At 51.4% G+C, this 285675-nt stretch overlaps 5 protein-coding genes across 7 annotated transcripts; 2 read left to right on the top strand and 3 right to left on the bottom strand.

Moving 5' to 3' along the window:
- The first annotated feature begins 8691 nt into the window (after positions 1-8691).
- Positions 8692-9082, top strand: LOC129510565 (cytochrome c oxidase subunit 8A, mitochondrial-like). Its single transcript, XM_055326789.1, has one exon. The coding sequence runs from the start codon at positions 8692-8694 to the stop codon at positions 8899-8901; it is 210 nt and encodes a 69-aa protein (XP_055182764.1). The 3' UTR covers positions 8902-9082.
- Positions 9083-42250: 33168 nt separating this feature from the next.
- TLNRD1 (talin rod domain containing 1) lies at positions 42251-43785 on the bottom strand. Its single transcript, XM_055325944.1, has one exon. The coding sequence runs from the start codon at positions 43377-43379 to the stop codon at positions 42288-42290; it is 1092 nt and encodes a 363-aa protein (XP_055181919.1). The 5' UTR covers positions 43380-43785; the 3' UTR covers positions 42251-42287.
- Positions 43786-53654: 9869 nt separating this feature from the next.
- On the top strand, positions 53655-62012 carry MESD (mesoderm development LRP chaperone). The gene is made up of 3 exons (XM_055326787.1): positions 53655-53896; positions 58981-59213; positions 60654-62012. The coding sequence occupies exons 1-3, from the start codon at positions 53693-53695 to the stop codon at positions 60919-60921; spliced, it is 705 nt and encodes a 234-aa protein (XP_055182762.1). The 5' UTR covers positions 53655-53692; the 3' UTR covers positions 60922-62012.
- A 16211-nt stretch (positions 62013-78223) lies between these two features.
- CEMIP (cell migration inducing hyaluronidase 1) lies at positions 78224-217404 on the bottom strand. Of its 3 annotated transcripts, none has more exons than XM_055326858.1 (30): positions 217211-217404; positions 138192-138307; positions 134952-135062; positions 133921-134067; positions 133283-133421; positions 132317-132553; positions 129496-129675; positions 126831-126901; positions 125962-126057; positions 125330-125451; positions 121480-121612; positions 120513-120704; positions 112960-113135; positions 111141-111350; positions 103324-103529; positions 102585-102654; positions 101682-101810; positions 99701-99786; positions 98699-98830; positions 97697-97732; positions 97460-97615; positions 94545-94725; positions 93263-93478; positions 90172-90383; positions 89115-89300; positions 86620-86824; positions 86355-86441; positions 85621-85778; positions 82608-82708; positions 78224-80930 (listed from the first exon to the last, which is right to left on the bottom strand). In XM_055326858.1, exons 2-30 carry the CDS (start codon positions 138283-138285, stop codon positions 80803-80805), a joined length of 4197 nt encoding a protein of 1398 aa, XP_055182833.1. In that variant the 5' UTR covers positions 138286-138307; positions 217211-217404; the 3' UTR covers positions 78224-80802. The 3 variants fall into 3 exon arrangements, with proteins under 3 accessions (XP_055182833.1, XP_055182834.1, XP_055182835.1); XM_055326859.1 differs by having other exon boundaries at positions 133921-134064; XM_055326860.1 differs by having other exon boundaries at positions 133921-134061.
- A 16412-nt stretch (positions 217405-233816) lies between these two features.
- On the bottom strand, positions 233817-280848 carry ABHD17C (abhydrolase domain containing 17C, depalmitoylase). The gene is made up of 3 exons (XM_055326645.1): positions 280201-280848; positions 239367-239546; positions 233817-235272 (listed from the first exon to the last, which is right to left on the bottom strand). Exons 1-3 carry the CDS (start codon positions 280797-280799, stop codon positions 235053-235055), a joined length of 999 nt encoding a protein of 332 aa, XP_055182620.1. The 5' UTR covers positions 280800-280848; the 3' UTR covers positions 233817-235052.
- Positions 280849-285675: the final 4827 nt, after the last annotated feature.

The following is a 285675-nucleotide window of genomic DNA, read 5'->3' as shown; positions in this document are numbered from 1 at the left end:
CAAACTTGCAATAAAATGGTAAAGGATTAGTATTCATAATCTGTATGAGCTAATTAGGAAAAAATCAAGACCACTTAGAAAAAAATGGACAAAAATAAGAGTTTTCACAAAAGAATAAGAATAAATCCATTACAAAAATCAACCCCACTACTAATCAAACAAATGCTAACTAAAATACCTTTTATTATTAATTCATCAAATTGGCAAATATTTTCTTTTTTTTTGGCAAATATTTTCTTAAGGTTATATGGAACTCTGGCTAGAGTTGGAGAGTTCAATCAGTAAAGGCAAAAAGAAAAATTATCATGTGCTCAGGGAAAGTGCATAAACAGGCTGAATCTTTCTGGAAAACAATTGGTCGATATGTAATAAGAGCTTTAAATACGTGTGTCTTCCTTAAGCTACCTTGAGAAATCTAGCCTAAGGAAATAATAGGGAAGTAAGCAGAGTCACTCCAGGATACATGGATCCATGGAACCAGCATGATCCATACATGCTTCCGTGGAGCATTTAATATCAAAAATTAGAAAGAGGTCAAATCCCCAACAGAAAGATGCTTAACCAGATGATTTTGCATTCACACGTAGCAGTGTTGTGTGCCACCACAAGTAGATTTCCAAAAGATATAATGACATGCACAAATGGCGCAGGGTAAAAACAAGATCCTGAGTAAGTGTAGGATGTGCTTCTAATGTTATGTGTATCTATGTGCACATTTTATGCTTAGAAAGCACATATGTGAAAGAAATCAGGTTGCAAAATGAAATAGTATAATCCCACTTTTAAAAAGCACATGCATTTTAAAAACTGGAAAATCATGAATGAAATTATTAGCAGCATGTCTGGATTTGTGGAAATTTAGAGACTTTTTTACCCATTCTTTTCTACCCTATACTTTTACAAAGTCTATAACTGAGTTGAGGAGGGAGAAACATGACTTTAACAATTTCCAGAAACCCAAGGCTTCCCTGTGTGTCAGAAAAAAAAATAGGAAACAAGGTGCATTGATCAGGGAACCCAATGGTGACACCTAAGCTCATCCTGATTTAATCTCTAGCACGACAGAGGCAGCCATTCTAGACAGATTCAAGATGGCCATGATAGGCTTCTCTAAGCTGTTCCAAGTTCACGGCTGGAAGGCAGTGTCTACACAGCCTGAAGTTCTTCCCATGGAGGCTTCGCTCCTTCACTCCCCTTCACTCCCAGGCAGCCACCCAAGCCCTCAGCAGCCTCTCTGCTCTGGGGCTTGTGTTCTCCTTCCATCCTTCTCGACCCAAAGAAGCTCAGTGGTCTCATGCTGTCCTGTCACTTGTGCTCCAGTCTTCCTGAATGAGAGCACATCTCTCAGGCTTTGCATCTCCAAGCTGCCTTGAGAACCCTTCTGTTCACCCACTCACATTTTGAACATGTGATCTTCAGTTCAGGGAAGTTATCGCGCATTTCAAAATTTCTGTTTCTCTACTGCTAGGTCAGAAAAGAAAACAAAAACTCAACTCACCTCCCATGACAAACCTCCACTCACAGAGCCTAACTACAAATTTTTCACAGAAGCAACAACCCAGAGACAACTTGTCCCAGTTCACGTGGGTTTTCCGGGTTTAGTAGAGAAAATCCCACATCTTGGTAAGGCCCTTCTGTTCCAGAAAAATCAGGACAGGTAGGTGGTCACCCTAAGGAGGGTCTGAAATCTTTTGGCAATAATACAGAGCACCCCCTCTGAAGCTCAGAAGAGGCAGATTCCTTCCTCCACAGTTCTTCCCATCTCAACCCCTGACCCCATGGCCATATCACGTCCAGAGGGACCCCTCGCTGCAAGGGAACGCAGAGAGCATCCTTCTTCTTCTGACCCCTGGTTCTCTCAGGCACCTACCTTCATGACCCCTTTTTGACTCAATATCCAAAATGAAAACCCTGCTCACTAAAGCAACAGTAGTCACACTGCTGTTCTAACAGAGAATCTGCTCTAACATCTTCTGTGACAAACCAGTGGCTCTCATTCTTCAGGAACCGGAAGTATGGAGCCAGTGTAAGAGCTGTGACTTCGCACAGCCTCTGACACCTGCCCCCGAGTGGCGGGGGGGGGGGGGGTTGTCCATCAGTCGGGGTTCTGCAAATTCTCCAAACCTGACTCCAGGGAGCTCAGTGGAGTTGGATAATCAAGTCCACAGCCAGGTCGTGGGAAGGCAGCAGACCTCAGAGAAGACTGGCCCTTGAACTCTCTCTCTCTCTCTCTCTCGGTCGTTATGTTGGTTTCATTCCTCTTCACATTCATTGTCACATGGGCCAGAGCACTCTGACACTAAGAAAAGCAGCCTCTCTCTCCCAGATCCCATCGGAAAAAGCCCATTGGAGGACTTTCTCTGGCTGAGATCATATGTTCATCCCCTTGGCCAGGAGGTCATGCTCTCTTACCACAGGACAAAAGAAAGAACCAAACAGACAAAAGCCATAGATGTCCACTACAGTCCTGTCGAACACAGCTCATGTTCACACGGGTCCCTGAAAATATGGCCTCAAACCACGCTTTCCGGCTACAGTCGACCCAGAAGCACGAGGTCTGATCAGATCTTTTTTTTTTTATCATCTTATAAATATCCACGATCCTGTTATCTCTGCTCCACACTCAGACACTCACACATCCCTCCTCAACAAGACGTAAATCTGTGCAACTGAGTCATTTCTCACAACATTATTTGTCAAGAATGCTGAGTATTTACCCGAACAAACTGTGAGTTGTAGAGTAACTGGAAGTTCTGCCGCAGATCACACCACACGCTCACCTTCCTTCCCTGGATCCTGACCAACACAGGGCGCGACCCTGCCTTATTAAGCGTTCAGGACCATGTCTTGCCTTCCCACAAACTCAGATGTCCTTAACCTTGGAAAGCACACACCTCTAAAAATGACAACAAAGAATAAAGATGAAAGATGCCAGAGCAGGGTGACATGAACTGCTCCCCTGCCTTCCAGGCTAGAGGGAGAAAGAGGAGGTCAAGAGGGGTGGGGAGCAGCCTTAGAATCCACACCAACAGCCTCTACTTTGGAGTGAAGTTGACGGACCGGGTTGGGGCACAGCCTGGGGAAGCGCGCAGTGGGGCCCTGACCGAGGGAGCCCCCCGCTAGCTGGGCAGCCAGTGGAAAGGGGACAGTGGCTGAGGGCTGTTCACACCAGTCTCCAGGGATCTGGGCTGAGCTGGAAGAAGGATATGAAGGTCAGAGATGGGTCTTCTACCTCCCGGGAAACGGAGGCGCACCCCCGTGTTTGGAAGGTGAGCCTGGAGCTGTACAGGAAACTATTTCAGATCAAAGGCAAGGGCTGCCCACGCCTCTCTGATGTGTCCTCTCTACACACGGCGCCCTCAGGCCACAGGAAGGCAGGCGGTGGACACTGGAGCAGTTCTCAGGCAGCAGCCATGACAGGAAGGCCCACAGGCCCAGATGAGTCTGGACGGGAAACAAGTTTGGGACAAAATGAAAGTGATACTTCTGACGTACACCTAAGCCAGCTATTCTCACAGGTGCATTCTCCCAGCATGTGCATTCTTCTAACCTTCCAACAAAGAACACGTCATCCTGTTCCAGAGCCACAACTACTAGGAAAGAATGGCACCAAAAAAAGGAAAATTCAAGGAGGCACAAATTCAAGTGACCTCACAGGCCAAGCAGGTGACTAAAATGCATGACCCTGACTGACCAAGATGACCGGTGTGCACACTTGCTAGCACTGGCCCCGGGGACTGCAGAGCGTGGCCAGTGAGTGCTCAGGTGACTGCCCTCCACCCCAGCTGGTCCACCACATGGAAACCCAGGTTCACTGAAACAACTGGCTTTTCAAGAAAAGCTGAGCTATGGTTTGACTCCCCCAATTCTGAAACACTCCGGGGCCAAACAAACTTTGTCGGCCGCCTAGGTGTGGATGATGACCCATTAGTTTCCAGACTCCTCCCCACTGACCCTGTACTTAGGAATAGTGCTCTGAAGTCTTTTTTAAAAGGCAGCAAATATGTTTTCTTAATGACCAAGGGGGACCCATCCTTAGACCAAAATGTAGTTCGATATTGGGAAATCTATTAATACATTAACAGGTCAATGGAGAGAAAGCATAAGAATATTGTAATGGGTCCTTCACAAATTCCAATATGCATCCTTGATTTCTTTAAAGATTTTATTTATTTATTTATTTATTTATTTATTTATTTATTTATTTATTTATAACACAGAGAGAGGCAGAGACACAGGCAGAGGGAGAAGCAGGCTCCCTGTGGGGAGCCCGATGTGGGACTTGATCCCAGGACCCGGGGATCATGCCTTGAACCAAAAGCAGATGCTCAAGGGCTGTGCCACCCAGCTGCCCCACATCTTTGATTTTTAAAACTAAATAGCCCTTAGTAGAACAGACATGCTCGCATTTCCTAGACTGTTCAGGACTTTTGATTATAAGAGATAAAACTCAACTTAAGCTATGGGAAGAAAAAATATACAAGGATATTGACTTGCATATCTGAAAAATCCAGGTGTCTCTTTGCTTTACATCTGGCTGGACACCAGCATTTAGCACAGGTCAGCCCTGACTGATTTGCCACCACTCACCTCGGCTCCTCTTTTCATGTTGGGTCCTTTCTCCCCAACTGCAGGTGGCTTTTTCCCTCACAGCCCAGAAAGAATAGTGGGAGTTGCTCTGGTTGAATTTATGCTTAAAATAAATGTGCGGCTAGCTTGTGGGTAGCAGGAAAACAAAAGGTCTCTCCCTGTGATTTCAACAGCAGAGTCCCAAGGTGGATTCTAATCTGCTCAGCTAGGAACACACGCATGCAGCTGTAAGTTCTAGGTCTGATAAGGAGCTCTTATCTGGAATATATAGAGAACTCTTAAACTCAATAATAAAATGACAACCTATTTAAAAATTGGGCAAATGATCTAAATAGACGTTTCTCCAAAGAAGATGGACAAATAGAAAATGAGCCCACGAAAAGATGTTCAATATCATTAGCCATTGAGGAAATGAGAACCAAAACCACAAAAAGGCACCTCTTTACACCCACTGAAATCAGAAAGAGAGTGGTACCTGAGTGGCTCAGTGATCCTGAGGTCCTGGAATCGAGTCCCACATTGGGCTCCCTGCAGGGAGCCTGCTTCTCCCTCTGCCTATGTCTCTGCCTCTGTCTCTCACAAATAAATAAATAAAATCTTAAAAAAGAAAAGAAAAGAAAAAGCCTTGTCAACCTGATTGAAAAGTGGGCAAAGGGTGGGACACTTCATAGAAAAGTAGACTCAGATGACCGAATGAGCAAATGAACGTGTTCAATCTCATTTGTAACTTTTTAAAAAGAAAATTTTTAAAAATGAGATGCCATATTTTATCCTTCATATTAGCAGAAAATGCCAATGCTAGCAAGAGTGTGCAGGCATTGGCACTCACCACGGTGTGTGTGTGAACTGATGCAACATTTGGGAATGGCACTTGAGCAATAGCTACCCACATTTTGTGTGTTTGTGAAACCATGCATGTTCCACAGCTAGAAAGTTACCTTACAGTGACACAGACCAAAGGTTACCAAGATATGTAAGAATGCTCGTGGCAAACCTGCTGGTTATAGAAAAAAATAAAACCAAGCAAAACAAAACAAATGGGACCAACCAAAGAATCCAGAGGCAAGGGGCAGACGATGAAGTGATGCACTACATCCTCTACTCCCTGAACCACACCAGCGTCACCTCTGCCTGGAATGTTCCAAAAGCCTTGACATGGCTCTTCATGCATCCTCTTGTGTCCCCCTACTTTGCCCAAGTTCAACCCTCATTCTGTAGCTAGGGACATCTTTTAGAATGCAAATCTGATTACTTTACACATACGCACATTCTGCTTGATGCCCTCCCAAAGGCTTGCCACTGCTCCAAGATAAAGCCCAAACTTCTTTTTTTTTAAAGATCTTATTTATTTATTTATTTATTTATTTATTTATTTATTTTTATTTTTTTTTTAATTTATGATAGTCACACAGAGAGAGAGAGAGAGGCAGAGACACAGGCAGAGGGAGAAGCAGGCTCCATGCACCAGGAGCCCGACGTGAGATTCGATCCCGGGTCTCCAGGATCGCGCCCTGGGCCAAAGGCAGGCGCCAAACCGCTACGCCACCCAGGGATCTCCAGATCTTATTTATTTATGCATGAGAGACAGAGAGAGAGAGAGAGAGAGAGAGAGAGAGAGAGAGGCAGAGACATAGGCAAAGGGAGAAGCAGGCTCCATGCAGGGAGCCCGACGTGTGACTCGATCCCGAGTCTCCAGGATCAGGCCCTGTGCTGAAGGCGGCGCTAAACCGCTGAGCCACCCGGGCTGCCCAAGCCCAAACTTCTTATTGTGGCCTACAAGGTGCTGCCATGGTCTGACCTGCCTGTCCCTCCAGCCTTATCTTGGGCAGGACTCCAGTCTCCACTTCCCTCCCTCATACAGTACTGGCCCCCACTCCTGGACATTTGCACATGCTATTCCATATGCTTAGAATTGGTCTGTTTGTTTTTTTTTAATTTTCCTCTGGGTTTCTTTGTGTGTGTGTGTGTGTGTGTGTGTGTGTGTGTGTCTAAAGTCATATTTTTTACTTTATACTTTCCAATATTTAAGAAAAAATAAACGAAATGCTATAAAGAATCTTAAAGCAACAACATTATTCCTATTGTTCGCTTGGCCTTTCCCCAAAGCATCACATTCTGACATGATCCTAAATTGCTTATTGTTCAAACAGACAACTTTTCATCTGTCTGTATTTACTAATGATCAATAATGAGGGTGTCTGCTTGATAAGAACATTTCATTCCTTTTTAATTTTCACAGAAAAGGAACTCAGCTGGCAGATGCCTCCTTTGCAGGCCTTCTGGCCGATCCCACATATGTTAGGCACTGGGAACAGGACAAACCTTACACTGGAATCACAATCCCTCTGATTGCGCCTGTCCAGACAATTTCCAATCAAACACCCAGATATTCATCTCCTTACTGGCTACTTTGTCTGCAAAGCAAATTTTTGTAAGTTGTATTATGGTTTCTTCTTGACAATATACCACCAGAAAAAAAAATAAGGGGATGAGTGCCAGAAGTAATAAAAATCCTGTTTAATAACTTGGCCAGTCTTTAAAAAAAATCATGTATTTAAAGAAAAATCAAGAGAAGAGAAATAATAAAGATTAGAGCAGAACTCAATGAAAGAGAAACCAGAAGAACAGTAGAACAGATCAATGAAACTAGGAATTGGTTTGTTGAAAGAATTAATAAGATAGATAAACCCTTAGCCAGACTTATTAAAAAGAAAAAAGACTCAAATTAATAACACCATGGATGAAAGAGGAGAGATCACAACCAACGGCAAGGAAATACAAATGGATTTTAAGAACATATAATGAACAACTACATACCAACAAATTAGGCAATCTGGAAGAAATGGATGCATTCCTGGAAACTTCTAAATTACCAAAACTGAAACAGGAAGAAATAGAAAGCCTGAACAGGCCAATAACCAGCAAGAGAATTGAAGCAGTCATCAAAAACCTCCCAAGAAACAAGAGTCCAGGGCCAGATGGCTTCCCAGGGGAATTCTATCAAACGTTTAAAGAAGAAATAATACCTATTCTACTGAAGCTGTTTCAAAAGATAGAAATGAAAAGAAAACTTCCAAACTCATCCTGTGAAGGCAGCATTACCTTGACTCCCAAAACCAGACAAAGACCCCGTCAAAAAGGGGAATTACAGACCAATACCCATGATGAACACGGATGTCAAAATACACACCAAGATACTAGTCAATAGGATCCAACAGTACATTAAAAGGATTATTCACCACGACCAAGTGGGATTTATTCCTGGGATGCAAGGGTGGTTCAACAATCACAAATCAATCAACGTGATACGTCACATTAATAAAAGAAAAGACAAGAACTATGATCTGGGGCTCCTGGGTGGTTCAGTGTTTGAGCATCTGCCTTTGGTTCAGGTCATCACCCGAAGGTCCCGGGGTCATGGAGTCCCACATCAGGCTCCCCACAGGGAGTCTGCTTCTCCCTCTGCCTGTGTCTCTGCCTGTCTCTCTGTGTCTTAAATAAATAAATAAATAAATAATTAAATAAATAAATAAATAAATAAATGGAGGCCCTTTTGATGTTTAAATATGAATTCTAAGGAAGTAGAATGCTGTACTCAGCAAGAAATCTTGGCTTTCTCTGGCCGACCAGGAAAGAATTAGGGAGACAGCCGCTTACTGATCCCCCATGTCCACCACCGCTAGAGACACAGAGGGGAGTGGAGGCAGATTCTCTGCCTGTCTGGTCCCTACTGTCCTGTGCTCATTGTCCAGCACAGACAATAATTACCTGATAGTAGACTGAATAGGGAGCAAATGGATGGTGCCGGATGGCGGATTCAGATTGGTGTTAATTGGCCTGTTGTTAGTTCCAAAGAACAAAGACCCAGGGAGGTCATCTCAAGGACAAAGGGGCTGCTGAACAAGTGACTGGGGGGGGGGTGAGGGGTGAGGGGCCTCAGCGAGATGGCCCGGTCTTCAGAAAGTGACCATAACTCTAGCTGACAGCCTGGATGTTGGTCAGATGCCCAGAGCCAAACAAAATAAAACTAGGTGCAAAACAGCACACACGATGCGATCCCACCTACGTTTAAAAAGTGTTTTGGAGTCATTCTGTGTGGTCATGTCTGTGCTGATGCCACAGCTGCTGAGGGGCCTAACAGGCCTCACCCAGCGGCTCCCGGTGCAGCGTGCCCAGATCCATTCCAAGCTGCCACAGGAGCAGCTCGGGACCATGGATGTTGCCGTTGGGCTCACCTCCTGCTTCCTGTGTTTCCTCCTGCCATCGGGCTGGGTCCTGTCACATCTGGAGAGCTACAAGAAGTGGGAGTGAAGGGGGCTGTCCTGTCCCTCACCCTGTGACCTGACCACCCCTGGCCTGTCCTGATCATGTCTGCTGCATTCCTGGCCGGCCTTCCATGGATCATGTCCTTCAATTACAGTGACCTCTTCTACAATCATGACCTCTTGATTTCTCCATGGTGACATCCTGGGACCAAACATTTTGGTTTATAAGGCCCCACTCAGTAGGCCCTCCTTGTCACAATAAAGTCTATTTAAACCTTGAAAAAAAAGTGTTTTTATTGCATATAAAATTATGGAAAGAAATAGAAGAATCCGGTATAGTTTTTGATTTCAAGACACAAGACCGGTAAGTGAGCCCCCACAACCTAGGGAGGTAGGTGGGGGGGGCGGGAACCAAAAGTATTTTATTTTTTGTTGTATGCCATTCTGTATTTTTCATGTTGACATGTTTACCATGAGCATGTATTACTTTTATGATTTATCAAAGTAGCTCCATCTTCATAACTCTCTGGAAAGACGTGGCCTTTCTCCTGGACTTTCCATGCTGGAGAAATCCACTACGGTGCATCCGGAGTGTGACGGCCGGGCCGGGGCTGCCCTCCCACGGGGACGTTCCCCACCCCGGGAATGGTGGTTGGCTACAGCCAACTGCTGCAAACCTTCGGAAGAAATGAGCACTCTCTTCCCATTGCTGAGACGGTCCTGCCTTGTCCTGCCTTTCCTCTTCTGACCATTGGATGTCAAGGGCCAACAGAGGGTGTTTCTCACACCAGAGAAACAGGGCAGTTATGTGGCTCACACACAGGCCTGGGTCACCCACCAGGGCCTGGGGGTCCATAGGGAGATGAGTCCTCCTCTACCTGAAGGACCAGCGGGCACAGTAGATGGAATAGGTGATAGCAAGTGTCTGCTAGAGACTGTCCAGTCCAAGTCAGTGTGCCTGGGATCTCCCTCCACCCTCCCCACTCTCCTCTGCACCCAGGAGCCTCACTTGCACCCGCAGCCTCAATGTGCTCCCTGGCCTCTGGCTTCCTCTCGGGTGTGGCCAGTGGGAGGCCCAGCAAGAGGAAGACACGAGTGCCAGGGTGTCTATTCTCCTGCTATCACCCTGTGGGCATGCCTTCAGGTCACTGTGTCATGAGCAAGGTCATTACTCCTGTCAAAGTGCCTTCCAGATGCCTGGAACCGGCCCCTGTCCTTGTCTCTTTGGGCTGTACAGGTCCCAGGTCCCTGCACGATGCCCCTCACCTGCACCCCGCTATAATCTCCCCCTTTATTAAATCCTTCTCAAATTATTCATGTTTGCCTGTGCCATTTGTTCCTTCATGGATCCTGTTGATAGAACATTTGTCTACAGAGATACCCAGAGGGACATTCATCTCTGGACTGTAAGGGAAAAAGCATGTGTCACAAATGCTACATTCCACCACACAAAATGAAAACCATGGAAATACAGGTCCCTGCCTGCATCCTACCATCCACACAGGCTGCTTCCCACCACAGGACGGGTAAGAACCTTCCACCAGTGCAAGGAAGGGAGGGACTCTGGTAGAGTCCATAGGACCAACTGGGTGTCCTACAACCATCCCTGTCACACAAGACCCAGGACACCCCCTTTCTGTTTCAGGGGGCTTATCATGGGCTTCTAGTCCTGATCTTAGTGCTGCTCTGTGTGCTTCTGTAACCACCAATTTCTACGGCTTTTGCATCCTTGCAATCTAAACTGAACATTTCCAGCTGCCTTCACCACACATAAGCAGGCTGTCTGATGCTCCTGCTCTGTCTCTCCAGCAGGAGCCCCATTGGTGACATATGGCCACTGCTGTGTGGACAGGAGGGGCACTTTACTGCCTTCTGATGCAGTGGCCTTCCACCAGGTGAGCTCACCGGCACCTGCCCTTCCCCATCAACACATCCTGGGTCTCATGATTAAATATTTCCAACTAGGGTTGCTCCCAAGAAGCCTAGGGCCATACTTTGCTTCCTGCCTGACCCAATACACTAAGAAAGAGGTTGGTTTAAATTCTCTCTGGAAGCTGGGAGTTGCTGCCGGCTTTTTTTTTTTTTTTTTTTTTTTTAGGGAGCACACAAGGAGTCCTGTTGCTGTAGGTGAGCCCTAAACCCCACGTAAGAACTTTGCAAGACAGTATTTGAAGACAGAGATTCGAAACATTCATCCTTCGGAGTGCCAGGGTCCTGAACATGAGGAAGTCTGAGTCCTAACCCGACTCTGTCATGTTTGAGACATGATTTACCTTTCCAGGCCTCAGCGTTCCCATCTGTAAGATGGGGGCAATCAGACAAGAGTGTCTCTTAACACTCTCAGACTTAATGTGAAGAGGTCGGCTGTGATTCCTAAGGAGGAATAGAACCTTCTCCTTCAGGACTCATAGGCTATCCAGTGGGATCTGTCCTGGGGCCCTAACTCCCACCCTGAGACAGTGGGATGGGCCACGTGATCAGACAAGGCTCATTTCTACCCTACAACCTCACAGTCATCTTTCCTTGCAGAACAAGGTGGCGTGTGAATCAGGTCCTCGGGCTTTCCGTGGCCCCCAACAGGTGCTCATCCCTGCTTGCCACATTGATGCTTGACTTTAGAGAAAGCTGTGACTTTCCTTCCACCGGTTTTTACTGTCAAAGCCACCTGTGAACTGTGTTCAGACGGGGGTACAAATTAGTCACAGTGACTCTGATCTGCACAGACAGGAAGGCCATCCCGAGTGAGTCTGCCCCACAGGACGCTGGCCCCAGGGCAAAGGGAAGAGAGGCCCATCTTCCACGCCGGAGGCCGCGCTGCTGCCCACCAGAGAAAGGACCCTGCATAGACAGGGATGGGCGAATGTGCCTCCTTCCCCTGGAAATGGGTGAAGCCTGCTCGAAATTATTACTCAGACATTTTGCGCTGTGAAGGAAATGTCTTCTGATAGCACAAAGCTATTGGTTTCCTGTTGTGAACGGAGGGTTTCTGGCTGGCCCAGGGACGTGCAGGAAGGGAAGGGGTGGTTGTCCCTGGAAGCTTGTTCAATGAAACCACCAGCTCGGGGGCATTCGGGACTGTCCTGGGGCCAGGGGGGAAGAGCTGGGTGACCCAGCAGTCCCACAAAGAGCTGGCGCACGTTCCTGGCATATGCGCCCACGGCGGAGGTGGCCGTCACCTCCAGGTGACAGTCCCAGTGATGCAAACTGACACCAAACATGATGTGTGCGTAGTAAGATAAGAACTACTATAGAGCTACGCCCAAGTCCTGGCCACATGTGGCGGTACCCTGCCCTGAACTTGACACCTTTTTGGCTCAGTTTCCCCTTGTTTATAATGAGGGTAGGAATAAGGAGTAGAGTTTTCCAAAGTGTTTCCAGGGCAGTAGTCATAACTAGTGGGCAGACCATATGTTCTAAGTGTTTCCCAAGCATTTATTCATCCAGCCTTCACAATAACCCTGTGGCAGGTCCTGTGAGGTCTAGAAAGGACAACAACTTAGGGAGGGTCCCAGTGAGTAAGTGGAGGGACTGGATTCTAGCAACACCCCCTCCGTATGCTCACCAGATCTTCTAGACACTACCTTATTCAGTGAATATGGGGATGGCTGGGCTCACCACAAGCCTGGGTCTAGTCCGAGTACCCCCACACAACAGGTGCACTTGGCAGGTGCACCACCACACCCTGTGGGCGTTGTGGCAGCCGACCCTACCTGCACTGCTGGGCCAGCCCTACCGAGTCCATGCAGTGTCATTTGTGCCATGCTGGCCTCCAGAAGGTGATGTGAGAAATCCCAGAGTCCTCAGGGACCTAGCCTGGAGGCACCACCACACCACTCAGAAGGCTGACTGTGTGAGGGTCATGCTTTGGAAGAGTTTGGGAATTAAGATGTAGAAGAAGAAACTCCAATGGCTCATAAGACAGGAATGTTCCCATCCTGAGGAAAATAGTCTTTCCTAAAACCTTACAAACCATCAGGGAGCCATGGCTTGCAGACACCCCCGATCCTAGGCCCCACCCCTTGAGTTCATGTCTCTCCTTTCCCTCACTCTGCCAGTCTTCACTCCACACCCCGAAGCATTGTCTGCCTTGTCCTTTGCTCTACCCTCCACCTCCTCCCACCACAGGACTCAGCAAACTTCAGAGAGTAGGTCTGAGGCTCACGCCGTCTGCTGCCAGAGCTCCTCCTTCCGTCGAATCCTCGCCTCTTGAGTGCATGCACCTGTGTGCTGCATTACACTGCTGGCCAGGAAACGGACTTCTCCATTCAGTAAAAAAAATAATAAAATAAAATAAAATAATTCTTAAATGTTTTGTTTCTTAATCCTCGGTATATCATATGCATATATTCATTCAGATATGTGTGCGATTTCAAATAACTGTCAACTCAGGACCAAATATTGTTCTCGGCACTCAGCTTCCAGACGATTGATTGTTCCTGCCTTTAGGAGATGGTTCTCAGTAAGGGCGACACTGTAGTTGACATTATGGGCTCGCTGGACGCCTAACACCACCCCCTCTCCTGTCACCCTCCTTTGCTCAGAGGCTGGAGAGCTAACTGGTTGTCTGTCTCCCTCCCTTCTGACTTGAAATGGTTTGTAATACAGTCAGGTCTGTGAACTATAAACAAAAGTCCGTTGAAGGGTGTTCTGGAATAGGTTTTGCTGTTACATGAGAAGAGGGACAGATACCGACTCAACTTTTTTGCTCCCTGCTTGGAATCCAGACACGATGCTGCAGCAATCTGTGACCCAGAGGTGACAAGCCAGACCCCATGACACTGGAGTAGCACATGAAGAACCTGCCTCCCTGATAACACTGCTGTGTGCATTCCCCAGCTACCAACCGCCTGCTTTTGCATCTCTCACTGTGATGAAAACTGCCCCCACAAGTTTAACTCAATGTCAGTAGTCAGGGCTCTACTGTGTGAATACATCCTAACCTATTCCTATGTGAGTAATCATAGCTATGCAAGAAGTGCTGTCATAAGAGGCAAGAAAAACAAGTTCTGGGAGCAGAGGAGAGAAATGGTCCTCAAAGGAAGGAGCATCTGAGTGAACCCTGATGGAGCAGCAGGAGCTGTCGAGGTGCTCAGAATCGAGGATGGCACCCTACACACACACACACACACACACACACACACACACACACCCTTGCAGGAGGAGCATGCTGCAGGGGCAGGGACACAGCCCTGGGTGGGCTGGAGAGCAGGTAAGACAGAGAGATGGAGCTCGGGAGAAACATATGAGGGCAAAAGCAGAAGCCAGTTTGGATTTTATCTCTAGAGCCAGCCACTGAGGAGCCCCTGAAAGCTGTAAAGCCAGAGGACGCACAGGGGTGATAGTTTGGTGCCAGGATCACTAGAGCCTCACACGGAGGGACCCTGATACCTGTACCACGGTGGTGGCCGAGGGCTCCAAGGAAGGAAGAGGTTTGTAAAGCACTGGAACTTCACCCCACACTACAGAGAAACACACACACACACACACACACGCGCGCGCGCATGAAAATGGAATAAGGTCTGTAGTCCAGTTAACAAGACCTCACCAATGTCACCATTCTGCTTTTGATGCTGTGCTCCGGTTACATAAGGTGCCACCACTGGGAGGAGCTGGGCAAAGGACTCACGGTGTCTTATGCACAGTGTTAGCAAACCCTGTGGATTTACAATTATTTTAAAATTAAAAGTTTAATAGGTTTTTCATTTCTTTACATTTTCTGTAAGAATCTAGGCTTTTAAAAGGAAACAAATTTTGTGGAGAGGGACAAATTCAAGCTGGTGTCCACAGAGCCAGATGCCAAGCAGACAGACAATAAAGTGGCAGGCATATACAAAATTTTGAGGATGAATCAAAAATTGGGATCTCAAGAATGGGGAAGATATTTTTTAGTTTAAAAGTGTAAAAATGAACAGCAGAAATCATTTCATTGTTGAGTAGTCTTTGAGATTACTTTTAATTTTCCAAATTGTAAAAGTATATTCTTTAAAGACCAAGATGCAAGTTGTAAAAATATTTACTGCATCATATGTATTACATACACACATATCCTCATGCACTATACATACATGTAGGTGTGCACACAGGTGTGCAGACATGTGTACGCGTGTACATGCATGTGAAAACAAGACATGCATGGCTTGCTTTGTGCACATCATATATGCACATTCATGCTAACACATTATTATTGGCATGTATTGTACCTACACATGCATAAATGTATGTATGCATGCATACATCCCATGCAGTGTACATTGCATTCGTATACAATAATAAAATATGCAACATACATGTATAATTCAATGACATGAGCGATACATTATGCACCATGTATTCACACATACAAGTGAAAACTCTATTTCACATGTGCATACATACACACATGGTGGATTATTTTTTCTTTGCTCTTCTAACTCTGGTACCCATGTATACCCCATTGGGCTGTGGTGTCCACATGTGAACTCAGTCATGCACACATACATACATATGTGCATGCATACATTCATTATTGCAACATATATGTACATGCATACACATGCATAAATGTATATGCACATGCATACATTCATGCATGTGTAGATAGATGAATATACAATACTGCATGAATGTATGCATTGATGCACTACACATGTATACACACATGTGAACATATGTGACTCATGCATGCATACATACATGGTGGATTATTTTTTATTTTGCTCCTCTAAACTCTGGACCCATGTGTACCCTTGGGCTGGGGTCTTTGCTTTCTTTTTTTCCAGCATGAACATTCTCTTTGGTATCATATGCCCTGGGCAGGGTGTCCCAGGGCCCCACCTCGGTCTCTAAGGATCCTACTGAGCTCCAGAGCTGCCCCTGGCCCCAGGGATTTCTGGATCTGACACTTTGCAGGCATTACAGGAACCACCACTGGATCACTGTGTGTCCTCCTGCTAACCTGGACTGAATCCCCTTTAGCTGCTCTGCCCCTCTGATGTCTGATCTTGTGTCACCCCTGACCCTCCAAACAAAATGAGCTCTCCTTCAGCAAGACAGGAGGGGCAGTTTATCCTACCTTGTAATTCCAGATTGGAAGGAGTAATTCAGGACTGCTTTCCCCAAACTGTGTTCTACAAAATACTAGAATCCCATGAGATATTAATAGGTAGTCTGTTAAAAAAAAAAAAAAGCCCCACTGGGAAACTGGGAAAAGCCAAGTTAAACAGGGTGATTGTTATTGTACATCATCTCAGAGTTTTTAGTGTGCTCCATTATTGCAAATAGGATGCCACACACGAAGGTGATGACCTTTGTTTGTGGAAATCCAAATTTCACGACTCAGAACTACAGACATTCATCAAACAACAGTTTAGGGAAATGCTGCTTGGGGGAAGGTGTCCCTTCCTCCATCCCTGCCCCTCCCCACCCTGCTTTCAAGCCTCACTGGCGGAGGAGACATGATGCATTCCAGGGTTAAGAGCCAAGTTCCTTCTGTGCAAGGAAAGGGGAAGGAAGGCACCCAGACCTTGAAGTGTTGGCAAGGAGACGGACAGTTCCAGGGAAGACAGGCGAGAGGGAGGCCCAGGGGGAGACGGGCGGCCTCAGCTAAGCTTCATTCTGGCACAGAATCCTCTGGAGAGAAGCCTCAGCTCACCCATTCTTGATATTTCCAGGCAAAGAGCAAAGGAGGCGAGAGGGAGAGAAAACTGTGAAAATGGGGCAGGAGAGGGCCACAGGGATAAATATAGGCACCTCACTCTGGATGCTCTCCTATTTCGGTCCTCTGTTGGTTTGCTTGAGCTCGCTCTCTCTCTCTCTCTCTCTCTCTCTCTCCCTCTCTCTCCCCCCGCCCTCCCCCCTCCCTCCCTCTCTGCCAATCACCCTAACGCTAAGAGCAGCCCTCATCCCTAGCACTTGGGGCTGACCGAGTCCCCAAAGCCTGGGAAGTGTAACTCTGTGCTACAAACCTACCCAGAAAGTCATGTGAATTTTTAACGATTGGCGTTTCTTTCAGACCTATTGAGTTTTGTGGATTTGGGACAATACCTTTTTAATCTTCTGTTGCGGTCCATTGCTTACTCTCTGCAGGAGGGACCCATCATTTTTGTTTGTTTTTCTTTAATTTCCTCTTCCAAAAGGTATTGTTCCAAATTCACAAATGCAGGGAGTATAAGTGGACTTGAAATGAGTGAGTTTGTTGAACTGGTGCTTCTGGAGAGATTAAAGCTTAGAACGGCTTGGGGGCTTCTCTCGGGAACACCACACTGTCCAGGTTACCTATGGCCAGGTTCTAGTGTGTTGTTGGCTTTGAAGCCCCAGCGCTGGGCCCTAACGGGGTTGGCATTTCTCCCAGTCATGCCCTGGGAAGCTGCAAACATCCCTCTGGGGTGGTCAAAACCCTGGGTGGCCTCTGCATGCACCCTGTCCACCTGCCCTCTCAAGGACTGGCTGTGTTTGGGGCAAGAAGGGCGCCGGGGCCGGGGCAGAAACGCAAATATCATCCTGTCCTATGCATCTTTTTCTCCTCTGACCCCCCAAAGGGCTTTCTACACTCAGCTCCTGCTTGATAGTGGTTTCCTACCCTGCCTATTGGCCCCAAGGACTGTCAGGTGTTCGTCTTCCCCTTCCTATGGGCAAAGAAGCTCTGGAGTCCTGACTTAAGGGTAAAAAGTCTATGGAGCAGGAAATACCAACAACGATCAATAAGAGGGAAATTGGCTGTTTGAAGCGAACATATCTTCCCTTTCTCTCCCAGAGAGGGGCTGCAGCCAAATCTGGGAGGCCAGCTTTTCCCTCCCATTCCAGCAGCTCTGAAACCCTGTCCCTCCTGACCTAGATGGGTTCTCCATACAGGTACGGAGTCCATCCTGAACTGGCAGGTGGAGGCCGGCACCCAGGCTGGTCCCCACGGCCTTACAAGGAGGCTCTACTCCTCTCTCCCCTGCCCCCTCTGCCCATCGGGGAGCCCACAGAGACCAGGTCAGTTTGGACACGTGAAGAGGCGCAGCATCAGGTAAAGAGCTCCATCCTTGGACTTGGTGCAGGTTGTAGATCAGACCCTGTGGTGTCCACATCCTCAGAGCAAAATGGGTCACCCAAAGTGCCCTCCCAGCCAGGCCAAGATGAGCACCTGTTGAGATCATCCATGGGGCACCCTGACTGGCACTTGGTTTCCCCCCCCCCCGGTAAAAATTAGCTATTCTAATCAAGTACATGTAGACCCCCGGTAATATCTGCTTCCGTTTCTGGTTGTTCATCAGCTATCAACTTCATAGTCTGTTCTAGAAATGTGCCGGAAGTTAATGTCCATTTGCTGTCGGAGAGTTTCTGGACTCCCCCTTTTGTTTCCCCTTGTTACAAGAACTCGTAGTGACATTGATCATTTCTAATTTCTAACGTGACCCCTCCCTCTCCCACTGCCCTTCATTTCTGGAAGATTACGAACATGGCTTCTGCTTTCACAGCTGCACTTCCTCTCGGGCCCTGGAAGTTTAATTCATCCAAGTCTAAAGACTTGAATCCCGTTACTGTGGCTACACCCTCTTTTCCTAACCCATCACGTCCGTTCATTCAGTCAGTCAACACTCCTGAGCAAACACTGTGCCAGGGCAGTGTTGGATACATGCTGGAAAGACCAAGCTTGGAGTCTAATACCCTAAACGTCAGTTTGCATGCCATTTGTTTCATCTGTTTTACATTAAAGATGATTCCCCTCACCATAGAAAATGGAATTGAAGTAGGAGTTGAGCAATTTTGCTTCCTCTTTGTCCCCTGGTGATTTCACATCATTTCCTTCAAGCAAGGGACCTTCCAATTGCCATCTGATGAGTTCAGCATTTCCCCCACCCCTCTACTCCCCAATTCCACCTCTGCATGTCACCCTCCTTCCACCTTCTATATATGATCTAAATTTGTGCCGAGGGAGAGATCACATGTAGCCCCACTGGTTCCCCCACACCTCCTCCCTTTCCTCTCTCACTGCGAAAGGTATGAGTCAGGACAAGCCAGTTTTTGCTGCAATAACAAACACCACCCATGTATGAAAGCAACAACAAGCAATGGTTTAATTCTTGCTCACTCAGCCATTAAGACTCAGCAAAACAGGCTGACAGAGGTTTGTCACTCTATTCTGCACACTGGAGCACACAGCCTTCTCACCAATGGGGCAGGAGGAGAGGGCATTTGAGGATCAGGGCAATAGCAGGAAGTGATGTGTGCCACTGCTACTCACATGTCAATGACCAGAACGTGCCCCGTGGCTTCATCTAAATGCAGGGTGGTGAGTGGGGAATGATCCCAGGAAGGGTGAGCACAAGCTCCTACCATGGGCTGAGTCACAATCACACAATTGACATCTCATCTTCCAGGCCCTCCCAGTCCTTAAGCAGTATGGCTCCTTGGTGACACTCTGGCCCTCCTGGTCACACCATCTCCAGCTGATCCTCCTTTTCTAAGTTTCTAATTTTCTGATTATCCCAGCCTTTCCCTTCTTCACCCCTTAATCCCATGGACAAGATTCCTTGGTGAGAAACTCTAGCCAATCTGACTTCATTCCTGAATACCCTTTTGGGTAACCTGAGGGAAATTTGATTTGAGCCAGACAGGCCTGCTGGGGATAACTAGGAGACAAACATGCACAGAAAGAGGAGAGATGCAGAGGGCAGGGATGAGCCAGCTTCTGCAGAAGAGCTGGGAGATGTGAGGCAGGGGAAAGAAAGGTAGGTATCACCCAGGGGCCTTGCCCAGCTGCTCCGAGCACAGCCGCTGCACCTGCTGCCCTGGTGCCCTCTGACTCTCAGCCCCACCCCGGTGGGAATCTGCATTTTAACCAGATCCCAGGAGCCTGGGGCACACCACACAAGTGTGAGAAGTCCTGAGTCTGAGTGCTCAGAACATACACATCAGGAGGGAGGACCTGGTAAGGTCTCTGGAGCATAGCGAGAGCTGGCAAGTGGAATTCAGCAACCCCAGGGATGCCTGGGTGGCTCAGTGGTTGAGCGTCTGCCTTCAGCTCAGGGCATGATTTGGGGTCCTGGGATCAAGTTTCCCATTGGGCTCCCCGCAGGGAGCCTATGTCTCCCTATGTCTCTGCCTCTGTGTGTCTCTCATGAATAAATAAAATCTTAAAAAAAAAAAAAAAGAATTCAGCAACCCCATATCTTAAAAACAGAGATATTAGGCACTCACATATGGAGTCTGGGGATGGGCCAGTGGGTGGTGTAATATATGTATTTTCCGCAGTAAAACACAATGGATTTACAGGCATGTTGTTCATGCTTCAGAGAGATTCCAAAAAGTTTTTATCAAGGAAAGAATAATAGATGAGAATTACTTATGTAACGCCTATCACGGCTGATAGGAGGTGTGTTGAGTGTTATTGATAGTCTCTAAATTTAGCATTTTATTTCAGTAAAAGTGCAGGTATCAGAAGGGCTCTGGAAGATCCCCTCACATCTCAGCTCTTCCCTATCTCTTCCCAAATGGACTCCCCTTGGAGGTGCGGGACCCCAGACTTCCCTCCTGCCCCCACCGACCAGAGAAGACATGTCCTAGCACCTGATTTTGTCACTTCAGATCCTCCATGTTGTCACGACCCACTCCCCAATCCTCCCTCTCCAGCCTGCCCTGGGGGCTCTCGACTCTGCACCACTGACCTCTTCATCCTGCAGGGTCACTACCTCTGAATTTGCAGACGTTTCCTTGCCTTTCACTGGGGGCTGGCTGCTTCCTAATGGCCCATGGAGAGACACCTGAGCCTGGGTCACTTAAGATCAAATCCCAAATGAAAAGATGACACGCAAGCTGATTTCACTCCAAGGAATGGCTATTCCCTGCACCACTGCTGATATGCCAGCCATGTTTCACTCTTTTTAAGGAACTTCTTTATATTGTCATAGATATAGATAGACACAGAGATGAATATAGACACATGTATTCATTTATTCACGCACAGATATAGAATATCTGTTCCAGCCACGCAGATTGTGAGGGCTCATCATGCTTCTCACCTCTTGGAAAAAGCCAGTGCTCGGTGTTTAAAAGGAAGCCAACATACTGAACAACACAGGGTGGGAAGATGGAATGGAAAGCACAGTCTCCATGCATTCAGGGCTCTGACATTTGGGTTACCCAGAGGCCTGCTATCCCCTCTGCTTTTTTTTTTTTTTTTAAGATTTTATTTATTATTCACTGGAGACACACAGAGAGAGGCAGAAACATTGGCAGAGAAGCAGGCTCTCTGCAGAGAGCCCGATGCAGGACTCAATCCCAGGACCCCGGGATCACGCCCTGAGCTGAAAGCAGACGTTCAACCACTGAGCTGCCCAAGTGCCCCCACTTCCTCTGCTTTTTGACTCAACTCTTTCTCAACCAGCACCCAACCCCCTTTTGGGTAGCTCATACTAGGTTTCTGTTGCGTAGAACCAAGAGACCAGTCATTTCTAAGGCTTCACCCTTCCTCCTCAGGCACTACTCCCTGGATAGGCCCGCAGCCTGACAATGACACACCATAACATTGGAATATTTCAAAACAGCAACAACAGATGTAAGGCTACTTGTATCCGTATTATGAAGCAAGTGCCAGAATTAACCCATCTCCCATCCATTATGGGGGGAAAGCTCTGTTCTTTCTCTAACTTTATATACCAGGCAAACTAACTGGGGAAGTAGGAGCATGTGAGCAGCCCTGCATCTCTCCAGAAAGATCCAAATGCATACCCTACTGAAGTCAGGAAAGAGGGCATCTCGGAGACCACATACCAAAATATTTCCACTGGAAACTTGTGAGTGGGAGGATGGACGCATCCCATTGCTCCTGGGCTGGGTGAGTCTGGGAAGGAAAGGGAATGTTTCTGAAAGATCTACATGTACCAGGCAGGCTTTGGGTGTTTCCTCAGCTGGCAATCCGCTGGCTTCCACGTGCCCTCGCTTTGGGACTGTGATCATCATTTTACAGAGGACAATACTGAGACTCAAGGTCAGGCTCAAGGTCACCAGCTAGTAAACAGCAGAGGATGGATTTGAACCCAGATCCATTAGACTCTAGAACCTTCTTTTCCCCTGTAGCCATACTCCTCAAATTGTACCATGTACACAACTCACCCAGGGACCTTGTGGAAATGCAGTTTCTGATTCAGTAGGTCTGGACTTGAGGGTAGGAACTGAAAGGCCACGTTGCTAGCAGTCTCCTGGGTAATGCAGATGCTGCCTCCAGACCTACTTTGGATCCAAAACTATGGAGGATGTCATGGCCCTGAGCGCTTATGCTGGGAATTCTCAAAGGCCCTTGGGACGTAGGGGCAATCTTGGGGAACGAGTTTGATTTTCATGAACCATGGAGTTGGTAGAGGTTTGAGCTAATTTTACATGGCTCTTGTGAGGCAAGGAGGCCTCCAGCTAACATCTGGGCTACATAAGTATTTACTTGTACAAAAGACAACTCCTTCCTTTTTTCTAAGATGCAAAAGGAGCTTGAAAGTTCCTTTTTTGGTCTGCAGGCAAAAGCATCCCTGGAGAAAGAAGATGTCTCCTGCTGGCCCCTGCTCCTTCCAGAGCTGGTTCTGCACCACCCACCCGGCTCTTCGTCCCCCTGCACCAGACAAGCAGAGAGCACTTCCATGGGCCAGCCGTCAACTCCCCACCTCCCAGCATCCTGTCCCCACCGCATGCTTTCCAAAATGTTAAAATTACAGCAATTATGCGAATTGCTTTGAGAGATGGAAATGTGAGGAATGGATTAGTACAATGGAACACATGTCATAAAACCAGGGGTAAGTCCAAGTGTTCAGGAAAAACAAAAATGTAAAAAAAAAAAGAAAAGAAAAGAAATTCTGCCCATATTCCAAAAAGAGGGGGAGGAAGGGCAAAGAAAACTGGCCTAGGATACCCTGCTAGCTGAGAGTCTGGGAAACCTAACATGACTGCTGGCCTTTCTTGGTTGGGACAGGGTACAGTCCCTCATGACAGCTCCCCAGAACAAAGCAAGCAGGTCAGATGCTGCTACTGCCTTCTTTCATGAGGCAACATTTGAGCTCTGCGTCTCATCTAGCAAGAGCTGCAGCTTGAACCCCTGCCCCCAGCTTATTTCATGAAATCCAACCTCCCAAACCCCAAGCGCATGTTTGGGAGCATCTGTGTAAAGTGAACATGCACACGCCCTGCAAGCCTACAGGTCTTCTCCTGGGTACACACCCAAGACAGGTGTATGCACGATGGGCCACATAGATGCAGCCAAGGATGCCCCCGGAAGCCCTGATCCCCACCGCTCTGAGTCGGAAATGACTCAAATGACTGAGTAATAGATGGGGTAAGTGAATTGTGCTGTATTTATAGAGCAGAACATGGGGGCGTGAGTGAACTCTAACTGTACGCAACTGTGCGGACAGATTTTGTAACATAGTGAATGAAAGAAAAAAGTAATCTGAGGCTTTGGAAGTCAGAATGGGGACATCCCTGGCAGATGCAGAGAGGGAGAGGAAGGGGACACAATGGGAAGGGTGTAGGGGCTGGCTGGGCTCAATCTCTTGATCTGGGTGATGGTTACACCTGTGTACACAGCGCCAAGAGTCATGAAGGGGTCTTCTCACCATCTGTGCGCTTTTCAGGTCTACATGTTGCATTTGGGCAGAAAAGTTTGCTTTAAAAAAGAAAAAGCCAGGGACACCTAGGTAGCTCAGTGGTTGAGCATCTGTCTTTGGCTCAGGTCATGATCTTGGGGTCCTGGGATCGAGTCTCCCATCATGCTCCCTGCAGGGAGCCTGCTTCTCCCTCTACCTATATCTCTGCCTCTGTCTGTGTCTCTCATGAATAAATAAATAAGATCTTTAAAAAATAATAAAAATAAAACAAATAAATAAATAAACAAGAAAAGCCAAACATTTCCCTCTAAATCAAAACCTCTTTTGTCCCAATTACTTCAAAGCTCGCCTGGAAGGTGCCTGAATTCTCCTTCCCATACCAGGCTCCCCCACAGTCTTTGTGGAGTCCCCTGAGTGTCCCCTCCCTTCCCGCTTCCTTGCCACTTTTCCTGGCCTGGGCCTCAGCCCCTGAGTGCCACCTCACTTGGCTCCCTGCTCCATCCAGCCAGGACCTGCCAACAAGACCATGCCTCATCTCTGCTGTCCTTGCCACCTTGCTCCTCAAGCCTGCACTTCCTACACCACTGCCCCCAGAGTGCATGGAGGGTAAAACCCAGCTATTCTGCAGCTGGATGGTGTCTGCTGTCCTTGTCACAGCCCTTGCTGTGTTTTTGCCTGCCCTTCCCCTTCCCCTCAAGCAGAAGACACAGGCTGGGTCCCCTCCATCTGGCACATCCTTCCCAGAAGGGCCAACTCAGATTTCCTTAGCCTTCCCACAGCAGAACTTGACCTTGGCCTCGTCCCCTAGCACCAGCCGTCTGTACTTACTTGTCCAAACTACTCAGGGTGTGCCCCTTGAAAAGAACTAGAGAGAAAACCTCCTGAACTTTTTTCCTGCAATCAGATACCCAATCTGGTCCTGAAACCTCACCATACACAGAAGGTCAGGTCAGCAGTATGCAAACCAGGACTGACTACCAGGGATGACACAGCAGGAGCGCTTCCTCCAGCTAAGCTAAGTCACCCGCTGAACCACTGAATGACAGGCGGGAAGATCACAGGGTTTAAGGTCAGCTGAAGCTCCACTGCCCTAGTTGTCCTTCCTCTTGGGTGAAGCCTCTCTGAGAAAAGCCTACTTTTCCAGAAAACCAAAGCCAGCCAGAGTCATGGCCCGGGCAGTTCCTGGGCTGCCGGGCCCAGGGCCGGGCACTGCTCGGCTGTCCCCTGGGGTCAGGCGGCTGCAGGACTGGGGACTGGATGAGGCAATGCTGGCAAGGCAGCTGCCTGGGGGCCAGGGAAAGTCTGCTCAGCGCTGCAGCGCGGAGATGGGGAGGAAGCGAGTCAGCAGAGAGGGGAGCGGTAATCGGCCTGCGAACAATAGGAGTCCGGGGGATCTCTGTCCCTGCACAGACGGCCCCCCTCAGAACCTAAGGGCAGGCCAGGACAGCAGCCAGGAAAAAGCCCATGAAGCTGCTCAGAATGCACATGTGGGGGCCAAGGCAGTGCTGGGGTCATGTTCCGGCCGTGCGACTGTGCACGAGGCACTGCAGCCTCCCCTGAAGACACGATCACCCCGTGCAGCTTCACAGGGCGGCGTGGAGAACGAGAATGTACGCGACGTGGCTGGCACACAGCAGGAGCTCAGTCAAGAGCTGTATGTCCTACGTGCTTATGGGATCCCCGGTCACCTTTAGCTTATTAATCCTCGACATGCAAAGCCTCCTGGGGGTGCTTTGCTTCCCTGGCTCCTCCACACCCTTGCAGACGGTGTGGGAGGTGAAAGTGAAGATGTTAGCCAAGGCATCTTCTGCGAAGCTGACCCAAGGGGCAGACTCCTGGATGGGATTGGTCTCCTCCTAAAACTCCCTCCCTTCACACGGCCTCATTAACTGGAATTCTACTAATCTACTGGGCATCCAGCATTGTCTTTTTCGATAGAAGCTCTCCTGTGAAGAGGAAGCATCTGCTTGACTCATTCACTATCAATGAATTTGCAGTCTGCCACGATAAGGGGCTCAGGGTTTGATCGGGAGTTGGAGGATGCAGTTAATTCCGGAGCACTCAGCGTGGGTCGGCCTGGGCCACACAGGGCCTTCCCTGAGAGGCCTCCTTCAGATCATGGACTCTGGAACTACACCGTCCAGGCTCCAATCGAACTCTCATCACTTAGCAGCTAGGACCTTGGGAAGGCCCTTTCACCTCTTTGGGTCCCAGTTTCCCCAGCTGTAAAATGGGGATGATGAGAATAAGGTTACATCATGAAGATGAAATGCTTGGAACTGAGCCTGGAATGTAGTAAGCATCACGTACGTGTCGGTGGTTAAGAAATTAGGGAACCCGGGACCAGGGTGCTGAATTACAATGAAGATGATGCCAAAGACAAATTTCTTCCATTTCCAAACTCAAGGCCTGGCCAGAGTCACTATTCCTCCCGACAATGGGCCACGTCCAGAGTCCTTTGCTGCCAACACAGGGGAGGGTTCCTCCACCACAGCCCAGTCACATGTGGGGGTTGCCCAAGGATCCTAAGTGGCAGTGCTAGTACATTTCTTTGGCAAAATGCACATGAGACTCCAAACCACCAGGTTTAACGGACTGTTTTGTGGGTTGAGGCCTTATTTGGTTCATGTTAGAGCATCCCTGTGAAACACAAGCCTGCACTGGGGAAAAGTTGCAAGTTTGTGACAGGAGCCAAATGCCCTGGAGTTAGGATGGGTGAAGGATGGGGTACCTGGGATTCTCGGTTGGTTAAGTATCTGCCTTTGGCTCAGGTCATGATCCTGGGGTACTGGGATCAAGCCCCACATCCGGCTCTCTGCTCAGTGAGAAGTCTTTCTCCCTCTCCCTCTGCTGCTCCTTCTGCTTCTGTTCTCTCTCTCTCTCTCTCTCTCTCTCTCTCTCTCTCTCTCTCTCTTCTCTATCAAATAAATAAATAAAATCTTTAAAAAAAAAAAAGATGTGTGAGGGGAAGCTCTTAACTTAGAAACATGGCAGCTAACGTTAAAAGCTCTTATTATCACAATGATCCTTCTTGGCAAATTGAATTTAAATAGAAACTTAAAAAAAAATAATAAAGAAGCCTCATAAAATGCCCTTAGTCGACCTTGACCTCAGCCTTCAGACTCAAAAGGCAAGAATTAGCTTATTTTGCTTTTCTTTGCATTTTGGCTATGACCTCATTTCCCTGGGACAACACCCTGAAGCAGTGAATGTTCCCTCTCTAAACTTCCAGTTCCTCATCTGTAAAGTGGGAATAAAAACCCTTACCTCCCAGAGCTTTAAAAGGTTTAAATGAAATCACGTATGTCATGAGTTTGGAGACGTAGCTCCAGCCACATGTAGCTGGTTAGAGTTATATTGTTACCACTAATATGCCTTTCGTACCCCTTAAAAAGTTCCTCCTTTGCTGTAAGCCTGGACCCTGCTCCTTCATCAATAATTTGATTTGTATGGAGGTGTCGTCTTGGAGTGTGAGGGCAGAAGTGGACAGGGCTGCCTCACTGCCTACCAGCAAGTTCCACAGAAACTGTCCCAGATTGCTGGACGTAATTAGACACTTAAAAAAGGAAAGCATACACTCATGCTGACCCACACCCTCCAACTATTTAAAGGACACAGAATGGCACCACTAGAAACAACCTAATCCAATGACCTCATTTCAAGAGGAGAAAACTAAGGCCTCACCAGGACAACTTGCCCAAGGTCACAGGGCAGGGTGAAGGCAAGCTCAGATCAAAGTCTTTTGCCCCTGGGTCCCAGGGAGCACTCAGTTTTCCGCTGAGGAGTCCAAAGCCAGGAAGGTATGTTGGAAACCACTCGCAGAGATAACCCTAGTTGTCTTTCTCTTTGAGGATAGAGCTATTTCTGTTTCTATCTTATTCCCCAACTAGACTCTGAGCTACTTGAAGGCAGGAACCTAGTTCCATAATTTCTCCACTGTATGCGTGTTGGACTCACTGTATGTGTGTTGCTAAGCATAGAGACACTTTCTGTACAATAATGGAGAGCTTAAAATAAAAACTGTTCGCCTCTTTCTACAAATCCATCCAAGTAGGTGATCAGAAATATGGGGGGGAAAAAAGTCATTCACAAAGACATCCATGCAAATGCTACTTATAAAAATAAAGTATTGATGGGGTGCCTGGATGGCTCCGTGGTTGAGCATCTGCCTTTGGCTCAGGGCATGATCCTGGGGCCAGGGATCAAGTCCTGTATCGGGCTCCCCAAGGAACCTGCCTCTCCCTCTGCCTATGTCTCTGCCTCTCTCTGTGTGTCTCTCATGAATAAATTTTTTTAAAAAAAATATTAAAGTATTGACAACAAACCACTAAAATGTCTAACTGTGAAGGAATGACCAGTTACAGTGTAGTATATTTATGCAATGGTATCAAATTGTATTTTAATAACATTTTAATTAATTTTAACAAAATGGGGGAATGTTAAGTTAAAAAAAAGTAGATTACAAAATTATTTTTTCTAATGATGAACTGTGTTAGAGAATATGTATGGAAAAAAGTACTTGGAAGGATACATGCCAGAAATTCAAGGGTGGTTTACCTCTAAGAAATGGGTTGTAGAGGGATTTCTTTTCCTTAAAACCTTTGGTGTCTTCTAAATTATCTACAGTGGGTAAGCATTTTATGACAGAAAAAAAAGTCACTCTAAAAGTAACAATTGAGAAGCTGGTTTTTAAAAGAATATGTGCTTAGGTCCATAGAAGATCTCAGGGTACCAGGGAATTATCATTGTGACAGAGAAATTTACTGCTTCCCAAGTGCTACGGGCTTGTCAATATCCCCAGCTCCCCTACAATTAGGGCACATGATTACTTCTGACCAATTACCTGTGGCATGGAGCACTTTGTGTCATCTCTAGGCTGAATAGATGAAAAACCAGCAGACTAGCTCTTTCCTAGCTGCAGGCACAGAAATCATGCATTTCAGATGGTGTAGACTGCACCAGCCTGGACCAGAGCACTCTGCTCTGCCCGTCTTTTATGCTGGACCTGTAGCAGGAGAAATGAGCTTTTGTGACAAGATCACTAAGATTCCCAGAGTTAAAACCGTTACCTTGTCCAGTGTTTCTCAAATTTTGCCAATGACTTGAGACCTTTCCTGTTTTAAGAATCCCAGTGCCTGGATGATGAGATGAGCACTGGGTGTTATACTATATGTTGGCAAATTGAATTTAAATAAAATATTTTTTTTTTTAAAAAAAGAGCCCCAGTGCCTGAAGTATGTCAGGCAGTTAAATCAGAATCTCTGGGTGTAGGACCCAAAGCATCAGTGAATCCAATGCACAGCCAGGGTTGAGAATGAGGGTCCTGCTCCAGGGGTTCTCAAAGTGTCAACCCAACCAGCAGCAGCAGCATCAACTTGGAACTGGTTAGAAGTATACATTTTCAGACCCCATCCCAGACCCACTGATTCAGAAACTCTGAGGGTAGGTCCCAAGTTGTGTCTAATAAGCCAGCCCTCCAGGCAATTCCAAGACTTGCTCAATTGGTTCTCTTGGCCTTGTGTAACACTATTGTATAACTCAACTTGCTTCATTGAAGATAGGCTTCTTAATAAAATTATAAAAAGATACATTATAACAAGGTATGTCATGCTCTTCAGAAATGCCTCTTTGGATTCCCCTTTAGAAGTATTTTTACATCTTCTTTTCCAAATACAATTGCACTAACTCAAACACATTGCAAAAGAGGAACCATAGGACTGAAAATATCTCATGGGCAGGCAAGGACAGTGGCTCTCAGACTTTGATATTTTTGAGTACACAATCTTTTTTTTTTTTATGTTGGGAGGACCAAGATAAGATGAAAGACTAATTTTGCAACTAACAATACTTTTAAGAATTATGACGACTACCAGCTAATACCATTGTTTTCATAAGATGACATTTTACCAAGAAAGAAGGAAGAAGGACCTAATCTCAGAATAAAGAAAGCCCACGAAGGTCCTGGCAGTGACCTTACATCTCACAGTCCCCTTTCTCCCTTTTGCTCTGACTGGTGAAATGTTTGTCACAGTTTCTGGTCCCCAGCCAGCATCCCCAAGCCACTGATCTAGGTGACAATTAAAGCCAACTCTCTATTCCCCAGGACATTATGTAATACCAAAAGCCTTCCAAAATGTACCAGAACTTGAAACTCCTAAGCACTGCTTTAACTGTCAGCATCAAATTGTTACAACTCACAAACTGTCCCACTTCTCCCAGGAAATCAGGTCCAGGTAGGTGGGGAGGCTTAGCGCCTCCTGTCTACAGTATAAGTCACATGTTTCCCCAGCCACCATCCTGGACACAATGACAGGCCAGAGCAGGTGGTTAAGAGTGTCCGTAACAAAGCCCCAGTTAAAAAGACAGAAGTCATGGCCAGCCTGACCCACCGTTCCCCCAGGACAACCCCACCACCATTCAAAGGGCCAAAGTGCTTCTCTCCTAAGGGACAAGTGGCCAAGTACAATCTCCATAATTTTTGTCACATTCAGTTATGAGCTGGCGGATTGCCTGGGAACCAACTAGGACATCCTCCCTTTTGGGGCGGGCAAGGCCTGAAATCAATGCTCTGGGACAAGGTTACTAGTCCAAAGGGCAGAGCGATGCCAGCTGAGCAACTCAGCTGGCACTGAGTCTAGATTTCTGTTCCAATATGTTTTGCCCCAGAAAATGCTACCTCGGCTGTGTTCCTCTGAGCCTTGCAGGACTGAGCTACTGAAATGCAAGTTATGCTCTATGAGTATTCATTTTTCTTTGAGCTCAAGAGTAGGTCTTCCTTTTGTATGATCCATGCGTGGCTGCAGAGAAGGTTTCTGGGAACAATGGATTGGCTCCTGGCACATTTAGGAGGATGCACTGGTGAGGCAGGGAGTGGAGATAGCACTCCCCTTTGGGGACATTGTTCTGAGAGGTCGGTGAGCTGTCTCCAGCTGCTGAGCTAATCTCTTAAGGGTTAGGATGCAGGCATCCTCAGACAGGGAGTATCTGGGGAGAGGGCAGGAAGGTGCAAAGACAAGAGGCCAGATTCCACCTCTCACACCTGCATTCTTACCCGGCGAGTGGTGATCCCTCCTTGTCCCAGGGGAACAGGACTCTCCACTGTGTCTCTGAGCCCCAAAGCAAGTTATTGGATGTGTTTAGAGGTGCTGCTAAAATCATGATTCTTTTCATCTAGCATTTCTTTCAAAATTGAAAATCACCGTGTGAGAGAAGCCAGGTCACTTGGAGACCAAGCAAGGCATCCAGCCATGCCCTGGTGCCCCCAGCCCCGACCCACACTCCCCAGCTCCCTGTCACATCAGCAGAAGGGGCCATGAGCAACTTGTTTCGGTTTTTGTGGAACTTGTTGTGGCAATTCACCGTGGCCATGGAAACTCTATCTGCTTGTGACTCTGCAATGAAAAAACCGGAATGTCGGTGCTGGAAGGAAAGTTAAATAATTAAGTAGATATAATGCCTTTGTTTAAAACAATTCCTTTAATTTGATAAGATAACCATAATCTTATATTTTAGGGTAGTGTCAACAATCAAAGGCAAAAAAAAGAAAAAAGAAAGGAAAACAAATTTAATGAAACTATTCCAACTGTAGAGTTAAAATGGAAATTAAGCCCAAAGGCCCAAGTGCCCATTTGCTGGAAGCTGGGGCCTTGGAGGCTTTTCGCTCTCCCTGCTCCCAGTGATTTTGGCAGAGCGCCCCTTCCTCTTCCCCGAGGCTGAGGCTTCTTTCCTCCACTCACGGGAGCCTGGGCCCGCTCAGCCCAGAGCTCAGGCTCAAGCACTCTATTACAACCCAAACCTGATTATGGAAAGTCATGAGTAATTTTTGCATTATAACAATTATGGGATTGAAAGCCAGGACTCGCTCCCTCAGTCAATTCTCACGCCGGCTTCAAGGGCTCCCCGGGGAGTATGGTTCTAAGTCAGCTTGTGGGAAAAAGCCTCCCTTCCTGGGGTGGTGCATGGTCTCCACAGGCCAGCTGGGCCCAGCACCAACCCCAGGAGGCGGTTGGGAATCGCCACCAAATCACCCGCCAGTCCTGCCGCGGATGCCCCAAGGAACCGAGAGCAGCTGAAAGAAGAAAGTTTGGTAGCCCTAGAGCCCTTCAAATAACCCCTTGGAATCCACCCAAATTTCTAGAAGGTCTTCAAAGAACCAGATGTGTCAGAACAGCCCCAGGCTTAGGACTCTCTAAGCTATCTGGGCTCAAGGAGTTAACAGTTGTTGGGGCTGATGAGAAAGACATTCACCTAGAGGCCAACAAGAGCCACGTGCAGAGCAAGGAGGTCCACCAGGCTGGAGCAGCACCAGGCTGGAGCAGCCACTGGAGTAGGGACAGTCGGATGTGAAGGCCATAGCCTGATCAAGGCCTGGTGTGCCCAGTCCAGAGACATGCTATTGGAACTCAATTCACATATTGAAATACTAACTGCTTGAAATTGCAATTTCTGGCCTAAATTTGCTATACCAAAGGTAGAGGTAGGAGGAAGGTGAAAGTAGGCCTGATTTGGGCATGTGATGCAGGCTGCAGCCAGGGTGTCTCATGATGGAGCCCCATCTGGGTAAAGATCGGTAAGGACCCCGGCTAGATCTGTACAGGGCAGCCAGGAGTGAGGAAGAGGTGCTAAAGGTCCTAGGAAGGAGAATTTGAGAGAACATGGTAACATGAACACTACATTTGTTCATGCAGAGATGTTTATTGGGACTTACAGTGTGTTAGGCAACTGCATTAGTCACCGGAGACAAAAGGAGGACCCTACCACCCGATAATGATATAGATGGGGTCCGTGGACAAGTAAACGGAGAATTCAAACATGATAAATACTACTAGAAGGGAAGTACTAAGTAATCTAGGGACCCGCAGGAGAAGCTGTCACCAGGCTGAGGAGTCAGGAGCAGAGGGGGAGAAGCAGGGTGCAGGAGGAGTGGTCCAAGGGATACCCTGTGCAAAAGCTCAGAGGTCAAGTGAGAGCGTGACAATAGAGGGAAATCTGCAGGTGTGACTTCGGCCAGAATGTAGTTTGCAGAGAGCTGTGAAACACCGGACCAGCTGGAAATGCCTCCATCGGGAATCTGGCTTTTATCCTAAAGGGAGTGGGGCAGCCATGGACGCTGACACTGAGCAAATAACAAAGGTGTTTGCATTTTAGAAGTCTGGGTGCAGATTATTGACAAACCAGAGATCGAGCTTCCTCAAGCATCCTCCTGGATACCAGGATCACGCAGCAGGTAGAAAACCACCCATCCATGTGATCAACTCTGCCTGAGACTCTACAAGGAAACTGTGGGTATCAGGGCCCCTGTGAAAATAGTCCAGGAGAGGCTCAGTCTAATGGCTCATGTGAGGTTCAAGAGGAAACCCACAAAAACTGCCAGATGAGTCAGGTTAAATAACAGGTTTGGAGAGCATTTCAACCTCAAACAGCAGACACATTCCATCCTAGAAATTTGTTCATCCTCTGTAGTCAAGTGGCTAAGGATGCCGAGCTCCATCAGACAGACCCTGATTCTCATCTTTATCCCACTGCTTGCTGTTTGGTGACCCAGGGTGGCTGGTCGCAGTTAAGTATCCTCAGCTATACAATGGGAACACTCTTCCTATCCTGAAGGGTTGCTTCAAAGACTAGAACACAATGTAAAGTTCCTACCACACATATGAGGGGCTGAAAAAATGCCAGCTATTGCTCTCTTTCTCTATAAAAAACATTTATCGGGCATGCGGGCCACCTGTTAGAGATGACAGCGATGAAAAACAAACAAACAAACAGAACAACCCAGTTCTTGCCTTGGAAGGCACCCAGCCTATTGGCCAGCCTGTACTCCCACTACGCAGATCTTTGGGTGTCCCAGCTCCATTCCTGATGATCCCCAGAATCGGGCAGCCCGGCCCAGAAGCCCTGTGCAGGCAAGCTGTCCTCACCAGTCCCACCCAGGGCTCCTGATCTAAGGCCAGGCCAGCAACCTAAATGATGGGGGGGGGGGGTGCAGGCTGGGGGGAACTGTTCTGCTTCCTGGAGGGTAGACTCAGTCTAGTCATAGCCCTATGCCCTGCATCACTGCATCAACACTACACAAAATTAATAAGCAAAAAGAAAATGATCCCTGGGCCTTAGAATAAAGCCTACTCTTTAAGGCACCTGCAATCTCTAACTGAATACTATCCTCCAGCTACATAAAAAATAAATTCAGTGAAACCCCTAGTTGAATTATATATACACAGTCACCTGGCACTAACAGTAGGAAAGACCAGTCCTGATACCAACATCTCCCCCGGTCACCAAAAGAATAGATCCAGTTTGATAATATCTAGGAACTACAAGATCCCAAAGAGCCAAAGACCCAGACTAGAGCATCCTCATGCACACAAATTATGGTGCTTATCCTGGTTTCTCTTCATTTATTCTATCTGCACTATAGTCGAAGGTCGTCTTCACAGTCCCACTCCTAGTACAGAACCAGCCTTAGGAAAAATGTCTGTTGGAAACTGCTGGAGAATCCATATTGAGGTTCCCGATATCTCGACATCCCCAGGAAGTACAAGTAATGCCCTGTACTCTGTATGGCGCTTGGGACCCGTTCCCTTCTCAGACAGAGAACAATAAGCCAGAAAAATGTAGAAGGAATAATTTGGGTCAGGCAACCAGAAGGTCCTTCAGAAGGTCTAAATGAACTCTCACTTCTCAAACTATGAAGATGATAGAAACATCCAGTCTCTCTCGGCCCTCAGATCTGACAATCCATGTAAGTTGACACCATGTGGAATTTCATGGGCACGATTACATGGGAAAATATCAAACAGACTCATTTGCCAATATATATTGAAAACCTTTTCCCATGGCATTTCAAGTGAGTAATGCTTGTATGTTCAAGAAGGAATCAGCCCCTGTGACCTTAAATCCATTTATTATAACTAAAGGGGAAGGAGCTCTGGCAAGTCGTGGTGGTGGCCACTTACTCCTCCTGTCATTTAGTGAGCTCTCTGAAAGCCACACTTTACCAGACCTGGGTTTTTTGCAAAGTTATACAGATGTAACACAAAAGGATGGTGTACTCAGAAAACATCTCTATCAGAAGACTGTATCTCAAATTGATTTTGAGGACAACGAAGGGTGGGCTTCTAGGATTGTTGCTAATAATATCCCTGTGGCTCTGAGTTATTCCTCCTAAATAAGCTTCTATAAAGAGCATGCCTAATACTGTCCCAGATGCCTAGTAAATGTTTGCTAAATTAGAAATCTTTTACCATCAGACTTGCCAAACCTGACACTGTTCTAGACTTAACAGGGGTCTCATGTTATTAAAGTGGCTCTATCAGGTGTTCTCTGACTGCCCAGGATAAAGAAGTCCTAGTGAAGTCGAGAATTGCCAGTGTTCCCAGAAACCCTAGTGGGCAAGAAACTTTGGGTTGAGTTTCAGAACAAGATGTTGGAAGTGGAATGCTTGGGGCAGCCTGGGTGGCTCAGCAGTTTAGCGCCGCCTTCGGCCCAGGGCCTGATCCCGGAGACCCAGGATCAAATTCCATGTCGGGCTCCCTGCATGGGGCCTGCTTCTCCCTCTGCCTGTGTCACTGCCCCCCACCACCACCCCTCTCTCTTTCTCATGAATAAATAAATAAAATATTTAAAAAAAAATAAGTGGAATGCTTGAACTACCTAAAAGGATGCCTCTTCAAAATTATGACATAGGGATCCCTGGGTGGCGCAGCAGTTTGGCGCCTGCTTTTGGCCCAGGGCACGATCCTGGAGACCCGGGATCGAATCCCACATCGGGCTCCCGGTGCATGGAGCCTGCTTCTCCCTCTGCCTGTGTCTCTGCCTCTCTCTCCCTCTATAACTATCATAAAAATAAAAAAAAAAAATAAAAAAAATTAAAAAAAAATTATGACATATCTGTTCAGTCCACAGCTCCACTTCAGTCATATGGGTAGTATTGGTAGAAAATCTCCTATTTTTGTCTTAAATTCTCAAAGATATGGTGGCTGAGCCAGATTGTATATAAAGCCATCTCTGTGGGACTTTCCCTGGTCACTAGCCACATATCACTGATGCCCACAACACAGAATTCATTTAAAGAGATGCTATCATGGAAGCTGTTGGGTGGTAGTGAGCCCATCATCAAGATAGGTGAACTATCAGATGGTCTTATCAGTCCAACGGCCAATTTTCCATACCATTACTAACACGAAATGCCCACACACCTTAAAAATTAAATTCCAAGTGATAAAACCAGAATCATACTTATACTTTTAGAAATCATACCTATCTTTATCATGGAACTTATAGAAGAATGTCCAAGAAAAACCTAGCCTCCAAAGTACCTTTTAGGAAAATCTTTATACCAAAATCCTATCCAAAGGGAGGTATTCAAATGACTTGCCAGTTAATTTTAGAACAGGAAGCTGATGGTCATCAAAAAAAAAAAAAAAAAAAAAGCCAAATTGAAATGGAACTATCAGTAAGCACTGAATGGACCAGATTTCCTACAATGTATCTCAAATTTCTGGAGGTTTGACATCAGTCTGGATCTCCTAAGAAGTTGACTGATGGGGCATCTGACTGGCTCAGTCGGCAGAGCCTGAGACTCTTGATCTCAGGGTCTGAATTCAAGCCCCATGTTGGGGATAGGGTTTATTTAAGATAAAAAGCTCTTTTTAAAAAAGTGACTGATGAGGCAATTAATTAGTGATTTTAAGGCAATTAATTAGTGATTTTTCACTTGGTCAGTATCTTGAGTCCCATCTGAAGTCCAGGCAAATGCAAACAAAGTCAGAAACCATTAACACTTACGGTTGATGCGCTAAAATTTCAGAAGGGTTCAGGGCAGCATGCTCAGTAACCCTGAGTGCAGAGCATATCCATTTCTCTTCTGAAACACAGGATTTTAAAAATTCCCTCTCTGTGCCCCACTTCTGCATCATCCTGGATACATGTAGTTATGAATACTTAAAAGCTTAACATCAGCAAGTAGATTCATTTTTAAATTATGCTAGCAAATCTAAATTAGCATTCAAATTCCTCCCTGAAGCCTGAAATGTTTGACTGACATTGTGGTTTTAAGAACTTAAGACACGCAATATTACAGGGAGCTTGGGCAGGTGCGTCACACAGCATGACAGAGGAAGAGATGGGGCTATGCTCTCTGAGACATCCTTGAGCATATCGCCATGTATCTTCTGTGCCAGATTAAGGAAGTTAGGTAAAGGCAAGATCATTAAGGGAAATGGACTTTAACACGGAGGTTTTAGATCATACTCCCCATGACCTCATGTAGTAGTATATCTATGGAGCTCATCATAGGCCTTACATGTCATGGGAACTCACAATATTTAACTTTTATAATGGGAGAACAGAAGTACAAATGTTTAGATGACATGCACAGTAAGACCTGCCTACCTCCCAAGACTGCTCCAACGAACCAATTACTTAACACAGGAGAACATGCTTTAAAAACCACAAAGACCTGGGCAGCCCGGGTGGCTCAGCGGTTTAGCGCTGCCTTCAGTCCAGGGCATGATCCCGAGGACCCGGGATTGAGTCCCACGTCAGGCTCAATCTCAAGGAGAAGCCTGCTTCTCCCTCTGCCTGTGTCTCTGCCTCTCTCTCTCTCTCTCTCTTTCTCTCTGTGTCTCTCATTAATAAATAACTAAAATCTTTAAAAAAAAAAAAAAACACAAAGACCTAAATGAACATTCACACAATGAAGAGTAAGGCTGTAGTTCACCCCTGGCCACTACATTTGTCTCCTGTAACAGTGCTTCTCAAAGTTAATGTGCCCAGAAATCACCTGGAGATCTTGCCAAAGAGCAGATTCTAATCGGGCAGGTATGGAGTAGGGCCAAGACTCTTCCCCCACGCTGTTCCTGGGTGATGCCAATGCCAGCTCCCAGGACCAACCTCATGAGGAGGGAAGCTCTGAAAGATCATCCCAATTCTTGGTGTATGATTGCTCTTAAAGGACATGCTTCCCGAATATATTACCGACTTGGTCATCTCTAACATGAGCTTTGGAGTTAAGTCTGCACGCTTCATTTGGTTCTGAATAGAGTACTTTAAACTCAGTAGCAAAGTGCTCTTTCTTGGGCAGCCAAGAGCTAAAGGGTTGATTTTTAATTAGGGTGTCTGCCAGTCCCAGTTTTCTAGGACAAGAGGCAACAACAAGCAAGAACACAGAAAGCCCATTTGCTAGTTTACTATTCTATGACTTCAGTTCATCTCAAAGGGGGTTGGCGGAGGGGGAGAACTCTGTCCCTGTAAACACATCCAGATACACACAGCAAAAGAAAACCCTGCCAGCTCCACATTGGCAGGAAAGACTAAATTATCTTCTCTATCTGAAGGGCTCAAAATATCCAGGAGAAAAAAGGAAAAAAAAAAAAAAAAAAAAACCTGAGCAAACAAGAAACTTGCAGAAACACTGCTGCCTCCTGATACAGAAGCACTTGGGTCTCACGGAGTCAGCCAGGAAGAAAAGGAAACCAGCAGGCTCTGCAGACCAGCACAGTTCTCCAGGTTGGCATGCATAAGGATCATCTAGCTTCACAAAATTGAGACTGCTCCACCCCCCAGAGTTTCTCATTGATGAGGCCTGAGGCAGGGCCCAGGATAATGCTGATAATAATAGCATTGCCAGTCCCTTGGTATGGCCTGGAGGAACCCACCGTCTATGCAGGGGGAGGCACCATGTCTCCCATCTAGCTGCACCCCCAGCACCCAGCACGCTGCCTGGCACACACAGCTGGTTCCCAACAAGTATTTTCTGAATGAATGGCCATTCTAACTTTGACTTGCAGAAACAGTTTTACTACTTGCATATGTATACTTGCTGCAGGGATCTTGTATGTACATTCATTTCAAGAACAATTACGTATGTCCCAGGCATGGCAGCCCTTGACCTAAACTGCTGTCCTGTTAAGTGAAATCAATCCCTATCAAGGACACTAGTATCACACTTTTTTCCCTATATTATCTGGACAGTCCGTCTTTGAGCCTTCTAATGCTAAAGTGGAAAGACAACTCACCTGTCCATAGGACCCTAAAAAGTAAGACCCGACTTAGATAAAACAGGCCAATTCACTTCACACATACTCAGACAAAAAAAAAAAAAAAAAAGTTTTTAATCAAGAACGTGCCAGGAGGGCACACACGTCTGTGTCCACCTTGGACACCCAGAGATGGTGCTGGGCACCAGAGGACCAAGGTACAGCCCTGGGTGGAAAGTGCAGGGAAGGCTACAGATTTCTTCCCTGACTCTGAGCTCTGTACCAAGTAGAACCCAGAAGGGGCTGTGGCAGACATTCCTCAAATCCTCTGCTTGATCTGCACATTACCATAGTCACATTCATTCCGAAAAACAGGTGTTTCTGTTAAAATTAGCTGTTTCAAACTGTCAAATGCTTTAGATCCCTATGCCAGCTTAAAAAAAAAAAATGTTCACAAAATAACCAATCAGATGTAACTGATGCTTCTATAAAGTCTTCAGATTTTCCTGAGAAACACATGACCCTAAATTAGAAATAAAAACTCAGGTGAAGATGACGACAGGGTAGGGGAGAACAGACCCACGCCCACACCCACGGCACATACGCACAATTTCTACATTTCCGAACATCAACCCAGGATGAATAATAGCAAAAGGCCAAGCTTAAAACAGCTAAGGAAAGACAGAGCTTTTTTCAAGTTAAGTCTTGTGTTTGAAAGCCTTTTGTCCCATTTACTTGGGTTGGCTATCATAAATAATGGCTTTTGTTCCAAGAGCTTAGCCATAATGATTTCCTTCTCTCCTGACCATTCAAAGGAAGGTTTTCAACATTCCCAGTAAGGACGGGTGCCCGTTAAGCCTGTGTAAGAAAACTTGCCCCTGGAAGTCAAAAGAGTGCAAGGATTGAGGCCTTAAATTAACTCCTATGTGGTTTAATTAAAAAAAAAAAAATCAGGTCAGTCAGATTTTATTCCTGGAACTATTATCTCTGCTGGCCTTATTATGTTCAATAAAATAGGTCTGAGATGCTCCTTTTTAAAAATCAGGGCTATTTTAAAAACAAGTTTAGCAAGCCGGTGCACTAGGAGCTAAAATGTCAAAGGCCTGAGTCCAAATCCCCTGCCTAGCGAAGCAACGCAGACACACAGAAATGCTGTGTGATCCTCACTTGGTTTCCTGAGACCTGCTGAAAAAAATAAAAGAATTCATTTCAAGCCACCTGCTGGAAGAAAAATCCTAAACTTTATCTTAAGAGACAGAAGGGAGGGGAGGGGGCTGAAAAGCAGGTTAAAATACCACCAAAACTTTTAACAACTTCAAAGGACAGAGATTTTGAATATTACAAGTTCAACATTTTTAATATACAGAAATGTAAAGAGCCACAATCGGTTGGCTAAGACAGAAAGAAATTTCAAAATTTAATTTGGTGGCAAGCTAGTTCACTTCATCCAAGGAGATAGGGAAAGCTATTTTTTTTTTTTCCTGGCGTGCACTGTCCTGAAAATTGCTTCTGCAAAAGGAATGAGTCCAAGGAACAATTGGCAATCATTTTTGTCTTAATCAAACACTGAATTTACAGATTTCTGGCCCTAATTTTGTTTTACTTTGTTCCTTTCCATTTACTCTTTGTGATCTGCATAGGCTAAATGAACCACATAATTAGAAACTCTATAATTACTTATGTATGTCCAATAAATAAAAAGTAAGTTACAAGTCCTATATGCAAGCAGGGTTGTCATTGGCACATGGGTTAGGTTTGCTCTTTCCAAATACTTCCCGAACCTGACCGACCCAGACTGAAGAAGGGCAGGGGGTAGAGGAAGAAACATTCTCAAGGTCATTTTCATTTTTAAAGACTTTAAAAGTTTAAATCTACCAGGCCCTACGACAGTAACAACAGTTCCCTTGACTGTTCCTAAGAAATGGATGTACACTGTCACTCTCAAGCTTTTCCAAACATCAGATTCAGAGCAGCTCCCCAATCCTAGCCTTACCCAAAACAAGTTTAAAGACACTTAACTCGTTGAATATGATGTTCTTGTAATAAATACAGTGATTCAAGTAAAGCAGTCAATAGGACTTTCTAACACTCTATAGTGAAAAATGCTTCCTTCTCAGATCCATGGGAACTACAAAAGTTTAGGTGCAAGAAATTCAAAGAAAAAAATAAACTGAGCAAATTTAAAGCATGTATAAGGTTTTTTTTGTTTTTGTTTTTGTTTTGTTTTTAATCCATTTGGCTCTCCCAGGGCAAAGCACTGCAAATAAATGCGTTATCCTTTCAGGAGGAAAACTTTCCAAAACTTAACAAGGTTCGGCAAAACTATATAGCCCTCCCTCCCCAATTTTTTTTAATATGCCTGCAGAAAGGACAAACTCCCTTAAAATAACTCCAAACTTCAATTAACGGAGCAGTCTTCCGACATAAAGCGAATCAGGGCAGATCTTAAATCAAGGTCACAAAAATCAGCCCTTTGTCTTCAATTAGGCTGTGGCCCTAGAAAGTTCTTCACATTTTCCAGAATACCTCTCCCTCTGATATATTAGTCTAGAACCCTCCAAGGTTTTTCCTAAAGCCGTGAGTGGGATGTTGTCTATAAACAGACCCACCCACATAAAAAAAGGTGAGCAAGACTCCTGGAAGTCCTCACTATACCACACTTTTTTTTTTTTTTTTTTTACAGCTCCAGTGCACAGATCCTCCGACCTACCGGAGAAGGGTGGCATACCACATGGGATAAGGAAGAGGCTGAATCCGAGAGACAGAAGAATACAAATCAGACCTGGTTCAGGCTGACCCAGGGCAGAAAGAGGCGCCAACACAAAGGGAGCTGAAGTGCTTTCTAGGAGAAACCAGAGGCAAGACCAAACACCCCAACAGCCCAGCCCCGGCACCACCACACATACTGCCATCACTCCTATGGGCTCCGGCTTGGCAAGGCCAGCGCTCTGCAGGTCTCTCTTCTGCAACTCTAAGCTGCCCAGAGAGGTAACCCTCCAGGAAAAAGGGAGACAGGGCTAAATAAAGCCTGGAGACACTGCTACACTTCCCGGCGTGCCCTTCCAGAGATGACATGCAGCATGCAACGTTATTACAATTATTGAAAATCAACAATAATTGCAAAAGGCCATCTGAGAAACATAACATTTTAATAGATGAAATAAATACTCCAGTACATGCAAAGGTAAAAACTTGACATGGGGGTGGGGGGTGGGGGGGGGAGAGGGCAGGGGGAAATCACTCTATAGTGTAAATCAAAAAATAAAACACACACTCACAGTAGCTTTTCCCCCGTTTGCAAATCACATGGCAAAGTCATACTCTTCCCACACCAAGTATACGCCTAATCCAACACGATTGCTTAAAAAAAAAAAAAATTACAACATACAAAAAAAAAAGGTAGCTACATCCATGTCTAAGGAGTGAAACTGAGGTAACCTTTCTTTTAATTAAGAAAAAAGAGAGAGAGAGAGAGAGAGAGAGAAAACAAAAAGACCAAAAAAAGAAATGAACCCATGACCTCCTTTCCTGCCCAATTGATAAGAAAATTTAGCGGAGGAGCTCCAGGCCCGGAGCCGGGAGCCGGGAGCCGGGAGCCGGGAGCCGGGAGCCGGGGCGGGGGCCGCCACCTGCAGGCCCTGCTGGGCGCGCGCAGGGCCCCCGGGGCGCACCGAGCTTCGAGCTTCGAGCATCGTTGGAGCGCGCTGGGGGCGCGCGGCCCCACTCTCCGGAAGGTTCCCTGCGAGCGTCCGACGCGGGGGCGCTGGAGGGCGCGGCCGGGGAGGGGCTTCCCTGGGATTTTCTTTGGTATCCGTGGAGAGGGGCGGAGGGTAAGTCGTCTTCCTCCACTCCCGGGCGGAGGAAGAAGGGGCGGGGCGGGGCGCGGGGGGGCGGGGCGCGGGGCGCTAATTCACAGAATTGGAATTCACTGGCGGTAAAGTCCTGGGCGAAGACCTCTCCCGTAAAGCCTGAGATAGCAGGGTGCAGCCTTCAGACACGGCGCAGGCCGAGTTCCTCAGCCTCTCCCTGTGGTCCGACATCTTGGCGCTCCCGTCGGGGTGCTGCGCCAGATCCCTGAGGCACTGGGTCAGGAGCACGCAGGCCGACACCACGCTCATGGCGCCGCCCAGGATGGCGGTCTGCACCGCCTTGCCCTCGGCGCTCACGGCCGCCGCGCGACCCAGGAACTGCGGCTCGGTGGCGAAGCCCACCAGCGCGCTCACCGCCTGCACCAGGGGCCCGCTGAAGAGCGCGCAGCGGCTGCGGGCCAGCTCGCTGGGCGCCGCCTTCACCTCGCGCACGCAGGCCAGCAGCGCCGACGCGCTCGTGCTCATGCACTTGACGCCCAGCTTGAACTGCTCGCGGGAGAAGCGGTCCCGGGACTTGTCGCTGGCCAGGGCGCACGCGTCCGTCAGGAACTTGAGGTTGCGCGACAGGCCCTGCGACACCTCGAGCAGCAGCTGCGGCGTCATGTCGGCCAGCGGGGTGGCGCGCAGCACGGCGCAGCCCTGCTCCACCTCGTGGCGGCAGCGCGTCACGCGGTAGCGGTCCACCAGGCCCGGCTGCGCGGGCTGCGCGCCCGGCGTGGCCACGGCCGCCAGGTAGGCCGCGTGCGCGGAGCACTCGGTCAGCGACACCACCAGGTCGCCCAGCTCCGCCAGGCTGTCCCCCGCCTCCCCGAAGCGGCCCATGTTGAGCTGGCTCTGCACGTCGTGCGTGAGGATGGAGAGCCCCTTGGTGCGCGCGATGATCGTGTCCCGGCACTGCTCGAAGGACTCGGCGGCGCCGGCGCAGGAGGCGGCGGGGCCCTCGAAGAGCACGGGCCGCGCCTCGCTCGACAGCAGCAGCAGGTCGGCCACCAGCTGCATCTTGCCTTTGCAGTGGTCGCACACGGACACCAGCCTCTTCCGCGGCTGCGAGCAGGCCGCCCCGACGGCGCTCGCAGGAGCCGGAGAAGCCGCCTCGCCACTGGGCTTCCCCGCGCTGCCGCTAGCCATCGCGCCCGGGGGGCACTGGCATGCCGCTGGGGAGCCCGCTGCCGCCGCCGCTGCCGCTGCCGCCGCCGCTGCCACTGCCGCCGCCCCCGCGGCCGTCGCGACTCAGCTGGCCAGGGCCGCGGCGCCTGCCCCGCACCATCATGCCATCCACCGCGCCGGGCGGGGGGCACGGGGCTGCGGCGGCCGGGGCCCGGGCGGCGCGGGGCGGGCCGGGGGCCCGGAGGACGCAGGAGGCTCTCGGGCGCGCGGGGAGGGGCTGCGGCGTTCGGCCTCCGGGAGGGCTTGCAGGAACCATGAACCGGGCCGCGCAAACTCACGGGGCGCGCTCCTCGCCGCCGGGCCGCCAGGAAAGTCCCTTCTGCTGGGCCGCCGTTGCCGCCGCCGCCGCCGTCGCCGCCGCCCCCGCCGCCCCCGCCACCGCCGCCGCCTTCCTGGGCATGGCCCGGCCCGGCCGCCGGAGCGGGAGGGCGGGAGGGGGACGCTGGGAGTTGTCCGTCCTTCCTTCCTTCCTTTCTTTGAAATCAAAATCCTTTCCTCGGGGAGGAGCGCGGGCGGCGGCTCGGGCGCGCTCCGCTGTCAGCCAGCCCGGGCTCGGCGGCGCACGTGGGCTTCAGGCGTCCTGACTCCGCCGGGCGGCGCTGCTCCGCGACGGCGGCCCGGGCCGGCGCGGCGGGGCGCGCATCTCCTGCCTCCCGCGCTCGGGAAGCGGCGCCGGCGGCGGCCGGGCCGAGGGTGTGGCCGGTGCTGGCGCGGCCGCGCAGAGTCAGAGTCGGGCGGGAGCCTGCAGTGATTGCGCACAGCGGCCGCCCCGCTCGCGCGCTCGCCGCCCGCCACGCCCGGGCCGCCGGGCCGCCCCTTCCCGCCTCGCCTCGCCTCGCCTCGCCTCGCCTCGCCGGCTCACAGCGCGCGGCCCGGCGCCCCGGCGGCACGCCCTCCCCGACCGCGCGCCCCGCGGCCGGCCGCTGGCTGTGGGCGCGAGTCCATCCCGGTCGCCTGGTCGCCTGGGGCCCTGCGCATCGGACGCCCGGCGCGCGTCTCCCGCCCGCCCCGCCCCGCCCCGGCCACGCCGACTCAGAAGGTCCCCGCGGCGCGGCGGCCACCCGCCCGGGCCCCGGCTCCTGCCATTTCCGCCAGCCTCCAACTTCCGAGCGCGCCGGGAGAAACTGAAAGGAAGGGCGGGGGCCGAGAGGCGCAGGGGCCGCCGCCCGCTTCCTCTCCCCGCGCGGCCGCTCCGCGCCGCGGGCCGTGGGTGCGCCGGGGCCGCCCGAGCCGCCTCCTCCCCGGGTCCGCGCCTCGCCCCCGGGCTCGCCGCCGCCGCCCGGCCGTCACCTCCCCGGAGCCTATAGAAATCTTTTGTGTGGCGTCACCGCCTTTCGTTTAAATCCCGCTTCCTCCTCCCGCCCTTCCCCCGCCCCCTCCGCCGCTCCCGGATGCTTGCGCGATGCGCTGCTCCTCCCCCGGGAAGCTGGGTGGCTGCGGGAGGACGCCGCCGCCCTGCGCGGACGCGGCGGGCGCCGGGCCGGGGGTCCCGCGGGGCGGGGGGGCGCGGCCTGGGGGCCCCCGGGCGCCGCGGGGCTCCGCGCGTCCTCCCCGCCCGGCGAGCGGGGCTCCGAGGGGACTGCTTTCGCGCCGGAGGGAGGAGGACGCCGCGCGCCATCCCCTGGTGGCCCGCGGGGGCCGGCCCGCGCGTCTAGCGGGGCCCCGGCGGGTCTTGCCAGCCCTCGCCCTGCCCTTTGTTGTGCGCAGCCGTCCTTCCACGGTTGGGGGGACCCTGCAGGGCTGTGCAGTCGGAAGGGCAGGCTGCGGGCTGCGGGGGGCGGGGGGGAGGCGCCCTCCCTGTGTGCTCGGACTTCCTGGGGCCGGCCTTTTCTGCAGCCATCTGGGAGCTGTGTTGACCTTGTGCAAGTCCTCCCCCCAAGGGTCCGTCCTCTCCCCAAATCAGATAGTGTGCACCGAGTGCTGGACCACTTGGCTCCTAAATCAGAGCTGGTAGAAAGAACTAGGAGCCTCGACCTGCGCGGTGGGCGCCCTCACAACTTCTGTGTCCAACGCTCGGCGATGGAATGATTGTGACCACTGTCAAAGAAGAGGAATAACAAACAGCCTTAGGAGGTAATAAACCTTGTTGGCCGGTCCCACCCAGAAGGAGCCCACCCGCTGATGCCTCCGGCGTCTCCCCAAGGGAGGGAGGAGAGCTAATGACCGGGTGAGGAGCCCCCTCCCAGCCTCGGATCCGTTGACCCAGACCTCGCTCTTCAGGAAGTGGTTGAAGCACCTGGGCTTCCTCCCAGCCGGGGACCCACCCCTTGGTCCCGAAACAGGCCCTCCAGGTGCCCAGCCGGCCTCAGCTGGGTGTGTGTCTGCCAATCGAACCGTCAGTTCCTCTGTCCCTGGGACCCACGGTCACCTTTTGGTTCAGTCAGCCAATTAGTCTTACTTATAACTCAGATGACCTTACAATTTATCGTCCAAACTGAAACTGTTTTCAGAGGGAATTATGAAATCGGCTCTTAAAAAGTTAACGAGGAACAACAGATACAGAGCGAATGGATAGTCACCCTTCGTGAAACAGAAAGTGCCCTTAGATAGTTCTAGAATCTGGAGGAACCCGCTTGTTTTGCAACCAAGGCCAATAAAACTGACGGTTTTCTAAACAAGCAGCAGTTCTGTAGGTTAAAAAGCTTAATCCCTTTTATTTTTCGGTGAGGGAAAACCAGTTGGATAAAATCAAGCTCCTGCCATGGTAACCCAGAAGGGCACCCTACTCTTAACTTAGCTCTGGAAAACATATTAGGAGAAATGAAACCCTTCCCACCATTCCTAGTGTATTCATGAAACTGCTCTAGAATCGGGATTTTTCCCAAAATCTACTTGGCACCTGGGGGTGCTGCTTTCCTTCTCACTGTCTGCTGGACACCTTGTAACCCATCAACGAGCTGTCACACATAGGCTATCCCACTGCATTTACTTTGGCTTTAAAAGCTGATAGGATTCTTCTTTTCTGCTTCATTTTTCAGGTAGAGTGGCTCCTCCCAACCTGACCCTTCCCGGTACTCCCTCCACCTTCCTTCTAGGTCACCTGACTTTCTGCCATCATTCATTCCGTCCACAAACACTGGACACCTACCACGTGCCAGGCCCCATGCTAGCACCAAAGTTACACAGAAGTATCGTGAGGGCTCCAGCCTTCTGAGGAGTAGAGCCCAGAGGCAGCACAGTCACACAAGCAAGTAACCAGGTTTTACCCATCGGTATGGTGACCCCACAGAGGAAAGAAAGTGCTGCAGAGCTAGTGCTGCTCACGAAGAACAGCCCAGGTGCAAGTAGGTGGGGTCACATGATCTTTTCTGATGGATAAAATGGGAGTGGGAGTGATATGCCTCACTTCTGGCTGAGGCGATGCAAAGCAGGTCTGCGATTGCCCATTCTCCCTTCCCCTGCTCTCAGTATGTGGGAGGTGGCTCTAGGTGGTACAGCTGGAAGAGGGTGCAGCCTCCCTAAGCCCGATGACTGGAGCACACTGTCCATCGACCAGTGCCGGCCAAGCACTGTGAGCAAAACGTAAATGCGGTGTCACATGCAGAGATCTCACAGTTGTTTGTTGCTGCAACATATTGTAGTCTAACTAAATTAGTAGAAGGTGACTGTATGTGCCTCTAGAATCACCGGATTAAGGGCTTTCTCTTCCACAAGATTTCGCGAGTTACTCCTTCTGACCCTCTCTTAGAATATAATATGAACCAAAGGCACTGGGCAAAGTATTCTTCGTTAAAACGGAAATTGGGTGAGAGAAGCTGCAAACATATGGGCTGAAGAGTTGGCTGGAGGCAGGTGAATGGAGCAGATAAGGAGAATCTGGGGCCGGGTGGGAAATAGCGTGGCCACCGGAGAATGTATCCTCAGTGCCTGACTCAAGGCAGATGCTTAGTGGGCCTTTAATAAATGAATGAACAGAATACCAAAAGAGCTGACTTAAGGATTTGGGGAGGCAAGGTGGAACACACAGAGGTTGAGCCAGGCAGGATTGGAAAAACATGATTTCCCTCCTTCCTTGATTCTTCTATAAGGTGTATCCACCGCCCTGGACTTAGGGCAGATATAAAACAACAGTATGAACATTCGGGGTTTGGTGTTTTGTCTTTTTTGTGTGTGTGTGCCTAATTATTCTTACATAAAACTTTCTATCTTAGCCATTTCTGTGAACTTAGCTATAACTCCATCATACTATGTATGTTCATGTTGTTGTGCCACCGCCACCATCACCACCGGCACCACCCCAGATTATTTTTCATCTTCCCAAACTAAAATTCTCTCCCCACTAAACAGTAATGCCTCATTCCCCCTGCCTCCCAGCCCCTGACCACCACCATTCTACCTTCTGCCTCTATAAATTTGTCTGGTGTATGTTCCTTGTGTAAGTATTTGTTCTTTGGTGTCCAGCTTATTTCACTTAGAATCATGTGTTCAAGGTTGTTGGTGTCATAGCATATGTCAGAATTTCCTTCCCTCTGAAGACTGAATAACATTCCATTGCAGGTCCATAGGCTGGGTTTTGGATAGTCAACTTTCTTGCGCACTCCCGACCTTAGTAGACCAGCAACCAAGCTGTGCCTGGTCTACTGTGCCACCTGGTGGTTAGTGAGGGGCACTCTCTGCCCGGATGTGTCTTTCCTTTAGAGTGGGGTCCCTGTGCTCACTGATGGGCCAGCTCAGTCTCAGGCGATCTTTCTTACTTTATCACCAAACACCTCGCTTTATTATCTTCCTATCTGGACATTCCCTCCGCCCCCTCCTTTTCCACAGTTCACACATCCCCAAGGGTGATAAAGGAGAGTCTTGACACTCATTGGACCGCAGTTCATTAGGGAGCAGGCTCTTGCCCCTCACCCAGCATGCCAGTCTTGCTCTCTGGTATATCTTGTTCCCAGCTGGTTATAACACCCCGGGAGGGTGGTCTAACATCCCTCCCACCTGCTCTATCTGCCCCTCCCCCCCCCAATCCCTCCCTCTGGGCTGTCTCTCTGTTCATCTGAAGCTGAGTATGAGAGGGAGGCAAATGTGCAGGGCTGGTGATACAAGGCCAGGTTTACCAGAAAGCCCTACCTAGAGGTGAAGGTTGTTTTCACAAGTAGATTCTCTACCCTGTTTTGGTACTGGTGAGTGATCTTGAGAGGTATCTTCCAGCATTAGTTCCCAACACTAATCATGCCTAACCACTCTTCCATCTCTCATGGTGCCTAGAACATAAGTCAATAACTACAGATTGACTAGCTGTATCACTCCTTCATGTGGAGCCTCCCTGACCCCCAGACAGACTCTGAGGCATTTCTGCACCTTCTGTTCTGTGTGTGTAGCTACAGTGTGGCCCTTAGTGCGGTGTACTTGTAAGCTATTGGCGAAACGCTCTTCCCACATTCCTGCCACCTCTATAAGTGCAAGGACTTGATCTGTTCCTCTCCCCCCCCATACCTAATGCATTGTGTGGTCATCAATAAATGTTTGTGGAAGCAATAAACAAATGAATTTACCTGTTTGCCATTCTCTCCAAGAAAGGCATGCTTTCAAAAAAATTTTTTTAAATAAAAAATAAAAATTAAAAAAATAAAAAATAAAGAAAATGCTAAAGGTATAAATAAAAAAGAAAGAAAGAAAGAAAGGCATGCTTTCACTGAACCAAAATCCTCCTGACCACAGCTCATGCTCATTCATGGACATGAAGTCATGGACATTCATGGACCCACAGCAAGGACACAGTCTCTGTGTGTGATCATGATTTGCATAAATAAAAATATTGTTCACATCCTTTCCCATTTTTCAGTTGGGGCATTCATGTTTTTCTTAGTTGTGAGATATTTGTCTATGCCATGTTAGAGTTTGATGTACTTTTTGCCTTTTAACTTATTTTCATGGTGTTTGGCAAACACAAGTTTTGATTGTTCTATTTCATTATGTGAGTCCTACTCTTCTGCTCACCAATAATGATGGTGACCAGGAATGGTGACCAGGAATGGACTCTCACCCTATCCTGGGCCAATGACATCTCTCTGGAAATCTGGAATTGCTACCTGTGAATTAATTTAGGGCCAGATAAAGACCAGGAGATGTTCTGCCTCTTCTTGCATTGGATTAAGAAGTAGCAAAGTGAAGAAAGGTAAATAGCTATTGTCTCCCCATGTCCACCCTAGCCCCACCCCCAGGACCCTCCTACCATTGCTCCCCATGATTCAGGCTTTTTTCTTTTCTTTTTCTTTTCTTTTCTTTTTTTTTTCTTTCTTTTCTTTTTTCTTTCTTTTCTTTTTTCTTTTCTTTTCTTTTCTTTTTTCTTTTCTTTTCTTTTCTTTTCTTTTTTTCTTTTCTTTTCCCAGAACCTCAGAAGATCCCGCTTATGCCCATTTTATTGATTCGGGCTTTGAATGGTTAATGTTTGATGCACTAGAGCTTCCAAAACCATTGCTGTATCCTTCAGGTCATAGGCCTAAATTCAGATGGATTAGTAAGTATGTCATTCCATTTTTTCAACATTTTGAGCATCATGCCTGATTGCTAATACTGCAAGAAACTCTCGTTGCACCCTCCAGGTGAGGCATCCCTCCTCTGGTGTCAAGTGACACAAGCCAGGATAAACCCAGATTAGGACACTGGTTTGATCTGAGATTCAATTTTACAATCTGCAGTCGCTGAACCACTTAGAGGGGTAGTTAGTATTAAACCCCAGAGCAATGAGAAGTTTATGGTTTCATTTAGCCCCAGACCACACAATCCCTTTCACTTCTGTCCCATCCTCTCCTGACCTACAGCACGGCCTCAGGCGTGGTCTGAGTCCAGCTGAGCATTTCTGCCTCCAGACTCCTTGTCCGTGGATCTTCCAATGGCACTATGTGAGTGTCTCCATGATGAACCCAGTGGGTGCTCCATGGAAGAAAGACACACTTCGTCATCCAGTACACCTGTGACCTCTGAGAAATTATGTCATTCCAAAACCAAGGTTTCCTCTTATTTAAAATAGGGGTATTATTACCATCATATCACCCCTTCAGGTCCTGACTTCCTGTAATCTGCGTTATACTTACAGTGTATTATTTATCTCCTCTGCTACATTGCAAGCTCTTTAGTGCAGGCACCTCATTATACTAATCTTTCCATCAGTGCCTCATCTGATTTTGGGTCAACAGTAGGCCCTTAGTAAATAAATTCTGAGTAGAACTGAATCAAGTTCCAAACACTAAAGTGGTGACCATACAAGCAATCCAGATGTTTTTGCATAAGTGGATTATAACCTGAATTGGTTTGTTCCTTCGATGAAAGTCAGTAGCCCTGGAATCTTTTACACAATCCCAATAATTTCTGTGAAACACTCAATGACTTTTTTCCTCCAGTATAACTAGATACTATGGACCAGGACTCTTAGCATTTTTGCACCTTAACTTGGCAGCTGGCAAAATAAATTACCAGGGTGACCCCTCCCAGCAGAGCACATGATCCACCACAGCTGCTCATGTTTTTTAGCATGAGCGCACCAGGACAGGGCTGCGAGCCACTGGGTGGAGCAATGTGCCCTGGGGAGAAAGCTTATGACATTTCCCCGATGATTTCAGGAAAGAAAAGGAAAAACCCTCTTTTTTCTTACGAGTTTCTGCTCAATGTCAGTGGAAAATGTCATAGTCTGTATATATACAGATGCATGCATGAGGATGGGCAAGATCAGCCACCTCAGCAGTGGGACAGAATTCACACACAATGATCCTAAGGGCGAAGGTGAGGCACACGGGGTTAGGTAGTTGCCTACTCCCCAGCCACTTCATCTCTTCCCTTGATAACAGAACCCCACTTTTATTTGGGGTGACAATGTAGGCAGCCAGAAGACAGTCTCCCAGCCTCCTCTGGAGGGCTTAGTTCCAGCCAGTGACATATGAGCACAAGTGTGTGGATGCCCAAGCAGCCTGCTTCAAGGAAGCTAACTCCATAGAAAAGTGTGCTCCGTTTGACCTTCCTTCCTTCCTCCTTCCCTGGAGGAAAGTCATCTTGATGCAGGTGCTCAGGTAGCCAACTCAAAACTTGCAGGGAACGTGAGGATGGAAACCACCAGCCAGTAGAATGGAGCAGGATAAGAAAAGAGGCTGGGTGCCAGATGACGGAAGAGCTACAATACCAGCCCTACATGCTTATGCTTCCAACTGCTTCTGTCAAAGAAAAATGAGACACTAACGACAAAGCCCTCTCTCTTGTTTAGGCTACTTTAAAAGGAGCTCAGTTTTCTATTATATGCATCCTACTACTCTAATCCTACAAAGCAGGGATATATTAGTCTCCTAGGGCTGCCATTACAATATGACAGATCAGGTGGATTAAACAACAGGACTTTATTTTCTCACTATTCTGGAGGCTAGATGTCCCAGATTGAGATGTTGGCAGTGTTGGTTTCTTCTGAGACCTCTCTCCTTTGCTTGTAGATGGCCGTCTTCCCTCTGTGTCTTCACATAGTGTCTCCCAAGACCTTGATCAAATTTCCTCTTCTTATAAAAGACAGCATATTGCATTGGGACCAATCTTTGCAACCTCATTTTAATTTATTACCTCTTTAAAGACCCTATGTCCAAATACAATCACATCTGCGGGACTGTGATTAGGACTTGACATATGAACAGCCCCAGAACACAAAGCATGAATACAGAAGTTTTTTATAGCTCTCTCTCTCTCTCTCTCTTTTTTTTTTTTATTTTTTGGTAATAGAAAATTTATAATGAGTGCCCATTAATAGGATAATAGGGAAGTAAGTTATTGGTGTATTTTTTTAAGTTATTGGTGTATTAATACCAAAGCATGCTATACCAAATATGAAGAATGAAAGTTCATTATGTCATATTGCTAAATGGAAAACACTTAAGCCAACAATGCTTACCAATAATGTATACTATGCTGCCATAGACACACATTTAAATGCAACAAAATTTCTAAGAGGCATATTTCTAGAGACATTCTGATGTTTATAAACGTATACATGTATACAATATGTAACAAAAACAGCTCGATTGGAGTACAGTTGTAGGGTGGAGTAGAATGTGTGGAACTTTGTATAATGTTTGAATATCTTACAACTTAGTGCTTTGTGTCTTTCTTACATAATTAAAAATTTAAAAGCTCAGATCGGCCATTTAAAACTCGTGTAATTTGAAAGCATCTCTGTCCAGACTCTTCTAAAATAAGAAGCAAACTAACAAACGATTCAACCTTGAAATGCATTCGTCAGATCCTACAGTATCGAGTTAAAAATCAGATGTAATTCTGAAACTGTCTTAATGAAGAGTAATGCTTTTTTAAATCAAGGCTTATTGGCGTTGCAGAGATGACGGTGATCCCGAAAGCTGGTTGAACGCAATTCTCCAACAGCAAAGCAGCGGGCCCAGAGCATCGTGACCTCCTGCAAAGGCGGAACTACCTGCCACCCGCTTCCAGGTGGGAAAGCTCCCCGGGGCCCAGGCAGCTCCCAAAGCTTCCACCTCCAGGTCCGTCCGCGGGCCACAGCGGAAGCCGCGCGAGGCGCTGCCCGGGGCACCCGGAGGCCCCGAGGCTGGAGGACCCGACCTGCGCGTCAGGGAGGAAGGCCAGGCCTTCGCGAGCAAAGGAGCCAGCGGCGCCCTGCGACCCAGCTGGGGCACTGCCCCATCAGGACCGCGGAGGGACCCTGGGGGCGGGGCCAAGATGGCGCGGGGCGGGGGCGGGGCTTCTGGAGGCGGGCACGAGGCGGGGCCTGGTAGGCCGGCGCGGGGCGGGGGCGGGGCTTCTGGAGGCGGGCACGAGGCGGGGCCTCATAGGCCGGCGGGGGCGGGGGCGGGGCTTCTGGAGTCGGGCACGAGGCGGGGCCTGGTAGGCCGGCGCGGGGCGGGGGCGGGGCTTCTGGAGTCGGGCACGAGGCGGGGCCTGGTAGGCCGGCGCGGGGCGGGGGCGCGGCTTCTGGAGGCGGGCACGAGGCGGGGCCTGGTAGGCCGGCGCGGGGCGGGGGCGGGACTTCTGGAGGCGGGCACGAGGCGGGGCCGGGTAGGCCGGCGCGGGGCGGGGGCGGGGGCGGGGCTTCTGGAGGCGGGCACAAGGCGGGCCCGGGTAGGCCGGCGCGGGGCGGGGGCGGGGCCACGCCGGGGATGGGGGCGGGGCCCACGCCGGGGATGGGGGCGGGGCCCACACCGGGGATGGGGGCGGGGCCCACACCGGGGATGGGGGCGGGGCCCACGCCGGGGATGGGGGCGGGGCCCACACCGGGGATGGGGGCGGGGTCCGGCGGCGCGCGCACCACGGGCCTCTGCGGCGGCGCGGCGAAGATGGCGGCCTCCGGCTGGGTGCGCGCGGCCCTGGTCCTCCTGTGCGCCTCTGACCTGCTGCTGCCGCCGCTGCCGCCCAGGGCCTGCGCTGCCGAGGGCGCGGCCGGGACTCCGGGCGAGGCCAGCCCGCCTTCGCGGAAGAAGAAGAAGGACATTCGCGACTACAACGATGCGGACATGGCACGCCTTCTGGAGCAGTGGGAGGTCCGCGCGCGCACGGCCCCGGGCCCCCGCGTCCTCGGCCCGGGCCTGGTTGGCCCCCGGCCCCTCCGCTCCCCGGCCGGGCTCCCGCCGACCCCCGGCCCCTCGCGCCCCCACACGCGCTGTCTCCTGGGCCGCTGGCGGCCTCTGCCCGGGCCAGGCGTCCTTGATGGCCGCCGCGCTCGCACCTTGCGGGGCCTCGCGGGGCCCGAGCCGGCCCCTCACTCCTCTGCCCTTCGGTGCCCGGGCCGCCCCGGCGCGGCCCTGGTGGTGGTCCCTGGGCCCGGCGCGTGGGGAGGGAGACCCTTGCCCTCGGCGCAGGAACGGAGGGAGGGGGTGGGGAACGAGGGTCGTCTTCACGCGAGGGCCAGCTCAGCCTTAATCGCTGAGCCCTCTTCTCGGTCAGTACCAAATCGGACTTGTCGTTTTGGTGTGTTCGCTGCTGAGAGTTTTGCGTTTTGCGGGGTGAGGGGGTGGTGGAAGCCAAGGCTTCTGGTGGCTCGCAGGAAACTCCGCATTTCCTTTAAAGGAGCAGAGACTTGTTTTTGTGAGAGTAAGTTTTTTGGTTCGTTATTTGAATGCACTGGAGTGTGTAATAAGCTTTTTAGATAAGGTTCAACAAACGACAACACGTCGCACCTCTTTCCCCTGCAAAGGCGGCTGCATTGTCCTGGCTGGTTTGCATAGCTAGTGGAGTGGACTCAGAAACGGTGCTTACTCACTGTGTAATCTTGGGCAAGTCCTGTTTCCTCTCTAGGCCTCAGGTTTCTTATCTGCAGAATGAGGTTTTTTTGTGGGTTTTTTTTTTGTTTTGTTTTGTTTTTTCTTTTTTTACTGGATGATTCCTTCCCACGTTGATGTCTTATTTGTGGGCATCTCTGTGCATAGACATGTTTGACAGAGCCTTTCAGATGTGAGTTTAAAGTACCACCTGATGGGTAGACTAGAAGAAAGCCGACTTGTACTTTCTTATCTGTCTGCCCCTGATGGAAGGATGGGGTGGATTTGCGTGTGTGCTCACTTCTGACACAGAGGGAACTCCAGGCAGCATTTCCTTCCCCCCCTTTACTGTCTTCCTATCTCCCATCTCTTTATGGACTTGAGCGAATGAAGATTTTGATCCCCTAAAGTAAGAACACTATCTCTTGAGGAAATCCTACCCTGGAAATACTAAGAGGTAGCTAGACAGAGAGGGGTGCTGTGGCGATAGCAAAGGATCCCGCCCTCAGGAACAGTAGGTACAAGTAACCATAAATACAAAGTAGGATTGCTGAGTTCAGTAAACAATGAAGAAAGTGTTGTAGGACTTTCAAAAGGTCTCAGGGTGGAAATGGCATTTTAGATACACAAGAGGGGTGTGGGAGTGTTGCCACAGGAGCTGAGAGTTGGGCGCGTGGGAACCAAGCAGAATGGTGCAGATAGGAACAGTCCAGGCTTTGGACTTCTGCTGCCTGGCCTCAGACCACTTGTGACTTTGGGCTACTGAAGAACCTGTCAGTACTTTAGTTTTTTGAACTGCAAGATAGAGGCCTTAGTAGTACCCACCTCAGAGTAGTTCAAGGATTAGCTGTGATCCTAGAAAGAACCTAGGATAGCAACTCTGATTGGAAGCCACTAATATGAATTAGTTAGGTTAGCTGGAAAAGCTACCTTGGAAGCCAAGTAGTGAGGGGTAAGGGTGGGAAGGTTGATGGGACCAGGTGGTGCTGGCCCTTGAATGCTCTGGGGTCAGCCCTTTATTTAGAAGGCAATACGCAGTCACTGACAAGTTTGCAAAGTTCCATGACCCAAGTACTAGGATACTGGAATGTTTATATGTGGTCATCCATACCTTAGCGTGGAAACGTGCGCTCACTCTCGTCTCCCTTTATAGCTGAGAGCGTGTCAGTGTAATTGTCTGCTGGATGAAGCTCAAAGCTGTAGGATCAGAGTCGAAGGGAGAGATTGTATGTCCAACTTGGTGGCTGGTGGATTGTGTCACCAGGCAGAAGATAGCATGATGTGCTGAAAGGGTGGGTTTTGAACAAGCTTTACTGCTTGGTAACTGTGTGACCCCATTTTTCTTAGCCGTAAAGCCAGAAACATCCCCCCTTGTGGGGTGCTGTGCAGACCTGCAAGCTAATGTTTGCAGACACTCCACAAACGTGAGCACCCTTCCGGGGTGCTTCAGTGTTTTATCTGTGGGAAAGCTTTCCTGCGGGTAACAGTACTTCTCCCCCAGTGTCGATCCCTAAATCCATCCTCCACCTCCTTTCCACCAGTGTGAGAATCCCTGTGCCAGGGAGAGGCCTGCACCACTGTGTGTGAGGTGGGGATAGGGAAAGGGAACTCTTTCCTCCGTGTCAGACTTAATGCTGAGTCCCAACCCGTGTAGGAAAGCCAAAGGCAGTTCTTTGATTACACCTTTACAGTAGGGGTGGGTGGGGCAGATTCCACAGCCAGAAATGTGGGTTTGCTCTTCAGTGTCACCGTTGCTGCATGTGACCTTCAGTGGGTTGTCTTCTCTGAGCCCTACCAACCCCATGTTCAGTGGGGGCCTTGTAGGGCCATCCTGAAGCTTGCGCACCCTAGGTGCTGTGTATGTGCTAGCTAGTGTTATCATCAAGGAACAGGGAGCAAGAAAAAGATAAGCAGGAAGGAGAGTTCAGCTTTGTGATTCCTGAATCTGACTAGCAGCCCTGGGGGAGTGAGGGAGCCGGCTGAAAATGCCTAGAGGTATTTCCACTCCCTGTCTAGGGAGTGTCCTGGGGAGTGCCCGACACCTGGTGGACAGACCCTGGTGGACGGAGGTAGGGGCTTGATTGCCCCTGCCTGGAGGAAGCAATAACCACAGGTCAGGTTCCCCAGGGAACTAGCAGAGACTAGGTAGAGCTGGACTGGCACCCACACTGGGTGTGGCACCCACAGGGGCACTACCCTGCCCCTCCCCCTTTTTTGGAAACTGAAACAGACTCAAAAGCCTATGTCATGGAAATTAAAGTTGCTTGGAACAATCCTTATCCTTGCCTTATGCACTAGATTTACGATTATTTAATAACTGTTTCATTAAATGCTGTCGGTGACCTACTGAGTTAATTTCATGACCTTTAGTGAAATCAGTTTGAAAAAGTAGAGTAGAAGGAAGTCAGAGAGCTGGTCAATTTGGCGACCAGGCGGTCCTGTGTGATTTTGAGAATGTGACTTGCCTAGTTGGTTGGAGGTCTGATTACTGGGGCCAGCACGCTTTTATGTCATCGAGTCCCCCAGACTCTAGGGGGGGAAGATGCTGTCCCCTTCTCCATCATAGGTGAGGAAAGGGGATTTCCAAGCTGCCCAAGATCCTGTGACAGAACAGCACGTGCCCCCAACTGCAGATCGCCATCAGCTCACAAAGCAAAATATGAAAGAAGTGGGTTGGTTGGGAGGGTGGCAGAGCTGAGAAGTATGTCGTGTGGGGTCACACTGCTGTGGGTCACCTAGCTCTGCTTTTCTTTTTATGGATGAAGGAGCAGGCCCAGGGGAGTAAGGAGTCCAGGGTCACCCAGGTGGTCAGATGGAGCTAACCCGAGGTCCCAGATCTCATGTAAATGGGGATCGCCTCTAAGCACTGCAGTACAATTCTGTTGTGCTTCACCTTTTGTTAAAACCTTTTTAAAGGTATGCTACCATTGATGTCCTCTATGATTCGTCAAGACAACCACGTAAGAGTGAGATGGGGCTCTGTTTCATTTTAGGTTAGTCATTCTTCTGGTTTTTTGATAACAGTTTTGTTGAGAGAGAATTCACTTGCCATATGATTCAGCCGTTTCTTTAAAGTGCACATTTCAATGGTATATTCAGAGGGTCGTGCAGCCATCACCACTCAATTTTAGAATGTTTTCATCACCCCAAAAATAAAATCTTGTCTCCCTTCCCTTCTTCTCCCAATCCTCCAGCCAGGCCCACCCAGGCAGCCACTAATCTCTGTTTTGTGCTAGACATCTCCTACCAGTGGCCCTTGTATAGCATGGTCTCCTATGTGTGGCTTCCATCACTTAAGATATTGTTTTCAGGGACCATCTATCAGTACTTCATTTCTTTTTGTAGCTGGAATTATTAGTCTTTTCTCTGAGGAACTCTGCTTTTTAAATATTTTCATTTATCATCTACCTACCTACCTTCATGCCCTGGCTGCACCAGTGGGGCGCCTCAGCCTCCCCTGCTCTTCTCCCTTTGGGACCCGTTGGGTGTTGGCATCTGCCTACCTACCAATGAAAAATCATGTGTTCCTCTGCTTGCCTTCCAGTTCCAGCCTAAAACAGGGAGTATTCTTCCCCTTTCCACAGTTAGCACTCCTGTCACCAAAGTGTAGAACCAGATGTCATTATCCTTAATATATTTACTTCTTCACGCAAGGCTAGAATTCGCAGATGGTAGTTTGAAAATTGCTAGTTCACACCACTACAAAAACCCAGCCTACTAACTAGAATTGAGTATTTGTTGGTGGTTCTTATTGTTTAGTTGACGTTGATATATGTGAAATGCAGATTTTAAGTGTAGGGTGCTGTGAGCTTTGACAAATCGATATGTTGGTGTCGTCCACGCTGTCATCAAGATAGCATTCCCATGACCTCAGAAAGTTCCCCTGTGTCCCTCCCTTCTCATTCAGCCCCCCAGGGGCCAGCACTGTTCTGATTTCTGTCATCCTAGGTTAGTTTTGTTTGATCCTGAACTTTAAATAGCAGGCTTATAGTACATCTGATTTCATGCCTGGCTTCTGGCATTCAGTCTTCTCTTTCTGAGGTTTGGAGCTCATCCTCAGTGTTTTGTCTTCATTGCTGTGTCTCAGCTCATTGTAAGACCACATTGTTACAATCTGCTGTGTGGGGTAGATTGTTCCAAAGGGAACATCACACATGGGCTCTCACGTCCTGGTGACCCGAGTGATCGGTGCTGAGTCCTGCTGGCAACTTGGGCTTCGCCTGAAGGTCAAGGGGAAGAGGACAGCCCCTGGGTCTCCCTGGTCCTGCGAGAACTTTGGTCACTTGCTCGCAACTGCAAGCATGCACAGCTGTTCAGCCTGTGCTGCCACCGAGCACGTTCTGATGATCTGTGTTCTCTTTTCATAGAAGGATGATGACATAGAGGAAGGGGACCTCCCAGAGCACAAAAGACCCTCGGCACCTATTGACTTCTCACAGATAGATCCAGGCAGGCCCGAGAGCATCCTGAAGATGACCAAGAAGGGGAAGACGCTCATGATGTTCGTCACTGTGTCAGGCAGCCCCACGGAGAAGGAGACAGAAGAGATCACCAGCCTCTGGCAGGGCAGTCTTTTCAATGCCAACTACGACGTTCAGAGGTAGTCGGAGGCTGTGCTGGGGCTTCTTCTGCACCACCATGGCCTGTCCTTTCTGGCAGGACCCACCTCCAGCCCTGGACCATTCCTGTCCTGGATTTCCTCTTTGTATTTCTCTCTCTCTCTCTCTCTTTTTTAATTTTATTTATTCATGAGAGACACAGACGGAGAGAGAGGCAGAGACACATGCAGAGGGAGAAGCAGGCTCCATGCAGGAGCCCAACATGGGACTCGATCCCAGGACTCCAGGATCACGTCCCGGGCCAAAAAGGCGGGTGCTCAACCGCTGAGCCACCCAGGGATCCCCCTCTCTTTCTTTTTAAGAAGAGCATTTATTATTGGTCGGAGTCAGTAAGCTTTTTTTTTTTTTTTTTTTTTTTTTTTTTTAATATTTGATCATAAAGTTTTACTTACCTTGAACTTTCTTTGGTTTGAGTATAGTGGACACAAAATGGTACATTCATTTCGGGTACACAATGTGGCGATTCATCAGCTCTGCATGCTCTGCCCTTGGCGCGTGTGGCTCTCGACTGTCACCACACACAACGTTGTGACATGCCTGTGACTCTGGCACTACCTGTTATTTTATCTGAGTGAGATGGGATAGGTTAGCCTCTGCGGGGCAATGAGTCACAGCCTGACCGTGTCCCCTAAGAAGCTCCTGCTTCCCAGGGGGTCCCTCCCTGCATGCAGCATTCAGACACAGTCTTGGAGCCTGCCGCTGATTAGGGGAAGGGGTGCGGAACTCGCAGCTCAGCACAGCCCTCAGGCGCAATGCTAAGGAATATTCTTTCTTCTCAGTAATGGTCTTGAGATTTAGATTCTTCAAGGAAATAGTTTAGGAAGTAGAAGAGTGATGAAAAATAGAAAGGAACACTTAGAGAGTGCCTGTGATGGCGTGATGCTTTCATCTGCTTGAGCAGACACAGAGGGGAACAGGTAGAGTCAGAGCCCCGCTGCGCTCATGGGGTGGGGTGACCCTCAGTGTCAGGGCCTTCATGCCCTGGCTGCACCAGTGGGGCACCTCAGCTCATAGTTTTCAGCCTTTGTCAGCAGAAGCCTTAGCAAATGAAACCTTCACCGGGCGCCTCAGGATGCAGAACACATTCAAGGGCAGCCGCCTCCTGCCTCCACAGCAGCAGCCCCAGGGGTGGCTCCTCAGCACCCTTTGTGATGCTGCTGTCTCAGCACCGGCATCCATGACACACAGCCCAGGCTCCGTTACTCTGTGACTTAAGCTGAGATGCTAAATCATTTAGTCAGCTAGTGTTTTTGAGCATTAGTGTCAATAGCTACTAGGCCTTGGAAAATAAGAGTTTTTTGTTCTGTGTTCATGTCAGATTTGGAAGGGATGGTTTTCTCTAGTTACATGCCGCAGGATGGCTATGACCTGTTAGCACTTTACTGCTGTGTTCTGACAGTATGATTGCTTGTCTCTTCAAGGTTCATTGTGGGATCAGACCGTGCCATCTTCATGCTTCGTGATGGGAGCTACGCCTGGGAGATTAAGGACTTTCTGGTGAGCCAAGACAGGTGTGCGGATGTCACCCTGGAGGGGCAGGTGTACCCTGGCAAGGGAGGAGGAAGCCAAGAGAAAAATAAAACAAAGCAGGAGAAGGGCAAGAAGAAGAAGGAGGGAGTCCCGAAGTCTCGGGCTGCCAAGGTTGTGCAGGAAGACAATCGAGCTGGGAATAAGCGAGAGGAGCTGTGACGGGGCCACTGTGACCCTTCAGAGGAGTCTTTGGGATGGCCAGCTCCCCGGGCAGGCAGGGACGCGGCCACTACTCGCTGAGGAAATCTGCTTTCTTCCAGAAAGGCTCTGCCATATGACCAGTTTGTGGTCCACATAAGAATTACTGTCTAAAAGGCGTCAAGTGTAAAAACACAGGTCTCTTAGTTCCCGTTGGACAATGATACGTTCACGTTTACGATAAAATCACTGTAAAGGGAACCCTGACTGTTGCTTTTACTGTTTCAATCTGAGGGAGTCACTGACTCCGGTGGCCCCACTCTCCTTGCCATGCCGGCCCTGACCCAGGGGCTTGCTGTATCCATGCTTCCTTAGTTTCTGTTAACTGAAGGGCTGCCACGTTCTGATCAGAGACTCCAGGCAGGACCAGGCTCCTTGGGCTACAGACATGGTTTCTGGGACTGTGAAGTGAAGCCCTCCGAGGGAGCACTGCATGGAGCTCTGTTGTCTAAGTGTGCGGTCAGGACGCCGGGATGTGTGACCCCACGTCTGTGCAGAAAGAATCCTGTAGCTCGAAAATCCGAAGTGTTTACTCTGATCCTGACAGGGATTCTCGGTACCTGTCGATGTTGTGCGTTCTGTAACATTCGGGAGTTGGGCAGCTGTGCTGGTGTCGAGGGTTTGAGCGTGCCATTTCATGTGCCGATGTTGGAGGGTGGGAACGGGTCAGAGTGGACAGGAAACTCAGTGACCTCATTCATCCCTAAACATTTTTCTTTGATGAAGTGCCTAAATCTGTGGTGTTTTTGTACGGTACTAACATGACGCGCCCCCTGTTTGTGTCGGATTTTGCTGTTCACGGACCTACTCTGAGTAAGACTCTATTTGCAGAATTTATATGCAAGTGTCATTTTTAAGAACTAAAATTATTTGTATGAAACTTCCATTGTGATTTTAACAAATTAAAAATAGCTCATGTACGTGGTTAGAAATGTTACTGCTGAGGGAAGGCACAAAATGACATGTGTGCCTACCCCCTGCCACTGCCTCCTCTTGGGGGAAGCTCCTGTAGATTTGTTTCCAGGAGGGAAAAAAAAATTCACTTAGCTACTCGTGATGCGTCTGTTCATCCTTATTTGGCAGCTACACAGAGTTCTCCCGGATGAGCCAGGCCCTCTCCCCCTCAGGTCTACACTGCGGGATCCATGTTCCCCCTGCCATCCCCCCATCTAGGCTACCCTTACTGCAGGACTGAAGGGCACCAGGCCGGTCAGAACTAGCCCAGGGTGAGTGTGCTTGAGTCACCTTGGGAGGAGGAGGGCTTGGTCTCTCCTACACCTTTTTTTTTTTTTTAAGATTTTACTTGGGACACCTGGATGGCTCAGCGGTTTAATGCCTGCCTTTGGCCCAGAGTGTATTCCTGGAGTCCCAGGATCCAGTCCCACGTCAGGCTCCCTGCGTGGAGCCTGCTTCTCCCTCTGCCTATGTCTCTGCCTCTCTCTCCCTCTCCCTCTCCCTCCCTCCCTCTCTCTCTCTCTCTCTCTCTCTCTCTCATAAATAAATCTTTAAAAAAGTAAAATAAAGATTTTACTTATTTATTCGTGAGAGACGAGAGAGACAGACAGACACAGGCTCCCTGTGGGAGCCCGAGGTGGGACTCGATCCCAGGACCCCGGGATAACGACCTGAGCCAAAGGCAGATGTTCAACCACTGAGCCACCCAGTCACCCTCTCCTACCCCTTTTGAACAGGGGACATGAGGCTAGAGCTGTGGCCACCTTGCCCTATCCTGACAAGGGCTGCCTCAGCCCCAGAATCCAGCCACAGGTGAAGCCAGCACCATGCCTAGTGGCTTCCAGTTTTTACCTCGGGCATTTGCTGGCTCTCTGTCACCTGTAGGTGAAGCAGAGCAACTATTCTGATTGGATCACAGGGAGTGTACTTTTCACACCGTATACCTATGCTTCCACAGTCTTTTCACATCAAGACATACTGACCTCCGTGCTTCCTACACAGTGTATGGCTGTGTCTGTCATTGTTGAGAGCACCGGCTACATGCTAGGTACTGCTGGGCACCAGGAACAGTCTAGATAGAGCCCCTGCTGTCCTGAAACTTAATGACCCGGGGGGGGGGAGACGAATACTCGTCACACGCAAAATGGCAACTGTTGGATGAAAGAGATGCCTGGTGTCACAAGGTAGGGATAGAGGCAAGAGGAACCTTAGGATGGTAAGAGAGGCCCTTCCTGTGGTGGGAGGCAAAGCAACCATCTGTGCAAGGGCCCTGTGGTTAGAAGGAGCAGAGGAGGAATGGTGGGAAGCCATCGAGGAGTCGGGCATAATGCAACACGCACCTGAAGAGGAAAGGTACACCGGGTCTGGAAGGAATTTGGAATGCCCTGAAGGATTCTGAGCTGCGCTGGGGTGAGCGTGAGAGGCCATCCCATTTGTACTTGGCTGCACTGAAGAACTGATTGCGTGGGGCCCCCGGTGGGTATGAGGGGCAAGTTGTGAGGGTATTTCAGTAGCTCAGGCCACAGCTGAAGGGTGACCCACAGTTGACCTGCATGCTGCCTGCTGATAGACCCTTGGGTTCTCAGGGTTTTTCCTTAGGATGTGGAGCTGCCAAAATATTTTGGTAAACTTTTGTTTATATCTGAAGGGCAGCTTCCTAGCAGTGGAATTGCTAGAACAAACAAAATGTAACATTTTGGTATATGCTGCCAAGCTGCTCTCCAAAGCCAGCGGTTTTGTTAACTTGTACCTTGGCCAGCAGTAGATCTCAGATCCTTGCCAGTACTGGGCATTGCACTTGCCAGTGTAATAGACGCGGACCCTGTAGTGTCCTCGGCCGCCCTGGAGCCACTGTGCTGGAGCAGCCCCCTGCAGAGAGAGGTGCCAGGCAGCTGCACCTGTGCCAGCCCCCCCGTGTCCAGCCCGGGTGCGGCTGCGTGAGCTAGGGAGCCTTCGAATGCTTCCGGTCCCAGCCTCCGCCACGTTCCTGTCACACTGAGTGCAGCCCAGCCCCATCTGCAGATGTGTAGAAGAGATATATATACATATACCTGCACACGGACATTTATTTTTGCTTGCTCATGTTGGTTTTTTATTTTATTCATTTGAGAGAGAGAGAGAGAGCACAAGTAGGGAGAACAGCAGGGGAAGAGGGAGCAGGAGAGGAAGAAGCATGCTCCCCGCTGAGCAGGGAGCCCGATGCAGGACTCGATTCCAGGACCCAGGGATCATGACCTGAGCCAAAGGCAGACGCCTCACTGATGGAGCCACCCAGGCGCCCCATCTCATGTTGGTTTTAATGTCTTGATCTAACATATTTGCGTGGTATCTTTGACTATTGGCTGTAAAACATGAGAACCTCACGTAGACACCCTTCTCACACCTTCTGGTTTTCGATGGTTTATGCTCTGGTGTTTAGTACTTTCTGGTGGTTTCCCTCATATGTAATGTTAAATAAACCTCTTGCTTTTTGTTTTTTAAGATTTTATTTATTCATGAGAGAGAGAGGCAGGCAGAGACACAGGTGGAGAGAGAAGCAGGCTCCATGAGGGAGCCCGACGTGGGACTCGATCCCGAGTCTCCAGGATCACGACCTGGACCCAAGGTGGTGCTAAACCGCTGAGCCACCGGGGCTGCCCTCTCTTGCTTTTTTAATCAAACCAACTTAAGTAGCATGTACAAACTGCGAATCAAGGTGGGCGGTTCTCTCTCCCCGATTCTTGTTAACCATGTTATGTGTAGTGGTCTCCTTAATAATGACGGCTTTCTCTCAGCTTCTTGGGGATCCCTCCTAACTGCTAACATTCAGTAATTCTGCTAGGAAGTCTTAGTGTTTTTCCTTTTGATTTCCTTAGTGATTTTCTTTTTTTTTTTAATATTTTATTTATTTATTCATGAGAGACACAGAGAGAGAGAGAGGCAGAGACACAGGCAGAGGGAGAAGCAGGCTCCATGCAGGGAGCCCGACATGGGACTCCATCCCGGGTCTCCAGGATCACACCCCGGGCGGAAGGCAGGCACCAAACCACTGAACCACCCAGGGATCCCTCCTTAGTGATTTTCCTTTTCTTCTTTTCTTTCTTTCTTTTCTTTTTTTTTTTTTTTTTTAATTCTCGTTTTAAAAAGGTGTGTTATTTTCCGTTGCAGATTCAGGGAATTTTTTTTTCTTATTATTCTAGAAATATTTACCTTTTACTTTTGTGTTTTGTACACAGTCCAGTTCGTGATCCTGGGGACCCGGGATCGAGTCCCACGGCGGGCTCCCTCATGGAGCCTGCTTCTCCCTCTGCCTGTGTCTCTGCCTCTCTCTCTCTCTCTCTCTCTCTCTCTCTCTGTGTCTCTCATGAATAAATAAATAAAATCTTAAAAAAAAAAAGCAAGAGGTTTATTTAACATTACATATGAGGGAAACCGCCAGAAAGTACTAAACACCAGAGCATAACCATCGGAAACCAGAAGGCATGAGGAGGAGAGAAGGGTGTCTACGTGAGGTTCTCGTGTTTCACAGCCAATAGTCAAAACACCAAAGTAAAAGGTAAATATTTGTGGGATTTTGTACCCATTTTTTTTCTTAGTTCTGAAATGAAGGAGTTTTTTTTTTTATTAAAATTCAAGGTCTTTTTTTTAAAAAAAAAGATTCACTTATTTATTCATGAGAGGCACAGACTGAGAGAGAGAGACAGAGACATAGGCAGAAGGAGAAGCAGGCTCCTCACAGGGATCCTGATGTGGGACTCGATCCCAGACGCTGGCATCATGACCCGAGCCGAAGGCAGGCGCCCAACCGCTGAGCCACCCAGGCGTCCCTAAAATTCAAGGTCTTATTAAATTATAGGAACCCAAGAAGTCCAAATGGAAAATCTCCCCCTTGGGTTATATTTTGTCCCCCAGACTAGAATATTACTCGTATTTTTAAGTATATTTATTCTTTTGTCTTTTTTAAAAAAAGATTTTATTTATTCATTCATGAGAGACACAGAGAGAGAGAGGCAGAGACACAGAGAGAGAGGCAGAGACACAGGCCTAGCAGGAAAAGCAGGCTCCACGCAGGGAGCCCGACGTGGGACTCAATCCCAGGACTCCAGGATCAGGCCCTGGGCTGAAGGCAGATGCTCAACCGCTGAGCCACCCAGGTGCCCCTATTCTTTTGTCTGTCGTTGTTTTGTGATGGCAGACTGGATGGTTGCCACATCACTGTATTGCCCCTCTCAGTCATGCTTAGCAGACAGCTTTTCCCAGACCTTGGCCTAGAGCATCTATTTTAGGTAATTTCTGACTCTCCTCCCCCCTTACGCGAGCGTTGCTTGTTTCACTGGAGCCGGGATCCACAGGCTGGGGGTTGCTGTCTGTCAGTCCTCCAGCTCCTCCGTAGCTGAGCAGGACAGGCAGGGGCCCAGGCAGGGCTGCGTGCCATCTGGCGTGACAGGCTTTGCGTTCCGGTGGTCTCTACCAAGTGTCCTGGACTAGACGGCTCCTCCTCACCTCCTCCTAGTAGCGGGAGGGGGTGACCACCATCCTGGGAAGGCCGCTTGTCACCTCTTTGGAGAATTTCTCAAACTAGCTGTGGACCTTGGACCATCGGCTCCTCTCGGGAGAGGGTCGGGCTGGGGTGTATCTGTCTCACTCCTCTATAAAACCATGTCCTCTCCTGCGCCCTGCAGGGTGTGGAACGCTGCCGTCAGCTGGGGCAGGACTAGAGCACAGGGAAGGAGGTGCTTGCCACCGGCACACGATGCACGGGGGTCCCAAAGTGCAGCAACCAACGTCAGTAATAGTTAATACTGTACTTAAAAAATCAAGTTAAGGGGCAGCCCTGGTGGCTCAGTGGTTTAGCGCTGCCTTCAGCCTGGGCCTGGGCCTGGAGACCTGGGATCAAGCTCCACGTTGGGCTCCCTGCATGGAGCCTGCTTCTCCCTCTGCTTCTCTCTCTCTCTCTGTATCCCTCATGAATAAATAAATAAAAATTTTTAAAAATCAAGTTAATGTTAAAAAAGCCTGATGACAGTTGACAGCATTAGGCAAAATTGGACAGAGCAGAGGTGAGGGTAAACGGTAGGCCACACTAGACAAGCCCTACACAAGCAGACCGGTTAGCACTTCCTCTGTTTTACAAGTTCCCGGGTTCTTGCTTCCAGAGTCAAAACTGAAATCCTTATTTTTACTAAGATAATCTGACAGCGATGTTAAGAGATCTCTATAAGAGGAAGAAATTTCATCTGCCAGGGCGCCACCCCAGCTCTCAAAGCTCTTGTCATTTGGCCATGTGTGCTTCAGAGCATGACCTCTGCACTTTCTGGTAACACAGTTGCCGTCCTGGCAGAAAGACAACTCCCTCTTCAGCTTTTCCCACTTAGCTTTACGTTGTATAAACTTTTCACACTGCCATGCAGACTTCACATTTGACATTTGGCAGCTCTGTGACATTCCCATGATTTGCTGTGCTTTAATCTCACTTTCTAGACTGATGTCGTGGGGAAAGGTGGGCCAGAGCACAGTGCGAAACATGCTCCGTCACACGCCTCACCTTCCTAGCCACGCATCGCCCTCTGGGAGCATCTGCTTCAGCCCAAGCCTACCCTGCCCACACCAGTGACCTCACCCTGCGCCCCCGCCACCCACCCCACGGTCATAGCCATACACACCAGAGCTGGGCCCTTGAGACCAGCTCTGCACGGCAGGTCCTCAGCTAGAGACAATAATCTGGTGGAGTCACTGAGAGCAGAGCAACTCGAGGGAAGGTTTCAGAACCTCAATTGGTGAAGTTTCTAGATTTGCCCAGAGTTTCTCACTCCCTGGGTCTCAATTGTTCAGGTTGACCCAGGATTCTGAGAGCTCTGGATTCTTATAATAAACTTTCCACCAGAGCTGCTTTGGAAGGTTTCTGCCACAGGTCTAGCTGCCCTCCCCCCCCACCCCCGTCTGACTTTTCTGATTCTCTGATTACGCATTTCAAGAGAGGTTACATCCAAGCACAGATGTAAAGCCCCCCAGCACTGGGCTGGATTATTACTCCCTGTGTCTCTTTCAAAACTGTTGAATATTTGAGTTCTTTCTAGTTACTCACAATCATAAATTAAAATTAGTTTTTTGGGGCAGCCCTGGTGGCCCAGCGGTTTAGCACCACCTTCACCCCAGGGTGTGATCCTGGAGACCCCGGATCAAGTCCCACGTCGGGCTCCCTGCATGGAGCCTGCTTCTCCCTCTGCCTGTGTCTCTGCCTCTCCCTCTCTCTCTCTCTCTCATGAATAAATAAATAAATAATCTTAGAAAAAAAAAGAAATTATTTTTTTGCCTCCCTTAAGATGAGTCCTTTAGTATTTGCTTCAAGATTACTGGAACAAATGACATGTTCATTCTATGTGTTGTCACATTATTTCCAAAAGGATTATATCCATTTGCTCTGTCACCAGTAATAGCTGAGCAGACCCATCACTTCTGCCAAACACTGACTAGACAGGGGCTTATTTTTAATCCATTAATGTATTTATTTGTTCAGAAGAACACTTACTGATCACCTCCATGCCGGCCATAGTTCAATAGATATAAAACAGCAATTTATTGTAATTTGCATGCCTTTGGTTATTAGGGAGTTTTCGTGTTCTCTGCTTACTGAAAGCCCCATCCTCTTGTGAAAATTTGTTCTTTCATCTCCTAATCTCTCTGTGGATTCTGTTAAACAAAAATTGTGTGCTGGACAAGGACACTTTGTTAGAGATGGTGAGGAAGACTATTCAAGACGGTCACAGCTGGAGCAGAGGCATGTCCCCAACCGTGAACACAGCAGAGACACTGGGGGTTTCCTGCCCAAGGCTGAGTGAGGGGTCAGTGGTCAGTGGGTGCTTGGAGAGGACTTGATGGGAGGCTGGTGTTCTTGCTGGACCGGCGGCATAGGATTCTGACCACCGGCAGCCCAGGACTTAGTTGTTAGGGGTCAGGGGGCCTGGGGCTGACCTAGCAGGATCCTCCACCAGAACTGGGCTCAGCAGGGCCAGGTGGGGAGCCTGACTTGACCTTAGCCAGGGACAGCAGTCTGGCAGCTCTGAGGTTGGCAGTATGTGTGCCCTTTGTTGAATACAGAAATGACCCTTTGGGTGTGAAATCTGGTTCAGAAGTGTTGTCCTGGGGGCCCCGAGGTGCCCCTTCACTGGGTTGGGTAAGGCCAGGCCGGCGCTGAGGGGCCTCTGCAGGTGGGCCGGGATCGGGCTCTTCACTGGGGTACTGGGGATGCAGGTCTGAAAGGAGAAGCCCCAAAGAGGCTGGTAGCTGAGTTGGGGCTGGGGGCAGAGGAGGAGGAGGAGGAGGATAGCTGGGATTTGAGAACCTCCACACCTTCCTGTTCCCCACCCCCACCCCCCCACCCCGCCGGAGCCTGGCACCTGCCCTGCCTGGGAGGCAGCTGAGGGGGACGGGGTCTTGCCAGTCGTGGCAGGGCCAGGGAGGGCACTGCCTCCTTCAGAGGACCCCGTCGGTGAGCTAGGACTGTGCCTTCTCTCCACCGTCCAGTCCTGGGGGCCAGGGGCACCACCCGGCGGCCCCATGGCCAGCCCCCCTAGAGCTGTCGGGGTCTTCCATCTAGAAAGTGTGGCTAGCAGTGACGGGGTGTCCACTAGGGGGCAGCAGAGACCGGCCTCCGCCCTGCTGCCCGCTGCCCCTCCCGGGGTGGGAGTTGGTGAGCAGCTTTCCAATAAACAGGTCACTGTGGACCCCTTGCACGTCTGAACATACCTCTTCCTCCGACTTCCTCTTTGGAAACTAAAGGACTCTCGGATTCCATGTGCTGTTCACAGGCTCTAATGTACTTCATCCTCACAGTGACCCGAGGCAGGGATGCTGTGTTATCTCCCCGGTTTACACTCCAGGGAACCAAGACACGGAGAAGCATAGTGTTTGCCCCAGGGTCACAGCGCTAGGGCTCCACCAAGGCAGGATTCGAACCCAGGCGTCAGGCTCTGCCAGGGAGGAGGGCTGCATGCAGCAGTGGGCGCCCTCACTCACTGGGTCCGCGCTGAGCACCAGCAGGCTCCTAGAACTGTGCAGGCGACAGCCAGAAGAGTACCTCTCTCGGCTGAGACAGATTGCGGTGAAAGATGCTCTAAGTCGTTCGCTATCTTCTGAGAACCCACTGTGTGCAAGCCGTTTGCACACTGGATTGTGCTCGATCCCCAGAGCCACAGGCTTGCACGGGCCCATTAGAGCACAGGTCTGCAGGTGGACCACCGAGCCCTGCATTTCCAGAGCTGCATCCTCGTGAGCACGTTGGGTAAGCACCTGGCCCCGGCCCACGGGTGCTGGAAGCTCCCGCCTCCTGGGAGCATCATGAGGATTAAGGGAGCAAATCCATATGAAGCACTCAGCTTCTGAATGTACTAACCATTCCCATGTGTGGGGTTTGCTCTGGAGATGAGTGAACAGGGACTCATGGGGGTTGACCCGGTCATCCAAATCACAGCTAGTAGGTGGCAGATGGAGTCCCACCCGGGCCTGCCCCGCAGGCTGTGCTCCCCTCATGGTAGCACAGTGCCCTAAGGGGCAGCAGAGATAGTCCTGGAAGGAGACCACCATCTGCCCAGCGCATGGCGTGCAGGAGCACGGTGGTCTGCATGCTCAGGGAGGAGCACCACCCCTCCTCCCTCCTCGGTGTGGCACTCCCAGATCCTTGATGGCCAGGAGTCTGCACTCAGGCAGGAGCTTCACCCTGAAAAGGCTAAGACCAGAGCCAGAGCTGCCCAAGTCCCAGGTGGACCACAGGCTGACGCACCATTTGCAGTACAAGGGGATTTCCAAGTGGGCCAATTTCAGGTCCCGCTGATGTCACAGGTCTGAAACCCTCGGGCCTTGCCCACTTAGTCTGGCATCTGGGGACACCTGAGCTGCAGCTGAGGCCACTTGGCAAACCCCACAGGGCTTATCTACCTGACCCATGCCTATAGACACACAGTGTCCAGCCCTGGATGGGCCAGAGCAGCCCAGCTTGCAGGATGTTCAGGCCTAAAGCACGGTGCCTGGCAAACCCAGGGCAATTATCTTTCTTCCAGAGACGTCTGCCCACATTTCCAAGGTGAAGCGCCCACAGGTCCGGATCCTAGAGCATTCCTGGCAAGGAGGGCTGCTGTCCAGAATGTCAGGAATTCCTGGGGACATCTGGTCTGCTTTGCATCTGCTCTTCTCGGCGGCCAGCCAGCATTCTTCCTCCGGGGAGTGAGGCTTCTCTGCCTGCGCCCTTGGACACACGGGGGCTTCTTTGATCCTGGCCTCTTGCCTCAGCCCAGGCCGGGATGACCTTGAGTGCCATATTTGATGGCCCTCGATCTCACCTCTTCTGTCAACAGGGGTGATGAGTTCTGTTGGGCCTGGGAGTTATATACCAGGATCTGGAAGAAACAAGCCAACAGGGACTCCTCTCCAACACAGAGTGGGTCCCTAAACCCCTAGGATGAAAGGAACCTTCCTTACAGACTCCCTGAGGCCTTTGCTCCTTCGTTAGAGCCCCTTGAGGTTAAGGGAGGTGTTGTCTGCCTTTGGGCACCTACTTCTAATTTTAAATCAGTGTATGTCATGGGCCAGAATGTATCTTCCCCTCTCTGCACCACAGCTGGACCAGACTAGCGTTCCCCAAAGAAATTTAAACAAGGGACAGCCCACTAAGGAGTTTGCTGCTTCCAGCTAGTTCTTTAGGCTTTTGAGATGCAGAACCAGGAGGGAGGAAGAAGGTAAGGGTGGAAGAGGTGCAAAGGCCCAGGGGCATGAGCGGGCGGGGCCACGGTGGACTTGGAGGGAGGTGGCCCTGGTGGGAGAGCTGGAGGGAGTGTGTGTGTGTGTGTGTGTGTGTACACGTCAAATGTGGGGGATGCTGGCCACTTGAGCTCTAAGGTCATTTAACCTATAATGTTCTGCACTTCCAGAACCCACAGGGACTCTGCAGCCGAGTCTGCCAGTGAGTGGGGACTCGTCACAGACCCCTTGGAAACAAAATCTGAGAACTAGTAATGCACCAAACCAGACCATAAGATATTCAGTTTCCGTGTAGCTGAACATTGAGCTTCTTTGACCCCGTGGAATGAGTACAAAGAATCCCGTAATGAACAGCTTTACCCCCAAGCTCTGTTTGCTTAGGCCAAATTCCCCGTAAATAATTAGTAGGTCATGGAAAAGGACCGTTTTTAAGGCTCTGGACTCGTAATGTTAAATACTCTCTAAACCAGTTACTTCTAACTTTCGGAGGTATTTCATCCCAGAACTGTCGCAAAGGTGCGCACACAGAACAGCAGGAGGGACATGACAGGTGCCGGGAGCCTGCCGCCAGCTTTGGTCGTTGTCAGTATTTCCATAGTCGCCTTTAATCTGTGTTTTGGGAAAGGGAACATGGCTCAATGTACCCGCTTTCTTATTATTGACTATTAGGGTTGTTTCAGAGTTTCCATTACTGCGTGAAACGCCACAGTGGACACCCTGTTGCCCACCCTCACGCACCCCCGTGCCGTGGCCCACTGGTCAGGATGCATTCTTGGACGCAATTCTGGAGATAAACTTCGCACAACTTTTCAAATCACTTTTGCCTAATAGTAAATCGCTTTATAGAAAATGCGCACTGAGCATTTGATCACCGTCGATGTGTATCCATTCCTGTCCGTTAGCCTTCGGTGTGGTGGGTGACATATAGCACCTCACTGTTGTTTCAAGTGGCGTCATATAATTGAGGGTGAATTTTTAAATGTGTTTTTTCCCATTTGTATGTTTTCTTCTGTGAATGGCCCCTTCCTGTTTTTCCTCTGGTTTTGCCCTCTCCCCCTTCCCCCTTGAGCCCGCCCCACCCACTTACTTAAACTTCGTAAGAGCACCTGGTATATGAAGGATCAGTACAGTCCAGCAGGAGGCCCCAGGATGGATCATTTCATGGAGGAGCCATTTGTACGCCCTGAGAGTAAAGTTCAGGGCCGCAGCAAGGCGTAGGGCAGTAGCCCTGGGCCCCCACCCAGGGGAAGCAATCACCGCTCCGAGGCCTGGGGATGCTGGGAGGTTGGGCAGTTATGGGGTCCCAGGCAGGTGCCCAGCACATCCACAGATACTAACTTCTTATCCGGGAGATCCATTTTAAGCTCATTTCCTCAGTTGATTTGTCTTCCATACTATTTAGGATCTTAAATTTTAATGATTCCACGTAGTCCTATCAACCAACCTTGGCGACTTTGCCCTGGGTGTACAGCCCAGGAGCGCACTCCCCATCCCCCGATTAGTCATCATCCAACCAGATGTAGTGTTTCCCCTCTTGGCTGGGAAGGAGAAGCAATCACCGTAAAGGACATAAACCAGCAAATCCTCACATTAGCAGCTTCTTCTTGCTCCCAGAGAAGACGTGGTACTTTCTGGGGGAGTCCAGTCCGTACCCTCATCCTGTCTACTCCGCGGGAGTGGTTTCCTTGAGGAGCTGGGGCTGAGGGCACAGTCCGGAGAGAGATGGATTTTTTCCTCGTGGCTGCCTTCAAAGCACTCTGCAGACTCAGCCTCCTGCTGGGGACGCCCTACAGTCAGCTGGTCCCAGTCTGGGAGCACCACCAGGGATGAGCTGGAGCCAGCTAGTCCCAGCCTGGGAGCACCACAGGCATGAGCTGGAGCCAGCTACTACCAGCCTGGGAGCACCAGCACTCCCACCGATGGGAATCTTGGGGTCTGCAGCTTGGCACTGGCCCTGTCCGGGACATTGGCTTCAGCATAGGCTACAGGCCAGGGTTTCCTCCTCCTGCCCCTGCAGCCCGTGCACCTGCACACCACTGCTCTCCGTGGCCTCAGCCTTATCTCTGAGCCCTTGCAGGGGGGAACCGGGGCATGCAGGGGGGCACGGGCTCTCCCTCGTCTCTTCTCACTCTGCACCCCTGGCTCTCCCATGCCTGCTGGCTCCTATAGGGTGGGGCACAGAGCTGGGGGCTGCTGGAGGAGGGGCAGCAGGCCTTCCTAGTCTCTGATCACAGATGTCCTCAGGTGCCCTCTGTTATGGCACATGGCCCAGTGTTGGTTCTTTGGCTTAGCATGTGTTCTGGATTCCTCCCTGATACTGTCCTACCTATTTGATCTGAGCTATAACTTTTCCAGTTGAATATTGGTAAAACCACTTTCTCCCTCAGCTTCTGCCTCTGCAGGCGACTCACGGCCCCTTCCCATCAGGACCCCACTGTGGAGCCGGCAGCCGTGTGGGTAGGGTCCCTTCAGGCTAATTCACGTGGGGGATGAGCACCACGGCATGTGCGTGGCTCATGGGAAACCCCACGCATCCTTGCCCACTCCAGAGGTAGAGGTGCATCTACCCAGAGGCTGCCCTCTGTTCTCCTGAGACCTGCACATTTGCTGCGTCCTCCTTCAGTCACTCCCAGATGAGCAGAGCGACATCTTCAGCTTCTGCCCACCCGAACGACAAGGAGACAGGGCAGTGCTCCGGAGGACGCTGGTCCCCACATGGGCAGCAGCCGGGTGGCCTGTTAGTGTGGGGCTCGGCAAGTGTGCCACTGAGAAGGGCAATGTTAATCCTGTCTTCCTGCACACACACCCGTCTCCCCCAGAGGCCCCCCTTAGTGGGCTTGGGGGATGCACCCCTCGAATGGGGGGAAACCCTCTATCCTTGGAATCTTCATCAGGGCCGCCCATCCTGGGCAGTCTCTGGCCTTCTGCTCCCTAGTCTGGAGGTGGGTGACGGCGCCTGAACAGCTCTCTCCAGGAGTCCTTCAGTGACGACTCAGGCAGCCCTCGCTCAGAATGTGGGTAACTGTTACTGGTTGCCCCCAACAAGCCCCTCTGCACAGACAGGTCCTTATAAGAGGCACCTGCACTTACAACTCCATCACATTCCCACGACCACAGTCATGGGCTCTGCGGGTTCATTATGCTGCTTGGGGGGGGGGGGTCCCCACGGGAAATCGTCCTTGCCTGATGGAGCACCCAGATGAGAGTTTGGATAAAAAAAAGAAATGCTTAGCCCAATTTTTTTTTTTATTTTAATCGGTGGAGGTGGTAATAACCATGCTACGGATAAGGCGAGGAGCATCCTGATGTCCCAGAGGCGGCAGCCAGGCCAGGAATGTACTTAGGGCCCGTGCCTCAGGGGAGGGAAGGCAGGTGAATGTGGCGACGATGATTAACTTTCTACTTTAGGTTGTTGCTTTGCCATATTCCTGAGCCTTCAGCAAAACCTTGCCATGAGTTGACTTTCCTGTGTAGTTTGGGGCGATCCAGAAGGAAAGAAGCCATGTTTCCCACCGAGGTCACCGTGTAGTGGTGAAAGGGGACAACTCTGTGAGGTGAAACAAGGGAGACCCCAAGTGGAGGCCAGCCGTGCATGGAAGCGGCTGAGGCTCATGAGTGTGCATGTGGGTGTGTGTGCACGTGTGTGTTGTGGGCATGTGAAGTGCATACGTGAGCAGGCTCGGCAGTGAGGAGGGGCGCTGACTTTCTCCCCATCGCAGGAGCCTACACAGACCCATTCACTAAGAGAAGAGGTGATGCCCAGACAACTGGAGGCACCCAAGCAGTCACCGTTTGTTGTGTAGTGGTCAGCAAATTATTTGATTTCATTCCCTTGGGGGGATCTGAAGGTCTTTGATTTTTAGCAAGGGAAACAAGTGCTACCGCAGGCACCCCTTGTCTGATGGTGCTTCGAAGATACTGTGTATTTTTTAGAAACGCTGCATTGAGCGGTCTGCTGGCGCCAGCTTTCCAGCCTTTGCTAGAGTAATTCTCGCCATCCCTCAGACTTGCTCATCATTATATGTGTCGCAGTGATCCGTGATCAGTCATGATCACTCCCTGAAAGCTCAGAGGATGGCTTGCATTTTTAGCAATATAGTATTTTAAAATTAAGATGTGTACATTGGCTTCTTTGGACATAAGGCTATTGCCTATTGACAGACTACAGTGTGGTGTGACCGTAACGTTTCTATGTGCCAGAAATCCAAAGTTCACTTGATTTGCTTTATGGCGACACTCTCTGTGGTGTGTGGTCTGGAGCCAAGGTGTGCAGGCAGATTTGCACCCCCAGGAGAGAGGGGTCCACCCCCACCTCACTTCCCACTCCTTCCTCCGCCCCTGGGGGAGGGGAGCTCAGAGTGGGGTCAGAGGGCAGCTGGGTCTGCTTATGCCTTCATGCAACACTCAGTGCCGCATTTACAGAGCATGACTCTGCCCGCTGTGGGAAGTGGTCCTGCCCGGAGGATGGCAGGGTGTGTGCTGTGATGGTGCTGGGCCCTGGGTCCCCAGGAAGGAAGGAGGGAGAAAGAAGGAAGGGTGTGCCCAGTACAGGGAAAGGTCACATGTCACGCTGCAGAGGCACTAAGTGCCTTGGGTAAGTGATAAGTGAGGAGACTTCTGTGTGCGGGTGGTGGGGGGCAGGCTGGGGACAAGGAAGCAGTGGGGGTGAAGAGGCCAAGGTCCAGGTTGCCTGGCGGCCCAGCCAAGTCTGTCCCGTGGACATGGGGACAGAATTCCCGAATCTTGCTTCTGACTCCACGCCATTGCATTTTAAGCAGACGATCTGACCTCTGACCTCTCAAGGCCACTGCATGGTCCTACCCCGCTGTGTGAAGGGATGAGCCCTCCATCACTTCCTGCCATGTCTCCCCTGTGTTTGCTTCCAGGCCCCGCGAGCCCTGTTCCCATCGGGAGCATTCTTTCTTCCTGCCCGTGTTCAAGACTGGCTCCTGGCACGCAGGGGCTCGGGGCGCTCACTCTACACCTGACTCCTGGACAGGGACTTCCCTATGGGTATCAGTGAAGGAGCAAATGTGGGTCCCCGGATCCCTGCCTGTCTCTGCACGGCCCATCTGCTGCCCCCTCTGCTCTTTGTGGCCCAGCCCAGTGCCCTCACCCTCCCTGGGCGCCGTTTCTGTGTCACTGAACCACACCCCGTGTACTGTTTTAAGCAGGGAGACTGCTGGCAGCAAGGTCACCAGGGACCCCCCCCCATCAGCAAACCCAGTGGTTCCCAAAGCCTGCGCATCTGGCCCACCCCGTCCCGGCCTCCCCCTCATGCTGACCCCCGATCTGTGCCCTGCCGTCCTCAAGCCTGCACCTCTGCTAACTTTCCCTCTGCCCAGGCGGGAGGCCCGTCCCTCGTTGGCCCCTAACTCCCAGGCTGCCTTCAGCCTTGGTCCGCTCACTGGGCCCTGGGCACTCCTGGTGAGGATGGTTCCCTGCCCTCAGGCCCTGGCCCACCGCTCCTTGCTGTGGGACTGTGTGCTCCCTGTGTGCAGAGCACGTGCTCAGAAACACTGTTTGCAGGAGTGTACAGATGTGATCTCCTCCACGTGGAGCTCCTTGAGGGTGGGCGGCGTGTATCTGCCACAGCCGCCAACGTAGGAAGTCCAAGCTGGCCTGCCGGACCTGAGTATTGACAGCTCAGAACCACAATGTGGTGCCAGCCCCTCGGGTGCACAAGCACACACAGTCACATGCACGCACGCATTCACACGCACACACATTCACAGACATGCACAGGCACAGGTGCACAAATTCACATGCACACACGCACACACATTAGGGTCAGAAACGTAAAACGTCCAGTAGGAGCCCCGAGAGCTCTCCCCAAACCCCCAGAAGACCCTTTCATGACAATGGAAATGTTGTACATCTGCGCCATCCGTTATGGCAGCTGCCAGCCACCGGGGCTGCCGAGCACTTCATGCCTGGCTAGTGCCACCTAGGAACTGAATTTTTAATCCTAATTAATTTTAATTAAACTTAGATAGCTGCGTGTGGCTCGCGGCTGCCTACCGGGTGGCGCTGCTCTAGAACACTCCCTGGTCACCCCATTCCAGGCTCTACATCTCACCTCCTCCTCCCACACCCCGTGAACTCCTCCCAGCACAGCTGAGGGGCCCGCTTGAGGCTGGGTCTGCACCATCCTGTCTGGCAACTTGGTTCGGACCTATCTCTCCACCTCCATGCTGGCCTCAGACATCGTGTTTGGCCTCTGAAAGGAAGAGATAGTCCTGCTTCTACCCAAGACCCTGTTGGCTCCTCCTGGCTTCCCCGGGGGGGATGGTGCTGCCCTGACGGGTTGCTGGCGGCTGGGGAGCGTGCAGGACAGGGCACATCCTGGGCACGGCATGGCCAGTCACGTGAATGAATGACATCTTCTTGCTGGGGACCAGCTGCCCCAGCTCTTATGAGCACCCCTGTGGGGCAGGGCAAGGTAGGGCTTTGGCATATAATAATTCTTGGAAGTGAGAGAGGCACTCAGGCGGATTCCATCAATCCTGTCTTCCTCACATACCTTGCTTAAAATGAGGGCCGCGTTAAAGGAAAATAAAACAGGCAGGCAGGAGAATGAGATCCTTTGTATGTTTACTATGGTACAGCAAGATTTTCCAAACCAGAGTCAGTGTCCTCTGCTGCCCGCAGGAGGCTCTGGGTACACTCCCCACACGCGACACTTAGGACAATTCTTCATTTCTCTGACAATGACTTCTCCAAGTGCATATATAATAAATAAATAGAAAATACATCTTTGCTCATGGTGGCACCTATGAGAAACGTTTACATACAAAACACACTATACATCAAATTTTCCGAAAAAGGACCCGCTATTTCGGCAACAGGAAAGAGACAAGCATTTCATAGGAGTGTCGTTGACCCTGGAGAAGTGTCGTTTACCCTAACTCATGTTAACACTGATGGACAGAAAGAACCATAGGAACAATTTTCCAAGCAACAAGACAATCTGCGCCACCAAGAACACTGGTGGCCACCGGCCAGGGTGGCGGAGAGAAAGTGAACATGCAGATCCTGTGCCGTTAGACACATGTACAACTCTGAGGATTTTCAGATAGATCATTTTTTAAATTAACTGAACCAAAGACAGTCCACATTCCTGGCCACCCGAAGTGATCACATCCTAAGTGGTTCACAGTGTGAGACCCTTTGCATTGACAGAGTCTGAAAGCCCAACAGAACCGCAGGCGAGAACATGAGGTCAGCTCGGCTCCCCTCAGTGTGGCCACGCAGCTGCCCGCGAGAGGTCTGCCCACGAGAGGGCCTGGGCAGCTGCTGCGCCCCCCACCCCCACCTCCTAGCCGCTGGGAGACCCGTGAAGTGTTGGCTCACCCTGTGGAGGGGACCTCTTGCCCAAGTGTCATGGGCGCAGCTGGGCACAGGGAGCCAAACTCTTTGAAGAAAGAGTTTGTGGTTGGTGCAGGAGAGGGGAAAACACAGCTCATTGTGCCCCCAGGTGACCCGGGGACCTCCACTGAGAGCTGGAGCTTTCTTCCTCCCCCGAGCTCTGTGAGCTCCCTGCAGGGTGGGTGAAGCAGAGGCGGAGTGGAAGCATAGCTGGAGGGCCACCCCTGCCCCCCGCTCCCACCCCAGCAGCTGCACAGGGTCACTGGCAGCAAGGCGGCCAGCCCCACGCTGTCCCCTGGGCCAGCTCCAGTGGAAGGGCCAAGGCTGCTGCGCCCTCGTGGGACAGCAGGTGTTTGAGCAGGAGGGCGCCCGTGTGCACAGAAGGCCAGGAGAGAAACAGTTATAAGCCAGTTGTATCTATTATCAGGGTTTCCCTTCCAGGAAGCCTGTCCCCTGGAGATTGCTGGACACTCTGGGGCCCGTTGCTGAGGCGATGTGGGGTGGCAGCAGGTGCTGGGTGTGCGGCTGCTGGCCTGGCCCTGTGGTTCTTCCCCAGGTCAGGGTCTCACGGGCCCCATCCATGATATGAGGATTTGGGACTAGGTCATCATTCAGGTTCTTTCTAACCCCGAAACCCCATGCTCCCTGAGGGCTGAGCCTGTTCCCGGGTCTCTGGAGGAGGAACACAGGAGGCCCCAATTAGGAGCTCACTTCTCTCCACTTGGCTCCACCCCCTCCTGGCTGGGGACTGGAGTGCTGGGTGCTGTGGGCCCTGCCCTCCCGTCCCCCGCACACACGGCCGGCCGTGATGAGCAGGCCAGGAAGCAGCAGGCAGAGGGTGACCTTGCAGTCTCGGGCTTCGGCAGATGGGGGCAGGAAGGGCTGCCCGCTGAACTACCCTGCCCACCAAGATGCCCTGCCCTTCACCCCTGCAGGACTGTTCCTCCTCCTGCGTGGAGCTTCAGGACCCACCCAAGCTTTCAGGATCCTTCCCTCCAGGGGACCGGCTCTGTCTTCGTCTTCCCCCCTTCACATTCTCTACCTGGCATCGGAGAGCGTGTACACCTGACCGCCCGTCCCGGCAGCCTGCAGGCCCCTGACGCCAGGCCTTGCTTCCCACCTGCGCCCCGCCTGCCCTGGGGCACCTGGCGTCAGAGGCCTGGCCAGAAAGAACCTCCCCATCTACTGCTAGGTTCCATGTGCCGTACGAAAAGCCATAGATTTCTGGAATCTCACAACGGATAGAGTCTCTAGAAGTCACCTAGTCCTACCCCCGATCCGGGACCTGAAGTCTCCTTGAAAGGTGGAACCCCTCCAGAGGCAGGGCTCACCTGTTCCCCAAAGGGAGCCCGTCCTGCCTTGGCAAGCTCTGTCCACCCACCAGCTCCAAACCCCATGAACATCGGTGCTCGCTTACAGGAGCAAAGATTTCCTGAAGACATCTCTCTTTTTCTGTATCCACCACCCTCAGGTATGTGCTGGGGAGCACAAGGATCTGCAAAAGGCCGGATCGGGGCTCCTGCCAGAGCAGACCCTGTTGCCAGCACAGCTCAGGTCTCCTCGTATGTCCCCCACATCCCCCATGGAAGAGGCACAGATAGGCGAGAAGCACCCAAAGGCTGTAGGAAAGAGGTTTCCAGCATAGGCAGCTCCGCCCCCGGGGGCTGCAGGTAGATACTCAAGTGGGGGCGGGGGCAGGCAGCACCAGGGGTCTCTGATGTCTTTCCCAGGCTGCTGCCGGAGCCCACCGGCAGCCCACTGTGGGGTGGCACCGGGTGGCAGGCCTCCTCACAGTTGCTTCTTCCTCACCACGGGGATGGGCACCACCTGGAAGATTTTGGCCTTGTAGTCCTCGGTGTCCAGAGTCACCCAGGTGGGCCGGAAGCTCCCTTTGAAGCCCACGAATGCCATTCTCTCTGGAAAGAAGTGATGGGTCTCGTGAACAGAAGTCCCGAGAGAATGGCTACACCCCATCCCATCCCCCTGCCTCCATCACCAGGGAGACGGTGACAGTGGCCCCCCTGGGAGAGCTCTGTGCCCGATACTGATGGCACCTGACGTCGTTTGCAAGGAGCACACGGGGTGTCACCTGAGCCTCAGGCCAGCAGCACCAGTGGCCGCGCTGCTTTACACGGGACACCTCCTGGGAGTGCCAGCCACCTTGGAGCCCAGCTCTCCTGCCCCTCTCTGGGTCTCCATCTGTTCAGGGTCCCCATCTGTCCTCCACAGGATGGTGCTGCTCTACAAGACCTCTCCCCAGCTCCGACATGCTGCGCCCTTAGGAGGACATCATCCAGGGGCACAGAGCAAATGGTGCCGCCCCATCGGACGCCTGGACCCTCAGCCCCACGCAGTGGTCTCTATCTCGCATTCAGAGCTTAACCGTCTCTGGGGCATGGGGCTCTGTGTCCACACGTGGGAACAGCCCAGCCTGGCAGGTCACACATGGGTCTCACCACCGGGAGAGCACCATTCGACTTAGGTCATTTGAGACCTAAGTTAGCTTTTGGCAATAGGGTCTTAATTGAAAAGACAGAGGCCCCCAGTGACTCCAGGACCCTGGCCTCCATGGGCCCCAGGAGGTGTATATTCCCTCGCACCGCACCAGGCCCGAGGAACGGCACCAGACCTGGAGAAGACACTTCCTTCTCCTGGGGTTCTTATTTGGCTCGTCTGAAGGGCCTTCCTGGCTCCTGAATTTTCTCCAAGAGTTGCCTGGAGGTAATGCCCCCTGTGATGGGCTCCTAGCTTTAGATGTTTCTCATAGTCAGGATGGCATGGCCGCCAAGACCCCTGGCTGGCTTTGGACTCGAAAAATTCGGATCCAAATTCTAATCTTGGGCAAGTTACTTAAGTGTCCAATTCCATCTGAAATGGAAATAAGACCACCGAGTGCCCTGGCCCCTCATGAATTAGAACGTGCTCAGCATGGGGCCAGGCTGCACACTGCACACGCGTGGACCATGGTGGGCATTCGTGTCTTCGGACTTGCTCACACTCCTCCCGGCCTCCCCAGGGATGCTCCCCCAATACAGCCTGCAGTGACAGCAACATTTCTGGGCTGGCTGACTTCTTCCCTGTGGAGTTGGCACTGGGCTTTGTCGCCAAAGTGCCGGGTGACCTTGGACAAGCCACATAGATTCTTCAGGCTTTTATTTTCTCCCAGGTACAGAGGGAAATGGGAGCCTTGCAGACTGTAGTGCACCACGCAGATGCTGGGCATCCACTGGGACATGGAGGACGAGGCAGGGCCCTGCCAGGCAGAGCAGCGGGACCTGGTCAGGCCAAGCCACTTCTCTGCAGATACTTTTGTTAATAAAACAGGGGGGGCGGCCACTTGCTGAGCAGACAGGTGAACAGCTCTAGCACATTTCTTGCAGTGCCTGTGGCCACCTCTAGAGAGGAAGCTGCCGTGTAGGCCTAGCAAGCAGGTGGCATCAGGCCCGTGCATCCCAGAAGACCAATACACTTGTGCTGTGGATTTGGAGGTTTGGTGGAAACCAAGGGGTAGCAGCAACCCCCACACCAGGCATCTGGGCCCACCATTAGTGTAGACAGTTCAGTGTAGCCCCACCCCGCTCTAGACCACTTACCTTTCAACCTGAGGCTCTTCTCAGCACCGAGGTTCTCCAGCACTCTGGTCCATGGGCCCCGAGAGGTGTATCTTCCCTTAGACACCATCAGTACTATGGAGCTGAGCCAGAGGAGGGGACGTTAGAGGCGACACCAGAGGAAGGACAGTTGGCATTGTCCACAGGCCCCACCCCACCAGGCATTCAGGCAAGGGCAGCTTATGCCCTGCACCCAGCTGCCCGGCTCTTTCCCACGCTGACCAGCATCCTGAACACCCCTCCCCGCCTCCTGCCACAGCCGGTGCCCATGGCCTCTCCTGCCAATGCTCAGCTGGCTCACTGCCCATCCATGTCAGTCCCCAGAGAGGACCGAGTAGGTGTGCTCTGCAGGGCTGGGCACACGGAGGAGGGACTTCAGGTTGCATTTATTCACATGAAAGTCCTCAGCCCGTTTGGTTAGGACTGGATAGAAACATGGCAGGAGAGAAGGCCACAACGTGAGGTCACCATGTGCTCCAGGGAGGGTTGACCTTTGCAATCATGTTCCTTTCCTCTCCTCAGGCCAGACAGCACAACCACTCGGTTTGCAGATGGTGAGATTGGGGAAAGTTTAGTGAGTGTCGGAGAGGACATGCCCAAGGGAAACCATGCTCGAGGGTGGGGGGCAGAGGCCCAGGGCAAGGGCTGCGCCCAGCCTGGCAGTCCTGACTCACAAAAGCCCAGCTCTGGAGCGAGGCGGCTCTTCTCCCCTGCCTCGGTCGTGTTCAGGCCAGTGTTGGGAACACAGGCTCGTGGCAGCCGACTCAGCATGCCGGGCCAGACAGGAGGAAGCAAGAACCTCCCCCCCAGGAGTAGAAGCCCTGGGGCTTCCAGTTCACATCTTAAAGGAATCCCATAACCACAGACCACAGTCCAGACATGGAAAAACCGGACAGGATTCTGGAACCCACTGTCATCTCCATTTGTGTCCCATTGGGAGCACAACACTCCTCAAATGCAATGGGCTTGTTAGCTCTTACGACAGCTGGGAAGGGAGCTGGGGCTATTTAAGCTCTCGGGGAGGCTGGGGAGGAGGCCCATGGGGTGGTGGGGTAAAGCCCATTAGGAAGACGGAGTCTTACAAACACATCCTCAGCACTGGATTTGGGTTCCTAGGGGCTGTTTTGTCATTGTTCCAGCTCAGAGCAAAGGCTCAAGTCTTTCCTACTGGGGTGACCCCAAACAAAGGTCATGCCCTCCAGACAGGGGTCTGGGTCAGCTCACAGGAGTGGGACACAGAGACAGCCTTCCTTATGTGTCCCAGCATCCTGATGGCACCAGAAGCTTACACTCTGTAGGTGTCCCTGTCTGCCTGGTGTGGGACTGTCCCGGCCCCTGCACCTATCAGCAGGGAGGTGGCCACTCTGACAAGCCATCCTTGATATTCTTGGGACCCCAGGACCAGTGGCGACCGATGGATAGGATGGAAGAGGAGGGCAGGCCTGGGTGACAATGGGATAGGACCTGCCCTGCCCTGTTCCTTGCTCCTTTACAGGTGGTCAGAGAGGGGTCTGCGGATACCCAGTTGCTGACCCTGTGCTAGCTAACAGCAGGTTTTTGGTGAGGGTTTCTCCTGCCGAGGCACATAGGGCTGCTGCCTGGGCCAAGAGAAGCCCTTGTTGCTGGGGGGTGGTCCCCATGCCTCTGCCCCTGTCCCACACAGAGTGGCTCTGAGTTTTCCCTTCTTGTTCTGGGCTTCTGCAACCTGTTTCATTTCAAGAAGAAATCCTCTTCTTGCAGACCAAAAAAGGCATGAACACTACAGATCTGAAGATAAAAAATGTGTTTTCCCCAAATCAGTAAATCTGATCTTTCTGCACGAATCCACATGTGAATGTGCAACGCTAAAGAAGCTTCTGGTGGGGGAATGATGTAGACACTAAGTGTGTGTCAGCAGAACCCCGGCTCTCTGGACTCTGACGGTGTCCCGTGCATGTCCTGCCCATCGCACACCTAGCGTCAGTGAAGCACATTTGTTGTCACCCGTAAATGTTCCCTAAGCACCTATGACATGGCAGGAGCCACATAAGCAATTTACTCAGACATCCTACGGTGCCAGGTCCTGGCTCTTGGGTGAAGTCTACACCCAGTTAGAAATGCAAAGAAGTCAGAAATGCAAATCTGAGTTAGATGCGGCTCCCACATCAAGAAGCACATGCCCTGGATCTGGGGGTAGCCGCGTCCCCAGTCCTAAAGCTAGTGCTTTAGTAGAGACAGAGCTCTCTGGTTGCGTTGGAAGAGACCTCACCAGAGACGTGCATGTGTGTCAGACCGGGAAGGGGCTGGGGTTCCCAAGGATTTCTAGGAGAGGGTGAAGGAGGTCACTCCTTCAGAAGGAGGTCACAGGTCAGAATCCAAGCCAGCGGCTGGCAGGGAGGCGGCATCTGATTGGGGAGGCGGAGGGGCCGGCCTGGTAGGAGGCTGAGCCAGTGATGCCGGTGCAGGAGGGGCTGGCGGGGCAACCGCAGAAAGGCGGGAAGGAGGGCGGGCGGGCAGGTCTGGTGACCAGGACAAAAAGGGGAGAAATGAAGGGGGTGTCAAGCAGGACACCCAGACTCCAGTAGCTGTCAGCGGGGATGGCGCTGATGAACCAAACCAGAGCCAGCAGGAGGAGGGGCTGGCCCGGGAGGTTAAGATTCCGTCCTACAGGAGACATCCAGATGGCCGTGTCCAGGGAGCAGTCGGACAGGGACGTCCGGCACTGGGGAGAGGTCTGGGCTGGAGGTACTCAAAAGCCACCAGCGTTTGGATGGAATTGAGAGCGTGGGAGGGGTGAGATCATGTGGGAAAGTATGTCATGGCCTAGGAAGAGGGCCAGGGCAGGCTTCCTACTTGTAAGGGGCAGACTGGCCGCCTCGGCCTGACCTACATTCAGCACAGCAGGTCCCCATGGAGACTCCCTCAGCTTCCCTATGCTGGACAGGGACGGGGAGGGGGCCTCGCTGGGGGCCTGTCGTGCCACTGGCCAGTGCCGGAAGTGGGGGCACAGACTCACTTGTCAGGGATGGCTGCCACATGCTGGAACAGCTGCCACGGGATGCCCTGCAGAATGGTGTTCCGGAAGCTGGTGTAGCTCAGCACGTGGCCTTGGCTGCCATCTATCACCACCACCTGGATGCCGTCTTCTGAGCTGGGGTACTTGTTCCCATCCACCTGCAGGCCAAGAGCAGCACAGCTGTGAGGTGGGGTCTCCTGTTTGGTGGTTCCCATGTGGCCCCGAGGAGAGCGTGCCTTCGCAGCTGTTCCAAGCGTAAAACCCTCTTAGATCAATTCTCCGTAGCCCTCGGAGTGGCCTGAATGATGTCCAATCGCTTAGAGACTGTGAAAGTGATCTCATGTGGACATTGGGTCTTTGCAGATGTAATTAAGGTAAAGACCTGGAGATGAGGTCATCTGGGATTGAGAGCGGGCCCTAAACCCAATGATAGGTGTCCCTGTAAGACAAAGGAGGGGGTGGGGACTCCCACACCCTGGGAGAAAGCATGTCCACAAGCCAGGGGCATCAGGGACTGTGGACGGCCAGCAGAGGCCACAGAGGCTCTGGGCAGACGCTCCCCCGGGAGCGTCTAACTCCCCGATGTTGGATTTGTGTCCTTCAGAATGATGAGAGAAGACATTTCTGTTGTTTGGAGCCACCTGGTCTGTGGTCACTATGACAACAGCTCTAGGAGACTAAGGCCACCTTGAAGTCAGCCCCCCAGTAACTCCGCAGGGGCCAGAGTTGCTCACTTCAATGTATGCGAGGTCACTCATGAGGTGAAAGAAGCGCTGACTGGAACTTTCTATCTTCACCTCCAAGAAGTGGTCCTTTGTCTTCTGGAAAACAAATAAAGCCGGGTACGGTCGTTGGATTTGGGGAGCCAAGAACACGGCTCGAAGGGCGCTGCCCCCTCATCTCTTGGTACCAGTTGGAGGGCCGAGAACATGCCCAGAGAGGACCCTAGCTGGGTCTGAGCCCAGTTACAGATGAAGTCCCCCCTCCCCGGCCACTCACCAGCTGCGCACCACGGAGCTTCTTGGGCATGGGCACATCCACGACAGCCCTCTCCGCGAACCTGGGGTAGGCGGTGGCCGTGCAGTCGCTGACGCCCGAGTTCTGTGGGATCAGAGCCTTAATCCTGATTCTCTCGCAGCCTTTCACGGAGCAGAAGGCAAACCTCTCCCTCTCGTTCTGTGCTTTCAGCTTCAGGAACAGCAGCCTGCATGCAGGGAGCGCAGCAGATTGGCTTGGCATTCGGAGCCCTCCTCTTCCTCCTCCTTCCCCAGGGGCGCATCCCGCATCCCGAGCACAATGGCCGTTAGACCCACACGCCCTATCACAGGGTCGTGTGCAGCAGAGAAATAAAGGCACTGGGATAGGGGATCCCTGGGTGGCTCAGTGGTTTGGCGCCTGCCTTTGGCCCAGGGTGTGATCCTGGAGTCCTGGGATCGAGTCCCACGTCAGGCTCCTGGCATGGAGCCTGCTTCTCCCCCACCTGTGTCTCTGCCTCTCTCTCTCTCTCTCTCTCTCTCTCTCTGTCTATCATAAATAAATAAATAAATCTTTAAAAATAAAAATAAAAAAATAAAGGCACTGGGATAAAAGCTAATCACACTACCAGGGATCCTTCCGTGAGCACATGCTCTGCACCATGCTACACATTGGCTGTAAATTCACATATTATCTCATTTAATCGTCAAACAATCCTGAGCAGTAGGCACTGTTACCATCCATATGTCCCAGATAGGGAAACCATGGCTCAGAGAAGCCAAGTGACTCGCCCCGGATCACACAGGACGGTGACACTGCCCCTGGTCAGGAACTCACCACCAGGCTTCCATGCCATGCTCTTTCTGGACCATAATTTATTGTCGCTTATGGAAAAGGACTATACACTGCCCAGGGGGTGCAGGGCTCAGATGATGAGCTAGCCAAGCCACCAACTTGGGGCTTCTCACCATGCAGTTCTGAAGAGAGCCTTCAGGCTGATTCCCATGTCTGCAATGTTAGCACATCTGATGCGGGCTGTCCCTGGGCACTGACCCTCAGCTGTGTCCACACTGCCCAGTGAGCCACGATACCATGACCTCACCCCACTCCACCCCCCACACATACATTGGATGTGCAGAGGGGCCCCAAGAACCAGGGAAGCCCAATGGTTGGGGCTTCTACACAGGAAACAAGCGTCCTGTAACGCAGCTTAAGGCCCCTGAGTGTAAATGTGAACAGCATCATCACCACCAGGCACTGACTGTAGGGACGGAGGGCAGGCACCCCGGTCTGCTCCTCCGCACCCTGTGTCCCAGGGCTTGGGAGGTCTGCTGGGCATCCGCAGTCACTCGCAGTCACTCTGGGGACATCATCAGGAGCTCTGTGCTGCAGCGGCTCCTTCATCATCAGACTCCATTCCCTCTTCACCTGTGGCCATGTCTGCCTCATAAGTGGCTTAGAATTTGTGTGCGAAGAGGGGTGCTGTCTACAGACCCCCAGTCCCAGCATAGTCCTTATGCCTCTGACTTTCAAATTCTAATTTCTCTCTAATCAAACTGATAAAAATGTGTCTCAGGCGGGGCGGGGGGGGGTGCACCTGCGAGGTATGTCCTTATCATTGATTTTAAGACAAGAATGGAAAAATGTCTGGGACGCCTGGGTGGCTCAGTTGGTTGAGCATCTGACTTTTGGTTTCAGCTCAGGTCATGATCTGGGGGTCGTGAGATGGAGCCCCATGCTGGGCCCTGCACTCAGCATGGAGTTTGCTGGAGGTTCTCTCTCCCTCTCCCTCTGCCCCTGCTCTCACTCTCGCTCTCTCTCAAATAAATAACTAATTTTGGGGGGGGGGGGAAGAACGGGAAAAAGGCCGCCAAGCGACTTTCCCCTGACTCTCCAGGGTCTGGCTCTGGACGGCCTCGTCACTTCAGAGATGTGTGGGCATTCCTGAGCTGTTACACTGACTGTCTCTAGGGGAGGGGACCACATAGCTCCTTTATCTCCACAGCCAGACGCTCCATCCCTGTGATCGCTCCACTGAGCAGAACCTGGTTTAGCAGAAAGGTGAGGGCTTTGGGCACAGGCAGGCCTGGGTTCAACACCAGTTTTGCCCAGACTGTGCTGCGGCCCCCAGGCAGCCTGCCACTGACCCCTCTTTCCCTTCTTCTCCCTCTAGACCAGCGACACCACCATCTGGTGTCGGATCCATCAGCTGGTGAGGATCAGAGGTAGTGCACTATGTTGTCTCCGTTCTAGGATTCACTGCTTTCACTTCTTTCCTGAAACAGGCCTATTCCCTACAACCCCCGAGCATGTTTAATGGAATGTTTACTTTATCCCCAAGCTTGGCAGCTTAGAAAATGTCATGGGTGGATGGCGCAGTCGGCCTTTGAATCGGAGCCCCTGGGAAAGCATTTATGCCAACGGCCAGTTACTAGGTGGGGGCTCAGGCCCTACTGGAAGGGTCCCAAGGCAAAGCAGGGCTGAGCTGCTTCCCTGCAGCCACGTGGGGGGCTCCTCACCCTGAGTTCTCATCCCAGTAGTAATGGCTCCTGCCCGGAAAGCTCTGTTCCACCTTGTCCATCTGTAAGGTCTGGGTGAAGGTTCCTGTCTTGGATGTCTGCTTCAGCAGACGATTGTGAACGTCCGAGAGGATGGAAAAGGTGGTGCCTTGGGGGTAGCAGAGCCCCACTCGGATCCAGTCGTCCCTAAGGTCAGAAGTAGGGTCAGGTTACAAGCAAGGGCACCTGGGCCTCAGAGCGCCCAGGGCGTGCCTCGGAGAAAGACTGAGGAAACCTCCCCCAGATGGCACCTCCATTCCTGCACCAGGGAAACACCTGCTGTTGTAACCATGGAGGTGCAAAGTGTGCGGGGCAGGGACAGGCTCACTGGGACGGTGGCCAGGCACCTCCTGGGCCTGCACTGGGTGCCCCACCGGAGCAGAAAGACACACTCTCCCACCGGGTTGTTGTGACAGGGCCCGGGATCTGGAGAGTAGGGCTCAGCCCTCCTGGCCGGGCCCGGTCACAGGGCCTATTCATCTCTGTGGGTGTCGTCTTCCATATCGGATACAGTCCGTCTCACAGGGAGACTGTGGCACGTTCACAGAAAGCACATGAGCATCTACGAGGTTCGTGGAGATGCCCTCAGTTCAGTGACTCAGTCGGTCCCAGAGGCTCATTTCCTTCTGTAAAATGGTCCCAACAGTTGCCAGATACCTCTTGCTATACAATGAGGCCTTGTGAGGCCAGACCCTGAGTGAAATGTTGTCATGTCACCTCACCTGGTTGCACAGGGGTGACACTAGCCCCAGCTCCTAAACAGGGGCCCCCGTTGGAGTCAGATGTTGTGCCTGAAGTCAGCCGTGCCCAGAGCAAGGGGTCAGCCCAGGTCTCTGCTCCCTAACTAGGGGCGGCTATCAGCTCCTCTAGGGGTGTCCTTTTGTGGGGGCTCAGGGGAAGGTGACACTGTCTGGCCTGGGGTCCTGGGACTTCGCGGTGACACATGATTACTGCGGCCGTGAGCTCCAGGAGCATGGCTGTCCCCGGGTCACACGCTTCCAGTCGGGCACCCACTCACTTGTTGAAGTTAATGAGCCAGATGGTGAGCTCGGCAGGGGCCGTCTGGTCCCAGTGGATGGTATAGCCCTTCTGCAGAGTGACAACCGGCTGGTACTGCTGGTAGTGGGTGCTCCGGGTCAGGGCCCCCTCCAGGTAGAGAGGACGACTGGGGAAGTCATTCTTGATGATCTTCATCCGTAGGTTATTGGTCTTGTAGGCCTGAATGTATATCTTGTAGAACCCAAAATGGAAACACACCACAGGACCATTAGACGGAATTATTCCAAGGGCGTCTGGTTAACATCTGACTAGAGGCCCCACTCTCAAAGGAGCTTTCTCCTAGAGCCCTTTTAAGGTTGCATGAACGAATGGCCAAATAAGGGGGCCTGTCTTTCGGGTGGTGAGTGCAGCCCAGGCCATACTGCAATCTGGCTAATACTTTTTCTGTGTCCTGAGAAAAAGGTCCCGTGCAGGACAGACCAGTGGAAACAGGGGAGGGGTCTGCTTCATAGTCACATGGCAAAGCCAGAACCACCGGGGACAGGAGGAGATGTGGAATGAGGAAAGGGCAGGGGGAGAAGTTGTGAATGCTGCTCCCCTCATCAGTGGCCTTCCTGCCTGTGTCTGAGAGACAGCCCTGCGGCCAGTCCTCATGTCACCAGGCCCTGCACAAATGGGTGGCATCTCATTTCAGAGAACACACTTTGAAAGCAAGACCATCAGCTCTTGGGTCCCAGGGACCCAAGAATCCAGCTGCTTTGGGCCAGCCTCGGGGTAAGACACGGTGTCCTGTATTCTCAAGGCGACACTTCCGCGGTGGCGGCCAGCATGCCAGTGTGACCGTGTGTACGTGGAGGGAGAGGCTACGCTGCCTACAAAACGGAAAGAGAAGCTTCAGCAGAGTGCGGGGCTGTCTGGAGAACCACAGGATGGAGGGAACATATGGACCCGTGGTGAGCTGTAACGGGAGGGGGAGACTGGGTTACCGATGAAGCAGGAGCCCGTTCTGGTAACTGGGCAAGCGCTAACCATCAGAGCTTTTCGACAAGACAAGCAGTGCGTGGAAAAGACGGGGTGGGAGGGAAGAGCCAGGTCAAGGCTCCAGGTCGGGGCCAGGAGGTGGGCCTGCGTGTGGACAGTGGGTCCGAGGGATTAGTCACCTTCTAATTCCTCGGGGCACGGTCCTATCAGTAAACTCTGAGCCCACCTCCCCGGTCACTCGGCGTTCCCCCCAGCATCCTGTATCACATTCCTCGCCCTGAGCATGCAGGCACTGGAGGAGCCACTCTGGATCCTTCCATGGGCTCACCCTACCTGTCCCCAGGGCTCTCAGCAGGGCTGTTAAAGCCCCCAGCCTGAGAGGTGGGGGCTTAGTCTCCACTGGGTTTTCATGGCCTGATCTCCTTGTCAGCAGCCCCCCCCCCTTCTGGCCGCTCTTCTCACCCCTTGCCTCTCTGAGTGGGCCACCCAACTCCTCGGGCCCACTATCTGACCTCACCTTCCATCATGAAAACGCCTGGACTTCCTGCCCTGAGCACAGCCCTGTCTCCCCAGCAGCCCTCCTGCTCCCCCTGCACCTGTCTCTCCTGCTCCACCCACACCTGTCTCTCCTCCTGCTCCACCTGCACCTGTCTCTTCTGCTCCACCTACATTTGTCTCTCCTGCTCCACCTGCACCTGTCCCTCCTCCACCTGCACCTGTCTCTCCTCCTGCTCCACCTGCACCTGTCTCTCCTCTTTCTCCACCTGCACCTGTCCCTCCTCCACCTGCACCTGTCTTTCCTTCTGCTCCACCTGCACCTGTCCCTCCTACTGTTCCACCTGCACCTATCTCTCCTGCTCCACCTGCACCTGTCCCTCCTACTGCTCCACCTGCACCAGTCTCTCCAGCACTTTGGACTCTGTGTGCCCACCTGGCTCCAGGCCCCTTCCCCTCTCTGGCACTGCCTTCTCCTCCCATCTCTCCATGACACCAGACCTCCTGCTAGCTCCTGTCTCAACCCCCACCACCCCATTCCTGATGCCCACATGCCAGCCCCGTGGTGGTCCTGAGGTCAACTTCACTCATGTGTCCTGCCCCCTCCAGGCCCACCAGGGCTCCCCGTGCTCCCTCTACCTGAACACCTTTATTCCCTTGGTTGTGTCCCTTCTTATTTATTCACCATTCAACCACATAGTAACCAATGGTAACCTCATAATAGCTAACTCATACTTTTGGTTCTACCATGTTCCAGATGCTGTTCCATACAATAGCCACTGGCCACACATGGCCACTGAGCCCTAGACATGTGACCAGTGTGGCTGAGGACCTGTATTTAAAATTTTATTTTAGTTAATTTAAATTTCAAATCACAACCAGTGTATAAGTCTCCCACTACACTCGACTTTGTCATTTTGGTAGGGCTCACTTTCATTTTGCTGAAAATTTACATCCGAATGGACTGGGTTCTAAGCCCAAAACAGGTTGTGGGTTTTGAAGACTTAGAACAGGAAGACAAAGATAAAGATGGAAAGTGCCTTGCTCATGGCTTTTATATGTTGATTACATGTTGAGATGATAGTTATTTTGAGTATCCTGTTTAAATACATTAAGTATTATTAAGGTTAATTCCCCATTTCTTTCTCCTTTTTGACATGGCTTCTAGAAGATCTAAGGCCACATATATGGTTTGCACTTCATTTCTGGTGGATGTGGCTGGGGGAGCCCTTCATATCCATATATGAACCCACATCCACAGCTCATTAAGCAGATTCAACTATTGTCCTGATTTCACAGATGAGGACACTGGGTCTCCCGGAGTTGCCCAGGGAGCCAGGTTCACATCTGCCCACATCCTCACGCTGACTTGAAGCACCAGAGCCTGACTTGAATCCAAGGCTTGGACCTCAGAGTGCCCCCTTTCTAGGCATTCTGCTTTCTGCCTACAGTGCTTTCACTTTGAGTTTTTTGAAAATTCTACTGGGTGAGGAGGAAAAAGAAATATAGGAGAAGAAAGAAACTTTACTCTCTGCCTGACTCAGGGCTAGGCCTACAGTGGGCACTTGGGCACACGCTCCTGCTCATCTCAGGAGTCAGGGACTGGGGCAGCAGGGCTGCCTTGGCTTCCCCACCTGTGCGTAGCGTCCGCTGCAGATGGCCCCCCTCCAGTCGGGGACGTGGATGCAGTCGGGGTGCCGGACCAGCCAGTTGTCGTCCTTGGTGAGATAGGACCCCGGGTACTCGGACACAGAGCCGTCGACATCATGAAACACCGATGTCTTATCCCCGTCCATGTCCAGCTGGTTGAACCAGGGCCCTGGTTCTCCGAAGAACACTCTGGAAGTAATCTAAACAGAGCCCAGGAAAGTGAATGAGGCTGGGCCAGAGGTGAAGGGAAACGGCGGCCGTCATCAGGCCAGAGAGAAGTTTCCGGTTTCCACTGACATTACATGCTGGCCAGAGCAAAGGCGCTCTCTGGCGCTGCAGGAGACCTTGCGGCTGACCTCACAGAGGGAGCCAGACAGACGGCCATGTGTTCACCGGCCTCCACTCTGGACCCAACACGTCCATCTGGCCTCTGCTTATAGGAGGCCTGGCTGCTGTGGGTGACTCCAGAGAGTGCTCTGACGTGCGGGCTCAGAGCCTGAGAGGAAGGGACGCAGGGGTGCACGCGCACATGTGTAAGAGAGGGTGAGCATGTGTGTGTGCTGTTCTAGGAAGACAATGTTTCAGCACGAGCCATGGAGGTCTCTGTGGCCTCTCTCAGACCTCAGCAGCCTGGGTAAAGAAACAAAGAAACAGCGCTGGGCAGAGAGGCCAAGAGCAGGACCAGAAGAGGACCAGGAGGAGGAGGAAAGTTCTGGGAGATCCTAGCGCCCAGAGAATGGCCCAGGCCATCTAGTCCCATCAAGCCTCACGGGGCAGCCCTATGCCTTGCCCTCCTCACCACCAGCTCCTTGCTGGTACCTGTCTGTGGCAGGGAGGACCCCGTTCATGGTGCTCTCAGGGAGACATGAGGCAGAGGCTCTGTAGCAGAGGAAACTTTAGGATTTTAGATTAACTGTACCCACTCAAGGGGCCCTATCGTGAGACTCAGTAGGTCAAAGCCAAGGCCCTGGAAGGAGCAACCTCGGGCCTTGAGTCTGGCAGGAGCTCCTGCCGAGGCTCTAGGGGGTGGAAGGGCAGCGTGAGGGCGAGTGGGCACTGACGCAGCTAGACCTGACCTGTGCGGCGACCTACACTTGTACTTTTCCAGTCTGGATGCAGACAGGCTGGGACATGGCCCAGCCTGTTTGGAGGAAGTTGTTCACTCCCTGTGGTAGTGGCAACGGCTCAAACTCCAGCCCTGGGGGACTTGTGAATCACCGGCCAAAGTCTGGACTGGCCGGGAGCCTGCCCCAGCGCCCCACTCACCGGGACGTCCTCAAAGACAATGTTGGTCACGTTGTTGTGGGGGCAGCTCTGCCAAGCGTTGTTCAGCCGGAAGGCCAGGGCACTGGTGTGCCGGCCCTCCAGGGCTGCAAACTTGCGAAAAGTGCAGTTTTGGATGTTGATGGGGCCATCGTAGAACTGAATTCCTCGGATTGGAAAATTCCTATGGAGTCACAAGAGTCAGAGGTCAGATGTGCCACTAAAGTGGTTTTCACCCTCCATGGGGGATGGAAACAGACTCTCTGGGTGAACCATTCTTGATCCTCACCTCTAGGAGCTCCTCACTGCAGGGCATTACTGATCCTTTCATTAGTTTGCTGAGAAAGCATTTAAAGATATTGTAAATAGCTGTAAATGTTTGCTAGATGACTTATTGGATGGATGGATGGATGGATGGATGGATGGATGGATGGATGGGATGGAAGGATAGATGGAAGGATGGATGGATGAGTGGATGGATGGATGGACAGAAAGAAAGATGGATGGATGAAAGAATGGGAGGATGGATGGAGGGATGGATGGAAGGGATGGAAGGATGAATGCAAGGATGGATGGATGGATGGATGGATGGATGGATGAACGGAAGGATGGAAGGATGGATGCAGGGATGGATGGATGGATGGATAGATGGAGAAATGGAAGGACGGATATCTTTTTTGTTGCTAGTTGGGGTTTTGGGGATTGTCTTCTATTGAAACATTTGCCCCATTTTTTTCCATCCTGTGAAGTCATTGGGTAAATGCCATAAACATTGCTGCAGAATGCTAGTATTATGTCCTTTGGGAGATGGGAGCCATTAGTCATTATCGCCTTAGTCTCAGTGGCTGTAACAGTGTAATCAGATTAAAACCCAGATGAGTTTCCTGTGAGTAAGCCTTTTGACTGCAAGTCTCTGGGGTCTGGAGAGAGGCAAGCAGGACAGAATGGAAGGTGATAATGATGTGGGAAGAGAACTGCATGTAACCTTCCAAGCATCCCCAGCAGAGAGGCAGGCCCGACTGGAAGGGCAAAGGTATGGGCTGCCAAAGAACCCCAGGAAGGTGCTGGGCTATAGGACTCAAGAAAAGGATGGAGAGGAGGCAGCACGCTTGGAGGTGGAGGTAGAAGGGACCGGAGATTGGGTCACTTGGCCCAGCAGAGGACAGGGGCTCAGAGATGCCCCTCATCTGCCTGGGACACCTGAGCAGGGCCTAGAAGGGGCTGGCTGGGCTTCCCAGTGGCCCCAAATCTAGGCTTGTTCATTCTCCAAGCCCAGTTAGTACCTCTGCCTCTGGGCTGGGCCCCCTCCTTCCACAGCGGGCATAAGAAGAAAGGTAGAAAGAGGGGAACAATCACAGGAAAGGATCTGTCCCTGGGGAGAGGCCACACTCTGCGTCCCCTGTCTTCCACCTTGGGCTCCCCTGCCCAGACACGGTTCCCCAAGGAAAGCCCTGGTCACGCCATTCTTGTCCTTTGCCTTCTGTAGACACCAAGGACTTCCTGCATTTCTCCATCTGCGTATGGAGTCTATTGGCATCAGCGCCCTGAACCCAGCACTCGCGGGGAGGTGCCTCTGTGTATTGTTCCATTTCAGACATTCTGGGGACAGCCCATTCTTACGAACTGTGTATGTAAAGGGTGTATTACTCTCCTTCCGAGAGTTTGGATGAATAGCTCGTGACCAGGAGGGCACAGTCTCTGCTCACAAATGCAGTGCGAGGAACCTGTCTGGTTTGGCAGTATGGTCAGGCCTCCATAAACAAACTCCCCCCTGGAAGTCATCAGAACTTCCTGGCCCTGGGAGGCTGGTAGCCCTCAGCAAAGCAACCCCAAATATGCAGATGCAGAGTTGCTCATAAAAATGATCCAAAGGGAGAGGTACATCACTTAGGCCAGATAGAAACAAGGGCTTCCTGACAGCTTGTGCCAAAGGAGGCCATGATTCTGTCTGCAAAACCCTGGCCAGGCCCACATCCACTGCGGAGGATGCCTCAGGCCCGGGCCTGCCCATAGAGGCAGGGATTATGTTTCCCTGGAGAAAGGGAAGCAGCTTAGGGAGCAAGAGGGGCCCTTAGCACCCAGAGAGCAGGGCCCCCGGCACTGCTGGCTGCCTCAGGCCTCACTGTCTGGCTTGGATTCATGTCTGAGCTGAATCACCATCAGATGGGGGAGACCTACCTTGCCCTGACCCACCCGAGGCTCTCCGACAAACTGACCTTGTCCCTTTGCTCTGTGAGCTGGTCACTCCCCCAGCTCCCCGCCCCTCCAACCACCTGGTTGTCCTCCCCCCTCTCTGCTTGAACTCTGCCTGCAGCAGAGAGCCCACAGCCCATGGGACGCCTGGGTGGCTCAGCGGTTGAGCATCTGCCATTGACTCAGGGCATGATCTTGGGGTCCCAGGATTGAGTCCCACATCAGGCTTTGCATGGAGCCTGCTTCTCCCTCTGCCTGTGTCTCTGCTTCTCTCTGTGTGTCTCTCATAAATAAATAAAATATTTTTTTTTTTTTTAAAAAAGAGGGAGCCCATGGCCCCTCAGGACAGCCCTACGGTTCTACTGATGAACAAGCCCGGCTGTCAGGAAATTCCTTCTGCGCTAGACTCCTTCGAACCCCTAGGGCCCACGGGGAATGCGTTTGGTCTTGTATGTGCCTGGGGGCCCTGAGAATGTGTGACAACACTCCCGTGCTGCTCCCCTGAGTATGATGCCTTCTCTTGACTCAAGTTCCTCGTCTGCATGTGACACGGTATTGGGTGTTGTCACCTTCCTGGTTAGTCCCCTTTGGCCTGAGTCTATCTGTCCACCATCCTCAGAAATGGGGCAATGCTCCAAGCAGGTGCACTGTCTGAGGAGGAAATTCCACTGCTGCCACTCAGCTGAGGCCACAGAACAAGGAAACTGCCACGGTTGCAAACCTACTGGCCTATGGGGAGGGTCCGCCCACTGTGGTCCAGGCCGCCGGGGCCCCAGATCCTGTTGTCCATCATCTCCGTCCCCACGTTGCCACTCTCGCCAACAAATAGGCTGTTCTTTATCTCCTGCTTGGAGCCATCATCGTACGGGAAGGTCCCACCACTATAGGGAGAAGATGTCTGGCATGAGATGTCCTGAGCCGGCTTCCCACAGAAGGCCCAGTGCAATGACAGCTGTCCTTACCTGGCCAGGGTCAGGCCGATGCCATTGTCAGCAAACCTGGGGACGAGAGGACAGTCAGAGCCTGCTCTCATTTCATACTCAGGGACATCAAGGAGGGAAGGCCCTGCCCCATCCCCGGCATCACCCTGTGGACACTGCGTGGGGAAGGAAGCTTTGCCTAGCATGGGGTTTGCTGAGGGAGCTGCGTGCTCTCCTGCTCTGTACGGCGAGGTCCCTTCCCACACCGGGCCTGGTGCCTAGATGGCTCTGAGCGTTTGGCACCACACTGCATCAGCAGCATGCACGCTGGGCTCCGTGAGCTTCCTTCTGCAGCCAGTTCCAATTTGTGACTCCAGGGCTAGTGAGAGGTGGGATTGGGGAGTGGAGGGGGTGGCAGGGGACGTGGAGGGCCTCTTGGGGCCAGCACCAGGTCAAGGTGGGCCATGTGGATGCAAGTCCCCTGCCCCTTAGCCATGCCAGCTCCCATTTCAGCCCCAGGAAAGGGACAGACTCCAAGTTTCCCAGCTGTCAGGTAGGTGCCGGGAAGGGCAGGACCTACTGTCACAATGACGCTTTGGGGTCCGACAAGTTGCACTTTCAAACCCCAGTTCAACCACTTACTAGTTGTATGACCTTCTGGGAAGGTCACCAAACTCAGCCTCAGTTTATCATCTCCAAAACAGAGGTGATAATTTGAATCTTCGAGAAGCACAGTAACCAAGGCAACCAAGGATTCAGCACACAGCAGGTGCCCAGGACGTGCTGGCTTCTTCCTCCTTCCTTCCTTTCACTGACAGGCTCTGAGGCCTGAGCAAGCCTCACCAGGGACTACCCGATGACCCACACACCTGCATATGCTGTTTCTAGGGGGCTTGAGGGGTCACTGCCAGCTGCCATCCTGTGCCTCCGCCTGGCGGGGACCAAGTCCATGTGTCTGCTTCCCCTCTGTCCTGCTCTCCTCTCCCCTGCGTCGGGGAGGCTTCACCCCCTCCTTGTGCCGACACCCCACAGCTCTCTCCTCACCGGCAGCTGTCCAGCCACACGTCCCCGCCACGCAGCCAGGCCCCGTGGTCCTGGTTCTTGTAGGCGGTGAAATGTCTGATGATGGCCGGCTCCCGGGGCTTCAGCGGGTCGGCGTCCTGGTGAGGGCTGTATCTGGAACACACGGCGGGGAGGGCACAGGTGGCAGTGTCAGGGCCTCCCGAACTGATCCCCCTCCGGGTGGTGAGCATCCCTCTGTGGGCACAGTGCCTGGAAGACCCTGAGGAAGCAGCCCCCAGCTCACGTAGCCTGGGCTCCGAAGCAAACTTTCTGAGCTCATCACGGAAGCAAAGGTCTCTCTCTCCAGGGCCCCACACACCCAGGCTAGGACGTGTCACTGCTCTTGTTCATCACACCCCTGGGGAGACCTCACCCGGGCCGAGGCAGGTCATGGCACAGAGGGAAGTCTGGGCAGTGAGGCCCACAGCAGAGGGATGGGAAGGACAGTGAGCTGCCCAGCTCCCCATGGAGCTGGAGACCCTCAACCTCATGCCTGTTCTGGGCTCCAGCTCTCTGGTTACAAAACAGAGCACTGAGTGTGGCCCTCAGGGGCATCCAGACCAGCAGCGTCCTCCGTCGGCATCATCATGGCACCAGGGCTGCTTGCCACGATGCTGGCCAAGCAACTGGCCTCTTTAAAGGGAGCTGGTTTATCCAACAACCCCGAGGGTTTGATAGCACCTTCTAAAAGTGGCCCTGGGCCTCCAGCCAGCTCTGTGCTAGCCTTTGAGGAAGGATCCAGGAACCTCTAGAGATTTCTATTTCCCTTCAGCTGCTCTAGCCTAAGACCTAATTCAGACTTTCCCCCGCTCAGATTTTCACCACGGTACCCTAGCAGCTGGCTCCCTCCCCAGGATGTAGAAAGTGCTCAGTAGATATTTGATGACTGATGGACTGAATGAATGAATGAGTGAGTGAATGAAGAGAACAGAGGTGGGTCAGTAGGTCAGCAGGGAGTCTGTGCATTCCTGAGGGCTGACTCACCTGGCAGAGATGATGGAGAGGAAGGGCCGCTTGTCCTTGGCAGAGGCCTCAGTAGTCTTGACTCCGTTGTCTATGATCATGCCAGCCTGCAGGGAGGGTACAGTCAGGGACACGGTCATTTCCACTTGCAGGCCCCAGGCACCTCCTCACGCCCAGCCTCACTGCATACCCTTACACGGTCCAGTAAAACCAACTGTGCTGTCAGGACGCATTAACAGAGGTAAGGGGTCTGCAGTGAGGGAGGTGAGGAGACTGTATTGCTCTGCATGGCTCAGAGTGGATCTGGAATAAGGCCTCCTCTTGGAGATGTGCACGAGGAAGCTGATATCCGGAGGGTTACATGTCTCATTTGGGGCCATGCAGCTAGGTCCACGCCCAGAACCTACCCTGCTCTGGGCAGCGATAAGCCCAGCTCAGACTCAAGGGTGATGGGCATATGTGCCTGGGAAATGTGTCTGCAGTGGCTTAGAGGAACTGCTGAACTAAGTCTGGTCTCCACCCTGGGGCAGGGGTCTGGGACCCTCCCACAGCCCTGCCCGGGGTCTGGCACAACTTGAAGACAGAAGCTCACATTCCTGCTTGGCACATTCCTCTTTATGTGCTCAGCTCTGGGCGTGCAGGAGGTAGGGCCACAAACGGTGCTGCCCCATGAGGCCGCCTTCGGTCTCCTGCCTCATGGGGACCCTCTGCCTCCCAGAAAGACCTGTAAGCAGGCTCCTCTCTCCAGTAACCGGGGTCCACTCTGGCCAGTGCATCCCAAAGCGTCAGAGGAGGGGCTCGATCCCTAGCTGCTGGCTCTCAAGCCAGGATTCACCCCCCAGCCTCCAGCTGTGGCCTCCCTCGAAGGTTAAGAACACTGATTTCAGAGGATGGCAGGAGGCTTGGTGCTGGCCCCAGACCAGGACCCTCACCCACCAGGGGCAGGTCCCAACAAGCAGCCCACACAGCCTGTCCACTGCTGGGCTGGCCCCCTGCCCCCGTGCCTCTGCGCCGCCCCGGTACAGCCCACGACAGCCTCAGAAACCCCCGGTCCATCCGGGGGACACCGCTGCCTCCTTGCCTCTGCCCTCAGACACCCTTCTTGCTTGGCCTCCAGGACATGTAGCTGCCAGGGGTCCTCCCCCACCCCACTGCAGGTGCAAGCTCCAGCCCATGGGAGAGGATTCTCTTCCTCACAGTCTCCCATGGGTTGAGATTTTTTCCAAAATCCTGATGTACCTGTTCCCCTCCAGGGATCTCAGCTTCATCTGTACCGTTAGGAACTGGACCAGATTAGCCCTGACACCCTGGGCTTTGTGTGCTGACCCATACCCCCCAGGTCCCTTCTGCCCCCCGGGCAGCACTTCTGGTCTTGGCCTGGCTCCCCCGCTCCACATGCCACGGCTCCGGCCTTGTGGCAGTCCTGGCAGAGCGTCCGAGACACACCGGCAGTCCCAGCCCCTCCCAGTGCCGAGTGTGGCACCAGACGGAGGAGCTTCTGCTTCCTGCCTGCCCCTCAGCTCTGCATTTTTGGAGCAGCCCATTTCCCAGGAACAAAGCACAGGGAATGGGAGGGAGGATGCTCCCCTCTACCTCCACCCTCCTTCAGAGCCACCTCCTGATTTTCTCTAGCTTCCAAGCCAGGCTAACCCTTCACGGTCAGCACCACGTCTATGCCCACCACATGCCCTGACACATTACACTCAGATGCCAGCTCCCAGGAGGAGTCACCCTTCATCGGCCTGAGCGAAGGTGCACCTCACTTCTCCCTCTGGCCCTGACCAGATGTGAGCCAGTGCCCGGGCGGGAACAGCCACAGAACATTCTCACTAAGAATGGCTGGTAGCTGAGGAGGAAGGCTGCTTTGTTTTCTTCCAGACTGGCGCTAGGAATGCAGTGGTTGCCGGCCGTAACCAGGAGGCTGTCCTGGCTCTAATGATCTGCAGGCCCGGGAAGGAGGACCAAGAGGCCGGCTGGGGAAGCATAGTCTGGAAAGACTTACCCGGTAGTTGGAATGCGCTCGGTTATTATAGAATTTCCCCAGTGGAATGTGCTCTGAATATCCCGGGGAGTACAGCCCCACCGAGGGGCCCGTCGGCACGTGGTGGAAGATGAACCAGAACCCGGTTTCCTGTTGGGGGAAGTGGGGAGAGCCACAGAGATCAGCCCTGCAGACTCCTTGCTGGGGCCATGGGATGGCCCAACTGGGGCTGGACCTCGCTCTACTCCCAAATGGGCCCCCAACACCCATCCCCGGACACGTGTCCCAGAGATGGTAAAAAGGTCTGGCAGATATATTTTTGGGGTCCACCCTTACTGTGACCGCCATCCAGAGAGTCCTACTCTATTAGCCAAGGGCTCCAAACATCTGGCTTTCAGAGTCTATGATGTTCTTGGCGTTTCCCTGCTGTTTTGCAGCTAATGGAAGCTGAGGCCCAGAGACAGCACCTGACCTGCTCAGGGTCCCAGGGATGCTAAGCTGCAGGGACAAGTGGGTAAGAGCAAGGCTGTGTAGACAGAATGCTGTGTTTAAATCCATGCATGCCCCTGGGCACATTCGCTCTCCCTGCCTCTACTTCCTCACCCAGCAGATGGAAGGAACGAGTACCTGCCTCGTAGGGTTGATGCAAAAATTAAACGACTTTGGCTGAGAGCATCAGTGTGCAGGGCAGGGCTCTGAGCCACACTTGCTTCCATCTAATAATGAGTCATTTCAGCAAAGTGCTTTGATCACCAATATGATGAAGGGACAGAGCCATTCCCTAAAGCCCAGTGCATGTGGCCCCAGCCTGGTTTTAACCTCCTCGTCCCAGCTGAGCCAAGATGGGGCTTGGGACACACACATTCCTGGCCCACCCCCAGCTCCTGCCTTTACTTTCTACTGAAGAGGGACCTTTCTTCTCACCTCGGACCCAGCTGCTGCACAGTTTATGAGGTTGTTGTTGGGATTGGCCATCCAGAAGGTAGACACTGCGCTGCAGGGAGGGGCAGAGATGCACAGCGTCACGCAACGGGTTGCTGGCTCCCGAGCCTCTTACCAGAGGCTTGAGAAATCCTTCATTTGTTAGGAAACCCATCTGCTTGTTTGAGTGTGGTGCATTTAGGCACCTGGAAGGCTCAGAATTTAAAAGGGGCTCAGTAAGGCAAGGGTTGTTGATAGGTAGAGTCTGAGTCTGGCTGTCAAGCAAAGATAAGTCCCAGGCACCCAAGAGAGTGGCCATTACTCAGGGAGAGACCTAGCATGGGAATGCTTCTCACAGAGGAAGTTCTGTCTCGGTCTCTATCCCCATGGGGACATGCTGTGGCACCCAGGTGGCAGCCCACAGACTCTCAAAGGAGCACCGTGTGACATCAGGGAATCCTGAGGATAAAAACAGTGGTGCTCTGTGGATAGGAATGATGGCCATGGACAAGTGGAGAAGGGGGGAGTGGGAAGCATGCCTTCCGTGGTCTCCATGGCCCCCATGGCCTCCAGCTCAGAGGCCGAGGGCAGTAGGTGTTTAAGAGCTAGGAGGCCCAAGCTGCTCAGAAGGCCCAGGTGCAGCCGTCAGGGGCCCAGTGGGCAGGTGAGTGGTACACATACAGGGCTGTCCCTAGGGTGCAGGGCTGGGTGGTGCGCATGCCCTGGGGAGGAAGGCACTTACTTGCAGTCCTGCCGGGGCTTGGGGATATACCCTGGGTAGGAATCTTCCGTGATCGTCTTGCACATCTTGCTGTCACGGTCGGAGGGGAGGAGGGTTCCAGACTTGACAAGGAGGCCAAGACAGTGGTCAAAAGTATTCCGTTCCTCTGGCCCATCTTCCGTGAAGAAGCAGTGGCCCAAAGAGTTATAGCCCACCACGTCCTTGACCTGCAGAGACCAAGCCAGGGTGACTCCTCACCCAGTGTCCTGTGCCTATTCACACTCAGCAAACATGCAACAGCATCAGCTGCACTCCAGGCCCCTTGAGGAGCACTAGGGATTTGGTAGGGCCTGGCACAGATGTGGGATCCGGGGGGCCAGGACTGAGACTTCAAGGCCCCTTCCAGCTGGAGGTGGGGCCGAGGCTCCGCAGGGTAGCACAGGGACAGAGTGTTAGAAGCAGCTCCAAGAGGAGGCTTGGACAGGGCCACGAGAGCTCACCCAGGCGAGAGCACCCGGGTACACAGCTTATAAGGACCTCACATGGGGCATTGCCCAGAACAAACCCAACCAGAGAGGGCAGTGGGAGAGCTGCCCTGAGGGTGAGATCCAAGCCAGGCCAGGCTATGCCCTCACCCACAGGGCCAAGCCAGCCTCGTAGTCCACGATGCACATCAGGAGATATTTGAAACCCCTGAGCCAAGAGCCAGGAAAGGTTGCAAACTCCAGCTCCTTAAAGTCCTTCCTGGAATCCCAGGCAGTGGGGAAGCAGAAAGGCCATTTGCAGACACAGAGAGCCGGGTACGGTCTTAGCCGCATGCCCAAGCAGCACAGGGATCTCCCACTCCACAATCACCGAGGCCCCTTCTGGGTCTGAACCTCATGAGCACACGAGTCTGAGAACTAAAAGGTCCTCAGAGGGTCTTTGGCCTAAGCCCCAGCTCCCTGTCCAATGCTAGACTGCCCACAAGCATCTCTTACCAATGGGAACTGTGTTTCCCCTTGAATGCCCCAGAGACGAGATGCTCACCACCTCAAAGGCAGCCTGTCCGCAGCAGAACACTTGAGGATGGTAAGAAATGCCTCATTTCTCTTAACTGAGATCTCCCATCCTCATCCCCACCCTGGGGCCCGATAGCCCACTGGTGTCACCTAGTAAGAAAATCTCCTGCTCCCCTATGGCATCAGTTTGACACGCACCTACTAAGCACCTACCAGCCTGCCAGGCCCTGAAACACCCAGACGCTGTCCCCGCTTCAGTACCATTAACTCTTCAAGGGGCTGTCCTGTACCTTGTAGGATGTTTAGTGGCCTCCCTGGCTTTTGCCCTCACTCCACACCAACAGCATCTCCTCGGTGTGACAACCACTGGTGACAAAACTGCTTCTGGTAGGGGTACACAAATCTTGGGGAAACTCCCCAATTCCCTATGGAGTCTTTTATATGACAAAGCCTGCCTCTCTACCTTCCAGGTAGTCAGGCTCTGGAAGCATCCAGAACCTAGACCCTCCACGTCCTTCCAATCTCGCTGAAATCTCACACAATTCTATATTAATTGTTTTTGGTGTTTGTTTTGTTTTTAGAGCTAAGGAAACCAAGACTCAGGGAAGTCAAGTAATTTGCCCAAGGTCACACAGCCCACATGTTCAAGAAGCCAGGGCTGGGACCCCAGCTTTCAAATTGTGTCCATTCACTCCAAAAGGGAGGATCCAAACACACAAGCCACCCTGTTCCCTCAACATCCCTCCCTAGTCTTTGGTCATTGGCAAGGGTGTGATCTTGAGTCCTACTCAATCCCTAAGAGTTTGGTGAACACCAAGGTCATCCAGTGGGACAGCTTCCTTTCGTCCCAGGGAGCTCTGAATGCTGGTTATAAACAGCCTGGAGAGATAAGCAGGGAGGAAGCAGGGTTGCAGGAGCTGGAGGGACATCTCCAAGCAAGCTCCACGCCTCCACTCACAGGGGAGACACTGACACCCAGAGAAAGGGCGCGGGGTGTCCCAGGGTGTTTGCAAACCTCGAGGTGGAGCCATGCTCAGAACCAGGCCTCCCACCCCCATCCCGGTGTGTCTTGGATGACAGATGCCTCCTAACGTCTTCTGGCTCTTAGGTCTGCGATCGTTCTGCCTTAGGACATCTCCCAGAACTAAATATTTACACCATGATACAGCTTCAGACAGACAGACAGACAGAAAAATCGGTAGGTTCTGGCCCATGCACAGTGGCTGCCAAGTCCCCGGGTGAGCTAACCTGAAGCATGTGCAAGCCCCTCTGCCCACCACCACCTGCCTGTTCTCTTGTATGAATCATGTCCTTCCCTTCCTCCTTGTGCACATCACCCCTCTTGATGGTCAGCAGTCCTAAAGTGATTCCTAAAAGCTCTTTTAAGTCTCCAGCTATTGTTAGGTGGGGTCTGGGTAGGAAATTTCGAAGGAGGAAATTTGTCAGCCCTCAGGGACCGCTTCAACAAAAACGACCACTTAATTTACCATCTGCACCAGCACATTTTTTTCTGAGAGCAAAGAGGGGTGCTGTTAGTAATGAAGCAGGGGAAACAGTGTGAAGTAGAGTGTTCTGTGCAAATTGACGCACGTACAACAGAAGAAAATGCTATTTAAGAGCAAATACGAGCAGAAATCAGCCCTGCCTGATTCTGCCTTTGGGTGTGTGTGTGTGTGTGTGTGTGTGTGTGTGTGTGTGTGTGTGATTCAACTCATATCAGTGAGAAACTTGACATCCAATACAATCATATGGGAAGAAAGAGTATAACTTCCAGGCTTCACCACTTATTTTGTGTGTTGAGCCACTGAAGAAAAGAGCCCCGGTGCAGGCAGTAACTCATGTCACAGAGTCTCAGCGAGTGTCTGGACGGCCCACAGAGGCCGGGACAGGCAGCAGAGAACCGGGCAGCCCTCCCCATCGTCAGGAAGGACAGAGCCCCGGAGGCAGCACCCCCATCCCCCCCAGAGGAGGGGTGCCAGTGGGAAGGGAGGCAGGATAGCGGGGCTGATGGATAATGTGTCCTTCCTCTTCCCCAGAGCATCCCTTCCCCAATACGATCCACTAGCAGAACCCCTGGCCTGGGGAACTTCTGGGGAGATCAAGAACCACCATCTGGGTCCCTCATTTGGGTTCAGGTGGGAAAGAGAAATGAGAGCGGCTTCAGGAATCAAGGAGCCCCGCCATAGGCCCCCACGGTCCTGCCTGGAGGTAACGCGCAGTGGACCTTTCCTTTGAGGGCCAGCTTCACCCCACATCTGCTGGCATCCAGCAGCTTCGATGAGGACCACCAGTTTCAAAGGAAACACCACCACTGGTGTCAGTATCACAAGAGGCATCTCCCAAACTGTTCCGTAGGACACTAAGTGCAGGATGGCACAGTCATGTGAAGGGGGCTCTCTGGTTAAATGGGTCTCGGCGTCACTAGGAAATCAGTATTCAGCGTGGCTTTACTGCCAGCCTTGACTTTGCTAGCACGCACGGTGCATTTCTGTGGCGAGATGGGAGGACACGTACACTGTGTGTGCTGAAATCTAGGTCTACTCTGTGTGTGTGTGTGTGTGTGTGTGTGTGTGTGTGTGTGTGTGTTGGGGGTGCTGGTGGGATCCCACTACTATCTCATGGAAGCAGGAGGCTTACTCAGCACAGGTACACAGAGAGGCCCAGTGATAATGCTATGCCCTCTACCAATGCTAAGTGTGCCACTTGTGTTCTCTGGCTTCATCGTCCTCCAAAGCCTTTGCAATGGGTTGTGTCCTCATCCTCACTCTACACAGTGGGAAACCGAGTCTCAGAAAATTTGGATCAGCCCCCAAGTCCATACTGGCAACATTGGAACACAGGCTGGTAGGACTCTGTTCTCGACCTCGTGGTTTTGGGGATGCTGGTGGTAACTGCTTCTGAGTGAGCAAGGAGTCCCGGGAGAAGGGGGAGGTGGGTTTGCCAAGCAGGAGCTCGTGGTGTGGGTAGTGGTGACTAAGCATCATTTGGGCTCAGGGGGAGCAGAGGTTGAGAGGCTGGCATTTCCGTCAGTTAAGAGGGGAGTGAGAAGCAGGTGTTGGCAGGAATGTCAGGTTCAGACCGCCCTTTCCAGAAGCAGGTGGCAAAGAATGGGAAGGAGTGCAGGTGGGCAACCTGGGGTGGGGGTGCGGGGATGAGGGAGGCTGTTCTCTGAGTACCAGAGTGTGTTCTGTAGGTGGTAGAGGGAGAAACCATGTATCGAGGGCTGCCCAGGACATATGGGATCAGCTCGAAGGCACCTCCTGGCTCTGCACACTTCGGAGCCCCTCTTCCCCATGAGCCAGTGTTCTCCCATCTGGGTGTCAGGCATGTCCAGATCTGGGGTGGCATTAGGGTAAAGGCATCCACGATGCTACAGAGTGGCCTCTGCATTCTAAATTAGAATAAAGCCTCCGTCTGTATTTGGTCTCCTTTCATCCCGTCAGCTAAAAAAATCTTTTCAAACACAGCCCCAGCCACTGATAAAGTCCGCAAGCCAGAACGAAGGGAGCAAATGTAAAATACTGATGGAGAGAGTCCAGCTTCTGAGGCAGCTCTTCTGAACTCGGAGCTCCCTGCCTCCGTGGTGCAGCCCTTACAGGGTGTGGCACCAATCCCAGACCCCAGCTCCTGCCCAGGGGTGTGGCTCTTGGGGAAGGACACAGAATGCACTCCATTATCCTGCTGCTTCTTTGGCTCAGGGAAGCAGAGGCCTGCACTTCATCCAGATTCTAAGCCATGCCAGTGTGCTGTCACCTTGGAAGGGCCACACAGGTCTGTGGGCTCCAGATCCTAACCCACCAGCTTGGCTCCCCAGCACAGGCCCTAGCTGAGTGCAGCAGGAGCCCCATGTGGCGACTGGGGTCAGGCTGCAGCTGGCACCCCGGCGAGGCCTTGCAAGGCAAGTGCACTGCCTGGTGTCCAGACAGCACCCAGGGAGCTGATGGGTGCTCCCTCCCAGTCTGGTGGCGGGCATCCCTTGGGGCTGGACAGAAGAATGGCCCCAGCATGCAGGACCACAAGGGTCTTCTGGTTCCAAGAGGTTGTCAAAGTCTATGGCTCAAAAAAATCTCTCTCGGGATCCCTGGGTGGCACAGCGGTTTGGCGCCTGCCTTTGGCCCAGGGCGCGATCGAATCCCACGTCAGGCTCCCGGTGCATGGAGCCTGTTTCTCCCTCTGCCTATGTCTCTGCCTCTCTCTCTCTCTCTGTGTGTGACTATCATAAATAAATAAAAATTAAAAAAAATAATAAAATTGTGGCATAATATATATAGCATAAATTAAAAAAAAAATCTCTCTCGACTGTGTGTGCAACTGGCCCATCTAGCAGCTCCTGGCCTGTGCTGGCTCTCAGGCTCTCCCCGCCACTTCCCCACCCAGCCGCGGGCTCCTACTGCTGCCCAGCCAGGCCTCTGTCCCACCCCTCAATGCCTCTTGCCCTGCTTCCCCGACGTGAACCCATTCCTCCGGTTGGGACCTGGCTCACGGCTCTCAGGGAGGTGCACTGTGACCAAAGTGGCCAAAGCCTTCTCATTCTTATATTCTAACTAAACAAGGACCAGAGCTGCTTGTCATGCCCCTTGCAGCACGCAGGACCAATGTGGCACACACGTGCCACACTTTCCACATCCTTGGCTCACTCACTCCTTCTAACAACCATGCAGAATAGACACTGCCATCTTCTCTGTTTTATAGGAGAGGAAACAGAGGCACGGAGAGGTAAAATGACAGGCCCAGGTCACACTCCTGGTACAGGGCAGGAGCCAGATGGAAGGCCAGGCTCCAGGGCCCGAGCTCCCTCTGTGTCTAGTACTTCATTCCTGACATTCTCTACTTATCTCAAATCCTATTGTCTTTCTGCCTCAGCAAGAATACATTCTCCTTTCCTCTCCCTTGCGCCAGAAAAAAAAATCCCACGTTCAGCAACCACTCCCACCAGAGCCTCCTGCCACCTGCCAGGGAGAATCAGCCCTGGTTCCTGGTCAAGGCTTCCGCATGAACTGGCGGGCAGGGCTCCAGCCTTGGGCGACCTTGGGGCACCTGCACCTCTGGGTTTGGTGTGATTTCCCCACTTGGCCGAGAGAGAATGGAGGTTTAGGGATGTCAAGTTATTTGTCCAAGGCGCCACAACTCATAACCTGTGGACCAAGCTCTTGACCCCAAGCACTTCCAGACTGGGCCCCAAAGCCCGTTCTCTCCTTCGATGTTTAGTGGGTGGTGCAGGCACGGCACGCAACACAAGATGAGCTGCGGGAGAGAACTGGCCGTGGCTTCACCAGCAACACAAAACCAGGCCTCATCCAACTCCACTGTGTCTGGTTGTGAACAGGGTCACACGCTCAGGGGCCCACGGTGGCCCACAGGCAGCAAGCTGAGGACTACATTGCAGTAACATAGTAGGGAGCAGTGGGCACGGGGTTGGGGGGAGCCTGAGGACTCAGCCCTGCTCCAGGCCCTTGTGCCATGCAGGAGTGTGGGTCTGACCTGCCCACTCAGACCACTTTTCCAGAGAAGCCAAGAATCCAGATTTCTATGTGAAATCTCTTAACTTTTAAATAACGAAGCCTACTTCAGATGTTTCTTTAAACACCACATAAGCCAAACCAAACACGTCTTGTCACTGGGCTCAGCCCGCGGGGTGCCATTTTGTGACATCCGGTTTTGAAGTTCATAGAGGATATAGGTTTAGTCTCTTTAAAGAAAAGCTGGTTCAATGTAAAATTATCAGTTTAGTGTCAAAATGATCGAATGTTTCTGTAAACACTTTATAAGCCAAACAAAACACAATCTGGATTTTTCAGCTTGCAGAGTGTCAGCTTGTAATGTCCGGTTGCTTAAGTTTCTAGAGGATATAAGTTCAGTTCATTTATTTATTTATTTATTTTAGAGAGAGAGTGAGAGAGCACAAAGGTGGGGGGGAGTGGGAAGAGAGGGGCGGGGTCGAGAGGGAGAATCTCCAGCAGACTCCCCGCCAAGCACAGAGCCTGATGCAGAGCTTGATGCCGTGACCCTGAGATCATGACCTGAGCCAAAGTCAAGAGTCAGACACTCAGCCACTGAGCCACCCAGGTGCCCCATAAGTTTAGTTCATTTAAAGAAGAATCAGGGCACCCGGGTGGCTCAGTGATTGTGCATCTGCCTTCGGCTCAGATCATGATCCCAGGGTGCAGGGAACAAGTCCCACATCAGGTTCCCTGCATGGAGCCTGCTTCTCCCTCTGCCTGTGTCTCTCTCTGTGTCTCTCATGAATAAATAAATAAAATCTTTTAAATAAAACAAATAAAAAGAATCAATGTAGTATACAAATCAACTGTGCCAATCCAGCTTCTGGCACATATTCACGTTGCTAATGGAGCCGTTCCTCCCAGCAGTGTTCGCTCTGAAGGATGCTCGGTGCCATGGGAGAAAAGGCCCCTTGTGGCCACTGCTGGCTGGGACAGAGTCCACGGCACGGAGTCTCAGCATGACCCCTTGTCTGTGCTCACAGGTCTGTCTAGCCATGCAGCCATGGAAGATGCTTGGCTGCCCAACATTCTAAAGAGGTGCAGAGGGAGCGGGAGCCCCAGTGACCAGGCCAGCTCACCACCTCTGCCACTCAGTGCCCATTGGCAAAGACACACCTTTCTTTCTCTTTCCTCTTCAGCTGGAGACCTGCTCTGAACTGACAGCATTCATCACTCCAGGCTAAGGATGGCTCAACCCCCAGTGGCCTTGGACTAAATATCTTGACCCAACATCCATCTCAGCGCCAACGTTTTGGAGGAAGGGGACCTGAGGATGGGGAGCAATGGACCCTCTGCTTCCCAGGGAGGGAGGGAGGGAAGGGAGGGAGGTGCTTACCAGCAAGCCATTGGAGCCGTGCACGGTGACACAGCGAGAAAACGTGTGGTGGATGGAGAGCTCCCGGACGTAGGTGGGTGGATCGTAGCCTCCCTTGGCGTCCACATCGCCTGCCAGGTGGAAGTGGATGGGGTACTGCCCCACCAGCTGCTGCCCCATGTGCTTCAGCTCAACGCCTTCCAGGTGTGCCGCCTTAAAGCCCAGTGCGAACTAGAAGGGGGTGCGGGGATCAGAAGGGTCAGTGAGGTGCCCCCCATTTCCCCACCAGTGCCACATCCCAAGCATGCAAAGTGCCTCGCTGGTCCCTGCCTCAGCCACACAGCGGATCCAACACATGCTCTGCAGGTGGCGTAAGGCCCACGGACACCAAAATGCTGTGAATAACACAAGGGGTCTACCTGGAAGCAAACTGCTTGGGCCCGAAAACCGAGGAGCGACCATACAACAGCCAGGCCTTGCCTCCACTTACCTCCCTCCCTCCTCAGTCGCTGAGTGTCATGAGGAAGGGGCAACCCCCAGATAAGCTGGGATAAAGCTAGCATGAGGCCCACCGCTGGAGGTTAGAAATCCAGGATGAGGGTGGCCGTGAGACAGAAGGAGCCTGTGCCCTGGCCCACGGTCTGTGGCCCCTGCTGGTGGAAGGCCCAGGATGCTGAGCCAGGAATCTCCACAGCCTGTGACCCTGGTGGCGAGTGTGAGCCATCATGCACCACAGTGGATGTCTACACTCCAGAAGCTGGGCTCAGCCTACTGCTGATGGAGTAGGGCGATTCTTAGGGACACACTAATATTCCTCCCCAAAGCAGGTGTCAACTGGAATGCCACTCTGGAAGGGGCATCCTGAGGCTGAGTTTGGGCACAGTGGGAAGGGGTACTCTGATGGCTCAGGGACCACTCTCAGAATTGGAAACAGGCTCTAGTCTCTCTGGTCTCTCTGGCAAATCTCTCCACTAAGGACGGTCCCATAAGCCCTGGCCCCCTCAGCCCCAGAGCCTGACCAGGAACACGTGCAAGTGCTTTTGGAGGCTCTGATTGCTGGGGAGCCCTTCTGGCATTGAATGAGCGAGGGCTGGGGATGCTACAAGCCCATGTGTACTATGGAGCCACCCAATGTGACAATGCCCTGCCAGTAGGGCTTCTGCTCTGGGCTTTCTAGGTTCTGCTCATTCATTCATTTAGGTCACCAGAAAGTCTGATCCTGATAGCACCCGACTACAGCAAATCTCCACACAGCAATATTCTATCAGCTTTGATCCTAAGTCATTGAATGCAAAGGCCACACAAGAGCTTTGGGTGTCATGATATTCGATATGCCGGGTAACGGCTCCTTTGACAGGGATGCAGACAGGATTCATGTGTGAGCTGGATGGTAGGAGACGCTGCGCTCCCTCGGACTGCAACCGCTGCCTTTCATCATGCTAGCAGAGCCTCGCAGCATGGGGTCTCCGTCTTTGCCTCCAGCTCCCCGGCAAGCTCACGAGTACCCTTAGCGCCGCGACTTCCAGAGCCTCTCCCCTGCCTGCTCTCGATTCTGTAACTTCATGGATCTATTGTAAGCATGATGTTGTGTGAGTGAAATGCCAGCTCTTCTGGGAAACGATTGGGGTGAAACAGAAGAAAGGGAACGAGAGCCACGGTGGGGATTGGAAGCTGCGAAGGCAGAGGGTGCAGCGTGCCGGGGGCATGTGACGGGGGAGTGGAGGGCCGTCCCCTGTCTTATGGCCGGGGGTGGACAGCTGGGACAGCAGGACTCCATCTCCCAGAAAGTCCCTTCCAGGAGGATTCCCACATTGCCAGCCTCAGCCGGGAGGATCCATACCTTGATGTGGCCACCAAAGGTGTCGAAGTCAAAGAAGTTGCAGATGTGGTTGCTGTAGGGGTAACATCTGTCCTCCACCTCTCCCATCACCACGATGTTCCGGCTCAGGAGCCCGACCTCGGCCCGCATGTCCACACCATCTATCTCCTCCCCGATGTGCAGGTACAGTGGCTTCCCTAGGGCAGAGGTGGGGAGGCTTGGGAATCTGCTGCTGCTTACGTATCATCATGCCCTGTGTGCGTGGTGTGCACAGTGGTCCCTGTACCCCCGCTAAGTCCCATGTTACAGAAGAATGAAGCCCAGAAATGAAATTCCTTGCCTGAAGGAAGAGCCAGGATTCACAGCCATGCAAACATAAATCTGAAGCTCACACAGAAATGGCTATTTATCCCCCAATACTGGTGCTCCCTTTAGCTTGCTGGTACTAGGGTCTCCTGTGTTTTAGCTCAACATATGCCCCCCTAGGAGAACCACCTTTGCCAGCCTCCCTGCAGGCTATGGTCACAGGAGGAGCAGAAGCCACGTGTGGTTGCCCCTGCTCATGATCCTTCCCTGGGATTGGAATGTGGGTGTCCTGGTAGGCCAGCCTGGGAGGACAGGGTGCTCTCTTCCCTGCACCCCTGACCTCACCCCTTCCCATAGTCTCAGAATCCTGGACCCCACCCAGGAACTTCTCTTCCCTTCTGTGGGTTCTTTATGTTCTGCTTCCAAGCTCATTCAGACCTCCGATCCTTAAAAAATTAAGACTTTTCATCCCAATTCAGCTGCCCTTGTAGCTAATGTCAGGCCCCTTCAGGCCACTGCAAGCCCCTGAATCAGTGACCTGTGCCTGCCCCCCTCCCTCCTCAGTCTGCTCAAATCCACTCGATTCCCCCCCAGCCTCCTCCTCCTCTTCCCCGAGTAGCAAATGCACCCCAGTGACGGTCACAGTGGCAGGAGCTGGGAACTTAGGAGCTGTCTCATGGCCCCAAGTCTGTCCCCAGATGCTTTTGTGGGATAAAGAGATCTTGGCCTGCCTCTGGATGCGGCTTGTCACTGGGAGGGCTGACCTGGCTGGCGGTGCTCTCTCCTCCGTGCCAGGACGCAGTCACAGAGCACGACCTTGTGTGCACACTCGAATCCTGTAACTGGCTTTCCTGTGGCCCTGGCTTGAGCCACGGGGCACACATGTCAGCCCACAACACAGCTGGCCCCACACATGAAGGCGGGGGCTGGGATGGACCCGAGCAGCACCCCAACGGGGACCTGCCCTGCCCGCTGTTTCACGCATCCTATGGGAGTTGCTATTTGAATTCCACAGGCTCAGGGAGAGGGCAGTTTCTGGAAGCATGTTAGTTCAGGACATGAAACTTGCACATGGCAAAGCTGACAAGATACCCCTTTGGCATCACCACCACCTCCCCCAAGGCTGCTGTCTTCAAAGTGTCACAAAATGACTGTGGTCAATCAACAGAAATTTCTTGTTCCCATCTTGGAGGCCGGCAGTGCACAGTCGCGTCCTGGGGTCAGCGGTCAGTGTGGCAGGGCTGGTTCCTGCGAGAGGCTCGGGCAGAACCGTCCTGGCCATTATCAGATTCCAGCAGCCACGGGTGCTCCTTGGCTGGCAGCCTTTCCCTCCTCCCTCCACAAACATCACTCCGACGCCTGCTGGGTCATCATGTCGCCTTCTCCCCGGACTCTGACCTTCCTGTGTCCTCTCTAAGGACCCTTGTGATGACACTAGGGTCCCCCAGGAACCCAGGATAGTCCCCCATCGAATGAGCCTCAACTTAATCACCCCTGCAGAGTCCCTTTGCCATGCAAGGTGGCATCCTCAGGTCAGTAGGATTAGCCCTTGGGCATCTGTCGGGCCTTTATTTGGTGTATCACAGAGTCTTGTTTAAAAAAGGTCTCCAGTATTAAGAAAGTTCCCTTTACAAAGAGTCTATTCACTGTACTTTACTGTCATCTCCGGAGATCTCTGATGCCCCAGGTCACCGCCTGCCAGAGGGGTCAGTCTCGGACACCGTGGGGGGAGCCATCAGGACTCTGGTTCCTTCCACATTCTGACACTGGCCGGAGGAGCGTTTGGAACAAGTTCGCTCTGCACGCTGTGGTTCACTTTCTTGCGCACACACGGCAGTGGCTTCCAGCTCAGCTCACAGAGCTCGCAGAGCCTCGGGGCTTCACAGCGTCAAGGTCCAGAAGCAGGGCCCCCTCTGACTGCCCGTGTGGCAGCCTCTCCTTCCATCCCCGGGGGGGTCCCCTGCCCATCGGCTCTGTGACCCTCACAAGCACACCAGATGCACAGCAGAAAGCTGTGCCCAGAGCAGCATCTGATCACTGGTGGGAAGGAGACTCACCTGCTCACTGGCTTAAACGCCCTAAGTCCAGCAACGATACACACAGGTCTGCCCGGCCTTGCACCTCTGAGTGAGCTGGATGTAGACTTTTTCCTAACTAGCGGACACCCCGATGGACAGCAGCAGCACCCAGAAAAGCTTCAAAGGCTTTCTGAACTGAGCAAAGCCACCTTCCACTTCCACTGAGGTGGAAGGAGCAATGGCCAGCCACTGCCCTAGAAGCGGCTCACAGGTGCCCAGAAACCAGTGAACGCAAGGGTCAGGCACCTGAGGAGCCAGGTCCTGGGAGACACAGCACAAAGCACACTTCCCAAAGGGAAAGCCTCCCAAGGGCTGAATATCTAATGGAAGAGTTTGTGGAGGGAGCACAGGCTCAGTCCTTCTGGCCAAAGATACAGGAGGGGAGCTCACTGTGCAGCTCTGAGGGGCTCAGCTCCCGTCAACCAGCCTGCAGGACAGACGGCATGACCCCATGCTCTGGGGGCTTTTGTGTCCTCACTCCCACACCCACTGATGCTGCAGCCAGACCAGAGTTCCCAGCTCTCCCTGAATCAGCTTTTGCTCCTTTACATCTCAGAGCTTCTATCTCGCTGCCCCTCCAGCCGGGCCAGCCTTCTCTACCTCGTCAAGGCGGCAGATGGCTTTGTCCTTCCAGATCCTGCTCCAATGGCTCCTTGTCGGTGACCACGGTCTTCCCCACCCTCCATGTGCCTTCTAGGGGTTCCCAGGGATACGAGGCCTCCCCGCCCAGGCACACATCCCCGGATGTTGTAGCTGGTGCATTTCAGGGCTCAGTCCCCTTAAACTACAGTGAGTCGTCAGAATGCTGACCAGAGGCATCTGCTCAGGGGGAGGGCTAGGGACCCGCAGTCCTCTGGAACGCGGCTGGGGAAGGAGGAGGATGGCTGCAAAGGGCCGTGGCTCTGGAGCTAGGCTGTGTTGGATCCTGACTCAGATGATGGCTGAGAGGCCCAGAATAGTCACTTACACTTCCTGAATCTCAGGCTCTCCTTCCATAAAATAGAGACATTAATAGCAGGTATCTCAAAGGTAGCTATGCTTGTCAACGGGCTGTGACCAAAATGACACATGTGGCCGATGTGGCCACATGCAGCTGTCACCTGGCACTATCCTCAGGGAAGTCGGGAGCCCAGGGCTCCCACCAGTGCCTCACCCCTCCAGGCTGTCCCGTGGGAGAAATGCGGGGTGTGGGAGCAACCCCTGGTGAGATGGAGGGACTGTTTCTATCAGGGGTCCATGAGCAGAGTGTAAGGGGCCAACTGAGAGTGACAGCATCACTCCATTCCCATCTGCACCCCATCCCATCTGCATGAGGGCCAACCAGGGAAAAGCAGATGTGGTCAAGCCAGACTGTCCCAAATAATCCGGGAGGCCCACAGGCACAGGCGAGGGGTGGGGAAAGCCCAGGGAGCAGCGGGACTGTGCAGGTGCCCCACATGGGGCTCCATTCGTTGACCTTCCTGGCTCCACACCCTGAAACCACTCTATTGGGCAGGCCCCGAACTGGGCACTCAGGGGCCAAGAGAAGAATGCCATCAAGAGCCTTCCAGTAGAAGGGACAGACACACATGCACATGCACAGCGAGGCCCCGTGGGTCTGGGGGAGGGGCTCTGCTAAAGGGTCCCAGAGAGCCAGTCTAGCCGCAGAGCTCCCAGGTTCCTCACATGGGTCAGTCCTCTTTGGGTGGAGACCCTGGGGACAGAATGGGGGAGGACGGGTAGCCTTGGATCCCAGAGCCTGGAATTAGAATCCTGGCTCTGATCAACCACACAGACTTGCTTGGTCTACACCAGATCACCCCACTAGGACCTCTGGGGTGACTGAGAGGCTCTACTGCACTCTGGGATGCCAGCTACCAGCCACCTGCAGCTACTGGGTACCTGTAATCAGGCTCAGATGACTAAGGAGTAGACTTCTAAACCTTAGTTTTGATTAAATTTGGACAGCCTCCTGTGTCTGGCGACTGTGCTGGGGAGCAGGACTCTGGACATTTAATTGCCCTGCACCTAAGCGTCCTCCTCTGTGTCCTGCAGAAAAGGCAGCTGCCACCTAGTTAGGTGACCACAAGGAGCAAGCAAGATGGTTCTGCAAAGCCCTAGGCAACCATGGACACGAAGGACAGTGGTTCTAACACACAGGTTACCAGCGGCATTACCTCGAGGTGCGTGTGCAGGGGCAGCGGGCGTGCAGGGCTGGTGGGAGTGTGGGAGTGCAAGTGGAGGAGGTCTGGGAGGATCAGGACTGCCAGGTCCGGGATGTGGGCGTTCACGCCATGAATGGCAAAACCCTGAAATACTCTTAGATGATTCACACCCTCTCATGACCGGGTCATCCCCATCTGTTTTCTGTCAAAAAATCCTTCATATGCATGAAGATCTGTTTACCGGAATTTGGGGGCAGCGAGGAGGGTGGATCCGGGAAGGCCAGGCCCCTGCTCTGCCACCAGCCTGGGGGAGGAGGGAACCTGAGACGTTGCTGTTGCAGGCACAGCGTCAGAAAAGGATGGGGCAGGTGGAGCCCCTGCTTTGTGTAGGCGGGGGCTGGAGAGCCAGGCTTGGGGCTGCAAAGGAGCCCTGTAAGCCTCGCGGAGACAGACACACAGACCCCCCACACACACCTGGGGCTTTTCTGATCTGCCCACCAGGCGGCACTGTTCTCAGGGAAGTGCCCAAAGCCCTGGAGCAAAGTGGCAGGTCCACTCTGAACCTAACTTTCCCGGGTGGGGTGAGGGGCAGGGAGGGGTGCTGGGCTGTGGGGGATGCAGACACAGGCCATGCTGCACCAAGGGGGTGTGAGGGTCCCCAGGGGGGCTCTGCATCTCCCTCACTTCTTTCCTCCCCCAGCACCAGGGCCCTGAGCAGGCCTGTCTCACTGTCTGTCTTCTCACCTTCTGGAGGCCCAGGAGGGGGTCGCTCTCTAGCGCTGCTGCAGACATGCTGCAGCTATGCCTGAGGGCCAACCAGGGAAAAGCAGATGTGGCCAAGCCAGACTGTCCCAAATAATCTGGGAGGGCCAGAGGCACAAGCGAGGGGTGGGAGAGGGGGTACAAAATACTTGCAGTCCCTGTGCCAAGCAAGTCCCTCAGCAGCTCAGAGCCTGGGGAAGCCGTCCCTGTGGGCCTCTGGCCTCCTCCTTCTTATGGGACAATAGTAAGTCATCTGTGGAGTTTCTTTCTCTGCTCTGGCTGCCAGGGAGCTCTGAGACAAATATGTGGTCTATTTCAGTAGCTTCTGCAAACTTCCACACCCCCATTTGTTGTTGAATGTATTCTCCTCTCGCCACAATGTATTACGTAGACACTTATCTTTCCCATTTTCCCCCCTAGATGGAGATTTCACAGAACTTGTGTTCATTGCAAAATATCCCCAAACCTTTTTCAAAGAAAGTAGGGGTTAGAACAAATGATTAATTACAAAGGCAGACCGTGTGTTACCTTGTCAAGGTGCAAATGTGTGTCTAGCCACACTCAGCAAACCCTGCTCTGCCCCAGATGCCCAGGGCCTTCCCCTCGCAGGCTCTACTCCCTGGCCCATGGCCCCCGACAGCGGGATTGGGACCTCCTACCATTGTTCAGGGGTTCAAACCTTTACCCCCCAGACTCCTTCCTTCCCAAGCACCTCCCCACCCACCACAGAGATTGTGTGACTTTTCGTAGTCTTATTTCCAAAGCAATGGATAACTTGAATACATGGACTATGCTTCTCCATCCATCTTCCTCCTCCTGCCCTCAATTCTAAGGCTTCCCCAAGAGCCATGGTCCTACAGCAGCTGGGAGCTGTGATGCCCAGGAGCCACTCTTCTCTCTTTATTTTTTTTCTAAAGATTTTATTTATTTATTCATAAAAGACAAAAAGAGGCAGAGACACAGACAGAAGAGAAGCAGGCTCCATGCAGGGAGCCCAATGTGGGACTCGATCCCGGGACTCCAGGATCACGCCCTGGGCTGAAGGCAGGCGCCAAACTGCTGAGCCACCCAGGGATCCCCACTCTTCTTTCTTCTGTCTGTTTTCCCCCCTAGTTTTCAGTGGGGAGGGACCTTTTCCCCATCAGCAGACCCAGAGAGATGCCAGGGAAGGTGTACGGCCAGAGGGTGAGCACACAAGCCTCCAGCCCAATCAGATGCTCTCTCCCCAGAAGGTGATGTGAACACTAGGTCCTGGGGACCTGGCAGGGTACTTCTGGACAGTAATGCCCTAAGGATGCTGCCCCCACTACCCAGACCCCCAAAGTGACCCCACTCCCTTGTCCTGGTGCAGATAACCTGTCCAGCTTTTGCATTACTTCCCTGAGCTTGATGGCCTCCAGTGAATTCCTTTTTTTGCTTACAATAGTCAGGTTGGAGTCCATTGCTTATAACCAAAGAACCCTCATGAGTATATAACTCTCTCCACTAATAATAATTGACCTGGACTATACTTTTAATCCTAACAATCTGAGATTCTGGGAGCCTCACATAATATAAATTGCAGCACCACAAAGTCAACATTTAGAAGAAAAAGGAAGATCCAAAAGCTATAGAAGGAAAAGATTTAAAATTTCCTGCTAGGGCAGCCCCAGTGGCCCAGGGGTTTAGTGCTGCCTTCAGCCCAGGGTGTGATCCTGGAGACCCCAGATCGAGTCCCACATCAGGCTCCCTGCACAGAGCCTGCTTCTCCCTCTGCCTGTCTCTCTCTCTCTCTCTCTCTCTCTCTCTGTCATGAATAAATAAATAAAATCTTTATAAAAAATAAAATAAAATAAAATTTCCTGGTAGATTGCATTGTCGTCTAACAAATATTCACTCCCTTTCCTCAACCTTGATGGCACGAATAGGCTGACCCACCCATTCATGTTGAGCTTAAACACGTTACTTGCTTTCTCCAGTGGGATGTGAGTGTGAGAGCATGCTAGTCCTGAGCCCGGAGTCCTCTGGGAGTTTTCCACCTCCCCCACAGGAAGAATGTGTCCTGAGAAGAATGAGTCCCATGGAGCTTCCCTGACCCCAGCCATCATCCTGGAACCAAGCTCAGTCTAGAGAAGCTGGACTCTAGACAAGCTACAGGGGCACAAGCAAGAAATCGGTATTTGTTGTGAGAGTTTGAGGTCTGTTTTGTTATGCAGCATTATTGTGACAATAGCTGATTGATACAGACTTGTGATTTCAGACAACAGATTCGTTGAGCCCAGGGAGGGCCTGGTGAAAGGCTTACCTGCTACTCTGACCTGGTTGGAGGTACAGGCTTTGCAGGGAAGCACCAGGAACTCCTCTGCCTGGTACATGGAGTAATCAGTACTGGCAACGACCAGGGTGTCTCCAGGCTTCCATGACTGTACATTGTCTTCCAGATTCAGGATGGTGCTGTTCACATTGGTGTCGATGCTGATGGTGAGTTTGGGCCTCACTGTAACCCCAAACAGGAAGGACTGAGATATAATAACCCTTCGTTCTTGGCAAACTTGTGACTGCCCGCCTCTTCCCTTTTGCTCCCTCAATAAATGCCAGGTTTGCCTATCCAAACCCAAATCACCAGGCTCAGCCCATCCCAGTCTTGGGACAGGTTTTTGAAGTCAACAAAACCCGACCAGAAAAGAGCCATTCATTAGCTCCGGGCCGGGGATTTTCCAGCAACTCCTTAGCTAGAGTTAAATGTGGCTGTTCACCACACCCACTCCGCTCAAGATGTAAAACAAATATAGTTCCTCTCAACTATTATTTACAGTAGCTCTAAGCCCTTCCCCCAAAGAACTCCCATCCCTAATGACTGCCTTCTGGAGATGGCCAAGTGCCTCCACGAACCAACCAACCATTCCCAATCCCTTCTAACGAGCACCTCGGGGACTGGGTTTAAAATAATAGCACCCAGAGGCCACGAGCTCATGTCTGTGCAGGGGAGGTCAGCTCTGGCCACTGCACCTTGGTTCTCTTGGACCTGGCCCTTCCCCTTCCTGAAAGGCATATGGGCAGGGTGGGGCTCTCCTGGCTCCTGCCAACTCTGAGGACCGTCCCACTGCTCCTGTGTCACAGAAGTACTCTCCATTGCAAGCTTGGCAGGAGCAGCGTGTCTCTGAGATGTCCAGGGGCAGCTGACCGAGCCGCATCCAAACTCACAATGTGTATCCGCCAGCTCGGGGAATGAGCCGCGGTTGCATCTCTGTCTCCAACAAGCAGCTGCTTACCAGGCTTCTCACAAAGGAACCGCACACGGTAGCTCTGGCAGGCTCGGCCCTGGTCGTAGCACACAAACCTATAATCCTGGCCTTTTTTGTAGACGACCTCAGTGGTGAGGTTAACTCCATCCAGTGTAGTGGCCTGGAAAGGACATGGAAATTACAGAGCAAGATCATTTGTGTGCGTGTAAAGAAGGACGGTGATGATTAATGTTATAAACATATACTCCCAAGTCTAAAATTGTCCTGCTGCAAAAACTATTTCCTATGGCCCAAGAGGATTATTAAATGATTGAGCATCACTTTTGATGTAAGAAAACAGTTTTGTTTTAAGGAGAACAATGTGAAGTCACAGGATGGGTCAGTGCCTCGCCTGGGGTCCTACGCTACTCCATACCCAAACCACTCATGTACTGCTCACCATCGGGTGAGTGTGTCATGGAGCATCTACAGGGAGAAGGTCCCATTTCAGGAGCTCCTCATAACCTACGGCCACCGCTGCCACTGCAAATGGAGGAGGCTGGTATTTATGGAGGACCTGCTATGTTCAATCTACTGGTACCCCAGTGAAGTTGCACATCACGTGGGGAGCCCTTAAAAATACTCATGCCCAGGCCCCATCCTCCGAGGCTCAGATCTGGCATGTCTGGGTGTGGCTTGGGCATCAGAACTTTTCAAAGGGGCCTGAGGAGTTCTAGTGGACAGTCCAGTTTGAGAACCACCTACCTGCCCCCCCTACAGTTACAGAGCTAAGTGCTATGCGTATGATCACATTCCATCTTCATAGCAACTATGAGGTTGCTGGTTTTACAGAGAAGGAAACTGACTCTTCACAGGGTGAGTAACTTGCCCGAGGTCAACCCAGCAAGTAAGCAGCAGAGCCAAAATTCAAATCCAGACTTAGCCAACTGCAAAGCTGGTGCTTCTCAGCACCTCCCACCCAGGCCTTCAGGCACGCAGCCTAGTGTCCTTTGTTCAGTGTCTGTCTCCTCCCCACATTGGATTCTGGGCTCAGGAGGGCAGGAACCTGGTTTTTGCCTGTCTCTCTAAACCCAGCTTCCAGCCCAGGGCTTGGCACTGAGCAAGGTCTCAGTGATAGGGGCCGACGGGCAAGCAGCTTCAAGGCCAGGTAGAGAATTTAGGGAGCAGGCTCCAAGGAGGTCGCGATCCCTGCCAGCTGGGGCTCATCCCAGAGCCCGGGTGTGTCTGCATCAAGCCCGTGGCTGTCATCAGAGACAAGCAATTTAGGGCCAGGCTGCAGCTGCTGTCCTCTTTGGCACAGAGACCAAAGGGACCAAAGCTGGGGAAATAGGGAGGCAAAGTAGAGTCAACCATTTAAAAAAAAAAAAAAGCCGGGGGGAGGGGGCTTTTCAGGAAACATTATTTTGAACACAGCAGGTATCTGTTGTCTTTGGCTTCAAAGGGAAGCTGGAAGGCAGTGAACTCAGAAAATCCAGCCCTTTCCTGCGAGAGTCACGCTCACGTCCATTATCTCGGGCGGCCTTCAGCGCCGCCAGGGAAGCATGAGTTGCAGACTTGGAGGGTTTGAGAAGCAAGCTCAAGGTCGAGGTCGCTGGATCATCAAGCCCAGCTCCTCTGAGCTCCCACTGTTTCCCAAGGAGGCCAGCATGTTCCGCAGGAGACCCCACGACGGTGAGAAACAGAGCCTGAACACATCAGTGAATAGAACTGGACTTTCTTCAAGGCACGGCATCCCACAATCCTTTCTTGGGGACAGCGACTCAACTCTGCTTTCCCTGTCCACCCCCTGCTTTTTCTAAACCTGAAGAATGACCTCACTTGGGGAGGAGGATAAAAGAGTTCTATCCTTGTTCTGGGAAGCCACTCTCCACCTTAAGTAGACAAAATTTTCTTACTGTTTTTGATAATGATTAATAATTATAAGATAATTAACGGTATGATTAAAATAGTCATTGTAACATAATAAAGCATTGTATGGGCACTGCATATATCATTGCATTACGTCCACAGACTCATCCCATGGGGAACAATGGCTATCCTATCTGCCCAGAGGGACTAGGGACCCTGAGTGAGTTGGCTTAGGTCTGTAGCCAGGGCTGGAGTGAGGCTGCATGATTTAAGCTGGTGCCCACCTCAGGGGTGTGCAAGTACAGGGCCAGCAGCTGGGAGAAGGGGCCATCCTAACTCTTTCACATTAACCCTTGACTGCTTCCACGGACCTTTGTTTTGCCAAGAAAAAAACAAGATCCTGGGACACCTAGGTGGCTCAGCAGTTGGGCATCTGCCTTCAGCTCAGGACTTGATCATGGAGTTCTGGGATCGAGTCTTGCATTGGCTCCCTTTATGGAGCCTGCTTCTCCCTCTGCCTATGTCTCTGCCTCTCAGTCTGTGTCTCTCATGAATAAATAAATAGAATCTTGAAAAACAAAAACAAGATCCTTCTCTGGAATTGAGAGTTTTGAACTAATAAGGGGCTATGATGCTCAGCAAAGTATTGTCAGGGGATGCACTTTTGTAAAATCTGGCCTCAGCCCCAGAGGGGTGGGAGGCATGGGGGTGGGGGTGGGGGCAGGGGTGGGGGGTGGTGGTGCAGCAGTGTGGGTTGGATCTTTCATTCCTCTCCAGATCTGCAATAGTTGAGACCTGGAACTCAGAGACCTCCTTGTCAAGGATACTCCTTTTGTTGGAAGGAAGCTGGGTGTTAGAATGTGGTGGACACCTGGGGGTTATAGAGAATAGGGTTGGGTCCCTTGGAGGGTCTTGAGATAATAAAGCTGGTAAGCAGACTGTTTTATATTTTATATATATGTATGCCAGTAATCAGTCTCCTCTGCTGCCTCCAAGCCTTCCATTACTTTAGCCTAGGATGAGTTGTGCCTCGACATAGTCAGGGAGGAGCCCATGTCCATGCCAGGAGCAAAGGTATGGGCAAAATGGGAAATGCCTCTGAGAAGCTGGCGTAGCCAAGTGGTCTTCTAAACACGGGAGCCTGGAGACTGACACTGGGAGGGATCCAAAGCCTCTGTAAGTGTTCCTGGAGGATTTCCAGAAATACTTTGGGAGGGGAGGCTGCCAAAGGGCTGGACTTCCTATAGCCAAGTGAACCAGAGGAATAAGATTATGGCTATTTCAGAATTAAGGCTGGGATCTTCCAGGCTGCAGGAAAAAAATAGAATTAAATCTGGAGAAGATGCACATTGGGAGAGTCAGCCCCTTTTGATTCTTTTGGACCCAAGGAGAGCCTACAACCTGTGATGCACTCTTGGTTGATCCTTCTCAAGCACACCACAGCCACGTGAAGACAGGGCCTTAGCCAAGTAACAATGGTCGTCCGCAAAGCTGGTGAGCTGTGAGGGCTGCGTATTTGCTCAACACACTCATGGAGGAGCCAACCAAGAAAGTCAAGGTCCTCTTTGGGAGGAGCACCTGGCAGTGAATATCCTGAGCAAACCCTGTCCATCCTATGAATGCTGGTGTTTGTTTTACTCAGCAGCGAACAAGGCTTGGGCATGTTCTGCATCTGGGCTGAGCTCAGCTGGCACCCCAAATCCCATTCAGATCCTGTTCTCTCAAGGTCTCCAAGGAGATAAACTGAGAAGGGAGGCTGAGAGAGACAAACCATCCCCACACCGGGGCACTGTCAGCTATGGCCAGGGCAGCAGGTTTAGGAGGAGGGAAAGGAAGTCGGGGGGGGACTCCAGGAGAGAATTTGGGGTCCTCGCTTGGGAACTCACCAGCCAGGAGGCCGGGAGCACATAAGAGCCTCTAAAATGGGAGACCTGTGAGAAGCACACCACTCCAGGGGCAAGAAAGCATGTTATCTAGACTCCACTTCAAAATACAGTCTTCATAACTCTGGTTGTTTTGGGTTTGGTACCTGTATATCAATGGGGCGATTGCAGATTTTTCCTGGGTGAGCTACCCGGAGGTCTGAAATTTTCTCCCCACCTTTCGTGTGCGACACTTTGTTATGGTCGAACCACTGTGTCCATTCCATATCTAGACAGGAAGCAAAGAGCGGGGTTAGGCAAGAAGGGCCCAAGGGGGCACGTCCCACTCAGCATGGCCCCCAAGTGCCCTCGACACAATGGGAGGTGAACACTGTTTGTCCAGGCATACACCAGAGCAGTCTGCCAAATCTCCTTGCTTCTCATTAAAAGCACCTCTTACTGACTTTCTCACTTAAAAGCAATAGGATAATATATTCTTCTTTACTGCAGATACTGTAGAAAGGATAAAGATAAAAGCCATGATCAGCCCATTTCTCCAGGGCTGCAGTGAGGAGGCTGCTCTGCACCCCAGTCTCCACGTGTGGGCAACCGGAGGGGCTGTCCTGCTCCCACTCGTTCCTGTTCGGTGCTAGACAGCTTTCCATTGCAAATTTAGTTTATTCTGCAGCAACCAAGCGGTCTTACTGGTGCAAGAGAAAAATCTTTCTTTTGCAAAGACAGGAAGTCCAGGCCTTCTATCCCACTGTTAGGTTTTTCTTGGTCATCCAACACTCCTCACCTTGAACCCACTCGCTGGATGAAGAGACATTGAAATGCTCGCCATGGTCTGTCTGGAACACTTTGAACACCCGGGCTGCTGCAGAGCCGCGATGCCCTGTTGGGAGAACAGGGGCTTGAGCACCTGGACACCCCCACCCTTACATCATCCCAAAGAGTGTAATTCTGAGCCCGAGTAAGCTCCCAACACAGGGATCTTGAGGTATTTCTTCAAAAGCAAAACACATTTCAGGCCAATCTTTCTACTTAGGGAAGCAGATCATCTATCATGCCTTCTTTTGTTTCAGTTTTAAAGTTTTTATTTCAATGTGATGACAAAATCTGTATTTCTCCCTTAAATTCCTGTCTAGGAATATAGAACCAGCAGTACCTTCCCCTAGATGGTCAAGGCCCACCCATAGTAACTTTCTAGCTTGAAACATTTCCTCTGTTGGATCTGTCCCAGTTCCCATCTGTCCTGGGTCACTTGTTAGGTGAGTAAGTCAGCTGTGAGCTCTTTGCAAATGCAATTTTTTTTAAGATTTTATTTATTAATTTGAGAGAGAGAGAGACAGCGCGCGCGTGCAAGTGGCAGAGAGAGAGTGAGAAGCAGACTCCCCGCCAAGCAGGAAGCCCGATGTGGGCCTCGATCCCAGGTCCCTGGGACCATGACCTGAGCCAAAGGCAGACGCCCAATCGACTGAGCCACACAGGCGCCCCACAAATGTAAATATTATCTTAGTGATTGGCTTTTCGCCACTTTTGGGTAACACGGCCAATTAAGAGGGGTGTTGGGAGGTGGTTCTGCCATGTTCTGTGGCTCACAACGACCAGGGCCTCTTGGTCAGAGAGATGCGGAGGGGATTCAGCCTCTCGCCAACTATTTCTTACCGTGATATTCAATATGGTCTTCCACCGAAGAAGAGGGATTTCCTTTCACAGTTATGAAACTCCAAGGGTGTCTGGGAAAGGCAACAACAAAGAGTGAAGTTCCTCGCATGTCTGCACCTGTACGGGAGGCAGGGCTGAGACGGAGCCCCGCGAGCGAGCAGCCCTCCCCGCCACGCGGGGCCATCAGCCCGCTGGCCGGCTCCCCTTCTGCTGGAGAACAGGAGCCTTTCTCTGCAGGTGCCAAGTCTCCTCCCGTGAGCCTCTTCGGCCCCACTCCGGCAGCAGATGAGGTTCGGGTCGCAGACACACGAGCCCACAGGCCCACCTACCACCCACCAGGCCCCACGAGGTCCTGAAGCAAGTGTTCTGATGCCCTTAGGAAAGCAGGACGTGGGTTCCAGGAGAGAAAGGTTCTTTCCCGGATGCCTGCCTCCTCCGGAGGGAAGCACAGGGAGACGCCAGAGGGGTCCTGCCGGGCGACCTGGTGGCCTTGCACAGGCCTTGAGGGGGAGGAGAGGCCTCTCGCTCACACGGGAATGGAGGAGGGAAAGCAGGTGGAGGAGTTCCTCTGCAGGAGCCCACACTATAAGGCAGGAAGGCCCCCCATGTCTGTCTCCCTCTCCCCCCCTCTTATATAAGATGGCCATCGATTACGGTACTCAAGAGCTTTCATTATTTTTGTCCTGATCTTTCTTTTTGGAAAGTAAGTCTTTACTGAAGTTAGGGATTTGATTGGGTCACTCCTTCGCTTAAGATCCTTCAATTGCAGGGGGTGGGGGATGAATGGGTGACGGGCACTGAGGGGGGCACTTGACGGGATGAGCACTGGGTGTTATTCTGTATGTTGGTAAATTGAACACCAATAAAAAATAAATTTATTATTAAAAAAAAAAAAAGATCCTTCAATGGCTTCCCATTGCCCTTTGGATGAAAGCCCAAGGTCCCGGGGCACGGAGTGAAAGACCTTCCTGTGCCCACCTCGGCAGCCTTATCTTGGCCCCTTCCCCGCCGAGCACATGCTTCTGCTGCCAGTGCCTCCCGAGTCTTCAGGGGTCGGGGCCACACGCTCATCCCAGGGCCTCTGCACCTGCAGGCTCTCGCAGGGGACCTGCTTGCCCTCATCCTCACCTGCAGCTCTGCACCTCGAGCCTTTAGCCCACCCGCTTGCTCAGGCCTCCTTATCACTTCTCTCCCCCTGCCTGTCCATGAATGCTCTGCACACCTGGTCTGGCCCAGAGTCTTGTGCCAATATCTGCTCAGAAACTGCTTTCTGAGCGAATGAACCACAGACCGCCACACCTCTCAGTTCTTCTACTGATTTTAGATGCTTTGAGTTTGTCCCTCAAAGCGTGTCTACACGGAGGAGGGTTAAGACTGTAATTCTTGCCTGCCATCCAGCACCCAGGGGAATGGCCATGACAACATACGGCAAGCACCCATCCTTCCAGTGGCCGTTGGTTCTCAGGAGAAAACAGTTGCTAACATGCATTGAATCCTTAATTTGGGCCAGATACACTGGCAAATATTTTGTTACTTATTATCACATCTACTCCCCTCCCAACCGGCTCCCCTCCACTTTACAGATGCAGGAACCATGCAGAGAGGATGAGTCACTCCCCTGCTGGCACACCTCCCAGGAGCTGCAAATGCAGGCTGCATCAGAGGGGGAGTCCTGGGCCCTTAGCCATTGCCTCCTTCAGCCCAGGCCCTAAGGAGCCAGTCCCTGGTGGTTCTCACTCTCACTGTAAATCAATAAACTGGTCTTTTGGTTTCTAAAACAAGGAAATGGAAGCCCTCTCAGCTTTTGCTAACAGAGGAACCTTGAGATACCAAGGTGTCCTTGTCATCTCTGACTGCTTGAGCTCCCAGCTTCCAGAAGGAGCAACCCCTGGGCTGTCAGAGACCACACTCTGGAACCCTGGCACTTCCCCGCCCGCTGACCCCCCTGCCACCCACCTGCCTTGACCGGGGAATCTCTGTGCAGCCAGTAAAACAGCTTTGCTGGGAGCCCAAGGGAGGCTCTTGCCCCCGACCTTGGATACGGAAGGGAAGGGCCTTGCTATCTTCAAACAGCCACAGGATGGAGGACCTGAACCTTCACCTGAGCTGAAAACTGATTCATAGGATAAAAGGTGTGGCCACTGTGGGGCAAATGGTTTCCTGTTGGTGCCAAGCATGTGCACGCCAAAGTCAGGCACGAAGCTAACCCGGGACAAACCAAACACAGCAGAGCACATCAAAGGCCTTCTCCCTGGGTGCTGGGCCAGGCAGAGACATCTTATATGATCTTGAAACAAGTGCCTGCCAGTCCCCAAGGCACACGATGGACCCTTTGCCCAAGAATGGGGAAATGAAGCTTGCTGTTGATCTGAGGAATGGCTCACACGCAGCAGATGTCCAGCTGATACTCTGTCAGTGGCTGAATGAACGAATGAGTTCATGAAAAGAGAGATGTTTTGTGTTTTAAGAGCGGAATACGCTTTGTAAGAAAATCTGGGCTCCCAGATATGCCCCCAATGCAGATGGGGGTCTTCCTGCCAGCCACTCCCCAGACCCAGCACTGAGGCCAGCATGCTGCAGGCAAAGAACAGATGCTAAGGTGGACTGCGGGGCACCAGTAGCTTCAGGGTCCCTGAGCCTGGTGGGAGCGAGGTGTGGGTGGTACCTGAACCCAAGGCGCAGGAAGTGCTTGCTGCCCAGTTTGGTCATGGCCTTTCTGGCCCCGTCATCCAGGTTTCGTGACCCCTCATCGTTCACGGCCACCGAGAGGATCCTGCCCGCGGGTACTGCATTCAAGTACTGTACCAGACGTTCGCTCTCCTTCTTGGATCTATAGGTGTCAAACCTGAAAGGGTTAGAGAGAGTGGGTTTTATTTTTTATTTATTTTTTTAAAAGATTTTATTTATTTGTTCATGAGAGACACAGAGGGAGAGAGAGAGAGAGGCAGAGACACAGGCAGAGGGAGAAGCAGGCTCCATGCAGGGAGCCTGAGTGGGACTCGATCCTGGGACTCCAGGATCAGGCCCTGGGCTGAAGGCAGCACTAAACTGCTGAGCTACCCGGGCTGCCCGAGAGTGGGTTTTAATAGTCCTGACAGCAGCCCCAAGAAAGGGAGTTCTGAGCACACAGGCACATGTTACAACAACCAGCCTGCCATCCATAGACCCCAAGGGCTGTGATTTTTAAAGAAAAGAGCTTTTATGACACTAAAAACCGATCTTCCCAAACTCAACAAAGGTAACCCACTTTCACACACAGAAAATACCCACTAAGCATGATTTTAAACAAATATCTGTACCACGCATGACGAGCTTTTATAAAGAAGACACAATTTTGTAATGACCCCCAGCTATCCCTCATGGGACTAAAGATTCAGTACAGTTATAATGGAGATTCCGAAAGAATTAGTCTTCAGGTTTAATAAGCAGAACTGTTCTAAAGCGGATTTAGGGGAATAAAGCAGTGTGAATGGCCAAGATTTGGGGAAAGGGAAACAGTGGTGGTACAGGGGGAGGGGGGAGGGGCTGGATAGGTGCTGGGAGTCCGGGGTTGATGCTCCTGATCCTCAGACTGGTTTGCAAGTGCTTGTGCAAACTGGCCATGCCTGGGGCCCAGGAAACTCATTCCCCCTGCCCCTTGCCCCCAAGGGCCACCTGCTGCCCACCCAGCACGACTCCAAGCTACGATGACACCACATGTCTTCACACATCCTTCTTGGCCTTTCTCCACCATCACATGCCCATTACCTCGTAAGGGCTGACCTGCGCTCTCTTTCCTCCAGGTAACCTTCTCAGGTAACCGGAGCCTGCATCTGCATGCATGCGTGCGGCGTGTTTATTAAGAGGTCTCCTCACACACATTCCCCTATCAGGTTCTCAAGGACCCAGACACATCTTTAACCAAAGTAGATTTGGAGGGAGCAGCTGTCCCGTCTCTGGAACCTGCACACCAGCTGTCGGGATGACGTCTCCTCATGCAGCTCAATAAGGCACGCAGCTGAAGGCCGGCTCACCAGGAGAGGCAGCGCCCAGGGGCCGGCACCGCGGGAGGGCACCATTCTCACGTCCAGAGGGAGAACTCTCGGACGTACTTTGCGTCTAGGAGGCTCATCCTGGCTTCCCACATTACCTGTGCACTGAGGATCATGAGGCCCCAGGCCAAGGCAGGTACTGGGAAGAAATACAGGGTGAAGGGTGTGGGTAGATCCGGGTGTGAACCTCAGCTCTGACACTTCCTGGCCTTGTGACACAGAGCAAATGGATTCCCCCAAATCCTGGTGTTTTTGTCTGTATGACATGGATAATAACAGAATCAACTCGGTGGGGGGGGGGTCATGAAGATAAATTACAGAGGGCCGGTGAAGTGGTTCACATGATGGTTTGCACAAAGTCCAACAATCGTCCAATATCCCGAGTCTTGCCCAGCCTGCCCCGATGTCATGGCGGTTCCCTGCTGCTTCCCGTGGGCACCCACGGCTTGCACCCCGTTCTTGCAGACCCCACACCCCGCCGCCCCATCCAGCAGCAGCAGAGCAGCTGGGTGTCTGCTTCCCTGCCTGAGGGCAAGGGAAGCTTTTTCTGTGCCCTTCCTGGTGGGTCCTGCCCCCCGAGTACCTGGGGACAGCCTCTGCAGGGCCAGGACAGGAACCCGGGAACCTGCAGGAAGCTCTAGCTCCCGCCAGAGCCGAGGAAAGCCAGGGAAGCCTTGCCATCTGCGCCTCGTAAGTACTTCTCCAGTTCATCCCGTTCTACTGCCATAGCCCCTGCCTACGTCCTGGCCCCTCGCACTCAGACCACGGCCAAAGCCGCCCCGCCACCTCTGCTTTCTGGATGTTTGTTTGCCTTCCACACAGTCCTAAACAGCAGCCAGGATGTCCTTCCCATCAGATCAGACACTTCTTGAAGCCCTCCAGGGGCTTCACGTCCCACTTAGAATAAAACCCACCTCATTACGGTGCCCGGCGAGGTGCATCTGCCCTTGCCGAAAAACCCGCCGTCCCTGCACCACATTGCCATTGCCCTGTACCTCCACCCTTCTGCTGGCCCTTCTGTGTTTCCAGACCACCATGCCCCTCTCACTGCTGGCCCTTTGCACTTGCTGCTTGTCGTCTTGAACACCCAATCCCTGGCGCATCTTCACCCTGCAATTCTCAGCTCAAATGTTGCTTCTTTACACCAGCCCACCCTGACTAATCGATGCAAAGTGGCCTTCCCTAGTTGCCCTCCACCATTTCATTATGACTTTCTCTTCTAATTGGCAATGATCACGAGCTGAAATGATGTTGTGCATACATGTGTGCACGTCTGCTTGTTCCCATTAATGCAGCTTCGTTGGGCAAATGCCCAGGGAGGCAGAGACATAATTCCTCCAGGTTGTCTGGCTCGCTGCTCCATCTCAGCACCCAGAGCAGCATCTGGCCAGGGCACAGGCTCTGTACGTGCCTGAGGAATGAAGGGCCGTGTGTCTAAGTGAAGGCAGGCCTTACCGGTCAGAATGGATGACTGTCGCTGTTTTGGGGTCGATGACATGAACAATGACTCCACGGTGACCCCAGCTCCTCTCAAAAAAATAGCCTCCCTCCTCCATGCCGCCCGGGCGAAGGGTCTTGTTGAGAAATGTCCATGAGAGCTTTTTCTGTCCGTGTAACTCAAGGGTGCCTCCTGCGCCGACCCCAATGTACTTCAGTCCAAAGTAAGGATCCGCCTGGACACTTTCATCGGCCCTTCAAGAGAGAGAACAGCTCCCCAAAGTCAGCAGGCCCATGTCCTCACTGGATGCCCAACCCGGAGAGGACTGCACTGCCCCACTGCAGCCACCGAAGAACCGGTCATGCATGGGGACTGTGCCAGGCCAGCAGAAGTAGCTTCGCACACCAGACCTTCCTAAGCCCGAGAGCACAATGAGGCCAAAAGGCCAAGCGGAACCACTTATCACTAGTTTACACATTGGCACTCCTTCCCAGCTCTGAGTGTTTCACATTCTGGCCCACATCAGAGGGGGAGTCACCGGGCCATGGGCTGCAGACCCTCGTGCACTCCCGACTACTGCTTCTGAGGACTCTCGACAGTTCGAAGAGGGAGCAGAGCCAGAGGCAAATAACGTGCAGAGGTTTTCTTTATCTTGTCCATCATAACCGGCTAAATAAATATTCCCAGAGGCTTCTTGAGCCATGACACAGCTGAAAGGCAGCTGAAAGTCTGGCAGGGACTTCTGTGCCTTACACGTGGACCCAGGCCATGAGAAACAATACACCTAGTAAGCTTCGGCTCGCCCCGATCCCCGACGGCTGTCTTGCTCGTGGTTACACCTGGCAGTCTATAAGGATGATTCCCGTCTCGCACTAAAGCCTTGCCATCGTGCCTGCCTCTCCCCTTTGGAAAGCCGCCTTCTCATCAGATCTGAGAGTAGCATTTGACCCCCCCAGCCCGCTCCCCAGAAGCTATCTGCCCACCTTCCATACAAAACGATGCTGAAATTGCCCTGGTAGGGGCAGAGGGCACTCCCAGCGTGCAGCTCTCCTCCGTTATCAATCAGGATGTGCCGGGTACGCAGGACAATCGTCTCCTCGTGGTCTTTAATGACCAGCTTTCCTAAAGCCATGGGAAGGGGGTGGGGTTCAAGAACACACGTGTTGGGGTGAGGTTCGAGCAGAGGCGAGGGCAGACCTGCTGCGCCCCCACCTCGTCCGGGCAGCCAGGAAGGCACTCCTGCATTTCCAGCACTGCGCCGTGCTCCCAAGGGCTCCCTCCCCCTCCTCCCTGCCCCGCGCTGTGTGAGTGCTGCCGGCCCATCTGCAGTTATCTCTGTGTGCTCAGCCTTCAACGAGCAAGCATCTGAAGGCCTGATGAGCGGGAGTGCTCTGAGCACCGACACGAATTTCCCCCTATAAAGCTCCTTTCGCAAAGATCGGAGCTCTGATCCTCCACTCCCAAGTGCCCAGAGCTGGTGGCATCACTGCCGAGCAGATCCTCTGACCTGAACCTGCAGCAGGTGGCCTTTGTTCTGCCCACCTGGAGCCACGGTGGCCTGTACTAGCTGCTGGGCTCCGAGGCAGTGGAGGGGAGAGAGGTGGGGGGGAGACGGGCTTACCTCCATCTGAGATGTGGATGGAGTTCACCGTGGCGGAAGAGATGAGCAGCAGGGTCCTGCCCTGGCCGATGTGCTCATCACGGTTCTGGTCGTGGCCAGGGTTCCAGGGCTGCAGCTCAGGGCTCTGGTCAGGGCACTCGGCTGCTGCTGCCAAGGACAGAGAGGCATCACTGCATCCACCCACCCACACCAGCACACAAGGACAGCCACGGAGCATGTCTTCCTGGCTCCCGCCTCTCTCCACTAGCATTAGGCCTTTGAGAACAACGACACCCTGATGTCCAGTCCCATGCACGTCTGCGAACCAGCCACTGCCTTTCTCTGGGGTCAGTTTTTACTTTTATAAAATGAAGGGTAGACCAGATGGTTCTCTAAGACATTCCAGGAGTACTGATAATCCAAGACTTTCTTGCCTTGGGAAAGAGGTGCTCTAAGAGGTACCACAGCCCCTGTCCCCTTTCACGTGAGGATCTGACTCTAGGTTAAATCTGGCTCTGTTCCCCTGGAAACCTGAGGATGGTATTAGATCACACATGTCACTGAGCAACACTGCTCCAAACGAGAGTGACCCCTTATTAGCGGATGGTATCGAAACTGGGAGGAACAGTGCACAATCTGTGTCTGCCCTGGGGGGCATCGGTCATGCCCTTGGCTCCCCTGAAAGCAGTGACCATTCTAATTGGGTGCCTGTCCTGCGGAAACCCTGCAAGTCCTGTCCGTGGAGTTGCCGGAAGAGATTGCCATCGTCTTTTTTAAAAGAAAGTAATTTGGGGGTAGGTGGGGGGCTCAATGGTTGAGCATCTGCCTTTGGCTCAGGGCATGATCCCAGGGTCCTGGGAACGAGTGCTGCATCAGGCTCCCCACGAGGACCCTGCTTCTCCCTCTGCCTCTCTCTCTTCCCTCGAATAAAAAAACAAAAATCTTTAAAAAAATTTTTTTTAAAAAAGAAAGTAACTCAGAAAAAAAAGTTGTCGATATTGAATAATACATTGTTACAGACTAATAAGTTTTGTAAAACAAATGGTACTGACCGATTGGAGAGAGAGAGAGAGACGGGCTCTGACGTGGCACAAGGCTCCCGAGTGGGGCACTCCCCACACCTGTCCAGCCGCGGCCTCGGTTCCTCTCCACTGAATCGTCACCTGGGGAACCAAACAGAGTGGCTTCTGGAAAACTACATGGAGTGCCACCAGGACCATTCCATGCAGAGGAATGCATGCCCATGCTGCTCCAGGGGCAGCTTGTGTTTCTGTCCTACGTCCTCCAACGGGAACCTGATGCCTCACGGCCTGTGGTGGCCTCGTGAGTCAGAACGTGTAGCTGAACTTCAGGCCCCCGTGGTGGGTCCCAGGGAAGCGCTTCTCCCTGGCTCCAGTGGAAGCAACAGGAGGAGCCTCCTCTCCATCTGGTGGGCCGGGCACTGGTCCAGCAGTGTGCTGTGTGCACGGAGTGGGGAAGAGAACTGCCTGGGATATGGACAGACTGTCCCAGCAGCAAGGAACAATCCAGAGGGGAAGTGGTGGGCAAAGCAAAAGTGGAAGGTGTGCCTCAGAGAACAAGTCCCACTGCCTTCCTGTCCTCTGTCCCGCGGGAGTTGTCAGCCCGAGAACCAGGAGATGTGGAGGCCCCTAGGGTGGGGTGGCGAGGGCCGGGGTGGGGTTCAGGCAGCAGGTGAAGGCCCTGCTGCAGGCTGGTGGACGCGGGCTCCCAGCTCAGGCTCCAAGGAAGGGCACCCGACAGCTCGTGTCTTTGCAGCAAAGTGGGTGCATAGAATGAAGTTCACAATGGGGGACTGGGACCCCGGGGGACTCGGTATGATTCCCAGCATGGCAGCTCAACCTGTAGCTTCACTTTTGTTTCATTATCTCTGAGAGGAGTGTCTGCCCCATATTTACATATCTCAAGAGATGTGAAAGGGAGGCATGGCTTGTCTACACTCAACGGCCCCAGAGACAGATCCCAGAGCCACATCATCTCCTATTCTTTGTCCCTCTGAAGGCGGCAGCCGGCCGTTCCCTTCTCTGCTACCAAGCATGGGGCGGGCCCTCGGTGATCCCACTAGCCCTCCCCAGCCGCAAGGCTCCCGCCTTGTGCCTGCCGATCTGCTCTACCGTCAGCAGTCGCTCAGGCTCTGGACCTCCTTCACTCAGGAGAGAATGGCACATTGTTTAGAAAGCAGCTCTTTCAGCTGTTGGAAACCCCAAGGGGCCTGAGGAATGGCAACACACTGAGAATTATGATCCTCGCTCATCAGCAGACTTCCTGGAGCTTCCAGGACGGGCTGTGGGTGGGTCCCCTGCTTGGGCGTGTGGCAGCCATGGGCTTGGGGGCTGGGGCTCTGCAGCCTCCACCCCACCCAGGGGCTTCTGAGGGTCAGGGCCCATCCCTGGGTTTGTCTTCAGGGGGGTCATGTGCTTGGCTGGCATCCGGCAGAGGCCAGGTCAAGGCCCTGGGCTACCCTCCACCTAGTTCTGGACCTGAGCATCCATTTCCAAGGAGTCGATGCTGCTGCTGTGCTGGGAACACAGGTGGTGCTGGTGGGCCAAGTGGTCCAGGCATGTGGCCATGAACATGCGGAGATAAGGGCTCTCAACTTCCTGGGATCAAGCCCTAGGGTCTTGCCACCCACATCTCCTAAGACAAGCTGGAATGCCCCTTCACTTTCCAAGAACTAACCCTGAGTCAGGCTTTACTTCTTGATTTGGAAGCGGCAGGCTGACCCCACAGGCTCAGCTGTCATCAGGAGAACGTGTCCCAGAGCACCAGCAGCATCGGCCCTGCAGCAGGGGCTCAGTGGTCACAGCCCGGCCCCTTCATCAGAGCTGGATATTTGCAGTCAGGAAAGGTCAGTTTCAGCGGGTTTTCATGTACATGAACCAGCCGGCAGCTGGAAACGGTCAGAGCCTTGGCTGGAATATCTTCAGGGCAACCACCCTTCCCAGGAGGGGCCGCAGAGGCAGGAAGCAGGATAAGGAGTGAATGCAAGCCCAGCCCACTCGGGGCGCAAATGGAAAGCTGTCAGGGAGAAGCACGGGCTGGGGGAGCCAGAGGCATGGCCTCCTTTCCAGCGGTTTACACCCAGACAGAAAAGAGATGCCCAGGATGTGGAGACATCTGGCTAGGCCTCCCCAGGGCCCTGAGCGAGGTCATCCTATAAGATACCTGAGCCCTGTTCCTGGCCTAGAGCTGATGCCCCTCGGTGTCCACTAGGTGAATACATGACAGAAGAATAAATGACTGAATTCAGGCAATGCTATCAGTTATCTCACGGAGACTTTAAAAACACTGCCCACCTGCCCCATCCCCTCCAGACCTGCATGATTCCACGGAGAATCACACAGAAGGAATTCCACTCGTGATAATTAGAGATAACTTCCTGCCCTCCACAGGTTGAGAAAAACAAAATAGAACGTACCTTCCTTTATTCTCATTGTAGAAAAGCTTCCAGCTCGACTAATAGTAACAGCGTTCAAAAAACCAGAGCATCAAGTGATGGTATCATTGCTAACCCTCTGCTCAAAACTGACACCTGGTCCCCCATCTCTCACCATCTATCCCAAGTCTGGTTTATCTGATGGTTGTTTTCTATCAACCCCGCAAACTTGCCATGAGCTTCTGCTTGTTAATTCAAAATCATTCCAAGACAAAGTTGACATGGAGATCAGAAAACCAGACCTTGCATAGAGCATCACAGCTGACAAGGTGCTCGAATGTTCCCAGACTCTATGACTGCAGAGTGAGGGGGAAGCCTGGAGGTGGCAAGCTGGCTCCCAGATATGTGTTTTTTCTTTGGGCTCCCCAACCCCCAGAGCAGTTTGTAACATTTGAACTGGCTGTCAACACTTCAGAGGAAGGGAATTTTACATAAAAATCTAGATTTCTGGCTTCTCTTAAAAACTCATGAGATCCCGCAATGGGGCACCACCTTCACACATGACAGCACATGGCCAGAATGGAGAAGTGGGCGTCCTCCTAGAGGAGCCTGAACTGGCTGGGGGACCCCGGGCCCTGCCTGGCCAGCCACACAGGTCTGCTTCGCATGCCTGGCTCCCGTGGACCCTGAGTGTGGAACCCCCGCATCTGGTCCAGCCCCTTGGTTCTGTGGATGATGATGGAAGCTCAGGAGACTGACCTGGGATGGGAGGTTAGCAGGGCCAGCTGGAGCCCAGTCCCCTGCGGCTCCTTCTCTGCCCCCCAGCAGCCTCGCTTCAGGGTGGGGAGCGCGCACCTTCCCACAGAGGCACGAAGTCCCACGGCTCTGGGTGACTCACCTGTGGATGCGGCCCCGGGGAAGCAGGTCAGGCTGAGCCAGCTGAGCATCAGCATTGCTGTGAAGGAGAAGTCCCGCCTGCTGGCAGCGCCCATCCTGGCAGCGCACGCCCACGCCCTGAAATGAAAGCATGCTGAGTGAGACCCAGGAGCTCAGCCGGGGCAGACAGGGACAGGACCACTGGCACACATGGGGGCAGCGCCAGTGGGCACACTCCAGCCAGCGGGTGCAGAGTCCTCAGCTGCCACGACCCAGGGCGAGCAGCCCAAGGCCAGCGGGCCCTGTCACCATCCTGTCCGGGGCCTGCAGCTCAGAGACCCAAGGATGGATGGAATTTCATACGTGGTGCCCCCACCCCCTCCCCTCCAGAATGAAACTTTTTTTTCTCAAGAAGCAGGGAAAACCAAATACACTCCCACTGAACATGAGCTGGAAATTAGATGCCACGAACTTGCTGTGTGAGCTCAGCTTTTTGGATTGACCTCTCTGGGCCTAGGTTTCTTAATTTGGAAAACGAGGACATGGACTGGCTGGAGGACATGGACTGGCTGATTGACTGATTGATCGATTTTGACTGGCTGACTTCTAATCTTTACTCCTTTTTTTTTTATCAGTCTGTGCTTCTAAAATAAGCCTTGAAAATACGATGTCTCTGTGTTATAAACACTCTGTATATCACCTATCCAATGGGAGGTGAGAGAGATCGGTAATTGTGCCTCAATTGTTCCCTCCTTACTTGGTAAACGAACCCCTGACTTATCTGGGTGAATGGCCACCTCCTATAAAGGCTACCTTTCCTGGGCAGCCCGGGTGGCTCAGTGGTTTAGTGCCACCTTCAGCCCCAGGGTGTGACCCTGGAGACCTGGGATCGAGTCCCAGGTCTGGCTTCCCACATGGAGCCTGCTTCTCCCTCTGCCTGTGTCTCTGCCTCTCTCTCTCTGTGTCTCACATGAATAAATAAATAAAATCTTAAAAAAAAAAAAAAAGACTACCTTTCCAGACTCTCTCATATAAGTTGTGGCCTTGGAATTAAGTTCTGGTCAATATAACCCCAGTACAATGTGAGAATTCTGGAGATGTCCTTAAAGGAAGGCATGAAGACCCTCCTCTCTCCTCCCTCCTTCCTGCTGGCAGGAATGTGGATACGATGGCTGGATCTCCAGCAGCTCTGTGTGGCTACATAGTAGGAGCCATGCTGAAGATGGCAAAGCAAACCTAGAGGAACATCTATCTAAGCCCTGACACTGTGGGGAGCTGAACAGCCCTAGACTACGGATTTATCTTTATGTGAGAGGGAATTAAATTTCTGTCATTAAACTTCTATTTTATTGAAGCCATTTATTTTTTCCTTTTTCCGCATATAGTCACCGCATACGATGAATATGGGACTCTCATAAATAAACCTCAAGATAGGAATTTTAAAAAGATGTCAGACTGGGGATCCCTGGGTGGCTCAGCGGTTTAGCCTGCCTTTGGCCCAGGGCGTGATCCTGGAGTCCCGGGATCAAATCCCACGTCCAGCTCCCGGCATGGAACCTGCTTCTCCCTCTGCCTGGGTCTCTGCCTCTCTCTCTCTCTCTCTTTCTCTATGTCTATCATAAATAAATAAAATCTTTAAAAAAAAAAAAAAGATGTCTGATTGCACCCAGAAAACACATCTGTCCCTCTGTGGCCACACAGATAGCTGAGACTGGGCCTGGAGGGGGTGACCAGTTCCAGCTTCCCTGCCTGGGTTCCTGGGTCCTGTCCTGAGTATGAGTAGCAGCTGTGCCCCGAAACAAGCAGTTTCCCTCACTGAGAAAGGCACCCAAATCCCTCTCACCCAAAATAGGCTCCTCCCCTTGAAATGACTCAGGGACAAATCCCAGGCCTGTGGGCTCCAGGTAAAGCACTTGGGGTGTGCTGGGGCGGGGAGGACAGGCAGGAGGGTCTGAGCTGAGCCCCCTGCCCTGGGCCTGGGCCCTTCTGCACAGGTGTGCTGGCAGGCGGGGAGCGAGAAACCGATACTCTCAGATTCAATGCCCTAGGTGTCCTCCCTGCCTGGCCCAGGCCTGGTCTGCGAGAACAACAGGCCCATTCTAGTCATCCCAGCCGGCTGCAGAGGGCACGCATCGCAGCATCTGGGAACGGCGCCTTTCCCATGGCCCCTAGAAGAGGAGTGTCTGCTTTCCTGCTCTCTGTAATAGAAAGAAGGGGTGCCGGGGACAGGAGAGCTGCAAAGGCCTCAGGGGAGAGCCAGAGCCCTGCTCTAAAGTCCCAATCAGTTTGAGAAAACCGGAGAGAGCATGCCGTCTGCTGCTGAGAAGCCCCACGTCACCATGGTCTCCTCTGCAGGGCGCCCGGACCCCCAGCTGGCACCTTCACTTGGTAACAGAATGTGATAGCACCCAGGGTGGAGGTGATGGGAATGGGTGACAGTCTGGGGCCAGGCACCCCATCTGCCCCAGCACTGGGGGTTCCTCTGTGGAGCTTGGCCTTGATGTGCAGAGTGCAAGTTGGGCCTGCAGGGAGCTTGTAGCTCTGGCATCCTCTGATTATATTATAGGTCCTTTGAAAGATATCACACACATAAAAATCAATTTCCGGGTGGACACGAAAACAATTCAACTGGGAGAGATAATGCTCAAAACTTCTTTTTCTCAACATTAAAGACACCTCTGCTGTGTCTCTGTCCAAGTCACTGGAGGCAGGGAGACTTGCAGCAGGGAAACGTAAACCCCACATTGCCCGGGGGGGGGGGGGCGGGGGGGAGGTCCGTCTTCTGCGCCTTCTCTCCAGGGAGCAGCTTCCAGCGCCTGAGCACAGAAACCCTGAGAAATATTCTGTTGAAGTAAATCCCCAAAGTTTCTCAAATTTCACTTGTGAGTTTTTCACCAACAGAGGACAGCTTTCTCCGTTGGCCACTAAAAGCTTTCTGGCCATGGGCGTTGAGATTCTGCTGGCAAGATACGGTCCTGACACAGTTCCCAGCAGCCGAGGGCCCGGGAAGAGCATGCGTTGGCCAACGGTATTAGAAGTTTCTGCAGGAAGCTACCAGCCCGAGGCTGGCTGACCGCTGCCTGATGGCCCTGAGCCGGTCTGTTGCTTAGAGGGTGCAGCGGCCCCCTCCTGCAGGGCCCACCAGGAAGAGGAAGGCGGATGTGCTGTGTGGAAGGCCAGGCCTTCGGGGTACTCCTCAGGTGTTTGCCATTAGCAGCTCAGTTTTCCAGAACAGCAGCATTCCTGCAGTCCCGGGGCTGCCCAGTCCTCAGGTTTACCAAGCCTCACAGGGACAAGAAGAGGTAGCTTCAAAACAGGAACAAGAGACATTGCCTCTGTCCGCCTCTCCTCCCACCTTCCTGGCCAGGGGCCTGCATCCTGGCTCTTCCTGCAGGTGGTCCTGGGGTCCAGGGCTTGGCACCTGCAGAGAGGGGGAAGCAGAGTGTTGTTTGAGCCTCCAGAGAGCCCCTGGGTCCTTGCTCTGACCTCCCCAGCACAGCAGCACCCTAACCCCAGGGGACAAGAGTCCCCACTGCCTGCAGGCTCGGGGAAGCTGGACCTCCTTGAGAAAACCAGACATGAGCTGAGAAATGAGGGAGAGGGTCAGTTTAAGCTCAGAGGCAGGGAGGTGAAGTGGGCCCCGCAGGGAGATCCAGCACCTATGTCGGGGGGCAAGAGCACCGGGACAGCCATCTCCCCTCTCAAACCTGCACTGAGGCAAGTCTAGTGTCACTCAAATAGAGACAAGACACAGCCCAGCCACCAGCAGGACAGCGTGGTCCAGAGTCCTCAATCCTGGCCACACAGCTGACATCGGGAAAACCATCTGGCCACCCGGGTCTCCCAGTTTTTCTCCGTAAAGTCTGAGATAATACATCCCAAATTCCAAAGTCATTGTGGGATCAAGTGAGAGCTTCTAGCCCTGCGCCTGACCTGAGGCCAGTCATCCGGTTGTGCTCTTTGCAAGGCCAGCCCGTGGCTCGGCTTGTGGTGGGCCCAGGGGGTTGTTGCAGGCCAGATCACCTGCACAACTTAGGACCTTTTCTGGATGAGAACCCATTGGTCTATCCCAGTGGCCACCAGAAACCACAGAAACAGGAAGGCTGAGCCCAGAGATCTCATTCCCTCCAGACAGAAAGCTCCTCTGAGATAGTGCAGAGGAGACTCAGCCTCCTCTCCCGAGTCAGGCAATGGCAGCCAAGTCCCTGCTCTGTTGCTCATCCCAGCCCAGTCCCGCTGGCAAAAGAATGAACCCCACCTGGTCACCTGGTGACCTGGCGCAGGTCCCCCGGGGAATCTTCAGGATCCCAGGTAAACTCAAGAGGTGCCCCAGCTCTGGGGGATCCAGCAGCTCTGGGTCCTGTCCCAGGATGTGTGTGGCTGCTTTGCTGGAGCCCCGGGGACAGGGAGCCCTACCTGGCTCCTCAGACAGGAGTGCACGCAGGCCCCCTGCTTCTGCACATCAGAGCGTCCCCGAGGTTGCTCCGGGAAGCAGCTCCTCCAGCATGAGCTGCCCCTGCCTCTGGAAACACACCCGCCCAGACCTTTCTGCCTGCTGCCAAAACCGCAAACATTCCAGAAAGACCAGTCAGTGGCATTACAAAGCTTGGCCTCTTCTCCAGGTACCGTGTCCCTACCTCCTGAGCCTCAGCCCCTTGTCAGGCTCACAGAGTGCAGGAGGGTACAAGGCTTGGTCCAGCCGTTCTGAGCACGTGTGCATGAATCACCTGGAGCACTTGTGAAAACAGCTTCTGACCACGCAGGTCTGAGCTGGGGCGTGATTCCACATTTTGAACCAACTCCCAGGTGAGGCTGCTGCTCCTGGGCCGGGGCCGTGCTCTGAGCGGCAAGGACCACCTCATTTTACAGATGGGCAGATGTTGCCGGTGTTGCTCCAGACCAATCACTGGAAATCCAAACCAGCATCTGAGAGTTTCTATCCAACTCTAACTTATTATGGACACGTGCCATGGGTCACCTTCCCACCTCCCTGCTTGCTTGGGGTGGAGGGAGACGGGGCCCATCGGTTACTGCCCCCATCTCAACAGGGGCATTACTTCAAGTCATTGTTCAGATAGTAAACACATGCCTCCGTCACCCTTTATACATCCACAGAGGCTTCAAATTCCTTCACCAAATGAAACACCTCCTCTGATACAGGGAATTCCCTCTGGGAGCCACCTCCCTGCAGAGCCACCTGCCCGTGGAGCATGGAGGCAAGGTGCTGCCATTTGTAGGAGAAGACAAAAGGTCACCAAGGCTACGCCAGCCCCAGATGGATTAGAACAAATCCTTTGGTCCTGCTGTGCCATCAGACCCAAGCCCCTCGTCACACCACCGAATTGGCTCCAGGGGCTGTCTCGGCACCCCTGAGTAGCCACCCTATGGGCGTCGGGGACACAGAAGGGAAGACCTCCACCCACAAAATGATGCCTGTCCCATCACCCTATGCCACAGGCACCGAAATCTAAACGATGAGGGTGGCCGTCCCAGCAAACCAGACAGTTTCTAATGAAGAGCCAACTCTTCATGACTTGCTAGACCTTCAGCACTGGAGCAAATAATTTAGCCACAACCATAGCTCTAACTTGGCTTTTTGTTTAGAGCTGTGCTGCCAAATACAGCAGCCCCGAGTCACGCGTGGCAACGTTAATCTACATTTAAAATGAGGTAAAACTGAAAATGCAGCTCCTCAGTCCCACGAGGCACATTTTAAATGCTCAGGAGCCCCCTGGGCTGGTGGTCAGTGACTGTCCTGGAGGACGCAGAGCCAGACTGTGTCCAGTGCTGCAGAAAGCTCGCTGGACCATACTAGGTAGGGCGCCAGGCCTCCCGGTGTGGTTTAGAACACCCACACCAGAGCTGCCACTCAGTTCCAAGCAGTGTGCACTGAGTGGCGTCCCCCACCAGGAGTGTCAGCCCCCCCCCATGTGGGGGTCACCACAGCCCCAGCCCACCACAGAGGGCCCAGCCCCCCATATCAGAAGCTCTGGGGTGGGCCTAGCCATCTGTGGGTGAGCGAGCCCCCCACCCCAGTGATCCTCACATGTGCTCACATCTGAGAACAGTGCTAATTCGGCTCCAAAGAGACACTTGTCAACCATCACTTCGTGTGTCGACCTCATGAGTGTTTGACAGCGTGTTGGCTAAGCGCTAACCGTTCAGGCTGTGTCACCAGAAGGATCCAAGTGGAAGTGCCAGGTCTGCGGCTGACGGGCCATGTGTGAATGTGGTGGTCCTCTTACTGCTCAGCTATGAGTGGGGAGCACTACAGCTGCCTTGGGGGGCTGCTGGGCAAGACAGAATGGTGCCTGCCAGGTGTGTGGCACAGTGACTGAGCCCTGTGCTCCAGGAGTGATGCTCGCACTGTCATCTGTGCCTGGCTCCCGCTCACGGCCTGATGCTGCCAACCACCAGCCTGACTTCCTAAGTGGGATTTTCAGGGAGTCCCTCTCACTGGCAATGCCTAGTACTGGGTCGTCAGTTACAAGGCACTGCTAAAGCCAGAGATGCTTTCTCTAAAGGATTACATAGGAAGCTCATCCTCATGGGGACATGCTCATGGAGTGTGGGGTGGGGGCCCCAATATGCCACAGGCACCAGGCACAGGTTGTGCCTGAATATGCCCTTCCCACTGGGAAGAGTACGAAGTCAGTGGGGGATCCCTTCAGCCCCGGGGGCCCGAGAGCAGGTCGAGGAAGGCCGCTGGCAACAGTGTGGTTCCCTGCTTTTTTCCAGGAGGGCTTGGCTGGCCGCTCACATAGGGCGGGCTGAATTCCCAAAAGAGGGGAGGAGGGAGATAAAAAGGTACCCGATGACTCATGTTCACCTCCGGGTATTAACACTCCTCTGGGGGCTCCCACGCTGAGACAACCCATGCTGGAGCCGGGGCGGTGGGGTAGGGGGGACCTTGGGGGCGGTGGAGGGAAAGCATTGTGCGTAGGCAGGAGGTCCCATCTCTGTCCCCAGCTGGCCCTGGTGGGCTCGCATGTGGTCTGCACCTCCTTGACTCAAGGGCTCTCCCACCTTCGGAAACTTGCATTGGCTCGGACTCCGTCTCCTCCTCCCCGTCTCCCTGGCCCTGACGCCTTTATCTGCTGCTTCTCCCTCTGCATCTACAGCTTCCGATCAAACCTTTCTTCAAGCTTTTCTCTTTCGTCCTTGGGATTTACTGAATGATTCCCCTTGGAAACTCGGGCTGTGGGTTCCTTGAGGGTAAACCCACTTTGCCTTTCCCACAGACCCTGCGCAGCTCGGCAGCCTGACCCCGGAGGCCGCCCGGCGATCCTGGACACTGAGTGCACGGGTTTGCCAGGCGGCTGCTGAATGAACAAACGACTTGGCTATCTGCACTGCAACTTCAGACTCTTTGCCCAGTGCTCTCTAAGACACCAGGTGGAAGCATGAAGCAGAAACATTTAAATAAGCTGATGATTTTTAAGACGGTAAGTTTTTTTTTTGAAGTCTTTTAAGTCATTCCCTCAATGGAGAATCGTCCTTCTTGTAACCCCCTCCTGCCCCCATCAGGATCATGAAGGAAGAGAGGACGTCCTATTATTGATGTACGTGCTTCTCCCCAGATGCAGAGTCCAAGGCTCATGTGCCTCTGCTCTGGTCTGAAGGGACTGCAGGCTGTAGCGAGGAAGGGTCCTGGCCTCTCCTCTCCTGGCGCTCTCGGGGATGGGAGGCACTATATACTCTAAAAGGTGACCCAGGTGTCCCTGTGTCCCTACCCTGAGTCCTGTCCCCAGGCGTCAGATGCCCAGCACCTCCACACTCACCTATTCACATGGGAAGTCTGGCTCCTTGCAGGGTTCCTCTCCACCCCCACCCCTGGTTTATCTGAGGCTCCTTGCAGGCACCGGCACACATCCACTGTTCATGCAGCCAGCGCCCTGGGTTGTCACAGCCACTACCCCTGGTCACCCTGTCAGCTGAGCCTCTGCCCCCAGGAGGAGAGCCTGCCGCTGCCCCTTGGTGCCTGGCACACGGGAGATCCCCACTGCGGAGCTGTGAAAGCTGCACAGAGATGATGGTCCATGCTCTGTCATGTGCCCCCCAGCCAGGGCACACGAGGGCTTCACCCATGATGGCATTCCTCTCCCAGGAGCCTCCTTGCCCTTCCCTGCGTTTGGGCGTCTGTCTGGTCTGTCCAGTTCATCACATGGCTCTATAAGTAAGTGAGCCTCCTGTGGAAGGAAGGCTTATATCCCATTCCTCCCACCACACCCCACCCCAGGCTTCTAGGCCTCCTTATACACTGGTGGGTGCAAGCAGGTGTGTGGGACAGAAGCTGCCACCTAACTTCTAGGACGAGCTGACCTGGGTCCAACCGAGGGCTTTGCTGGGTGTCATCCGCAAAAGGCTCTGCTGGCTGGCTCTCCTCCCCTGGGGGTGGGGCGGGGTGAGCCTGAGCTGGGGCCGGTGGGGGGCTGCCTGGCTATGGGCTATTATGCCTCGCGCCCCGCCCTGGACGTCAGAGCCCTGAGCCCCCTCCAGGTCGGCGGCTGAAAGGTCAGGTGATGCCCAGAGCAGCCCAATCCCAGAGTTCAGCGACCTCAAAGGGGATGGGATGGCTCACTCCCCCAAGGAGCTTTATCTCAAAGAGCACAAGCTAAGTAGGAGCAAGGGGGCGGGAGTGCCAAGGAACAGTAGAGATGAGAGAGAGCAGGGTGTGGGTCCTGAAGCAACTTCGGGGCAGGACTTTCCCCGGACAGCTTGCCACTGGCAGCCACAAGGGGCATAAAGCAGCACAAGCCCAGTGCTCTCCATACAGATGCCGCTGGCAGGGGTGTGCAGGGCGGCTGGGGTGGATGTGCAGCTGGACTTTGCCACCTGTGTTGAATTAATTCAGGACACATTTACTAAGTGCCTCCTGCATGACAACTCAGGAGACCCTGCCCTGGGTTCGGCTCGAGATCACTGTCCAGTGGGCGCAGGTGGCGGGCGGAGAGAAAGAACCCAGAGCACATAAACACATTCTGCGTGTGCCTGGTGGCATTAAGAGCAACGGAGAAAGTCAGGCAGACCAAAAGAAAGGAGCTGCTCTTGTATACGCGGCAGTCAGGGAAGTGCCCCCCAAGAAGGTGACATTTGAGCAGGCACAGGACAGGGGTGCCATGGGAACAGCCCTGCAGAGGAAGCACAGGATGTGAGGGCGCCAGGTGGTGGGGAGCTCGGTGGGTCCACGGAACAAAGGAGGCCAGGTGCTGGGGCTGAGGTGAGGTCGGAGGTCGCAGGGCCTGGTACCATTCGCCTTCCACGCAATGCCCTCACTGCCAACAGCTCTTCTGGAGTGACACTACGGTCATCGTATGGGGATTGCATGGGCCCAACCTACAGCTGTTGCCCAGATTCTAGTGCCCAGAAGGAAGGGAGGTGGGGTGAGGTGACGGCCTGCCAAGGCCACACGGTTCGTGCCTGGGAAGGAAAGGTGTTCTCAAAACCACAGAGCCCCGCTGGAGCACCAAGTGTGGTTCTATTCTGTGTATTCAAACTATTTTTGCACCGTGGAGCTGCCACTCTAAACCACCTACTTCCAGACGTAAAGGAAGGAAGGGGAGCGGCAGAGAGACTCGCCCCAGAGGCCGTGAGAGCAGCGGGAGCTGACAGCTGAGCTGGACGGGTGTGTGTGCACGTGTGTGTGTGTGTGTGCAGATCACACCAACACCCCGGGGGTTCTGATGCTGCAGGTCTGGGGCAGGACCCAGTGACCCACGTTTGCACATGCACCCTGATGCCCTGGAGGATCTGATGCAGGCTGTGCCCTTCCAGAGGCGCTGGTCAGGACCTGAGTCTGCCTTACCATACACCCACCATTGCCTTCGGGCCCGTGGTGGACAAATCAGGCAGGGCCTTCCTTCGAACTGGAAATGTGGACTGTGGGGGCAGAAAATGCTCCTGCCCCCGGGGTCAGGTCCAGACACAAGGGAATGAACCTGAGAATCAGCCTTAACGTCTCATGGGAGGATGTGCTCACCCAGATGCCATGAGACAGGGAGAACTGGATGACAGGAGGATGGGTCTAGAAAGGGCAAAACCAGGCCATGGACTCTGGAGGCCACTGTGGACCTCCCACACCTCGCTATTCTTCTGACAGCCCTGTCTCACCCGCTCTCAGCCGGTGGGGTTCAGGAGGGGCCGACCTGCTACTTTGGCTGCTGAGGTCAATAGGAGACCTGGACTCAAGGACTGCATTCTCTCCCCTGGCAGCCGGGATTGGCTCAGGGATGGTCACAGGATCCAAGACAAAGACAGGGAGCCCGGAGCTATGGGAAGTTGGTCCTTAACCCCAGAGGCTGGTAGCCTGGAGTCGCCTGGGGCCACCTTTGTCTCTGTATGAGGGCACCTGTCTAAGAAGCAAGAGTGCAGAGGAAGAGCAGCCATCCTGGAGCACCCCGATCCAGCTCTGCCTGAAGCCAGTGCTATCCCTGAACTTTTCAATGACATAAGCCAACAATAGTTCTTTTTTGTTGAAGTCAATTTGAGTCATACTGTGGACAGTTACTGTGGAAACCATCCTGACTGAAAAGGATCCAAGAAGGGGAAGGCGAGATGGGGGTTAGTTTCGTACAAGTGTTTTTGCTCTCAGAAAATATCCATTTTAATCAATGATGCCTCCTCATATTACTGGGAAAGAGACTTTCTTTCTCTGGGTGTAGCATGTCCTGAAAACACATGTGTCCCTAGGAAAGCATAACCCACATTGCAAAGAACGCAGGTCATTGGCACCACCACAGTACAAGACTCTTTCTTACCGTAACTGGTAAGAACCATCTTTCTCCGTCCCCACCGTGGCCCATCTGCACCAGGTAGGCCTGCACGGGTCCCAGCATGTTTTGTTTTAGACCATCCAATGGCTGCCATCCCACCTGGTGAGAAGGCAGGACTCCTCACCTAGCCCGTGTGGCCTGGCCTCCTCTGTGCGCTTCACCCCCTCCACCTCGGCCCCTGGGTCCTGTCCTCTGAAGATGCGCATCTTGTTTCTGCCCTCAGACCTGCTCACAGGCCAGCCAGATGCCTAGGATACTCGCTCCCACTCCACCCATCAGGTGTCAGGGTGAAGCCTGGTTCTCAGAGGGGCTCTTGGGACCCCTCCCACGTGAAGGAAGTCCTCTCTCAGGGCCAGGGGCTTTCTCCACCAGCCATGCATTGCAATCTTTGCAATCGTGAATTTACTGGTGAGCTTGCTCACGGGCCCTGAGCTTCCTGAGGGGAGGGATGGCCAGCAGCAGGGCTCCTCAGAGTGCAGTCTGGGGACCAGCAGGGGCAGCAGCCCCTGGGAGCTCGTTGCCAGTGAGGAGCCTCAGCTGAAGCCATGGACCAGCCAACACCACAGCGATTCTTGGGCGCACTGACCTTCTCGTGCCCTGAGATGCCTTCTGCATCCTGGTTCCCCACTGCTTTCTGAGCATCCCCTTCCCCCGCCTGCTCTGTCCCCAGCACCCCAGACATGACCATGTAGGGCCACACAGAGGAGCTGGTCAGGACAAGCTCCCTGAGAGCCAGGCTGGAGCGCTTCCCTTCCCCTGAGAGCCTGGCTGGGGCGAGCGGCCCAAGAGCCCCTGCGGATGGATGCGACAGGATGGATGCAACAGGAGGCGGGGGCACAGGCACCTGCTGGGGCTGCCAGCGGAGCTGGACGAAGGCAGCGGGGAGCCGGGCTGGCAGCCTTCCCCAGGCTCCCGTGCTCAGTCTCACAAAACCACGGAAGGGCAGACATGGGGATGTTTGCACAGCAGACAGACTCGCCCCACTCCTCCCGAGGCCTGGCCAGACCGGGGTCGGAAGAGCACGCCTGATTCTGGTTCAAGTTTGGGCCAGAGTCCTCCTTTGATTTGAGGGGCTTGCCTTCTCCTGGTTATTTATTTGCAGAAACCACTCTGGTTTCCTACTACTTCAAACACGCCTACAGGAAGCAACTCCAGGTGGGGTCCCCCTGCCAAGGCTGGTTTTACGGCCCCGGGTGCCACCGGCTCACAGCTCGTTGTGCCAGCGACCAGTCACCTGGTACTCCTGCGGGCAGGTGCGATCCGCAGCCTCAGGCTAGGAGCAAAAGTCCGCAATCTCTGGGAGAAAATGAGCTCCTATAAACCTATCGGGGAGCTGCACCTAATCATCAAGGCTCCTCTGGCTCCTGCTTTCTCTCTTTGAAGGGAGACCCAGGGAAACACATATTTCAGATCTCACTCAGGATTCAGTCCCGCACTAGGTCTGGCCCGGGGGCGGGGAGGAGGGTGGTACCTGCTTGGAGAAGCTCGCCTACCAGCCCTGAGCTCTGGGGACCCCCATTTCACCACTAGGGGACCCCAGGGCTCCACACAATTGCTTCCCCCCCCTCCTCCCACCCCAAAAGGCCCCCAACAGTTTACCAGTCAATTTTCCAAACATACAGCCAAGTTGAAAAAAATTCCACAGTGACCACCAACATACCCACAACCTAGAGGCTACCGGTAACATTTTGCCACATTTACTGTATCACACAACTATGCATCCATCCCTCTGTCCATCTACCCAGAAAGCAACCTGTTTTTGTTTTTTTTGTTGTTGTTGTTGTTTTGTTTTTTTCGTTTGTTTGTTTGTTTGTTTTAGCAACCTGTTTTTGGATGCATTTCAGAGTAAATTGCAAGCACCAATACGCTTCTCCCTAAATACGTCAGCATGCCTGTTATTAACTACAGTTCAATACTCATTTACATTTTTAAATCGTTTTTTAAAGATTCGTTTATTTATTTAAGAGAAAGAGCACATGCATGAGCAGGAGGGGGAGGAGAATAGGGAGAGGAAGAAGCAGACCCCCCACTGAGCAGGGAGCCCAATAGGGGACTTGATCCCAGAAGCCTGGGATCATGACCTGAGCCGAAGGCAGTAGCTTCACCAATGGAGCCACCCAAGTGCCCTTCTTTGAGAGAATTATAAAAGATAGTTTATACAAAACACTGGTATGCAGTAGGCACTCCATAAAAGTGACCTTCCATCACCAGCTGTGCTCTTTGAAAGGGCAGAGCAGCCACTAACTCATAGTTGTGAAACTACGTACCCTCAAGGAAATGCTCCCCAGAGAGTTGCTGCCTGGGAAGTTGGGATACTGGGCACACAGGTCAGCCTCGGGCCCCCCACCCACCAGATGGTACTGAAAATGGACGTCAAGAGGGGGACACTGCAGAGGGCCTGCAGTGTCCCCCCGGGGTCCTCAGCCTGGTCCCTGGGGGCTGCAGCCCACGTGTGCATCACAGCCAGAGGAGTGACCGGCAGCACACAGATACCCGCCTCAGGCTCCGGCCTCCTCTGCCGAGCTGAGCGGCGGCCCAGGACACTGGACCCCGTCCAGCCCAAGTCGGCTATGTTGCCTAAGATCTTCCAGAGACTTCAGCTGGAAAAAGTTAGTCCTTGCTTTTCACCATAAAATGGGAGAGAACAGTCCTGGCTAAGGGGGGAGGCAGGCTTGTCAGCCCCATGCAGGCCCCACGGGCATTCCGAGGGCCTGCAGGGGCAGGGATGGTGCCAGGCTGGGACCTGGGTCCAGCTTCTTCTGGCCTCTGAGTGTCCGCGTGTCCCCAGTGTTATATTTCTGGCACCCTAGAGCAAGGTGGGGCTTCAAAACCATCGAGCCCATGGCTTGCCCGGGGTCTCATACTGAAGATTCAAAGTTGGGTCCCAGTTCAACTCAACACACATATATCAGGTATTGAGTTGAAAATATAAAATTATCAGTATTCAACCATTTTGGTCTACAAAAAAATGGCAATGTACAATGCAATCTATCCAGCCCCTCTTAAGTGGACACTGCTGTCCTTGAGTCTGGGCAGTGGGGGCAGGGCACAGAGATAAGGAAACAGTGCTTGCCCTTACAGCTGATCCTGGTGTTTGTGATCTCTGTTCCATGTGGCCCTCTGAGTAGTCCTACCTCTTGCTATGAGATCCATGCCATTTGAATGGGGTCAATCACCCTCTCAGGGTTGCATAAATCCCCCATATTAAGAGGCTTCCCAAATCTCTCTGGTGAGCCAAGGTCTTGTACTCTGCTCCAGACCCCGAGTGACCTGCCTTTTCTCAGGCTGGCTTTCCTGGAACTATGTTTGTCCCATGGGACTCCAAACTCCTAGGGCAATGGATTGGACCAGTGAGTACAACTGACCAAAACTAGGCTGATGCTCTTTCTCCTGGTTCCAGTCCTATCATATGGCTGGCTTTCTACCTGCCTCTGATTCTAGGAGACACCACCTGGGTCCTTGTAATAAATCGAACCCCATGTTTTGTTTTGTTTCTTCATCATGCTAACTTGAACTCAACTTGGTTTCTGTTCCTTGCAACAAAAGAAGTCATGGTTCTACAACCCATAAAGGAGTGACCTTGCCTTTCTCACAGAAGATCTTCAGTGGATGTTGGAACTTTCAGACACAACACATTTCTCTGTATGGCTTTCTGCCCTATTCTCAGTGACTCTCTCACGTGGTTATAATCCCATCTATCATTGCCAGGATTCTGTAAGGACGGTGGATGGGATGCCCCCCAACTCACTCTGTATCCCAGGGCAAGACAGGAGTGAGCGAGCAGACTCAGGAAAGCCTTGTAAAGATGGCGCCACCAGTGTGCGCCTTGGGGGCATTTTGCCACTCAACTCTCTAGACACCTATTAGCAGCTGCTCTCGTGTGTTTACAGTTCAATTCATGTTGGAACAAAGACTAGCCGAAAATCAAATAAACAGCTTCCAGACACTCCGCACTGTACACACTTTGTCTTCCCCTTCGGTATTGAAAATGAGATAAGCTCCACCTTGTTTGGCTGTCCTCCAAGGTCCTGGCATAACAGGGTGGAAGGGAGGGGGCAAGACTATCCCTCAGAGTATGTTGTGACATGAAAGCAGAGGAGTAAAACCCTTCTTTGAATGGGGACAAAAGGTTTTGTTTTGTTTTGTTTTGTTTTGTTTTAAACATGTTTCTGTATAAAGGAAGACGATGCCAGAGGAAATGTTTGCAAACTGGGTCAGAACGTTTCCCATGCCATAAAACAAACTGCTGTCCTCTATACCCAACTAATGCCATTGTCACCCTCAACTATTATTTAGACCTCTCTGATTTCCAAAAACACATTGAAAGTAACCACTGATTCCCAGTAGATTCTGATCAAAATGACACACACAGAGGGCCATATAAGTGCCAGGCATTGGGTGATTCACTTACCACCTGGTTTGTCCCTTACCATATCCCAGAGATTAAGGGATTTTCCAAATTCACATGATAGTAAGTAATACATCTCTTCTAGGGCCCAAACTATTGGACTTTTAAGCCATTCCATATTTTTCTAGCTGCTTTGGTATTCTCAGAAACTAACAGTCCCCTGGCAGGATCACAGTGAACTCTCAGACCAGTGCCCCTTCCAGCTTAGCAAACTCAGCTCCATCCCTCTCTTGCTCATGAACCCGTCTACCCATGTGCAAGTTCCACCAGTGCTGTCTGCCTCCTCCTCATCTCTTCAGTCGTGGACCCTAGTACCACCTCTATTCTCCCCCGCTGGACATTCATTCATGGGGGCCTCCTGACCAGTCTTCAGTCTCCAATCTCTCTCTCTCTCTCCTTCTGACCCATCTCCTACACTGCTGCCCATAACTCTGCTCTCAGATCCTGTACCTCACACCTTTCCATTGTGAGGTCCTAGGTGAGGTGGCTCGAAGCTGCCTCCCCAACCTCACCTCTTGATACTCTCTGTCCTGACCCCACCTGCTACCCTCAGGCCACCCAACACCAGAAGAGCAGCTCCCCAAGACCCTATGTACTCCCATGGTCTGTCCACTTCCTCATGCTGCTCTTTCTGCCTAGAAGGCTCTTCTCCAGAATCACAGACTCAAGCAACTCTGCCATCCATCTAAGATGACTTACAAGTCCCCTCTTTCTGGAGCCTCTATGGGATTCCCAAGAGGAATTCATCCCTGCTTTCTTCCTCATTTCCCTTCTCTGTTGAACGCTGTCCTTGTTCATTATTATTACCGTCAAAGACTTTGTTGCATGTCTCTCCCACACTTGAATGTGAGCTGCAGGAGGGCAGTGAATCTGACTTTTTCACCTCTATGTCCCTGATCCACTATCTGGTACAGAAGAGGGACCCAGGAAACACTTGTTGGATGAATAACAGAATCAATGCACCAACCGATCAATGGACAAATGACTTGTCTTTGCTCTAAAAGGAACCTCAGCTGGAGAGAATCAGTCTGTTGGCCATGGGCCCACCTCGCTGTCTCTTGACCTTGCCTTGTTCCCGCCAGTCCTGTGGAGGAGTGTGGACCCCACAACGGTCTGCCACCTCCTCTCTTCTAGGATCTGGGCCTCCTGCTCCCATGCAGTCACTCCAGGGTCTCCCACACGGGCCAGTGACCCTCCGGGCAGGCCAAGCTGACTGGTCCACAGGAGAACACATGCTCCAGCTACACCGAGGAGCCACTGCCCTGGGGTTTCAGCCTGGGGGCTAGGGACTCTCAGTGCTCCAGCCCTCTCCACTTCCCTATTCCCTGTCAGGCCACCCTGGGAGATCCAAAAGCCAATGGGGAGAGAGGAGCAGAGGGAAGCAGAATCAGGGAGGGAAAGTCTTGGCCACCTTTGAGCTCTGTTTCCAGTTGGCCTGAGGTTGGACCCCTCACTACTCATTTTACCATCTGGTCTGTCCATCCTACCCAAGGTCCACAGAGCCCTTGCTCTCTCCCTTTGGCTAAAGTTATCTGGGGTTGGTTTCTGTCACTGGCAACCCCAGAGCCCTGACAGGCAGACAGACCTGGAGGAACACTGGGCTGGCCCTCGTGGAGGCTCTCCTTGGACAGCCGTAGTCAAAAAGTCCCTCCCCGAGGGGTGGCTCCTCCTCCCCCACCCTCAGGGCCTGTCTTCTGGGAGCAGGGAGAAGGACACACCAATAAGAAAGCTGTCACCCACCCTGTCTCCTTGACCTTCTCGCTTAGCCAACTCCCAACTGAGCTTCCCCAGCCGGCGCCTCCAGCCCTACCTGGTGCCCCAACCCTAGTGTGGTTTACACTCTCCCACCTCCTGCCCGGACAACCACCACGGCTCCTCTCTCCAGCCCACTCTGCCAAGGACATCTTCCCCAAACATGCAGCTGCTGTATCGTCTTGCTCGAAAGCCCTGGAGCCGCCCCTTCCCCACCGCCGCGGTCTCCCCACTTGGGATGGCTTGGCACAGTGTGGTCCTGCCTAACCCTTCACACTATGTGCCCATTAATTTGCAGTGTTGTGGGCCACACATGGTCTCCCAGGTAACGCTTGAGTATTTCTGCCTCCGCATCTCTACGCTCGCTCAACGTCCCTGCCTGGAAGCCTCTCACACCTCTCTGTGGATTGTGTTTGCTTCTCCCTCTGTATTTCCATTCTACCTCACTTTTGAGAGCTTCCTCAATTACCCTAATTCACACTTTGGTTCTTGAAAAATTTTCTTGCTCTCTCGCTCTCTCCCTCTCTCTCCCTGTTGCTTACTCCACTTACTCAAACGTGACTTTCAAATGAAGAGAAACCTTACGTGTCCTTTGTAATCTGCCCCTCCACCCCATTCATGCAGCGTGTGCAGACACTGAAGCCAGGACGGGCCTGCGGTCTCAGAGGTCCCTGGCAGAGCCGGTTGTGAGAAGGGGTGTGCAGGAAGGAGGAGGCCAGGATGACTCAGGGGTTTGTGGCTGGGGTGGAGGGGGGCCCCAGGCCAAGGGAATGGTGAGCAGATTTCCCAGCTGGCTAGATGCCCTGCTGAATTTGAGATGCTGTTGGCAGCCACGTGGAGATGTGCAGTAGGCAGTTGTGTGGGTGGGTTTGAAGATCAGGAGAGAGATGTGGGTTGTAGACACAGTTTAAAGTGGGCCCTGAAGCCATGGGGGAGGGGGCGGCGCAAACCCATCGGGGGTTACATGAGCTGTGAAGAACTTGAGGCCAGAGCCCCGGGTGCACGGAACAGATACAGCTGGGGTAACCCTGCAAAGCCCACTTGGGCCCCTCTGAGGGGGCTGCACCCACACTGTAGGGCTGGCCCTGCCCTCACAGGCTGGGAAACTGCCTCGGGAACAGCTTGCCACACCCCTTCCCTCCACTGAGGCTGCGCCCTCTGGGCCAGGAAAGCTGGGGGAGCATTTGAAGTCCCCGCCTGACACATGTGGCGCTGGTGGTCCAGCTGCCAGCATCTGGCTGCCAGCCAGGCCCACCACCTGCTCGGGCAGGTGCCCCACCTTCCCCTGCTGCCAGCGGCTGCCAATACAGCCTCTGCTCCCACAGGCTCCAGGCGGCTCCGACTCTCCGAGGATTCTTCCTCCCTAGGAACAGAGAGCCAGTCTCCTGCCCTTCCTGCTGACGCCTGCTGGGAGATAACCCCCAGAGAGTCTCCACGAACTGGACGTCATCTCCCTCCCTAGACACGCCAGCCACGGCACGAGCACGAGCCAAAGCCAAAGGCCCTGTGGGCTCAGGTCTTGACCTGCCGAGGCTCTGCCTTCCCCACCAGCTGCTCCTGAGCCAACAGGCCTGTAAATGTGTTACAAGGTGTGGAGCAGGTTGTGTGAGGCCAACCCAAGGTGTCAGAGCAGGAGGCAGGAGCAGCTGAGGGGCAGCGGTCCAGGACCCAAATCTCTCATGGGCCCTTTCCCGGAACTGTGGGGTGGGAGTGGCTCCTGCATGAGGAAGGGCTGGGGGGCCCAAGGGGGCATGGCCAGAGTAAGAGGAAGCCCACCTCGGCCCTCCCAGACCATGCAGCATCCTGCAGGGCTCTCGCTAGGGATGTTTTTTTTTTTTTCTTCAGACTTTCTAGTAAATAATTCACTCTGTTTTTTCTGGGCCATCTCCCTCTTAATGATCTGAAGATCATCCGTGTTCGACCTGCCATGTTTGGGTGCATGGCCCTGCGGCTCCCTCTTAGGGATAAAGTCCCCCTTGTCCTGTAGGAGGTGTTTGAGGAGTGGGCACACAGGCTTGAGGGCTGTACATCGTGGCATCAGTACCTCACTAAGAACCATGGAGAGAGTCCCAAAGAGAGCACGCGGCTCCGCAGCTCACCGTCCATACCTGGGCTCGGTGTGCAGGTTGATCAGCATCTGGTATGGGGCCAGGGGTCATCTGCCTCACTGTCGCATGGCTCTGTAACATCCTGAACAAGCCTGTGGCTTTGCCAGGCTGGGAGGGGGAGCCTCCGAATGGGTCTCTGAGCACATAAGGTGAGGACCTGTCTTCTTGGTAGCACTACTGGCCACTGCCTTTGGTGACCAGGATCATCACATGGACACAAATTGCAGCTGCCCATCAAAGGCATCTTGCTGGAGAGGAAGGGAAGAAATACTGATGCTGGGGGTCCCACACCTAGGTCGCACAAACATGCAGGACCTAGTGAGCACTCCAGGGACTCCTCGGTGCCCTCCTTTGCATGAAGTGTCCTGAGCCACTGCTCGAGACCCCTGCCAGCCTTCTGTTGGCTCACACCAGCTTTATGGATAGTTTTCATTCCCATGGAGCCTGCAGGTCATGAGCCACTGGTTCCCCAAAGCTACCTAAGAACCGCCCAGGGCATTTAAAAGCTATACGAATTTTTGAGCCCTTTCCTGGAGATCTTGATTCTGTACATCTGGGATGGGACCCAGGAATGGATCTCTCCTGATCTGCAGCCAGCAAAGGGAAACTCCCTACAGCCCCACAAGTCCCTGCACCAGAACAACCATGCTCACCAGGCTTTAATATTTGTGGCCAGGTTCCTGAACCAAGAAAGAGGGCTTTGCGCTAATGCTTGGGCACTTTCCTTTTCCTTCCAGCCACTGGGTGTTTTCAGATTTCCAGTGTGCCGCCAAACCCTTCCCCGGCCAGGGGCATCAGAGCCTCTGGGAGGTAAGCCTTTCTCACTTTCTGTCCAAGTCTCTGGAAAAAGAAATGAGCTGGTTTCCAAGCTGCCTCTTGACACCAAGCAGCGACTCAGCCTAGTGGTCTGCTCCAGTGTAGCCAGGACAGTGTCAGAAAACACTCAGTTCATTGCCTGGAGCACAGTACATGCTCAATGAGTGTTAGCCTATGCGTTAGTTGTGACCATTACACATTCACCAGATCTGCTGATCTCACAATACATGTGCACCACCACTCCAAGGAGATGAGTTTGGATATTCATGGGGCCATTCACTCATTCATTCCTTCAATGGTCCAGCACTGAGCCAGGCACTGGAGAATTTATAGTCAACAGATCCACTGTGCTCCCCACCCTCTTGAAGTTTGTAATCTACAGGGGTGCCAACATGTATCAAACAGTTGTAAACCAAATGCATGATTACACACCAAGACAGTGTGGTACTGACACAAAAATAGATGCACAGATCAATGGAACAGAATAGAGAACCCAGAAATGGACTCTCAACTCTATGGTCAACTAATCTTCTACAAAGCAGGAAAGAATATCCAATGGGAAAAAAAAAAGACAGTCTCTTTAACAAATGGTGCTGGGAAAATGGGATAGCCACATGTAGAAGAATGAAACTGGACCACTTTCTTATACCATACACAAAAATAAACTCAAAATGGATGAGAGACATAAATGTAAAGACAAGAATCCATCAAAATCCTAGAGGAGAACACAGGCAGTAATGTCTGTGAGCTCAGCCGCAGCAACTTCTTGCTAGACACATCTCCAAAGGCAAGGGAAACAAAACCAAAAGTGAACTATTGGGACTTCATCAAAATAAAAAGCTTCTGCACAGCCAAGAAAACAGTTGACAAAACTAAAAGGCAGCCTAGAAAATGGGAGAAGATATTTCCAAGTGACCTATCAGATAAAGGACTAGTATCCAAGATTTTTTTTTTTTGCAGGTTCTCTTCTATTTTATGCTTAGTGTAGAATACACATTGATTCAGAGCAACAGCTAGTAGAGTTCCCTTCATTGTTTAAATCTGCCTTCTTCTCTTTAAATCTCCCCTACCCTCTCACCTCCTTCGCTTCTTTCTCTTCCCACCTGGCTTTAATATCATCATATCTTGTACATTTAATGTGATTTCATTGAATACATGTTTAAAAGCTTATTATGTCCTCCCTTCGATAGATTCACTCCCTGACACGTCTTCACGTTTCATTTACGTATATAGAATCATTGTCAAATTAATCTAAGTGTACAGAGTATCCAAGATCTTTAAAGAACTTATCAAACTCAACACCCAAAAAACAAACAATCCAGTCAAGAAATGGGCAGAAGACATGAACAGACATTTCTCCAAAGAAGACCTATACATGGCCAACAGATATATGAAAAAATGCTCCACATCACTTGTCATCAGGGAAATATAAATCAAAACCACAATGAGATACCACCTCACACCAGTGAGAATGGGGAAAATTAACAAGACAGGAAACAACAAACGTTGGCGAGGATGTGGAGAAAGGGGAACCCTCTTGCACTATTGGTGGGAATGCCAGCTGGTGCAGCCACTCTGGAAAACATTGTGCAGGTTCCTCAAGAAGTTAAAAATAGAGCTACCCTATGACCCAGCAATTGCACTACTGGGTATTTGCCCCAAAGATACAGATGTAGTGAAATGAAGGGGCACCTGCACCCCAATGTTCATGTCAGCAATGTCCACAATAGCCAAATTGTGGAAGGAGCCACAATGTCCTTCAAAAGATGAATGGATAAAGAAGCTGTGGTATACATATACAATGGAATATTACCCAGCCATCAGAGAGGATGAATATGTACCATGGAACTGGAGGGTATTATGCTGAGTGAAATACGTCAATCAGAGAAAGACAATTATCATATGGTTTCACTCATATGTGGAATATAAGAAATAGTGAAACGGACCATAAGGGAAGGAGGGGAAACCGAGTGGGGAAAATTAGAGAGGAAGACACCCCATGAGAGACTCCTAACTCTGGGAAACAAACTGGGGGTGGGTGGGGGCATGGAGTGACTGGGTGACAGACACTAAGGAAGGGCACTTGATGGGATGAGCACTGCGTGTTAGACTGTATGTTGGCAAATTGAATTTAAATAAAATATTAAAAGAGGGCATGTGATATGAGCACTGGGTGTGATATGCAAATGATGGATCACTGACTTCTGCCTCTGAAACTAATAATACACTGTTAATTAAATTGAATTTAAGTTTAAAAAAACCAAACACACAATTACATGTGACACAACGAGTTACATGACGTGAGAAGGCTGGGCAGGGGAGGGCAGGCGAAGCTTCAGGACATTCAGATTGCTGCAGGATGTGTGTGACATGCCCAGGGGAAGAGGGAAGACAGCTCCTGGCTGGCAGAGTGACTGGGTAAGCACGCAAGTGCAGCTCACACACCTACACATGCATGAATGTATGGGCATGGGGGAAGATGTCCAGCCAGAAACTCTAGAAACTCTCCAGGACCAACGCAGCAACCAGGTTGGACAAGCCGTCCTATAACTGTCCTTCCCCCTCCACCTGCTCTGGCTTGATGCACGTGGTTTGCGTGGAGATTTAGACTGACCTGTGTGGGAAAGGAAGCACCTGTCCGTCATCCTCCAGGAGAAGTTTCGAGGTGGAGTGGGTGGAGTGGAGGGCACACCCACTGAGGACGGAGTCACGCTGAGGTGTAGCCGGGGAATGTTGGGTTTGCTTACCCAGCTCTGCATGGGGGAAGCAGGAGGGCTAGGCCCTGCAATGTCTACTAGGGGACTCTGCACGTGGTTCCAGGATCCCAGCCTTCTTCCTCCCAGGGTCTAATCCAGCTGCCTGGTGACTTAGTTGGCTTCAGACAGGACATTCTAGCTTGGCCAGGGCTTGTCCATGCCCTCCCAAGCCCCAGCAGGAGTCACCGTGGAACGGTTAAAGACTGGAATGAGTGCTGTCCTGGGCTCCCCAACCACAGCCCGTTCATGGGCTCAAACACCTGTCTTTCCTGGACAGTGACCAGGGGACGAGGTGAGAGGAGGACACCAGAAAACCAGAACAAAGGGTGTATGTGTGAAGATCAGCATGTCCCTTTTACTCCTTAGGTATCACCGATGGGGTTTTCTTTAGCACCACGTAGCACGATATCTACTTCAAAAATTTCCTAAAAGTATTCCTCTTGAAATATTAGCTTCATCTTCCAATACATAATTGGCACTTATTATTATAAAAAAAATGTTAGGCTTATCCTTATATTGCTTTATAACCATTTCATAAATCATTCATCTCTGCAGATGCTCTGGACCAGCCGCCTTGGAGGTTTTTCTAGCACGTAAAGAAGCAGCAAGTACTGGGCATGGTGTGTGCTGAGCTCTGGGCCTCTGGGCCTGCCCCCAGGACAGCTGGGTCTGGGCCTCCCCTGGCCAAGGCCAGCCCGGAGCCACAGCCCCTCCTCTGTGCTTTCCGGACCATCTCGGTCATTCCGTGTTCCCCAATGTCCCTGGGCGCGTTCCCTGGGAGAGGCAGGGACACACAGGAAGTGAGGGGCACCCCGTGTGGCCCGGGCACCAGCCACTGTGGAGCAGCTGCTCGGGTCTAGCTTAAGCAGCCCTAAGCGCAAGGCGCAGACGTTCCTCTGAGCTGCCTCAGCCCTGAGTCATCCGGGGGCGGCTGTCAGGATCACACCCCCGGCACAGAGGCAGAGGTCACCCAGAGAGCCCGGCAAGCACAGGGCAGGACACCGCTGTCACCTGGCTAACGGTGCGCGAGGGTCCGCAGCTGTTTCCACCCCCTCCTGCCCCTTGGTCCTGGCATTCGGCATATTTTAACAGCCCTTGCTTCTGGCCGGAGCTGTGCCAACTCTGTCCTCCGGGACACGCTGCACCACAGGGAAGGGTCACGGGCAGCTGTAGGAAGGGGCAGGCAGGGGTGGGGGGGCCGCAGGCAGGAAGTTCACGCCTACTGACCAGCTGCTCCCGGGCTGGGTCTGAGCGCCAGGCAGGCCGGCTCCGGGCTGTGTAAACCTGCCTGAGTGGCTGTGGGACGGGGAGCCCGGGTGTCCTGCCTTTCCTAAAAAGTGAGCGTGCCAGGCCGGCTTCCCCCAGGGCAGATCCCGTGGAGAGTCAGCGATCTGGGACTGAGGGGAAGCCAGACAGATGCTGGGCTGTGTTCTCACCTGCTCCATTCCTAATTCACTGGGAAGCCTTGGGCAATGGTTCATCCCTGCCTCAGTTTCCCCAACTGAAAAATAAGGAGAGGTCTCCTCCTTTCCCAGGTGCCATGCCACAATGATCCCAGTTTTCTCCTGAGTGAGTGGAAGGCCTCGCTCCTGACCTCAGGCCAGGCTGCTGGCTGAACAAGCACCCAAGGGGAGAGTCTCCACATGATTTTGTCAACACCCAGCCTTCCTATCTGTGCACTGGCCGCACCCACCTGCACCTGCAGCCCAGAATTGGCATCCCATTCACCCAGCTGTCTATGTGCAGTGGGTCACGATCCACTTGATGGCAGATATTCTGGCCTGGTAAATCCAAAGCACCTAGAGTGGCAGCATCATAGTAGGTGCTCAATACATGGTATTTGGACAAACGCATGAACAAATAGGAAGGAGGGTTCTCGAGTCACATTCACTCTACTCACTAGCTGCATGACCTTGGTCCAGTCACATAACACTTCTGACCCTCAACAGATCCACTGAACACTGGGGACCACTATGGCACCGACCTTCCTAGGGCCATCGTGAAGATGCAGTAGAGACCTTTCACGTGTATGTGGCACATAGTAGGTGTGCTATTATCACTTACAGGACAGCTCTACTTAATGCTCAGCCAACATATCAAAGGTTGTTTTGCACGGTCTAGTCTGACTAGCAAAGCTTCCCTATGCCTGCTCTCAGCTGGAGGCAACCCCTCCAATCACCATCATGGGACCTGGGGGCTCCCCCTGGCTCTCCCCATCACCACATACCTGAATCCCCCTGTACTACACCCTTGCCACCCTGGCTCTGCGGTTCTCATGGACCCACCTGCTCTCATTGCTGTCTCCACACCCTGTACCCTCTCTCAGGCCTCACCCCAGGGTCACCCACCCTGGCCCCCCCCCAGCACCACCAGTTGCCCTGCACCCCCACTCCTGCTGCAATCCGTCGCCCTCCCTGGCTATCGGCGCCTCGACAGCCTGGAGCAAGTCTGGGTGCTCAGTAAATGTTTGCTGACAGATGAATCAGTGAACATGGGAGACCAGAGGAAAGGTCCTGGTGGGAGGAGGGAGGCCAAGCAGAAGGGCTGGCGTGAGAGGCCACTTTGTGCGTAATCCATTCCCTTTGAATCCACCATGGTTTTGTTTAAAAGAGAAATGGAAATAACCTCTTTAGAACAGGTATGGGTGGAATCCAACTCGCTTCTGCTCCAAGAGGGTGTTTTTAAGTTGGTTGTTGAGAACCTGGCCCTGCAGCCTTTGTTAGAAATGCAATTTTGAGACATGGGGATTGATGACAACTACTGATCAGCTCTTACTGTTCACCAGGTACAGTGGAGGCACTCGCTAGGCATCCTCGGATTTCACCTCCTCCACAAAGGACTTACCATCCCCATTTTACACACGAGGCAGGACAGGTAACTGTCTCAAGGTCACATGGCTAGTCTGGGGAAGAAGCCGTGACTTGAACCTGGGTCTGTCCCATCCTAAACGATCCCTGGGTCGTTTTCCCTCTATGCCGTGTTGTCCTTAATTCCCACCAGTATGGCCAACAGCTCTGACTGGACAGCCACCAGCATCCCAGCCCTGTCCCTGGCCAGATCCTCCCAGAGAGAGGGCTCTGGTGGCCCCCAGGACCTGTAGGAGAGAAAGACCCTCCTCCTCATGAGCTAAACCAGCGAAATCAGGTCAGGCAAGAGCAACTGGACATGCCTGAGAGAGAAATGAGGTACAGGTTCTGGAAGTCATACCCACCCCTCCTGCCTGCACATCTGTACCAGGGCGGCGGACTAGAACCAAGAATTGTGATAGCTCCTGCCCTTTTGGGGGAGTGGGAGGAGGAGGACGCCCTTGTCGCCAGTGAGCATTGTGGCCCCTTCTGGAACCTTCTCTCCAGCCCACCTCCACCCCATCGCTGGCACAGAGGCCCTCTGGTTAGGGAGGCCCTAGGATTCTGAGGGCTGAGAGCAGAGGTCACAGACTGGCAGCCCAGAAACCAAGTCTGGTCTGCAAAGCAGTTTTAAGTATTACAAAAATGGAGAAAGTTCACACATATATCTGGATTTCCGACATTGTTGGAAAATCTAAAAGTCTGGCACCCCGGGGCCCAATTCCCACGTGGCAACCATCAGCCAGTGCTGAGCTACAGCTGGTCTTGCCCACCAGGCACAGTCTCCCCGGGACAAGAGAAGGGGGTTGTCTCCAGCCTCCCGTCCTCCAGCCACGGCCCCCTGAACTAGGCTGTCTTCCTCCACTTGCGGCCGGTGAGGACAGAGAGCTGCTTTGTCGGCTGGTAGGAGCTGGGCATGGTGACCACACAGCGGGGGACCAGGCGGACTCTGGCCTGCCCGTTCCTTGACCGCCAGACTCAGCCCCCTCCAGGAAGCCTGCTGGTATTTCTAATGTAACATGACACACCTCTGGCTTCCTGGCCAGGCCCCCTCAGGCTCCCATTCAGCAGCTGTGGCCCCCACACCCCAGGCCAGCCTGGCCAGGGCGCCTGGGCAAACACCGGCACCCCCGACACCCCCAGTGGTGTGGCCGGGGCAGCGCCTGTTTACTCCTTGGGTGTACTGCAGGAGCCAGGCCGTGTCACAACCACCGGGTACACACTTCATTCCAGCTTCATGGAGCTTCCAGAAAACTCCAAACCAATATGTGAAACAGACGGCCTTGCCACGGCCTGGACGCAGCCTCAGGGGGAGGGCACAGACGGCAGGCCCGGCAGGGTCCAGCCCAGCTGCTCAGGGGACGCCAGGGCACCACCCACCCCCCCAGCCCTGGGGCCCTGACACACCCCGCTGCCGACTCCCTACCCATGCGGGGGACAGAAGCAGTGGGTCGTCCCTGCTCCCGCGCTGCCAGCCCTGGCTTCCCAGAGTCCCATTCCCAGACCCCATGTGCCCCCCAGGCCCCTTAGGCAGGTCCACCCTCGGGGTCTCCTGGGAGCCAGGCTCCAGGGTGGGGGGAGCTCTGCCCCCCTGAACTTTGAGTACCCGTTTCCACCTTCCCCCTTCTACCAGACTATATGATTTTCTCTTCCCTGATGGCCTGGGGGACCCCAGAAATGAGGAAAGACGGTCAACAAGACGCACCTTCCAGTGCTGACCCCACCCCCGCCGGCAGTGTGAATGCAGAGCGGCTGCTCCCGTCTTTTTGTGGTTGTTTCCTGGGCTGTGGAGCGGAATCACCCCCGCAGGACTGCAGCAAGGGTCACGGCTTGGGACCCCTGGAGCCACGTATACGTCAGACAAGTCAAAGGCTGCACAGACAGGGCCTGGGCGGGTGAGGTGCCCCCCACGTGCAGCCCTTTGCCGTGGCCGCACAGCTCCCAGGGAGGTGGGGAGACCAGAGCCAGGACCTTGCTCCTGTGCCCCCTCCCCACTAAGGGGCTCCCCAGACAAGCTTCCCGTACAGCCCGTGTGGGGCCTCTCGCCCCCATCCCCTTCAATCAGCTCCAGGCTGGCATGTGGAGCACCCCAAGCACCCCGGGGTCTGGCCCACCACACGGAAGGGGGGTGGGCGATAGAGGCCACGAGGATCTGCACAGTGTGTCTCCCCCACTATGTTCCCCACTGCACAGCCTAGCGCATGTTCAAGGCCGCCCTCCTGCTGCTGGGAGGCCGGGGTCCGGCCCGGCCTGCATGAGGGTGCTGACCCCCTGTAGGCTTGGGGAGCAGGATTTGGAGGTGCAGGGAGCCAGCGGGCAGCTTTGCACCTGACTGTCCCAGATGCTAACGTCCTCTGGCTCCACACTGTCTCCCCACTTGGGACAAGCTTCCCTCGTCTGTCTCCTTAATTCATTCTTAGGTCTAGCCTCCAGTGAAGCCACATCCATACACACACGGTATACATGCAAGCACACGAACACACACACATGCACATACACACATTTGCATGCACGCACATACATTCACACATGCACAGGTATGCACAGAAATGTAAGCACACTCACACACAAGCATATGCACACATGCTTGTAAGTATGCACTACACACACATGCACTCACATGCACACACTGCACGGCCCTGGCTCCTGACTGGGGCTCCTCTGAGCAGAGGGTCCCTGTGCTGGGGAACGCAGCCACTGCTGACTACAGAGAAATGGTACTCAGCCTCCAGGCTGGGGCACCTGTTACCTCAGTGAGTGTGGCTGCCCCCTCAGGGCTCCCACAACTGCTTTCCTTCCTCTCCTATGGCCTCCCAAAGCCTCACTCCCCTCTGTCACCCCCATTTTGTCCCTTTTCAGAGGGCTCAGCTATAAGCCACGATGTCTCAGGGTGGCCTCAACTCCCTGGTACCCTTGACCCCAGTGCCAGGGACTCCTGATCCCAGAGCTGAGCTCCCCAACACCTGGGCACCACTCACAGAGCACCCCGGGAGAGCAGATAGGAATGGGGAGCACATGTTGGAGCCAGGCAGGCCCAAGATCAACACTCACCCAGCCTTTTCCTAGCTGAGTCATTGATCACCAGTTGCCCAACGGATCTAAGCCTCAGTATATTCCTCTGTAAAATGGGAGTTCCCATTTCACATTCAAAAAAATAATGCAGAAGCAGTCTGAATTTGAATGAGCTGAATTTGACTAGAAGCCTTTGGAACATGTCCTAGGAGCCAGGATAGGGTACATGGGTATCCTGCCCTAAGAGCCTCCCACCTGACAGGTGGCTGAGAATGACAGAGAAGCACCACTTAGAGGAAGCAGGTGCTGTGCCCAGGGAAGTCATTGACACAAACACACCTGACATGAGGGGCATGGCACTGCAGCCTGCCTTGAGCTGAGGTGGGCCTGGGACAAGCAGAGGGTCCGGGGCAGAGAGCAGCAGAGGAGAAATTCGGGCTGCCGCTGGGCCAGAGGGAGGGGCGAGTGTAGAGCTCAACGGGAGAAAGAGTGTGTCCCTGAAGGAGGGTGAAGAGGTGGCCTGCCCGGATGGAGAGCTCAGAGAAGGGCATTGAGAGACTTCAGGCTGCATGGGGTACGTTTTCTGGGAGCAAGGTGAACCCTCCTTGTGGAGTGGGGCCCCATCAACAACTCTGTGTCTCTCCCGTGAGCTGAGCTGGGACAACCGCGCTCCTGCCAGCTGGCGTCTTGAATGAAATGAAATGAACACTAATAACGTCCCAAAATAAATGCAAGAATGCTTGGTTCAGATGCTCTGAAATATCTAGGCACTTCCTCCTGGTGGAAGGCAGATGGGGAAGAAGGAAAATATTATCAGATAGTATTTGGTACGAGAGTTCCAGAAAGCCAGCGGCAAGTCCTTGGAGGCAGTAGGCACCGCAGCCTCAGCTGTGAAGTCCGAGCTCTGGCCTGATGACCCTGGCAACCCTGACAGTCCTTGGCTCCAGGGGACCTTGGGGGCGTGGTGAGGACGGTGCGCGGGTGAAGTGCTCCGTCCCAGGCTGCCAGAGAAGCGCTGCTGTTCCTCTAGATCTCAACACGTTGAATGTGTCTTCCATGGCAGCCTGGGGAGCCCTCTGCTCACCTGGTTCTACACTGGATGACTCACTGTCCCCAGCCCTCCCATCTCTGTCCGTCTGCACATCCGTCTGTCTGTCTGCCACGCATGGGACCTGGTGCAGCCACACTCTTCTCTGGTCAAAGTCCTGCTGCTTCTGTGAAGCAAGTCCTGCGGGGTGGCCACAGGTGCCTGAAGGATCCCCGAGGATCCAAACCCCACATTGGGGGGTTAGCAGCTCCACTGGGTATTGGGCTCTGAGACCCAGCGAGGGCAAACACGTCCCTGAGACACACACACAGATGAAGACTGCAGATCTGAGAGGACTGCTGGGCTTGTCTTCTGGTCCAGGAGGCTGATTTCTAGGCCAGCCCTGGAGGCTGGAGCAGGGGGGTGGACAGAGATTAGAAATGAACTTTCTTGGGGTGCCTGGGTGGCTCAGTCGGTGATGTGTCTGCCTTCAGCTCAGGTCATGATCCCGGGGTTCTGGGACCAAGGCCCACATCAGGCTCCCTCTCAGTGGGGAGTCTGCTTCTCCTTCTCTCTCTGCCCCCTCCCTCTGTTTATGCGCATGCTCTCTCTCTCTCTCTCTCTCAAGTAAAATCTTAAAAAAAAAAAAAAAGAGATAGAGAGAGAGAGAAGAAAAAAGAAATGACCTTCCTTGAATAGCGCTCAATGCAGCCAGGGGCTCAAAAAGTTTTCCAGGGCTCTTCTGCTTATTTCTGACAATACTGTGCCATTATTCCAGCTTGTTATAAAAATATTAGAATTCTCTGCGGCCACGGTTCTGAAAACCATGTTGGTTGGAAAATGAAAACCTTGACGTGGCAGCTGCCTCCAGACCAAATTTGCCTACGTGACATGGGTGAGAGGTCTTTGGGTTTGCTGGGGAAGATGGGAGGGAGGGTCCCTGGCAGACAAGCCGGGGCAGGAAAGGGAAGAGGGCGCATCTGTGAGGGCTGGACGCTAAGGTCACAGCATGGTTTTCAAGTCGTTTTTTATGAAGCCTGCCATCAAATCTTCCTTCTTCATGAAACTTTTGGAAAACGACTGCCACGCTCGCTAACGCTTTTGGGGAAAGCGAACAAGAAAGGCATGACGTACAGGGACAGCTATGTTTGGCCAAAGCAGTCGTGGTGTTGGTGTTTTTCTATGACTGTCTTGATAGTCCCTTTTTAAGTCCGCACAACACTCCCTCTGCCCCCCCCATTACCAATACCAGCCCCCCCAAAGGGGGCTTCTTCTTTCTTAGAGAAACAAAATTCAAGGCTGAGCAAAGCTCATCGCATTTAACTCTTGGGTTTGGGAGACAGAAAGCTATTCCAGGGGCCAGGAAGATATACCAGCAGCGGAGAGAGCGCAGAGAAATTTTCCAAGCTCACTTTGGTTTAAAGAGAAAAATAGAGAAACACTTAATACAAAAAAAAAAAAAAATCACTTCTGTTTCTTCTCTAAATATACCACGTACGAGTCTGTCTGTACGAGCAAACCAGGTTACACATGGCCTGTTTTGACGTTTCCCAACCAACGAAGGGACTTAACATTTTAAAAGGACACTTAAAAATAACCATGTCAGTATTTCCGTTTTCACCTAAATTTTATGATGTGTTTTTGAAAAAACCACATGGTTTCAGATGGGGCAAGGCTCTGATCTGTCTAGACCAGCGTTGGCCAACAGTGAGGCAGAGAGGAAAAGGGGGACAAGGTGCTCATGATGGACATAGCACATGCCTCAAGGTCCTCAAGGAAGGGGGACCCTGAAGAAATTCAGGGTGTCCACCAGTCCTGGAAACACAGGGGAGCGTGCATGATGTCTTCATGAACATCGCCGTAATCTATATGATTACAATGAAGTCATCTGTTTCCAGGCTGTGCAGACACCTCATAGATTCACAGCTCCCGAGGACAGGCTGGTGGATGCCAATGCTAGAGACAAACTGGACACTTCTATGGGCCAGAAAGGCACAGGCTGGCTGCCCCTGGAGGGTGACGGTGGCCATGGACAGCCCTGACCCATCACACAGGCCCAGAACATTCCAGATGTCACGGCTGAGCAAATCCTGTTGGAGCTCCTACCCTGTCTGTGCATGGGCTGGGCATCGGTGGGACCCAGTTACTCTCCCTTCTCTGCCTAGAGATTCCTACTTGTTTTCCAAGACTCTGCACTGGTGCCATGCTCTCCAGGAAGCCTCCTCTGATGCCACCCCCTCTCCCAGCCCCAGTCCAGGGGTTAATGTCCCTCTCGGTGCCCGTCTGCACCACCAGGTGTGTGACTAGGGCTTTCTCTTTGAGGACTGGGTGTGGGCCTGAGTCTTCCCTGCCTCCAGGAGCCCAGCACGGGGACTGAGGTCTCAAAGAACCTCAGGACAGGACTGGTGAATAAAGGAATGAGTGAGTGAATGTTTTCAACGTCATCTCATCCCATGCTCCCCTGCAGGCAGCAGGCTGGCATGCTACCATTGGGCAAGAAATACAAGGATAGGTAGTGTGACAAGAAAGCGAAGGGACACAGAGGAAAAAGTGATGCATCTCCCCCAAAAGACAAAGGTGCTCAAGGAATGCATGCTCTGGGCCTTGAAATACAAGTGGGATTTTACTAGGGGGTCACTTGTGACACGGGACATTCCAGGAAGAGGGCATAGTAGGAAGGAAGGCATGGCGAACCGGGGTAACATAGGGTAGGTAGCTTCGCAAGACCAGAAGGAAGAGATGTAGACGGGGTCAGGGAAGGGAGGAGGGTGTGGAGCTGAACTGCTAACCTCGCTGAATGCCCTGCTAGGAAATCTCCTCGAGCTCTCTGTCTCTCCAATAAGGATTCAAAATACTTTTTGGTCCAAGAAACAATCTTTGAAAATGCAAATAGATCCCTAATTTTGAAAAATAATACTTCATGACTATAAGAAGCCACATACACATGGTTTATTTTAAACTAATACTCCAGAGACTTGTAATGTTGGAGCACCTGGGTGGCTCAGTGGGTTTAACCATCTGCCTTCGGCTCAGGTCATGATCTCAGGGTCCTGGGATGGAGTCCTGAGTCGGGCCTGAGTCGGGCTTCCAGCTCAGCGAGGAGTCTGCTTCTCCCTCTGCCCCTCCCTCTGCTTGCACACTCTCTCTCTCAAATAAATAAATAAAATCTCAAAAAAGAAAAAAAAAACACACACACAAAAACACACAAAAAAAGAAAAAAGAAACCTGTAGTACTTGACACGGTAACTTACGGGCAGCTTAGATCAAAGAGTGAATCACTCATGACCATGACTGTAATAATATAAGTTCACGCCTGCTGAAATGTTGCTAAATGTGGAAAGGGCAATGTTTTTGAACCCGATTTTGCAAAACAAAAGCAGGCCGACTTGGCAGAGTGCTTGCTGCACGGTGAATGCCAGGCATCTAGAGCCGCCCCTGCAAACACATTCTTGTACTTCGGGCCAGAGCAGGTGATGCTTAAAACAGGAGCTGTGTGAGTGACAATAGATGGGAAGTGTTTGCAACAGGTTCTTTCTATCTCTGTCTGGCCCTCGCTGTCACCCTGTTTCCAAATCCACCTTTCCGAGGGGCTGGGGGAGGCGGGGGAAGGAATTTGGCACCGCCACGCTTCAAAGAGCCCCATGGCCAGCAGCTGCACCTGGAGACCTCAGAGAGGAAGGACAGCAGGCTGTAAGTTGGGGTCAGCCTGGGGACAATGACCCTCCTCGCCCTACCCTCATACCATGAAACCCTCTAGCATCCAGAACTGTGAGTCTCTGAGAAGAGACAGCGACCCGGGGTGCTCGGAGAGCCCAGACACACTCCAGCCGGGCTCTGGACTCATCAGTGCATTCAGAGTGCTCGCAGGTGCCTCTGTCTGCCCCCCCCCCCCAGGATGCCCCCTACCCACTGCCTGCCGCGAGATCCTGGAAGTGCCATGCTCCATCCAGGCCCCAGCTGCCTCCTCCCAGGAATCTTGTGTTGACACCCACACACCTGTGCCCCACAGGAGACTAGTAGGAGGATCGCTTGGGAAACTGAACCCACCGTGCTTCCTTCATTGCCACCTGCGGACATTTCCAGAAGGGCAGCCTCACCAGCTTCCTGCCCTCCCCTGCCCCCAGCTGCCCCATGCTCCTTCCAAGCCTCTCTCCCCACCATGCCTCCCGGAGCTACTCTTTGTCACTGGCAACCTTGCCTTAAACTCAACCCTTCACAGAAGTTTCCTTCCACCACCATCCTGGACCAAGCAGAGAGTCCCCTCTGAAGGCCACACATTCCCCACCTCCCATTCCTCCGGGTTATAAGTGGGTTCATTGTCCTCTAGACCAGAGGTCCTTATGAACCATGCTTGATCTCCCTGTGCTCTAATCTAGATTTACCTCCCCCTGGACATGACCCCAGAAGGGTCGGTTCTGGGCCTAGCTCCTCGTTAGGGCGTAAAATACTCATGAATGTTGAATGACAGTAAATACAAGGCGGATGTTGTCACACTCATTCTACAGAAGAGGAGCCAGAGGAGCCAGAGCCTTGGAGGACAACACAGACCTACCCAGCAGGCAGCAGACCAGACCAGCGGGAGCCAGGTCACCTCCCTCCACCACATCCCATTATCTAGGGACCTTGCTCAGCCCAAAGGGTCCTGATTACATAACAAAGCTCAACTGTAAGGTGGATTTTGTTTCCAGGCAACACAATCCCAAAGGGCTCACAAGATGGAAGAAATCAAATGCAGGGAAATTCCTGAGAGCTACTAAAGACATCCCTCCCTGGCGTGCCAGACTGGCTCAGTCTGCGAAGCACACAACTCTCCTTGTCAGGGCCATGAGTTCAAGCCCCATGTTGGGTAGAGATTACTAAAAATAAAATAAAGACAGTCATCCCTAAGGCCTCTCTGCAGTGCCCTGTCCCTGCCAAGGCTGTCCTGGGCCAGACAGAGGGCACCGGGCTTCACTCTAGCAGAATCAGGGCCCCCAGGATAGGCCTCAGTCTTGGGCAGAATGGGAGCTCTAGAACCAGAGGGACTCCCCCGGGATGTCCTGGTCCTGGCTCTTACTCCCTCCTGGGGTCGGTCCAACACAGGAGAAGCAGAGAGCCATGCATGAGTACAGGCATCACCATGAGTTACGGGCTGGCGCTCTACACTGATGATGGTAGTTACCGTGGAAACCTGTGTTGTGGGGGCTCCAGGGTGGCTCAGTGGTCGAGCATCTGCCTTTGGCTCAGGTGGGATTGATCGAGTCCTGCAGTGGGCTCCTTGCAAGGGATCCTGCTTCTCCCTCTGCCTGGGTCTCTCAGAAATAAATAAAATCTTAAAAAAAGAGAAAGAAATCTGTGTTGTGATTTGTTGCCGACAGATGGATGTGAAGGAAACTGGATCACAAACGGTGAGTGAGTGACAAACAAGAATGTTGAACAGAGCAAGTGTAGGGGCAGACGTGTGAGAGACCAGGCTTCAATCGGCCCGGCCCAGGAAACCGGGCTCCTGCGAGACTGTGATGCAAATGGTGTTCTGTGCAGAAGGAGCCAGCACGTCTGGAGCTGGCATATCCACTGAAGGACAAGCAGGATCACACGCACACACGTGCACAAGCTCATGCCACCTTTCACGACAAGCTCCCAGCTGCAGGTAACAACCTGCAGGTCTGGGTTGGGGCGGGGGGGCGGGGGTGGGGGTAGTCCATGCATAGCAGGATGGGGCACTGCACTCAAGGAGGCGCCGGTCAGCCCGCCATCCACACTCCCCATAAAACCCAGTGCTCCCTGGATAGCTGTGTGCTACTGCAGAATGGGCCTCCCATGCAGGGTGGGGGCATCTACTCGAGGACACAAGTGTCATCCCCCAACTTTATCTGCGAGCATGGGCAGCCCAGCCTTCTCCAATGTCTTCTTCACAGATGTAGGAGCAGAGGCGCTCTGGCTGAAGCTGAGCAGGACGGTTTCCTACCTCCTGTCTTCTAAACGCCCTTCAAACCTATGTGAATCCCGGGGTTCTGTGGAACAAGGTTTGGGAACAGCTGAGCTAATGTGTTCCAAACACAGCAGGCTGTTCTGGAAGGATGGACAGCATGGGTGACATGGGAAAGAAGCGCCTCAGCGGGGTAGTGAAGTGCAAGCGGGGCAGCATGAGCCGAGGAGGGATCAGAGGTGGGGAATGAGTGAGGGCAGCAGGTGCAAGCCTCTCCTCCTCCAGAGATCAGCAGAGAAACAGCAGCGTCTGCGGGAGGATGGCTCAGAAACCACAGGAGGGGGTGCCAGGGTCAGGAACTCCAGCAGCAGGCAACTGGGAGAGCTGGTGAGAAGGGCCTTGGTGGGAGCACAAGTACCTGAGGGGAGGGCAGGGATGTCAAGGTGTCCCCCCCAAGTAGGATTGAGCTGCCGGGAGCCTCAGAGGCTGTGCTTGAGCCCCACCGCCGTGATGAACTGTGGATTTCTGGCCACTGAGCCCTTTGGTTTAGAAATGTAAGCCACCTTCTGTGGGTGGAGGGAGGGACGGGGTCTTTGCTGCCACCTGCCCCCCCCCCAGTAAGATATGCAATCCAGAACAGACTATAATTCCAGTCTCCAGATTTCCACCCAATTCCTGGCTCACACAGACTCAAATGGCACCAAAATGTGGGGCACGTTGTTAAGTCGCTAAAGACCACGCCGGGGTGCGGGGGTACCTAGTGCAAAGATACATCGATTAGTGCGGGACCAGCAGTCCGGGATGAGAAAGGGCATCTCAGAGACACTGGTGATTTTCTTAGCGGATCTAAGTCTGCTAGGCCTTGCTCTTAGAAAACCCCATATGTGAAATCCATAAATAGGCTACGGAGAATATAGTGACACTTGCAGAAAAACGTGTGCCCGTATGAAAGGAAGGATAGCCAGGTAACACAGGAGTTTACAGAGTAGGGGTTACAGAGCACCGTCCGGGGTTCGATCCGTGCCTTTCAAATCAAGCTCAGTGATCAAAGTATCCAAATTATTTATAGCCTTACTTATTTTGGACCATTCGATATTTGGACCAGACCTTTTATTTCCAGATTTCTGGTACTTGGTGTTCTCGAGAAGTCTCAGGGCTAACCAACATGCTTTTCTTTGTATGAAATTTTTAAAAAAATCCTTGGGTAATGCCTTTTTCCTGGAGGCCTCATGTTCAAAGAGCTCCTCTGGACCTATTTATTTGGGATTCCGACAGAGGTGTAGATCTCTATTTCAACCTTCTAGAGGCCACCAAGAAGGGATGGGGACAATTCAGATGGACTGTGGAAGTGCCAGATGGGAAACTGACATATGTTAACTTGCCAGCTGAGAGACTCAGCAGTGCTGGGGGGACGGGGGGGGGGGATTAATGCTAGTCTCCTCTGGGCTGGCTCTTGCCAAAATTCTTCCAAGTCTCAGTAACAGGGATGCAGCCTCCCTGAGCCTTGACAGTAAAGCCACAGCTCCTGTTATCATATGTGTACCTATTTCAGGGGGATTTTCTGGGGGACAGTTTTTTTGTTTTGTTTTGTTTTTTTAAGATTTCATTCATCCATTACCAAGAGACGTACAGAGAGAGGCAGAGACACAGGCAGAGGGAGAAGCAGGCTCCCTGCGGGAAGCCTGATGTAGGACTCAATCCCAGGACCCCCAAGATCATGACCTGAGCCAAAGGCAGACAGACACTCAACCACTGGGCCACCCAGGTGTCCCGGGGAGAGTTTTTTAAAAGCTCTTTTCAGATCACTGTCTTTGGGCTGAGAACCATCTTGCACGTGGTCCATGTTTATAGGCCAGTGTGGTTTTTTTCCTTCTACCTCACTCCCAAGCTGATGACCTTCAGGGCAGGGCCACATTCTCTGTCTCTTTCTCTCTCCCCAGATACAGAAAATTGAGTTAATCATCTGCCTCAGGTCAGGGAACAGGGGCCAACCTCACTATCTCCACCAAGTGTTTGGGTTTTTTTTTAAGATTTTATTTATTTTTTTAATGAAAGATACAGAGAGAGGCAGAGACACAGGTGGAGAGAGAGGCAGAGAGAGAGAAGCAGGTTCCATGCAGGGAGCCTGACATAGGACTCGATCCTGGGTCTCCAGGATCACGCCCTGGGCCAAAGGAAGGCACCAAACCGCTGAGCCACCCAGGCATCCCAAGTGTTTAGTGACATTCGTGGCGCTCACCAGGCCGTACTAAAGTGGCCATCTGCTAAGGCGAGGCTTGGCGGCACCACAGCACCCAGGGCCACCAATGATTACCATGCACCCAGGAGGCCGCAGGGGGAATCGACCTGTAGAGACGGCCCACATGCTCCACTGGTAACTCTACAGCAAATGCACTTTATGACTAAGCCTAATTCGCAGCATCTAGAGGAAATGTACCACTACGTGAATCATAAGGTCTTGAAGGCAAGATCACACATCTCCTAAATTCCCTCACTGTGGATGGAGCAGCCTGAGCTCACAGGAGCTATTTGGTCAAGCACAGAGGAATGAAGGTGATGGGAAGGTATGCCTGGGGAAGGTGGGGTTTGCAATCGCAGGCGAGAGTCTAGAAGGTGAGTGTCCGTATGCCATACCTAGAGAGCCGGAGGCCACGATCATTCCTTTCATGCCACTATTCCAGCTGCTGGACCCCAAAAGACCCAAGCATACCCCCAGGTGGCCTGCAGTGGTTGGGGTGCTGGGAGCCTGGCTTCCCCAGGCAGGGGGCTGTCTGCAGGCAATTCACTGGGGAAAAAGGAAGAGATCTTAAAGCCCGAGGGGTCACTCATGTGTCCTGCCACTCTGCCTCTGACCCAGGGGACACCACAAAGCTGGTGGCGTGGCTCCAGGTGCAATGGCTGGTGGAGACTTTGATTCTCTGATGTCTGTCCTCTTCCCAGACACTAATGAGAAGGCACAAGGCCCTGCTTACTCGTTTGAACCCTGGCCATCTGTGCTGTGGCTTGGCGGACTCTCAGCAATTGGAGTGGTTTAAATAGCAGGTCAGACAGAGGCCTTCCCAGCCCAGCCCTGTCCTGGAAATTCTTATTAACATTTCCAAGAATAAGAGAAGAAAATAATGCCTGCTCTGCAGAGGGTGGGGGAATGCTAGGATCTTGGAGTCGAATTTTACATGTTCGTCCTGGCTCAGGTGCCTCCCAGCCTGTGTCCTCAGGCACATGGGCTAAACTCCCCGAGCTGTGGTTTCCTCATTGGTCACCTATTGGCACCATAGGTTTGTTGAATGGTATTCATGAGATCGCACGCACACGCGTGTGCACACCATGCACACATGGCACAGTGATGCAGCCCACCTGCGACATGGTAGGCACTCAGGAATCGTCTCCATCTCTAAATAGAGACACAAATACCTCTGACATCTGTATCAGAGCCCTAAGTCGAGCCACGTGCATAGTTTGGGAGTGCTGATTCTTCCTCCTTCTCTGGCTCACGGGCTCCCAAACCCAAATGGTGATCAAAGTGCCCACTTTATTCAAGGCTCTCTGGTAAGAGCTAACTGGAGAATGTTCCAAACATCATCCCAACTCGAATCGGTGAAACCTGAACCTCCAGTAGAACCAACCGGCTCCTTCCCTAAGTGCAGGGAGGTCACGTTTCACTTTTCAGGCCTGAGAAATTGGGCTGACTGGACCTACCCCCAAACGGTCTGCTTCGCATGCAGGAACTGGGCATGTGAGCACGCACCTTCCCCCGGAAGAATCTAAGGTGAAAGACTACACGCCCCTCCCATGAAGAAATGGTCTTTTGAGTTCCCAGTGACCTATAAACCAGAGGAATGAGACAGGGGAAGAGGGTGTGCTGCTCTGTAGAGGAGAGCCGGGCCAGCCTGCTGGTGACAGAATGGCGGGGGTGGGGGGGGGGCAGGCTGGTGCAGACACCTGTCCCACCCCCAATGGCAACAGAATTCCCCATGTGCCAGGTCATGGCGGGGCTGGGTGGCTGGGGACACAGAGAGCCCCAGCAGCCGTGGGGAGGGAGGCCGCTGGTCTGTCTGCAGCAGAAGGTGCTGGGGAATGTCCACTCAGGTGTCGGGAGGAGAAGACAGGAGCATCACGCAGGATGCCTGAGGGCTCCAGGGATGCCCGCCAAGACTCTGACAGTGGCGATTCGCCTGATGGCAGTTTCAGCCAGAAGCCTAGAAGGTGAGAATCTGGGGCCCAGGAAAGAGAAGACCGGGTGCCTCCAGAGGCCGAGAGGAGGTGAATACAAGCAAAGGAAGACCAGCAGGAGGGGTGGGGTGAGCCAGAGCCATGAACAGGGCAGAGTCAGCCAAAGGCAAAGCAAACATCCCCCGCTTCCCCTTCTCAAGTGCAGATATCACTAAGCAAACATCACGTCCTTTCCCAGGGACCCCACATGTGCCTTCACAGTCCTACTCCCCTGAGCCCATAAGCAAGACAAAGCTCCACTGCTACCTGCAGGCGCAGGCGTAGAGAAGGGACTTCAACAGGAGGGAGCGCTTGGTGCTCCCCAGCCCCTCGCTGGCACTGTCTGCATGCCGGCGGCCAAACCCCAGCCCTGCCCCTCCCCACCCTGCAGTTCCTGGTCTGCGAGATGGGGGTACAGGGGTACATCGGGGGTGGGCATGGCAGTTCCCACACCTGGCCTTGGGGGTGTGCACGTGGGCCACAATGAAGAAGGGTCCGTCGTGTCATCCTTCGCGCTGGGGACACTCCCTTATCTGGACCTCAGCCCCGATGCACGGCTCCCTGCCACATTCTCATCACCTCCCTCCCTCTCAAAATCTGCTAAGGTTTACTCAGACATGGCTCCCATGGGAAGAGCTGAGATGGGGAACTAGTGTCTCTCACTCTAGCCTCTGAACGGAGGACCTCACGCCACGGCATGGGTGTGTGAGGGTCACAGGAGGGGACATTGCACTGAATCCCCCGGGCCCGTGGCAGGGAGAAGGCCTCCTGGAGGGTCAGCCGGGGACCAGGAGGTCCCAATGGGGTGGTGGCAGGAGCCTTCACGACTGCTAGCAGGATCCTGAGTGACTCTGGCCTTGGGATGCCAGAAGCACTCCCCCAGCCAGCGGCATCATCCCCAAAGGCCCCCACTCGGGTAGATGCTTTGCTCCCGGCCAGCCCCCCGGGGAGTCCGAGGATGTCTGAAGCGCGCTGCCACCAGCGCAAGGACTTGCACTTAACTCAACGGGAATGAACACGCGCAAACGTCGGGAACACCCCGCTGCTGCTCCCCAGGGAGTAAACACAGGCATACTCTCACTTCAGCGGGGAACGCAAACACACTGCTCTCCCCGCTTCCCGTCTGTGAATCTTGCTCTCCCCCACTCGGGCTGGTGCAAGAAAGGCTCCCGGCGTGTTGCTGTTGCTCTAATGTGCAAGACTGCCGGGGCCCAGGGAGTAAGCGATCTCCTTGGGATCACGAGATCAGTCGGTAACGCAGCCAACACTGGATCCCGGCCCCGGCTCCCGGCCCCGGCCCCCCAGCACCACGTTCTCCCTGGGTCTGACGATTTCCCAAACTTGGCTCTCCGGCCCGACCATCTGTTTGGAAACCTGAAGAGTGAGTGCCCCGTACGGCAGCAGATGGAAGCCGATCAAGGCGCAGAAACCAAATGGCGCCCTGTCGGGGGGAGGGAGACTCTCAAACTGGAAACGGCCGCATTTTCTGCCACAAACAACAAGAAAGGAGGAAATAAGACCAGACCATTCGCCAAGCAGCTGTGCTCGCTTCTCCAAAAACTGATCCCCTGTAACGTCCATCACGGCTGGGCGAGCGGCTGCCTTAGACACGGTGTTGACACTGCCCACATCGGATGAGAACTCTCTGCTCCGGGCCTGTCCACTATCTCTCTTATCCTCCTGCGGAAAACCAAGGGCCGGAGACCGGGGCTTGTGCACACGGAGTCCCCGTGAGAACCAGCGGGCGGGAGCTCACGGGGAACCTCGTGATGCCATGCCAAGGGGACGCTGGCCCCTGTTTCAGAGACCTGATGCCTGGCACAGGCTGGGTTTGGCTTGGAAAGGCACAGAGCTGTGGCTGCACACTGAAGAAGACCGTCAAAACACCATGAGGTCATCGCAAACACCAATCACCCTCTCTTCCTGCCCAGCTCTTGGAGGTGGTGGCCTCAAGAGGCTAGTGGCAGAGAGATGCACACACTCGGCCAGGAACCATGCTTTGAGGGCCTGCAGGGAGCCAGGCCCGGGGCTCAGTCCTGGGACTGATGGGGAGCACACCACCAGTGAGGGCAGCTGTGTATAAGGAGGGCCAGGGAGCATCTGTGAAAGCCAACTGGATGCTGCCTTAGGCTGGGTCAGATCCACCAAATATCAGCCACAGACAAGATCTGGACAAGTTGGCTCACTTTCACTTACTCTCAACTTGAGGATAAAATAGTCCAATCTTTGGGCCCAAGTCTCAAGCTGCTACAACTCACAGAAAAAGGAAACTGGCTATGTCACTCTTCTTGTGCCCAATGGCAAATGGTTGTCTGCCAACATGGCGGCTCTAGGAAACTCAGGAGCTTCTCAGAGACCCTGACGTGCCCCATCCCTTCCAACCCCAAGGTGAGGCAGATAGGCCCACCTGGAGACCTCCCTCACAGTCCCTGCTGGGATTTGCCACCCAGAGGTAAACCTTGAGTTCATTCCCTAACTCTGTTCTGTGATGCTGGGCATGCAAAAGGTAGCCCATGGGACCAACACCCTGGCAAGGAAGGAGGCCCAAGGGGTTGTAAGTGGTCCTCTTCTCCCCCAAAGATCTCATCTTCACAGCCACTCACTTCCCCATCTCATACCTTGATTAAGTGGCATCCCTGTCAGCACTTTCTCTTGGATAAAAGCTGTCTACTTCATCTCTTGTAGACCTCTAGAATCTGTCCCCCTAGTTTGGGTCCTGTTCTTTTCATCTGGTTGATGGAGAAAGCCTCCGAGCTGGTCTCCTACACTTATCTGCCTCCTTCCACCCAACCCATATGGCTGCCAGAGCCACCTTCCTCAAATACAAGCGTCCTGATGCCTGCCTCCTCCTGCTCACACTCTCTCTGTGGCTCTCAGTGGCCTCTGGGTCATGACTTCTCAGCATGACCCTCGATAGCCTGGCCTCTGCTCACCTTTCTGGTCACTCACAACACTACTAGATGAAACTGCTGGGAACAGAACAGAAATTGAACCTTCTGAGTCCAACAAGCTGCTCCATGCTCCATGCTCCATTCCCTCATAAGAGCAAGGCACCTCCGTGCCACCCTCCCACCACGTGGTCAGTGTCTGTTTCCCGTCAGATGGTGCACTCCAAGGGGCTGGGGGCTGGGTGAAGTTTTCGTCTAAATTCTGAGCAATGGCAGAGAGCCTGGGGCCCAGGAGGTGTTCAGAAAGTATTGGCTGAGTAGAACTCCCATAATGGAGCAGTCCCTTTCTAACTGCTGCCTTTTGGAAGCTTTGATATCCTTGTGACGAAGACCAAAGTTAACTATTTTGCAGTACCTACTGCATTCCAAACTCTATCATCAGATGCTTTCGTGTCACTAGTTTATTTGAAGTTCGCTGGAATCCTGTCAGCTGGATAATAATACAGGACCATAGCAACATTCAGCATTTACTGAGCATTCATGATATGCCTACAGTTGTCCTAAGTGTGGTCATGTTCTAATTCATTTACTGTGCACGGCAGCTCAGTGGGGTAGGTACTATTAAAATCTCCATCCTACAGGTGAGAAAACTGAGTTTGCAAAGGGGTGAGGGACTTGCCCAAAGTTACCTGATCCTCATGCTTCTAGAGCCAAATCCAGATCCACTAGCTTCTACAGCCTGTGCCTTTACCAACTATTATCACCCTATTTTATAGACAAAGAAACTGAGGCACAGAAAGTTTAGGGCGATGGTCAGAGTCACACAGCTAGGAAAGGGCTGAGCCAGCCCTCTAGACTCCACACCCCTTGCTGAGATCCACCCCCTCTGCATCTGGTGATCAGACCCGTGGTTCAGGGAGGCTGAGAGGAAAGAGACCTGTGGACAACCAGGTTCCTAAGACGAGACCCCAGGAGAACATGAGAAACTGAATACAAAGGATGCACTGTTCCACCAGTTCTCGGGAAACTTATGCAGGCCAACGGAAGAAAGACTTGGTTGGGTCCTGCAGGAATATTCTTGGCAGTTCAGAAGACATGTGACTCATGGTATTTATAAGGAACAGGCTGCCCGCTTTCCTGCGACCAGTCTGGGTAGCAGCACCACCACGGGATGCCCAAGAGAATTCCAGATTAAACAAAGGAAAATCAGTCAGGGAAAATAGACACAGACACACACACACAGAGAAAAAAGGTGGCGTGTTTTTGCACAGTGCCACAGGATTCTGGAAAGGTCCAGAGCAGGATCTGTGACTTTAGGCAAGAATGGAAGAGGAACTGAGCAAGAAAAAGGTGTGATGAAGCTCATTGTCCCTGCCTCAGCATGCTGGGCAGTTGGAGACGCCCTCCATCCAGTCCTCAGGGAGCCTGCAGAAGCCCAGAGGCTTCCGACCTGCCTCGAGGCCTGCCCCTGCCCCAATGAACCTGAAGGACCTAGTCTTTCCACTCGACTGAGCCTCAGTCTCCTCAACCACAAAATAGCTCATCAAAACCTAGATCTCAGAGGTGTGTTTTGAGGATCCATGAAATTATGCACAAGAAGTGCCTTGCTCGGACCTAATGCATGGCAAGCACTCAATAAATATCCTGCCCTTTCCTTCCCTCCCTCAGTGTAAGAGAAGATCCTTTCTCTCCCCTTAAAATAATAAAATAGACTGACAAACTCCTGCCCAGCACTTAAACTTCTTGTCCTGAGTGCTACAAAGGGTGCGGACGGGTGGTGCATAGGATGCGCCCTCGGGGCCTGTGCCGGCACACCGTCTCCAGGGCACATCCTGTCATGGCCAAGATATCAACATGGATGGCAGAGAAACCAGAGCAAAAGCAATTTAGGAACCACAGCCACTGACCTTCTGAATAAAGCAAACATACGCAAGCTGGACCCAGCAAGGCATCAAGGACCATCCCTAAGAATGACCACAACTCTGAACGAGGCCCAGCCTTGCCACAGGTGGAATCAGTTTCCTAGCTCACGGGGCTGCAGATTTGAAATCCTGTTTCTCCATGGCTTCCCAAGATCCTAAGCACACGGTGACAGCCATGGCATCTATGCAAGAAGGGAAATGGGTGAGGCCAGTTTAAGAATTATATAATCCCCCATTTTTAAAAATAGGAGTGGGTATTTTGGGAAAGAACTGGCAGGGCAAGTTCTTTAATAGCCTTTCTGGATAGCCTGTGGAAACTCAGAAAATGGCTTTGTCCCTGGGTCTCTGGACAGATGTGTTCCTTGGTACAGCCAAAGAAAGATGGAGAAGCCATGTTGGGTTGGGCCATTGGAGAAAGGCGCTTTGCTCTGGGACCATGCAGACATAGCAGAAGACTTTAGAAGTAAGGGCGGGCTCTGGAATACACGGAGGAGGAGGAGTGGGGGAGGGAGCCATCCTGCGGTAGTGTCTACAGGCGCGCCCCTTCATCATCTACTGAGGAGCCCTCTGCGGGACACAGCTGGTCTAGGATGACAAAGGCCTGGCAATGGCTCCCATTCCCCACATTCTGTTTCCATGTCAGACATTACTGGTCAATCACAGCTCTCCTCCTCGCTGAGCCCCAGACCCAACCCTTCCCACAGCTCTTCCCAAAGCCACCAAAAATCGCTGGGAACTGGCACATGGTGACACTTTCGGATTCCCTCTGCAGTAACTAGTGAGCTGCATACTGACTTCGGTTTGGGTCTCTGCTATATCAGAGCCTGACCTGTTGGAATAGATGAGATACTTTGGCATCTGGTAGATGCTCCCTGTAGGGTTCAAGTCTTCTGTTATGATACAAACACAGCTGCTTGATGAGAGGCAACATTTGCATTCATTTGAAGGCAAATAATAAGTACTTTCAAGTATACAGCATTTTGCCAAAATTAAAGCCCTCCATGAATACTCTGATTCACCCCTCCTTTGGGCCTCTAGGAAGTCTGCACTTCCCTGCTCCCCACTGAGGTAGGCGTGGCCATGTGACTTGACCTTGCCAATGCCCCTGAGCAGAGGTGATGTATGTCACACATGTGAAGTTTTAAGAGCCAGTGTGTGACTCTCCATGTCCCCTCCTCTCTGCCCTGGTGATTGTAGAAGCATGTGCTGAGACAGAGCTTCCACCAGCTTGGGGCCCTGAGTGGCCATGATAGCCAGCGCCTCCTTGCTGAAATTCATATTCCCTGATCAGCATATTTTCACAAGAGGTGGGGCATGTTAGCAAGTCGTGGATCCCACTGAAAAATTAAATATTACTTGAAGACTGACCCAGAAACACCAAAATTATTTCCAAGATGACCAAACACAGCCATTTAAAAATAAAGCCAGAATTTATCATCACAACTTCCTACATGAAGGACGTTGCTCATCTCTGGAATGGCCGCCCAAATCCTCATATGCAGCCATATCCCATGATGTCCCCATGACACTTTCTGCCTCCACTTACCAGGATTTATGGAGATCCTATTCTCCGGGGAGCAATATCCAGTTATTTAAAATACTCTCTCCCCACTTCTCTCTAGCAACAGATACTACACGTTTCAGGGCAGCCTGGCCTGGCCTTCCCCACCCCCTGTCCCCAGCTATATATAATCATAATAATTATATCAGCTAATGTGCCATAATTTCTGTTCCTTCCTTCCACATGGCTTTTAGTTACTCTTTCTTCATGAATAGCCTTATTGTAATCCCTTTACTGTCAGCCAAAGACCATTTTTTCTGGAAATAGAATATGTATTACAAACATAAATATATAATAATAGATTTCTCCTTACTCTCTTCAGGCATATAAATAGTATCTAGCTGGTGAAGTCACGAAGTCATGGGGAGAGGGAGCCACTCCTTCCTCTCCTGGAGTCAGGGCTTGTGGCAGTGTTGGTTGGTCACTTCATCTCTCCCCCACATTGTGCCTGGATTCGGGACACAATATTCTCCCACCCTCAGTTTGATACCTGTCTCCTCTCCCAGTGCCCTGTATGGAGCCCAGGCCCTACCCCTCCTCATACAAGCAAAATGAGCAGGGTTCAAACCCAGCCAATGGGCCCAGGTTGAAGTACTGGAGGAGGTTGCAGACTCAGTTTGGGTGGAGGCTGGGAAGGACTCCAAGCACAGGAATTCTGAGAGCAGAGTGATGAGGGAAGAGGAGTGGCAGCTTGTGCTGGGCTGGGGGGTGGCTCATCTGCGGGGTGGTGGGAGGGCTGGCCTGAGTGGAGCAAACACCAGGTGCAGAGAGGGGGGCGGTAAGACTATAGCGGTAGGCATAGATGTCAGCCCAAAGGTGGCCCCGGGGTAGCTGGCAGAAGGAGGCCAGCAGCAACACCTGAACAGAGCTTCTGCCTCCCCCGAAGCCCCATTTCTGTGCCTCAGAGCTTCTCCTCCCTGGAGGGCTGCCGGAGGACCCTCAGCCCGCCTCCCCTCCACCAATGGGCCTGGGGGCTATGGGGCCCTGTGGTGGTGGGCAAGCATGCCGAGACCCTCATCCTCTTTCCTGTGACCGGATCAAGTAGATTCTTGAGGGCTGCCACACATACTCTGTCCTGAATCCAATCACGCCTTTTTGAAACAGAATAGCACCGGCTTTCACTGCAAAGGGTTTCCTTTAGAAACTCAGTCTCTCCTCGTTCACTTGGATTTTCAAGCATAAATTTCAATCTGGGAGAATATTGGAAAGGAGGGCACCGGTAATGGACTCATCCCAGGAAAAGTATTTATTCTTGCCTCTCCTCAGCCAAGGAAAGTTTCTATGCTGGAAAAAGCACCTCACTGTCCACCAAGCTGTATGGCAAAGATTAAAAATAGAAATAAAGAAGTAATTCTGACATGTTTATCATTTTCCCTTTAACTCCTAGAGCTCTGGATCTTTTCCCTCCTCCCTGGAAAAAAATTGTATTTCTTAAGGCTTCCAAGTAATATCCCACTAATAAAACATGGTCTTTTATTTTTTTTTAAAGGCACAGATTCTGTTTTGTTAATTAGAAGGTGTTTATTCGAACTTTTCATTTCTATAACTAAGAAGCAAAGGAGGAGGAAAGGAGGAAAAGAAGACCCACTGGGTTCCCCACATGGTTGTGGGCACAGTGCTGAGCATTTTCCATCTGTTCCCTCACGTAATCCCCACAGCCAAGCTATCTGGAAAGGACTGTTGGCCTTGGTTTCATGATCAAAGAATCCAACGTATAGTCGTTAAATGATTCCCCACGTTACTCGACTAGCCAGGGGCAGAGCAAGAACTAGAAGCAACCTCCATGATGTGCAGTTGAATTTTTTTTTTTCAGTTGAAATTTTAACGTCTGGCATGTTCCTGACTTCTTCGAGGCCAAGTTCAGTAAACAGCATTCCTGGTTGGCTTCAAGATTTTGCCTTCACCCCAACTCCCAGCAAAGGGCTGTGGAGCCAGCCACAGGGAATCCAGGATAGACAGCCCACAATGGAATGACCCGCTCCATCCCATCCCTTAGCCCGGCCAATCTTCACCACTGCCCTAGGAGCTAGGTCAGGAGGCCACACAATACCCACTCTATCAATGAGGAAGCGGGGTTGCAGAGCAGACAATGGGGAGCCTGCAGTCACAGAGCGAGTGGGCGAGAACAGCCGCATAAGAACCAGGTTCTTCCCATATCTACCCAGTGTATCTTCCACCGTGGCACACACAGACTACAGATGCTGGGCTTTCCCCAGACAAGTGAATCACTACTATAATCTCATCAGAATGACACTCTCAGGGCTCAGGAAGAGCAGTGGGGCCTATCTACTTATACCAGCCCGGCCAGTCCTCAGGGGACGGAGGGTAGGAAGCACATGATGAAGCCATAGCGATCTCACCGCAAGGTGTACGGCCCTTGGGTCAGAACCACGAAGGTGCATATGCGGGGAAGGAAGCAGAAAACCAACGCCACTGAGGTCACCTCTCCACCCCCCATACCCCATTCCAGAATGCTCTCACCCGAGGTGCCTTTTTTCCCCATGCAAATGATCCTGTCACCCTCTTAAAAACCTATGCATGACGTCTGAGCAAGATCATGCTGTAAGCAAAGACATCAAACACCTACCCTGTAAGAGTCTCATGGAAACAGGGACCAAACATGAGGCGAGGATGTGCAGAGCATGTTGGAGGTGTCCAGGAGTTTCTGCTTGGCACGCTACAGGCTGGGCCACGATGAATGAAGATCTGGAGCAGAAACCAGAAATCTTTCTTCCCGAGAAAGAATACCCCTGGGGAACAAGGTGAAGCAATTCTAGGAGAACACCCCAACGAGCTCTAAGGGACAGAGGCAAAAGGGGTGGGACGCTACCAAGGGGCAGATCTGTGAACTCCATTTGCCCCTGAGAAGGCACAGGCCTGGGTCTCTGGGTGCTGAGCTCACACAACAAATAGGAAACGAACCATGGGGTTATAGCAGCAGAAAGGAAGGGGACAGCAACCAGAGGTTGTACCTGCTAAGGAGGCCAGGCCAGACCACAAGCAGGGCGTGGAGTGGGAGCCCTGTGCAGAGAGAGGGCTCCCTGGTGGAGTCTGCCCTGGACACCCCTGGGTCCCTGCACCTGCTGAGTCACAAGTAAATCCTTTCAGCGAGAGGCGCGGGGCATAGCTCCCTCTTCGTGCAGGCTGAGATGAACCTGCGCTGAGATGAACCTGCGCCGTTTACAAAGGACTTGGCATGGGGGTCATTTCATGATGTATACAAATGCCAAATCACCGTAATGTACCCCTGAAATGAATAGTAATTGGTATGTAAATTACACTTCAATTTAAAAATTAATAAGAAAAGAGAGGGAGGGAGGAAAGAAGGAAGGAGGAAAGAGAAGGGGGGAGGGAAGGGAATTAAGGTAAGGAGAAGCCTACAGAACATTCTGTCACTGTAGAGGATTACCATCCTACCAGAGGAGAAACTAAAGTTAGTTTGACGAAGTAGTAAGAAGATGTGGGCTCCATGGCACAGAAATCCAAAGACATTAGGAGGTAGGAGCCGCACGGGGAGCTGCTGGAAAAGGCAAGGGGACACTGTGAGTCTATAAGGACAGTGAAAACCGCCCCATGGTATGGGAATTTAGGGCAGGAGGACAGAATCACGAAGCAGCACCGGAGAAGAGGACGGGGCGGAGGACGCCCCAGCAGCTCGCTCAGAAGAATGCAGTTTCCAGGCGGCGCCTTTGCCGTGTCCCCCCTGCCCTGGGCCCAGGGCAGACCCATCCTTCCAGGTCCACTGGTGACCCCGGAGGCGCACTCACATGCTCTGCCTTGAGGTGTGGGGAGTGGGGTGTGGGGAGGGGTTGGACAAGGACTCTGCCGGGTGGTGACATTGAGCTAGGTCTGGAAGGATGGCCGGAGGGATGAGTGGAGGACCAGCGTGCTGCTGGAGCACAGAAAGACAACTGCGGGAAGCCAGGCAGGGCTGGCGCCGAGCCAGAGCATGACCTTTATGCCGCTCGAGGTGGGAGGCAGCATCTCAGCTTGGATCAATAAACCTTTGCTGCTGTCAGAGAGGAAGCCAGGTGCCGGAGGTACCCCAGCAAACGAAATATGCCCTCCCACCAAAGGGTCACAGGCTGGTGGGTTTTCAGTGTGGGAGAAAGAAATGATCAAATTTGCCTTTCAGAAAGACATTTGTAACTGATGTAAAGTTAATTCATACTTTTACAACATCAAAATTATTCTGAGTAGCATAATTGAAAATGCTGGCTCCAAAATCATCTGCCTGCATTCAGATCTGAAGCATACTACTTGCTGTGTGACCTTGAGCAAGTTATTTCACCTTTCTGGTCTTCAGGTTCCTACTCTTAAAATAGCACTTCTGCTCCTATCACAAATGATGGTGACAATGGTGGTGATGGTGATGATGGTGATGATAGTGATAATGGTGATAGCGGTGTTGGTAATGTTGATGGTGATGATGATGGTGGTGATGATGATGGTGGTGGTGGTGGTGATGGTGGTGGTGGTGATGATGGTGATGATGGTGATGGCGGCTAATGTGTATCCAGCACCCGCTAAGCACCAACTACTGTGGTAAGCACATCTGCAGTAATGCATTGAATCCTCACGGTGACCCTCTGAAGGAGGTGCTAAATTGCTCCCGTTTTATTAATCCCTCTGGAACAGTAACCTGCTTCTGGTCAGAGAGGAGTTAAGCAATTTGCTCAAGGTCAAATGGGGATAGTTATAATTATTTTTAGTCTTCATAGTCTGCCTTTATTTCTAAGAGACAAACACCTTAGTAAAATTACAATTAATCCTGCATTGTAAAGGGGAAAGCATGGTGGTGATGTAAAACACCAGGCTTTCTCTGATACTCTCCTTCTGGATCTAAGCATGAGTCTGGTGTAGGCTTCCCGATGTGTGACTCCACCTTGAACAAGGCCATTCTTGGCACCTGCCCCCTCCCTTCTACAACAGGCCATGTTAACCTCTCGAGATAACATGCGTGTGATTATTCCCAGGCCTAAGCTAAGTGTTTGGTAACAGCAAGATTCATTCCATATGTTTTCTTAGCCTGATAAATTAGACCTAGCAATTTGCTCCCCTGCTGCACTAAACAAGACGACTAGACACTCCTTATGATCATGTTTAACCATAAATCTGGTTAGTCTGATCAGTGAGCCAAGCCTGCCTATAGAAAAACATGAGATTTCTCCCAATTCAACGTGAAATAGCAAATGTCCCTGGGAATAGCCATGACAACGGTGAGGCCATTCCCAATTCCATTATGATGCTCTCTGTGCTTTGCACTTCACATACCTTGGCTCAAGTAATCCATGTAACAGGCCCACAAGCAGGCTTTACTGGGTCCATTACGTGGAGGAAATAAGTGAGGCTCAGGAAGGACAGGTATCTCACACAAGGGCACACAGCTGATGAACGGCAGCGCTAGGATTTGAATCTAAGTCTCTGTCTCCAAAATCCATGTTCTTTTATACCCAATCTAGAATACTAACAGGAGGGTAGGCAAGAGTCTGAAGGGGTGATCTGAAGCCTCTGATCAAAATTAGCCTCAGAAGGACACAAGGAGGGGTTCCTGGGTGGCTCAGTCAGTTAAGTCATGATCTTAGGGTCCTGGGATGGAGCCTCACATCGGGCTCCCTGCTCTGTGGGGGAGTCCACTTCTCCCTCCCCCTGCTCTTATTCTCTCACTGGCTTGTTCTCTCTTTCTCTCTCTCTCTCTCTCCCTCCCTCCTTCTCTCTCAAATTAATTAATTAATTTTAAAAATCTTTAAAAAAAAAAGGACATGAGGAGAAAAGCATTCAAGGTACCTTCCGATGCCGGCCACCCAGGAAAGCATCACCCCATCACCTAGCTGAACACACTCGCCAGGGTTCACCAAAGTCGACCAGAAACCCAGACCATGCATGTGAAAATAGGACATGGAATCGAAATCAAAGCCTCGCTCGTTATGAGCTTCCAGGCACCACGACATAAATTCTCTGGCACTCAAAGCAGCTGGTCAGATTATACCAGAGAAACCAAGGTGTCTGTGGACAGTGTATAAATTGAGTTCGCAGAAAGCAGGATAGAAGATGAGCCGCTCATCACTGTCCCTTTGGCCAGGTCACCGCTGGCATGTCTACACCTGCCCATGTCTGAGAGGGAGTGAAACCAACCCTGCAGAACCGCGCCCTGGATGCCTGCAGTCCCTCACCCTCACTCATACACAGATATTCCGAGCACCTGCCTTTGAGACACAGGGCCGCGTGCCGCAGGCTCTCCCCCAGAACGAGCCGGCCGTTCATCCTCCCTTTCCCCGATTCCCCCAGACTTGGTTTGTTCCTGCCCGCTTTGGGCTTTCAAGCCACCTGACATGTTCTTCTGTGGGAGGATTTCTCAGGTTGGCTTGTAATTATCTGTTCCCTCTTCTGCTCCCTTCCCCACGATTGTACAAGCAGGGGAGGAGGCTGGATCCTTGAGTCCTGGTGCCCATCGTCGGGTCTAGCGTGCACTCAGCCTTCCGACAGGTTCACTGAACCAGTAAGAAAGATGGGGTCATGGTGACAGGTAGGTTGATGGATAGACAGGTGACTGAGAGGATGGAAAGTTGAGTAGGGAGTATTAACCAGCCACATTCCTCCCCAGGCTGCTTCTCGATATGGACGTTTCCCCCATGTAAAGAAGATTTTAAATAGTTACATACTCTTGCAGTATATGGACACACAGTGAACCTCTCCTCTCTGGCTGAGCATCTGGGAAGCTTCCAGTTCGTCATTACTGTAGATATCAGTTACAAAATTTCTCATAAATGCATTCTTGTGCTCTTCTCTGATAAATTCTGTAAGATAAGGTCCCAGAAGTGAAATTCTTGCTCTACGGTGGTGTCTGCCTTTCAAGCTTCTGCTACTGCGGATTCTCAGGCCAGCGTTACCGGAGGCGGCCGCTGCAGCCCCACAGCCGGCCACAGCCAGGCTCTCGGGAGGCGCTGATGACTCACTCCTGCACCTTCCTTCTCCGGCCTTCACATCGATCCCGGGGCCCCCCTCGTCACCAGGCACTTCTTCCTTCTTCTCTGCCTTCTGGGATGACAGCACGTGCTGTCGCTCAATCAAATCAGTGACAATTTTCATTGAGGTCAATTCCGCTCTAATTTGTTCTCGTTCTACTTTAGATGATCCTAGTGCCTTGTTGGTTTCCTGGCACGAAAGTTCCAGCTTCCCCGAGCGCTTCTTCACTGCTACCTGATAGATCTCTGGTGTCACACAATCGGTTTTCTTCTCCTGCAGCGCGCTCCAAGCAGGTGCTACCTTTACCTCCATCTCCGGTTGTGATGTTCTGTGTTTTTCTTCCTCTTCCTCTATCTGCTCGGGGCTGTGCTGTGTCCTTCCTTCCTGCTTCGTGACAGTTCCCTGGGCCTGGATATGTTTGGTTTTGTTTCCCAACGGATTCATTTTTGACAGTGCTGCTTCATCCTGGCTGGTGAATCCTCACCGCCATGGCCTAGGTGGACACGCGGAGCCCCATGGGCGTCTCTAGGATGCTCGTGGACAGGAGCTGGGGCAGAGGCCTGGGTGGGGGACACTGGGAGGGAGCTGGGCTCTCACCAATGCTGCTGTTCAGAGAAGCTTCCAGCCCAGAGTCTGCTTCCTACTTAGTCTTCTGTCAGCCTGATCCCTGCTCCAGCTGTGCAGGGTCCACGCATGGGACTGGCCACCTTCCCACTGAGTGCCTTGGGGCACAGGGGACTCCAGCAGGGCACCTTGCCCCTGGTCAGCCTTTCACAGGTGTTTCCCCTTTAATATGAGGGAGGATTTATGGGCTTGGATAAAATTTCCTGTGCTGAGTTTCTGCAAACCCTCCTCCTGCCCCCACTTTCTCAGGAAGGAATCATGCATGATCCAGTCCTCAGGCATTTGGGTCCACGCACACTATTTCGAGTAGAATGTCTTGACATAGTAGTGAATGGATGACATCTCTCCTGGTATAATGGGCAGCTGATGGACAGACAGGTGAATGAGAGGATGGGAAGATCCTCTGGTGAACAGCTCTGGTGAACAGCTCCCCTGCCCCAAACCTGCAACCACCAGGGGGGCCTCCCATCACTGTGCCCTCCTACCTGCTCTCAGGGATGGTGAACTAAAATACCCATGTTTTCTGGTCCGCACTGAGCTGAAATGAGCATGTGATTCAAAAGAGGCCAATTAGGGGCTTCCTCTGGATCGTCTTTTCCCATCTAGAACTTGGGGAGCAGGGTTTTTTGAGGAGGGTCTCAGGTGCATAAGGATGAGCACTGCGTATCCTGACCACTACTCTGCCTCCCGAGTCAAACTGCCTCACAGCACCACCCTCCACCATCCTAAGTCACATATGCAACAGGTGTGATCTTAGGCCTCCCCACTGAGGCTTGGTTTTCTCATCTGTAAAATCAACATAAGGGACACTCAGGTGGCTCAGTCAGTGAAGCATCTGACTCTTGGTTTTTGGCTCAGGTCATGATCTCAGGGTTGTGAGATCGATCCCCACATTGGGCTCCATGCTGAGCACAGAGTCTGCTTGATATTCTCTCTCCCTTTACCTCTGCCCCTCACTGGCTTGCTCTTTCCCTCTCTCTAACATGAATCTTTAAAAATAAATAAATAAATAAATAAAATCAAGATAAAAATGCCTAGTCTCAGTCTACAGACTTCAAGAAGCTAATGAGAGGGATATGAGATAAGTATCAACAAGTTTTTATAAACTTCCCAGAAATCCTGGGTAAAGTACTAGATAATCAGACAGTAGTAGGCCAGACAAGGTAATAGTGGGTGAGGAGCAAAGATAGGAAGAAAGAGGGAGGGTCAAGCAGGTGCTGTCCCTGTTCACCCTCAGTTGTCTGGCTGTACGATTACGGCAGGCACCTGAGCACCAGATGCTTCCCACGCAGGCTCTCTCCAGTGGACACCTGCCTGCAACACACAGACACAGTCTCAGGGACATGTCAAGCGTCACTGAGGTGAGGCCATGGATCTCCACAACATCAGAATCTGGACAGGAATTTGAGAGAACATGTTGAGAGGAGACCAGAGGTGTGGGAGCAGGAACCTCACGGCCATCAGATAGGCTCTATGTCTCTAGGACAGCGTTTGCTGTGATATCTCCCTGTCCACAGACACTCCCACTCAGTACAATAGGATATTCTTGTCCTGCTGTTTGAGGCCCCCCAAATTTGGATGCAAGCTACCTTTCCAGATGTATGCTCCCTCTTCCTCTTTACATGCCCCTGCCCCATCCTTCTGTGCACATTCCTCCTCCACCCCTGAAGGCCCACTTCCCAGGCCCTGGTCTACGGTTCACTCATTTCTCACCAAGGCCCCTTGCACCTCTGCACCTGTTCCAAGTGAGCCCAGCCCAACCCTGTCACTGAAAGCCCCAGCACTTCGTGTTTCTGATGCTCCCTTAGCATTGGTTGTCAACCCACTTCCATGGGCTGGCTTCATGGCTGCACTGAGGCCCTTCTATTTTAAAAGAGCGTGCCAGGACTTAGGCCTCCATGTGGTTATTTCTTCATCTCAAAGGGACTGGGGACTTTCTCTCATGTCATTCTTGAGGGAGTACCCTCAAAGCCCGAGCCACATTCTCAAGACTATTCTTAAAGGTGGCAAATTTTTATCCTTCATAGGATTTGATTCCAGGAAATGCCAAAGAGATGATCCAACAGTATAACACGGTGTAAAAGGAGTGATGTGACCCTAAAGCTCAGATATTAATTCTCTTCTGGGGCTCAGAAGGCAGTTCTAAAGAGCTTTTCAAACTGTCTGCAAGAGCAGCTAATGCCACCCCTGTCGCTTCCCTAGCCCTTATGTTTGTCTGTGAAAAGATGGGGTCCCATACATATGCAGTGAATAAATAATCCAACAGGTGCTTCACTCCAATCTGCACTGTCCTGGTTCCTGGAAGAATACTGTTCTCTTGGGCCACCACTCATTGTGGGGAGACCTCTTTCCTCTCTGTGACCGTTCACCTTAGGCTTCCCTCCAGAAGAATATTCTTCAAGATTGGGACTCAGAGACCCCATGGACACAGTCTCAGGGGCTCTACTATAGAAGCATATTCTGGATCACCTGGGTGAGCACCTTTTAATGAAATGCCACACACAAGTTTAATGCCCACTTTGCATTAGTGAATACCTGGGACTGAGTCAAGATCAAATAATGATCTCGGTGCCCTCTAAATTTATTCTGTTTTTCACAGAAAATAGAAAAATCAGTAGAAGAACCAAATCATCACATGATACATATGGGTATGGACATGCCAATCTCCCCCAAAACATGTTTTGCAGGACAACTCTGGTTGCTAGCGGATGTACTTTACAGACCCCATCCTAGCCGTTAATTAGCAGTTTAGTACACACATAGCGAAGAATATTCTACTAACCAGCTTCGACATTTTTTTTTCCCCAAGGAATTAGATATTGGGAGATTTCCTTTGATGGCAACTGGCTTCACAAAAGAATGGATCAGTAGTTCAAAATAACTTCAGTGTGAAAAAGTGGGGAAAGGTGATCCCTGAAAGCTCAAACAGGGGCCCTTTATACACAAAATCAGGATGCTAGCAAGTGAACTCGGAGACACAGAGATGAAGCTTCTCCATATTAACACCCAGCGCCAGAGGTTTAGATGTGGTACATCAAGTTCATGCTGACAGTCTGAATTCTGTTCACGCTGGGGGTTTGTTTGCATATCACCTGTAAGCTTGTTTGAGGTTTACAGTTGGATGGGCACGCTAAGCTGAAGGAATTTATACCTGATCTTATGTTTCATATAGATTTCAAAAGCATAATAATAAAGGTAATTTCAACCAACACAGGGCATCCCTGAGAATGTGTTCCCTGAAACTGCTCTGAATTCACTGACCACAGTGTAACCACCGGGGGAAAGGCGGGCACAGCTCTCTGCCAGATGGGCTCTTCAAGCACCAGAGCTGGGGCCCGGCAGGCCTGGCGCACAAAGTCATTTAAACCTGAAAAGAAGGTTTGCTTGTTTGCATGTCCACTTTGTAAATATTGTCCTGGGCTGGGCAGGAAGGTGTAGGTTTTTAAAAACACCCAGAATCATCCTTCTCTGTGTGCTGTTTTTCACCCAGGACCTGACACTCAGAATGCAGCCAGCCCTTTGCAGCATCAGGAGAACAAAGCTAGCCGGGTACCCTCTCAGCACACTGGGTCCCTGAGCCACAGCCCCTGAGCCATGGGGAGTCCTTCGGGGCCCAGAGCTTGTTCTTTGAGGCCTCTCCTGTTTTCCTGTGCTTGTGGGAGCTGGAGCAGAGGGTGGTATCCACACGGAGACTGGGGTCCTCTTGCTAGCTGAAGCGCACGACAGGAAAATATGTCATTCTGGGGCACCGGGACGCTCAGCCGCCACACGACCTGCCCCTCACAGTGGTTCTGCAAACTCAGGCCTGGGCCACCTCCCCCACTGAACATGAGCTAAAACCTTTCTGCCAAGAACAAAAGCCACATTGAAAACCTCCCCCACCCCCAGTGCAACTCTGCCCGCCTGCCTCCCTCCCGCTTGTCACCTGGTTTAAGTATGATGACAAGAGCACTTGTCTCAGCTTATCAACCAGATCGTTTTATTGCAAAGGGAAGATTCATTTGCTTTGGTGTCAGAGTCTTGTCCTGAATTTTGAGCATCTTTACCCGATCTGCAGGAAGCCCAGTCATCCCTTAGGAAAGACACGTTTGCTTCCGGCAAGTCTAGGCCTGTGGAGGCACCTGCCCTTGTCGGAAGCAGTGGGTCAGCATCTAGGTGTCGGCCCGGGACAGGGCCCAGAAACAATCTGGGCCAATCTTATTTCATTGATGGGGAGACTGAGGCTCAGTAAATGTCAACCTGTCTCAGGCACCTCAGCTACTTGGCGTTAAAACTTCAAGCTCCCGTCCCCTGTCCCAGAAGACTTTCCACCGAATGACGATCACATTCACACACGCTCTCTGGCTGTGCAGCCACATCGTTTGCAAACAGGGCACCCAAAGGGCACCATTTTCCTTGGCAGCTTGCAGGTCATGGGGATCAGAGTACTTCAGGGCTGGAAAGAGCCCATGGGGTCCAGCTGACTCATATTCCAGACGGGATCCTTGAGGGCCGTAGACAGGCGCTCGCCCATCACAGAAAATGAGTCAGGCAGCGCAGAGACCCGAGTGCCGGCAGCCCAACCGCCCCACCCCGTGGACTAGCTGCGTGTCTTTAGGCCACTTGCTTGACTTCTCTAGGGCTCTCTTGTCCTGTCTGGATAACCCAGCTGGGACAAAACCTCACGAAGGACACGGTGGACACAGACCACGACCGCGGTGCTGGGGGGTGAGCATTCGGATAGCTATAACCATCATTACGCTCACCCTCACCACTCTCCCCTGCACCAGCAAACTTCCTGTTACAACAGTTTGCTTCTGGAAGATTCCTTTGGGTTTTTGGGGGTTTGTTTGTTTGTTTTTTTTGTGAGGCAGCTGAGGAGTCCCAGTTCACATACATCCTGAAACTAAACCTTCCTTGTTTGGCATTTCTGAGTCCAGTGCCTGAAAGTCTGGGTCAAAATGGAACTGAGCACCCCACACATCTATCAGGAGGATGGTGCTCCAGCCTTGTCCTTCCACAGCCGGGTGACGTAAGCCGGTACATGCTCACTCCAGAAAGAAAATCTGCCTCAAGTCCTCACATATGGGTGGACAGAACTCAGCCATCCTGCGGCCCCAAGGGAGGGGTGTCCGTGCTGCACCCCCCTGGGGTGTGAAGCCCAGTGCACACCAGCCACCTTCCACAACTAGCCCACCTCTGCCCTCGGCAGCAAGGGAGGGCTCCCTATGGGAGGAGGAGCGCAGGCAACACAGAGCAGCAGGGGGGCAGTTCACCTCTGAGCACAGGACTCACCCTGGGAGACACTGCGGAGGGCAGTGCGGTGTGGAAGCTGTTCTGCATGGGAAGCTATGCACCCCATGCACCTACCAAGCAGCTTTCCCCTTCCTGCCATGACCATGCAGGACTCGGAACTATCTGGAATGTTGGCCTTCTGTGGGAGGATGGAGAAAGCCATCAAGGGCCCATATCTGAGAAGCTACAACTCCTGCCCATGGGGCACTGTTCAAGGTAAAACCGAGGGGGGAGGGGAGGAAACCCTAAACTGGCCTCTCTTGTCTCCTGATCTGTGACCCAAGAATGATCCTGTCTTACCATTGATGTATTTAGTATTTAAAGATCTGTTAAAATTGGGCAGCCCTCGTGGCTCAGTGGTTTAGCACAGCCTTCAGCCCAGGACGTGATCCTGGAGACCGGCGATCAAGTCTCACGTCGGGCTCCCTGCATGGAGCCTGCTTCTCCCTCTGCCTGTGTCTCTGCCTCTCTCTCTCTCTCTCTCTCTCTCTCTCTCTCTCTCTCTCTGTGTCTCTCATGAATAAATGAATAAAATCTTAAAAAAAATCTATTAAAATAGCAATAGACTCAAAGGCAAAATCAGGTAGAGGGACAAACCTCTACCTGATGGCAGAGAGCCCAGGTCCATGGTCAGAAAACATGCAGAGACAAAACAGTGGGGCCGGGCCCCCTTTGTGAGCCCCCAGGAAGGGCATCTCCCCTGGGCCGATGAGTCCCCAAGAATACAGACTGGCAAGCCACATCGGCTTGTCCTACCATCCCTTCACAGAAGCAGGAGCTGTTTCGCCCTTGCACAATAAGAAAGCTTGGGCCTAGAGAAGTTCAGTGGGCAGTCCACTTTCACACAGCAAGCCAGAGGCTGAATCTCAAACCCAGGACCTCTGACTTCCATGCTATTGTTTTCTGATCACATCATGACCTGGGAATGGAGTATGCTAGAAACCTCCCAGGACATGTACCCAACCAGTAGATTTATCTCAGCCATTCAACAAAGATGCAGAGAAAAGCAGTAGGAAATGATCCCGAATTACATGACAGTGATGTCACTGCTCTTGCCAGCCCACGCCCAATGGTCATTATTTTAAAAGCGATGAGACTATCCCTTAAAGCTGGTGCTGGAGCCATGCCCCTGTCAACATCCGGGTGTGTGGGCAGGGCCCAGGGCAGATCCCCTGGGGGTTGCATTGCTGGCATAGTGGGTGAGGGCTGGGGCCTTGGCCGCTGGGACCTGCCCACCCACGCCTGGCTGCAGGCAAGAGCATCAAGAAGTGACGGGGCTTCCTCCAGGCTCTGGAGCCTACCCTGCAGCAGCTGAAGGCTCAGGCCAGCCTTCAGGACATGCAGCCAAAGTTCTGTACAGCCTGCCCCTTCCCCCCTGCAGCCTCTCCCTCCTGGGTGCTCCCACTCCTGAGTGCTGGCCTGTCCTGTTCTGTATTCAGGGGATGGATGGCCCATCAGCTTGAGGAAACCAAACCAACCGATGACGGGGACACCAGCTGAGATGAATGTGAGTAGCAGGATGTGTTTGCAGAATCAGGATTCTGATACATAAACAATGCAATGTGTCATCATATAAGTACATTTAAGTTAAACACTGTTACCTAAGCCATTCTGTGAAAGGTGGGTGTGGCAGACGGGTCACTAAGATGGCCCCATTCTCCTCACCCTTCTCTCCGCTCCCGAGATGTATGTTCTTTGCAATGTGGCTTTGCAGCTTCTTCTCTCAAAAGGTAGAATAGAGGACAGGCCGGTGGCTCAGCAGTTTAGCGCCACCTTCAGCCCAGGGCCTGATCCTGGAGACCCAGGATCAAGCCCCACATCGGGCTCCCTGCGTGGGGCCTGCTTCTCCCTCTACCTGTGTCTCTGCCTCTCTATCTCTCTCTCTCTCTGTGTGCATCTCTCATGAATAAATAAATAAAACATTAAAAAAAGAAAAAGGTAGAATAGAAACCTCTTCCCATCACCTAAGAACTGGCCTTGTTTTGGCCAGAAGAATGAAGCAGAGGTGACGGCGAGCTGCTAAGTTTTGAGATCTGTGGGTGCTTTCCTTTCTCTCCCACCGAACTGCGTCAGCCACCTGGAGGACACACCCAGATCAGTCTGCTGGATGCAGAGTCACTTGGTTCAGTCACCCTCATCTCCTCAGTAGAAAGTCAACCAGTGCCAAAAATGTGGGTGGGGACACCCTACCCTAGACCAGCCAGCTTCCACCCATTCTGCAGCTGAATGTGGACACAAGAGCAGGCCAACACCAGCCAAGCCAGCTGGCCCACCATCCAACAGTAGTTCCCGGCTCCTGTTTGAAATCACCAGCTTCGGGGTGCTCTGTTATGCAGCACTAGCTTACTGATACATTGGAGAAGGAGAGTTAGGGAACTCTTCACAGAGAAGTGAGGAGGGCTCGCCTGGGCAGAGTCAGGAAGGGTGAACAGTCATTTGCTGGATATTTGGGCAGAGAAAAGAGTATTTGCACCAGGAAGATGGTGAGCAGCAGCATCATGTCAGCAGGACCCCAACAAGTTCTGGAATGTTGCTAAGGTCTGAAAGGAAGGGGAGAAGCAGGTGGGCAAGGAGGTGGAGACAGGTGTGGCCCAGCCCGGGCAGGCCCTGCACGCCAGGGTGAATCAAGTCGTCCCCAAACCTCTCAGCCAACAGCTTTACTTAATAACAAGTTTCTAGAAAGTTGAAAGAAGGGGTAAATGTGATGTTTCCAGTCCTACACCAAGGGCTGAAATAGTTCACATATGACCAGAAACTGGAGAAATGTCGATTTCCTTGTAAATCTTTTTGGAATGTGAATTTCCTCTGTAGCTCTGACATACAGTAAGGTTTGTGAAAATATGGTTTATGAAGACTTCTCACAAGTGTGGTTATAACACATATTTGATGAAAACCAAAGCCTGGAATTAGGAAGAAGTCCTAAAGTAAGATGATATTAAAGTCAAGGTTTTCCCAGAATTTTAGTGAAAAGAAACACTGATGGTTTAAAAAGAGCAGCCACCCTGGGGTGCCTGGCTGGTCAAGTCGGGGGGAGCATGTGACTCCATGTGACTCCTGATCTTGGGCTTGTGAGTTCGAACCCCACATTGGGTGTGGAGCCTATTTAAAAAAGAAAAAGAAAAGAAAGAAACTATTTATAATTTTTTAAATTTAAAAATTAAAAAAATGAAAGAAGTTGCCACAGCCACATGACATATCTCTCTGGCGGGAGGACACGGACAAGCCAACCACATTCAAATGTTATTCATTCACTCATTCATTCCCACAGAGGCAGCAGACACAGACCCTGACAGATCCTGCAGTGGGTCCTAAGGATCTATACATAAATAAAACGGGAGCCCTGCCCTCACAGCACCCCCTAGCTGGCACCCCCAGGTGGAGGGAAGAAGGGACACACAGGCTCCCCCACCACACAACTCACAGGGTCTGTAGGGACAGAGGCCTCTGGGAACACAAAGGATGGGGCATGATTCCAGGCACCCTTCAGCATGAGCTATGAACAATTTTTTTACCCTCTTTATGAACAAAACCCTGCATAAATGCCCATTTGGTGGGCGAGTCCACATATGACACTTGAAATTATGACATCACCTAGTCTGGGCCACGAGTGGGAGCCCCCGAGGGTGAAAACTCACGTGTTTCCCAAGGGATGAAACTAGCTAGCCGCCCCTTCCCCCACCCACCCACCCGCACCCCACATGCTGCATGGAGCTCGCACGGTGGCTGGTGGCCCAGCATGCCGACATACTGATCCCGTTTGGCCAAGTACTTAGTATCTGCAGGGCCTTGGAGACACAGCCAGGCCCGGTCCATGGAGAAGGAGTCCCTGAAGGCCGCCCAGATGGCCAGATAAATGTCTGGCCGAATTCCTGCCATGCTAGCCTTATCACATTCCCAGCATCTTCCACACTGGTAACTGGATCAACAGAGCTTTTACCGGAGGCAGAACTGAGCGGATAAAGGAAAGCTTGTTCGACACAGGGTGTCTGGACGTCAGGTTAGCAAGCAGTGTGGACAGCCGAGAGAGAGTCTCTCTGCACACCATGAACTGAAAAAAAAATGCCAGACGGGTCAAGGAGCTTAGAGGTCAATCCACGGGATGAGCAGAGAGCCCTAGAATTGCATTTTGAAAGAAGGAACCTAGAGCTGAGTGGACTAGACAGGTCAGACTAGATGGCACTATTTCACGTATTTTACAAAATAACCAAAAATAAAGACAGGGAGAGACACTTGCACAAATATGTAAAGAGCTCGGGTACATTGATAAGAAAGGAATACCCCACTGGTTAGGCTCTCCGAACAGAGAGCAGATGATTGAACAGACAATTCCTAATAGAGACAAATGACTAGTTAGACTGACTTTTGGGATGGTCTTGGACTTCACCAGCAATCAGAGAAACACAAATATTTTACCTATTAAAATAATCCTTAAAGGTTTAGTATTTATCTACTCCTGCTGAAAGTGCAAGTGGTCATGTTAACTGGAATCAATCTCCAGAGGCCACATGGATCAAGGACCACAAACATGTCCATATACCTTGACCCACTTAAGTCCAGCTTCTAGAATGTTTCTTCTGGAAATCATTCAAGTGTGGGGAAGAATTGCCTACACAAAAGTGATCATTTTTTCTAAGAATAAAAATTTAGAAACGAGTTGGATGTCCCCTTACAGGAATTAAAATGATGGCGGTAAGAAAGGAGGTGAAAACTTTTGCTTATGCATGAGATAAAATTCTATCATAGGTATGTAAACATTCACACAGTGATTAAAAATGAAAAACTAGAAAAATAAATATTCACATGGGACCTCTGGGTAGTTGAGTGTCTGACTCTTGGTTTCAGTTCAGGTCATGATCTCAGGGTGGTGGGATTGAGCCCCACATCGGACTCCGCACTTAGCTCGGAGTCTCTCTCTCTCTCTCTCTCTCTCTCTCTCTCTCTCTCTTTCATAAATAAATAAATCTTAAAAAAATATTCACCCAAATTCTTGCAGCAACTGTCTTAAGTGGCTGAAATTGTGGTATTTTTTTCTTTTCTCTATTTTCCGAGGGATAGAGGAATATAGTTATATAGTTATATTATTCACAGAACATGCATACCACACTGCCCACACCTGGTAACATGCCCAGGACATTGTAGGTGTCCCCGTGGCACTGAGTAGACTTGACTAGTGAGCGTGGTCCAACCACATCACACAGGGTATATGCAGCGATCTCAGACTAAATCTAAATAGACATCATACCCTATGCATAATATTCTGGCCTGCAATCATCTGCGCTTCTCAGCTTCTGACAACCATGGGCTGCTGGCCACTATTCCCTGAGAAACCCCGGCCAATCTCATCAAGCTGGGGCCACGACGAGCCACTGGGCTCTGGTCAGGCCCTTGTCTTACAGGACTTGTCCGGGGACCTCTCATTTTGAAGCTCTCTCTCTCTCTCTCTCTCTCTGTCCACTCTGACCATGCTGAGCTGCTGGGAGCTCCTCTAATGGACCAGACTATCCAATCTCCCTTCGTCCAAAGGGCCCTTCTCTGCTCACAAATTCTCAGTACGATTTGTAGGGTTCAAACCAAGCCAGGGTAGAGTTCTTACCTTTTGCCCCATCAGTGCCTCATACAGACACTATTATTCCCATTTGTTCACACGGCTGCCCCCAACCTCAAATTGTTAGGTCAGAGAAGGAGTGATTAGGTGGTGCGTGCTCTGTGTCTGGCGAGGAGTGGCTGCTCAGGAAGCGTTGGCTGAATGAATTGGCCCGGCAAGTGCAACAGCCCCTGGCTTTGTTAATTCACCTGGTACTAACGCAGAGCTCCAAGCCCCTGTACCTTTTTCAGTAAACAGCTCAGACTGAGCACACATCAGTGGCTTATCACAGATGTAAATGGGACACAGAGCGTGCACCAAAGCCCCATGATGAGAACATCTCACCCACCGTACCCTCCGTCTGCTCATTCATTTGTGGGCAGGCTCGTCTCGAGTACATCTGGGGTTTAGGGTTCTGAATCAGAGCCATGCAGGGTGAAAGGTGGACCGGGCCAGGGTGGACATTAGCAGCCCTGAATTCGGGGGCAGTCCCAGCCACTTACAAAGCACTTTGCAGTGCTGAGCACTAGCAGCAAGGAGCAGTGGGCCCAATCTCCACCAAAAATCCTTGCTAATCTCTTTATGGAGATACTTTCTGGTACAAACTCTGTGCAATTCCAATAGCAAATTGCAAAATGGGACAGAAGCCATTTTGTACCTCATCCTCAGTGAGAGATAATCACTAAATACTCCATCGCATTTAGAAGGATTGCTTTTTAAAAAGCAATGGGCACCAATTTGTAAACTCGTCCTTCTTTTGTACAAGATGGGAAGAGGGCTGAACTTCTGACCAAGATGTGTGGGACCACGAGCTACAGCCTTCTCTCCGAAGCACGTAGGCTACCAGTCACCCTGCGGAGTCCCGGAGCAGGAGGGGAGGTGAAGTGCCCGACGGTCTCTGACTCCAGGTGACAGCACCGTTCAGATCCCGCCAAACCAGGACACACGTGGCCACACGGTGGCCCAAACATGAAGGGACAGGGGTGATAAGGATTCGACAACAGCATCCTGCCCCAACTTAGAGGGACACTGGCATCAGCAAAACTGCAGTTCATAGCATGGAAGGCTCTGGCTGGAGCTGCGTGGCCACACCAAGTGTTTTCCCCCTAATCCCCGGCTCTGGACTTTACCCCAGGACCCCGGCAGCATCCACGACCCGGGCCTCAGCTGCTCCGGGAGGGCACAGGGACCTCCAGACACAGAGGCTCGGGCAGCGCTGCTGACCTGCTTGGCCGCTGGCTGCTTGGCCCACTCAGAAGAGCTTCGGCGGTAAGGACACATTTAACCCAGCTCGTCTCAAACTTATTTGACCTCAGGATGCCTATGAACAGCCCAAGGAAGTGGTGCTCCTGAGAAATCGTTTTAGGAAACGCACCGAAACTTAGTTTTCAAAACCATAATCAGCAATAAACTGTTCCAGCCTCATGGGGAGTCCTCCCTGTGGAGCACCAGCGGTGAACCGGCACAGCTGCCCTTTCCTGGGGGCCAGAGGAAACCCCCCTCCCCCAGCAAGAGCCTCACAAGGGGCTCCTGGCAATGGCTGGAGCCAATGGTGACAGGTGGGTGAGGAGTTTAGGATATCGGCCTGACACACCCAGACCACTGACATGCCTCCCAATGGCTCCAAAGTTTGGAGAATAGGAGTGGAAAGCCGTCCTCCACGAAGGCACACTGGTCTGCCGGCTTGCACAGCCAGGATGGGCCAGAAGCCCACGCCCTCCAGACATCATGGTCACAGCAACCTGTCCCACCCCACGCGGCCCCTCTGCACCGTGGCTCCACACACCTGCTTCCTAAGCCAGGGCATGGAGGCTCTAGGAAATCTGCTTTTGTCATCTTTAAATTTCGCATTTCTATTGGAACCGAGAAAATTTCTAATCCATTCCCCTCTTCTGCTTCCTACCCGTGGCCCTGCAGCTCAGCATGGTGGTTCAGGCTGGTGAGTGAGACTGTGTCTTCGTGCCAGCTGTGCGGCCCTGACAAGTCATGCAATCCCTCTGTGTCCTCATCCATACAGGGAGATGAAATAGAAACAGTGCTCCCTGTCTTTACAGGACCTGATGCAGGTTGTGAGTGCGGGAGGATACGGAGGGCACTTCAAGGGCAAGTGGTACATGGCAGAGGCCAGGAGATGTCCACGAGTACCTCTCTTGCACACGGCACTTGCTCATAAGCCTGTGTTAGGCAGCAGCTCAGCTCCGGAGACGCAGCATGGGCAAGCGGACCCCATTCCTGCCCCAGGGCATGCAGAGGTGGGCCTCCTCCACGACACGGCCTCTGGGGCCCCATTCGGAGGGCAGCTGCAGGACGGGGCACTGCTACCATCTGACAAAGTTTTAAAGTTTGCAAATTCGCTCAGAAGTCACAGTTTCACCTCCTTCACTCGAAATGTCTGCTGATTCAATGGCATGTGTGGACAGATGGAGGAGACATGCCGTGTGTAGACCTCGTGGGTACCAGGCCACAGCTCTAAGAGGTTTGCCATGTGTCATCTCACTATTAGTGGCTGTGCGTTAGTTATGCTCAGAAAAATATATGGTTGTCCCATCTTAGGGGATGGATAAACAACCAAGGCAGGGAGAGGCGGGGTAACTTTTCTGAAGTCACACAGCGAATCAGCGGGGGAGGTAGATTTACAGCCAGGCCTGTGGGGCTCCAAGGCCCACGCCTCTTTCCGGTTCATTCCGCCAGCTCTAATATTCTATAAGCCCAAGAAAACATCAACTAAAAAGCCTTTAAAAGTGATGAGGAAGGAATATGGGCAACAGTTTATTTTGTAGTCAGCAAAATCCACAGGAACTTTTCCTGAAATACTGCTTCCACACTGCTCTCTGGTGAGAACCACCTTGGAAAGTGTGGTGATCTGAACTGAAACTCGCAGAGCCGCAGGCCTTGGGGATGCCTCTCTCCTCTGGCCACCTGACAGGCACTCGTAGGTTTGCTAAAGGACTAAGTCCAGCTCCTGGCACACAGGGGACATGTGTGGCTGGATTTCATTCCCTGAAATCCCCTGAACATCTAATTACACACACAGTGCAGAGAAGAAGAGGGAGACAAAGGAAGGTCACCCCAGGGCCTTTGCACATGAGACAGCATTCAGACAAGCTGCTTCATCCAGTGAAGCTTCTCTAAAACTTGAGCTGGACCAGCATCCTCCACAGTGACCGCTTGCTCCTGCCTAAACTGAGCCTCTCACAGAAATCCTGTCCCCGGGCCCCTCATTCCTTGCACCACCTCTCGTGCAGATCAGTCCAGCGAGACAGTTAGGGATGTGCCCAAGAGTCTGTGAAGAGTTAGGAAGGTGCTTATGGAAATCAGCACACAGGCCGCAGGATGAGGCACGTGCCCTGCTGACCCCACACTGAGGCTGGACAGTCTGGAAGGATATCGGTAAACAAGGGTGTGGGGTTTGAGTCTCAGAAAATCACCCTCAGAGCCTTGGAGCTCTACCTGCAGAGGGACTAGGCCCTATGCTGGCAGTGATGAGGGCTGCAAGTCACTGAAATACTTCCAGTGTAACGTCCTCCCTCATGCCCTCCATGCCCTGTTGGCCGGGCACCAATAACACGCTGGGCTATCTATGTTTCCTTATTGTTAGGCCTGCCAGCCACACTGTACCAGGGACAGCGGGATCCCGGATGCGCTCGCTGCCAAAACATCACCCTCTGGACTGAGGGACACAATCCCAACCCAAACCACCTGCCACCAGGACCAAGGGCCGAAGGTCCCCCTAGTGATCCCACCCCTCCCCTTATCAACATCACCCGGGTTAAAGGCCAGGCTCCCTGACCCACTCTCCCCACCATTATCATCTCATTTCCAGGAGCTCCTAGACTTTCCCTCAGGAACTTCCTTCAGATTCTTCCCTCCTTCCTAACCCTCTTTCTCTGGCCAGCAAACATGCTCTCCTTCAAGAGCCAGCTGAACACCACCTCCTCCATCCCTGAGTCTTGCCTGCTGGTCTCTTCCTCACTGCACACCTTGCTTCCAGCACAGACTGCAGCTCACTGAGTACCTGTCTGTCTGTCTCCCAGCTAGATTGCATGCAAGCTTCTCCATCACAGGGAGGTGCAGTGGAGGCGTCTCTGAACCCCAGCTGTCCAACCAAGAATTGGCAAATCAACAGCGAGCACTTTGGGGTTGAAATTACTCTGCAACTACTTCACTATGAATTACAATATTCCCATAAACATGCATTCTCAAAATTGAAAACTCAAGCAACATTGGGCATCAGTCAGAGCACGGGCATTTGAGTGCACACAGATCTGGGTCCCAGTTCCAACTGCATCACCTCCTAATGTCCCTGAGGAACTCAAGGCTCCTGAGCGGCCCTCAGCAGACCTCACTGGGTCTCCATCTGATGCTTTGCTCGGGGCCATCAGGAGGATTCAATGCTCCCATGGAGCCTGACCTCTTAGTCAATGCTCAGTAAATACCAGGTATCCATAATAATGACAAGTATAAACCCAAGGGCCTCCCCAAGGGCAGACCTTGAGAAGGTGACTGACTGGTAGGACTCTGGTTTCATCCCATGCCAGCAGAATTCACAAGGATCCACATCAAATCTCTTTCTGTGAGAAACATATGCACTGCGGGGGGGGGGGGGGGTGGAGCTCCAATGTAGGGCTCATGCAGCCATATAATTAATAAATACTTTGTGCCTGCTATGTGCTAGGCTTTGGGAATACCCAGAACATAAAAATCTCTGCGTCTGAGCCCAGGGAGGTCCTGTCCTGAATGAAGAAATGCCTCTTTCTTGTACTGACACGAGGCCCTTTTGTGCATCATGGGAAGGAGATTCCAGCCTTGTGCAAACCTGACCCTCACGGCTCAGAGCAGGTCTCTGTCCTGCTCTGCTTCCCTGACCCACGAGAGGTGGTGTCCCCGAATGACCCCACAGAGCACAGACTCACGTTTGTGCTTATTAAGCAAGATTCAATCAAAGCACCATCTTTTTTTTTTATGTTAAAAATAGCCTCTCATTTAAAGTAACTGTATGTGGGGATGTTCAAAGTAAAAATGAAATTATGAAATTCACTACATGGTCATTCTCAGAAAATCCCAAGAAATGTTTATATGTTACCATTTGTAACAACATTACCCAAGGATCTTAAAATTTAAAACAGACGCAAGCTCTCGCCTGGCCACCTGGCTCATGTATCTACACAACCCACGATTATGTGGCGATTATGTGGTCGGAGGAATCTCTGAGCCTCTTCCAAGCTATGAACCAGACAGACACCGCTGAGATTGCTGTGCCTTCTCATTTTTTTTTAAATCATTTAAATGAGAAGAAATTCTTGCACAGGCAAGTTCCAAAGCTAAAATCCTACAGCTGCTTTCTCTTTTGCTACCAGGAACTGAATTGAGAAATCAGATGAACTCAGTCCCTTCCGAAGAAGTCACAGACACAGTGACACATCAGCCCAGCAGAATCTGCAAAACATTTCAGCATGGACACCACGATGCCTTCCCTCTAAAAGTGAAAGGAGGCAAAGGAGAAGGGAAAACAGGCCTCAGGTCCATGGAAGTCTGCTGAGAGCTCACCCTCCTCTCCTCCTCCCTGAGTGCTACACCCAGATCAAATCAACAGTTGGGTTAAGAGCCAGAGGCACCGATTGGTTCACATCACCAATACCTTGTTTGCCGTGTCTCGGCACTGGCCTCTCCACGTGGCATTTGCTGGACTGAGGCTGAGGTCAGGGTTCAAAATGTAAAAGAGCACCAATCCCCCCAGTCGTTAACATAAACAATATTGCAATGCCCCATTTCAAAAATTGAAATTCATGCAGAAAATCCATAGGGAACCAAATATCACAATTGTAAATAAAGACAGGATCAGGGATGCCTCCTGGGGGGGCTCAGTGCTTGAGTGTCTGCCTTCAGCTCAGGGGGTGATCCTGGGGTCCCAGGATTGAGTCCAGCATTGGCTCCTGCAGGGAGCCTGCTTCTCCCTCCGCCTCTGTCTCTGCCTCTCTCTGTGTCTCTCATGAATAAATAAATATAATCTTAAAAAAAAAAGGACTACAGGATCCACGTGACTGACTTTCTCCTGTGTTTACTCGTGTGTCATGAGAGGCCGCGGAGCTGCGGGACCGGGAGCACCAGCCGGCTGAAGCGTGCGGTGGCTGCAGGAGGGACAAGAAGGGACCAAAGCACACTCACGGCTCAGCAATGTCGGTGAAAAACAACCTTTTGCTGAGTAACGCGGAAATGGATCTGAAACATATGGATTAGGTTCGTCCGAAAATAAACACAATTTTTAAAGGAAAGGGAAAGTACTTAGCCACTGTGTTTGAGGTTTTCCTGAACCCAAACCTTTGGAAAATTAGCATATGAGTGAATTACTCAGTGCCTGTAACACAGTCAGCTTTGAAATAGGCTGGTCCTAAAACCACCAGTTTGCTCAAAAACATTTTTGTTTTTCATGGTTTTCCCAAAGCTCTTCTCCAACTCACTCCTCCTGAGGTTTCATTCCTGTTATTCTTTTGAGGAAGGAGAAAGCTTTGCACACCCATCGTCAGCCTGGGGGGCTCTGGACCTCCCGGGGTCAGGAAGCTCTAGGGGAAGGAACTGGGAATAATTACCCAACCACACAGCAAGGACAAGAGCCCTGGAAGGAAGGCAGGTGAGTGCAAGCCAAGGTGCCACCCTGTACCAGCTCTGTACCCTCGGGCCCCTGCGCCTTCATCGCCCACCAGCAGACACCACTGCCTGCGCCCCCAAGGAGTAGAGAGAGCCAAACATGGCCTCTGCATCCAGTAGACAGTTCAGGGTCACCACTGAGCACCCCCAGATAGTTCTGTGGGATCTAGGGAGCCAGGGTCTTTGGTCACCTGTGCCAAGAGGTCAGGGCGACATAGGAGCCAGCCACTGTCCAGCCCTAGCAAGCCAGGATGGGCTGCATCCTGATGGTTTGGGAGTCAAATCCAAAGTTCAGGGTGTTCCAATGTCTAGGGTGATATGGTCTGAAGCAAAGACCCCTGAATGTGAGGCCAGATGCCCCCAGATGGTGAGGCTGCTGGTCACCCACCAGCACGGCAGCGCTCCCTGACGCTGCGGGGTTCAGCGGGTTGTTGTTCTGGCAGCAGGCAAGAGGAGCCTCTGGCACCTGGGGACACCCACCTGGAGGGAGATGCCACCTGCCTCTTTGCTCCGCTGAGGCTCCTCACAGAGCCAGCAGGGTCTTCCAAGAGGTGGGGGTGTCCTCCAAGTTCCCCAGACTAACCACGTGTCACTTTGATCACCTTAAATCAGTCATAGGATTTTTAGAGCTGGGTCTATGCTCAGAAGGGGTTCTTCAGATCCCTTTCTAAGGAGAAGAAGCACCAATACCTTTCTAAAGAGAAGAAGCACAGGGATCCCTGGGTGGCGCAGCGGTTTAGCGCCTGCCTTTGGCCCGGGGCGCGATCCTGGGGACCCGGGATCGAATCCCACGTCGGGCTCCCGGTGCATGGAGCCTGCTTCTCCCTCTGCCTGTGTCTCTGCCTCTCTCTCCCTCTCTCTCTGTGTGACTATCATAAATAAATAAAAATTTAAAAAAAAAAAAAGAGAGAAGAAGCACAGGTGGGTGAGGACAGTCCCCCCCCCCCCTGGGTATTGTCCCATCTGAGCATTGATTTTCTCCAGTAGAAGAGCTCTGTTAGAAGGAAGCAGGAGCCACAGCTTGAACTGGAACCTTCCATCCCATCCCCATGGGGTCAGCAGAGCTTCTCCGTTTTTATACTTTTCGACTTACAGTCCCCGTTCAAACTCCACTTTCAAAAACCTCCCACAGGGATCCCTGGGTGGCGCAGCGGTTTGGCGCCTGCCTTTGGCCCAGGGCACAATCCTGGAGACCCGGGATCAAATCCCACATCAGGCTCCCGGTGCATGGAGCCTGCTTCTCCCTCTGCCTGTGTCTCTGCCTCTCTCTCTGTGACTACCTTTAAAAAAACAAAAAAACAAAAAAAAACAAAAAAAAAAACCTCCACATCAAGCCTACATCAGTGAAAAAGGATGCAAGATCCTGGAAATAATTTATCGAGTCGTATACCTCAAAACAAGCTATTTTTCCTTCTTGCCAGCTTCTATAGAATCTGAAGAATCTTGGGTGCATAGATTGATGGACGAGGTTGGAAATAAAAAGCCCATTTCTTGCAAGAAGTTCACACCTCTCTTTGTCTCCTGTGCTGGTCAGCTACAGCTTGAGTCTTCTGAGCCAGTATCTGTCACATACACTTGTCACCAGTAACCCACACACCTCAGGTTTGTGAGACAATCACACAAAGCATACTTCTGGCATCATCTTATTAAAACTGTTGACACCAAGCCCAGCAAGACATCCAGAATCTTAAGACATAGCAAGACAAGCCACCATAATATGAAGCTGGCACTAGTAATATGAATGCCGAAAGCAAAATGAAATGATCCAAGGCAGAGGTTTTCAAACGGTGCTCCTTGGAACCCACAGAGCTCTGTGGAACTCCTGGGGGACCTCGAGATAAAAACGTCCTCCCAGCCACAGCCACTTTTTATCTGGTTTGTAAATGAGATGTAGTAAGACTTTGTTGGGGAAAAAAATTATGGTTATAGTAGTTGAAAACCACAAGTCTATGAAACTAAAGACACCAGGTGCTCAGAAGGACTCTCTCTTCTGCCTGGCATGGTTCAAGGTCTGGGTGGGTAAGGGCGCTTATGCACCTGGGACAGGTAAGGAGCTTCCTGAACATGAGAGATTGTGGGACATAAGAGGTTTAAGCCTGCCTGGGCTTCTGGATCTTTCCCTGAGGCCTTTTCTCTGTGTGGAACACCTTCTGAATTCCGCTCCCCAAATCCCACGTTGCCTCATGGGAAAATCCCTATGAACCCCTGCTAATCCTGCCAGAAGCACTGTATGCCCCCCTTCCTGGGGAAGTCCTCTGGCTTCCCTTGTCCCCAGCAGGTCCCCGGCCCACCAATCCTCCTGACCCATGTGTCTCAGCCCTCATCACACCATATGGCAGCTTCTGACCTAGGCGGCTGTTCTCCCAGCCAGACTGTTGTTAGCTCTGAATGCCAGGGACCATTTATTTAATCCTGCCTCCCCCCATGGCTAACACAGGACCTCCATGTAGAAGATGATCAAAATTTTGTACTCAATTTTTTTTTTCTGCCTCCAGAAGCGGCAGTGGATGACAGGACGCGATCGCACACCTACGTTCTGGGCTGACCATCATGCATGCTCATCCTGCAGGAATGTCACAGGGAGGGGGGCTGAGCAAGAGAACGGAGGTTTAAATTTCATTTTTAGGTTCAAAAAAAAGTTGTGATTTTTAGAGGCAAGTAAAGTTGTCTAAATGTAAACATGCATTCTCTGTGTCTGGAACCAGAGTGAGATGAGACTCCCCAAGTGATCTCTTAATACCAGCAAAATTACATTCAGATGCCTCTGCCAGGCAAAGATAAATTGCCATTTGCACAATGGTCTTGCACTTAAAAGTAACTCGGTTCAGAGAGCTGGAAAATTTATTATGACAGGGAAAAGGGGAACTCAAAGGGGTTCATGATATTTAGTCTACTGATAAGACAGTTTAGGAGCAACAATAATTACCTCCAAGAATTTGAGGGGTCATTATAAGGTCATTAGGAGGACACAGGCCAGCTGGACTGCATGCATTCAGACACCAGAAACTGACTTAACATAGACCAAGAAGGGCTGAGCTGGATTATAGGAAGGCAATGCTGTACCCCTGGCACCATCCAAGGAGCTCGGTGGGCCACGGCATCACTTGGGAGTTGATTAGGAAAGCAGAACTCTTGGGCCCCTCCCCAGTGCAGCCAATCAGAGTTTGCATCTTCGCATGCTCCCCAGTAATTCTACATAGTCCAGTCTAGGAGGCACTGGCCACTGTGCTTTGCCCAGTCTTGGGCTCAAGCCTTACAGCCAACAGCAGGAACTCCTGGACCCAGACAAGATCAGTGTGACAGGCTCCCGGGGAAGCTCAGAGCCCTCCTGCCCCCTCGAGATGTCTAGGAACAGGAGAGGCAGGCCACTTTACACTGGCGAAGGACCAGCTTCTAGACGTGCCTTCCCCATAACACAAAATGCCTAATGGCCAAGCTCTCCTACAGACGGCCGAGAGAAACACCTGGGGTTTTCAAAAGCAGTTGTCTGGTAAAAGCACTTTAAACCAAGTTATATCTAAATCAGTCCCGTGGCTGCCCTTGCAAAGATTCAGAGATAACACCTCAGCAGTTTCCCGATGCAGGAGGAGCCAGACTGTTGGAGCTGGAGAGAAGGAGACCTCCTCTGGAGAGTGCTGGGGGGAGGCTGCTGTGCTCTCCAGGGCTCATGCACCTGCAGGGGCTGGGAGGGAAGGGAGGACCTGTGTGCCTGCAGCCACGTTGAGCCTCGACAGAGCCCTCAAAACCATCAGAGCGAGGAGAGCAGGGCAGCTCCTCTCTCTCTGAGTGGAGAAGTGCGTGGAGGGAACTGCAGAAGGCAAATGTATATTTGATGACATTTCTCTGCATTCAGCCTCCCTTCTGAGGAGCCGAGTTTGAACAAAGCCTGGCACCAGAGCAGACAGTGGGGAGGAAGGGAAGAGGGAGGCCTACCAGAGTCTCAGAACAAGCCCACACCCCCCCCCCCGCCCCACCGCCCGAGGGCATGGATTGGAGCAGACATTGTCATAGCCATAGCCGCTGTGGTCCTGCCTGATTCTACACGGTTTCCATGTGCCAAGCTCTCAGGGAAGGAGGCTCAGGGCCCCAGGGATACTGGTAGAAAAAGGACTCAGCACTGAGAAGTGTCCTTCTGTACCTATTAACCACCCTAAGTCCTACTAAGCTAACCAGATATCAGAGGGCAGGATATGCGCTCCTTTCCTAATCACTGTTCCAAGGAAACCTACTTGCTTCCACACAACAGTCTAAACCAAGCACAGGAACATGACCTCTGATGATACTGGATATCTGGGCATCTGCCATCATGTGGAGACAGAGATGGAGCCAGATGACTGTTCACGGGCATGGGGGCAGCCCATAAACATCACTCTGTTCCTCTTAGGAACACAACCCACACACTTGTATTTCTCTGGGGCTGTAACTACCAATGCATTCGTTCTACAATGTGCTGCTTTGCCGATACCACGGAGGGGGTTACTCAAGCAGCGGGGTTCATAGAAGGCTGAGAATGACTGAGCTCACCCCACTTGTCTTGCTGGCCCTCCCCAAATGCCCCTCTTGCTGTCTGACCTGCCCCAGAGGCTCAGACCCAGAGTGCCTCAGGGCCTGTGGAGAGCCCCCTGCCACCTCCGAGGCAAATTCCTCCCCTCACTGGCCCTGACTCCCAAGGGGGTTCTGTGGTTCAGTTGTCTTCCTACCAGAAAGCTCTGTGTGCTGGATACCGGAACCTGTGTGGAAGCCCAGAGAAGAGAGCCAGGGAGGGCTTCAGGGTGAGCTTCAGGGTGAAGCCCAGCCTCCTGCTCCATTCACACCACCAGGCAGACGAAACTCATGGAAAGACTCCCAGCATCTGTGTACCACATCTGTGAGTTCCATGTCTTTCAGATGGAGGGAGCTAAGATGACTTCTGATCTACCAAGGAAAAACACAGATGAAAAAAATCTAAGAGTACTAGAATATGAAACTTGGAAATACACACACACACACACACACACGTACATACTTTTTTCAGGAAAAAAATTCTAACTGTGAGATTGGGCCCATTATAATTCCATTATCCAAACTTTATGGTATTCATGATTTTCACCAGACAGAATCCCAAATGCAGAGCTGGAGGGTATCTTCAAATCCAGCTGGGACCAAATAACCAGCCAATGCTCAGGCAGACCTGCGTCCCAGGCAGGATCTCACAGCCAAGCAGGGCTCCACCATGAAGGGATGTGCTGCCTTTTGCATGGGGAGGACCCCACATGAGCTTCCCAGACAAGGTGCTGTCCAGTGCAGCAAACCCTCACTCCACCCTGCAGTGATCCAGAAACAGGGGCCATGAAGGCCACTCCCCATCAAGACCCGAGAAAATTCATCCTGCGCCCCCGCAGCAAGACAAGGAGGGCTTTTGGAAATCCTGGGCTGTTTTGAGAGAAGTGTCAGGAAGAATTATTCCTCTCATCTGGAGGGCTATGCCAATATTTTGAAAATGACTTACTTTGTCTTTCTTCCAAGTGGTAGAGGTGAGAAAAACAGGTGCCTGATTTGTCTCACTGAAAGCTCTTCTGTTTATCCTTGAACAACATTTTTGTTGGCATTGTGATCAACTTCAATACTTTCATCCACAAGTTCTCCAACATGAACATAGAGTGGGAAACGGAGTCCCTGTCAAACAATTGCTGGTTAGTGGAGAGAGCAGAGGGCAGGTGCTGCAAAAGAAACTTTGAAATACACCTGTGATCACTGCCATTTTAAGAGTGTTCTCTGTGCTCCGTGAGGGGCTAAGTGGTTTACATTGTGCCACTTTAGTTCTCGTTGGCAACTCTGCCAAGGAGAGTGTGTGGTTCCATGTTACAGATGAGGAAGCAGGCACAGAGCTCAAGTACCTTTAACAAAAATCACACATGCTTCCTCAAAAAGAAAAAAAAAAAAGGATGCTTGATTTTTTTTACTTCTCCATGGACCTCCATCAGTCATCAACAGAATCAGACCTTGGACATGCCTTACAATTTTATGACAGAGGAAGATACACACTTCTGTATAGGTGCAGAGGGCAAAAAGGAGAGCCCCACTCCATGCCGTTTCTTAGCAGAGAAAGGAGGTGCCTAATTTGCACAGGTGAACCCCTACAGGTTCTCCCCTCCCTGTTTCCAAGCAACCAACTCGAAAATACATCAAGTGAACTCAAGAGGAACCTCTGGGAGCTTCTTGAAGAGTGTTTTACACCGTGTAGAAAACAATGTGGAGAAAACAATGAGGATCAGAAAACAGCATAGCTGCTTTTAGCAAATGCATCCAAATACATTCTCTGAAACTTGTTCTATTGGATGCTTCTCCATCCTGTCTCTGTGACTCTGACACTAATATCTCTTCCCAATACCAAATTTGCTAAATAATGTAATAAAATGCAACACAACCCCATGCTGTGTAGAGAGAGCAGTCTGAGCAGTCCCTAATTAGGTCTGGCATGATCTCACTGCCTCATCGGAGGCTCAGGCGTCACACATTTATAATAACACCTCTGAAGGGCCTCTGGGCGCTGCCAAAGAGCCGGAGACCCCCTCCCCGCCACCCCCCATGCCAGAGGTCCGGGACGGGGCTCGGCGGCAGGCCCATCGAGGACCCGGTCACCAACCACAGGCTCCCTTTGGCCTCCTGCGGCCTTGGGACAGGTTACAGAGGGCTCTCAAAAACTAGCTGCCCCTGTCCTGCTGCCCTGTGTCTCAACACCTGGCGTCTGGGAGAGAAGCGGGCGACTTCCCGAGACCCAGGGCCGCGGACCCGGAGCGGAGGAAGCGGCTGGGAGCTGTCCATGGTGGCGCCGCGCCTGGGCACGCAGAGCCGCCGGCTTCCAGCCCCCGGGCGCGCCCCGTCGTCTCCAGACCGCGGAATGGAGCCGCTCGCTCCCGGGCTCACCCTCTCGGGGGCTGGGGCTGCAGCCAGGAACTGGCTCAAACATCAAAAGAGTAGTTTCAAAAGAGAGTTCTCACCTGTGGGCATCGCTGGCTGCGCTCTGCGGAGCGAGACTCCGGACCTCAAAGCCTGCTGCTGGAGGCGCGCCTGGGACGGCCGTGGTGTTCGAGCCGCGGGCACCGGCGGCGGGCGCGGAGAGCTGCGTCTGCGGCTGAGGACCTGGGCGCCCTGGGCGCCTTTCTCAAGAGCACATGCGTGCCGCCGGGTCCGTTCCAGAAGGTCTCTGGCCCTCGGCCCCAGGGCGACGAGCTGGAGACCCAGCCACAGCCCTGGCTTGCGCTTCGCCAGGCGCCTGCCTTTCACCTAATTTAACCCTTCCTGAAGCCGAGGTCCTTTGCCAAGCACCAAAGAACCGTCTCCCAGCAATGCCTGGCCGGCAGTCTCCGTCCAAACGTCAACAGGGGCTGTCACCTCTTTTAACATTTAATTGCACCCCCCAGGGCCCCCTCCGGGGCACCACGCTGCTGGGAGCCCAGCGCCACCCCGGGAGTGCGCGAGCCAGCCGGAGCCAGCGGGAGGTGATGGGGACCCCAGAAGGAAGACCTTGCCGAGTAGCAGGGCGCAGACCTGTTGCCAGGCGCACACCCGCGGGTGCACGATGTGCGCGGCTCCCCGCCGGCTGGACCCGCGAGCTGGCCCTCTGTGCGCTCCCTCGCCGGCAAGCCCCCTTCCCGGGCGCCAGACCCCTTCCCTCTGCCCCTGAGAAGGGGGGTGACTCTGCGGAAAGCAGCCCCCCCCCCCAACACACACGCACCGCTGGTCCTGCTCCTGGCACGCTGGCGCCCCCGGGCACCTGCTGCTTGCAAAGGATCACACGGTTTCGGAGAAACCTCCCAGAGGGCAGGGAGAGGGGCGTGCGCGCTTCGACGGGCTCCCAGACGGACGGACAGACCGCAGAGCACAGAGCGCACGGACTGGCAGGAGCCCGAGCCGGGCACCGTGCCCCGGGAGCGCGGGAGGCGCCGGCGCGCGCTGGCCTCCCCCCGGGGCTCGGGCTTACCTCGCGGTCGGTGGCCGAGGCGGCGGCACGCCCCAAGGGCAGGAGTGCGCGGCCGGGCCGGGCCGGGCCGGGGGCAGGGCGACGGGCCCGCGAGCTCCGAGGACGCGGGCTGGCACGGGCGGGGGGCGCGTCTGAAAAGTGGGGCTCCGCGCGCGGCCCGCTCCGCCCCGATGGCCCGCGGGCGCCGCGCTCTGCTCGGGCTCTGCTCGCGCTCCGCTCGCGCTCCCCGGCGCCCGCGCCCCAGCGGCCGCTTTTATAGCGCGCGGGGGCTGGGCGCCGCCGGCCGGCTGGCTCCTCCCCGGGGCCCCAGACGCCCGCCCCCGGCCGACCGCCCCTCGCCGAGGTGGGGCTGGGGCCCGCTCCCCGGCCGGCCCCGGGCGGGCTCTGGCGGCCGCTCTGGGAGGCGCAGACCCGAGCCCGCCGCGCCGCGCCGGGGCCCGCGGACAGCCCCGCGGCGGCCGGGTGGGGGCGCTGGAGCCCGGGGCGCGGACCCGCCCGGCCCCCCGGCCCCCGGCCCCAGGGCCACAGGCTGTGGAGGGAAGGCCCTGCGTCCGGCCGAGTGGCCGCGGGGTGGGGTTCAGAGGCTCAGGATCTTTTTTTCCTTTTCTTTTTTTTCTTTGTTAACTTATCAAAAAAGTGTGGCCTTGGAGAGACCCTGGTACGCGGGACCCAGTGTTCCTGCAAGAGCAACGCGTTCAAAGAGAGCTTCGTCTGAAACCAGAGTCAGACACACCAGACAAAGGTCTTAAGCCCCTCTGGGTGGCACTGTTCTCATCAAGGAAATGGGTTCTATGAGGCTTCCTCACCTGACCTACTGGAGGATAGAAATGAGGATAGAAATGAGGCTTCAAGGGCAGCCCGGGTGGCTCAGCCTTTGGCCCGAGGTGTGATCCTGGGGGCCTGGGATCGAGTCCCACATCAGGCAGGCCCCCTGCATGGAGCCTGCTTCTCCCCCTCCCTCTGCCTGTGTCTCTGCCTCTTCCTCTCTCTCTCTCTCTCTCTCTCTCTCTCTGTGTGTGTCTCTCGTGAATGGCCCTTGTCCCCAGGGCGACGAGCTAGAGACTCTTTGAAAAAAAAAAAAAAGAGGTCTTTGAAAAAAAAAATGAGGTTGCAATATGCAGATGCTTAGCACATAGTAGGTGCTCTGTAAATTAGAATCCTTCCAGCATCCTCTTTTACTGGACAGATCAAGATCCTCAAGGGTCAAGGGAAACAGTGTGACGGCTCTAGATGGTCTCCGGCCGGAGCTAACAGTACAAGTAGAAAGAGCCCATGTCAGATCCCTGGGGCACCTGGAGTCTTTTCTCAAATCTGCCACTAACTTGCTGGGTGACCGGTGGTCATCTACTCCCTTCTCAGGGTCTCTGCTTGTCGTTTGTAAAATGAGGGCTTTGATACCAGTTTTTTTTTTTTCCCCATCTGTCCCACTTTTTTGGAGTTTACAACGTAGCCCTTTCACCTTGCTAGCTGGAGCCTCCTCGAATATATGTTTCTTCCTTCCTTCCAGCCAGCACCCGGTGAGAACCAGCTCTGTGGGGAAGGTCCTCATTCTAGGCAGCACACACCAGCCCCATGAAGGCACCACCACCAAACCATAGTCAGGCAGAAGCTGCTAGAGTCTGTGTCTGTCTTCCAGGCTGGGGCAGAAGCCCTGACTGCCTGGCTAACCCAGGGAAGCCCTGAGTTCCTCCACAGGCCCTTCCCAGAAAGCTGGTCTGGACCCTCACTGGGGTCAGTGATTAGAATCCTCAACCCTTCCTTGACATCTTGAAAGGTAGCCAGCTGGGTCTTTTGGCAAGCATCCCTCCCCCACCTCTCCTTTCCAGCAAATTTAGATGGAGCTACTACCCACCCTCCTCAACCATCATTTCTGGTTCCCTTCCTTTCTTTAAGAGGAAGCCCAGACACCAGGACCCACAAATATCTGGAAGATGCTGAGGATCCGGGTACTCAGAGAGACGGCAGCTTTGAATCAGTCTTGCTTGGAGCATGGAGAGATACAGGGGAGAATAGATCTGAGGCCTGCAAGGCATGTGCTCTCTAGTGAGAGGTGAGCTCCACAGGGACCGAGACTCTAAACAGTGAAGGAAGACTCTTGTCTGCTGATGGGCTCTGAGAATTCCTTAGTCATGTTTTCTCAAAGTACATTCTTTGGTGTCCAGCTTTCTTTATCACAGACCAATGCCCAGGGGAGAAAGTAATGCTGATGGATTGCAAACAGGCTCCACATGCCTGAAATCAGACCGTATCAATGCCCATTTGGCACTTCCCATCATCATGCGACGGACGTTGACTCCCAGGCAACCCTCTGTGGCAACATGGGCAGCCTTGGTCCTCTAGAATGCCTACCCAGACTTGCCTTGATGCATGGGCTTGTTCTTGGGAGGGCGAGAGAGCAACTGGTTAGGAAGGGCTGTGTGGGTTTTCTGATTCTTATCAGAACCTCCAGGGGGAGTCTCCAAGCAGGGGAGAAATGCTCCCAAAGGGGGTTACTCCCCCCAGAAAGCCGCATGGCTCTGGCGGAGGTGAGAGGCAGCCCCCTCGGCCACATGCTGTGCATTGAACGTCCTGTGTACTCACTGCGCCCACAAGCTGCCTGGGCCTGCCCTTCTCAGTCTGCTGGCAGGGTGCAAGCCTGGCCCCCAGAGCAGGGTCCCTGCCGTCTACCTGCTGACCGGCAAAGCTGGTCTCTGGCCTCACAGCAGCCTCCCTGCGTGGTGTTGGAGAGGCTGGCCGCACCTGTGGCTCCTTCCCGCAGGCCTCCAGACAAGGCAGGCTAGCCTGAGGAAGGGGGAGCGTGGGGAGAGGGGAAGCAGAATGCAGCTGGGAAAAGGAGCGAGAGTGCACTTCCCTGCAAGGCTTCCCACAGACCCCACCAAAAATTAAACCGCAGGCATCCCAATCCTGGGAGGAGGAGAGCCGCGGGCGTACTTCAATTCCACCAACAGGGGTCGCCCTTGGACACGGAGCCTGAAGCTAGCAGGGGAGGAAGGGGAACTCCCAGCCTGTGCCCTGGGGCCCAGTTTCCAGGACTCGTAGCTGGTCAGTTCCTGTTTTGTTGCATGCAGATGAGGTTGCCAGCCGAGAAGAGACGAGTCCTTAATTTTTCTGGTGAGTGGAGGTCTGTGTTGGAATTTGGGACGGGAAGGCTTCCAACAGGGGCCAACCCCTTGTAAGCTCTGAGTGTGGATTTCTACATCTCCCTCACCAAACTCATCATTGCCATAGAGAAAGAGCATTCTTTCCTGCGTTTTTAAATATCTAACATACTTGTGTTTTCACATCACGTATTTCTTTCTCCTGAATGCAAAGACTATGTTGTGTTCCTGGCAGGAAAAAAGAAAGAAAGAAGAAAGAAAGAAAAAAGAAAGAGAAAGAAAGAAAGAAAGAAAGAAAGAAAGAAAGAAAGAAAGAAAGAAAGAAAGAGAGAGAAAGAAAGAGAGAGAAGAAAGAAGAAGAAAGAAAGAAAAAAGAAAGAGAAAGAAAGAAAGAAAGAAAGAAAGAAAGAAAGAAAGAAAGAAAGAGAGAGAAAGAAAGAAAGAAAGAAAGAGAGAGAGAAAGAAAGAAAGAAAGAGAGAGAAAGAAAGAAAGAGAGAGAAAGAAAGAAGAAGAAAGAAAGAAAGAAGAAAGAAAGAAGAAAGAAAGAAAGAAAGAAAGAAAGAAAGAAAGAAAGAAAGAAAGAAAGAAAGAAAGAAAGAAAGAAAGAAAACCTCGGAAAATTCAGAAAATGGACAAAGGAGATCACCTAATTGCAAACCTAATGTGTGTCTATTACCAAAAGTTTGAAAAATATGGAAAAGCACAGAGGAAAAATATCACTGCTACTCAAAGATCATCTGTCAACTTGCAGTAGACAGCCAAGTGTTCTTCCAAGTCTAAGTTACATAGATAGATGCACGAATGCATACGTGTAAGTTTTCCGTAAGCAGTTCGCTGTTTAGCTCAAAATCCTTCTCCACCAGGGTGGGGTGGGGGGGCGGGGGGGGGAGCAGGAATGGAATCCTCTAAGTTCACTCTTACCTACAATAGTCCTTATGGTGTCCAGCAGAGTCAGTAGGCTCAAGGAATTTACACTGTAAATGAATGGATATGCAGAGAAGCATTTTTAATTAAAATAATATGCATGCAGTTCGTGGGAAAAGAAACTCAAGTGGTTCATAAACATTTGAAAAGAGGCTCAACTTTGCACACAAAGAAATGCAAATTAATACTACACTGAAATACCTGTGGATTGGCAAAACTCCAGAAGTTTGATGTTCTTGCCTTTGTTGGGGGATCTGGTGAGGGTAGAGAACAGACTCTTGCCTCAAACATTGCTGAGGAAAGCTTAAATCGGTACAATCTCTGAGAGCAGTTTGCCAAGATTTATGAAAATGTATAGGAGATTTGACTCAGCAAGTCCACTTCCAGGAATTAATCCTATAGACATATTTGCACAACATGTGAAATGACATGTGCAGAGTTATACGCTGCAGCTCTACTTGTCATGATAAAAACTGAGAACAGCCAAAATGCCTAGTAATAGAGCTAATTCAATTATGTCTGTACAGTGGAATACTATGCAACTATTTTTTTAAGAATAAGGATAACTTTTATGTTTATATTTATATTTTAAAAATCAGGGGCGCTTTGCTGGCTCAGTGGGTAGAGCATGTGATTCTAGATCTTGGAGTCATGAGTTCCAGCTCCACATTGGGTGCAGAGATTACTTAAATAAATCAATTAACTTAAAAATAAAATAAAATAAAATAAAATAAAATAGGGGCACCCAGATGGCTCTGTTGGTTAAGCATCTGCCTTCGTCTTCAGGTCATGATCTCAGGGTCCTGGGATCGAGTCCCACATGGGGCTCCCTGATCAGCAAGGAGTCTGCTTCTGCCTCTCCCTCTCCTCCTCTGCTCATCCCCTGTCTCTCAGATAAATAAATAAAATCTTAAAAAAAATAATAAAAATAGAACTACCATATAATCCAGCAATCCCACTTCTGGGTACATATCCAAATGAATTGAAAGCAGAGTATTGAAGGGATATTTGTGTGCTTATGTGCACTGCAGCATTATTCACAGTGGCCAAAAGGTGGAAGCAATCCAAGCACCCAACAACTGATGAAGGGATACACAAAATGTAGTATATGCATACTGTCAAATATTAGCCTTAAAGGAAATCCTGACACTGCCACAACGTGGAATAACCTTGATTGAGGACATTATGCTCGGTGGAATAAGCCAGTCACAAAAAGACAAACACGATATGCCTCCTCTTCTAGGAGGTACCTAGAACCATTGAATTTGAGGGTCGAAAGCAGAATGTGGCTGCCAGGGGTTGGGGGGACAGGGGGAGGGGGAGCTGGAGATTAATTGAGAGAGAGTTCGGTTCTGCAAGATCACAAGTTCTGGAGATTGTTGCACGACTAAGTGAAGACACTCAATACTATGAGCTGTACACTTCAAAATGGTTGAGATGGTAACTTTTGTGCTATCTGTATTTTACCATAATCTCAAAAAGAAAAGGTGTTAGAAAGAAATTATGGCTAGAGATTTCCTTCCCAAACAGACAATCATTCTCTACTCAAAACCTTCTGATTTCGTCAGGCTCCCTGCATGGAGCCTGCTTCTCCCTCTGCCTGTGTCTCTGCTTCTCTCTCTCTCTGTGTCTCTCACGAATAAATAAATAAAATCTTAAAAAAAAAAAAAAAAAAAAACCTTCTGATTTACTGCTCACTTGGAGCAAAATCTGGAGAATAGATGCGGCTGGGACCAGAGTGGGTCACTCAGCTCCCCTGCTCTTCTGTTTGCTCAGCCCGCCAAATATGCTCCAGCCTGAGGTCCTCTGTCTTGGCTGTTCCTTCTGCCTGAAATGCCCTTCTACACCCTGCCCCTCTCCAGAATTCTGTGTGACCCCGTCACTGACTTTGTTCAGGTGTTTGCTCAAAAATCACATGCAAGAGAATTCTTGTCCATTCTCCTACATACTTGGTCACCATCACCCCCAGCCCATCTCCTTCCCTGATTTATTTTCCTTCTCTTTTTCCTTTATGAGTTGTCCCAATACCACTGGAGTGTGAATGCCAATGGATCAGAAAGTCATTTGATCAACTGCCATCCCCCAGTGGCTAGAACAGTGCCTCCATGGAAGAGCAGGCATTCCATAAATATCTGTTGACTGAATAAATAGAACTCTGGTTACTTCATTACAGCCTCAGTTGAACAATAACCCACGACAGAAGGTGGGTATAGTAAGTATGATTTGTCTTTGATCCTTAGGTGTTTAGGATCTTTCTCCAAAGATCAGCTGTGTTACCTTCAACTCCATAAGGCCATTGGGAGACAGTGTGTTTAGTTGGCAGCGCCATGACTGGGTTTCAGGAAAATTAAGGCACAGCCCACAAAGGCCTCCTCATCTCTTTTCTGCATGGAAAACATGAAACCACCCTTCAAGACGCAACACCAATGTTGTTGCCATAGGCACCGATCTTTTCTGATCTCTCCCACCCTGAGTTCTCATGGAAGTTTGCAGGGAATTCTGTCCTAGGAGCACAGCAGGGCACATGGCCCTCTCTTCCCTGGCACAGCCTCCCCCCCCCCCCGCCCACCTCTGGCTGTGCGCTTTGTGGCACAGACGCATCTTATGCATCTTTCTGTCCCCAGATGAGCACAACGATAGAGGGAATGCTCAGTAGACGCCTAAGTCAAATAACATTCCTCCCCTGAGATTTGTACAATACACCCAAAGAGAAAGTCCCAGCATGAAAAATAAATATAAACCACACTGTTTAAATACTCCGTGTAATTCCTAGACAACCAAGAAGTACATTTGCTAATACGCTTCACTAGAACAGTATCCCTCATGGTTTCTATGGCAACATAATAAGCACACTGATCGCTTTTCATGATGCTACAAAACCTTCGCCTTCTTTCCCAAAGTGTAGAAAGTGCACCAGTGTAGGAATGGGCTGTGTTTGACCTGTTGCTACATCAATCTCTGTTCTTGAGTGATTCCCTTCCCGTGCATCGCCTCTTATACAAAAATGAAGGGGTTGAATTATCCTGGATGTTGTAGACTGGATGTCTGAAGGCCCCAGGGCTGCAGATGGGCTTGTGTGGTCTACAAGGGGTATGGGTGTGTCATACAAATGTGACTGCCACTCCAGGACACCACTTCCCATCTATACAGCTGGTCCACCCCATGCATTTACAAAGGTCTATATCTATGGGTGTCAAGGGGTTTCGACAGCTCTGGACTAAATCCACCTATTTGCATGGGGTGTTGAAGGAAGACATCACCACTGCATATCAGGAGCAAAAAGCTGGGTCCATCACTTGCTGACCAGTGAACACCGCAAAATGCTGATCTTGTATAGAATGGGAAGTGTGGGGCTCAGGAATTTGTGGATTCCTATCAGTGGGAGATTTTAGGGATTAAGTGACCTTTTGCCAAGGAAGCTGGGTCCCTGGAACAAGGCTGGTGCCTATTGGCTGGCCTTCAGAAGCTGCATACTAATGGGACAAGGTTGTCACTGATGGATGGGGACAGCTTTAAAACCTGTTCTCCTGGCCAAAATCAGTAAGTGTTTTCTTGAACAGGGAGTATAGGAACTATTCCAGTAGGACCCTTGTTTGTTTCAATGTCAAATAACCTTACTCAGAGATTTTCAAATTTTAACATGCATCAGATCCAATCAGCCATGGGGCTTGTTAACATAGCAGGGCTTGGGTGGGGACCAAGAAACTGCACTTCTAGTGAGTTCCAGGGTGGTGCTGACACTGCTGGTCCAGGGACCACACTTGGAGAATCACTGGTCTAACATGATGAGATGCATGCTTGATTATTTGCCAGTTTAAAAAACTCTTCACAATAAAATACCAATGAGTCTAAGAATTGGGTAAATGGATTTGTGCAACAGTTATCAATCACAGCCATGTTTGGAAAATAATGTATGAGAATACATCAAGAGAAACAGAAGAGTTATCCATTGACAGATAATGGTCAGAAAATAAGAATTTCAGGACATAGCACAGTAAATGGTACCATTTCCCCCATATGCTTTTTACTAATGCTCTATTTCTCCCAATGATAATAGCTGGTGTTTTTCAGGGGATCAGTATGTTGTAGGCTTATATAATCCTCACATTACTATTATGAGGGAAGTACTAAATCATCCATATTTTGCAGGTGAGAACATTGAAGCAGAGAGAAGTGGATGAATGAATGAATTCCATATGTCATCCAGTTCGATAGATGAGATCTGATGGAAAGAATATCTACTGTATTTTATTTTTTCTAGTGGCCACTAATTATACCCCAAGTGGTCTTGTTTTTAAGAGAAGCCCCCCTGAGTCTTGTCCTGGAAGGGAAGGGGGTCATCTTTAAGATGCCAGCAGGCTAAGCAGAAGGCAAGTGCCCAGCTTGGTCGGTCTGTCCTTTGTGTCTGTTTTTTCTTAAATTACTCTAATAACTTGACAGCACAGACATGGCTGTATGAGGAAGTCCTGAGGTTCTTTCCAGATGGAGGTGGGATGTCATGGGGTCCCCTCTGAGGAGAGAGGACGCAAGCGATTCTCAGCTTTTCACTTTGTATTCTCCTGGTGGGCTGGACTCTTTCCCGTGACCATGCGCTATTTTTGGAATAAAACACAACCAATAAACCATATTAAGAGAAGAATTTGTAAGTCAGGGTTGGGCAAACAACAGCCCATGTGCTGAATCTGGCCTGGCATCTGTTTTTATAAATCAAGTTTTATCAGAACGGGCCACATCCCTTCATGGACCTGTCCACTGTGGCTTCAGGGCAACTGGGCAGCTTGAGAAACTAAGTATGGAGACCATGTGGCCCACAGAGCCAAAAATACTTACTATCTGACCCTAGAAAGATAACGTTTCTGACCTCTGACCTAAAATTGTTTATTGTAGGGACACCTGGGTGGCTCAGTGGTTGAGCTCTGCCTTCAGCTCAGGTTGTGATCCCAAGGTCCTGGGATTGAGTCCTGCATGGGGCTCCCTAAAGGGAGCCTGCTTCTCCTTCTGCCTGTGTCTCTGCCTCTTTCTGTGTCTCTCATGAATAAATAAATAAAATCCTTAATATATATATATATATATATATATATGTATATATATATATATATATATATATATGTTTATTGTAAATTCCTTGAAGATTCCCCCCAACAGGAATAAGGCTAACAGAACCAGGTTGTTTCTGCTGAAGATAGGCACTGGCTATATCTTATTAACTGACCAACAGCTTACAGGCCTTGTGTATACACAACAAATATAAGATAACTGCTCCGCTAAAAAACAAAACAAACTTTCCTATCATTTCCAGGAATGCAAAGGCTGCTCGTGGGTCTGACAAGGCTCAGAAGAGTTGGAGGCAGGGGTTTTGTTTCTGGCTGGATAGCAGGCTGACTACCCTGCTAAATTTTTCTCCCTTGCACCTGGTACTACTTGGCGCATCATACATTTATTGTATTATTGCCTGTTGTCCCACCTTGACCAGAGTGTATGCTTTACCAGGCGAGGAGCACAGTCAGTGTGTAAAGAGCATGATACACAGGCCATCCAGATTCTTGGTGCTTATTGGATTGATGTATTTATTGATTTCTTCTTGTGGTTTTGAGGAAAAAGGTTTTTATGTATTTTGAGACTACTTAGTAAAGTAGTAATAAAGAAAAAAACCCATTAAGGTTTACCCAACTAAAATTAAGACCATCTTTCCCACAACGGATGTCATGAAGAGAATAAAAAGGCAAGGACCGTACCGAGAGGCTGTATTTGCAACATACAAAATAAATAAAGCATTAGTGTCCAGGATATATAAATAATCTCATAAAGGAGGAAAAGATAAAAATCTATCAGAAAGATGGGCAAGAATAATGCACAGACATTTCCCAACAGAGAACTTGCAAAGGGGGGAAAAAAAAAGAACTTGCAAAGGGTCCACATGTTTCTGAAAAGTTGCCTATACTCCTGAACAATCAGGAATGATGTCACATCCACTGTTTAGGGAAAGATTCCCAAAGTCCCAGGATGTCAAGTGGGAGCACTGAGACTTCTGTGCAGGGCTAGTGGGAGGGAGACGGGGGCTCTGACTGTGGAAGTGACTTGGCATCATGTACAAAGGTGAACAATGTGTTGCAGACTCAGCAGGATTCGTATTTGGACCACGGGTCAGCATCACCTGTGAGCGTCTCAGAAACACACCATTCAGAGTCCCACCATGGACCTACTGTGTCAAAATCTGCATTTAGTTGCCCACTGGAAGCTCTCGGGGAGCTTTAAAAAGTGCAAGTACCCAGGCTTCCTGCCCCCCCAGACCAGTTAGATGAGAATCTCCGGGGGTAGCACCCGGGCATCAGCATTTTAAAAATTAGCTACAGACTGGGGTGCCTGGCTGGCTCAGTTGGTAGAACAATGTGACTCTTGATCTCGGGGTCATGAGTTCAAGCCCCAAGTTGGGAGAAAAGATCACTTAAAAAAATTAGCCTCTCAGGTAATCCCAACATGTAACCAAGGTTAAGAAGCATCAAACAGAAATCTCTCATATCACGAAAAGTACAAAAATACGTTTAATAGCAAAAACCTGGAAGACAACCTATATATCTCCAAGAGTAGATTACGTATGTGTGTACACACAGGCACACATGCACACACATGCAACATGTGCACACATGCACGTGCACGCATGCACATCCACATGAGTACGTGCACACATGCACACACATGTGTGCACACACACTCTCACTATAAAGCAAAGCATGAGAATGACTACAGGAAGTTCAGGATAGTGGTTACTCCGAGGCTGCAGGAGGAAAGGCCACGTAGGGTGTTCATTCCCCCTTCTTAAACCATAAAAATATGCTTCATCCACCATTTGGGAGGACATTCCTGAAATGTTTTAAGAGGGCGTCTTCCTCGCAAGTTCATCCAGATCCCGTCCATGCCACTTACCCCGCCCCAGGCATCGTGGCTGCCGCCGGTTGCCCAAGCCGATCGTCTCCGCAGGGCTGAGCAGACAGCAGGGAGAAGACCCACCTTTCTGTCCCCTGGGGCCTCTCCCACTGCAGGTCCCGGCTCGGAAAGTTCTGGGTGAGCCCGACAGATGCTGAGGGGCACCTGGAAGCCCAGAGAAGGGAAGGCCGCGGGCCGTTCAGGGAGGAGGCAGCTCGTGCGCCTGCCTGCAAGCCCCTGGGCGGGTTTCCACTCGTACCCAGATGGAGCCAGACCGTGTGGGGACTGAACAAGCTGGGACCAGCCAAAGGTAAGTCACTGAGCAGCAGAGAACTGGTTAAGTAACAGTGTGGCGAGGCCACTGGCAGGGGAGGCTGTCTTAACCTGGAGCTCACCAGTGCCTTCTGTTGCGTTCTAGACCAGGGCCCTGGCCATGCCGTTCATGAGTGGGTCCAGGCCCCCAGCACCGCCTGCAGAGCCTTTCCACCTGCAGAATTTCACCAGATGCTCCTGGGTGGTAGGTGTTACGGCCGGTTTAGGGATGAAGAACGGGTTGAGCGCAGGTACACAGCTGTCCCGGGTCATGCGGTTACCATGGCTCGAAAACTTGCCACCAGGCCTGCTGTCTAGGTGCACACAGCTCTTCCCATGGGCCAGCCCCCACTGCTTTGCACCTGGGAAGGCCTCTGCACTCCAGCCGACACCTGCCAGGACCCCCACCCTCTGCAGGGAGCTTGGACAGACCCCCGCTGCCCCCGGGCCTGCCGCCAGGATCAATCCAAGATCCTTCATCTCTGCAAAATCTGCACTCAGTTCTCAGGAGTTGAAAAGACTGGCTTTTTAAAAAAAGATATTATTTATTTACTCATGAGAGAAAGAGAGAGGCAGAGAGAAGCAGGCTCCATGCAGAGAGCCCGAGTGGGACTCAATCCCAGGACTCCAGGATCAGGCCCTGGGCTGAAGGCGGCACTCACCTGCTGAGCCACCGGGGCTGCCCAAAGAAAAGACTGGTTTTAAAAGAACCTGTGGCTATTATCTAGCTCAATGTTTTTATTCTTTTGGAACCACTGGGACCTTGGAGAATCTGCTGAAACTGTGGAGCTTCTCCCCAGAAAAATGCTATTAAGTGAAGACTTCCAAAGCATGCCATGTAATTTCAACGAGGTCACAGACCCTGATTTCTGTAAGAATTGCAGATCAAGTATGATGTTTCCTTCACATGTTAAAGATAGAATTACCTTGTGATCCAGCAATTCCCCTTCTGGGTATTTACCTAAAGAACTGGAAGCAAGGACTCAAGCAGATACCAGCACACCCTTGCTCACAGCAGCCCAGTTCACTATTACCAAAGGGTAAAACATCCCAAGGGCCCGTCAGCAGAGGAGTGAGGGGACGAACGCAGTGCAGCTTATATCCACGCAACAGAACATCACTCAGCCTCAAAAAGGGACGAGATGTGACCACATGGATCAACCTTATGCTACGCAAGTTGAGCTAGGCGCAAAAGGATAAACGTGTAGGTCCTTGTGCATGATTTGGTTGCACTTGAGTGAAGCGTTTGCGGCAAACTCATGGAGACAGGTGGTGGAAAGGTGGCTGCCAGGGGCTGGGGCAGGGTGATAGGGAGCTGGTGTCTACCAGGACAGGGATTCAGCATGGGATGATGACAAAGTTCTGGAGATGGACAGTGGTGACAGTTGCACAGTGTGAATATATTTCATGCTGTTGAACTGTACACCTAAAATTGGTTAAAAGAGTGAATTGCATGTTATTCATTCTCCCCTGGCTGGTGAGGAATAGGGACAGGGCTAGGCCAGGCCTCCTTGTGGCAGGGCTGTGCCTGGGGCCATCTGCCATGGACTGCACCCAGCAGGTCCACTCTGCACAGTTTCCTGTAAGAATGGCTGTCTTCTCTGAGGAAATCCCAGTGGGCAAGGCTTCAGGGAAGAGGTGGCATGGGAGCCAGACGGCACAGGATATGCTATTATTCATAGGAACTTCAGCTATTGGCTTTGTAAGCCTTACACCCGAGGGGATGAGATCTACCCCAGAGGACTGTCCTCTCCAGTAAAAGCAGCATATTCTCAGGAGTGAGATAGTGCCTCCCAATGGGGTTCCAGAACAAATGACAGCAGCAAAAGATCATGCTGACCCCATTCCACAGTCACTCCACATGTGTCCTGAAGGATGGGCTCCGGCTTTCCCCTATAGAGACCTACTGAAATACATTCCAGCAGAGACATACATCTGCAAACATTTTGGTGCACACTTAGCTCTTTGTCCAAGCCTCAGTGCATGGAGGGGTAGGGTGAAGAGAGGGAACCACACTACAGGACGTATTTGGGAACCAGTTTTATCATGTAACAGCACATCTTGACAACGTTGTCAGGTCATACTACCACTCTGAGGCATCCTGCATGATGGCTGTAGACAAACAGGCTGCATGGACATAGTGGTAACTGTTGCTGGAGACTGAAATTGTTGGCAGGTTTCCACTCTCACAGAGTAGCCAGGATTATCCCTACAAACGCATCTCATCCTCTGGATTATTTCCTAAGGATAAATTCCTCGAAGCCAAATTGTTAGACTAGACTTTTGGTCCAAAGTATATTGGTTTGTACTAATTTGGTGGGTAAAATAATTTAGAAAATTTTAGAAGTGCCCATTTATCCACACCTTTACCACCCATGGGTATTCTATTTCAAGTGCTTATACCAGTTTACAACTTCAAATGGCATCTTACTAGTCAAATCTACTTAGCTGGCAAAATCCATAAGGGATTACGGACAATAATCTTTTCAAACAACCTCTTCAAATAAATACTGATACCAACTTTGTAATTTAATGTGGCATTTCATTAAATAATAAAATATTTAATGTGTATTTATTTGCTGCATCCATTTGATTATTTGATTTCTGAATCTAGAGACAATACCCCTTGTGAAGTCTCTTCGGGTCCTGCGCTCTTTGACAGAGTGCCTCATTGTTTGACTATTATCACGTATGTGCTTACATTACCTGTCACACGGTTGGTAACATTCGCCTCCAGTGTGTCACTAGATTATGCTATGTTTTTTACTATGAAAGTCTTATATTTTTACCTAAATTGTATCTAGAAACATATTCATTTGTGGTTTGGAGCAGTTATGATATCAACTATGTCAGCAGATTCAGAATACTGAGGCAGTGCTTACCTGGGGGGCACTGACCTAAGCTGGAGGTCAGAGAAAGCTTTCTAGACTCCAGAGGAGGGACTGAGGCTTCAGTCTTGAGATTTCTCACCTGAAATTCTGTCCAGCTGGTAAAACATATCTCTCCATCGTTTTTATTTTCAAGTGCCCTGGTTATTCTTGATCCTTTGTCCTTCCATATAAATTTGAGGCTCCCTATGTCATGTTCCACGAAGAATCCTGTTGGGATCTTTACTGGGATCCTATTAACTCTACAGCTCTATTTTGGAAGAATTACAAATGAGCCTTCATATCCATAAACATGGTATAGCTCTCATTAAATGAGGTCTTCTTTTTATCATTTTCTCTAGGATGTCTTCTGTACATGGTCTGTTAGATTAGTCCCAGGTATTTAATATTTTTTAATGCTATGGTAAACTGTATCTTCCCTGTTTTTGTTGAATATTCAACATTTTTTACTGATTTATAGAAATAAGATTGATTTTTGTCTATTGATTTTATGCCCAGCAACCCAGAGAAGTTCTTATTACACCTAACAATTTGTAGATACTTTTAGGTGTTCTACACAATCATAACCTGAGAGTAATAGTTTTATTTACTATTTCTTTTTTACATTTTTATTAAGGTATAATCTGCATATCCATTTTATTAAGGTATAATCTGCATAAATTTCCACCCCTTTTAGGTTCACATTTAATGGTTTTTGCTAAGTTTAATGAGTTGTGTAAACACCACAATAGTCTGGCTCTAGAACGTACACATCTCTTTTTTCCCATATCTTGTACTTTTTTCCTTTTCCTCCTTTCCTCCCTCCCTTCTTTCCTTTTCTCTTTCTTTTCCTCCTTTCCTCTCTCTCTGTTTCTCTCTGCCTTTCTCTCTGTAACCCTACTGCACTTGCTAGGGTTTTTGTGTAACTCTGACCAGAAGTGAGTTAGTGTGTATGACTAATACCCTGTCTAAAGTGAAATGATGCTTCCAAAATTTCACCACTCGGTATAATTCCTTGGTTTTGGGAGATAACCTCTGTGTATGTTCCCTTCTATTCCTAGCATGGTCAGAGTTTTGTTTGGTTTTTGATCACAAATGGGAAGTTGAATTCCATCAAATATTTTGGCTGTCTATTGAGATGATCATATGATTTTTTTTTAAAGATTTTATTTATTTAGTCATAGACACAGAGAGAGAGGCAGAGACACAGGCAGAGGGAGAAGCAGGCTCCACACAGGGAGCCTGATGTGGGACTCCATCCCGAGTCTCCAGGATCACACCCCAGGCTGCAGGCGGCGCCAAACCGCTGCGCCACCGGGGCTGCCCTGATCATATGATTTTTCCCATAAGAGGGGCCACTTTCCAGTTAGTCTTCCCACCATGGAGGATGCTCTAGGTTTTGTTTGCTGCCCCCTGAGCTCTACAGACTGGAAAACCAATGCTCAGGTGAACCTGGTCCAGCAACTCCACCCAAGACAAAACTGGTGTCAATGCTGCTCTTCCCTCCTTTTTCTCACTTTAGCTGGCCAGTGGCCCACAGAGTACTTCCTTACCAGTTCATGCACCTGTTTAAGAAGATTTTTCCATTTTATTCAGTAATGCTAGTCTTCCCACTCTCCCCATTGGGAAAGTTGGTCCACACCCCAAGTCTACCTCACAGCAGAATACAGAAGTGACCAGAGCTTTTAGGCTCATTGCTAAGTGACTTTTGTGTCTGTCACTGTTGTAAATGAACGGGGTCTCTCTTGGGATTCCCATGATAACCACACAAGCCAGCCTTAGAGGAAGGCTGTCCCCATGTTGAACTGTGGCAAAACTCCCACTCCACTCCCCACCCCTGTTTTTGGGAAAGGAGTCAGGAGTCTGAACACACAAGCTACTTTAAATGGACATAACCAGGCCACATCAAGGCTCCCCATCCCAGGTGCCAACCTAAGACCAAGAAGTCCCAAGGCCCCCCGATACAGGTACTGACCCAAGACTGGACAAGCCCACCCTGTGTGGGAACACAGTCATGCGAGCCTGGGCACACCCCATCCCTTCCCACCCTCCCTTCCGCCACCACTTCCTCTTTTGGCATGCTCACAAGGGCTGCTCCCAGAGTCAAAAAGAAACCTCTCTCACTCATTCTTTTTCTGGGCAGTGGACAGAGGGTAGAACTGACTATGGAACACATTTGACTCGGGTGCTCCCAAAGAGTAGGCACTGCTCTCCCGCCCAGCCAGGCCACACTGATACCACCTTAGGCACACATTTTGTACCAGGAACCACCGTGCACCCCCCTGGGGTCCCTTCTGCACTTGACCACTGCATGTTTTACACCCGGGCTTCTTCCAAACATAACCTGGGGGACCCACCCTGAGAGAGGGAGAAAAGTCTATAAGCCCCAAGGGTTTCTTCTCAAACCAGCAGGAAGTGTTTTCTTATTTGCTACTTTCTCTGCCAGAGAGATGGAGGAAAAGACCACAGGAGGCCACACATTCTGATCCATGCATCCTTTATTCCATGACCAACCGCTGTGCTGCATCCAAGCCACAGTACACAAACTGGCAATCAACCACAATCCAGCTGTACAACAATCTGAGGCTTACAGTACATTTAAGGCTTTTAAATTTGAAAAGAAAAATTAAAATCAAACCAGAGAACCCCCAAACCCAAACCCCCAACCAAGACGAGCAGTGTAGCAATGGTTAGGCATCTTACAATTCGGATGCTTACTCGGTGCAAGTCCAGTGTCAAAACCCAAATAACTCCTAAACTAAAAAGATTAGTTTAGTGAAGTTTTAATTACATAAATTCTTCAAAGCATAAACTTGTAATTTTTTTTGTCTTGGAAATGTTATAAAATTTTTGTAATAGCAAAACATAGGAGTAAAAACATATTAACAAAATGTATCCAATCATTTACATTACAAACGAGGGATCTGCAGTTCATTGTTGTAGCCTGACAAAAAAAAAAAGTACCCATTAAGAATCTATGCACAATGTGATTGCAAATATGTACAGTACTTTAAAAAAAGCCTACAGGGAGGACTTTGCAGAAAGAAAGTCGGCTAGGCTCTTTGTTAGACCAACCAGACAATCAAAATATTAAAACTCTGTGGACTAGTAATAAATTTACACTTAAAAAAACCCCAGTTTCCTCTTGTTTAAGAATATTCCAGTTATATTTATATGCTTCCAGTTGATGAAGCTGTTCACGATAGTTCCAGCAAGTTACCCTTCGTTGATCTGTGTGGGGGGAAAGATCAGAATGGGAAGAAAACTTAACAAAGGAATTATCACCAGCCTAGTTTTCCAGTTACATGATCACGGCTTCACAAATGGATTGAATCCATGAATCCAGTGGCTGAAAAGGAGCTACATGTCACGGACGATGGAGAGAGGGCTGAGTCCTGTGTGAGTGGGTCATCACCGATGGGTACAGCAGGGCAACAGGTGGGAGCATCATCTACACAGCACGGGACAACCGACTGCTCCCCGCATCCAGCTCTCAGGCAAGGATGCTGGGTATCACTGCTGTTCGGTTTCACGTGCTGTGAGAATTGGAACAACCTCGAGGTATGGAAGCCTGGGACGTCCTCAGCTCTCTGATCAGGACACTAAGAGGTGGGCGCTTCCTCCTGGTGGTCGTGCCGTGACAGCTTTCCAGTTCGAGCCTGTGCAAAACGGACGACTCGTGTATTCACAGTCAATGAGGTAAAATCAAGGTGTCTTCAGGAGTTGGGCAGTTCGTGCGATATGAACTGTTTTAATCTTTCTAGGTATTGTGCGTAAAGCTCTATGTCGTTGTGCCCGGCCCCTTCAACCCAGAGGGGTTCCACGGCCCGGGGACAGCGCTCGTACATGGCCAGGCCGTGGGAGAAATCGATAACCTCGTCCTCGGTACCGTGAATGACCAGCACGGGGGAGGTGACCTTCGAGATCTTGTCAATGCTGCAAAACAGAACAGGGGCGGGGGGAAGAGGGCTCTGTTAGTGGCAGGCACCAGTAGCAGATGGCACACCTGACATGCCTGAACCTGCATCCACAGATAAAGAAGGTAATGCCAGGGGGATTCCCCTCATTTTACTAGTGATTCTTCTTCTTCCTTTTTTTTTTTAAGAGTTTTACTTATTTATTCATGAGAGACACAGAGAGAGAGGCAGAGACACAGGCAGAGGGAGAAGCAGGCTCCCTCTGGGGAGCCCGATGTGGAACTCGATCCCAGGACCCAGGTATCATGCCCTGAGCTGAAGGCAGACACTCAACCACTGAGCCACCCAGGCACCCCTCTAGTGACTCTTTTTTTTAAGGATAAACTTTTCATGTTGGGAATAATTCTGGCTTTGCGGAAAAGGTGTAGAGATCACAGAGCTCCTGTACACCCTCGGCCCGTCTCCCATAAGGCCAACACCACATGTTGCTCAGATTTTGTTAGTTTCCCCACTGATGCCTTTTTTTCTGTTCCAGCATCCAGTAGAAAATACCACACTGCATCTGGCCATGGTGTGTTCGTTCAAGTGTTTTATTAAAAACAGAACTCCTAAAGGCCACCAGACCAACAATCCAGTAACTAATACATCTGATATATTCATATTTTCAAGAGGATTTTTCTAAAAACATAAACAGGCCAGACATCTAACACGTCTGACTGTGTGTCTCTTCTGAAAGCGGAACACCTAATCCATGGCTGCCTGGGTGTTCAGTCTTCTTGGCGAGATAACTTGAGAACCCACTAATACAATCCTCACAAACCTCATTTCATAAATGCTAATGCCTCATTTTTTTGGGTAGAAACTGTACTACTTAGCTTGAAAACATAATGCAATGCCTAGCTTGGAGTCTGAATGATCTCGGATTGTTTATAAGAATGGAATCTACCCTCAAAGGATGAATATTTGAGGATCTTCAAAAGAATGTGCTGCAGGCTCTGAAAACATTTCCCAAAGAGGAATTCAAGACTTAAGCCTTGTTGGCAGGGTGTGCAGGCGACATCTCCCAGGGAGGGGACCGCCACTTCACCTACGGACACAGCAGGAGAGGGGGGCCTGGCCAGCCATCCTCTGAACACAGGCCGCCACCCGGGACTTCTCTTTCTGCCTTCGCTCCCTGCCACAGCCACAAAGAATACGAACTGCAGCTATCTGGAGGGATCCTGCTGCTCAAAGGAACCACGGACACTCATTAAACATTTTTGACAGCCAGGTGCTCTGCCCTTTATGTGCCAAAAACCTCTCTGAATTTCCAAGGAGACAACAGGAGATAGGAAAAAGCCGACCTCTGGGTAACCAGGAGGGCCTGAAGCCTGGGGAGGTACTAACACCATGGGCATGAACTTGTGCTGGTGACCGAGCTCTCGCATCAAGGGCACATCCCAGAGACCTGTACATGACTGTCATAGAATCTTTGTCACAACTCACATTGCCCCCGCCACTTTGGGGCATCCCAGGGAGACAGCAAAACCTCACTAGCCACAGGATTTGCCAGGATGTGAGGCTCAGGGGGCAGCACGCCATTTCCCAGATGAGGAATCCTTTAGAAACCTGTTCTTCTCCTGTTTAATTTTAACAAGACCTCTTCTTTGGAGAATGTGGGAGACCAATTATATTCAATTAAAAAGCTATTTCCTGATAGAACGGCCTGGGGCTGTGTTCCCTGGTGCACAATTTAGGAGAATCTCTACAGCCAGAGGGCACATCTCTAGCTAAATGCCTCCACCTGTCTGATTCTAAACAGAAAAGGAGGCAAAGGAAAATAAGCTGCAAACCAAACAATGATCAGGGCTCCGTTTTCATTTTTTTTGTCATTTTTTTTAAAGATTTTATTTATTTATTAATGAGAGACACACACAGAGAGAGAGAGAGGCAGAGACACAGGCAGAGGGAGAAACAGGCTCCATGCAGGGAGCCTGACGTGGGACTCAATCCGGCACCTCCAGGTTCACGCCCTGGGCTGAAGGCGGCGCTAAACTGCTGAGCCACCCGGGCTGCCCATTTTTTGTAAAGTTAAAAGGAAACAGGGAACGCCTTCCTTCAAAGAGAGGAACACAGACAATTCTGAGGCAGCAAGGGGCCCCATTAGAGAATGTCTGCTGGGTTCAAGCACCCAGGAACGTCAGCGTAACTTTCTGTGGTCTGAAAAGTGGCCGTGTTGATATCCCAGGCACCAGGCAACAGGATGGCCTTCAGGGCACTGTCCACACACCTGCCTTAATTCAGCAAACTGCTTACCTCTATCAGCTTCTGTGTCCTAACCTGTGAATTGGGCACTTTGTGCCTTGACCAAATGTGGGGTAAGAAGCAGGGGGCACCATGTAGCGCTGTGCCTGGAGGATCACGTAAACCCAGGAAAGATCAGTTGCTGGCTTCCCGTTAATTAATAAACTGTGATTAGTTGCCATGGCTGTATTTTAAGGTATATGCTAATTTAAGAGTCAGGAAAGAATCTATTCATTTTGTTGCCACGGTAACTCCTAGCATCGCTTCCCACAAACACGCAAAACATCTCCCTTTCCACAAACTGGCCTCTCATTACCAATTCAGCACAAATAAGACGGCATCAGAGCCGCACATTCAGCCTACTTAGCATGCCCAGCCACGCCAGCACCAGCGTGCAGCCAGGTCAGCTCGCTCATGAGGCCGTATGCCGCAGAACACTGTTCCACACCATGGAACCAAGGTTCACCCAAGGTGTTCACAGAAGGCTTCTTTTTGTCGGAGGAGGACAGGCTGTGCGACAGATGTTTATGTAACCAAGTGACATCCTTTTCCCTCCAGCAAGAGCAGAATGACAGCCAGGAGTGGGTCAATCAAAATCCTGAAACCGGGCTTTATTTCTGCTGAGGCTTTTCTTACCAAATAGCAACACAAACCGGCCAATCCTGCTTTAACAATCCCAGACGGCTCTAGCAATGCGTGATGGGAAAAGTTCAGGGGCAGATAGTTTTCATGGAAAACATATTCCTCAACTCAGATTAAAAACAAAAAAAAGGGGGATCCCTGGGTGGCGCAGTGGTTTGGCGCCTGCCTTTCTTTGGCCCAGGGCGCGATCCTGGAGACCCGGGATCGAATCCCACATCGGGCTCCCGGTGCATGGAGCCTGCTTCTCCCTCTGCCTCTCTCTCTCTCTCTCTCTCTCTCTCTCTCTCTGTGACTATCATAAATAAATAAATTAAAAAATAAAAAAAATAAAAATAAAAACAAAGAAAAAAACCAAGTAAAATTTTCAAACAGAGGTATTCAAGAAACCAGTGGTTCCCTGTGTTTGCATTTAGAGTATGGTTATAACCCATCTCCCTTTCATCAGTGGATGAGAAAACAGCAGGGACAGCCAGCAGCAGCTCTGCTGCCTCCAGAAGTCGGCTGGAGAGAACCCAGCTGTGGGCTCCCATCCATGTGCTCCCACAGGCGAGGAGGCCAGCCCTTCTGGTAAGAGTGGGGGAGGAGGCTGAAACAATGGCTCCCAGGGGGTCCATCCACTGACACAAGGATGGTGGCCTGTTACCAAAGTATGAAGGTTCCCAGCCTGCAAGCAGCTCTCTTCGCCCTTTCCCTCACCTGTGCTATCTCACTGAAAGAGGAAGAGATTCTAAAATTGAGGATGCTTGCAATTTTTGTGTGCGTGTGGAGACCACTAATTGCCTCATCATACATTTTGCATTTTGCATTTAGCTCTTTGCAATTCCACAATCTGTGCCCATCTATGTGAATGAGTGAATATTGAACGGTAAGTTTTTTTTTTTTTTTAGGATACATGGGCACTTTCGTTTTCATCTTGCACTTACAGCTGAGTCAATTAATCCTGGGTGTCAATAGGAGCAAGATCCTTACACATCATCCGGGAGATTTCTACAAATAAGTCAGGCCCAGGGGGCAAAGTCTCTGGCTGCTGGATGTGTCCCAGCCACCACCACAACCCCAAGGTGCCCAGCACAGGGTCTGACATGTGACTGTGTTTGGCAAATAATTATTAGTGGCCCACAGTTGAGGGTGGCATCTGAACTCAGGTCACTGGACACCCTGGAGCCTGTTGTACAAGCGTGAGCTTACCTGGGGAAAGCATCAAAGCAGTATGTTTTCCTGGTATCTGGGAACGCCACGCGCAAGCCTGACATCAGAGGCGAGTGGAGGATGACCGCAGCACACTCGTACCTGGAGGCCAGGTCTACCGTGGGGACGGTCCCGATGCTCTGACCATACAGGATGATGTTCTCAGGACTTACGCCATACCTGGAAAAGTCAGAGGGTGCACACCGTTAGCTAACAGAGGGAGACAAAGCCCTAATAGCTTAAACTCACAAAACTCCCGCAGCTACTGGTTTAAAATGCCATCATCTAACTTGTACCCTTCAGCTTAAAATAAATATGAACTTCACAAAAACAAATGTTAGGGGTCTGTCTCAGGACTAAGTGACCGGGGGGTTCTGTCTTCCACAACATTTTTTGAAAATAATGAACACGACATTTTGGGGGGTAGGAATTAGTGAAATAATAGTGTGAATAAATAGTGAATAGTGAAATAAATGCATTATTAATCTCATTTCATATTTTCAGAGTCCTCCCATTTCTTATTCTCCCCTTTTAGGGTTTCTCTGATAATAACAAATTTCACTATTTCTGAAATAAAAGCAAAAGCACATGTGGCAAATTATACTATTTTTTTAAGAGCCCTTCATGTGAGGTTTTAATAAGATATGAAAGGTATTAACATTTATCAGGAAAAGGTGCTGAGAGGTGGTTAATTTGAAGACAAATGTATTTGCTTCACCCTCTCCTTGGGGCTAAACCCTTTCGAGCTTTTCCATCGGCCAGCGTTCTCCCAATTGGCTGTCTCTGGGTGTTTGGTCGGCTACACTGCCCGGTCCCCGCGGCCTGCGGAGCGCACATGAGCTCCTGCCAGCACCATGCGAGCAGAATGACAAGTGCGGCCTGTAGGTCGCAGCTCTAAAGAGAAGGGTGTGCTCTCCCCGTCCTGTGGGCAGGAAGCGGACGAACCTCACGGTGAGGCCCTGGTCCACACAGAAGAATTCAGCAAAAGCTAGGACATCAGACAAGGTCAAGGGCGAGCAAGGACACGGGAGCGGGGCTTCATCACGCTGCTGTGGGCATAGAGACCAGAACGAGCACCCGGGCAAAGAAACTCATAGTACCTGGTAAAGCTGAAGCCCGAGATCCGACAATTTCACTTTTTAGCATAAACACCTACTGTAGCAGCTCACAGGGCAATATGAAGGGCTTCCTGCCAACAGCCTCCAGGGAAAAGAGGATCAAGCCACTGAGGGGATGGCAGGATTTCAGCCCAGCTTCCTCAAGCTCCACAGGAAAATGGGGTTCTTAAGGAGGAATTCAGGGAGGGAATGGCTATATCTGGTGGGTACACACTGGGTGTGTTTTGGACAGCTGGCCTCTGAGCTGTACCAGGAGGGGCAGGCGGGACGTGAACACGTGGGGGATGTAAAGGATGCTGTGTGTGAGCAGCACCCGGAGCACACAGTGCAGCGTGGGAAAGTATGAAGCAGGTGCAACGTCCCCTGTGCAGCTCAGGAGGGCCGCGGAGCTGAGACGGAGCTGGGCAGGCCAGCAGGGGCACCTCCGGGAGCAGCCTGATTGTGCTACGGGTTAGAGCTTGTCCTGGAGAAAATGTGGGACACGGGAGGCATCCAAAGGGCAAGTTGACGGGAACAAAGTTAGTGCTCTGAGAAGAGTCATCTTCCAGTGGCATGGGGGATGGAGGACAGAAGCGTGCCAAAAGGGCAGGGAGATAGTCAAGGGCCTATTAAGAATCATACAGTGGGGCGCCTGCGTGGTTCAGTTGGTTAAGCCTCTGCCTTCAGCTCAGGTCATGATCCCGGAGTCCTGGGATGGAGCCCCACATCAGACTCCCTGCTCACGGGGAGTCTGCTTCTCCCTCTCCTGCTCCCTCTGCTCTTTTGCTCTTTCTCTCTCAAACAAATAAAATCTTAAAAAAAAAAAATCATAGAAGAGAGAACAGAAGAGTATGATACATTTTTTAAAAACCAAAGAAATTAAAGATGTTCTATTCTCCTGCAGACACAAGTAGAAAAACACGTGCTTAGAACCTGGATCCACTCTCTTTCTAAAGGGAAGTGTCTGTGCAGCTCCACCCCTAGGACCTAGCATCACTCTGTGCACCTGTGCCTTTGGAAGAGTATCTCAGGGTGAAGGTCTCAGGGGTTCTTGCCAGGGGCAAGAGCAGCTGGAAGGGCAGGTTATTATAAAATGATCAGCAAAGGGATTTTGATGGAGAGGTTCAAGCAAGAAACTTGTGGCCACAGCACCCTGGACCCCAAATTCCTAAGTCCCAGAGCCTTTCCATGAGCCCCAATGATGAGGGACCCCAGAGCAGAGCACCTGTAGTGTTTCAGCAGACCGCCTCACAGGAAAATGCTCTCTATACAGAGGGGAAGCCATGCCAGGGTCCCTCTGGCACAGCTGCCTTGAGGTCCTTCTATCGTGGACAGGGAGGCCTGGTCTAGCAGGAGGTTTTAACCCAGGGCTCAGGCTCCCTCTACAATTTTCATCAGACTGCTAATGTTGGGGCAGCCCCAGTGGCACAGCGGTTTAGTGCCGCCTGCAGCCCAGGGCGTGATCCTGGAGACCCTGGATCGAGTCCCACGTTGGGCTCCCTGCATGGAGCCTGCTTCTCCTCTGCCTGTGCTCTGCCTCTCTCTCTCTCTCTCTGTGTATGTGTGTCTCTATGAATAAATAAATAAAATCTTAAAAAAAAAGACTGCTAAAGTTGTCTTTGGCCCCCAAAGCACAAGGGCCATTGGCTACTTCACAGGATGGGGAGGTGGGGGTGGTCAGGAAACACCCAAAGAGAAAGAAACCCCACATTTGGAGCCGAGGTCCTTCCTTTGCTTTGGGTTACAAAAAAATGAATCACAAATCAAGGAAAAAGAGGAGAAAAACATAAGGCGAAGGCCGAGAATTAGAGACCATAAATACTGAAGATGTAAAACACAGTACGAGCCCTCCAGGTCCGCACGGTCCCCTCGAGCCTGACTGACCCTCCTCGACCCAATCTGAAGGCTGGTGAGGACGACACAGGAGAGCCGACTGCGGTGACAAGTCAGTGCTCCCTCGGCTCTCCATCATCACAGTTAAACCTACGCAGTCAGGATCCCATCTTCCATACCAGACTCCCTGGACTTTGGGGCCACATGGAATAAACACAGGAGGAGCAAAGGGCCCAGATGTGCGGGATGTGGCCTGCGGGTGGCACAGCGTTCCCTCCCGAGGGTCCGAATCCATCCATCCCCACACACTGCATCTCCTCTGAATGCAGTCCAGAGAGGCTGGAGCTGTTCCGCCAGAGGCTCGGCTCCTAGCTTCCCCTTCACCCGCACCCAACACCCGGTACCAAGCTCTGCAGATCCCACCTTTCACATGCAGACTCACATCCCTGCTCACACACAGCACTCTGAACTCAAAGCTTTCACCCGAAAATGTCACCAGGTAAAACAAAAAAGCACTGGCCACCAGAGGGGAAAGACACCTGCCACATCACACCGCCAACAAGGGTTCCTATCTAGAACACATAGAAAATTACTACAAAGTGAGAAAAAGTGGCATTCTACAGAATGGGCATTTTATAAAAGAAGAAATCTAAAATGGCAGGGAGGGAGGGTGGGAGGGATAGTCAGCTTCGTTAGTAAAAAGGAAAATGTGAATGAAAACCATCATGTGATCCGAACAAAGATTTAAAGGTGGACAGCGCCAAGTGCAGACGTGAGCCACAGACAGTTTCCTCCTCAGTTGACAGGGCAGGAAGTGGACATAACCACTTTGGAAATGTTTGGTGACAGTGGAGGAGATGTATGAACATGCACCTGGTGACCTGGTGACGTGATTCCCTAGCACATAGGCCACAACAAGAGGCACTCACACACGCCAAGAAACACATGCAAGACCATGTGCGGGCATGTGTCTACACGGCTGGAGACGAGCGTCAGCAGCCAGGTGGAAACAGAGAGGCCCTGGTGCCGCCAGGCCAGAGGGCACGCCACAGTTCAGGTGCACACTGGCAAGGCAAAGCGCAGGACACAATAGAACATACCCTCTGTGGCACCATCTGCAGAAATGCCAACCCACCCAGATTGGGCTTTCTTGTTGGGGGATATTTAATTGGGTTGTAAGCCCAGAAGGCAAAGCAGGGAAGTGAGGCCTTACAAGTGAGGACGGCGGTTAAAGATGCAGGTAAGGGTGGTTAAGGATGGGGAAGAGAAGCACACCATCTAAGGGGTTGGAGGAGGGGGTAGGAGGGAGCTTGTGGAATGCCGCGTATAGGCCACATCTGAGGCCAGAAGCTGGACATATTACCATCGTCAAAGCTCAACATTTACATTTTAGGGACATTTCAATCTGGCTGATCTATTTTATGGCCAAAAAACATATTTTAAAAGTTCACCAGATAGGGACCCCTGGGTGGCTCAGTGGTTGAGCATCTGCCTTTGGCTCAAGGTGTGATCCCAAGGTCCTGGGATCTAGTCCTACATCAGTTCCCCACAGGGAGTCTGCTTCTCTCTGTGTGTCTCTGCCTGTCTCTGTGTCTCTCATGAATAAATAAAATCTTTATATTTATATATATATATATATCTACCTTTATATATATATATATAAACCTTTATATATATATATATATATATATATATATATATAAACCTATATAAACCTTTTATATATATATAAAAGCTAGAATGTCCCATGTTTCACACGGGCTCTGCAAGAGATTCTGTTTTCTGGCTCTGTTTTCCCCTGTCTTATTTAATCTGAGAGTTAAACGAGGCTTTAGGGTCTGGTCCTACAGTCCTACCCTTTTTACTCAGTATCAATCAATGTGCAGTCTGAGGAATCCACAAGTCCACTGGAATTTCTAATTATGGAAAATTCAGTAATGGAATTGACTTTTTTAATTCCCAAGAAATTCAGATACTTCTCAGTTTGGAACCATGGGTATAGAAGCATGGGTATAGAGATTATCGATCTTGTACCTTTTTTCCACCAAAAACAAAACCTCTGATGGTACCATGAGAAGGACGCACCTCACTGTCCTCATGTCCCAAGAGGAGCATGGGAACAGAGGCCCCTTACATGTGCCACCAAAAATCTTTGATACCTCCAAGGAAGTACTTGCCTTCCCACCTGACCCTTCCCCAGCTCCTCATTTGTTGTCAGTCTAGTAAATACAGGAAAAAGCAGTGGGAAAGTCCCAAACGTAATACTAACAAACATGAACATTGGATTAGCACTCTACAGTTTGCAAAGCCCTTCTGGCAATGAGCAGAAGCTTATCAACCCTTTGCAGAAAGACCTGACAATATTGCTTCCAGTATTCATTGTTTTAAACAAGTCAGTACCTAATAATTAAAAGAAATTAGAAATTAGAAATAAAGGATGCCCGGCTGGCTCCGACTCTTGATTTTGGAGTTGAGTTCAAGCTGCACGTGGAATGTAGAGATTACATTAAAAAAAAAAAAAAAAAGACAGACGCCTGGATGGCTCAGTGGTTGAGTACCTATCCCTGCTCAGGGCATGATCCAGGGTCCTGGGATCAAGTCCCACATCAGGCTCCCTGCCTGGAGCCTGCTTCTCCCTCTGCCTATGTCTCTTTCTCTCTCTGTGTCTTTCATGAATAAATAAAACCTTTAGAAAAAAAAAAGGAAATGAAAATTCTCACTACCTGAAGGTAAGCATCATTCCCATTGTAGTAGAATCGATTTCAAGTCCCTTTTCCATTTATAGATTTTGTTCTAGGGGACGTAATTGTGACCTGTTTTTGTAGAGCACTTTTTAGTGAGCCTGGTAGCATGAGTTCTTCCCGCACTGTCTTTATGAGACATAATTTTAATGGCTGCATGTTTCCTTATGAGCTTTATTTTTAGCACAACATGTACCGTGAGTTATAACAGTTTTTGTGAGGGCTGCCTCCGTATCTTAACTATCTAGTGAACTTTTATTTTTTTTAGGATTTTATTTATTCATGAGAGACACAGAGAGAGGCAGAGACACAGGCAGAGGGAGAGGCAGGCTCCCTGCAGGGAACCTGATGCAGGACTCGATCCCAGGACCCCGGGATCACGACCTGAGCTGAAGGCAGATGCTCAACCAACTGAGACACCAAGGTGCCCCAGATCAAAAACAAGACGGTTTTGCGGAAGGGAGAAACAAACAGGAGAAACGTCCATGCGGGATTTTTGGCACAGTGTTAAAAGTACAGTTTTCTAGCAGCTACCACCTCTGTGGGCCAGGGCCAGGAGGACCAGCACAGCAGCCCACCCTTTCTCCTACGTGTCCAGTCCCCAATCCAGGCTTTCACAAATCTATTGTCTTCTGTGCTCAAAACCTTCTCAATGGCTTGTTCATGAGGTGGAATTCTAAAAACCATATTCCCCTCTGTTACCAGTCTAGTATCCGAAGTCAGGATGCAGACAGAGACAAATACGTAATGAAAACTAGTGTATCGTTAAGTCATAAAGTCATAAATTCAGCTAAAGATCTAAACCAGGTTCTGATGGTGACCTATGAATGTGGCGATTATGTAATTAATCCACAGATTCGCTGCCTTTTTTTTTTTCAGATTTGTTGCTATACCTGGAAAATGTTAACTATTTTTTTTTCTTAATGTGTTAAAAAAATAGTTTCTGAGCACCTCCTCTGGACTAGGCATGGAATGCTAGGGGATAGAAAGATGGATATAAAATGATTAGTGGTCTCAAGGCACGTACAGCCCACGGGAGAGTCAGGAAGCCACAGAGAAGGATGTAAGATGAGTGATTAGGGCACAGGAGGTCATAGGAGAAGCAGCAAGAAATTCCAGATCAGGCCAGGTCACAGCCATGTGAGCAGAGGGCCTCTCTGCTTTTGGACAACTATGTGTCTATCTGCAAGTCATAACAACACACATTTTTATCAGACTTGCTCTGACGTCCTCATAGAATCTGTGGTCCTGACTTAAATACATTAGTAGGTATTTTCTGCACACTCGTCTCAAGGCAAAGGTGAGAGTAGATGCGCTTGTGTTAAAGCAAAGCCTCATGCTGGGGCCATCATCCCTCACTGGGTGATTTAAGGACCACCTCTGAGGGCCCACAGCAGGTCCTGACCCTGACTGACCCCGGCAAGTGGATGTACCCAACAGCCCACACTTACACGTATATACAAAGACTGCAATGAGGCCAGGAGACCCCGACACTCATGATCAGAACCCCTAGGGCTGTCCAGGAACCATCAAGAGGCCACCACATCTCAAACAGGAGCACCACACACAACTAAGCTCTCCGTCTCTGACCGTTCTCTCCTAATTCTGTTTTCCCATTGCCCCACGAAATCCCTCCTTGGCCCTCAAAGTTCTCCCAGGGTCAGAATTCTGACTCCACGTGTCTCCATCCCCACCATGGCCCACCTTTCCTCGGTCCCCAGGCTCACAACCCCCAGAATCCTCTCACCTCTTGACCATCCTACTTTTATCAATCCCCAGCCCCTGCTTGGGTAGGGACAGGTAAGGGGAAGACGGGTGCAGTCTTCTCTTCCCACCCCCTGGACCAAGGCTCCATCCCGACGGATACATTTTCTTCTAACTACGAATTCAAGATAAGCTCAGGAGGGAAGACACCAGCAAGGCCAACCCAGGCAGCACTGCCCACGATTTGGGAACAGTAGAAAGCCCGCAGTGGGGACCGTGCAGGAGCAAGCAGCGTGGCCGGGCCAGGCGGCAGGTCCTAGCAGGTGGGGAGAGGAGAGCAGACGCGGGACCAGGGGCTGGGCGGGCAGCGACCTCGGGAGTCTGCGTGTGTGGGCTGGGTAGGACAAGGAAACCAAATAAACACAAACAAGCCCGGGCACAGACAGGCGGCGGCCACGGCTGGCAGACAGGGCGGGGGCGCCACGAGTGGGTGAGGACCCATGAAGTCTCTGCAGGGCAGGTGTACAGAGGCATCGGCTCCTTGGGGAGGAAGAGGAAATCACCCACGGGGAGGACTGGGCACCCGCTCCCCTGTGAGCTCACAGGAACACCTGGCAGCACCCAGCCAAGGGGCGAAGGCTGGGGGCACTCTGATAAACGGCGTGGGCCAAGGGCCGTGGGCTGCCTGTTGGTCGGGACAGGTGGCGGGGTGCAGGTCAGGGAGGCATCACTACTTCCCAGGGTGTGAAGGCTGAAACGCGTGAGCATCGGGGAGAGGGCGGGTGTTTGCTGGGTGTTTGCTGGGACCGCCCTTCCCAGCACGCTGGCCAGATCAATTCTTCCTCCTTCCTTCTGCTCCTGGTCTCCGGCACCTTGTGGGTCCCCCACCCAAAGCTCAGGCCCCAGCCGCTCCTCTTTATGTGGACCTCACCCAGCACCAGAGCCTTGCACAACACCTGACACACAGCAATCGTGCCCCGAGTACATGGGCGGTCCGGGTTTCTGACGCCAGTGCATCCTGGATGTCCCAGCTCAGCTCCCACCCTGGCATGGCCCACCCCACCCCTTCTCTTGGCATCTGTCCCCCAGGGCCCCATCTCTTCACACTCAACATCACTCAAACCTGACACTTTGTACTCCCTCCCCAAATCGATCCCACTCTCCCCATCCCCAGAGCCTTGACTGCACGGGCTTGAGAGTGAGGGTGAATTTTTCACTCTTCTCCCCCCGCCCCTGATATACTCCCAGTTGCTAAGTCCTGGCATTTCTGCCTCTGAGACATTTGCCAGACACGTTCCTGACACCACATCCACTGCTGTGTGCTTGCGTCCTGTGGTCGATGGAATGGGACCCGCCTGTCAGCTTGGCATGTGAATGAGCATGCACACTGCCACAGGCGACACCCAGGGTCTGCTGCTCAGTGATCTTTCTGGAATGCGGGCCGTCACAGCTCTACCTACCCCTGTGAGGCTCACACGGCCCACAGGGCCCCTACTGCTCAAACCACCACCTGTCCTGTCCTCTCCTTCTGGTCTGTCCTGTTCCACGGCTGGTGAGGAGGCAAGTGTCCTAATTCCCGAGCGCTGACCTGGTTTCCATCCAGTCCCTTTACTCTCATGAGACCTGCACGCACTGGCACATCATGGAGCCTGGGAATCCCCAGGCCTGGTCACCCCCGCTTCTGACCCCTCCTCTCCTCTCTCAGACCTGTCTTCACCCCAGTTCCATCATACAAGCTACCAGACTACGACATCTCCACCCCATTCCATTCCTATTGGAGACATCTCCCTTTGAAAGAGAGATAGACAGGGATGCCTGGCGGCCTCAGTCAGCAGAGCAAGTGATTCTTAATCTCAGGATGGTAATGCTGGGCATAGAGATGACTTAAAAATAAAATCTTCAGGGGCCCCTGGGTGGCTCAGTGGTTGAGCATCTGCATTTGGCTCAGGGCGTGATCCAGGGTTCTGGGATCGAGTCTTGCATCGGGCTCCCCGCAGAGAGCCTGCTTCTCCCTCTGCCTATTTCTCTATCTCTCATGAATAAATAGAATCTTAAAAAAATTATAAAATCTTTAAAAAAATAAGAGACAGAGAGAAAAGAAGAAACCTGTGTCCTGTCAGTTAATCACACCTCTGTAGCAAACCACCATCCTTGGGATAAAAGTCCACATCCTCAGGTTAACCTCCACAATCTGGCCCCACCTTACTATCATAACCTCTTATTTTCTCTCCAAATGAACCTCCTCCTGCACTTAGACTCCTCGCTGAATCATACAGTCCCTGCCTAGAATACTGTCCTCAGGCCTTCCATCAGCCTGGAAGTCTCTGGGGTCCCCCCCCTCCTTCACACACTGGTCCGCATGGGGTCCGTTCCCTTCCAACCACTGGCACCGTGACGGTGTGTGTGAGATCCTCCACTGCTCTGTGGTGGGTCCCACACTGGCTATGAGGCTGTCAGCCCCCCAGGGGGAGGCAAACAGTATCCCGGCTCGGGGGGTGGGGGGGGTGGGGGGGGTGGGGGGGGTTGCTTTCTTCCTTTGAATGGATCGTGGTTCCAGCCAAAGGCCGTTTTCAGCCACATCACAGGTGAATTCCATATATTGCTGTCATTTCAATATCTAATGCCTTTGAAGCTCAGCATGTTCTTGAGGATCTGGGAAGGGGCCTCTGGAATCTCCTGTCTGCAAACCAGCAGAGATGAGTCAGTCCATCACAGATCATGACAACACTTAGCACTGTTTCTTAGGCATGATGTAAGATTTACTGAAGACCCACTGCAGGAAACCCAAATCTCTCAATTGGCCAGGGGAAAACCATGGCTCCGAATAACCACACAGTGGGGCGGGCACAGTAACCTCCTGGAAATCCACAATGTCCCCACCACCCCGACTTCTCGGAGCACCTACCACCGTCCTGCGTCACAAGCCATGTCGAGGGCGTGCTGGCCACCACCAGTGCAGGTCTCCGCTCCCGTCGGCACCCAGGACGTGGCCCCAGAGCCCCCGCAGCCCAGGGCGAGCCGGCGGCAAAGGGCAGCAAGAGCCGGAGCCGGGCAGGCATGTCCCGTGGGAATGATCGCTTCACCGATAACATAAAACCTGTTTGTTTTTGCTTTAATGTAAGGCTTTCTTTCTGTCTACAAACACGAACAAGCAGAGCCTCCCCAAGACACATGCATCCTGTTTAAGTTAATGGACCTTGACTTTGCCCTGTGTCGAGAGCATTTCCATTCATCTTCACAAGGAGCATGACTGGCACAGTGCCACGGACTTTGAAGTCAATATTTTAAATATTTCAGAGCTAGGATTCCTGGTGGAGATAGCTTTAGACATAGGACACAGATAAATACACAAGGTAACGTGAATGTTAACTGAAGGATGAGGTCGGAGATGCTGAGAAACCCCAATGAACGTTAGGGCAAAGCCTCCGAGGCGAAGGCTCGCTCCTGCAGGGGAAGCAGGTGTGTGAGCAGGACCCGCCAGAAACCACAGACGGCTCCGTGGCACACTCCGCCTACAGGCTCAGAAATGGTAAACCAATCTTTTACTTTCTGTGGTCAAAGCTTAACAAACGTGTGCCTTATATTTAATTACAATGAAAATGAAAAAAGCATCGGTCACCCAAAACAAGCATGTTTTTTCTCTTTTTAAAAATACATCTGTGTAGGTTTAGAATTTTTTTTTTTTTTGTAACGTTCTACATCATGTGTCACAAACAGATTTCTATCGGTCATTAATTTCAAAGGTGAAAAGCTAGGGGAAATTTTAAAGTTTCTGATGCCTTAGTGCTGTTTGGGAAAATTAAAAACTTTAATGGTTAGTGATGTAAATTGTACATTTGTTTCTTTTCTTCTGATCAAGGGAATTTGGTTACGAGAGACATTCATAAACAAGATAATTACAACCACTGGAAGTTTTAATAATCTGAGCTTGTTGAAGATATTTGCTCAACACTGGTTTTTTTTTTAAAGATTTTATTTATTTATTCATGAGAGACAGAGAGAGAGAGAGAGGCAGAGACTTCCAGAAGTGCTTCCAGAAGTGATGCCTCGCCCCCACTGACCAGGCTCTGTCCCCACCCTCCTTGCCACCGGCTTCCAGCTCCTTGTCTGTGAGTCCTGACTCCCCAGTCCTGGTTCTGATCACTGTTCCCTGTGCTCTGATAAACCTACTGACCAGAATACTCATTTTGCCTGAACTTCTACTTGATTTGAATCACATTTTGTTCTTTATTTCCCCAAAGACTCATAACCTGGGAGCACATTGCTTCTCCCCAATTCACTGTTACTTCAAGTGAATGGGGCCACATTTAATGTTGCATTTGGCACATTTTATATTAAAACCGGTGTTGAGGGCAGCCCCGGTGGCTCAGCAGTTTAGCACCACCTTCAGCCCAGGGTGTGATCCTGGAGACCTGGGATCAAGTCCCACATCAGGCTCCCTGCATGGACCCTACTTCTCCCTCTGCCTCTGCCTCTCATGAATAAATAAAATCGTAAAAAAAAAAAAAAAAAAGGAAAAGAAAAGAAAAAAGAAAAATCTTCCTGGAACTGTTTTGATGTTTGTGCTAGACAGACAAGGCCCTGGGTGTGCGTCACCCTACCTCCTGCCGGGGATCAGAGGAAGCCAAGAAGGGGCAGGGAGAGGCCAGGAAGAGTCTGTACATGCCAGGAGCTTCGGGGAGCACCACCGGGACCAAGCAGACCAGGGTGGGACCTGGGTGGGACCAAGTGGGGAGCTGGGTGGGACCAAGCAGACCAGGTCCCCCAGGGATGGACACACCAAAACTGAAATCTGTGCACACAAAGGTAACGTGTCCTCTTCTTGAACAGGCCACTATGACAATGACGCGAGGTGGGGATGAGCGCATTCCAGGAAAACACGCTTTACAAGCAGGCTTCCATGGCAATGGGCATGCCTGGGTCAGCCTGGCCTTCCTTAAACTTACTCAAGATCTCAAAACACATCAAGACATGCATTCTTCAATGTCTGTAAAAGCATCATCCACCTTCAGCCATGACCTTTCTCCTGTGTTGGAGGTTTGAAATTTCCTTCTAAATGGGGCTGTGGGGCAGGGAGGGAGGGCACCTGGCTGGCTCAGTGGTTGAGTGTCTGCCTTTGGCTCAGGTCATGATCCCAGAGTCCAGGGATTGAGTCCCGCGTTGGGCTCCCCACAGGGAGCCTGCTTCTCCCTCTGCCTGTGTCTCTGCCTCTCTCTTTCTGTCTCTCATGAATAAGTAAATAAAAATCTTAAAAAAAAAAAATGGGGCTGTAGGGAAGGGCCCTCCATGTCAGGCCCAAACCCACCCTCAAAATGACTTAGTTCATTACATGCAAGATTGTGCTCTGCTCCCACAACACGTTCCTTTTCATCGCAGCAAAAGTAAGTAAGACCTGGAGTGACTTAATTAAAAAAAAAAAAAAAAACACTTTTCAGAGGAAAAGGTACAGCCCTAAAAGATATAAAGTCAACTCTTTAGATCTGTTATAATTAAAATGGAATAATTTGCTTGAACTTGTTTGGGTATAATTGGGTATAAAACCGTTCCGATAATAACTGAGACTCTTCTCACATTCTCTAATTATCTGTTGTGCTAGAAAGGCCAGAAAATGCTGCCTCCCCCCTACAGCTGCACTAATACCTGGAAATGGTTAGAAAACCACCTACCCTACTTTTTTTGAGAGGATTACATGAGTGGCTTATGTAAAACACCTACCACAGGCATCTGACCAAAAAAAGCCATCATTATTGTTATTATTTTTAAGATATTATTCATTTATTTGAGAGAGAGCAAGAGTGAGATCAAAAAGGGAGAGGCAGAGGGAGAAGCAGGCTCCTCACTGAGCATGGAGCCCGATGTGACACTCGATCCCAGGACCCCAGGATCATGACCCAAGCTGAAGGCAGATGCCTAATTGACGGAGCCACCCAGGCACCCCAATTCCTAATTATTCCATCCCACTGTAGGGCGAGCTCTCACAACAGCACAGACACTAGGCCCAGGTCTGTGAATCTGCCCACTTGACACTGCCTGGCAAATACTGTGGATCTGGGAATGCCACACCACAGGGGCTTTGACTTCCTGCCCTAAAACACCTGGCGATCTTTGGAAGGTCACATCCTGGGGACAGCATTCCTGATGGGCTGAGTCTTTTCAGGGCACCCCTCCATCTCCGGGCCCTAGTGCTGGCAGCACACGCCCAGGGTGACTACCGCAGGGATGGTTAAAGCTGGAACCAGAGTGGTCGAGCAACACCCTCCAGGAGGCCTGTGCCCTCTCCTGCAGGGCCTGGGGAAGGTGACCTTCGGCTCCCCACACAGGGCCTGCCCACAAGGACGATGCACAGCTGAGGGAGGAGGCAGCTGGCCGTTCAAGAGAAAACCCCCACTCCCCAGGCTGCTTTCTGGCGTCCATGGCCAGACAGGCCACTGGGGGATCTAACGCGGCCCCTGGACGCAGGACAGCACCTGCCCCAGAGCCAGAGGGCCAGCTCACTCCACCACCAGCTCAGGCTGCACACTGCCTGGCTCTTCCTGGGAATGTCCATCCGGGTGCTTCATGTATACGCAAAATGTGACACTGTTAAGTCAACACTCTCCTCGGGTGGACGCAGTGGAGAAGCCCTTTGTCCCTCCTTGATGGCATCACCACATCTAATCTCCTCTTCGTGCCTACCTTGTGTCCTTCCTCCTCATGTCCCTAGTCTTCCTTCTGCTTCCAGAACCTTCCGTCTTCCCCACCATCCTTAAGAGCACAGAAAGTTCACAGCACCGATTATGGAAACACTGCCAACCACAGGGTAGGGATGGAAAGGCCCTCAGAGATCATAGAGATGGATCACTTTATTTTATAGATAAGGGAACTCCAGGTTTAAGAGGTTACGGACTTAACTCAGAATTGTAATTACTTAAGACAGCTGCTACCTGACAGCTCCAGAACATGGGCTCAATCGGGGGGAGAAATGGGATTCCTAGCAATTACAACCAAGCCAGTGAAAGCATCACTGTGACACGGCTTCGGGAGGTGGGGGGCTGGGGGGGGGGAACCTGTCCAAATCCTGCCTTGTGATTGGTGAGTCGCTGCATGTTTGCCAATCTGCTTGGGGTTCGCCTTCTCTCATGTGTAAGATGGAGCTCCTGTCCAACGTGGTGGGCGCGCAGCTGCTCTGTATTGCTAGTTACCACCCCCTCTAACGCGGAGGGAAAGGAAATGGGAATGAGGACCTCCATCCACCACACTGCTCTGAGCATTTCAAATGTAGTAAGCGGTGCTTTAAATGTGAAGATACGTGGGGCGCCTGGGTGGCTCAGTAGGTTAAGTGTCTGCCTCCAGCTCAGGTTGCAATCTTGGGAGTCCTGGGATCAAGTCCTGCATCGGGCTCCCTGCTCAACGGGGAATCTGCTTCTCCATCTCCCTCTGCCCCTCCCCTGCCTTGTGCTTGCTCTAATAAATAAATAAAAATCTTTTTTAAAAAAATGAAGATTCGGGGATCCGGGGGTGGCGCTGTGGTTTGGTGCCTGCCTTTGGCCCAGGGCGCGATCCTGGAGACCCGGGATCGAATCCCACGTCGGGTTCCCGGTGCATGGAGCCTGTTTCTCCCTCTGCTTGTGTCTCTGCCTCTCTCTCTATCTGTGTGACTATCATAAATAAAAAAATATATATATATTTAAAAAAAAATGAAGATTCTGTTTACTGGGAACAGTTTCCGTGGAGGATCATGAAAGGTTCTGGAGGTGGATGGTGGTAACAGTTGCAGATTGTGAAAGTACTTAATGCCACAGGCCTGTACATGTAAAAATGGTTAAAATGGTAAATTTAATTCAGGTATATTTCATCACAATAAAAGGAAAAAGGGGACTATTCTTCTTAAATCTGGCTTGTACTAATTATTCCTTTATTTTATTTATTTTTTTCAAGTAGGCTCCATGCTAAGTGTGGAGCCCAACATGGGACTTGAACTCAAGACCCTGAGACCAAACCTCAGCTGAGATCAATCATCAGATACTCAACTGAAAAAGCCACCAAGAGCCCCTAGTTTTGCCCTTTGTAGCAACTACAAAGGAACATCGCAGCTCTCCTGGAATTTTTAAGATTTTATTTATTTATTCATGAGACAGGCAGAAACGTAGGCAGAGGGAGAAGCAGGTTCCCTGTGGGGAGCCCGATGCAGAACTTGATCTCAGGACCCCAGGATTGTGATCTGAGCAGAAGGGAGACGCTCAACCACTGAGCCACCCAGGTGCCCTAACTGGAATTGTAAGATTTTACTATAGGAGTAGAAACAATAAGTAGTAAATAAAACACCAAAATGAGTAAAATTTGGTTTCCCTTTAAATTGTAAAATCTCTATGACCCAAACGCATTAGAATTTACCAGTAACACGGAGACACGAAATCATAAAGATATGCATGTGACTCATTCTGCTTTCTTTTACCAATCTAACAGGGCCTCCTACCCATGCTCTTCCTCAGATGGGAGGCAGCAACTCCACAGGTTCAGGGGTGATTACACAGCTGGAATCCACATAACAACTCTATTTTATTAAACATAATTTTGACTTCCTTGTCCCAAAGACTTTCATTATCCTTCCCACTAGCTCTGCACCTTGCCTGGATTTTTTTTTTTTTTTTTTTTTAAAGAAAAAACAAAGGAAAACCACTCCTTAGTGTGGCCGTGATTCTGTTGTCCTCTTCCTCTTCTGGAGAGAAAAGCAGCCCCTCGGGATCATCACGGAAAGAAGCCAGGGCAGCACGCGGAAACGCAGGGACAGATTTGTCTCTCAGCACCTGTCACCTGCCTAAACCCATAACAGGATTCCAATCTCCATACTGGACACTCCAGGGCAGTGGTTGATGAGGTTGTTATACAGCGTGGCCCTCGGGCCCCAGCCGGTGGAGCACAGGGACTGGGGGCTGGGGAGCTAGCCCCAGCGCCCGGCAGCCAGCAGCATCGCAGCGCGGGACTCAGCAGTCTCCCCACGCACAGCTGATATAAGGCCTTGGGGTAATGTCCACATGGTATTTTAATCAAAACACTGTTGTGTATAAAAACAACGAAGCAAGAGCTATGTCCTCACTTATGATAAACAGAAGCCTCTCGGTGGTCACAATGGGGTCACTCAAAAGGGCCCCGCACTCGGAGGGTCCCGCAGGCACAGAGATGCGCATGCACAGCAGGTCCCGTTGGTCCCGCAGACACGGGCCTGGGCCCAGGCACACTCAGAGGAGAGCCAGCCTTTACCCTCACACTCTGGACCTGTGGGGCTCCCGCTGTCCCCACTCAAGTCGCTGCTTCTCCTGGGCGGGGTGTGCAAGACTGAGATTCTCCTATGTGATTGTTTCAGACACTGAGGGACTTCATACAAGACCTCTGCTGATGACACTGCCAGCAGGGACGGACGCCGACCAGGGGTTTATTCCAAAGCAAAACCATGTTGTCACTGCAAACACTTCAGATGCATGGGCCTGCCTCCTCACCTACCCTGTGGGAACCCAGGGAGGCCAGGGTGGGCTAGGCCACTGGCAGGGAGCCCATGCATCCAGTGGATTCCACTCCCCCAGGGCAGGCTTATCGATGACCTCCATGTGTCTGCTCTGGGGCACTCACCCTGACTCTCCCCCATCCCAGCTGTTACCACTACTGCAGCAGGCACCCTCTTCCTGGTCAGCTGGCCTGCTGGGATCCCTCCTCCTCCTCCTCCTCTTCCTCCTCCTCATCTCACTGGACCTCAGCTGGTCCCATTCTTCCAAATTTGATCCAGGACACCAAGGGGCATTGGACATACTGAACTTTCAAATCCCTTCTTTCAGCCTTAGGATGTTCCCACCTAATTATTCCTAATTCACCTGACTCCCTATTGACAATTCACCATGAGTTTGGGAGTTTCCACCAAAGCAAAGCAATTCAGAAGAGGAGGATTTGACTACAGATTTTCAAATTAGTCAGGAATTGTGTTTTTCATCAAAACTTGGAAGAAATCAAAATGATACAAAATCTCCTATTAAGTATTTAAAAAATTTTCAACACCATAGCTCTACTTGTATGCACTTTCATTTGGAAAAGAAGCCTATTTTCACCTTCTACCACATATTAGAATTCTTCAGATTTAAAAGAAAATGTGAAACAATATGGTCAAAACATTTAGGAAAACATTAACATTTCAATACCATTTAATACTTGCTACTTCTTCAGCATAAAGCAGAATTTATGAGCAGGGTTATACATTTCTGTCATGTGAGCACCTGAATCAAGTGTCATATAGAAAATACCTCAGCTGAGCTTTTCTTTGTCCTGCTGACATCATACACACACGCTGACCAGTTTCTCTCTGGGGGCTTTCCAGGAATCAGAGAAAGGAGTCATGTACCCCCCACTCCCAGGTACAAGAATGAACAAGGAGGTGCAGCCCGGGTAACTCAGCCGTTTAGCGCTGCCCAGGGCGTGATCCTGGAGACCCGGGATCGAGTCCCGCGTTGGGCTCCTGGCATGGAGCCTGCTTCTCCCTCTGCCTGTGTCTCTGCCTCTCTCTCCCTCTCTCTCTCTCTCTCTCTGTATCTCTCATGAATAAATAAATAAAATCTTAAAAACAAAACAAAAAAGAATGAACAAGGAGGACTTGAGTTCTGCCCCTCAGACTGTGTATAATCTCACAGTCTGTTTATACAGGCGGTTTTTATTCTAAAATAAGAATACCTGATTTTAAAGATATGGCAGAGGCAGATCTGGGCCTAACACACTCCCCTTACCAACAGATCCGAAATCCAAAGACAACTACATCACCTCCGAGCCAATGTCCTGGTGAGTTCAATGCCTCTGGGCCTTCTTATAGGGCATCAGAGTCAGGATTTGGGATCTGTGGGCTCAGGACCCGTGAACTCACTTTCTGAGGGGATTGGGCCCCTCTCATCCTGGTCACTTGCTCCCACAGGCTCAGCCCTACCAGGTCATAAATCACACCCAACAAGGCCAGACCACAGGTGTTCACTGCAGGAAGGCTGGGTCACGGCTGCGTGTGAACAACAGCCAGGAACCACCAGGAGGCCAAGCTCCTGAACGGCAGGCTGGCTCTTATTCATCATTAGAGTGTGTGTGGCACACAGCAAAAGGACATACTTGCTACCTACCTTACCTCTGATCCTAACAACCCACAAAGTGCTAGCATCCGTGTCTTTAAACTGAAGTTCATGGCAGTGAGGGGAATCACCAAGGCTGCCAGGCTGGTAGGTAGCAGAGCCAGGCTCTGAAGCCACACCAGATGCCTGCTTCCAAAGCTGAGCCCCTCTGCTCTGAGCCCCATGTCTCCGTGTCTCCCTCAATGGCCAGGAAGGGGTGGCAGCTGCCTCTCAGCCCCTTGGTGGCCAGGGGTAGTCAGGAACACAGGAGGACCAGCGACCCCAGCCCCTCACCAATGCACTAGGGGAGGTCGCCCGGCCTGGCCCCTAACTCCACACCCACATCTATAAAGGGTGAACAGGTGATCTGAGAAAAATCACAAGACCTATAAAGAGATTCTACAAATTCTGAAAAGGTACCAATCTTAGGAATCAAAGTAGGTGAGGGCTAAGATATGGTCTTTTTAATTTTTTTTTAAGACTATTTATTTATTTATGAAAGACACAGAGAGAGGCAGAGACATAGGCAGAGGAAGATGCAGGCTGCCTTCGGGGAGCCTGATGTGGGACTCGATCCCAGGACCCCAGGATCATGACCTGAACCAAAGGTAGACGCTCAACCACTGAGCCACCCAGGCATCCCTAGGACACAGTCTTTGACTCCAATGCAAATGACAACAACAAAAGCAGAAGCAATTAACCAAGACAGGAGGAACAATATTAAAATAATAATTAAAAGATACAGGAAACATTTTTCCATGCAACTCTTGAATCAAGCAGATGTCAGAACACCAATGACAGGCTAGGTAAAAAGTAATGATGAGACCATGGGTGTTGAAAGGCAAAATAATAATAAAATCATCATCAACATCATGACTGTCAAACACCCAAATCGAAAGCACCACTAAACTGGAATGTGAAAAACAGAGTTTACTGAATATGCTGATGCCCACCCCTGCTAACAGCACGGGGCAGGAATCCTCGACTTCCCTGTCTGCCAGAGCCCTTCCTTCTCCGAGAACATCCGAGGGAGCAAAGACTGCAGACAGTCTCCCTTCCAAGGCTCTGTTAATTCTCAGAAACGGCAGAGACGGCTTCCTGTGCATACAGAGAGACTGTCTGGGGCGGGTTTGGGTTGGCTACATCCCAATCCTCCTTGTGTCTGTCCCCTATGGGACAGAACCTTGTACCTTGAACCCAGGAGCACCCACAGCCCTGAGCGAGAACCCCATGCACAGCAGGTGCTGCTGGAGCACGTCTCCTTTGCACCTCAGGGTCTCTTCCTTCCTGTTCCGAGGCCGACTCTGGTCATTCTCCCAGAACCCAGAAGACAACACACAATAATAGGGGTTATATAACTAAGCTAACAAGGAAACACTGTGTGGTATGGGATTTAAAAGACCAATAATGGGATTTGTAATAAAAGCAGGGAAAGGAAAGGCATGTTTCTCTATTCTCCCCACCTTAAAACCTACTCAAAACAAGAAAAAAATTAAAATAATATTGAGAGGATGAAAATAAAAAAGAAAGCACTCCAGAGCGCATAACATAGGGGCACCCGTGACCCCCCCGCCAGACCCACAGGGCTTGAGGCCAATGCCCCAGCAGAGGCAGAATGGAGCAGCCAGCAGGTCTCTGGGAAGGCATTTTAAACCCCATTTTTGGTTCCATTTTATGTTTCTAGCCATGTTTTTATTCTTCCCTTACTGTAACTTATCTCACTTTGTATTTTATAGACTATTCACAAGACACAAGTCAATCACTATGTATACAAAACCCAATCTTCATAGTTATGACCCTACCTCAACAATGTTATTTTCCGCTTAGGATGGAAAAGAAATGCATAAAATATTTAGAAATATCTCATTACAAATTGTTATAAGTTTAGGCCCTTCAAATAATACCCACCAGGCCACTCTGGACCTCTCAAGCCCTGACTCGGGCTGTGGCTTCTTGTTGGTCCCTGTCTGAACAGGGTTAACCTGTTTTGTTTCAAGCCTTTGGCTTTTTATCATTTTTTAAAAAAGATTTTATTTATTCATGAGAGACACACAGAGAGAGGCAGAGACAAAAGGAGAGGGAGAAGCAGGCTCCCTGTGGGGAACCGGATGTGGAACTTGATCCCAGGACCTCAGGATCAGGACCTGAGCCAAAGGCAGATGCTCAACCACTGAGCCACCGAGGTGCCCCAAGGCCTTGGCTTTTTTAGAAGCCATGTGGCACATAATACACAGAATACTTTCCAACACTTTATTTTAAAAATCATCTAAAATGAACTTTGTCAGGCATCCCTGACAGGTGAATGTCCAGCTCACCTCACCTGTGGGATGAGGAGGGACTAGTGTTATTCACCTAGATGTAACTCCTTTGTGGTGACTCCGGATGCCCGAAGGAACTCCCGTAATCTGGCTTGCCTTGAATTTTACTTACACAGAGCCAGAGCAAATACCCGCTTTACCTCACATTTCTCACTGAAAATTATCAAAGTGTCTCCTGCTAGTCATCTGCTGTGTGCTCTGGCTCTGTCCAGTCAACTCTGGGCCCCTGACAAGATGCAGTTTTTGTTTTTGTTTTTTTTTTGTTTTTTTTTTTTGTTTTAAGATTTTATTTATTTATTCATGAGACACACACAGAGAGAGAGAGAGAGAGAGAGAGAGAGAGAGAGAGAGAGAGAGAGAGGCAAAGACACAGGCAGAGGGAGAAGCAGGCCCGATGCAGGGAGCCCAACATGGGACTGGATTCCTGGACTCCAGGATCATGCTCTGGGCCGAAGGCAGTTGCTAAACCACTGGGCCACCCAGGGATCCCCCTAGTTTTTGAATTCCCAACGCAACCCAAGGCGAATTCTTGTTGGGTTGTGACAATTCAAGAAGATACAAAGAGCAGAGGCCCTAGCAGCATGATCTAGCCATTCCTGCACTCCAGGACAGCAGGTCATACTAGAAGGGCTCCGCATTACCAAATCACACAAAGATCCCAAGCATGCAGAGGCTCCCCCTGCAGTGCATGGGCCGTGTTTGGGTTCAGGGCAGCTCTGGGGGTGCCATTCACACAGGCTGCGACGTGATCAGTGCCCACGGGTCCTGTGATCGAGCAGCCCTGGTCAGCGCACATGACAAGCTTGGCAACTCACAGTGAGAAATACTGATTTATGAAGCTGTAATGTAAAAGATTCCTCTGGCCACTAGTTTGAAATGAGAACCCAAGCCCATTCGTTTGCTTCCCAGCCACCCTGAACCCCAGCATGCACCTCCAAAAAGGAATAAGCCTCGGACGCCTGGGTGGCTCAGTGGTTGAGCATCTGCCTTCGTCCCAGGGCATGATCCTGGGGTCCCGGATCGAGTCCCACATTATGCTCCCTGCATGGGGCCTGCTTCTCCCTCTGCCTGTGTGTCTGCCTCTCTCTCTGTGTCTCTCATGAATAAATAAATAACAAAATTAAAAAAAAAAAAAGGAATAAGCCTGCCACCACAGAGAGAGAGAAATAGGAGGATGGGGCAAAAGCAGAGGACGAAAGATCTCAGTGCATTTCTAGGTGACAGGAGGTGAATGGAAATGTCCTGATAGATGGCACAGAGTGGAGAAAGTTGTCCAGGATACATGAGATGCAGAAAGTGGGAGCCACGCGGATCACAGGAAGGCTTCTGGTTCAAAACCAGTATACAACTAAAGACAAGTGACCACCGAAGGTCTGAGGGGAGATTCACATGGAACCACGGGCCCCCGCCTGCCGAACAGACGTGAAGGGCCTCGGGATGAGCTGAGACTACTGGTTACTGCCCTCGAGTACAGTCAGCCTCATTCTGGCACGGGAGGTCTCCTTCCACCCAAACAGAAAGGCCGCCAGGGAATTCACCCAAGCTGACTCCCCGCTCGAGGAGAGGACCAGGGTGGAGCAGATCTGCTCGTGCCTCGTGGAGGACACCCAGCCTGATGACCTGATTCTCCTTCCTTCAGTGTGATGGGGAGGACAGTTAACGTGTACTGACCATGCACTGCACCCCGGGCACAAATTCTAAAAAGTTTGTGGGTGCTGGCTCCACCTACCCTCAACACCCTTAGCAGGTAGCTGCCATTATTCTTATGAAAGTATGTTACCTCCAGGAAAAGGTAAAGCCAGGATTCAACCTGAGTCTGAGCCAGAGACCCAGCTCCTAATATAGAGCCAACCAACTGACAAATAAGGGCCCAGCATTTAAGACTTAAAAAAGAAAGTACACAGATCTGAGAACATATACCCACAAAACAAGAACAGGATGCTCTGAAAAAGGGAAGCCAAGGGGTAACAATGAATGCAGGCATGAAGAACAACACTCACCCAGAAAATCAAACTCAGAGGCCAGAACTCAAGGTTGGAGAGACCTCCCGGGATGCCCAATGAACTAGATGAAGAGATGGAGACCACGAGAGGCAGAGGGAGACCTGCGGGGTAGGTAGGTCGGGGTACCAGAGGCCATGCTAGAAGGGGCTTTGCAGGTGGACCTGCAGCTCTCAGTGAAAGGCAGGCTGGTAGGGAGCAGGGAGCAGGTGGCAGGCCCACTAGAGTGGATGGGGCAGGATGGGAGCTAATGCTTATTTCCTGAGATCACAAACACTGCCAACGAAGACCAGGTAACCACCAAACTCTGAAAACAGCAAAAGTCAGCAGGGGTGGATAACTCAGAAAAATCCTTGTGTTTCTCAGCAGGAAGTCAGTAAGCACTGTCCATGGTCCCTCCCAGGTGCTGGAAGGTCCAGGGGGAAGTGGAGCAACTGCTGCTTTTGTCACAATCTCTTGTGTGATTTATTACTCTGTGCACATATTATCTGAGCCAAAATGTTGAATTTCACCACTGAAATGTTACCTACCTCTCAAGTTAAGTTTTTCTTTCTTCTTCTTCTTCTTTTTTTTTTTTTTTTTTAAGATTTTAATTTATTTACTCATGAGAGACACAGAGAGAGGGCAGAGACACAGGTAGAGGGAGAAGCAGGCTCCCTGTGGGGAGCCCAATGTGGGACTCTATCCCAGGACTCCAGGATCATGCCCTGAGCCGAAGGCAGACACTTAACTGCTAAGCCACCCAGGCATCCCTCATGTTAAGTTTTTCTAAGTCTTCTCACTGGCATTCTGGCATGACTTGGTGCCTACTGTGAATCTTACCGTATGTACTGGGGCACATAGCCCAGGGGCACTCCAAAGGCTCTCTTTCTTTGCTTAAACGAGCAGGGTACTCTGACCCTGCATCGCACCAGGCACAACTGTTTGAGGACACAAAACGAAGGCACGACTCAGACCTGTTGGCAAAGTTACACTGCCCTTGACAGATCAACCACGCCTCCAGCTGGAGCACAGTGATGCCACCACTCTGGCACGGTGCCACCGGCCTCCAAGTCACCAGCTGCTAATTTACAGCAATTACATTTAAGGATTTGAGCTAAAAATCAAGACTGAATATTAATAAGATCAATGCCAAGGAGATATTGACAGACAAAGTACGTGGCTTAAAATTACAAGAAAGCATTTAAAATCTTCAAAGCTGAAGGCAACTAGACTACAAGCCTGAGACCTGATCTGGCAAGAATACACATGAAGAAAAAAAACCACCAAACTTGTGGGGAGGGTCTTAAAGGCAATCAAAAGCTTTAAGTGAGGCACAAGACTGAGGGGGCTGTCAGGACAGTGGCAACAGCCAACTCCAGAGCATCCTATACTCCCAGCTGATGCCACCTTCCCGACAATCCATGAATCACAGTGCCCAAACCACACGACGTGATGGTACACGCTGAGCCTCCAGTCAGGCCACCAGCATCATCACTCGGCAGGACTTATGAAATCACCCAAATGTTTTACTGCAACTAGGTAGGAATTCTGCTCAAGAGCATCCTACACTCTTCAGAAACCAAGAGAAGGGGAGACTGTGGGGCCTCCTACCCAAATTCAGCCCTGTGTGCTCTAAAGAAAAAGTGGTCAGCTGACAAAGATTTTAAATCTATTGTTTTAGTGCATTTTGCTCTTATTTTATGAAATGAGTGGAAGATGTAAAAAACAGAAGTACTAAAATTGATAAGAAGCACAAGCCTCGTGGTTGACACAAAGATGACAAGTATTAGATGTACCAGAGCTTTGGAGGGTTGTTTGTGTTTTGTTGTTTTTGTTTTGTTTTTGTATTTTCCTCCATCAAATGTTCACTGGCCTCTGGCTGACAAAGATATGGTGTGTTCAACTACAAAGAAAAAAAGTACTTCAAGAACATGTATGAAAAACTAGAAAGACTGTGTGGGAACGCCTGGGTGGCTTCAGCTCAGGGCATGATCCCACAGTCCTGGGATTGAGTCCCATGTCAGGCTCCCTGCATGGAGCCTGCTTCTCCCTCTGCCTGTGTCTCTGCCTCTCTCTCTGTGTCTCTCATGAATAAACAAATAAAATATTTAAAAACAAATGAAAATGAAAATAAAAAAGACCAAGTGCTTTCCTCCACCTTTCCGGGCCACTAAAACGGCATGTATGAATGTCTTGGCAGACGCTCTCAAGAGCACCAACAATGACAAGAAGAGAGACAAACACCAGGTTCCTATTAGGCCATGTTCCAAAGTCATGTCCGGTTTCCAACTATGATGACAACCCATACACTGGCGAATTTAAGATCACTGATGATCACAGAGCTGGGAAAATTGTTGTGAACCTCATAGGTTAAACACGTGTGGGGTGGTCATACCCCAGGTTTGATGAACAACTCAAAGATTTAGAGAAAGATGGCGAAATAATCTGCTTGTGCCCTGCCAGTTTGGCTTCAACGTAACTGACCACCTCGGCTGGCATCACTGCCCACGAAGACGACAAAAACACACAGGAGGGAAAATCCTGGGTGTAATATATACTCTCCCAAGCAGAATGCCTCAATGGACCAAGAAAAAAAGACTTTGAAAACAGATAATTAGGGAATTTTTTTTTGTTTTTTTTTTTGTTGTTGTTGTTTTAGATTTTAAAGCCAAAGGCAGGCGCCAAACCGCTGAGCCACCCAGGGATCCCCAGGAAGTATGTTTTTGAATGAACTCTCAGTGAATAAAATCTTCCTCATAACATGTAAGTCTACCGTTCAGCTTGATCTCATACTTTCGGGAATGCATGTATATGCAGCAGCAGACTGTATTAACTGGCGAGTCTAGGCCACGGGAGAGGCAGGTCCGATGCACTGCCCTGTGGTTAAGCCACGTCTGAAGTACTGGTGGGAACTCTGGATCTGTCTCAGAAATGTCACTAAACCAGAAAGTGTCCAGAGAGGAGAGCCACAATGGTGAAGGATCTGGATGCTCACATAACGAAAGCATGATCAAAAGATGTGGGTATGTTTAGTCTATAAAAAAAAAAGGTGATTAGGTAAGAGAAGAATTTAATGCAGCCGACATTTATTGAGGTTCTACCTGGTGTTAGACACTGCAGGGAATTCAGATGTGAACAAGATGCCGCCTTTGCCCTGCTGGAACTTAAGTGATAGTGCTTTCCAAGTATCTGATGGATGTTAAGTGGAGCAGAAACCAAAAATTAACAGAAAAACTGTCCTTAGAAAAATTCAACTGCTGATACTCAGATATTAATTTAGTTATTTATTGGACAACATGTGAGACTGAATGGCTATCAGTAACCAAGGAATTACCCGCAGAGAGAAATCCAGGATTCAGGTAGGTGGGGGCCTGGGGACTGGAGGGGGTTGGAGTGAGTGGGGGTGAGACAGGACCAGACTGTCTTAGCAATATTGGACCTATTAAAAACATCTGGCTTCAGGAAACTACAGTTGTATGAAGTAAAAGTGGATGAGTATAAGTGTCTTCCCACCACAGACTGGCACTGGGGACCAAGTGGATTCTTTCAATTCTCATATCCCTTCCAAGGATCATCTGACTGTACACTCTACTGGCTTTCCTAGCAAGGGAAGGGCTAACACCTTAAAATCTACTGATAAACACAATGGACTTTATAGGGCACAGCACAGTTAACTAGAGAAATGACTGTAACCCCTAATATTGCTGGCTATAATTCAAGAAGACCCAACTTCCATAGGGTGGGAGGATGGGGGAAGAATTTAAGATGATTTTCCTTATGAACAGTGCCTTATACCAGGATCCATTCTATCAAGAACCCCAAAGATGTTCCAAACTTCACCCTACTGCCTGAGTCTTCTTATTGCAGGGTTACAAAGACCCCCTCACTTTCAAGCCTGGTAAAAACCCACAAAGACGGGGGTTTCCAAGGACTTCTCTTACCTGCTGTCTTGTGGTTGTTGAGAAGAAACACATCGAGCTCATCTAGGATTAGGTCAGAAAGCCCCTCCTGAGAACTGCCTAGTATTAGGCTCTTGAGCAGCTGGTTATGATAAACATCCTACATCCTAGGAGTAGGCTTGGCGCCAGGAAGCTACCTGCAATGATCATTCAAGCTCCTGGAGGATCAGAATGCCTTTCCTTGGTTATCTGTTGAAGCTAAGGCACGTTGCAGAGACTCCATAAACACGTCAGGTGGATTTGTAAGGATTTTTCACTCCCCATCTACAAAGACAGGCCCTGTAATTCAGTAGGGAAAACTGGTCCAAGTTTAAATGCTCACGAAAAAAACACTGTTCCATGTTATTAAAATAGGTCATTGTGGCTCTTTAAAGCCCATTTCAGGAATGACAATAAACAGAGGAATGAGAAACAAAACTCAACTGCACTTAAAAAAAAAAAAGAGTCAAATATGGAAAGACCATGTTGCTGGACCATTTGGACACAGTGCCTTATTTACAGGCTGACAAAATCACCAGAGAGCAAACTACAAACATAACTACTAATGGCAACAAATTAAGAGAAGCAGCCCTGGAAAAATGTAATAATGAAAAGAAATACATTGAAGCCTCCCACTCAGCGGCTGAACAGCCACACAGGCTAAGGTAAGTCATCCCCTCTCCCTCAACCTCCTTCAACTACTGTACCACGTGAAAGTGACAGCTTCTGTCCTACCTGTCTCTCAGAACTATTCTTAGGGACAGGGAGGGTGCATAGGAAGGGGCACAACACCCTACAGAAATATGGTGGGTTGCTACTTCTCAAATCTTTAAAGGCTATTTACTATTGATGTTTGCATTTCTTTCTCTGTTTCTCTGCAGCTTTTTAAAAATTCACTTTGTCAGACTTACATACAAGCACTTTGCAGACATGTGTTCATTTATTATTCCTAAAATGCTACTATATATACAACAAACATTTTTCCCTTTTACAGAAGAAGAAACTGAAGTCCAGCGGAGCCCACAGAGGCAGGAGTCAACCCCTGGTGGTCTGGCAACATCATCCTTGCCCTTGATATCTCTGCCAAAAGTTACAGGGTTCTGTGTACCAGCCCCCTGAGCATGATCATCCCTATCAGAATCCACAATGTGAAAGACGAAGCAGTCAGAACCGCTCATCTCACTAGAAAAGAATCATTTCTTCTCTTCCTTTCAACTAATTTCCAAAGGTTCAGGAGACTTTTTTTTTTTTTTGTCTTCAGAATACTGTTAGCAAAAGTACAGAATTCCATGGGGGGGGGCGGAGGGAGTCTCTCCAAGGGTATTCAAAGTCATCTTTTAAATGCAAATTGAAGGTTTTGTGGGTGTCTTTTTTTTTTTTTTTTTGGTACATTAAAAGATCTAGTAACAATGAAAGACTGTAGCAAGCATCTGGCCCAGCACCTGACATACATCAGGCACTTGAATTGTTGAACGGTTGAAAATTCTAAAAATTTAAATTTCTCATCGTGCTCAGATCCTAGGATTCTAAGAAAAGAAATCCAAAAAATACTAAGTTTCAATGTGAATCTAGACCACTGGTGTCTAAACTTTTCACCATGTGACCTCCCCGCTAAAAATGAGAGCTGTATTTCTGACACATGTATAGACACAGACTTATATATGTGAGTGTTTTAAAACATTGTATAAAATCCTATGAGCATTTAAAATAAAAGACAGACATTGAAAAGCAATAAATAATGAACAGAAATGTAAGTTCTGGTGTTTTCCCTTGGCACCCCATGTACAGTCTGGAGCACCTTCCAAGATGCTCAGCCCCCCTCACCCTGAGAGGTCACTAACGTAGAGAACTTCATTGGACTGTAGAATATGAGCCCCAGGGTCAGGCTGCTGGAGTCCGAATCCTGGCTCACCTCTTCACTCTGTGTGGCTCTGGGGAAGTCATTTATCTCTCCTGGTCCTCAGTTTTCCAGTCTCTAAAATGAAAGTGATGGGGCACCTGGGTGGCTCAGTGGTTGAGCATCTGCCTTCAGCTCAGGTCATGATCCTGGGGTTCCGAGATCAAGTTCCACATCGGGCTCCCCGAGGGAGCCTGCTTCTCCCTCTGCCTATGTCTGTCTCTCTCTCTGTGTCTCTCATGAATAAATAAGTAAAATCTTTAAAAATAAATAAATAAAATGGAGGTGACAATAGTTCCTGCCTCACAGATGTGATTAGAATTATTACATCACGTAGGAAATATGCTTTGCACAAAGGAGATGTTCAGTGAGTGATGGTTACACCAAAACCAACATCGAAAGCAAACCTCCTGTTTATGAATAGAGAAAATGAGGCCCAAACACAGTACACGACTCCCCAGGCCACACACGTCGGTGCACGTCAATACCCGACTAGGAGCCACACTTCCTAGCTCCAGACCAGTGATCTTTTTTACTGCACCCCACTCATTCTAGATAAATGGGACCGCCCCATCCCAGAGTTCCTATCTATCTATCTTTACAACACGGATGCTGAAAACAATGGCCAAGACTCCAGTGCCTTTCCTTTGATGACTATTTGGTATGAAATCTATGTAATGTCTCCCTTAGATCTATTCTCGGACTGCAATCCATACCCCACTAATGGCAGGACACGTGCACAGCACACGAGGAAAGCCTGGCTCTGCAGCTGGCTCTTCACCATGGCTGAGTGCTGACCCACACAGCGAGATGTTGCCGGGAAATCGGGCTGCTGGGATAGGACATGTGCAGTTGGATGGTGCGAATTTTTCTTACCATAGAAGAGATGGATAGGAGAGGAACGACAGAATCAAGGAAGGGGTGCAGGTGGAGGTGTTTGCAGATGCCACAAGTACGGCAGATGCTGGTAACTGCGGAAGGTGGGTGATAAGGGTGTGGGGTTCATTTTAATTTTAATGTTTTATTTTTCTCGTATATAATAATAAAGTAAAAAAAAAAAAAGAAAAAAAAAACAGTGTAGCAGGGGAAGACACCGAGCAGGGATACAGATCTCAAGATCCTGAGGGAGTGAAGGTCATACACAGGCAGCCCGTGTTATTTCAGGGACCTTGTTCTCCCAATTTTGCATCCTCTTCATTATCAGCTGACACGAAATACACAAATCCCCTCAATACCAGTGACCACGGCCCCTCCCCCGGGTCTTAGGGAAACACACCAGAAAGCAGCAGCCCCACCTGTGTGGGGACAGAGAGTGCCACATTGATGCTCCTGCCCCAGACTCAACAAGAAGGACCGATGGGCTCAGTCTCCTCACTGTACTGTGGTCACCCTGCTGGGGCCAGTCCCACCATCAGATGTCGCTCAAGGAACCGGCCTCCTCCCACAGAAGGCAGGCCAGGCAAGCAGGGGATGGCGACAGGTAGGTGGCGGGCAGGATCTCAGGGCCCCTGGGCCGGGTCACAATCTACACCCAGCACAGGCGAGGGACCTCCGCCTGAAGCTGAGATGCCACCCGCAGCTACCCAAGGCCTCCCTTCCTAGGACCTAAGGGATCCTGAGGCTGAACACAAAGTCCTTGGTGCACACGGCCCCTCTTGGTGACATGCTACGATCGTCGAGGGCGTCAAGGGCCTCGTGTACAGGTGGCGTTGCCCTAGTTCCACGGGAGTGTGATCTATTTTTTTTTTTTTTTGCAAGAACACTCCAAATCTGAGCACCTCTCAGAACCTCTGCTGCCAGCACTCTGACCCACACCACCACCATCTCTGAGCTGCGACCCTGCAGGTGAATCCTAGCTGTCTTTCTTCCTCCCTCCTGGTACCCGGCCCTCCATTCTTCATCATCGACACAATCCTGGAGAGCCAATGAAACCCACCAAATCCGGCCACCTCTGTCCTCAAGGCTCCCACTGCATGCTGCTCAAGCCCCATGTGATGGTGTGTGAGGCCAGAGACGGCCCCCCGGCCCACTGCAGGGGCTCCTTCTGCGGGTTCTGCTCCCGCTGTGAGCCTCAAGGGTCCCGCTCCAGCCACACCAGCTTCCGGGATGTTCCATGAACCTCAGAGCCTTCCTTTGTCAGCGGCCCTTCCTGCACAGAGCCACATGGCTAACCCCTCGCCGCGCTGTGCCAGATGTCATTCTCTAGATGAAGCACATTCTCACCTTTGAAAACCGCACTGCACACACCGGCACTCTGAGGTTCTCATCTCCCTACTCTGCTCTACATTCTTCTCCATAACGTTTATCATATTCTAATCAAATGCTGTTTACACAATTATTAGGATGACTGTTTTTCCTTGTTATCTGCCCCCTGTGAGTGAAAGCTTCAAACAGCAGGGATTTTGTGTTTGTTTTGTTCTGGAAGAATGTCTGGCCCATGGCAGGCCCTTAATACATTTGTTAAATAAACAGATCCAACAGGATATGAGATTGAGTCAGAAAAGGATATCTCATAATTCCAAGTCCTGGCAGTGGAGCGTTGCCAGAGATGACAGGTACAAGGTGTGGCCACAGACAGGGGCTGAGGAGCCACACAGGGTGGCAGAGGGGACCCACGGCAAGGTTGAGGCGCAGGCTCTCAGCGTTCATGAATGTGTAAGCTGTGGGGCAGTCAGCACGGGTGGGTTGGCAAAGGGCACTGGGATCCAGGTGTGCAGGCTCTGCAGCAAGGCGTGGCTGGCCAGATGTGTGGACAGACAGGAAGGCATCAGAGAGGAGCCTGCAACGTGGACCCGGAAACAATAAAGGGTGATCGGAAAGATGGAGAGCTGTGTTTACGACCTGCCAACTCTGAGCTGCAGCAGGGCTGCCCAGCAGGCCTCCAAGCTCTCCCTCTCCTATAATCATGTTCTTTCTGGGGTTTTCTTGAAGTTTTAGTGAGAAAAACTAACTTCTTCCAATTAAACATATGGCAGCATGTTCATTTAAAAAATTATTTCATCCCGCCTGGTTATGTAACATAAAACATGCATAGACGTGATTAATATGTGAATGGTCCTTTCCACATATATATACATATAAACTAAAATGGTACGAATACAGGTTTACAAGGATGCAATGAAAAACAGAGAATTTAGAATACCCTTGAGTTATTTACAACAATAGGGATAAATCAAAATATTTAAGTTAACCCAGATAACAAAACGCTTGTGCTGGCAATATAGACCTTTGCAGGCAATATAATTATCACTGCACACGGTTTGGTTCTATCCGTGACAATCACTAAAAATAGTTTTGGGTAAGTTGGAATTCTCATTTGATGACTAACTATAATAACAGAGGGGTTAGCTAGCAGTTATAATTAACGTCTGGAAACTCACTCTGCGGATATATTCTGCATACAGGCTCACTTTATATCCCACTCCCCTGCAACCTAACTGCCCAAGTTTCATTTTAACCACTTAAAAAATGTAAACTAAAGGTAATAAACTAATAATCAGTACCAGGATTCTTTATGCTCCTTTTTTTATTGGAAAATTTAAGCCATGCTCTATTAACAAATAATCTTGAGGTAGGGCTCTCCTCAGTGATTCAGCAAATAATTGATAGGCAACTGTTAACGAGCCGTCTGAGCACTGAATCTGAAAGACCTAGACTTTCTGGAAACAGAGGTTTCCAGTTTCACCATGGTGCCACGGTCCTTGAGCGCTCTCAAGTAAATCGATAGCGTGGAAGTTATCAATGAGCTCCATTACACAGAGCCTTGAAAACTCAACGGGAATCTGAGGTACAAGGCATCATGGGAGCATTCATATTTTAAAAGGAAGTGTGTGATTCAGGTGTCTGAGCCAACTTTAGGAAAAGGGGAGGACAGCTATCTATTGAAGGTCATCCCAGTAGCAAAGAGCAACCAGCTCATCCTGAGTGGTGCATAGGGACTGGGTTTTACCTTCTCGTCCTCCCCATCCCGGACTCTATGCCCCAAGAAGTCTCTGGCTCCTGCCAGAATGCACGCCCTGCACCCACGAGCTAGGCCTACAAACAGCATGGTGCAGCAAGCAAGAGACGGACAGTGTGCAAAGTAAGTGCAAAGTGTTAGATTACAGGTAAAGTCTCCCCTCCTTTCAAGGCCTCCTTTGGGCACATAAACACTTTGGTGAGTGATATGCCATCCGATCTAAAACGCTCATGCAGACTGTTCCCCAACATGAGACGCAGAGCCCAGAGGAATAAATTCAAACTGCCTCTGCCCCTTATAGGAACATATACAATAACCCCCAAACCCCCGAGCCTGGGTTTCCAGTTACTGCAGCTCAACCGCAGGCGGGAAGTGGATGATCCTCCTGACGCATTGTCAGAAGGTCACAGGCAGCCTCATGCTACGTCACCATGCCTATGCCATGCACCGCATGTCATCTCATCGTGCAGGCACTGAATCATCTCCCATCCTCAGAAGGAGGGGGAGTATAGTGCGGTAAGGTAGTTTGAGAGGGAGAACACGTTCACATAACCTTCATGATGGGATACTGCTACGGGTGTCCTATTTATTACGAGTTCTCGCTGCACATGTCTCACTGTGCCTAGTTTACACATTCGACTCGATCACAGGTGTGTGTACCCAAGAGAAAGCACACACACACAGGTTTGGTGCGATCCATCTTGGAACAAATCCCCCACAGACCAGGGGGACGAGCGTAGAGCCAGGACATCTCTGCCATCCTTTGCACCCAGTCACCAAACCAGGCTTGCCCCGGGTGTTTATGTCTACAGAGAGAGGGGAAGGAAGCAAGTTCCTTAAGGTTCCTTCTGATCTAAGTGCCTGGCCTTCCGCATGAGCTGAACATTTCGTTATTACAGCTCTGATAATTTTATTCATGATCGTGAACAATAATGACAGCCCATTTGTGGTGCTCTTGTGATGTGGGAAGCACTGCATTAGAGTCCCTGACACAGTGATAATATTATTTTACTAGCACTGACACAGTGAGTCTGACCATCACCATCACAGCTCCACAAGTTAGGAAACTTGCCTGAGGCCAAGCAGTCAATGAGTGGCACAGGCAGGATCTGAACTCAGGTGTGCAGGACTTGAAAACCTCTGCCCTTCGCCACAAAAGCATCGGAGAAAGCTCAGACTTGCAGGAACATTCCTCACCAGGTCACCCTTGAGAGATCCTTGCTCTGTTCCTCTGACATAGGAGCCAGAAATCAATACGGCTGTAAATCACCTCAATGAAGAAATAAATCTCGACAACATCTCAAGCTGGGAACCTCTATGTGAAGCGGCTCAGAAGCCACACCTGCACACCCTGGCCTGTTTCTCTGCCGCCTTCACCTAGCCTGCCCACTTGCCACTGCCCCACGTGCCGCTCAGAGCAAGTCCACACCACCGGCCACTGGCCACCAGCAGCCCACTATCCCAGAGTGGCCACTGGTCATGGGGCAGGAGACAAGAGGAATGAGTGAGGGGAGGTCAATTCTCCTATAGCCTCTGTGGCCTCCAGCCCGGCCACGGTAGCCCACACATGTGGTCACAAAAAGGCAAGGGTGTCCCTGTTCTATTGACTTGCTGTAAGGAATCAACTGTGGGCTACTCTTCAAGGCTAGGCTCTTTTATCAGAGTGAGTCCTGTGGAGGCTGAAGCTCTGTGGAGACCAGGCCTCACACCCCCTGCAACCAGGAGGGGCAGGAGCCTGGCTAGCAGAGACCCCTCCCCACCAACCCCAGCAAGTGTGGGGGGAACGGATGCAATAGGGCCCCGCCCCGGTCTCTCTCTTGGGATGTGCCCTGTTCAAGGTGACATGAGGGACTAAGAGGAGTTCCAGCCTCAGAACTAATTTCCCTAGCTCAAAAGGTTCTGTGCTTATCTAACTTTTGTAAATTAAATCTCTTAGACAAATCAGGAAGCCTATTATTTAAAGCAATCCTGAAAAAAAAAAAGTCATTCGAACAGCCAAGTAATGATCTCCTAAGTGTATCCAGGCAGTCAGGCCTCTTCAAGAGGAGATTTATAGTCCCAGCATGAGCTTAAGCAAAGTACAATGGAGAGGGGTGTTCTGGCCCTGCCACGAAGGCTGTGGACCCTATGCCGGCTCCGGAGTCTCCTATGGGATCACCAACACAGAACAGGGGAGACAAGTGACATGTGCAGAGAGGAGACGAGCCAAAGCGGTAGGAGATGGCAAGGCCCAACCTCAGCAGTACACTGAGTGACCTCGAGGTGACATCCCTGAAGTGACCCCTCCAGAAAGAAGAGAGGAAAACAGGTGCTTCCACATGGAGGGCCCCAGCCCCTAGGAGCTCCCTGAATAAACACAAATACTGCAGAAGACAAAACAGGGAGGAGTGGCCCATTCACACAGAAACATGCAGCAGCTCCTGGGATCTTCTGCCCCAGGGGCACCAGAGATAGCCGGGCCCTCCACACAGAACCATGGAGAAGTTACTACGAATGAAAGCTCAGAGTGTGCTGGGGCGGGAGAAAAACCCTCCCTGCGAGCCGCAGGGCACAAGTGCACTCGGAGGGGGCAGGGAAGAGATGCCCAGGATAAGTAAGGTGGCCTGCACACCCCAAAACACACTTCGCCCACTTGGGCTCCCACAAGTCTCTTTGGAAGGGTTACACTCTTCCAGGCAGATAATCTCACATCGGCTGCCTCAACTTGCAAGCCAGTATTCTATCCCCTTTCCAGAAGTACCACCGAGCTTTTGCCTCGTATACACCACTATTTCTAACACCTCTGTTTTTCTCATCCCCAGTCGAACCCAGGTAGAAATCCTAAGCATCCTGCCCTTAAAGGCACCGCAGTATTGCCTCTGAGGGAACAGGGAGCAAAGTCGTGCTTCTGACGTGCTCTGACTCCCCGGGAAAGGACCTGCTCTGCTCCTGCAGGTCAGAATGATAAACAGCATTCACAGCCAGCAGCCAGATCCCACCCGCAGGGCACCCACTATAGCCTTCCTGGGACTTCTGATGGTCTAGCTACAGATCCTCTGAATCACAAACACAGAAGTTACAAAACAGCAACATGTAGTTACGTAGGCAAAATGCCTCTAAAATCACTCCTTTTTGCCACCATGGATGTGTATGTGGCCAGCAGTCCCTCTTCTTCTCACCAGACTTCCAGGATCAAGCGACCCCTGGCCAAGAAGCAAAACCAGAACTGTCCCGTTCCCCAGTGGATTCGGATGAAAATTGGTAATAAAATCAGGCGGAACTCCAAGAGGAGGCGCTAGAGGAGAACCAGGCTGGGTCCACCGGCATCGCCCGCGTGGGGTGGCCCACGTATCAAAGCTGCATGAGGGTCACGTGGTCCTATCCTATCACTCTGTGAACATCCCTACCGCCTGAACAACAGACGTGTTCTATTGGGGGAATGATTCTTTTCTGTTACTGTGCCTCCACACCAGGAGGTTGGTTCAGGAATAAATGTGTGAGACCTTCTGGCTGGAGGGGAAAAAAAAAAAAAAGGTCTCTAAAATCGAGTTCATCCTTTTGCAAAAAAGAAAAAGCAAGCAAGCAAGCGTTTGGGGCTAGTGATGCTCAAGGGGACCCTGCCCTCGTCCCCTCACATCTGGTACAAGCACACACACACATATGGCTAACGGTTCACGGCGAACTGGTCAAGCAAACAAACTGTCTTCTGTAAGTTGCCTCTGGCTCCGAGGCACCGAAAATCATTCCTCCTTCTCTCTGCATTTGCTTTCTCTGATGGGGTCAGCATCTCTGTCACCAAATGCCTGGCTCTCCCACAGTCTCTGCATCAAATGGAAGGTTCCAACAGCTTCCTTGGAGGCACTGGTAACACTGGTGATGCACTCAATCACAAATGCCCCCCTCTTGTCTTTCTAGATGAAAACGTTTCAAAATACTCTCCACCCCCCTGCCGCCTCATCCTTGGGGTCATTTGCTTGTTTGGGTTTATACTTGTGAATTGGCTTGATTCACACCTTGAATCCTGGGTAGGTCCCCCTTCTACAACATCTGCACTGGCTGGCATCCCAGGAGACCCCCAGAGGACGAGGATGGGTGCTGAGAGGCTTAATCATAAGCCTAAGGCAGCTCTTCCCACACAGAGTAATCACCTCCCCGGCTCATGTTACAACACCACTTTCCAATAAGGCTGCACTGATCTTCAGTGTCTCTCTACAAATATTTCTTAGGGATTCTAATGCATTCCCTCGACTGCTTGTATTGACAACACACTTACAAGGGATGTGACACAGTGTAAAGCACATCCTAACCTTCAAGCTTTCAATCAGGCTCAGGTTCCCTAGTAGAGAACCTCCTCTCATTGTTCCCACACCACCTGCTGGGGGACTAGATATTCGCAGCCCTTCCCCCAAAATTCAGATGTTAAAGTCTTACTCCCAAAGTGATGGTATTAAGAGGTGGGACTTCTGGCAGGTGGTTAGGTCATGAGGGTGGGGCCCTTCTGGTGGAGTTAGTGCCCTTATAAGAGCAGCCCAAGAACAACTGTTCCCGCAGTCTGTAATCAGGAAGAAGGTCCTCACTGGACCCCAGAAATGGTGGTGCCCTGATCTCAGATTTCCAGCCTCCAGAACTGTGAGGGATAAATTTCTGTTATCTCTGGGCCACTCAGTGTGGTATCTCCTTATAGCAGCCTGAACGGACTAGGACACCAACTTACTTCTCCCATGCTGGGACCACACTCTTTCTGGATCCTCCAAACCTATTTAGATTCCACACCTTTCCTACCAATGTTTCAAATGCTTAAAATGATCACCTGCTGGCCAAATAGCAATGAACATCCTTCTTGCCTTCAAGTTTACTTCTCCCCAAACCTTTATTTTAGACTACTTGCCCGCTTCACCACACATCACCACTTAGAGGACGTGCTACCCTCACCCATGCATGTGGGTAGTACACGTACTCAGCATTATCTACGTGGGAAGTCCTCCATCAAGAACCAGGCAGCTCATTACAGCACGCACAGGGGCTGCTGCAGACCGGGGATGAATACAGATGGAGAGGAATATAAAGGAAGGGTAATCATTACTCTTCTGTTCGATACAACTGCTTCCCTGTTCCAAGAACATCCATATAATGGATACAAAGTAGATGAGACCTCAAGCCAATCCATCATAACACTCCCCCTCTTTTTCGGTCTGTAGTTGTACTCATGGATATTAAAACTTTGGAGGTAAAATAAGACCCAACTCTTGTCTGTAAGAGTCCAACTCAGGAAAACTAAATTTATCCCATTAATTTACTCGTGGGGCATCCATATGTGCCATCCGTTAAACAAATATTTAATGCATACCTGTTATTCTAAGCCATTGTTGACACGAAATCCCTGCCTCAAGGGACTTTCAATTTAGTGGGAAAGACCATTAAATAACAGGACACAGTAAAAAAGTATAAGTGCAGGTCAAGGGGTGGAACGCCAGCTGCCCAGGAAGACAGCCCAAGACAATGGGTCTTGGAGTCCCACTAGGATCCGGACGGGATTGAGTGTTTCCAACAAGGAAAAGGGGCTAGAGGTGATCCTGAGGAGGGGAGCCAGCCCCAGGCCAGGTGCTCTGGGGGATGTACGGCATGGACACACACACCTGACCCACAGTCCTCCTGGGAGCCAACCCAAGTCTGGAGATGGAGACCACACAAGACAAGGCAGTCTCTTCCTCCAGGATCTTGAGCAGCGTGCTTAACCAAGAGGTCAGAAAAGAGGACCCCAAAGATGACACGGCAGGGGCGGAGGTGGGCGGTGGGGTCTAACCCAGCCTCAGAACGGGTACCGGTGGTGGAAGGCACCCCTGTCTGGGCAAGGACAGACAGAGCCATAAGTGGGCAAAGAACAGGGCACCTTCCAGGCAAGGTTAAGGCACAGGAGCTACAGAGAATGAGAGCGCCAGCTGCACGCAGGCAGTGAGGGCACCAGAATCAGTAACTCCTCTGTCATTAGAACAACTGACACACATAAATGCACCTCTTGAGAAATCTGATAAATAGGTCTGCATGGGGCGGAGGGAAAGAGCATGCAAGCAGCAGCCAAGAGACCGGCTGCTGGTCCACCGTGAGATGACCTTCCCTAGGCCTCCACCAGACGAGGTGGATGCAGAAGAGCAGTGTCCAGAAGTTAGGAAATAAATCCAGTGGCTAGCAACCCACTTTCTTCTTCATCTTCTTTTTTTTTTCTTTTTTTTTTTTAATGTGAAATAAGAGGGAATATATTATGCCATGCAAATTGCCCATGGAAAAAATACGGTTTTGTGAAACATTTGCTTCAGTCACAAACGTGTACAGACAGATATTGATGTACATGTGTGTGCTTGATCAAGACACGACATGTGTGTGTTACTGGGGGGTCACCGTCCAAACAGTGGAAAGCACAGGGCAAAATGATTTGTAAGTTTCTTCATATTCTAAGACTCTCATTGTAGCTCTTACATTCTACCCATTTTACAGATGCGTGAATCCATCTAGATGTGAATTCTAATGTCAAATTAAATAAACAGTAGGTGTAATTTAGATGTATCATCAGATGTTCCACAATTGAAGCGTTTATCCAAAAACAATGCCCTTAATTAATCAAAATATGACAAAAGTCTCCAGGAAATAACTACCTCTAGCATACTTTGTAACACAGCCACACCTGTATACTCAGGGCAAAGGGCTTGCCTCCCATACGAAAGACTTTCCTTCTAACATAGTTATGCACCCATAGGAACAATGGTCTACACAAATTCTCACATCCTGATACTCAAGATAGGATTTTAACGTTTCATTTTTAAAATATTTAATGCCAACCCTTATTTCTCAATACCTTTAGCAACAGTATGTGACAGCAATGTGTTGACTGTGTAGGACACACAGTTTTGAAACCCTTTACTGGAACAGGTGGCATTCAACTACTTGTGGATCTGGATTCAGTGTATCTACATATGATATATTCTGATCTGCCCAAACCATTTTCGAAAAATTATCATCCAAATGAAGTCCTTCTGGACTCCAAGAGAACACAGGTAACAATGTATATTAAAGCCTAAATACATTCCTGTTGGACAAGGCATTTTCCCAGAAAGACAAAGGGTAATTTACGAGCGTAGGCTCCTAAGAATACAAAAGGAGACAAAATCATTCATGTTGGCGACATGCATAAGCCAAGTAAACACATCCTAGATAAAAACATTTAAGTGCCCATTGCCAGAAGCCTGCCAACTGCACTGACCCTGGGGACTCTTCCCATGGAAGAAATCAGATGTCATTATAGACATGACCTCAGTTTTTTTCACCATCATTGCTCCGGGGCAGGTGGGGAAAAGTCACAAATACCAAACCTAGAGCACAAACAGGTGAGGTGACCTGCCCACCTGCCAGATGTATGCCTTCGTTGAGAATAAAACTCCAGTTTTCTGCGTGCTTCTCCGGCCCTGGGCTGGGGAACCTTGCCTGCCATTTGGGCCTTCTACATCAAAGGCCCTTCCTCAATGAATACTTTCCAGTCCTTCTGCGAATGCTAATTCAAGGTCAAGCGATTCCCCAAACCCCATCACGTAAGACTCCCAACTCCTCGCGGGCTTGTTCCTGAGCTCTGTGGAAGGTGCCAGGCCGCCAGCCGGCAGCTGACCTCCGGGCCGCAGGGTGCCAGCTCCTTTGCCTAGCAGGAGGCAGACTTCACCCCCATCGCCCCTCCAGGCCCCTCAGGCCCCTCAGGCCCCTCAGGGCTGCCCGCCCATGCGCCCCGCACACCTCCACCGCGGCACTGGCCCCTGAGTACACAGCGCAGCAGCCCGAGGTCCACAGGCTCCGGTGCCTTGCCCAAGGTCACCTGGGTCTGCGGGCCTTCGGGCTGTGGCGGCCGGCTCACGCAAACTCAGCGCGAACCAACTTGCTCCTGCCCCGCGCTTGAGCACCCCCACGCCGCCACTGGCGCCGACCAGAGCCACAAAGGGCCGCCGGGGGCACGGAGGCACCGAGGCGTGCCCCAGCAGGCTCCTCCCGGGTCCGCGCGCAGCAGGGAGCGGAGGGCGGGGGGGGGGGCATTTGGGGAGGGGCGGGAGGCGGCCAGGGGTGGGGAAGAGACGCGAATCCACAGCGGCCTGGGCGGGGGCGGGAGGGGCCCAGCTGGCGCGCAGCCTGGGAGGAGGAGGAGGAGGAGGAGGAGGAGGAGGGGGGGGGGGGGGGGGCCGCCCTCCCCCGGGCCCCCCGGGCCCCCGGGCCCCCGGGCCCCCGCGCCCCCGCCGGCTCACCGGGTGCGCAGCGCCTGCCACGCGGCGTCGATGTCGGCGTACAGGTTCTTCTCGGAGGGCTTGCCCGAGCTGACGCCGTAGCCCGAGTAGTCGTAGGAGAAAATGTTGCAGTTGATGCGCGAGCCCAGGCCGATGTAGAAGCTGCACATCTGGCCCAGGTCCACGGCGTTGCCGTGCGAGAAGAGCAGCGTGTAGCGGCTGGAGGGCGCGCAGCGCACGAACATGCAGCCGAGCCGGTTGTCCCGGGCCGTGCGCGAGAAGAAGACCTCGACGGCGTCCAGCTCGCGCTGCGAGTACTGCCAGTCGGCGCGCTCGCTCAGGTGCAGGCTGCACGCGCCGGGGCCCGCGCCCTCCTCGGGCTGCTGCGGCGCCGGCTGGGCCGCGGCGGGGGCGGCGGCGGCGGCGGCGGCGGCGGCGGCGGCGGCGGGGGCCGGGGCGGGCGCGGGGCCGCGCTGCTCGGGCGCCAGCACCGTGTAGGTGGGCTCGGGCGGCAGGAAGGCCAGCTTGGCGGCGATGCGGCTCGGGCAGGGCGGGCAGCAGAAGAGCCAGCACAGCTCGCCCAGCGAGAAGCCGTTCATCCTGGGGCCTGGCTCGGGCATCGGGGCGGCCTGGAGCCCCGCCGGCGGCCGGGCGGGCGGGCGGCGGGCGGGCGGCGGAGGCGGAGGCGGGGCGGGCGGGAGGCGGGGCCCGGGCGCGGCGCTGCGAGCCGGGGCGGGTCAGCGGCGGCCCCGCGACCGGGCGGAGGAGCGGGCGGCCCGGGCCCGCACGCGGCACACAAAGCCGGCGGCGGCGGCCATGGCTCCAGCGCGCCGCCCCCCCGCCCCGCCCCGCCCCGCGCCCGCCGCCGCCGCCGCCGCCGCCGCCACTTCCGGGTTATCGCGCGCCGCCGCCTCCGCGGGGACTCGGCGCCCGGCCCGCCACCGGGGCGGGGCTCCGCGACCGTCCCCCTCACGGCCGCCGGCACCTGCCGGGCCTGGGGGGGGCGAGGGCACCTGCCGGGCCTGGGGGGGGGGCGGGCACCTGCGGGGCCTGGGGGGGGCGCGGGTACCTGCCGAGCCTGGGGGTGTGGGGGGGGCGCGGGCACCTGCCAGGCCTGGGGGGGGGCGCGGGCACCTGCTGGACCCGGGGGCGCGCAGGGGAGCCTCAGGTCCCCGGACACCCCTGCTCCGGGGTCTGCTTGGGGGCTGCTGGGCCCACCCCTCAGGGGAGCCTGGAGGGGGTGCGGGTACCTGCTGAGCCTGGGGAGCACGGGCCCGTCCCCGGGACGCGCGGGGGCCCAGAGGAGACAAAGGTCCCCAGGACGCCCCTGCTCCAGGTCTGCTCGCTGGCAGTTGGGCTCACCCCACAGCGGAGCCTGGAGAGGCCGCGAGCTTATGCTGGGCCTGGGAGGGGCGCGCAGAGGAACCTCAGGTCCCCGGGACGCCCCTACTCTGGGGTCTGCTTGCAGACTGCTGGGCCCACCCCACAGGAGAGCTTGGAGGGGGCGCGGGCACCTGCCGGGCCTGGGCAGCACGGGCTGTGCCCCGGGACGCACAGGCCCAGAGGAGCCTCAGGTCCCCAGCATGCCCCTGTCTCCTCCAGGGTCTGCACGGGGCCCATCCGCCGAAGGGATGGCGCAGGTGGTGGGGGCATCTTCCTGCATGAACTGCTGCCCTCACTCTTCTGTCCCTTCTCCAAATCCAAGTTCCACAGTGCATAGAGGTTCTTGGGAATCTCCTGAAAAGAACATTAATGGGTGGAGGAGCATGGGCATGTACCTGCAATATTTGGCTCTTGGCATCTGTGCTTCCTGAGCTGCCTCTCCCTCACGTCTCAGCACGAGGGCTGCTGCTGTTGAGGGTGAGGACGGCCAGCGCCGCATGTCCCCGTTACAGGAGGTCGTTTCTGCATGTGGAGCCACGTTGTTACCTCCCTAGGGGCGTGATTGGGCCTTTAGGGCGTCCCTGTGTCTGCAGGAATCAGGGCTGCTCCGCACCTAGGAGGGTACCCTGTGAGCTTGTCCGTTCTGGTGCCGCCTGCGGTGGGTTTTCTAGGTGTCTTCTACAGGGGTAGTTTCTCTAGACGTGTTTTGGGTCCAAGATTTTTAAGTGGTCTTAATCATGAAAGATTTCTTTTTTTTTTCTTTTTTTAATTTTTTTTATTTATTTATGATAGTCACAGAGAGAGAGAATGAGGCGCAGAGACACAGGCAGAGGGAGAAGCAGGCTCCATGCACCGGAAGCCCGACGTGGGATTCGATCCCGGGTCTCCAGGATCGCGCCCTGGGCCAAAGGCAGGCGCCAAACCGCTGCGCCACCCAGGGATCCCTGAAAGATTTCTTAAAATGATTTAAATCCACTGTCTTCTTGGCGCTCACATTTAAATGATTTTTCTTTTTTTCAAATATAACTCTCAGTGCCTGAAACTGAGCATGCTCTGGTGCCAGTTTCACAGAGCCTTCCATACTCCTTTTTTTGCCTTCTGATTTGGCAACTGAACTTCCTTTCAGGAATGGACAGGAGGTCCCCTTCCCGGACTGCCAGCAGGGCATCTAGAGACATGGAAGTTGGCAGCATCTCAGCCCTGGACCTATTGTTTCAACTAACACGTCCTGAGAATTTTAGCTTTTGCTGTGGCTTTAATAGGAGGAGTATTTTTGAGCACCCTCATCTAGATGAATTTGTCTATCCAGATTGCATTAACCTTCAGGACCTGGTTTTAAAAGACCATTTCTTCACTGAAATAATTTTAGACATTTTTGAATGATCTAAAAAGTTCAGAGAAAACCCAGTTGGTAAAGCAGGCCAACAAAGTATTTCTTAGTCTATTTTAAAGTTATTCACACTTGGTGAAGCTTTGCCTAAAACCAGATTTTTTTAAAATTTTTTTTATTTATGATAGTCACAGAGAGAGAGAGAGAGAGAGAGGCAGAGACACAGGCAGAGGGAGAAGCAGGTTCCATGCACCAGGAGCCCGACGTGGGATTCGATCCTGGGTCTCCAGGATTGCGCCCTGGGCCAAAGGCAGGCGCTAAACCACTGCGCCACCCAGGGATCCCCCTAAAACCAGATTTTTAGCTTCATAGGATTGGGTTTCCTTCTTTAAAAAGGTTTGTAAGTTGGTACACTTCTGTGCACTTTGCTTGGATCTATACTTTGCTTCTTGTATTCAATTTTTGTGTATATATTATGTAATTTTTTTATGCTCATAGCACCCAAGATTTTTTTTTGTGCAACAGTTACAAAGATGAGTAAGACTGTCCTTTCTCTCAAGAACCTTACAATCTAATTAGAGCCTTAGGGGAAGATTTAGAACAGTTTCACAGATGCCTTCAAAGAAAAAAAATTAAACATCCACTCCCCATAAAAGCTAAGGAGAGTATCTTCAATCTTGGCTCAATGGTGGTGTTTCTGTGGGGAACTAAGGTGATAGTCCTAATCAAAATCAGAATAGGGGGAGGAGGGAGGGGGGTGGGTGTGAATGGGTGACGGGCACTGAGGGGGGGGCACTTGACGGGATGAGCACGGGGTGTTATTCTGTATGTTGGTAAAATGAACACCAATAAAAAATAAATTTATTATTTAAAAAATCGGAATAGGAATAGGACTCTAGGAACAGAGATGACAGGGTATCTAGCAGGCCCATTCATCTTCCTTAAATACCACTCTCTCACCTGTCTTGGCAGGAGTTGAGTAGCAGGAAGTTCATACATAGTAGGGCACTGTGACCAGAGCCTCAAGGGGGTGTCCTCTACGTGGCTGATGGGAAAGACAGCTCAGTGTTCTAGATGGCCTGTAGCAGTGTTAACATCATCCAGAAAATTAAAGAGCCAGATACTTATTTATGCCTTGCCTCGTTCCACAAAGGATTTGCAGAAGGTCGGACAGTGGAATACCAGTGCATAAATAAGTAAATAACTAAAAAATTGGCTTTTAGAAGGGACACAGAGGTGGACCGAAAGGGCCACCTTTCTTCAGACAGCTGTGTCGTCACAGGCTTGTGTGAATGTTAAATTGAGACCCTAAAGTCGGGTGCCGTAGAGCAGAGCTACTGAACATTTTGTACCTTGAGCTACACATAGTCGTGGTAAAGTCAGTGCCGCTCCGGGGCTCGGCCTCCCCGGGCCTAAGGGGTTCAATATCTCAGCACACCTCCAACACACCAGCAACTGATGCATCAGTGTGCCTTGCCATACTGATAGGAAAACTTTCACGGGCAACACAGAGGGAACACATTTTTCCTGTAAAACGCAAAGGTCAGGGATTACTAGCTGTTTGTTTTGACCCTAGGGAATTTCTGTGTGGCTTCTCACCTTGTAGAGAAAGGTCTAACTTTGAGTTTGGGTCAGCAGACATATTTACTAGGTAGGTGCTTAACCACGAGTCGGTCACTGTGGATCTGGGGGATGCAGAGGTGGCCAGGACACAGCCCTCCTGCCCTCAGGAAGCTCCAGGACTGATCTGCAAGTCGGTACAACTGCATCCTGCTAAACCAGCCAGAACTGGTAACCCGAACAATATTCCCAGGAACTAAATCTGCCAGTTTGTTATTTAATTGGCCCTTTCCACACCAAACTTTTCTTCCACATTGATCTGCCCAATGTCGAGCTGCTCAAGATCTAACTCAGTTTATAAAAGTAAAACTGTATCGGGGATCCCTGGGTGGCGCAGTGGTTTGGCGCCTGCCTTTGGCCCAGGGCGCGATCCTGGAGACCCGGGATCGAATCCCACGTCGGGCTCCCGGTGCATGGAGCCTGCTTCTCCCTCTGCCTGTGTCTCTGCCTCTCTCTCTCTCACTGTGTGCCTATCATAAATAAATAAAAATTAAAAAAAATAAAATAAAACTGTATCAACAGTATAGAGGAGAATGCTCATTTTTATTTATTTTTTTTAAGATTTTATTTATTTATTTGACAGAGAGTGAGAGAGAGCACAAGCAGAGGAGCGGGAGTGGGAGAGGAAGAATGGGCAAGGGATCCGGAGGCTAGGCTTCACCTGAGCAGAAGGCAGACACTTAACCCAGTGAGCCACCCAGGTGCCCTGAGAATGACCATTTTTAACGGATCATAAGAGAAGGATATTCATGCTTTAAAAATGAATCTGGTTATTTAGATGCACAGTAAAAGAGAAATCTAAAATAAATGGCCTGTTTTACTTTTCTCTTAATATAGGGGTGGATGTTCTGTGAAGGCAAGGATTGTGTTTATTGTGGTCACCACTGCTCCCCCACCCTTTCCCTACCATCCATGCCTGGCAGAGAGAAAATGCTCAGTAAATATTAATTAAAGTGATAAAGAATGAATGGGTGTTTTGATGAGTGCACCAGGGGATAAGCCCGTTTCTTCTGCCTTGCGCATTACTATCAGTACAGGCTTTGAAGAAGATACAGAGCAATCCGAAGCCAACATGGCATCACAGTGGGTTTCTAGCCACTGCCTGTCCTCTAGCTGAGGAGCTGTAGCATTCCCCCATCCTGCTTACTCCCAGAGCTAGGGTT

Source organism: Nyctereutes procyonoides, unplaced genomic scaffold (genome assembly GCF_905146905.1).
Source record: "Nyctereutes procyonoides isolate TBG_1078 unplaced genomic scaffold, NYPRO_anot_genome, whole genome shotgun sequence".
Classification (NCBI taxonomy): Eukaryota; Metazoa; Chordata; class Mammalia; order Carnivora; family Canidae; genus Nyctereutes; species Nyctereutes procyonoides.
The sequence above is the reverse complement of the archived record's forward strand: the minus strand, read 5'-3'. Positions and strand labels throughout refer to the sequence as shown.

Excerpts from the sequence above, each read along its gene's own strand:
- MESD (XM_055326787.1), top strand. The coding sequence starts at position 53,693 with ATGGCGGCCTCCGGCTGGGTGCGCGCGGCCCTGGTCCTCCTGTGCGCC. Across the intron at positions 53,897-58,980 it reads GCCTTCTGGAGCAGTGGGAG|AAGGATGATGACATAGAGGA; the intron begins GTCCGCGCGCGC and ends CTCTTTTCATAG. Across the intron at positions 59,214-60,653 it reads GCCAACTACGACGTTCAGAG|GTTCATTGTGGGATCAGACC; the intron begins GTAGTCGGAGGC and ends TGTCTCTTCAAG.
- CEMIP (XM_055326858.1), bottom strand. The coding sequence starts at position 138,285 with ATGGGCGCTGCCAGCAGGCGGGACTTCTCCTTCACAGCAATGCTGATG. Across the intron at positions 126,058-126,830 it reads AGACCATATTGAATATCACG|GGCATCGCGGCTCTGCAGCA; the intron begins GTAAGAAATAGT and ends TTCTCCCAACAG. Across the intron at positions 89,301-90,171 it reads TGGCTCATTAACTTCAACAA|GGACGACTGGATCCGAGTGG; the intron begins GTGAGTGGGTGC and ends TTCTGACCTTAG.
- TLNRD1 (XM_055325944.1), bottom strand. The coding sequence starts at position 43,379 with ATGGCTAGCGGCAGCGCGGGGAAGCCCAGTGGCGAGGCGGCTTCTCCG.
- ABHD17C (XM_055326645.1), bottom strand. The coding sequence starts at position 280,799 with ATGCCCGAGCCAGGCCCCAGGATGAACGGCTTCTCGCTGGGCGAGCTG. Across the intron at positions 239,547-280,200 it reads TGGCAGGCGCTGCGCACCCG|GTATGGCGTAAGTCCTGAGA; the intron begins GTGAGCCGGCGG and ends TGACTTTTCCAG. Across the intron at positions 235,273-239,366 it reads TGCTTTGATGCTTTCCCCAG|CATTGACAAGATCTCGAAGG; the intron begins GTAAGCTCACGC and ends TCTGTTTTGCAG.
- LOC129510565 (XM_055326789.1), top strand. The coding sequence starts at position 8,692 with ATGTCTGTGCTGATGCCACAGCTGCTGAGGGGCCTAACAGGCCTCACC.